Source organism: Vidua macroura, chromosome 18 (genome assembly GCF_024509145.1).
Source record: "Vidua macroura isolate BioBank_ID:100142 chromosome 18, ASM2450914v1, whole genome shotgun sequence".
Lineage (NCBI taxonomy): Eukaryota > Metazoa > Chordata > Aves > Passeriformes > Viduidae > Vidua > Vidua macroura.
Window position 1 is genome coordinate 824,744 of NC_071588.1, and position 286,614 is coordinate 1,111,357.

General features: G+C 46.5%; 3 protein-coding genes across 5 annotated transcripts in view; 2 read left to right on the top strand and 1 right to left on the bottom strand.

Annotated features, from left to right (window-relative positions):
* The first annotated feature begins 16,638 nt into the window (after positions 1–16,638).
* Positions 16,639–217,620, top strand: LOC128816506 (transmembrane protein 132D-like). 2 transcript variants are annotated; one of them, XM_053994168.1, is made up of 9 exons: positions 16,639–16,857; positions 58,762–59,650; positions 88,929–89,072; positions 134,635–134,818; positions 179,035–179,178; positions 207,023–207,228; positions 209,020–209,293; positions 210,691–210,882; positions 214,588–217,620. In XM_053994168.1, the coding sequence occupies exons 1-9, from the start codon at positions 16,779–16,781 to the stop codon at positions 215,761–215,763; spliced, it is 3,288 nt and encodes a 1,095-aa protein (XP_053850143.1). In that variant the 5' UTR covers positions 16,639–16,778; the 3' UTR covers positions 215,764–217,620. The 2 variants fall into 2 exon arrangements, with proteins under 2 accessions (XP_053850143.1, XP_053850144.1); XM_053994169.1 differs by lacking the exons at positions 16,639–16,857; positions 58,762–59,650; positions 88,929–89,072; positions 134,635–134,818 and adding an exon at positions 170,825–170,865.
* A 16,236-nt stretch (positions 217,621–233,856) lies between these two features.
* Positions 233,857–280,088, bottom strand: GLT1D1 (glycosyltransferase 1 domain containing 1). Of its 2 annotated transcripts, XM_053994234.1 has the most exons (12): positions 279,895–280,088; positions 271,327–271,475; positions 269,281–269,386; positions 266,306–266,357; positions 263,068–263,104; positions 261,573–261,629; positions 252,350–252,445; positions 251,275–251,324; positions 245,520–245,563; positions 244,924–245,044; positions 241,816–241,914; positions 233,857–235,985 (listed from the first exon to the last, which is right to left on the bottom strand). In XM_053994234.1, the coding sequence occupies exons 1-12, from the start codon at positions 279,960–279,962 to the stop codon at positions 235,839–235,841; spliced, it is 1,026 nt and encodes a 341-aa protein (XP_053850209.1). In that variant the 5' UTR covers positions 279,963–280,088; the 3' UTR covers positions 233,857–235,838. The 2 variants fall into 2 exon arrangements, with proteins under 2 accessions (XP_053850209.1, XP_053850210.1); XM_053994235.1 differs by lacking the exons at positions 244,924–245,044; positions 245,520–245,563.
* Positions 280,089–284,374: 4,286 nt separating this feature from the next.
* Positions 284,375–286,614, top strand: part of SLC15A4 (solute carrier family 15 member 4) — a 23,075-nt gene continuing 20,835 nt past the window's right edge. The window contains exon 1 of the mRNA XM_053994154.1: positions 284,375–284,956. Within this exon, the coding sequence (XP_053850129.1) occupies positions 284,387–284,956 (570 nt within the window). The 5' untranslated portion in view covers positions 284,375–284,386. The remainder of the gene's footprint in view (positions 284,957–286,614) is intronic.

Consider the following 286,614-nt stretch of genomic DNA (forward strand, 5'->3'; position numbering starts at 1 on the left):
TACTATTCTTTCTTACATGTCTCTGTTTTTTCCTTCTAGCCCACAAGAGGTTTTTTGCATGTCTTAGCCTGAATGAATGTGCAGGTTCTTCAAGTGAAAAAAATATTGCATATTAGAGTATGCATATGGAGTAATAAAGGTATTTGTGGTGATGTTCATTGTCTGTATTAAAAAAAAAAAGAAAATAACATTAAAAGAGGGAAGGACTAATTGTTCATATACTGCTTACACAAATCCAGTCCTTCAGTTCACTTTTATAGCCACATGGAATTGCACTGAGATTGTTATTCTCAGCATCCATGCATAGATGTAGGTTTGAAAGTAATGCAGTTAGAGGCTGTGGAACACAAGCTTTTTTCTTTTTTTAAGTTCACATGATGGATGTAGATTATACTGAAATTTGTCCAGGAGGTACAGATGCAAACTATATGGAATTTATTAGCTGACAGTTAAATCAGCCCCAGCGTGCCCTTTTGCCTGGCAGCCCAGCCTCCTTCCCAGGCTTTTGTTACTTTGCCATCATGAAGGGGGAGTCATCTGCTTGCTGCAGCTTTTTGGTTGAAGTGATCTTTTCATGTTAAATCAAATGAAAAGTATTCAACACTTAACTGTTGCTGTTGTTTTGCAACCTGAAGCATTTACCTGACCAAAAAAAATCATCACTGCAATATGCCATAAGGCTTCCTCCATTATCAGATTGACAGCAGCATGCTGGTTTGATTTAGATTAGTGGCTCATGATGGCTGCTGTTAAAACTTTTGCTTTTCCTAAAAGCTCTATTTCAATTAATTTTTTTTGTGCGAAGGTGAAGGAGCTGCTCCTTCCCTAATAATTTTGCAGTGAAGAACTCCTGTGTTTCAAAGACAGAATAATTCAAGCGAGCTGAATAAACCTTGCAAAATTAGGACGTATTTATTGACCAAAGAGGTTTCCTTCACTTGGCAGGAATCAACACAAGTGCAAAACTGGTTTTGAGTCCCTCTGTCGTTCTGCTGGCTGCAGGGAGCTGCCCAAGGCCTGCAGCAGTGTCCCCCAGCACTCAGCACTGCTCCTGAATTAGCTGTGCTCTGTCTGAGCTCCCTTCAGCCTTCCCTGCACACATTCCACTGTGTGCTCCTCTTCTTCCACCACACCTTCCTGGGCTTCCACTGGGATGGAAGGAACAACAGGCCAAGAAACCAGGCAGGGCAGAGCTAGGCAGAAATGTGAATTATAATCTGCTTTTACAGTTGAATGGCACAGAAATATTCCTCATTTCTGCTGTACCAGCTGGAATTGTTTAATACAATTAATGAAGCTGTGCTGATTTACCAGTGTGATAGTCCTGCTCATAGTGGAGCTATAAACTCAGAGCTTGATTGATTTCTCCAAACATTAAAAAAACCAGAGGTGAAAACACTGCTTCATCTCTTACCTCAATTTATCATACTTCCAGCAAACGTCAATTAAAAAAAAAAAAATTACACAGCATGTACTGAAATCATTGGCAGAGAGAAAATGGAAGCAAACTGCTGCAAAGAACTTCAGTGTCTTTCTCTGGTGACCACCATGGCAGTAGGGATAATGCCCTGAAATTGCTGTCCTGGGAGGCCACATGGCACTCTCCAAAGGGTTTAGCACTACAGCACCACAAGAATTTCTGCCAGGAGTGACCTGTATGTCTTACCTTGGAGAGGGTAGATATATTAGCCAACTTCTTTATCTTTATAATTTTAATATACAGTAAGATCCTTTAGGTTAACTGATAACAGATGTCAAGATCCATGTGTTGAGTTAATTGGGAAAATAACAGGAGAATTTTTTTTTTTTATTTTATTCTTTATATCCTAACTAGCCATCATCTCCCCAGACTAACCTAGAACTTTTCAAAGCAAAGGCTTATCATATTACTTAAAAAAAAAAAAAAAAAAGAGTTTCCCTATCGGCTTTTTAAAAAATTCAGATCAGTCAAACTGCTGGAGCCTTCCCTTTATTTTGTGCAGTGTCTGAAGCCACGTGCTCTCAGTACCCCCAGGGCAATAACTGCAGCCAGGTGCATGCTCTAGCGCAGGGCTCGGTGTCAGCACAGGAGAGCAGGGCTGGCTGCTGGAGCTCAGCAGAAATTCGCTCTGTGTGCTGACATCTGCGCTGGATTTTTGGTAAATGAGTGCCAGTAGGGTGACTGACAGCAAAGGCAGCTGCTCTCTGAGTGCAGGAAATGCTTGGGAAAGGATGCTCAGGTATTTATTATGTGGCAGCAGGGGGACAAGTAATTCCATCCAGTTACCTTAACGGATCCTGGGATAACAGAACCTCAACCAGGCTCTAAAAATTACTTAATATGAATAAAATATTTATGTTTTCCTTGTATAATGGATGAGCGACCTTAAAATAGTGCCATGTGAATAAACCCCTCTAGCTCAACAGCAAAATGCTCAAGTTGTCATCACGTTTCTGCCTATGAGACATGACTGAATCAGTTCTGCTTAATTCAACCATAAAAACAAAGTCATGAGACCTGGGGATTTCAGTTACCCCCAGGAAGGGCACGCCAGCATGTGCAGAACTATTATCTGTGCAGGACACTGCAGATTAGGCCTGGATTATCACACAGCTGTGATTTGGGTGTTGCCCTCAAAGATGGTCCCGAAATACTTTTCTGCAGGATGTCTGCAGATGCATTGTGTGAATAAATGAAAGGGAATTGAGCTATATATTAGTACGTGGAACTGAGTAGCACCAAGTCTAGACCCTGTATTCATGCAAACAGTAATCAAAGACATGGCCTGAGCAATATTTCTAGTTACTCTTTCCAGTGAATATTTTGATACCAAGATTAGAGAGGAAATTACTTTTTTTTTTAACTGTTCAGCAAGCACAGACTGAGCAACTGAACAAAGAAGCAGTAAATTGTTATCAGCAACTTCAGCTTAAAAAGATTTGGGCCTGAGATCTGGTTTGCTAATTCTGAGGCTGAGGCCATCTCCTAATGTTTTTTCCAATAAGCATTTCTAGTCAGGTTTTAGTCATCAAGAACTCACTTCAGTTTAAGTTTATACCTGTCTTGCTTCCACAGTTTCCTTGACTTCTACTCAACTTGTGGGAATTTTGATTTAGAGACCGGTTCAAGAACTAAATATCAACAGTTGATGAGAAAATGCTTCTCTGTGCACTGCATAAAGGCATCATAACTTACCTCCCCACATTCTTCATTAATATGCAGTTATACAATTTATATACCACTTTAGTCATTAGCATATAAATTGCCACCAATATACTGCATTCCCAGTGCAAAAATAAGCCAGTGTGAGGAAAGGAAAAGCTACCACAAAATGCCTGGTGTTTTTATATCTATAGCTGCTTCAGTGAATAATAACCCTAGAGAGTCAAGCTGATACACTCTGCTTCATTATGTAGAAATGTTGCTGTGATCACTTCCTCACCACTCTCAATTCCTTACCATTTGAAATATCAACATATTTTCCTGTTTGGAAAATAAGCAAGTACTTTTGTAGAATATTCAAAATAAAAATCTAAAATCACGTTGATATTGTTTTACAATGTCACTCAAGCTCCAGACAGAAAAGCATTTTCTTCCCCACTTAGAAGAATGGTAAATTTGTAATTGTCTTTATTAATGACCTGCTTGCTGGTCTTGATGACTTGGGTTAACACAAAAGTAGCTTTGAGGGCAGGAGCCCGAAGTTGTGGCAGCAGGAATGAAGTGAGAACCCTTTTGAGATGGTTTGCTGTAGAGACATCTATGTGTGCCAGGAAGACAGCCTCCATCAGGACATGCTGAAACACGTGGCAACTTTCCATTAACATTTTGGGGGTTTTAATCAGAGCTGGAGATGCTTCTGTTATGTAGTGGATTCACAGTGGAAGATGATAGTGGAAATCCATGAAGCTCAAATGGAGAAGAGCGAGCCATCACAAAAAGACCCAAAACAAACTGTAAAAAAATCCACTTAGTGAATTAGCCTAACTTTATAAAAGACACTTTATTTGAATTGCAATAAAAGCACCAGCTTGCATCCTTTTCTGGTTTCGAGATGCATTATTAGCTTCTCAAGATCACAGTTTCAGGTAGTTCAATTGTTCCTCAAGGAAACTCTTTGTTTTACAAGAACAGAGCTTTTTGACAGTCTTGTTCAAGACATAATTAGAACAATTAAGTCATTTTAGGTTAACTTCAGCAGCAAAGAATCCCATAGACTTTAATAGGAGGAGGACTGGTTTTGAACTAAGCTTAGGCATGATTTTTTCTTATGTCTTTGAAGACACAAACAAAATAATCTCTCTCACATGGCTGGATTTACTGGTTAATTATCCACAGCATCTGCAGCACAGAATCGAGTCTTGGGCTATTTCAGGTTTGGCAAGACAAATATATGGCTCTGCAGTCAGAAAACTGCATCCTTGCTAAAATCACTGACATCTGGAGTTACCAGGAGCCAGGAGCTGGCCGGAGTTGGAGGCTTTCCATAGGTAAAAATGTATTGCAAGGTGACTGCACAGTCATCACCATTCATGGCTGGGCTTCCCATTGCATTGTTTTCGAAAATATCAGAAGAGAAAATGTGGGAGTTTTCCTACAATAAAATAGCAAAAATTCTTGTGCTTTTTATGGAGTGTGAATGGCAAATTCTCATTTGGAACTGTAACTCACCACAGCTTTCAGAGTGCTCAGAAATAAAATCAGAGTCCTGTAATAGAGGCTGTCACAATATCTGTGTCAGATGAAGTACAAAATGTAGATGTTTGTAACTGTGGTGTTATTTCCCTCTCTATGGACAGATCTTTTTTCACAATTACCTATGAATATACATAGAAGTGACAGGAACTTCTCCCTTCTGGTCATCTCTGAGAGTTGGAAGGAACACTGAACATATGAAAAAACGTCCCAGCCATAGTTTCCTTACAAAATGGTTAAATTGAGCCATGCTTCTCTCTGATAAAATTTCTGTGTCATTTCTAGTATAAATATCGTCAACCATTATTTGCCAGTCTTTAAATACGCTGAGTATTTTTCCCCTGAAATTTGGCTTTATGATTCCTTGAGACCATTCCATATCGGTGCAGCGCTCGCGGTTCATTGCGGCTGCGGCTGGAATGCTGGCAGTGCAACAGGCCCCACTTCGTCTGTGTTATCTCTGCAGTCCTCTTATTGAGATGGAGGCTACTTGGAAAAGGAGGATATTTCTCACCATTTTGGGAAGTGTCACTGATCCCTGAGGAAATGTGAACATCCCACACTCAGTTACTTTATTCAAGTGTAATTTAAAACTGGCTCTCAAGCATAATGGGATGTTACAGCCAATATTTATTTTTCTTTCATTAGATAAATAGTATTAAATTGCAATCCTTGAGAAAATTGTACAGACTGTATCACATTTGAATGTGTTTGAGCTTGAGTCTCGCTCAGGCAAATTCTCATCGTATTCAAATAACCATCATTATGCAAATAAGAACATCCTCATTGCCAAGCAAGTTTAAAATGGATGGTTGTTTTTTATCATGATGGATTATCTTCCTCCTGGTAGCAGCTACATGCAGCTCAGAAGAGCTGTACAGGTCCTGGTTATTCTTCAGATTTCTTTTGCCAGTTGCAAGCTATGGGTTTTGCCAGCAAGGATGGACTTTGATTGTTCCTCTTCCAAAGGATGCTGCTTGAAAAACAGCACAACATGAACATTAACGTTGACATTAGAGAGAAATCTCTTTTCTTTTCCCTGAACAGACTTTTTGCAAAGTTTAGCTTAATCTAAATTACTCCATTGTGCTCTAAAATAGAATCCAGTGATGTTTCTCCCAGTCCTGGTCTCCCAGCTGTAATTTTGGCTGAGCACAGTGACTCTTCCTGTCCTGTGGCAGCAGACTTACGACAGCACCACAGCACATTCTTCAGTTCAAATGTTGTGCCAAGCTCACAGAGAGAGAACAACAAATAAATGAAAATGAAATCAGCTGCTCTTAAATAAAATAAGAATTACAGAAGGATGTAGCTTACCTTGTGAGCTCCATTTCATAATGACAGCTGGTTTATTACACCTTTTACAGACCATGTGTTTAATCAATATAAAACTCTAATAATGTAACAAGATCCCGCAATGTTTTCTGACAAGTACTTGTAAATTTTTCTGGAATACTTCTTGTTAAACAAAGATTAAATGTGGCTATTAAAAGCGGGCGATAATGTTCCAGGAAGAGAGCTTTATTTCTACACATGAAATGGGTACTAGGAAAGGATTGTTAGGCTTTGTAAACTTAAAAAAACGAGGTAGTGACAGAATAGCTATTACTTTGTATAAACAGTCAAATAAGCAAAGCTGCACTTGCCTTGGACTACATGACTGTGAGATTCTCAGCAGTAAAGAAAGCAAAAACAAATTGTGTTCATTCCTATATATGAGCACTTCAGGGAAAATAATCTGAATTGCATCAATTTCATGATATTAATTGATATTGTTTAATTAAATCACCCCAACATGATTGCTGAGGGCATTACTCACTCTGTAATGGTGTCACTAACTTGGCTATTGTCACTTCAATTTTCTGAGTAGAAAACAACTTGAAATGGTGCTGGAGGAAAAACCTGAAATGATGCTGAACATAACTGAGGATTTAATTTGCTGTCTGAATCATTAAGTGCCAGATCATGGACGTGCTCACTCCCACTGATGATCAGCTATGCATGGAAAGTCTTCCTGACCCGCTGTAACCAACTGTACGTGCTGATGTTCATCACAGAAGAGAGCTCCAGTTTTCGACCTTCCAGCCAGAGTTAGAAGGTTTCAGTGCTGCAGAACAATTCTACAATCCTTAAACAAATGCAAAAAGTGTGTCCAAAGCTTAGGGTTCTTTTAGGAAAGAAAGTGAAGCTGATTCCCATGAGCAAGAAGATCATCTGCATGACAGAAATTGAGCGTGTCAGCAATTTGCAGTCAGCTGTTAAACTTGTGGGTGAAACAGAATTCTGTGGGGCAGAAAAAGCATTTCCCAGGTTTTCCCAGACAGGTTTTGTGGCTCAGACCCCATAAAGAGCTTGATTTTGCTGAGCTGTGAGGAGTCTGACACCCACATCTGCTGCTTTTCCTCTTGAAGATGAGTCATAGCACAACAAAGAATGGAAAGCACTTGGGTCTGGAAGGAGACAAAATAGAGCTGAACTCTCCTGGAGTGTTTGGACAACCTGGCAATCCTGCTTGTCTAATTCTGGTGAGTGTTGAATATAAAATTGAACTGGGAAAATCATGCCCTGTTCCCTCTCAGGTGAATGTCTTCACCACTAGGTTCAAATGTCACTACAGTGTCATACTCCTGACAGAGACCCCTGACAGAAAAATGTGATTTTGCATTGCCATTGAAGATCATTCCAGACCTGCTCAGGTGAGATCTCAATGTTTACTGCACATGGCCAATTATGTAATTCAGTGTTAAATCTAGATTTATGTGATTTTGAGATAAAGATTGCATTTGCTCTAATCCTGGGATAATCCTTGCTTATTTTTGGAGATCCTTGAAAACAAACTCTGTGACAAGATCTACCCATAGGTATTCTTAAAAACTTAAGATGATAAATTAACAGCAACTCCCTTTTTTGGCAATTCTCCTGGCCAAATAAAGTCTTTTGATGCTCATCCAAAGATGTAGGATGCATTTTTCTCCTTGTGGAAATCACAAGCCAGACTTTTGAAGTTAATCGCAGCTTAATGATATGTACCAATATGAGTTAGATGAGAATCAGGTGAAGTGCTTAAAACCAAGTAATGAAAGAATTCCCTCATAAAAACCCACCAACTAACTTTGTTCCCTGTTCTCCCTGTGCATTCTGTCTAATGTGCTGCAGCTGAATGGCTGCTGTGGGAAGGCCTCTCCTAACAAACAACAAACTGCTTCCAATAAGATACCCATGGATTGATGTTTAATTGAGTATTTGGAGACTTTGTGCTTATATAGGAAAAAGTGTCACTGGGAAAGACCTTCATCCTGTGTGATTTTTTAATGCTGGGGAATGATGCAACCAGACTGTTTCGGAGGACAGAGGTCAAGCTCCTTCCCCCATGTGGTGGTGTGGCACGAGCGTGTGTTCTGGTGGCTGCACAAGTGTGAGCTGTGACTCCTCTGCTCCCGGCAGCCCCCGTGCAGGACTCGCTCCTGTGTCTCACTGGGTGCACCCTGAGCTCTGTGCTGTGCATTTAAACATCTACATTCCGTTTTCCCGGAAAGAGAAATCCAAACTTTCATTTCCTCCCCGTGGCTGTCAGTGGGCTCTTGGGTTTGCTGGGTAGCTTTTATTCACAAAACAAATGTAACAGCCAACAAACTTGTGCCTCTTCTGTGGCTTGGGAACAGATAATTACAACAGCAGTGCTGTGGGACCAAATGCCAGCAGCTCCCTTTAGTGGAATGTTAAGCAACATAGGTAGGTCCTGGTAAACCTGGTTTAAAATTAATCCATAAAAAGAAAAAAAAAAATCAATTTTCTTCTTACATTCCCAAACCATCTTATTCTCTCGATTTATTTTTTCTTCCAGCTTTGCTACTGTACATTCATTGCTGGTTCTAATCCCTCAGCTTCCCAATTTTGCATGCAAATTTGTTTCTTTTGCACAGGATCTTGTTTTCAGAGTTGTTGGTTTGGGGGTTTTTTTGTCACACATTCACAGAGCTAGTGTAATTTTCCCCTCCCCAATTTCTTCTCCAGCAGCTCCAACTGCAAGGACAGCCAATGTTTATAGTGAGAAGGTTAAAATATTCTGGATATCTTCCGTTGCTTCCTCCCGTTTACTGACGCTGCAGTTTCAATATGAAATCTACTATAGTGTGGAAGCTGTTTGCAATATAGTGTAAGGGCTTCCTACCATATGCTCTCCCATCTGTGAGAAGAATGAGGGCTTTGGAAAAAAAGGCAAAAATTTCAGTGTGACTGGAGTTGAACTGCATGCAATTTCTGCCTGCTTTGAGGAAATCTTGAAAAGTAAATATGTTCATTATATATGTCATGAATTCTTCTGCCTCCTGTTTATTCCCCATTGCTGATCAAGCATTTTCTGTGTAAAAAACAGTGGCTAAGATTCCTGGACAATGAGTGGAAGTGAATATACCTCAGGAGCTCAGTTCAGTAATCAGTCTGCAGACACTTTAATTGCTTTGAGTGACTTTTAGCCCTTCAGTGCTTTGGACAGGGCAGGTATAGCCTTGCTGTACAGATGTTAAACTTACACACAAGTGTCCCTGTGACTCCTTTAAGACTTTTGTGGAACCTGGTTACCTCTGGTATTTCCAATGTAAGCGAGGCCAGACAGGAAGAGGTCTGTGGGCTATACCAGACAGCTTAAACACCCCCCAAAACACCAAAAAAACCTACAGAAGAAGGCAAAAAGAGGAACTGTTTAATTTAAAATGTCTTGATGGAAATTGCTTTTAAATCTTACATGTTTCTGTACTGCAAATCTTTCCTCTTGACGTGCCTGATGTTCCTGTCTCTTATCACTCTGAAATGGAGTTAGCAAATCTGGATTTGCAGGTAAAAGGTTCATTGTCTTCTATAGTAGGTTTGAATTTGGCTCTATGTAACTACTGTGTAATATTGGCTCTATGTAACTCCTCATTTTGCTACACTGGATAATCCATTCATAAATATTTTATAAAGAGCCAATAAATTATTAACCTCTAATAGCATTACAACATGGATATAATAGTAAAAAATGTAATAATCACGTTACTGTTGGGTATTACCTATAAGCAAATAACAGACTTAATTAGACATTACAAACATTTATCTTCCATTAAAAATCGATTAGACTTACACTTTATAGACCAACCCTAAATATACAGTGTGGTCTAAACCACACAGAATTTGGTATGCAGACAAAATATTGCAGAAAAACACCAAAAATTTTGGGCAACAACAATTCTTCAGTAGCCAACAGAGATCCAAGAAAGGAACTAGACAAATATTTTCTGTATGATTCAGTAATTTAAGTAATCCCATTCTTTCTGAAACCATATTAAGCACGACAATCAGTCAGTGTGTTTTAAGGGACTCAGCTAACTGTTCGATACCTAGAAATGGAAAAGTTTAAAAACTAGAAGTTTTGCTTTTTCCTCTAATACCCTTGGTTTACTGTTTCCTCATGCCATTTGTTTCACTATAATTTATGCATTTATGATACATTTTTAGTTCAGTTGCCAATTCTTGTCTTGTTTTGAGGAGAAAATATGTTGTGCTTTGGCGTCAGGATGATGTCTGGAGCCTCGGTGAGTTACTGCAGCACTAGGGGTCACTGGCACTCCATCAGTAGCCGGCGCCTGGGACAAACAAGGTTGCGTTTTGTCGCAGCAACGAGCCCATTTTCCTGCGAATTTCAGGAATATTGGTGCTGCCAAGCAGGCGACTCTTTAAGGTCTAACGTGTGCACACGAGTTGGCGCCATATGTGTTTATTCCCTGGGTTTTTTTGGGTTTCTCGTTCCTCCCAAATTCTTGGGCTGTGCCGTTTCTTTACGTATTTCAGCCTAACCTCCAGTCAGCTGTAAACTCGTGTTCCATGGGGCTGGGAAACTCCAGACCTTTGGATCCAGGTCACAGTAATCAGCCTGGGGCACTAAAATGCTCTCCCTGCGAGGTTTTTGCAGCACTGGTTTCCTTATTTCCAAGAGATGTTGAGCACAGAACATCAACTGGTTCTCAGAAAAAAAAAATTCTAATCACTGAAGATTGGACCTCTACTCACAATATTGTGATACAGATTATAATTAGTGTATTTAATAACCCTTCTAGTAAAAAAGGTCAGTTGATTGGGCATAAAAGTTGCTTTTTTAAATCCTGTTAATAGAATTTCTGTATTTTCAGTATTTTTTTCATATTGAAAATGAAGGTCTAAATGATGAATTAAGGAATCTCTGTCTTGGTTTTCCAGAAAAGGAAGCTGGCAAGTACCTGCAGAGTAATTTTAAAGGGGCTTTGCCTTCCTTGATTGCATCACATCAACTTGTCTTTAGTTACATCTCAGGTCAGGCAGGATAACATCTGTTCTTCGGTTTCATGTTATCTGCTCCTACAAACCAGTGAATTTCCAGCTGCTCCCCTGGGAATGTTATCAGATTTCCAACTGGACGTGCTGCTTGTGAGCACTGACATTCCAGCCACATGGATTGCTCTGCCTGTGGTAACTTGGCAGGTATTGCTGTTCATTTTCTCACAATATAGAGATATTCCTTCTCATGCTGACTTTTCCCTGAGGTGCACACATATTGGCTTGTTTATTTATTGAATTTGCTCTGAGCTGGCCTCTGCAACTTCTGTGATTTGGTCCTTATAAATCATTGTGCTTTATTGTGATATGAGTATAGTAACTTGCAGCCACAGCAGCTTTTAAAATCCTCCTGTCAGATGAAGCAGGTTAATATATTAGTTCATTAATTCAAACCAAAAAGCCCTCTTAGATACACCTTTGCCTATTAGAGTGCTGTTGATTTGGCTGATAAGAGCCTAGCTGTGTTGTGATAAGGTCCTTTGTCACTTTTAGAATGACAAAGGAAATCATTTGGAACTGAGATATTTCTGAGTTTTCATTGGAAACAAGTAAAGGAGAGTGGAAATTCTGACATCATCTCCTTTTCCAGTGGTTGTGAACTGACAGCAAGGCCAGCACCACAGAGCAGAGCTGTAGGAATGCTGTTCCCCACTGAGGCTGGTGTTTGATCATTAAGGAGATGGCACTCAAGGGGCACTGCCACAGCCAGCAGAAACACAAGCTGTCAAACAGATCTTGCTTTCAGCCTGGCCAAGATTTTTCAGTGACTCTGCTTTTCTCATAAAACAGAAGCATTATAAGGAAATCAAGTGATTTCATTTTTTATTTCCCTATGTGGTTTGACTGAACAGATGAGAATTAGTTTTAGTCAAATTAACAAAGATTTAATGTTTCATCCTGCTGTCACTGAAACAAAAATCTAAGTGCTGGTTAATGTCAGAAAAGCGTAAGATGCAGAAATTAAGAGGCAACTGAAGCGTGTGGCTCAGTGTGGTCTTTGTGGCATCTCCCATTAAGCTGTTCTGATTTTCAGAGCATTTCTGTGGGAGCATCACAAGGAAACTCAGCTGTGGCTGTGGCACAGCTGGCCAAGGTGTGGGGTATACAAGCACCCGAAGGAAGTCCCTTCCCCAAAACCTCTGCATTACACAAACAGAGACCACAGATAGCTGTGGTGAGGAAATAAGAGATAGAAACATGGAATAGTGATGGAAGAACTTATGCTGTGCATTCTAACTGGCAGTCACAGTACACCTGCTGCCTCATCGCTGCTCAGTGTTTTGGAGACAACACATGAAATTGTATAAATTTACTAGGAGGTCAAGCTGATCATGCTGATGCCTTTTCATCTTCTGAATCTCTGACTCTAATTGCTCCTCTCTTTGAATGTTGTGCAGTTGCAAACCCAGATAATCCATTTCAATGCCCTTTGTGCAGTCCCAAGCAAAGGAAAAAAAAATAGGAGTAAAAATCTGTCTCTGTAAAAATCAATGGCAAGGCATGCACTGACTCCAGCAGCACCAGGATTTTTCCCTCAGAGTTTAATTGAAAGTGAAAAATATTTTTGGAGAAAAATGTGTGACTGCTCAGGTTAAAAGACTCAATAACATGCCCAGTTCTTCCAGGTCTGTGGGCACTGAGACAATTTTTAAATGCAACTGGCTTTTGGAATTAATTGTTTGCTTTCAGATCACTAGGCATATTCTGTATTTCCATGTCTTTTTATCTATCTCTATAGATTTATTTATTGAGATATCTGTATCTATATCTATCTGTCTGTCTAGATGTGAAATACTGGGCAGAGGAACCTTTTTGCTCATGTACTTGGCTCCACTTTTCCCTTGTGCAGCTCTTTGTCTTATCAGTGGGGCTTCCCCCAGACCTGTGCTTTTAGCCTGTCAAAGAGGGGACATTGCTGCTTTTAAAAACCCAACCTCAAACAAAAATGGGAATTGATAAACTGATCAGAACAATTAGCAATTTTAATGACATGATGTCTCACACCGCAGATGAAACAAGAAGTGTCGGGATGAGGATGGATCTTTTCATTACCTTGGTGGGTGTGGATTAATCAGTTTTCTACCTTTTCTATTAGGTTATGGGTTTTCAGGTCTCCCCACTCTCTCATGTTTTCCTAATGCCAGTTCTTCCTTCATAATTAGTTGTGTTAATCACCCAGAAAAGATGAGGCATTCTTGCCAAAATAACATATTGCTAATGAAACAGGAAGATGTTTTCTCATTATGAGTTGTATAAATTGCTGTGATTTCCATGAGCAATGCACAGGAAGGGTTTTCATCCCAGAAGCATTGGCCAGGACAGAGTTTGCACAGCTGATGTGCTGCCACCTGCGCTCGTGGGCACAAACTGGAGCTGGGACTCCCACTCTGCAGGGGGAAATTTGAGTGGCCTGACCTTCAGCTGGTACTTCAGTAAAATGCCCACTAAACCAAAGTGAGATTATTCCTGGGCAGGGCAAGAAATGTCTGAAGGGACTGAAGACAACTTCTTCATGTCTGAAGGGACTGAAAACAACAGTTCATTCAAAAGTCACTTGGCTTTGAGAGAGACTCGACACCCAAATCTGGTTTGTGGGGATAACATGATAGTGGAAGATGAGGAGGAGGATGTTGATGAGATATTAAGTGTCCATTACTACCTACTAAAAGTAAAAGGTCTGCGGAGTGCTCTGGAGGGGAAGAGTATTGATGCATAAAATTTAATAATTAGTTAGTGACCTTTCAGAATTACTTTAAAAAACCTTAAGGAAAAAGTAATAGCTTAGATTAATTTTTTTTCCTTCTCACAAGACCAAATTAAAATATTAATCCGTTCAGTGAGTAGCAGCATCCCAGATGAAGGATCCTAGGTTCCATAGTTTCCATATTTGGGCTGAAAAATGAAGTAAGTGCTTCCAAGTCTATTGTGTCAACAACGATGTTGCAAAATATGAAGAGAAGGGAAAGGAGCTAATTTTGCAAACATAATATGGCTGGCATTAAAACTCTCTCACTCTGCATTTCTGTAACAACTCCTGCCCTTCTTTCATTCTAGTTACCCTGAATGACTGCAAGGCCTTGAAAGCCTATGCACAAAACATCTCCAAATGGTGCACAAAGTAACTGAATGTAAAAGCAAAGGCAGAAACTGTAGAAGTAAAAGAAGAGAATCTTGGATTGGCTTTCTTATTATTCCAATATCTTTTTTCTTAAATTACTTTGGTGACTAAGGTGCCCACACATGTATCTGGAGAGGAAACTCTTCCTTTGCACTTTTCATACTTTTCAGAGATTTCTTTTTGAAGCTTCCTCACCAGAACACAGATTAACTGGAATGTTATCCTGGCACATTCCACCCTGCCACTGAATGAAGCTGGACACTGACTTCCTCCTCCAGAGCATGACTGCTGTATCTGAGAGAGAGTGTTGTTTACTAATAATTCTCCTATGTTGTACAACACTGCAAGGTTTGGCCACAACACGTGTCAATAACAGTTATTTCTCCTCTGTCAGGTAGGGATATTCTGAGCTCGTACATTTTTGTTTGCAGTGCAATGCCAGTTCTAGACATGTGCTTCATTTCAGCTCTGGGGAGCCTCTCAGGAGCTGGGAATCCTTCCAAAGCTGACATGAACCTCTAAAATGAATTCATACCACCACACAAAATGCAGCCTTTTCTCACCGCATGGGTAATCATGTACTTCTCAGTGTTGGCAAACAGAAAGTGTGCAAAGTTTATTTTGATAGACTATTTACAGCTTCAGTGTTGTGGATGTTGATATACAGACAAATGTTTTTATTGCTCCCAAACATGTACTCCACCAAGGAAGAAAATGACTATAAATTCTTGTTGCTACTTCTTGTTTTGTTTTGTTTTGCTTTGTTTTGTTTTGGCTTTGGTAATTGCAGTTTGCTGCAATTCTATCTGCCAAGGATAATATAAATCTCATTATTAAATTTGACCAAATGTTTGTGTTAGTATTGATACCTTCTGTAATGGAAAACCTGAGGTCAGTTATTTTCCCCCAGTGCTTTTGGAGACTATTTTAGACCAAATGTCGGTATTTTTGCTGCTGTTTTTGCAACATGTACGAAGTATTCCATCACATTATTTCCCTATTCTGCCTGCACCGCGCTTGATTTGGCTCACGACTGTTGCAGTGGCTTGGGGAGAGCTGAAAACACGACAAACTGGGACGAGGGAAGGAGCCAAAGCCTCGCCACGTGCAGCAGCACGCTCATGCCAGCGCGTCCCTCCCGGCAGCCGCAGGGATGCGGTCTTTGGGTGCGTGTCCGTCCCTGCGGGCGGCTCGGGGATGCTGCCGGAGCGGCTCGGGGTGCTCTGCCTGCCCGTGCTCCCGGAGCCGCCTGTGCCCTGCCCTGTGCCCTGTGCCCTGTGCCCTGCCCGCCGAGGATGAGCCGGGTTCCAGCCCGGGGATGGGCGCCGCTCCCGCCGCGCCCTGGGGAGCGGGCAGGAGCTGGGCAGCGGGGCCGGGCAGGGGCCGGGCAGGAGCTGGGCAGCGGGGCCGGGCGGGAGGTGGGCAGGGGCCGGGCAGGAGCTGGGCAGGGGCTGGGCAGGGGCTGGGCAGGAGCTGGGCAGGAGCTGGGCAGGGGCTGGGCAGGGGCTGGGCAGGGGCTGGGCAGGAGCTGGGCAGCGGGGCCGGGCAGGGGCCGGGCAGGGGCCGGCAGCGGGGCCGGGCAGGGGCCGGGCGGGAGGTGGGCAGGAGCTGGGCAGCGGGGGCCGGGCAGGGGCCGGGCAGCGGGGCCGGGCAGGGGCCGGGCAGGGGCCGGGCAGGGGCTGGGCAGGGGCTGGGCAGGGGCTGGGCAGGGGCCGGGCAGGGGCCGGGCAGGAGCTGGGCAGCGGGGGCCGGGCAGGGGCCGGGCAGGGGCCGGCAGCGGGGCCGGTCCGCGCATCCCCGGCCCGCCCCGCTCCGCCCCGCTCCGCGCCCCGCTGCCCGGGGATTGGGGCTGCCGGGCCGCCGGGGGCGAGGCGGGGCTTGGGCCGGCGTTATTTATTTATTTGTTTGGCGGTGCCGCGTTGTTGTTCTCGGCGGCGGCGGCTCAGCCCGGTACCCCGAGCAGCCCGCGGGATGCGGCGGGGCCGGCGCGGGGGCGGGAGGTGCGCGCCGGCCGCCGCCGCCGGCCCCGGCAGCGCTCAGCGCCTCGCCGGCCGTCACCTTCTGCCTGTGATCTCCCTCTCGTGCACAAAGTCAGACAGGTCAATGAGGAAACTGAGAACTTGAACGAAAGAAAGAAAGAGCGCGCAACGCCAAGCCCTGCGCGTGCGGATGGTTTCAGGGCTGATCAACATCGCCTAAAGGAAAACTTTGGTGCCGCCGGCCGCTCCCCGCGATGCGGGCGCTGGCCGTGTGAAGCGCATCCCGCGGCGGGCGGCAGGGCAGCGCTGCCCCGAGCCCGGCCCTGGCCAGCGCCCGGCACGGACGCGGGGCTGCCGGGCACGGCGCTGCTCGCCCGCCTCGGGCAGCTGCGGCTCCGCGCCGGCGTCTGAATCCAAACTGACTCCTTTGTATTTATTGCGAGGAGAGGGGTGTTTTCTCACAGCATCATCTGTTTTGAAGAAAGGAGGGAGGAAGGGGGAGGGTTAACGCTAAAGAAGTAAGTCTTCTCTGCGAAGGAAATGCCTCTTGCGCTTTCCAGATGACCTTTTCTGAAAATGTAGCCTCTCCAGCTGACCGGTTTTGATTTTGACTACCAAGTGTGTGAAACTGATCCCTAAGTGCTCCACAAACCGTAGGATGTGTGCTTCCGGGATTAGCAATATGGGGCATCTGTTGTCGCCTCTCCTCTTGAGCCTGGCAGCAGTTTTTTCCAAAGGTAAGCCTTAATCTCTTCTGTTTCACTGCATCTTGTTTCTTGTTTTGCACAGCCAGCCTGTCTTCCCTCTCTCTGTAGTGCCTTGAGTACCGATACTATTCAAGACAGACTTGGGGGAAGCCATGTGCTAGTCAAAAACACAGAGGATGTGATGGGAAAGCCTGAGTGGAAGGATCTTTTCTTGGTTGACCACGACAAACAGTCTGGCAGTTTCCTGAGACATCTGTTATCTCCTTACTGTACTTTTGGTGGGGTAGAAGATGCTGCTGCTGAGCTTAGCTGGTTGCTCTGCTTTGGATTACGAAGGGTTTGTGTTATGGAAATCTGAAATCCCCAGAGGTACAAGCTGTTGGACTTGGCTGCCCCACCATTATCTTCTGTGCCGGTTTTCACATTAAAAATCCTGTATCTCAGACTGACTGGCAGTGTTCTACTGGACCAAAGAAACAGGGACTTAGTGAAACAGTTAAAAGCTTTGATGAGATGCTGTAGCAGGTGTCTGATATCCTGCATGCTGAATAGAGCTGGAGTGTCCTGATGGCATGACTTCACACAACTCAGTGATTCCTTCTTGGAGCCCTCGAGCTTGTTTACAGTTGGAATCAGAAAACCAGCACACAGGCAGTGCACATATTTTTGTGTGCATTTAAAGCTTCCTCGGAACTCAAACATTTCCATCGATGGCCTCAGCCAAAAGGTGAATGTGCTTTTGCAATACTTAATTTAGATGATTTTGAGCATTCCTGTGAAATATAAATTAGGAGAAGTATACATTTCTACCGAGCAGATACTGTGCATCAGCAGTTACATTTTGGCAGGAAAACAAAGTTTTCATGTGGTTTAGTCTTCAGAGGGGAATCAGAGCATATGCATTTAATCTGTGATTCTGCAATCATACTGGTAAAGAGTCCTGCTTATAAATATCCCTATTGAAAAATACATTAGTTATTCTTAATACCCTTTTACACTTCCAGAGATCAGCACTTTTCATTAAGTGAGTTACTTTTACTAATTAGTTTGTATCCACAACTGAACTTATTGACAGATGAGAGAATACACAGCTGTGTATTTCTGTGGTGCTTCCCTGTATCAAATTCCATTCTCCTCCTTTTTTCCTTAGAACAGGTAAAGAAAGAAAGGAACAAAATGATAACTCTTCCGAAATGTTCCCTAAATGCGGTGCCTACATAAGTCCTATTCCAAAGCTGCAATTGGAAATGCATTAGCAGCAGGGATTAGAATTCAGAGTCTTTTCAAGAGATTACTTCATTCACATTGCACACCAGTAGCTTGTGATTGCCCAGCTAGGTTGTAAATGATGTATTTTATTATAAGCAATATCATCAGTACCTTGGATAGGCTCACAGTGCAGTTAGAGTATGAACTTCTTCATTCCCTGGCTTTTGCTGTGTTTGAGTTTGCTGCCCTAACACTGCATTAACATAGTGTTGGACTGAGATTGCAGTTTATTCCAGTACTGGAATAAATGGCATTTCAGTTATACAAAATACAGCATTTCTTTTACTGCCAACTCAGCAATTATAGCATTCATATGTGATTTCATTCTGAAATGTTACTTACATCTCTTTTGGAAGATGTATTAGGGAAAAATTGCTTCACCACAGGGGTTGTCAAGCCCTGGCACAGCTTCCTAGGGAAGGTGGAGTCCCCATCCCTGGAGGGATTTAAGAGGCTGTAGATGTGGTGCCTGGGGACGTGGTCAGGGGTGAATGGAGCAGTGCTGGCTTAGCAGTGGCATTCGATGGTCTCGGGTCTTTCCAGCCTGAAGAATTCTGTGATTCCATGCAAGCTGAGAGACGAGGTCCCACAGAATCCCTGGTGTTAGCTGTGCTGCTGGTCGTGCACGGTGGTATCCAAGACACCGCTGCTGTGTGAGTGCCAGGACTCTGCTGTTTAGTGATACAGATATCTGTCTGCAGTGCATTTGTTTATTTTTTCTTTGCTGACAGACTCCATCTGCACTGCTATGCCTTAATACACTGGAAAGACCCGAGTGTTCCAGAGATTTATAGTATGAACTTCACAGTGTAAAGGGTTGATTCCCACCTCCCTCCACGCAGCAAAATGAACAGACAAAAAATACATCAGGCATGATTACTACTACAGGGCATGTTTCTTTGATGCTTTTCTGTTGCTAATAGAAAAACTCTCTCATTTATGACACGATGACAAAGTTTTCCTAAAGAGATACAAAAGCTTTTAACATGCAACAGCAATCAGCTCTCTATTGTGTATAGGGCTGCTGCTTATTACTCAGAACCATGGCAACACACCTTGTACTGCACAGTTTCCAAATCTTTCAGGTAATAATGTTGAAGGCTTGAGAATACTATTGTGATTTTGCTTTGCTTTTATCTTGTAAAATGCAGAGCTCCAGCCTGAGAAATGAAATGTTGTTTTCAATAATGAGCTAAAGATGCTACCAGGCCAATTTGTCAGTGATGCTATAATCCACGTGTGTTAATGCACTGTCAGGCTGACAGGATATGGGTGTGTAAGGGCAGAGGTGACTGTGCTCTGTGACTGTACTTCTGGGCACTGCCATTTCACAGCTTTGTCTTCAGCAGACTTTTCCTGAGTCAGTCCTCGGAGGCCAATGCTGGCCCTCAGTCTGTTCAGTGTTTTGCTGTTTGTTGTCAAAGGCGGGAAGAAGTTCTTGGGAAATCTTCAGTCAAAAAATAACCAGGTCCAGCTGATGCTAATGAAAACAGACTATATACAACAGGCACGATAATGTCACTGTTTTGTTCTCTTGTTTAAATGGAAAGTCATCAGCTCCACTGGAGTACAATAAAAACTTCAATATTTTATTTGAGCTCCAGGTTCCATGCCTGCCTTAAGTCTAGAATAAAAACAGCATCTCCCATAAGATGCCAAACACTTTTGGGATGTATATTGTGAGACTAAAGATTGAGGAGCCTTTTTCATTATGAATGTCTCCATATAAAACTGGATGTCATTGATTTCAAATTTCAAGTTTAAGCTGACAATAAAAACCAAGTGAATATTTTAGTGGCTTGTTCTGCTTGTCTTCTGCTGAGCATTTTGTGTTCTTCTGTGTCATCCTGGGCAGAAATCTTCCTGCAAGTTGCTCTCTAATGATATCTCAGGCCATAGAGCTGCTGGTTTGATTTTCTTTTTCTCTCAATTTTATTGAAATGGAGGCTTGGCAAGTGTATTAGGCAGGATTTCCTTGTATCCCCTCAGGGTGTTCCCCATAGCTAGAGATGTGCAGAGCTCATGTTCAGTGATGCAAATCTCCTGTTACAGCAAAGTGAGTGTGGGGAAACAAGGAAACCAAACCCCCAGATGTCTACTTCTGGTTCGTTCCTCTAGAAAAGTGGTAGTATATTAGTAATGGGATATAATTCTGTATATGGGATTAAAATCAAAGATTGTTTAATTTATGAGATGTATTTTTTTTCCACTCCTTGGCGGTGGCTAGACAAGAGTTCAGGGTTGAATTACAGTTCACATTGACTGATTGTGATATGAGGGGCACATTCTTCTTCTCCCAGTAACAGTGCTGGTGTTTCCTGGGGACAGACCCATTCCTGGCATCTGTTGCTCCAGCTGTGCAGGTGGTCTGGATGGAAAATGTGGTGCTTGCTGCTTTCATGTGAGCATAACATACACGTGTGGTCAGTAGGAGCTTTTCCTGTGAGCTCTGCCTATGGGCAAAAACCCCAAAATTGTTCTATAAAACCCCCAAAATAAATTAAATCTTTCCAGCTTCAAGCTCAAGCAGTTTCCTTAAACCCAAAGTTTTTGTGCTTTGTCCCAGCTGCATTGAACTTGAAGTTGTTTGAGACACTATAAAAGGGAAGGGGAACACAACTTCCAATTTTTCACTCTTGCTGTGTTTTTTGCCGCAGAGTATTTGTGGGAAAAGCCCCATTCTGATTCCTTTTCTTTCAGTAAAAAATAATAAATTCAGACTAAACAAAAAAATTCCACAGCTAGACCCGTGTTTTATTTGTCAGCTGTAATACTGGCTTAATGTGATTTGGTTTCTAATATTTTCCTGTAATGTTCTCATTTTTTACTTCTGTCTTTTCTTTTATTAGTTCCTTAGGACTGGCAGGCTCTGTGACACCAACCAATGTTTTAGATATTAATAAAAGCAGCTTTATTCAATAAAGATCAGTTTTATTTAATAAAGGAGAGAATCAAAAGATAATCTGATTCTTCATGCTGCATTCACATTAAATCAAGCTCCTGAGGTGGTTGTGGATGCCAAGTCTAGTGACAGTCTATCACAGGTCCTAGGATACATAAACATGACTGCAGACAGATTGATTGCAGGGAAGCTGAAGAGGCAGCTGAGATTCATCACAAGTTTGGTTTATAAAGTGGTACATTAAATTACTTGATTTTCACCAGCCTTTGTAGTATTGCCTGCTGCATTATTAATGGCAGCTCCAAATGAAGTGGATTTTAAGTAGTTCCAAGACATGTAGATAACACTAATTATCATGAGCAGTTTAAAGTACATATTTGAGGATGGTAGGCTACTTTGCCCTGGGGTTGAAATGTGGGCACAGTTAACTGTAGAATGAGGATTGGCCTCTTCACGTCCCTGATTTCTTCTTTTATTGAATAGACTTAATTCCAGTGTAAGGTGTTGGTCTGATGGCCCCACAGAGCCAAGGGATTAAACTCTTCATCTTCCAAAGCACGGCCTGTGTGCTATCAATGCAAACTTCCATCCCCTGCTTTAGTCCTGTGCCTTAGACTGGACCAGAGGAGGGTGCAAGTCACAGCTCTGCGACAGAAGGGGTTACACCCTGCTGCTGAGCCCACTGCAGTCAGGAGAGGGATTTCAGTGCCTTCAGCAGCCTTCCATTCAGAGTAGACAGTTCTCTGGAGTGGTGTTTTTCAGCCTGTAGCCCACACACCAGTGGTGATTCACAGAACATCTGAGCAGCCTTGTGAAACCAGTGCCAGAAACCTTCTGCGTGCAAGGGAGAAAAAACCGAGCGGAGGAAATGGAAGTAACAAGGCTGCTTTCAGACTGCGTCCCAGTTTGTGTCTGGTTGTAAACAAAGACCTTTGTGACAATACCAAAACCAGGGCACTGTGTAAGATGCTCTGGATTTCTTTTGGAAGGTTGGATGGCTTTTTTCCTTGAAAGAGAAAACGCAGCGTAGTGAGACTAACTGTGGTAGTTGGAAGTGTTGCTGTGAGCTGTTTGGTGTTGCCTCTGTGCTCCAGGCAGAGGCACTGCTGGTGTGAGTGTTGTGACCCAGTGCAGCAGAGGTTGGTTTAAATCAGCACTGAGCAGTGGCTCGGTGGGCAGAGCAGGAGAGCCCTGCCAGTCACCCATGGCATCTGCACGCCGGGGTCAGTCACTGCCTCAGAGCTTCCTCTGCACGCAGAGGATGCTTGTTTGTTCTCACACCCTCACTGCTGGGCTTTTTTAACCAAGGTTTCCAGAAAGGTTCCTTGAGGGAGGTTTCTGTGCTGCAGACAACTGTGTCCCTGGAAGTGGCTCAGCAAAAAGCACTTTGGTTTCTTGTACAAGCAGTGTATAAAAGGTTGGTAGTGGACTCATCAGTGTTGCCACATTTTCCCAGATTTACAAAACAGAAGGTTTCTTTCCTCCTCCTGTAATCACTTCACCTCCTCTCAGGCCCATCTGGCTCTGTTTTTAAAGTTACTTTGAATTGGTTTGGTTTGTTTAGTTATTTGGGGTTTTATTTGCAAATAAAGACTTTGCTGCAAGGATGTTTTGGCTGAAGTGTTTCAGAAATTTGCCATGGTAATGGTTTGTAAGCAAAACAGACCCACATCTAAAAATGACCATGTAGATTCTAAACTAAAGGGGAAGGATATTGAATAATGTAGCTCTTACAAAAACAACAAAAGAAATCAGTTAGCTAGGTATGTATAAAAAAGCAGCAGGGGTAATAATAACAAGTGCCACAAGCAGAGGGGTGGGAAGGTGTCAGCACACTCTTTACCCTTGGGGGACACAGCTTTGAGATGGACTAAGGAGCAACAGGAGCTCCTCTCCAGCTGAACCAGGATGCTCCACATCTTGTCCTTTGATGTGTTTGCTTTCAAGAGAGGCAGACTGTTGAGCAGACAGTCTGCAGATCTCTTGCTGAGGAGTAAGGCAGATGTCCAGATAATCACACAGATGAGTCTGCATGTCCTGCATGCTAAAAAAATCCTCCAAGTCACAGAGTGTAGCCTCATTTAATGCTGAATGGTCTCAAAACCTTGAATTTTGTGGGCCCTCAACATCACTTGATTTTTATTTATATTTTTAAAAGTCTAGTTTTATGTCTTCAGTATACATTATGTAAATTCATTGTGCAAGAGGAGGAACCCAAAGCTGGCAGAGGTAACTAGTCACTGGTGTCTCTGAATATTGATCTAATCCACAATATTGAGAAGGAAATAATCCCACTTAGTCTTCAATCCACTCACGTACCAAAGATTCTGGATTAGCACATAATTGTAGTCTCCATTTTCTGCTGAGCCATGGTGACTCATTCTACTTGTCTTCATGAAAATAATGGTGATTTGCATCTGCTTATATTTGAAATATCTGTATTTATCCTTTAGCGTTGCATCTCTGCCCTAATGTAATCAGCCTTGCTTGGTTAATTTTGATTTGCTGGTACACATGGGGTAGTTATCTTTCTTGTCTGTGTGTGTTAGAGTCCTACATTTAACTTCCTACTTTGCTGCTAGCAGTGGGGATATTGTCAGGTTTTCCTGCTTGATGTTGTTTCTGTAGATTGTGTTTTGAGCTACTGTTGAAAGAACTGTTCAGCTCTGCAAAACTTTGCAGTGTGATAAATCTGTAAATGCACCATGTACCTGCAGTTACGCTCCTGTCATCCTTACCTTGTTCTCAGAAATAAAAATAGGATCTAGTTTGCTCAGGGTCACAAGTCTGTGGCTCTGAAGATGAAGAAGGATCTCTTTATGTGGTTCACAATACAGGACTTGGGGCAGAGCCGAGCAGCTGATTGTGCCCAGCAGAGGAAAGAGGTGCACACACACTGGAAGCTATTGCCACTCGTGGTGCAGAGTACAGGGAATTTTTGTACACTCATTTTCCCCGTGTTTGTTCTGTTTAGGACCTGTTTAACCCAGAGTTAGAGGCTTTGTTAGGTGCTGTGCTCACCTACAGAATTAGCCACTCATCTGAAAACACAGAACACACTTGTGCTTCCTTCTCTGGAAGGAAGGTGTGCAAAAGGAGCCTTGCAATGCACTGCTGTGTTAGTGCCTGTCTGATACGTGACGTACCGAGTTTTGTCACGTTCTCAGGCTGCCACGGCAAGGCCATTCCCAGATGTCACTGCTGAGTTTCTTTGTACCAGAACTCCACTGAAATGCCAACTGCCCAGCAAGCCTGCGAATCAGGGTGTGAAAGATGGGGGTTGGAAATGCAGTGGACACTTTCCAGAATCTCATTTGAGTTGTGCTATCCCTCGCAATGACAAGGCGTGCTTACCCCTTCAGAGAACAAAAGCAGTGTGCTGTTTCTGGAGCTCAGACTGGTGCTCTGTGTAGATCTGCCCTTGCTCACGTGGGGTTGTGCAGTTCATGCCCCCTTGTTCCATATCCTTTTCCATATTTCTGGCTTGTGAGCCTCCCCTGACTTTGCTGTGCTCTGCTCTCTCCTCTGTGGCTGCCTGTGTCCCCTGCAGCACTGTCTGATAGGAGATGATTTCTTGCATACTGAACACTTGTGCACAGTGGGATTCTGTTCTGTGCTCCTGACTCTCTGACACCATCTGCCCAGCAAAGTGGTTTTAATGGGTTTCCACTGAGCCAGGCTGTACTACAGCCCTGGCAGCATGCTCGGTGTTTTTAAAAATAAACAAAATCTCTTCTGACAAGCCACACACGAACACTGGCATCTCCAGCAAAATTGAGGATTTCATACTGTTTGATATTTTGTGGAGCAGAAATATCTCTGTTTGATAGGCTCTAAAGTGGGAAAATAACAGATAGCTTGGAGTGGCCTTCTAATAGTACTGGTTTATTATTGGAAACGACCTTATAAAGCATTATTTTCCATCCCATTTTTAAGTCAGGCATTATTATCCTTTTACAAAAATGCAATCATTTTACCTTGTTAGAGTTCTCTTCTTTATGAGAGCAGGGGAATGTAGTGGTTCATGATGGTGATTTAGGAGTGAGGGTATCCATTGGCTTTCTGTAACCTTTGAAAAATCACTCCAGTTCCCTGCTTTCCCTTTTTTTAAACTGTCTTGTCTGCTCAGAATACAAGGCGTTCAGAGCAGAATCTGCTTTACTTGCAGCTATACAGCATCTGCTGTACATTTTAACACATGAAAATAATTAATTTCTAGCATCTGTGTTAAAAATTGGAATGTGACATTCTGATTGCTGGACAACATGGGACTGCTCAGAGGCCTGTAAGAATAGACAAGAAGAGTGGGGTAGGGAAAAAAATGAAGATACCTTGAAAGCATGTGTGTGATTAAAATATTCTACGGGATTGAGTAGATGCCATCCCCTGATGTTACAATGAATGTGCTGCCTAAGGCTTTTCAAGCAGCAGCATGATATAAACTTATAAAAAGTTTTTTATAAGAGGATGTCATAAAAATGGTTTTTATTTATTTCTGTTGTAATCCATGTTAATAAACATTAAGAAAATATTTTCAATGTCTGTATTAACAATGCCACAAACCACCTATGAAAAAATAGTTTTTTTGGCAGATGGTACAGATCTTAGAAATATTTTTTTCCTTCTTTGCCCCTTCAAGTCTTTGGGGTTTATTTTAGGCTCCTTCAGTTTGGTAAGTTGTGAACAGAGTGGGCAGTGGTGGTAGTGAGACGGTGAAAGAAACTGTTGGCTGGTCCCTGTGTTACTGATGGGACAAGGAAGTTGAAAAGGTCAAAAGAAATGGGTTCTTCTGACCTTCTGAGCTAGCTTGTAGGAACACACAGAGAATCAGACAATCCTGTTCATTAGCCTTTAGGTTCTTTTGTTCTAAATTGGGTGGAGACTGACCTGGAACCAATTTCATGTTATAAAAAATACAAAGAAAATATCACTGTGAATTCCCTTGACAAAGAAGGTGGCATTTCCCAAATGCTGTCCACCAGGCTGATGTTTTGAGTGGGATCAGTGCTCCATTATTGTTCTTAATTATTCATTTGTGTAAAGCTAACTAAGGTAAATACTTAAGATCTGTGATCTTCTGCAGGTGTTTGCTGCTGCTGTTACCTTTTTCCCCCATTTGTCCTGTCATAACTTTGCTGAAGATGTTCCCTGCTGTTTCACCTTTACAATACAAGTATCAGCATCAACTGGGTCTTTGCTTGCCTTTTTATTAAGCCTTTTTATCTGAGCAGCAGCACATCAGAGTAATGGTACAATAATCACTGGTGAAGCATGTATTTGTTTGTTTTTGTTCTATTTCTATGCAGTCATGTGCTCGTTTCATCCTTTCATCTATTCCTGTCAGAATTATGAGTTTGGTTTGGATCAGACCCTGAAGAAAGAGAAATGCTTGTAAGTGGAGAATACTAAATATAGCAGACCTTTGTTCCTGTATTTATAGACTGGTGCTTAAAATGTCTGCGTGTGCATTATAGGTTCTCATCAGATAATCAAACTGCATCAATAATAACAAAATGATGGTTCATGAAGAGATTCTCTTCAACTGTTCTCCTTTCAGCAGCTCCAGAAGAGAAGGATGACTTTGGCAGCACATCTGCAGTGCTGCCAGCCCTGGGCTTTGGCAGCCCAAGTGAGGAGCAGTGAATTCAGATTTAGGTGCAGAGGGGAGCATTCCCAGACCTTGTAGGATTTCAACTGTTGCAGTAGGTCAGATGATAATTTCTCAGGTAGTTAACTCTCCCAACCCTTAGGTTCTTATGGCCTACAACCTCTCTGGAATGTTGCTGGGAGACAGTGAAGATCAAGAGATGAAGAAAAGTCCCCCCCAAATGCTAAAAGAGTCCTGCAGGACGTTATTTGCTGTAAGAGGGCTTTTCCAGTGTCTCAGTTCATCCTGTGAAGTGCTAAAGCCATCCTTTTTTTCATAACAAGTACATTCTCATTTGTTTTCTGCCTGAGAGGAGCAGCCCTCTAATCCTCACATCTGTGCTGCCTCTGCAGCGTTCCCTTTTGGGCCTCTCTTTGACTTGTTGCAGATGTTTGCTGCCACTTTGATCAATTTGTCACAAGAACTACATTGTTCTATCTTCTTCCTACAAACAGGCACTATCAGAATCTCCTCTGTGGAATTGTTGTGGCAGTCTCAGTTATCCTTTGTCCTCCTTTGACATCTGTCTTAGGAAGAGATCATTGTATTCCTTCCAGTCTAAATCTGACCAGGCCTTAGCAAATGTTACTCCCAGTACCTCGTCGTTTTCTTCTCCAATTTCTGAATAAATGTTTTTCTCAGACACTCAGCAAGTGAATCCCTCCATAATTCCTGCACTTTCTCTTGCCCCCTTATTTATAGGTCATTGCTGCCACTGTTCTCCTTCCAATACCAAGTCTTGTTTTCAGCAATGGGATGAACAGAAGGAATCACGGAGGAAAACAGACCATATATAATCTTAGATTTAGAGATGACATTGAACTTTAGTACTGACCTATACGACTTATCACAAAATAATTGAAACTCTAGGCTGGGAGCCCAGAAAATTAAGATTGAGGGCAAGCAAGAAGAAATTTATGGAAGTTGGAAGAGAAGAAGAAATAAAGATTGAATTCTGTTGTGGTGCTACTCTGCAGAGTAAGGACTGCTAGTGAAGATGGGATTGTGAAAGTTGCATGATAAGAAGATCAGAATAGCTGTGCTCTGTGGGCTGCTCCAGGCACAGGGTGTGCACAGCCCCTCACCAGAGCCATCCCAGGAGCTCTGATGGGTTCAGTTACACAAGTACTTGATCTTACCCAATGAAACTTGTATTCTGCCAAACTGCAGAGCTGCCCTCACGTTCATTAATTTAAATTAAGAAGACACAACCCCTTCTTTACAATTCCGTTTCAGACAAATATTAAACTTTAAATTAAAAATTCCATGAATTTTCATGGAATAAATAAATCTTAATTTTGCTTATGCTGAATGCAAGTTGCAGCAGCCAAGATAGTTTTGCTTATTTATTGTGAAATGGTTTGTACTTTATTTCACCCCCCAGAAAGGAAAACCAGAACAACTGATGCTCAGTTACTCCTTTGCATTCAGTGGTTGAAAATAACTCCTTTTGTTTTTGCAGTAAAATATTGTCACATACATGCAAGCTTCATCATTCTCACCTCATTTTTCCAATAGTACAAAATCTCTCTGCACAAACTGGCCTTTGCATAATGGAAGCTCTGACACTTCCCAAATCCTCTCAGTGTCTTCCCTTGACCTGCTGGCCGAGGATGATACCACGAAGGTTTTTGTTTTGTTCTCAGCTCTCACAGCAGAACTTGCCTTCTGCCCTGCACGAGTAGGCATCAGCTGGGCCAGAGAAATGCTGCTTTGTGTGCTCCTGGAGATGCCACGCAGCTCCAGAGGAGGAAATAATGAAACCACATAGCATAGCTGGGAAAACTGTGCTGAGTGCTGTGAAAACACAGCTGGGAACAATAAGCCTTCAGGAGTCAAGGTCTAACTTCACAGAAACAATGTTCAGAATTTTTGTAATTTGGCTGTAGAAAATGGTTTGACAGACTTTTCCTGGAAATGAAAAAAACCCACTCTACAGGGATAGTGCAGGTGCAGTAGTTGGCCAGTGGTGCTTTCCTGTATTTTCTGTGTTGGATTTTGTTCACTTAAATCTAGACTGTAAGCTGTAAACAGAAAAAAAAAAAAAAAAAAAAATTCTTTACTAGGCTGAATCTGATCTGAAAAGGAGCATGGATGGTAGAGCTGCTCAGTAGCAGAGTCAGCCTCAGCTGGGGCTGCTGCAATCTCTTTCCTGTGTAGCAGTGGCAATTCTGCATTTGAGTAATGAGCCATGCAGAGAGCTCGCAGAAAGAGCTGAAAACTAATATTTTCTCCTCATTTATAGAGGTTGGGGCTTTTCTTTGCAGGCACCGGCTCCAGTAGTGCTGCAGTTGCTGACTGAGGTGGTTGAGCTCCTTGATCTGATGGAAAACTAACGGACCAAAAAGAAAAGCTTTCCAACAGAGATGGGACTGTGAATAATCTCACCCCGAGGCCACACGCTCACCAGATCTCAGATGAAAAAGGGCTGAGTGCCTTCACAGGCTGCAATTAATGCTTTCTGTTTGTAGCATCAAACTCTACATGCAGTGATCTGTTCCCAGGCCTTCTCATTCTCATTCCCTTGCAGAAAGCATCATGATCATAGAACCTGGTGATGTTCAACCTTAGCTGTTGTTCAAGCATTGTGATGGGTGAGTTGAAAGATTTTGGAAATTATCTTTGTATTCTTAATCCAGCCAAACTAATTCTGAGGAGCTGAATTCGGTAGAGTGATGACAGAGGCTGCAGGATGGCAATGAAGATGGGAGACACAGGAGTTCCTTCAGGTTTTGTGTCCTTGCCCAGCCACAGAGCTGTGGTCACTTTCTGCCACCACCCGTGGCTGGTGTTGCAACCATTTCCAAAAAGCTGAGCATCCCTCTTTCATGGGATTTATGATTCCATAATCAAGGCTTCCATCCCAGCCCTCTGCAAGATTCCATGATCATGGGTCTGGGCCAGAGGGGTTTTCTCCTTGGCTCCCAGGGCTGTGTTCAGCATTACAGACTGCTGTTGGATGGGACCTCTCACACCTGCCTGTCACCCAGACACTTCCCAGTTCTTCATCACTTGGTTGTTTCCTTCCTCCTGAGCTGAAGTGGCTAAGTCCTAACGCTCATCAGGTCTCGTGTGGCTTCCTGCCTCTCTCCCACCACCAGCACCAGTCCCGAGCAGACACGTTCCATGTGGGAGCTGTAGCTCTGTCACAGGTAGCACTGCTGTCCAGGGGGTGTGTAACAAGGTGCAAGGACTCCTACCAATGCCCCCTGATCTGCATCACAGTTACCTCTTTTGTCCGTCTGGATTCTTCAGGCATTCAGCCTTTGGGTCAAACTGCAAGCTCACAGGAGGGCTTTATTCCATTACAGTGGAATGGTGAGACCAGCATGAGGGCAAGTGGCTGTTTGAGTCATGGCCCAACTCCTAATTACACCTGTGTGCTTCCTTAATGGAATTCAAAGAAATGATGATGTTGTGTGAAAGCACTGATATTGTATTTATTTCTAAATCCATTCGAAGATGTCAGCATGTAGCCCTGAGGATGTGAAAGAAAGGCAGAGCTTGTCAGCCTCCCTGGCTGCTCTGAATTACCCCGAACCTATTGGAAATGAAAGGTTCAGAGAGCACTGATGGAATAGATTGAAGCTTTGAGTGAATTGAAAGGGCAAGTTTGCTGGCTAATCATGATCTCTGTGGAGAGAGGGGTAGCTAATAGATTGGAATTGTCAGACATTGTGAAGTCCTCCAAAGAACTGCTTAAGGCATTTCACTTTCCAGTTCTAGCTTGTGTAGCTGCCTTCTCTTTAATTAAAATAGCTTTTGTTTTATTAAAATAAAGCATTCACTAATACTTAGTGAATGTGTGATGTAGAAATGCCCTTATCTTGGTCGATTATTTTCCTGCTTTTAAGATAACATTGCATTAATACATCTGTTTAGCAACACATCTCTTTCCCCCTAGATGGAGGCTAGATTTTTAGAAGCATCTGGTTTTAAATTTAAGAACCAAAATGCTCCCAGCTCAGGGGATAGAATCTTGTCTGGAGTTCAGGGATGGTGATGTTACTATTTCAACAAAAATGGATGAAATTGATGAATTCAGAATTTCTGTTCTTGTATATATTCAATTTCTCTGTGTTATCTTCTGATGGCAGAACTTCTTTGTCTTGAAATTCAAAGTCACTTTCAGATCAGTTGTGAATATCTGAAAGTTCATCATTCACTCCAAACCCATGTCCACGATGCAGAACTTAAGACTGCTTTAAAACTATCTTGAAACAGTTTTACAAATACCAGGTTCTTTCACATTTTTGTATGTTAGAGGCCAGCCTGAATTTTGTTGAAAGAGCAAAGAAACCCCATAAAATCCTTGGAAATAGGGTGGCAGTCCTGTGTGCCACAGGAGTTTCTGTCAGAAGGCTAAAATTGGATTAGGGCGTCAGGGGTTTGTGGAGAAGCAGCCAAACCAGCCCAGCCTTTCCGAGGCAAAGGAACATCAGCATGTCCTGATGTCCTTTCCAAAGAGATTCACATTGATTGGATTGTTGTTAAGATTTTCATTGATCACAGCATTGAGCTGCATTCTCCCTTCCCCAGGACTGCACAAAGGAGTGCTGTCTTGAAAGACAGTTTTTTATCATTCCCAAATAATGCTTTTGTGCTTCCTGTATACACAGAACAGTCCATATCTGCCTTCTGAAATTAAATTCCTCTTACACTCTTTCAGAGCTGGATAATATCACAGTATTCACTCTCCACAGCTGGTGGTCCCAGAAGATGGTATGCAGGGCATTCTGTTAAATCAGACATATTCCAAGCAGACCCAACTTCATTTTTTAGAAAACAATCCCTCTTCACGTATTAAGAAGTTTACATGCAGCTGTTTTTTTCATGCGCTCTTAGAAGCTTCGGGCAGGTGAGCTGATTGTGTATAATTTCAGACACGTTGGCTACTGAGACTGGAGTTAAAGCATCCGAGTAATTCAATATTTATTTCCCTTGAGACCTTCCTTGGAGTGTCTGGTGGGCATCTTGTTCAGAGGCAGCTCTCCTTGGGAGGCTGCCTGTCTGAGGAGCTCCACGGTTACCATGACAAAGACCTCTTTTATTTATTTCTCTGGGAGGGGAAGGCAGGAGCAGCAAAAGAGTGGGAGAAGAAAGCAATCCCGAGAGAGGTGAACGTGGCCGTTGCTTCTGGAATCCAGCAGGACGCCCTGGCAGGGCGTGCACGGGGCTGGGTGTGGCTTGGCTGGTTCCTGCCTTTGTTTCCCTGCCCTGGACACGCACAGAGGTGACACTGTTGTCCAGAGTTCAGGTCGTAAAGCCACTAACCAAATTTACTGTTTTTACAGCCTGTAGTGGCCTCTGGTCTCTCCATTTATAACATCAAACGTGCAATTAGACCTTTATCCATCGTTTCACCTTTGCACTGAGTCCAGTATTGCACGTTCTCCTTCTTTTGACCACCTTGGAAAGGGCAAAGCTTGTGTTTGTTGACTGTCACCTTGGTAATTAAAGGCTGCTGCTTTCCAGTTTGAATTTTCTGGTTTTCTGTTAAGCAGGTCCTGTTTTACCTTGATAAGGGTTCCTCTCTGTTTAGGTTAAGGTCATCTTTAGTGCCCAGTATTGGAGCCTTTTTATTGCACCAAAATCAGCTCCTGTCTGAGCCCTTCTGTGACTCTGAAAAATGACTTTATACAGCCCAGTGCCTCTTCTGGCCAGGGGCAGCTCTGATGGGAACAGCAGTTTATCAAACATATCTTATGTTTATCAAATATAAGAAGTCAGATTTCAACCCCTGTCTTTGGGCTTATGCAGCCACAATCCAAGTGGTAACTCAGTGTGAGGGAAGAGCGAGTGTCAGCTTCTGCATTGTTCCTGGGGTCCTTTGGAATGGTGTCACAGAACCTCAGCATCCTCCTGGTGCTCATCTGCTCTAAAAGTCTGTCAGTAACAAATGACAGAGGCCTTGGCATTTAGGATTATTTAAAGGATCAGAAATTAAGTGCTTTAATAAAGCGTAGGTGAGACACTGGGATACTGTTTGATTTTTGTTGTTATTATTAATTCAAGGGGGGAAAAATACTGTAAAATGAACACAGCCTCAGCTGAAGTTCACAGCTTTGAAGAAAATGGTGCCTCAGAGGAGTAGCAGGACTCAGGCTTGATTAAACTGGGATTTCAGAAATTCTCTGCACTGAACAAAATAAAAAGGCATTCAATCTAATTAGATAGAATTGTGGAGGGACAGGAGGAAGAGAGGTATTTCTGACTTGTTGGCTTTTTATGTAACCTTTAATCCACGGGATGTGTTTGCAGCTATTTTGGTAGATTTATTTTTCTTCTTGAGGGAATTTGGCCTCAAATTGTAACCTTTTGATAACTTTGCTTAGGAGAATCTGAGGAGAAAACCTTCTCGTGGTCCTGTTAATTTATACAGACTTTCAGGAGGCCTGTTCTGTATTTTTTTCCTGATGAAGGTTCATATTTTGGCCAGATCCTTTGCCTCTGTTCTGTTTCTGTTGGGTTAAATGGCTTTCCTGCAGTTTTGATTTCTGGAATATGCATCTAGTTTAAGGACTGGTAATCCTTATATACTTTTGAGGAGCTAATTGGTACTCACTTGGCAGTTGTCTATTAAGGCATGAGTATAAAAAGATGTAGAGATAACATAATGCTTTTTAAAATACATTATAGGCACAGTTTTAGAAATGCCAGATGATATTTTTGGAAAATCTCTGCTACATTGTGAATGTCCTCAAGAAACAGAAGAGTTTGCAATTATGTGCTTTGAAATGGAATTAATCCTTGACCCTTTGGAGAAGCAAAATGCTATTTGTGCTTAGAGACTGACACTGATTAATTTTGATCATTTACCAGTAATTCCAGTCTTTCCATCTTCTCATTTACTTCAAGTTTTCTGGCTTCAAAATTCCCCCTGAGCTCTGTGATAAACAGACCCAGGCCAGGGCAATGCTGTTCCCAGGGGGAGGTTTTGGAGTGACCCAGTGACGTTGCAGAACAGTTTCCAGTGCTGGTGTTCTTTGCCCTTTAGGTGTAAATCTATGTTCATGGAATCCCTGAAAGGCTGAGAAGCCAAAGATGGGCTTTTACTAGGAAATTTCAGTTTGCATGGACAGCTTGGCAGTCAGTGAAAACAGCAGCTGAGGAGCTGTGCACATTTCAGGTAAAGCCCACAGGGAAAGCATTGCTTAGGCAAGGAATTCCTGCTGCCCTGCTGTGTCACAAGGTTAAACAAGTGTGAGTTATGTCTCCTTTCACAGCATTTTATTTCTAATATTCTTAAGTGATGACCATTTCAGATCTGCAGCCTATGACAAAGGTTCAAACCAGAGTTTGATTTATGATGGTTGCAGCTTGTGTTAAAGCTCATTTGCTGGTCTCACGTTTGCTGTTGTTCCATTAATGCTCCCTTTGCTTGCTCTCATGCTGAGCTGAGTTGTTGGAGAGCACATCACACTCTTTGTACTTCATTACTTTGGTGTCTGGGAGAATTTGGAAGGAGGAGAAGCCAGTGCTGAGCTCATGCAGAGTGACTCGTGCTCCAGATGATGTGCAATCACTTTGGATTTACATCGCAGCACTGGGGGCAGAATTTGCCTCTCTCTGAGCAATTTCACCGTTCCTTTTGCTCCTGACTAAACCTCATTCAGTATGGATTGTTTTATTTCCAAAATTGTGAAGGTTTCCTTGAAAACAAAAAGTTGTGGTTGGGACTGCTTCCTATTTTATTTGTGATTGCTCTGTATGTACTAAGGATGGATAACAATTAAAACAATGAAATAATTGTTATACTGTTCAAAAGTTTGTGATTAATATGGAAACATGATTTGATGTTTCCCAGTATGTAAAGCTGCCAGTTGTGTTTGTTTCTTTTACAATACTTGATTCTGTTATGTCTGAATATTTAGTTACATCTATGTAACCATGACAGAAACCACAGCAGGACATTTTAAAATAAATATATTGTATTAGTAAAAGAAGCATCTGTATTCCTGCATTAATAACAGCCCACGTAGTACCTTCCAAATTAAATCACTGCAGTGGCTTAAGTTGAGGATTTGGCTGTAGCAATTTGTGTAATGGAGAAAACACCTGTTACTGAGCAGTGGTGAATGACTGGATTTTATTGGTTCATAACAAAACTCAGAGGTTAATATCTTTGTTTTGTGGAACAGATGTTTAATTCTGAGCCTGGGCAATTGGCTCTTTTCTGTCTGAAGAGGGAAAAGCAATGGATGTGTTGGATTACTGCAGACTGTAATTGAGTGTGACAGATGTAATAAATTAGCCTTTCCCAAAGCTTTTGGTGTTTGCCTCTCTGAACTGTGAATTTTCCTTGACTTTCTCCCTGCAGGTGGCATGGGAACATTCGGTGCATGTTTCATGTTTCTCTGATGGGACAAAATATCCCAGTTTGCTGTAAAGTCACAGCCCCTTCCATGTGGGTAAAAGACAAATTCTCTGGATTTATGCCTCAGACTGTAACGTGAGAGGAAGACAGGGAAGAAATTTAAAAAGGATTTCATTTCAAAAAGAAATCCTGCATATGCTTTTGATTTTCCCCAATGCAGAAACACAGCACTGTCCAGTTGAATGTCCCAGAGTGTGCCACAGCCCCCAGGAGCACCAGGGCACCCTGGGGGTGTTTAATGAACCAGACACGGGTAAAGGTTCATTAACAGTGCCCAGCCTTCCTCTCAGCCCCTCATTGTCCTTGCTGGTTAAAGCAGGATGAACCTGTCACACAGATGGGATGCTCTCCCAGTGCAGGTAGCACTTGCAGGGCTTAATTTTAATCTGATTTTCAAGAGCCCTGACTAAATTCAGCTACTTGTTACCTTGATGTAACGGTGGAGCAGTTTCTGGGGGATTACTCTGGATTTACTTTGCTTTAACAGAAAACAGACTCTATCTCCTTAGATTTCAGCAGAAATGCACATGAAACTTCAGTGGCATTTTGCAGCCTGTTTTCCCTCGTCCTTCCTGGAGGCCATTCCTTGGCTTTCCAGAATTTTTTCATTCAGTTTATTACTAACCCAGTTGCAACTTCAGCTCCTTAAGTACTATAAATAAATGCAAAAATATCACCCCTTCTGGAGGGGGAGAACAAAAGGTTCTTTTCATTTACATGCTTGTTTTTCGTTAATTTTTTGATAAGTCTCCGTTCTCGGGGTTTCTGGAGCACAGTGATTACGTACATGTCTGTACTGAGGCTGAAATTACTGATTTCTTTTACAGCTTCTCGCCAGTAGGTCCTGCAGACAGCTGAAGCTAATTGGATTGTGTCTTGCTGAGAACTCTCCCCAATGGCAGACTGAAACGTAAAAGACACGAATGTCATCTGTATTAGGGGTGTAAAACATCCAGCTGTGCATGGGGAATGGCAAGGCTGTTACGAAACAGACACATGAAAGATTTTTAAACTGTAATCTATGGCCAGGAAGTGACAGCTAACACAGAATCACTCCTCCATGGAAAACTTCTCCGTGGGCTGGCCTTGCCTCCAGCGCAGGTGGATTGATGGGCACAGAAAACTCTCCTTGGAAACAGCCTCAGGTCATGAAAGTCAAGTAAGACCTGACCCTTGCATTAGACAGAGCTCTGCTCTAAGCCCCAGGAATTACCACACTCTCTACCTGGTTTATAACACAGGTGCCTGCTTTGCCTCCTGGCCTTAGAACTGGATTTAAAACCTGGTGGCTTCAGAGGAAGCTGCTCCTGCCACAGCTTTTCAAAGGCTTGATGTTAAGTGTTGTAATTCTGCAGAGTAACACCGTTGTTCCTGATCATTTCTATGTTCTTTACTCCATTTGCTTCCTTAAAGCATTGAGTTTTCTTGTTAATAATCCTGGTCAGGTGAAATATGGAAGAAATGCTGGATGTGACCCTTAATATTCAGTTCTTCAGTGTTTTTATTGCCAAACTGAATTTCTAAAGGCTTGGAGCTACAATATTTTCTATACTTGAAGCAGCAATTTCCCTTCTACTATATATTAACAGCCACATAGTAACATTTTTATTCTGTGCTAGGGGATAAAATGACTTGGACATTTTAATAACATCTGGCAAATCATTTTCATTTTCCCTCTTATATGATTAATAATGGTCTAGATAGATATGTAGATATACTCTTTACTTACTATGTGGGTTCATGCATATATAATTTAATATGGAGATGGGATGGATGTAGAAAATAAGCAACAGTATAATGGGTTATAGTCAAAAACTCTGATCTGGGCAGTGAAAAAACATTGATTGAAATATTCTGGGATTGGAATGGGGGATCAGTTCTGAGTGTTACAGTTTCAGTTAATCACACCAGCACATCAGCTAAAGCACAGCTCCCAGTGCCATGTCCAGGGCTTTCCTGAGCTCCCCAGGGATGGGGACTCCACTCCAGTCCTTGACAGCCCTCTCACTGAAGAAATTCCTCCTGATGTCCACCCTGAAGGAGTGTGAGTGTTTTGAGACACTGGGCTGGGGCTCGGAATACTCCCTTGGCCAAGGGGAGCTGGAGTTTGTGCTCAGTCAGGCGTCTTGTGGAAATTTATATCCATCATATGAACACCCATGGGCAGAGCTGTAAAGCTGTGGTTATTCAAGTCTGTGTAGTACTCAATACTTCTGTACAGAATGCAGCCTGTTTTATGATGGTGCTGATTTGTCTTGAAAATCTCCTTCAATAGATTTGCCTTACAGCCATGTTTCAGCGTGGAGTGATTTTCAGTGGTAATAACGGAATTATTACAGATTTGTACGTCTGGATTTGGACCTTTTGATTCATTCCTGCTCCCACCTTTGCTCCTGTTTTTCCTAATGGAAACAGAACCTGTTTCACTTAATAGGATTTTTCTTAGTGCATGATTGCATGACTTGAACCTGCCTGTGTAGTAGTTGCTGATGGTTTGTCCCCAGACTGGAGCAGGTCAGTAACGAGCTTTCAGATGCTCTCTCTCCCACTGTCCTCTGATGTTTGCATCTCATTTTGCTCTCTTTCTTCATGGTAGCTTTTTTCATACTTCTTTGTCAAACTGCACCCTTGTGATAAAATGGGGATCTTTGCTTCCGTGTGGGCAACAAGAACAGCTCACAAAATGCTCCCCCCTCCCCTGTGAAGGATTGTTTTCCAGTGCCAGTCTGCAAGCACGGCATCACAAATGTACCCTGAGTCTCTGTTCATCACAGGTCTGCCAAATCCAAGATTTGAAATCAACTTGGTAAATACCAGTGCTTTGTTTTTGCTCCTGACTGTGTTCCAAAGGCCAGCTGAGGAGTTCAAACTGCCTGCCTTCACAGCCAGCCCTTCTCCAGTATTTATTTAGTGAAAGCTGCAGCCTGTACAGAGTAATCCCAGTGCAATATCAACTCGCAAACAATTTTCTAAAGCATCTTTAATGTACAGTGTTACTGTACCCAGAGGTGCAGGGGAGCAGTATTAATGCAGGCACAATAGTTCTGAGTGTTCATACGAGTCCTCCAGGAATAATAAACAGCTTGAAATAACAACCAACAAATTCTCCAGATGCTTTTTATCCATGTGTTGGCAACTGTGTTGATTCCAGATCAATGCAGGGTATTAAGACATTTATATGATTGAGCTAAAAAGCTGCCAGGTTGTACAAGCATTGGGCTCATAAAAAATAGGAGAGCTGAGTAAAGGCAGTGGTGTTCTATTCATAAACTGCAGGAATGGAACCTCCTGATAACAGAACAGACAGTGGCACTGGGAGGACGTGGGGTTTCATTTAGCAGGTGTGCTGGGAAACTCGGGGTGTGTGTGAGTCACTTGAGTGCCTGATCCCAGTCCTGGAATATTCCACTTTTATAAAATGAGGCTCCTGGTAGTAAGGCCCGAGTCATTCCTCAGACAAAGCCACAAAAAGCCTTTATTTCAGATGGAATCCCAGCAGAGCTCAGAGCTGGGGTTGCCTCTCTGGTTCCTGGACCAGCAGAGCTTTGGGATTCTGATGGATGCCACAGCTGGGCACCATGGAACGCCTCTGGAAAGCAGAGAACATCCAGAGTACTCCTGTGGCAGTCAGGTGGTGCCTGGGCTGGAGTCATGGCCCAAAATCTGGACAAAGAAGCTGATCTGAAGATGATGAAGGCCTTTGGAGCCCTGTGTAATTGGCTGGGGATTTGGATCAGACTGTATTTTTTTGATTGCATGTGTCAAAACCACATATGGTTGCATAAAAGGAAGTTACACCCAGTTTTTCTTTGAAATCATTTGATAATATGAAATTCCCATGGCAGTGTGAACCCAGATAAGATATGGATGCAAATGCCTGTGAAGTGAAATGGGTTCTGTTCAGGTCTTGTCCCAGCCTTTTAATGCAGGAAACATTACACAGAAAGCTCAAAGCTTTCAAAGGGTTTTGAAACGTTTCAGACACAACCTGTTTGCCTGCAGATGTGTCTGTAGCTATGGGGGTTTAGAAGCTGAAAATCTTGGCTTCAGACCATTTGTTTTGGAAAATGGCTTTATGTACTTCTTGGGCAAAACATCAGGAAAAACAGGAGGGTTTTTGTGTCTTTGTATTTAATCTTGCTGGTATTTCAGAATATTCTGGAAACTCACACAACTGCTGTCAGGTGTTTGAATTTCCTGTGTTTTGCTTCAAGGACCGTTTTGTGTGAAAGCATGTTATTTGTTAGTTGTCATCTATTCCACTTTTTAAGAAGTTTGTCAGCAAGTTAGGAGATCTGAAAGTATTTCTTTGATTTTATTGACCTAATTTCATTTTTAATTGCTTTTTCAGTTGACATCCAAATGAGGTAATATTCATCAAATAGAGAGACAAAACAAGCAAAAGAATAGAGACTTTACTTTTTGGCTTTTATGCTCGAATGGTGATCAGTATGAAATATTTTTAAAAGTGGATATTAACGTCTTCAGAACTCCCAGGCTTTCATGTCATGTCAAGCCATCTCTTCACAGGAATGCATTGCACAGTTTCAGCTGGATACTGCACAAAGAAAAGCTTTCTAACCATCACCACCTGTACCAATGTCCTGGGGTGACTTTATGATGCTTGTATGCTCTGAGCCTCTCTGCTTGTGATGCTGTGTGATGCTGGGACAGCGTCCCAGGGTTTATTTCTGCAGCCTTACTCCTGTGACAGATTTACTCACATGAGTAACCTCACGGGCTTAAATTGAATCCTGGCAGGAGTAACAACTGTGTGAGTAACCTAGTGATTATTTGTATCCCTTCTTTTGAAAGCTGTATTAGAATTCTTCCCTCTTAAATATCTTCCCAGTGTCTCTTGCATCATTCAAGCACTAGATAAAATTCATTACAACTCAATTATGAGGCTCATTAGGTAGGTAGTGGCATTTTGGCTATCTTACCAAGTTGTGAAACATGTTCATTTATTATCCATGGTATTGTTAGAATCAGAATGGAACAGTGAAACCAAACATAACATAGAAGATGGTTCAGAGCATAAAACCGTGGATCTTTGCCAAGAAAGGTTTTATGTAACCTGCTTTGAAATCTCCCTGTGCTACGTTCATGGCTGGAGCACCAGGGAGAACTGTCCTTTGGAGGTGATAATGAACTCAGAGCACCTTTGACAGAGTGCCACTGCATGCTGGCTTGTGCTGGGTTTTATCCTTTTCATCTCCAGAATCTATCCAGCAGGTAGAAAGTATATTTATCTATCTGTACATCTTTAAATATGATCCAGCTCTTGCTTTCTGTGTTAATTAGCCCCGGTTTCCTCGGCAGAGTGCTAGCAACAGCAGAATCCGTGACAGAGACTCAAACTTCCTAAGCACTGCACAGAGCCAGCAGAGTAATTTGTCCTGTTTCAAGCAGCCAGGGACAGTGTCCCCAGCCAGGCTGGCATTTACCAGCAGCCAGGAGCTTCTTTACTTAGTGGCTCGTTAGCGCCAGTGCCTGCTGATCGTTCTCAGCACCGGCTCCACTGCTGCAAGGATGCTTCCAAGTGTGAGCTCTAACAGCCGGGTTAGCTTCTGGATTGAAGTGTTCTGTCCAGAGCTGGGTATTTCTCTCGGGTCTGTGGCTCCATGTGCCTGCAAATGTTCTGTGTGGTACCCCTGGGTGCAGATCTGTGCAGCTGACACGGACCATGGCTTACCCTGAGGTGTCCATTTCATGGTGGTGTCACAGAATTGTGGAATTCTTTGGGTTGGAAAGGAACTTAAAGATCATCCAGTTCCAAGCCCCCTCCCATGGGCAGGGAGCCTTCCACTACCCCAGCTTTCTCAGAGCCCCATCCAACCTGGCCTTGGTATCCCTTTGTTAACAGAAGAAACCTCAGATAAAGCTTTTTCCTTATCCTGTTGTTCTTGAGTCAGTTTGTCCTGAATCCCACCTTTGAATCCAATGAAATTCAGCAATCTCATACCTTGCTGTTATTTACTGAGTCTCAACATCATGAAGTTGGAACTCCTTTAGGCTGTACCTCCTTTACACTGAGACTGTGTCTCAGTTTGTATTGTTTGTATTTGGATGAGTTGTCCTATCATAAAACTACAGATGGGAAGTGACAGCTTTGAAGTGCTGAGGAACAGGCACATCCCCAGTGATGATGGAAGGCCTCCTGAGAGATGTATCACAGGGAGCCCTGACTCATGCTCCTGTTCCAAAGGTGAAATCCCTGTCATGGAGGATTGTGTGCTGATTGCCTGTGACATGTGTGCTCCTGGGATTAAGCAAGGGCTTGTGTCAGCCTGGCACACTTCACCTCCACGCTCAGAGTGGAAAGGTTCCCAGTGCCCAAAGGAGAGAAAAATGCCACTGAACTGTGAAGAAATCAGAAGAGACTGGTCCCTTCCTTATCCAGCAGCATCTCCTGCCAGAGCAGGGGCTCTGGGAGTTCCCCCTCCCAGTGCAGGGGTCACAGTCTGATTCCAGTTCGAGCCTGCCCTTCCAGCCTCAGGGAAATGTGTGCCCACCTCCCAGCTCAGCACAGCTGGGCGTTCCCAGGGTTTGCTCACTCCCCTGCCACGCTGCCAGCCCCAGATGAGAATGAGAAGTGTGGTGTTTGTTCTCTCCTTCTCCTCAGGCCCAGCCATGCATCTCCGTGGTCTGGCAGTGTCTGTGGCTCTCCATCACTCAGAGACACTGAGCAAGATAAATGGAGCTGTGCAATGAGTGTGCAGGGATTCCACTCAGGGTTTGTCCAAGTGGGCAGGGCAGCCCCTGGAGTTACACACCATCCTCTGCAGGTCCTCCTGCAGCAGGAGTTCAAACTCAGCTTTTGATCTTTAAACTGGAGCTCTAGTCCCACAAATCTCAGATTAAGTGAGGTCTTTTATAACATCTTTTCTTGCATGATCACTTCTTGTGCTTCCTATTTGAGAAGATAATGGACTCTGTAAATTCTGCTATAAGAGCAGTTGTGTCAGTGAGAAACCATGCCCCAGAAAATGAAATTCTTCTGCTGTATTAAGTGCTTGGATTCCAAACTAAAGAAACCTTCTGAGTAAAAGCTACTCAGTGCACAGTTTCTCTATTAGCAAAGTGCTGTATACACTAAATTATATTGTGTGGCTGCCTCCAGTTTAGATAAGCACATAAATGAGATGTGCTGAATCTACTCTTTTCACAGGCAGCAGTTCAAACTGGGTGTTGCACTGCAGCTGAAAACGTAAAATGGACATTATTCATACGAATGGGAGTAGTTACCAGTTAATGCCCACACCTTGATCAGGAAAGGAGCTCTGTGAGAAAAGTCAAAATTCCAGCAGCCTCCTGAAATTTCTGGCTGAACTGAGTGACGCAAAGTTTTGAGAAAAGTATTGAAATAATATAAGGAGGACATTTATTATTCTTTTGCCAAATTGTAATACATTTACCCCCTTTAGCTCTTCTCGTGTCAGTGTTACTGGTGGACAGAAGGGTGTGCTCTGCATCAGCCAGTGCTGCTCTGCCTCTGACAGGATCATTTGCACACCTGTGTCCAGTAAGCACTACGGTGTTTGTGTGACCTCTGGACTGGCTTAGCCCTCACACAGGCTGGTGAACACAGGATGAGAGCTTTACTTAAACCTGACCTCAGCCTGGCACCGTGATGAGCTACTTGAGCTGCACTATACAGACTGGAAATCTTTGGTACTTGAGGCAGTGATGTGAACTGAGCCGTGTTTTTGTCAACAGACACCATCCATGAGACAAGTCCTTATGGTTTGTAGTTTGATTTGGTTCTTGGTCTTCAGACATTGTTTTCTTTTAGTTCACTGCCTTCATATGAATGCAAAATACTAATGCCAAGAGACCATCCTAGTTACGGCTGAAACAGAGAGGGGGGTTGTTTGTTTCTGGGTCTTGACTGTGCTTGCCCATAGTTCAAGGTCTGAGGTTAAGAAAAAAGCAGATTTGGTTTGAGATTAAATTTCTTACATTCCCTTGAGATGCTAAAATCAAACACGGGCAATCCTAGAAGAATTCTTTTGTTTGGAGCTGCACTTAAATCAGAACAAATGAAAAAGTAGTTTAAGATGCAGAGAAATGGACTCTGACTACGACCATGGAGCCCTGTCAGCTCTAAGGTTCTGCTTGTCTGATTCTGAGCTTCCCTTATGCCAACTAAGCCTAGTTTAGTGGATTAACTCTTGGCTTTCTTGGAATAATTTAACCACAGCCAAGCTTCATGGCACTGAAATCTCTTGTTACTGAAGTCCCAGGCAGGACATGGAGCCTCAAAAGCTGCATAATTAAAGGAATTGTGCTTTGCTTCACTTTCAACGCTATTCTAACAAAAAGCAGATTTGCTGTTCATGTAGGTAAGACAATTACGGCCACAGGCTTGCATTTCTTTCTCTGTGCAGAGTTCAGGGGTGGGGTGGGTAGTGATTGAGTTCTGTGGGTGAGCAGGGGTGGGACAGGAGTGTCTGTGTGGGTTTGTGTCTGTGCACAGCCCAGGAACAGGCGCTCAGCACATCCACACTGCTCACTGCACACACGAACGCTCTGTGTTTGCCTTGTTGGTGATCCTATGGAATTGGTTTTAAAGGCAACATGAATGCTTCTGCACTGCCTCACCAGAGCCTTTTAATTGCCTGTCACTGCAGCATTAACAGGCCTGGGGCAGAATTAGAACTCCTGTGCTCCAGTACCTGGGGCCTGCACTGCTGGTACTGAAGGCAAACACTGCCTGGTGTTGCAGCTCCTGCATCTGGCCTGGTGGAGCTGAACACCTTTGCAGTTCATAGCAGAGCTTCAGCTAACACAAATGGACCACGTTCTATTGTCAGACTGATCTCATGCAATCATAGAGACAGCCAAAAATCGTAATTAGTCTAGCACTTAGTCTGGGATTCAGCCAGCTACAGCTGAAACCAATCCTCAAAGAGTTTATTCTTTTCAGATACTTGGAGAGTTGTTACTTCATCGTGAGCCACTGCTCATGAAGTCGAATACTTCTGGTCCTCTTAGCAAGTTTATGAGAATTTTTGGTCTTTGCTTCTTTCTTTCCTCCCCTTAAGTAATAAGGAACCTTTCCTGCTCAGGTCTCAATCAGCCTGCACACCAATTAAGCTAATTGGCAACACATTTGAAACACTCCCTAATTACAGCTGCAGAAATTTTCAGAGAACAACCTTTCTGCAATTTTTCCTTCAATCAAAATATAAAAAGCAATAAACCCCTTGCAACGCTTAACTCTTCCCTGATGAGACTCTTAAAATACTTCCAGAAGAACTTGGTCAAGTGACTCCTGGGCTTTGTGGCTCTGCTGGAGACAGCTGGTGCCATTCTGAGTACTGGAGAACATCAAAGCTCTAGAAGGCTCTCACAAACGAGCAGCTGTGGGGTTTTGCTAAGTCATGCAACAGCCAAACCATCCCTAGGTGTGCCTTCTAATGAAACAAAGAGTTCCTCCCTCAGTCCACTTCATTTAAAGAGCAGCTTCTGCTCCCCTCCCTGTGCTGCTACAGCTTTGAAAGGACAGTGTTACACAAAACCTGCAGGTCCTGGTTTCAAACAAGATTAGTGGTTTGAGGATCTTTGGATGGTCTTTTTCCTTTGTTTGTGTTTTAGTGCAGGAGAATTCTATCTATCCAAATGGAGATGTTGTTAATAACTGATGAAATCTTACTTGCCATTATAAATAAAGGCTGAGCTACTTTGGTTTCTAAATGAGGCTGATGTCATCTCTTGATTTTTTGACCCAAGTGGGGGGAAAAAGGCACGTTTCTCTTTTCCTTTCGTGTTTCCTGTGGGTCGCTGCTTTTATGCATCACCCCTTTCTATCCCGCATTATTTCTGCTGAGCTGCCTTGCCTTGTTTTGTCTCGGGAGCAGTTCCCAGACCCAGTCTGCTCCTGAAGGAGTAATTCGTTGCCTTGAGCCTGGTGTCTGAAGGGAGCGCCGCCCGTGCAGGGATGGCACACAGAGGGGACGACACGGACTGGCAACGCTCTCGAAATGTCAGCTGTGACCCTCGGCCAGGCTGGCAGGAGTTCTGCCCGAAGGAGCGGCGTTGGCTGGGCTGGGCTGGGCTCTGAGCGCCGCTCCGCCGCCTCGGGGCTCAGCTGCGGGGTCCCCAGCGCTAAGCACAGACCCCATCGTGCTGCACGAGCATTCCGCCCCCGCTGCAGAGCCGTGCGAAAAGCGGCTCGGAGCTGCTCCCTTCCCCGGGCCACAGGGGCTTGGTCCGGCCGGGCTGGAAGGCGGCAGTGCTGGTGGGCACCGGGCTCCTGGCACAGGGCGGCTCCGCTCCAGGTGCCAGCAGGTCTTCAGGTGGCTCAGGGGAGCAGCAGGCAAGAAAAGGCTGCTAAAAGCACAGCGGTAGTGCGGGGGTTAACCGGAGACTCCGGCCGGCACCGCAGGAGCGAGGGGACAGCGGCGAGGGTGTCCCGCACACAGCACAGCACAGCACAGCACAGCACAGCACTGAGTGTGTCCTGGGGAAGGGACAGAGTCCTGCACACAGCACTGAGTGTGCCTGGGGAAGGGACAGGGTCCTGCACACAGCACTGAGTGTGTCCTGGGGAAGGGACAGAGTCCTGCACGCAGCACTGAGTGTGCCTGGGGAAGGGACAGAGTCCTGCACACAGCACTGAGTGTGTCCTGGGGCAGGGACAGAGTCCTGCACACAGCACTGAGTGTGTCCTGGGGAAGGGACAGAGTCCTGCACACAGCACTGTGTGTGCCCTGCACACAGCACTGAGTGTGTCCTGCACACAGCACTGAGTGTGTCCTGGGGAAGGGACAGGGTCCTGCACACAGCAGTGAGTGTGTGCTGCACACAGGAGTGAGTGTGCCCTGCACACAGCACTGAGTGTGTCCTGGGGAAGGGACAGGGTCCTGCACACAGGAGTGAGTGTGTGCTGCACACAGGAGTGAGTGTGTCCTGGGGAAGGGGCAGGGTCCTGCACACAGGAGTGAGTGTGTCCTGGGGAAGGGACAGGGTCCTGCACACAGCACTGAGTGTGTCCTGGGGAAGGGACAGGGTCCTGCACACAGGAGTGAGTGTGTGCTGCACACAGGAGTGAGTGTGTCCTGGGGAAGGGGCAGGGTCCTGCACACAGGAGTGAGTGTGTCCTGGGGAAGGGACAGGGTCCTGCACACAGCACTGAGTGTGTCCTGGGGAAGGGACAGGGTCCTGCACACAGCACTGAGTGTGTCCTGGGGAAGGGACAGGGTCCTGCACACAGCAGTGAGTGTGCCCTGCTGGGGAAGGGGCAGGGTCCTGCACACAGCAGTGAGTGTGTCCTGGGGAAGGGACAGGGTCCTGCACACAGCAGTGAGTGTGCCCTGCACACAGCACTGAGTGTGCCCTGCACACAGCACTGAGTGTGTCCTGCACACAGCCTGGGGAAGGGACAGGGTCCTGCACACAGCACTGAGTGTGTCCTGGGGAAGGGACAGGGTCCTGCACACAGCAGTGAGTGTGTCCTGCACACAGCACTGAGTGTGTCCTGCACACAGCACTGAGTGTGTCCTGCACACAGCAGTGAGTGTGTGCTGCACACAGCAGTGAGTGTGTCCTGCACACAGCAGTGAGTGTGTCCTGCACACAGCAGTGAGTGTGTCCTGCACACTCACTGCGTGTGCCTGGGGAAGGGGCAGAGTCCTGCAGTGCAGAGCCCTCCCGGAGCACCCCTGTAACTCAGCAGCTCACGCTGTCAGTGCTCTCGTGTGCCCTGCAGCTGCTGGACCTCCTCACCGGGCAGCTCCTCCGATTTCTGTCTGTAATGATGAGACCCTTCACCTGTTACGAGTGTTTCCTCCCAAGGTATTGCCCGTGAATGTGCTCTGTCTTCCTTCTTCAGGTGGAGTAGTCAGGTACCAAAATGAAATTCCTTCCCATGTGTGGAGTTCCTCACTTTCAGTGACTGTGGGATCACTAATGCTCCTTGCTATTTGTACAATTTAAAGCGCTCAAGTCTTAAATTTTATATGTGGCACCTCTGTGAACCATATGTAATTTGGCAGAACACTTTTAATATGTCATTTTAATGCTTTTGCTTTCCTTCACTTTCAGTGGTTTGTCTTGGTTGATTTATTCCTGGATATTTCCTAAAGTGCCAGGCTGTAAATGTCTGTACATTCTGTGATTTGTTCCATCAAGTCAAACCATTTTTCAGGGACTGGGAAAGGGGTCTGAAGTACTCACAGACTGCATGCATGGATATGTAAAGGAGCTTATCTTAATTTGTAAAACAAGAGATAGTAATGTAAATTAGATTAAGTAATCAGTACTTTTCTGTTTGGTCTTAATTATATATTTGTTGTCTTCCAAATACAGGTTTAATCCTTCTTTTTGTTATGTAATAAAACAACAGTTGGTAGTGATTTGTGGATTATGATAACTAGGCATGGAAATATTTGCTCAACTGTTTATTCCATTTATCTGGTGATTTGATTTTATCCAGCTAGGAGGATGAGAGGTAGCTGGTATGTTCAGGAACAGCCATGCACAGGAAACAATGCCAAGCTTTAAAGGAACTGCCTCTATTATGAATGTACTAAATTAAAAAACTAAACAAATTCCAGTAGCTCTTGCACATGCCAGTGTAGTAGAAAGGCTGTGGATTAAAATGGAGATGCAGAATAGTTTTCCTGAGAAAGGAATATTCAAAAAGATGAAACTTGAGAAGACAGGTTGGAGGCTTTACATTTTTTCTTTTCAATTTTTAAAGGGTAACATTATCCTTTCCTATAGTTTTAGTAGGTGTTTTCCTTCCCTTTTGTAGTGCTGGGGTGCTGAAGTGTATTTCACTTTGGATTGACCTGAGAGAATTGTTTTTAGGTTTTGATTAGTTTAGCTTGGCAGCTGAAAAATCAGTTATTCACACAGACTTAGAGTAGCATATATGAAAGTGCAGCAGCAGTTCTGTAAATTAACCCTGCTGAACAGAATGCAGTGGCCAGCGCGGGTTCCAAGTGGAACTGAAATGGGGTAATGCCTTTAAGCTGGGCTGCTCTTGCACACAAATCCCACCATCTGCTTTGCTCCACCTGGCAGACACTGCTCTTTATTCTGGAGATGTTCAATTAGAGAACTTCAGCTTTTCATCTGTTATTTACAAGCAGTGATGTGAAGCACCAGTCAGTTACACAATTATAGAATCAATTTGGTGCAGACTTGATATATCAACTTAATATGCTTGCTTGCAGCAGGGTTTGCACTCAACTACACACAAGCAGCAACAAGAGATCCAAATGGAGCTGTTTCAGAGGTGCACGTGGGTGCACACATGCAAATACTCCGAGACATTGGTGAGGATAATTGGCTGGAATGTGTGGAGAACCTGCCTTTAAGAGCTGGCTGTGACAGGGACTTCTGTGAGTGTGAGGACCTGCTTGGCAGAAAGTGCATCTGTAATTTGTTTTAAATGTACCCTAATTGTTTCGGAGCTTTCCACTGTGTGTTTTCCACCACTGCTTCTGAAATCTCCTGTTGAAAGCTGCTCAGTGGGACTAGAATGCAAAACTATTCATGTCCGAGGTGCAGGGATTTTAGGTATCCAAGCTAATTGCAGGGTAAGGGAAAATAACCTGAGCTCCCAGTGGTTCTTGTGCAGCTCCCCTGCAGTCCCTATTGCTGCTGAATATCAAACATCCTCCACGCTCTCCAGGAGGAGCTGTCCTGCAATTAAATCACCAGCTCCATGCAATGGCATCCTCCTGGGGGGATTCTGACTGTGGCACCCAGCTAAACATTCCAGTTGCTGGTCACCCTTCAAGAAAACAAGGTATTTAGCTGAGGGTTTTCACGTGACCTTTAGGATCTGTGAGGAGATGTGAAAGTGGCTCAAAACTGACAGAACAAACTCACAGAGAAGTGTGAGGAAAATATTGGAGCCTTCTTCAGGCAGAATCTCTTTTTTTGGTGTTTATGGAGTGTTGAACACTGCAGCAAATGTGTCAGTGCCAGCTCATCTAGAGAGCACTTTGAAATAGCTCTGAGAGGATGAAAGTGGTTTGAAAAGGTGCAGTAATTCTTGGAATGAGATTTTGCAGATTTGCATGAGCAAAGAACTTTCCCTGGATTGAGTTAAGTTTGGGGGTTCATGCCCTTTGGAGTGTGCTGGGATAGTGAAACAAAACATTATGGGACTGTAAAATGATAATTCAATCCTCTTGACTTCCCTCTCTGTTACACTTTTGAGACGGTTGAGAGGAGCACACTGGTTTATTTCCAGAGCAAGAAGAGAGATTTTAAAGATAGAGGAACATGCCAGAATAAAACTGGAAAACTGCCTGATTAATTATTCTGGTGTTTGGGTGCCCTTTTTTTTTCTGGCAAATTCCATTTCTGAGAGACCTCAGCTTCCCCCTTAGTTGACAAGAAGATGAGAAGGCTGGGGAATGTGTCAGGCTACCTTGCAGCAAAGGAGAACTTCTGGGAAGGATGGAGAGGCAGTGATTCAGGGGCTGTGAGAACACGTCAGGAAGGCTCTTGCTCCTCTCCATTAATGAGTGCAGCCCTTGTGTCTGGGGAGGTGCTGAGGTCCCTCAGTGGCTGCTGACAGACTTGGAACTGCACGTGTTGGTTCAGGGCAGGAATTTGTTTCCTGACTCCTCTGAGCAGGAGGAGCCTGCATCCCCAGGTGTGTGGGGTGTCCCAGAGATCACACAAATAGCCAGGTGTCAGTGAGCTCTGCCTGTGTCCCCTGCTGCCAAAATCAGATTTGCCTTGCACCTGTTTGGATGTGGGTATGTATCTTCTCTGGTGCCCTCCAATTTCCAGGCTCTTCAGGTGCCCATTTCTATCTTCAGTTCTTTCTGAGAGCACACTCAAGTATTTTTAAGCTGCCCTTTCTTTACTGAATGTAAAATTTGTGATAATAATGTATTTAATAAAATATTGCTGGGTTTATTGCAATTCCTGGAAATTTACTGCATATACCAGCACTATGGTGTTATTTAAATAAGGCTTTAAAAGATTTTCTTAATTTTTTTTTTGTCTTGTTAGTGAATGTAGCCATTAAAGATCAATATTGTAATTGTTGGTTGTACAAATTCAGTATTAGGCACAGAGCCTGCAGCAAGATGTGGAGTCATGATATGGATTAATAAAATCAAAATGAATTTTAAAACCCCCCATACTCTGAAGAGGAAGAAGGCTCAGCCAGCAGCCACAAACACTCTGTGCTGCAGTTCCCAGAGCTGTGGGGTCGGGTTAGGGTGCACAGACATGGCTGTTTTAGGAAAGGTCAGCTCAGGACCTGCTCTGTTCCTTCTGCTGACTCAGGTCTGCATGGAATGCTTAGAATTCTTTTTTCCTCCCATCAATAATGGCCTGGTAGCAGAACTGCAGCCTCTGCACAGCCCTGGGATCCCTGCAGAAAATGAAGAGGGGATTTTGCAGACACAGGAGGCAGAATCTGATCAGCTTCTGATTGTCTGATGAACAGTGTCAGGCTGTTCTGCCAGTCCTGTGTTTCTGTCTCTGCCACGAGGAATTGGACAGCTGATGCTGGATCCCTGGCACCCTGCACTCCCTGTTACCCAGCCTTACTTTTTTTCTGTTGGTTCCCAAACATAACCACGTTAAGAAACTGTGTTTGAGTCAAGATATTCTTGGCAAGTATTTCAGCTTTCTAATTTTGCGGGGTTTTTTTTGCTTGTGTGTTTGACTGTGTTTTGATATTCACATCTTTGAGATCTTCATTGATTGCTCTGGAAGCAGAGCCTGAGTGAGGAGGGGGCAGGGCAGAGGTGGAGGCACACAGAGTGTTGCTGTTGAAAGGCTCAGACATTTCAGTCTGTTGGACAGTCTGGGGGTGAGCTTGTTGGGACCCAGAGTGTGTAAAAGTCCTCATTTCCCAGCCCTGCAGCCACAGGAGGAGTCTGAATGTGCAGGGTCGGCTTCTCAAGGCTGTTTATTTTCCCTGATCTAGAACATTCTCTCTCTGCCCTGCTGAGCTCTGTCCAGCAGCTCGGCCATGGCATTCTGTCTGCCCTCAGGGCAGTGTTCACATTTTATACCCAAAACTCCGTGTGCTGTGTTTGCAATAACGTGCCAATGTCTGTCCTTGATGTTGGGCAGTGTGTCTGTGCCTGAAACCAACAGAAAAGTGTCACCAGCACAGCAAGACATGGAGGGCAAGGAGAAGGAGAAGAAGGTCAGGACATCCCAAATCCCTCCATCTTGTACCCTTGAACCCCATTCTAAAAACCCCAAAATTCCACTTTTCCACCCTGTGTTAATTCAACCACCACACCACTCAAACCCTTGTGGTTTATAATTCCTCACACAGAGTTGGCAGCTTTTCCCACAGGCTAAAATGGAAGCCACAGGTGTTTTTGACTTTGTGCCAAGGTCTCTGAGCCCCCTGCCAGGGTCTGGAGCCAGCCAGGGCAGCCAGAGGGATGTGCTGGGCTCTGACAGGACACCACAGCTCTCGTCTCTCAGTCCTTTTGCTGTTGGAGTTCCTGAGCTTGGAGTGGCTCTCTCCTCTGCTGGCACTTCTCCCATTGCATTCTCCTGTCGTGGTCATTAAAGAAGTGCCCAGGAGTGCAGGAGCAGAGGCTGGTGTGTGTCAGGAGGGTGAGCAGGGCTCTGTGCTTGCTGGAGCAGTGACACACGCAGCGATGGTGGCTCTCACCTGGCTGGTACCTTCCCCCCAAATCACCTGCTGCTGATGCATCTTCCTCTGCCACTCTTTCCCTATCCCCCAGTGGTTAGTGTGCCTGTCACTTTGGTTTATTTGTTGTTTGCTCTTTTTTTTTTTTTCCCCCTGATTTTTCTCACTGTAATCTTTGTGGTGCCCATCACTGCTTTGCCCTTTCATGTTCAGGCTGACATGATTTTGTGAAACAGTGTCATATCCTTTTATCTAAATACTTTTCTCTGTAATTATTACTTTGCTGCCTTTTCAGGTGGGAGCTTGCCTTTGTTATATGATCTTTCTCTGATCATTTTTGTATCACTTGGTAATATAAAGGTATATGTGTTCCTCCGAGGCCCTTTTATTTAAATTATTTCTTTATCTCTCTGTCAATGTGAATAATAAAACACCTTCAAGATTGCTCATCTCTCTCCTAATGAATGATCAGGTGTCATCTGTTCTAATATCAATGATTAATTTACAAAAATTTCTTCAAACTTTAGTAAAACGTGATATACAAAGAAAATACTGCATCATCAGAGCTCAGTGCTGTCAGAAAGGCTTGCTGTGCCTGTTGATCAGGCCATGGAGGCAGCTGGAGTTGCTGGGTTGCAGTCTGTGTCCCTGCAGAGCCCTGAGCTGGGCAGGAGGAGTGAGAGCCCCCCCTGCTCCTGGGGGCTGTGCCCAGCAGCTTCTGCCCCTGGGGTCACTGCCTGCTCTCGCTGCACACGTGCACTGGGAAATCCTTTGGTGCTGGGATTAAACTTCAGAACTGTCCTTTAGGGCAGCCCACAAGGAGTTCCTGATGGCCAGGCTTGTGGAAGTGATCCATTCCTGCTGTCATGCTTTGGAAGCATCAGAGAATGGCTCGTGCTAGGATTTAGGATTGTTTCTGTGGTGCTGGCTCTTCTCTGGTGGAGCAAGAGCTCCTCTGCAGAAAACCTTCTGGATGTCTGTAACAGTGGCTCAGATGTGCTTTGCTGGGCAGGCTGGGGTGTTTCCCCTTGCAAAGGCCTGTTTAAACACATCAATAACTGACTTGTCTTTCTGATCAGGCAGATCCTCGTGGAGTTTAAGCATCTGGCTCAGAGTACTTCCTTCTTTGCCTGACTCAACAATGACAAATTCTTGATTTCTCACTGCAGTCGTGATGCTTGATAGCTTTCAGAATAAGAATGGTTTGAAAATGTGCAGTCCTTTTAGAAGTGATGGTGCAGGTGATTTTCTGCATCTTTGTGAAGTTCACTTTGCTTTATTCAGCATCTGCTGTTAAGTATATGTTTCACTCTTTAAAACACTCCGACTTGCTTAAAGTTCTTACAGGAAATGAGGAGTCACCTTTTCACCAAGAAGCTTTCCAGTGTGGCCTGCAGCCTTGGTGTCCAAATCATCTTTCCCTGACTTTGTGATAAGGTCTGCAGAGAGATACAGAACTGGAATGAGAGTTGGAGTAACGGGGGGAAGAGGGAGAAGTTGGCAGGCTGGGAACAGCAGTGCTCTTAGAGAAGAATGATAACTTCCCAAGGATGAAACAGTCACAGGGAATGTTATAAAGTGAAGCAGGCAGAGCAGTCTGAAATGCTAATAAGGAGAGGACTTAAAAAGAAATTGGCGATTTTGGGCCTCGAAGCCATTTTTCTTTTTAATTTGTTACAGATAAATGCATGACTCTTGGGTTGCAGGGTTCTATTTTTGCTTCCCTCTTTGTGACACATCGATTTGGCCTTATCACTGCTCTCTGGGTGCTTGCCCTTTAGAATGCTGCTGGGTACCAAAAGCAGGAGGCTTTTTTGGGAACTGTTCTTTAATGGTGCCACAGCACAGGGAGGAAAGATTAGGGTTCTTGCTGCACATAGGCTGGATCCTTTGATTTCTGATCATGCTGATTTTCCTCTTCCAAGCAAGTAGGTGAAGAACAGTGGGAAATCAGTGCTCCAGTGGGAATAGTGGCAGTTACCTGATAGTGATCAATTGCTGTTTCAGCCTGGTGTTGCACAGCTGTGTAGGGAATAATGGGGTCGCTGGAGACTTTTAAATACAATGATGCATTCATAAGGAAAGGCTCCTTTGGAAGAACAAGTTCACCTGCAGGGTAGAAACACCCTTGGGCAGGGGCTCACCCTCTCCCTGTGACTGTGCTGGGGGTGGGATGGCTCAGCTTCCTCTCACCTGCCTGTGACAGGAGTTCAACACGAGGGTCTGCTGGTTTGGGGTAGGTTGGTTTTTGTTCATTTATTGTGGGTTTGGGGTTTTTTTAATTCTATATGGCAGAGTAGTGGAAGTCTACAGGAAAATCAGACTGGTTTAGTCCTCAGCCTCCCCTTACATCTTGCCACTGTGTCATAAAGCTGCTGGAAATAAAGCAAAGCCAGCCTTAATCCAAAATTGAAAAGTGCAGTGCTGAGGAAGCTGAAGCTGCTACTAGGCTGGCAAAAGAAGGAAGATGGGGAATCATCCTTGGGAAGCTCCAGTTTGGTTTATTCATGTTTAAGGGCTGTGGAGGATGCTGGAACCTGAGGAAGGAACAGGACAAGCAGCCTACAAACCCTTCAGGATGGAAATGATCCTACTCAGATGTTCACGTAGCACAGTCTGAGTCCTCTGTCTGCTGTAAGTGACTCAAAGGGGCAGAGCAGATCATCCCCCTGGTGAAAACTGGCTGAGCTACACCTGGGGAAGGGACTCCCTCTGTTTATAGCTTGGCTTTAAAATGCCTCCCTTTGGAGCATTAGCAGATTCAGCCACTTAACTAGGTTAAAGCTGAAAGATCTTAATTTTTCAGAAGTGAGCATGAAGTTTCATTGGAACAGACATCTCCCACGACATTACTTTCCAGAGCTGAAAATGTATCACACTAGCAGGTTTTTTTTTTTCTAGATACTTTTGCTGAAATGATTTCAATTCATAGCAAACCTAGAAGAGCAGAAGTGTTCAGAAGATTCAAGGAGAGCAGCTGAAATGAACCAAAAAGAATTTCTGGCCTTACTGAAAAGAACCACGTATCTCAATCCCCAAGATACAGCAACAAATTCCCTCTTTTGCATCACCAGCCGGAGCCTGCAGCTGGGAAGGCAATTTCCCTAAGAAGTTGCTCCCTTCAATCTACAAGAAAAAGACAATTTACTTTTTTTTTTTTTTAATAGTAGCATTATATAATTGATTGGAAGAGTTTTATATCTCATGAATGCTGGATGATTGTGGATTGAACAGTTTTAAAAATGAAGTAACTGTGAGGGCTGAAATCCCAAGGATCTGGCAATACAGAATGGAGTTAGTGGTCTGGCAGATTCCTTCAATGTTCTGAAGCCATGGTCAGTAACTGCAGCAAAGCTGAGCTGTGAGTGGTTTTGTCACTGACTGAAAGCTGCTGTTCCATGGCACTGGAGAAATAAAGATGGGAGGTTTCCAGCCAGGGTACAGAGTCCCTTCATGGGGGAGGCAGTACCACTGGAAGGTGACTGCAGCAGGTGCACACAGGTGGTGCTGAGGGATTTGTGCACCAGCTTTGGCTGTGCAGGGGCAAACTGAACGTGCTGCCTTTGCCCCAGGTGCTTTCAGACTCACTGACTACAAATCGTTCGCTTCTTCCACCGATGGCGAGTGGTTTTTACACTGCATCAGCCAGGGGAAGGTTTTACTAAGGAGAGAGGGAAGAAATCCATCCTATGGTAACGTCTCAGGTGGCCACGGACTGAAATCCTCAGCAGCCTCCACGGCAGGAGGGGTCAGCCAGTCACTGTGGCAAGGATTGAGGAGTGATGCTCCTGGCACGAGCGGGGCATCAGCAGAGGTTTGGTTGTTTCCTTCACGCTGCTGGGCACCATCTCCTGAGAGCAGAGTGCTGCTGCTTCTGCCAAGGCCTCCGTGCAGAGACCTTTCCAGACACAGTGGTGCAGCAAGGGTAAACTGCAGCTCTGGAATTTGTTTATTTTTTGTCCTGGTGCTGTTTCCTTAAGAGCACTTTAGGTCCCCACCACTGTTCTGTTTGACATAAAGTGAGAGTGTCACTGTGTCACTCTTGTCTTAACTGTTCAGGTGGGTTATTCCAGTGGAACTTCGATTATGATGGTATAGATGGAATGTAATATTTAGGATAGATGATATAATGTAAATCTTTAAAGCACCGCTTTTCTGGTGATTCTTACTCAATAACAAATAAAATGGTGATCTTCTGCAATTCTGCCTTTGTAAAAACATGCATAATTTTTACAAAAATAGGCATTGTTGTAATTAAGGATGCTGATAGTTGTTTTTGTTTTTAATTTCCTACCCTTCCGAATCCTTAATAAACTTTCACGGTCGAAATCCAGATGGTACAGCAGAGCTCCGTGTTGTTTTTGAGATTTTTTCTTTTTTTTGTTTATGCTGATTATAACTCTCCCCAGATGAAAGTTTAAAATTGTTTGGATTTTTGGCCTTTGGCTGTTTGGAAAGCTGCTGTCAGCTTCCAGCACAAACCAGTTCAAATTCAGTGCACGTTCACAGCTGGTGCTGGGGGAAGGGCACTTTGAGGGGACCCCTTTGCCACTGCCCAGAAATGTAAAGCCACTGCACTTTATTCCAGCTGTGAGGTTGGTTCCTGTTCTCACAGGCAGTTCACCTCCTCTTCTTTTATTTTTCCCTATTTGTGTTGCTCTTGTGTTCTGAAGCGTCACTGATTTACAAAATCTGAGGAACATTTTCCTGTGGGGATGGGGAATGCAGAGGAAAGATTTTTAATCCCTCAGATAATTAAGCACTAAAATAAATGATTAATAAATTATGAGGCGAAACACTCTGTTAATTTTAATACAAAAATAATGTACTTTTCCCTGTGGAATGCAAGGGAGGGAGCTGCAATCAAAATAAGGGGAATAAAAAAAATTGAATGCTCAGAGTTTTTTCCTCTCCAAGTTGCTTCTTTGATGCCTTGCTGCGCTTTGCCAAGATGTTGGGAGGAGAATGAAATGAGTGTGGAATTTATAAATGGGGCGTTAGGTGGGGAAGGATGCTGTGGGCTGGCTGAGCTGAGGAGTAAAACAGAGCAGAGCTCCAGCCCTGCAGCTCACTACCAGCAAATCCCTGGGGCTGGCAGAAATCTTTGCTGGAGGATTGTCCAGAAAAAGGTCTTGAGAAACTCCCCTTGCTCTCAGTCAGTATCTAGAGAAAGAGTGGGAGCTGAGTGCTCAAAAGACTAAGGCTAAAATGAAGGGTGCTTTTGTGTGTAAGGAAGCTCTGCAGTTTGCTCTTTATTAAAAATGGTTTTTATACCAGATCCCAGATGAACTTGCCACCTCTGGGGGATGGCAGGATTTCAGGTTTCTCTGCTCTTGCAGTTTGTAGTCTCAGCTGTTGCTGTGTGCTGGGGCCACGTTTCTGGACCTTCAGATAGGCTTTATTTCCAGTTCTTTGGGGTTTGAGTGGACGTTAATTAAACTGTGTCATGTAAGGTTTTATTGCAGTTCTTTGTTGGAAAACAAATTCCTCATTTTCAAGAGGTAGAGAAGGATTTTGTGAAGCTCTGAAACTCTTGTGTGATCCTTTCTTCCTGGCCTCTTCCATTCTGAGATTGGCTCCTTCTGAGTGATGCCCACCTTTATTTAGGGTTAGTTTGTTTTGGTTTGTTGCTCGTTTTTAGGTGATTTTATGGATTATCTTATTTTAAGAAGCCAGATAGTCTTGCTTTTGCATCTAGAAAGTATTTTGCTCTTATTTTAAAGTTCAATTTGTTTTGCATTGTGTTAGGGCCTGGAGACCCTAACCAAAATCACAGCTTTGGCATTTTAGGTGCTGCTCCTGTATAAACAGTAAGATAAGTTGTATGTTTGTGGTCTACAGACAAAGGGTAAGGGGAAAGAAACGGTAATACCCTTTATTTTCTGGACATAGAAGAGCAGCAGAGGAAAAGTGGCTTGTCTGAAGTTGGACAGAGTGGGCTGCAGCACCTAAATGGCAGATTCATGGTTAGGAGTAACAGTTTGGGCCACCACAGTATTCCTGAGCTAATAAATATGTAGGTCAGATGATGAAGAAAAAAGTAAAGACTACTGAAGCATTTTGTGATTTAGAGCTTGAGAAACTGGGTTGTCTTTGGATGCTGTCTGTGGTAAGCCTCTGTCCCCTTTCTGAATAAGGGTAAGGATTTGAATTTGCTGTGGGGGGAAAAAAGGCAATTTATTTCATAATTGGGGTAGAAGATGTGAGCACAAAGGTCAGCTGTTCAAACAGGAAAGGTGACACTGTATTTAGATCTGTATTTTTAAAGTTTCTGTATTTGTTCTTTGGGACTGCCAGTTCCTAGAAAGGATGCAGAGCTTGCCTGCCTCAGGTAATTGCTGGCTGGCAGAGTTAAAATAGGTGCCCTGCAGTGGGAGAGGCTCAGAGCCATTGGAAATGTTCTTTGTGTGCAGTGATGTACAGCCTCCAGATAATGCAGCTGGATGAGGGGACAGTGGAGGGCTAGGCAACAACGAATCCTGATGGTGATTTACAGAAAAAACCCATTCTTCATGGATAAAGTGAAATAGAAGGGACTGCAAATTGGATGCAAACACAACTCCTTTTGAAATCCTCACGGAGTGATGTAAAGGAGCTGTTGTGTAAATGGCTATTGTGCTAAATATTTTTAAAGTGAAATTCAGCCTTGTGCAGGAAACCATTTAGAGTCCACGTATTGCTTGAGAGTGCTGAGAAGGTTGAAGTGAACTCTGGGCAGTCCATTTGCAGCATCTGATGTAAAACCATTGCCTTGGATTCCTGCACAGGTGGAGCTTGCTGTAATGATCAGATTTTTCAGATGTGCCTGTGCAGTGATCTGGGGTTGCAGGTGCTGACTGGGTCATTTTGTCTCTGATAATAAATGTTCATTGCAGTGGAGATGTGACCTTTGGCATGTGTAAACCTCCACAAGCTACTTCTTTTGATCTGGCTGTCATGCAGAATGTATCATAAAGCATTGTTTTCCAAGCTGATGAGATAAATCATTGCCTGCCTAGGCCACCTCTGCATGGACTGATGAGGTTTATTGCCACTAATCCCAGCTGCAGCACTGTCCAGCCCCTCAGTAAAGCCAGCGAGGTTCTATCACAGCCTGACTTGAAGATCTGATCTTTTAAACTCTCCTTTCCTTCCAACAGTGACTGAGAGTCGTGGGATCCTGGAGAGTATACAGAGGTTTTCCTTGCTGCCCACTTACTTGCCGGTGACCTACCGTATCCACAATGCGGATGTTTCCTTCTTTCTTAAGGAAGCCAACCAGGATATTATGAGGAACTCCAGCTTGCAGTCCCGCGTGGAATCCTTTCTGATCTACAAATCCAAGAGTCCACCCGTGTTAAACGCCAGCTATGGGCCTTTTTCCATTGAACAAGCAGTGCCCCAGGACTTAATGCTGTCCTCGGATCCCTTTGGATCCGCCGACAAGTTCACTTACAACTGGAAGCTTCAGGCCTACATCATGAGCACCAAGATCTACCTGAGCAAGCCCAGGGTGCAGGTGCTGTTCTACATCGTGGGCAGGGACTGGGACGAGTACAGCCCCGCGGAGCGGCTGCCCTGCCTGCGCGTGTTCGCCTTCCGCGAGACGCGCGAGGTGCGCGGCAGCTGCCGCCTCGGCGGCGACCTGGGGCTCTGCGTGGCGCAGCTGGAGCTGCTGCCCAGCTGGTTCAACCCGCCCACCGTGGTGGCTGGCCGGAAGAAACAGATGGAGAGGTCTGAAGGGAGCCCCGTGGAGCTTTACTACTCCATCCAAGCAGGAGATGAGAGAGGGGAGTGCGCCAAGGAGGATGTCAGGAAAAGCAACGGGATCCGCTCAGGGCGCAATGACATCGATGAGTCGGGACCTCCCCTGCAGAGGATCGGAAGTGTTTTCCTTTACCAGACACACGCTGCCCCTTCTTTAACTGAAATGAGATTGGATAATAATATTGTCATCCAGTATGCACCAAAGACCGTCAAGCAAGGAGACATTCTGACTTTCCTTGTATCTGTTGCTAAAAACTCGACAGAAGATCAGTTCACGCTGAGGTAAGGCTGATTTCTGTTTCTTTGGTACCTTACTTTTTGTTTTTCTGCTCCTGGAAGTCACTTTCTGTGTGTAAATGGCCTAACAGTCCAGCAATTGCTGCTCTCCATTTCTCATGTTGTTCAGTCTGATGTTGTATGAATTGTCTGAGATGAGATCTCATGGAGTGAGAGAGGCCTTTTCCTGAAGTTGTCCTTTGAGGAATGCTTGCAAAAATTGAAATGGTAGAGCTGGGACATATCTATGTACTAAGACGAGATAATATCTAAATTCTTGCGAGCTGGAGTTTGCAGTTCTCCTAATCTCTCACTGGACTCATGTTGAGATTAACGAAGCTTAAATCCACAGAGTTATTTACAGGAAATGGGCAAGAATTGGGCATTTAAGTAGGATTCACGTTTCAGCGTCTCTCCCCAGCTTGTCGTGAGTCCAGTTCTGTATGGCAGGATCTTTGAGGTTCCTAAGCATTATTGATCTACTGAAACAATTTCTGAAAGTGAGAAACTGCCCGAGGGGGTGGTGGCTGCTGTTGGGATGTGACATCACGTGCCTCATTGGTTCACCTCGTTGTGTCCAAGCACTGAGCTGTTCCAGGGGCAGCTCCCTGTAACCACCAGGATAAGCCAAGCCAGGCCAGCCAGGACTGGGCTGGGGCACGGAGCAGGGACTGTCCAGCTGTCTTTTCTTTCCAAGCTTGCCCCTGTGCTCAGCACTGTAAGCGAGGGTTGTGGGGCTGATGCGTGGGAAGTCCATGTCTGCAGAGGTTATTCCATGTTTTATCCCTTACCAATGGCTCGTGCCACCTCTTCCTGAGCTGAAGGTAAATGTCACGCTCTGGCTTCTGGGGGTGACACTGATTTGTCTCAGGTTGTTGTCCTAGAAATGGTGGGTGTTGCCAAAGCTCCCAGAACGTTCCTCTGAACCAGCAGGTGCGTCACAGGAGGGAGCAGTGAACTCCCCACTTGTACAATTGCCACAGACTGGGAGCTGCATTCAGAAACAGCTGTGCTGAGCCCCAGAGATGCTTTGGAGCTGCCACCTAAGAAATCACAGCCTGGAGTGGTTTGAGACAAAGCTCCTGTCTCTGGTGGTTGCACATCTCCCATTCCAGAGCTGAAAATGGGGCCAGGTTGCGAATGGAACATTCATGAACTCGCATGTCTGCCTTGGCCTGGAGCAAGGAGCAGCTCAGACTTGCCACCACTGGCCTCAGCAGCCAGAGCTCAACCCAGCAATGCTTTTTCCCCCTCCCTTCCCCCCAGGGACATTTGTGGGGGATTTCTGGGGAAAATGGTTTTCCCTAAAGTTGGGACATTTTCCCTTTGCCCGGTGTGTGATGTATAAACTGAATAACCAGAGCACTTGGTTGCTGACTCAAGGGCAATTATTTCTTTTTCATCTGGTGGAGGACAAACACCTCTCCTCACCATATCAGTTTCTCATCTTCTGAGTCGATCTAAGATTTGTTTCCTGAGTACTGATTTCAAGCCAGACAGTCCAAGTTCCTCACAGCAAGTGTTCAGGGATGTCTTTGTCTTTATTCTCTGTACTGAAGACTTAAAAGGGAAATCCTTAGTCTTCAGCAGACATGGAAACTTCTGCTACATTGCAAAATAGGTTTAAATATAAACATTAAAAACAATTAATTAAAGTAAAAAATGTTTATTGTTTTTACTCTGTAGATGTAGAGTCTTAAGAGATCTCACTTCAAAGCATCTCTATTTCCATGAGCTGTAATGCATTAAAAGTGGAGCTGGTTACAACCATGATAATTGTTACATACAGGTTTATAAAATTTTCAAAAACCTTGCTTTGTTTAAATTAGGATGGAAATGCAGCACATGAACTTTTAAAGGAATGCTTCTAAAATGAATTTTCTGGAACAAAAAGGAAAAGATGTGTTTGAATTGTAGCTTTTTATTTGGAGATCTAAGGTAGCATAAAACAAAAAATAACCTAAAAATAGGGAGTGACTATCAGTTCAAAATGAAAAGTGTGGCATTCTTGTCTTAAAAACAGCACTTTGGTGTTCTCTCCTAAAAACAAACTTTTGTAACAACTTGCTTTCTTGAGTTTTGATTTCTCTTGACCTGCTTTTCTGTGAGTACCTGGCTCTCAGTCTGTACCCTGCTGCAGAGTCAGGGAAGGTATAATATTGTTTAATTGGGCTTCTGGGGAGCCTTTCCAAACTTGGACCTGGTTACAGCATCTCTGTGGGGTTTTTGGTTGGGTTTTTTTTGGTCAGAATTGTGATTTCTGTGTTCATCCCTCCATGGCATGTTCTCCATCTGTCTGGTCTCTTCTCGTTCTGATCTTCTCCCTGTTAGAGGAAAAGGTTTCTTTCCCCCCTCCCTCAGTGTAACTCTTTTATGAGAAAAATTAATTTTTATTTTGAACCAGTCTGTTATTTTTCCAAGTTCTGCCTTGAGTGGCAGCAAGATTTAGAACTATATTCATGAAGTGAGGCCAAGGGCTGCTGGCAAAATGCTTTTACCATTGCTTTTGCTCCAGTGGACTGGAAAGTATGGCTTGAACAGATGGAAAATATAGGATAGACAGGTCAAAAATGTAGAAACAGACATGCAAAACAGCCAAAAGTAAAAAATTACTCATCACTACTGAGTATCTTCTGTTTTAGAACTACTGTGCCTAGAGTAAAACCTATCCCCTTTCTAATAGGAAATTGTCTTCAAGGGGAGCCTTCTAGAAACTTCTGAATACTAAAAGATTTGGGGAAAGGTACCCTTGGTTTTTATCTTGTGCTGTTCTGCACAAGGGAAGATTTAGAGGCGTGAATGTGGAACTGATGGACTGTTTTTAATTTTGGGAAAGAGTTGGACCATAAGAGCCAAGGCCTAGGTTTTGTTTTTTAATGAGCTAGGGAAATTAAAAATATTTGTCTTGACTCTGTATGAGTGTGAGAGATAGAGGAAAGGAAGGAGATAAAATATAGATGATGGGTAAATATGGAATATTGCTGTAGCTTGAAAGCTTCAACTGGGCCTTAGGAAACTGAGGGATTTCTCAGCTTCATTCAACACTTGCTTCCCCTTTTTCACCTTCCTTTCCCGTGCTGCTGGCCAGGGAAAGCTGAAGGCTCTTCTTCCTTCCCACCATGGGTGCTGAAAGTTTCCTGATGTTCACAGAAAATGTTCCAGTCTGTCTTGTTCTGCTGCTTTTCTGCAGTTTCACGGTGCAAGTATCGGAAACTGAAGTGAGAGCTTTATTTAAAATGTTTTTGCTGAGAAAGGAAAACATGAAGAATAATTCCATGTCAGTCCTTCCAAATGCTTTCAGCAATTAAAGCCTCAAAGCTCTGGTGTTACACAATTCCAATTTGTGTTTGCAGCAAGCCCCAGCTCCTGCTGGAATGAACTCCGTGCTGTTACAGACATGGCAATCAACGTGTGCAGGGATGCCAGAGTTTCCCCAAGTTAGGAACAGGACTTTGAATCCACACTGTAAATACAGTTCTTTGTTTATTAGCTTTTTTGTTTTGCTGGACCTAATAAACATAACCTTCTGTTTTGTTTTAAAGTCAACAGGATTGATACTTTCTGCTTGCAGCCTTTTAAATTTGTTTTCCTATTTCTGGAGATGAATCAGCAAAGAAATTAGAGAGCTAGAATTGCCTTAAGCTACTGTGTGTTAGGCCTGGAAACATTCACGAGTGGAAAAAAACAGCAGCTTTTTTTCTTTTTACAGTTATTCAATTTCTAATTATACTTCATGAATCCTGTGTGAGGGAACAATTGAAGGTTGAAATAGAAACTTGTAAACCTCCAATACTGGAGAAAAGTAAGGTTTTTTTAATAAACTATCAAAGCTTTTTCTGCATTTGTAAACCCAAACTGGGGGTTGGACATCTGTGGGTACCAGTTTTATAAACTATTGGGAAGCTTTGTGGCTTCCCTCTGGTATTTTTAATGATGATAATTGTGGGAATAGAAGGACTGGTGTGAATTTGTGGGGGTGAATAAGCAGTGCTTATTGATAATTGGGAAGACTTTCCCCAAAAGGCCCAAAGAGTTTAGGTTACATGAGCTCCTTATTCTCTGTTTTATCTAACAATCAATCAACAATAATCCTGCAAACGTGAAAAGGGCTGCATAAATACATGAGGGGAGCAGAGTCCAGATCATTAGCACTCAATTTATACAGCAAGAAAACTTGAACAAGGCTGGCATTTTATAAACTGCTTGTGTGTTCTTCTAGTGCTGGGCTAAACCAAATCTTATTCTTGGTGCTGAGCTGAATCACATTTAAATAGCAGAAACAAGCGGTGATCAGGAAGGTTACCAGCCACATAAACCTCTGATAAGATGGGCTTTTCTCTAGGCCTCAGATTATGTGGCTATTTCATGGAACCCCAGCCCTGAACTTGTACCTCCTCTGCCAGATTGAAAAGAATCCTATTGAACATTTTTTACTCCTCCTTCCGTAGCTCTGGTTCTGTCAGTTAAAACATCCTCTTCCACATTCTGGTTCAAAGAGCTTCTAAAGTCTTCTCATAACTGAATTTTCCCCCTCTCTTCTAACTATGAGAGAAAAGGAATTAAAAAAAAAAACAACAAAACCTAAATTATTTCTTGTTTTGAAATACAACCCCTGCATTTCAGCTTTTTCACTGCTCAGTCCTGATGTAAAAATAAGATTGAGGTAGGCAGGAGTTAGACACTCTAACCTAAGAAGATGAGAGTCCTGTGTCTTTATTGTTTTGTGGTAATAGCTGGTAATTTCTTCATTGTTTTGTGGGAAAAACTGTTCTTCCCCATCATGAGCTGGTCCAGAGGTGTTTCTGCAGCAGGGCTGGGTGGAATCACCCCTCTGCTGCTGCCTGGGGAGAGGCTTCTCCAGCAGGCTCTGGGGTCTTCTGCTGTGTTCAGCACACTGTGCAAGTAGGAATTAACTTTCACAGCCTGCTTATGAGCTAGTCGAGCAAATATAATTTTTTCCATCTCCTGGATGGCAGAATAGCTTTCCTGCACTGCTAAATGACTTGCTAATGGCCCAAAATTGTCACTGGCACTGTGAGACAAGTGCTTAAGAACTATTGACTTCTAGGGCACTCTATTACCTCCTGTTGGACTTGCAGATTATATTAAGAAGAAAATAGTTCCTTCTGTTAAAATTATTCCAGTTAACACCCTCTGCCTTGAGACTCAATTCACATTGCCTGAGCAGGTGTCAGACAACTGAGAGACAGATCCAGCAAGGCACTGCCCACATGAGTGGCCTTTGCAGCTGTCTGTTATTTCAGCTTTGCTGCACTCAAGGCCGGTTTTCCTCCTCTCAAACCCCTGCCAGAGCCTGAGCCCAGGCTGGCTGGAGCAGCAGTGCCTTAGAGCTGTGTGAGCAGTGCTGGTGCTCTGCTGGCAAGCCCTGGGTAGCTGGGATCACTGCCTGCCCCCCTGGGCTGCAGGGCCACTGTCCCAGGCACACCAGACAGGTTTATTTTGTCCTGCTGAAAGGACTCTGCCTGCTCTCCTGATCCACCTGGAGACTACAAACATCCCTGAAGCTGCACTGTTTGGGGTTGCACTGCTGCCTTGCTGATCCAGCACTTCAGAATGACTGTTCTGCTGCACTCTGCAGACACTGTGAGACTGGGCTAGGGAAAACCAGTTTTCCAATATAGCTCATTCATTTAGGGGGCTGAAGAACATTAGCAGAAACCAACTTGACATGGTTATAGCCGGGAAATACAGGTTTGGGTTGTTTTGTTGGTGGTTTGTTTAGAAAGGGGGAGGTTTGGGGTACTACAAATCCCCCAATTTATGGAATAGATGTCAGAAGTGTTGTCTTCTCCCCCCAGAACTGCTCAATTCTCGGTGAAGAACACATCAGCAGCTCCTTTGTATCAGAAATGAACCAGTGTGAAAGGTGCTGTCAGGGCCGTGCTGGTAAAGGCCAGACATGGAGAGGGGGGTTGGCAGTGGCAGGGTGTGAGCTGCCTGCTGTGCAGGTGCTGCTCCTGCCATCCATCACACTCTGGAGATTCACACCTGGGGATGTGAATCCTGCTGCTCAAGGGCAGGGGCTGCAGGGCTGTGAGCACCGAGGGCTGGGCTGGGCACACGCTCTGCCACCCGTGCAGGGATTTCTCATGGTTTATCAGCATTACACACCCAGGATGTGATGAACATCTCCATTCCAGCTCCTTGCACTTCCCTAGTTACTGCTGACAAGTTTAGGAGCTCTTTTTTTAGGCTGTGTTTTGGTGCCTGAATATGTAAAACTTTGGGTTGAAGAACTCTTCCTCTAATATTGTAGTAAAACATGAAATTTCATCCAGGTAAGGATTTTTCCTATTTCCAAAGTACTTCTAAAAATAAAGGCTAAGTTCATTGAGGAATAAGACGTTTCATGAGAGGGAAAGTAATCTTTGATTTGAAATTATTGGAGTAGTTTGACTTTTCAAGTGTGGCTTTCACATTTTTTAGGGGTAACATTTATCCAGGATGAGCACACTCATATGAGATGCACCAGGCAATCTCAAAGTGCATTTTTGATCACAAAAATTGGAACATTAGTTTCCTACTTCTAATGGCAAATCTGGAACATTAGTTTCCTACTTCTAATGGCAAATCTGAGCCCTTTCAGATTTTAAGGTTATTACTTAAACAGGTCTGACAGATCCTCGTAACATCTGTGGGAAGCTGTAGTAATGAATTGTCTTGTCACTTTATCAGATGTCAGGCTGCACAGCATCAGTCACTTTCCAGCAGGTTCCTCTCCCCTGCTGGTCCCTCCTGGAGCCCTGAGCAGGGTTTCACACCCAGCACAGTGTCCCAGGCCTGCTGTGAGCCCTGGCTCCTGATCAGCTCTGTCTGTCCCCTGGCTCTGCACCCCTCTGTGCTGCTGGTGTTGCACTGGCATTCCCCACTGCTCTGCAGAGTGTTTGCTGCATCTCTTTTTTCAGGCTGCTGCAGCCGTGCCCCTTTCCCATGGTGTGGAATTCCAGGGGGAATGGAGTGAAGGGAGCTGCTGTTACAGGATCAATGTTTGTGCTGGTTGATCTCTTCAAGCCCGTCACAAAGAACACCAATAGTAATAGCCCGGGGTGGATAGTTCATTGCACAAAATAATTGATGTGTATTATAGTAGATGGAATCTGATCTAAATCCATAACAACTTTAAATGGTGAAGCCAAGCCCTGGCTGTCAGTGCAGGAGTTTTGCCTTTGGGACATTAGAAGTGCACAGCCCGAGATGCTGGGCATCACTGGCCAAACTGATGGAGCCCTTGGACACCCTGTGCAGAGTGGGGATGGCTTGGGGAGCTCCATCTCAGCAGCACAGGATTAGTGCAGGATCTGTGTGTGTTGTATTCAATGCACTGGGTGCAGGGTAGAGCTTTGTTAGGGTTTGGTAGAAGGTGGCACATTTGGAGCCCCTGTCCAAGCCTGAGTACTGTTGTGTCTGAGTGTCTTTGAGTAAAGATGTTTGCATTCTCCTGTTCCCCAGGGAGAAAAGGGCAATTCTGCCAGGCTCTAGGGAGGCCAGCACCGTGCCTTTGGTGCCATGCAGGCTGTGCTGGGCAGGAACCTCAGCCTGTGCAGCAGCCGTGGTTGGCCGTGCTGAAATCAGAGAATCGAGCCCACAGAATCTGCTGTGGCCACTTCAGTGGCTCCCTGACCTCTCTAGCATTTGGCTGAAGGAAGCAGGACAGACATCTGCTCTGAAGTGATGCAGGGACCCTTCATTTTCCTACTTATTTTTAATTGTGGTCTACCCGTTCCTTCCTCAGCTGTGCCTGCTGAACGCCAGAGCTCTGTGCTTTGTAAAGGCTTATCAACAAAAAGATATCTCTTCATAAATCGTGAGATCTAATGCCTAAAAGCTCTGAAGGGTTTGGGTTTAAGGATTGTCATCTTTTTGAGGAATTGCCTATTGCAAGTATCCATTAGTCAAGCTAACAGATCCTGAAAATGGCTTTAAATCACCTGCTGGGTTTTCCTTGCTTGTTTGCTTTGTGTATTATTTTATTTCAGGGACAGGATTTCCTGCATCTAGGTCCTGAACTTTTAGAGTTAATCAATGAAGGCTTTTTTAACTCTGCAGCTAGAAATGCTAATTGACTTTGATTTCTCAAATAAAAATAAATTAATTCTGTGTTGAGAGACCCTTTCTGAACCATGCCTGTGCCCCAGATTTAGCAGAGACAGTAATTGCTTTGCCAATCTGTCGATTGGAGCAATCTGTAAACAGTGAAAGAAAATGTCAGTCATCACCAGCTGAAGCCATTGTTTATGGACAAGTTTGAACCCAAAATTGAACCCAGGAGGGGAAAGGCAATTTTGGGTGTTCCCACTGTTGTTCAGAGAGGTGTTCAAATAAACAGGGAGGGCCTGAAGGGGCTGGGCTGCGGCACCAGTGCGAGTTCTGGCAAGATTTTTCATTAATTTTCAAATTGTTCAAAAAGTTTTCAAAAAACAACTTCTTTGTGACCATACAGATGTTCAACCCTCATGAAACCTGATAAAGAAACCCAGCTGTATGGCTTGACATCTCTGCAGTCACTGGGCCTTACTCTGGGACCTGCAGGGTCCTGTCCAGGTTGGCAAGTTCCAGGAATTAATGCAAGTTTCCCAATATCTCTGAATAATGAAGGAATGGTGGGAATTTCCTTTATTGTATTACCCTAGCTTCTTGACCCTTTTCTTTGAGGGAATATATTGTCTAAAACTTCCCCAAGTGAGATACCTGCAGAGAAAAGCTCTATGCGTGGCTTTGAGATCGTGTAATAATTAGGTGGATAAAACAATTTGGAATGCCTGAAAAATGTCATTATTTAGCTGGAGATGTTTAGGCTTTCTTAACCACCCAGAGTTGGTGATACTTTTCTTCTGTGAGGGAAGACAGTGCACGTGCTTGGCTGTGCACTTTTTGGAAAATCGACTTCAAATCTCAGTTTGAGAAGGTTTTAAAATAGTAAGCTGCTCACCATGGGCTTGCAAATGGCTGAACTCTAGGACCTAACTGAATAAATAAGGTGGCTGCAGGGAAAGAACTGAAAGAGGAGAAGGAGGAGGGAAGAAAGAAGGGCATTCCCCCAGATAAATTAACATCTGTGAAATAAGACACTTCTAAATGTATGCTAATGGCCTAAATGTTTCCATATTCAATTAAGTAATAAGTCCCGAGTTGGCAATATCCTCCCAAAACATTCATTTACCAAGAGAAGGCTCCTCTGGGACAGCAGAGGCACCGTAATGAACTGATGTGGGCAGTAAGACATGATAATGCCTACTTCAGAGGGAATTACTGCTGTCATAATGCAATTTACAACAAGAATTTACTTGTTAGAAGAGTTTTTTCTCTCTTCATTATGACAGTGTAATTATGACTCCAGTGGCTCAGAATAATTTTGAGAGTTACCAAAGCTTTTGTACTGAGTGTTCTCAGGCACTTTGAGCACAGGACCAGGGCAGCTCTCTGTAAATAACCATCACGTGGAAGTGCACACAGGACAGCAGCCTACGTGCAGCTGATCTCATCCTCCTTCACTGTGCCCCACCTACAGTGGACTCAGCGTGGCTTGCTTTCTTGCTGTGTGTTTATTTATCAGTTGGATTTTAAGATATCAGCCCCCTTCAACACTAACAGGCTCTGACACAGTACCTGCAGATGTTGGTTTGCAGATGTTGGTGCAGCTGTAGGGGACAGCCAGTGTCACCTGCAAAGCTGGCCCGAGTGTGCAGTGCTGCCTGTGGCTGGAGGCTGCTTGTCACCGAGTGCCACTGGCCACTGTGAGCAGCCCGAGACTCCCAGCGCCACTTCTTCAGAACAGGTGGCTCAATCCCTCTGGAATTCCTTTCAGAACTGCATGTAGATGTAGTGCAGGATGCTTCCAGAGCCTGCTCAGAGCCACAAGCAATTTATTAAGTTATTGTCCAGCTGACAGTCTTTCACTTCAGCCTCTGAACTTGGACGAGTGCATTTGAGCATGGAGATAATCCTTGATGTTCTGTGCCCCCTCTGGTTGTGTTCAGGTTTCTGTCTGTGTTTTCAGATCAGCCAGGCACTATTGGGATAACTGCTCTGAACAGACTCAATGTTTGTTTGCTTTTCTTCCTCCATTGTCTTAGGGAAAGCTTGTAAGGATGGCACTTGGCAGAGGTTGCTCTGGCCTTGTCAGACAGAAACTGACTGGCTGTAATGTGCTTTTTTCATTTCTCTGAGAGGCACCCAGAGATTGACTGCACGTTTGTTACTTAAGACAGTGTTGGCAAAATCTTTTTCAATGATGGCAGACTTCTCATCTTCACAATGTGGCAGATGTGGCTTTTTCTAGAAGCTGAGCTGGCTGTGCTGGAGCCTGGAAAGATGGCTCAGCTGAAACCACGCTCTCTGCTCTGGTGAGCCATTCAGTTCAGCCTGAAATGAACATCTCCAGTGGAATGGGAGTCCTTCGTGCACCACTGGCCCTGTCTCAGTCTGGGGGTGACTGACATCTCCCTGAACAGGGGCTGGGTTCAGGAAACCATTGAGATCACAGCTTGTCACTGATGGGAGTTTGTTTCCATGGCTGGCTGCAGCACCACACCGAAGTCAGGGACCAGTAACTCTGAAACCCTGCCAGGGACATCTCCTGATGGCTCTGGGGGCCGCTTGGACATAAAAACCCAAGCCAAACTGCATGTATGAGGTGTAGAATTCATTCATAGAGGTGCTGACAAGAAATCTCAGTAGTCAGAGGTGTTCTTTGCAGGACTCTATGAACATGCTGCTGAATGTGCCAGGAAGCTTTGGAAAAACTAGAAATTGTTAGTGTGTGGTTATCTGATGATTTGTGTTCCTTAAAACCGAGTAAATGCTAAGGCAGGAAACACAGATAAAAACAGACTTTTGCACTTAGAAGATTGATTTTTATCTTTAGGTTTCGTGGTGTAACCTGGCTGCATTTTGCAGTCAAGTGAGCTGAAGCAAGAGGTGAGGCTGAATTGCCCTGTGTCCAGGAGAGTTGATCATTTCCCTTCAGTGCTGCCAGGATGCCTCACAGCCTCGTTTGCTGTATCAAACACACTGCCAGGCTGTGGGGCTAGGTCAGGCAATACAAGGGAACAGCAAGGAATTTTTTCTCCTTTTGTGATTTAATAGACTCTTCTGCTCTGTTTGCCCTCTGAGGGAGCCAATAGATTTAATACCCAATTTCTCTCATCTGCTATCAGAATGCAAATGTGATGGCAGATGAATATACTTTCAAGAATACTTAACCTAATGGGCATGTAAAGCCTGGTAATTACCAGTGTTTGTCTCCTCGTGTGTAATGGTTTCAGTAATAGGCAGTACCACACACTGAGCTCTTGGTGTGGGCCAGATTCCAGTGCAGCATCTCCTGCTCTTCCAGTGGAAACAAACAAAAAATGCAATGTCCTCCTTGCATTTGTTCCCTTTTCAGTACCCTGTGAGTACCAATTGGAATGCCAGGTAAATAATCCAAATTTAGCATTTAATCCACCTTTGATCCAACACATGTAGCAACAGTGATGGACTTTTTGTAGTGTATGTGCTGCACAGGCAGGAACGGTGACAGAGCAGACAGGCTTTGTGGCTGATAGAGAAGAAAGGATTCAGCCTGCAGTTCCTGACCCTCCCAAGCCCCTCTTGTATGGAAAAGAAGCAAACAAGAAACACAGCTCAAGGTTCATTACTCTCAAATTTGACAGCGACGATAGAAGATAAGAAATGATATTGGAAACACAACAAAGTAGAAGCTGAGCCATATTGTTCCCTAACTGCAGCGTGTTAAAGCCACTGGGAACAATAAACCATAGTGGCCTGGGCTGGGAATAAACCCAGCACTTTGTGTTGTATTTCATAATACATGTTGGCATTGAGTGCCACTCTCGTGCCAACACACTCTGAGATTTTGTTTCTCTTCTGTGGGCTGAAATATTTCAGCAGAGCTGAGCTGTGGACTGCTAAGCTGCTGTTCCCAATGGTATGTGCTCTTCCCAAGCGGGTGTGAATAGCAATGAGCAGCTTTCTCCTGGGCTGGGGTCCCGAGAGCCAGGCAGAGGGGCTCACAGAGGCTGTGCCATGCCAGCTCCTCCCCGGGGCTGCAGGGCAGCTGTGGGGCTCAGCCCGGGCACAGCTGGCTCCCGGGCAGGGTCTCAGCTGTCACCAGCTCCTGCTCGGGCGCCTTCCTGTGGTGTTGCCCTGACTTTTAAAAGTGTTAAGTTTTCTTTTAGAGTTCTTTTGAAAGTGTTAAAGTTCTCATAAAACTTCTTCAGCCTTCTGATCTGTTTACCTGTTTCTACTGGAGTTCTCACGCGCTGTTCATGTAAATAATGATTGTTTTGCATTCTTCTTTGTGGGAGGAGAGAACTGATGGGCTGTTGGTTTGACCAGTGTGGTTGGAGAGGTGATAATTCCATCCTCCAATCCACGGTCACCTCTGGAATTCTATAAATACCAGATGCACAAATAAAATTTTCTCTTTTTTCTCTTTTGAACTTACCAAGCGTCTGTGTCCTCGCTTTGTGTCCAATAGCGACACTGGAGCACACACTGAGTCCCACCTGTGTGGGCAGCTCAGGGACAGCTCAGGCACCAAAGCTGAGGCTTCCAGTCAAGCTTCATGAAAAGACAGGCTGCATTTTGGTTTTCTAGACGTTTCTGGGGACTGCAGCCTTCTACCTGGGGCTGAGTGACAGTCTAAGAGGTGCGAGTTCCTCCCTGGCTTTGGAAACAGGAAAGCAAAGCCAGAGCCATGGAGGGCTCTCCTGGCCATGGAGGGCTGTTCTGCAGAGGGGCAGGAGAGAAAATGAGGGGTTTTCCTGCAGGGGGGGCTGCCAGCTGCCTGCAGCTTCTCTGCAATGCAAGAGGGACTCGTTCTGTCTAAAAGGAGCTGCAGAGTCTAATTGAGCCCGTAAATGTAACTCCCCCATCACTCTTAAAAGTTAGGTGCAGTAATCATAGATTTTTCAACTGAGCAATGTAAAGTTGAAAATGAGCTGCAAAATGTGTTTAAAAAGCTCTATTTTCTAAGTGATTAGCTCTCACTAAATCTGTGTGGCAGCATGTGATCAGTAACAAGCCCAGCTCTATTAGAATACTCTTATTTATGGCTGACCAATGTAGACTCAGCTGTCATCACTTCACTCTTACAATCTGTTTTCTAAATAAAATCACAACTTAACCATATGCTTGACAGAATTATGTAGCAGCTTTAGTGTGTTTATTTTTCACTCTGCTGTGTACATCAGTCCTCACTCGGTTTGAAAGTCTGTTCTTTATTGCTGTTGTAAACTCAGCTGGGCCATTCATGCCCCGTGGGCATTCAGAGAACAGCCATTCACTCAGATTTGTCCAGTGATGCTGCAGAGGAGGCAGCATTCAAAATCCCTGAGAGGTGCATTGCCCTTCCTTCACAACAATAATTGTTTAAAGGGTTGAGATGTAGAGAAAATTGTTTGATGTACCCGTCTCTTTTTCCCCCTCTTACTGGCAATCAATATTTCTTACAGGATGAATCAGGAGCAAGTTGTTCAGATCTTGGGCTTCTCTTTGGTTTGGCCAGCGTAAAAACAGGCTGGGTCCCTGTGCCACAATCATTTAATCTGTGGAGAATGTTATCAGCTGATTGGGGGAATTAAAACCTGGCCAGCTGCCCTACAGAGCTCAGCAAGCCACCAGTAAATCTTTGTGGTTCCTAGGGAAAGGTGGGCTTGAAGTAAAAAACCAGACATAAACAGCGAGAGAAGACACGTGTATATATTTCAATCCCAATAAATTGGACTTTGTACGTGTCAGAATTGCTCTGTATTCCTTTGGAGCTGAAAACTGCAGCTATTAAGCCAAGAGAAGCGATTGCCTGAAATCCTAATATAGGCTCGGGGAGAGGGAATGGTGCAGCAGCCAGGTAGAAAATGACACCTCGCTGTGTGCCAGTCACCCACGCACGCCTTGCAAATGGAGCCATCAGGGGAGAGCAGCTGAAGCCCGCCTTGGCTGATGGGGCTGGCCTCTGAGTGCATTCTGTTTGCACTGGGGCTTGGGGTTTTTCATTTTTTCTTTCTAATTCCTGGCCGATGCTTTCCGAGCGTTTCCCAGCACCTCCTGACTCTGCAGCCAGACCCAGCTGATTATGGTGCTGCGCTCTCTGGGTGTCGGGGAGCTCCTGGAACTGGGCTGTGGAGAAGGTGGATCTCGGGTGGAGGCTGCAGAGCTGGGATGGGATTCACCGGGGGCCTCTGTGGTGTTGGATGTTTTCAGTGGAAGGGCAGGAGCTGATTGCTCTCTTGGCAGAGCCAGCGTTTGTCGGAAGTGAGGAGCTGCACACACAGGCTTTTCTTCTCAGTGTGTCAATACGTCTTTTCAAAATGAGAAATATTTTCAAATATTTCAAAATCATTTAGAAAAATGTATGAATGTGTACCCTGCTGTTTGACAGAGACAGCTTGGAAAATGTTATCGACAACAGCACTCTCTGTCAGCATTACAGTCTGCAGTATGAACCTCAACAGCAAATCAGGCTAAGTGGAGCCTGAGTTCATCAAATACGTTACAGCAGCACAAATAAATACCATAGCAGAAATCCTTGGAATCCCAAAACCTTCTATTCATGTGTCAGAATTAAGTTAGTCACGTAGCTGTTGTTTGTGTTCTGATATTAATACATGGTGGCTTTGAAGCACGACTCAAGTCTAGAGTTCTTCTACTTAGTGATAGGGAATTTAAAAATAGGTTTGTAAAGGGAAAGATTAATTTGGTGGAGTGACAATAATTTCAGGATAACAAAATGCTTATCCATAATAGATAGTGTCATCTCCTCTCTGTTCCTTTGTGTACACTGAGTACACCCTGCTTTTTATCTTATGTAAATTATGAACCACCTTGCACTGTCAGAAGTTGTACTTATCTTTACTAAGCACTAATTAGTAACTACATGGCAAAGTCCTGTTTTTAATGATCTGGTAACAATGCAGGAGGGCTTGGACAATAGTGTTAGAACAGGTCCTTTTCTCTGCTGTGCCAACTGCAGCCAGCCCAGGGCATCCTTCAGTGAATGCAGGGCCCCCAGGAGCTCCTGGGGCTCGGGAGAGAGGGAGCTGCAGCAGGGACAGGGAGAGAGCCGAGTGTGGCAGGTGAGCTCAGGTAAAGCAAATCACAGCACACAGCTTTTGTTCTGGTGAGAGGATTTGGGGGAGCCGTGGTCCCGTAAGAAAGCTAACCCTGGTGCCTCTCAGGGCTTAAAAATACGGGGTGCCTCCTGTTTCCGTGGGAAATTTATAGGATCAATTACAAACCTTTGGTTTTGAGAAGATTTATTAAATTGTTCAGACGTTTAATGAAAACAGAGTACGTTCTGGAAGTGATATAGCTTATTTTGAGATCTATTATGGATGCTGAAAGTGTTCCCAACCTTGAATAAATCATACCACATATTTTTAACTACCTGTCTAGGAATCCTGAACTGAGAAATAGACATAATAAATAATTTATTGTGCAGACCAGGAGCAAATATGTATATTACACCCTTTGATTTCCAAACACATCTTGCTGAGCAGAGCCACATGGTTTAAAACAGCTTTGCAGTATTCCCCAGTGTCTCAAAATCAACTTTTGTGCAATGAACCTGAGCCCTCCTGAGTGGAACCCAGGGGCAGTTCCCAGCAAGAGCAGTGGCAGCTTTGCAGTCCAGTGCTCTCCAGTTCTGTTCTGCCAGTCCTGGAGCTGATTTTGGGAGGTGCTGCTCTCACATCAGCTCACAGGTGTTTGAAGAAGCTCCCATTTGTGTCAGTGGCAACAGCCAAAATTCCTGATAGGAATTCTAAGTAAGCCAGAAAGAAATTAATGGACTGAGAAGTTCCTACATTATAAATAAATTGTCTTTATTGGGTGAATGCTGAGGGGAAGAGACCAGGAAGGAGACAAATGATGATCAAGGACTGGAGATAGAATGGGGAGCTCTTCAGGGACAGAAACGAGAATGAGGCTTGCAAATTTCTGGGCAGGGAAGAACATGCAAAAGTGGGAGTTTTCTATGTTTAGGGAAATGGGATTTGGATAGCCCCTGAAAAACTACGAAGGAATGCATTACAGAACTTGAGGATTGGTATAAAACTGAAAAAAACCTCTTGGGAGCAGGGCTTCCATCTAACCCACGTGTGCCAGGACAAGAGCTGTGGGTGGCCAGTCTCAGTTTCTGGGCACGGCCTCAGCCAGACCTTTTTGGCACTGCTTTTCCAGCATGGTACAGATCATTTCTCCTTTCTGTGAATATTTCTTTTCGAGAAGCAGCACAGAAGTGCCTTTTCCTCAGAGCCTTGCTGGCACCCTGCTTTACACCCCTGTCACTTGCTTGCCGTGGCATGGGGTGTGATCCCAGTTCCTCTCTTTCCCTCCCAAAAGTGGGGGATGGTGTTGTCACAGGAACGTGGCGTGTTGAGGGTAGCAGAGCTCGTTTTCTCTGCTCCTTCTGTCCCAGCTGAGGGGGAGCTCTCTGCTCGGATGCCATCAAGAAGCCCAGCAGTGGCAGGAGAGCAGGGTGTGAGTGCAGGAATGCCAGCAGCTCTCAAATACCCTCCCCAGGCTGATGAGCTCTCCCTGTAAGTGCTGGCTTGGTGGAAGCTCATCTGTGACCTCTGGGAGTGCTGAGCCTGATGGGACTTGCAGCGTCTTTGCTTTCAAAGTGACTTCCCAGAACATGAAACCTGTAAGAAGAACATTTAAAGTCTCTGGCTGGAATTAATTCTGATCTGACTTATACCCAATTTCATTCAAATCAGACAGTGCAGATGAGAGCTGGCAATTTGCATAGACACAGTAATTTGGAGAGGGCGTGCAGAAGAGCTTTTTAAAATCCACATGGAGTTCGTGTCCTCAGTCTCTGAGCATGGGTAAAATCTAGGAAATTCTGAATTCTAAGTCCTTTTTTTTTCCCCTCTGACTCTCTTGTTTGCTCAAGTCCAATTATTCAGAACCAAAATACCCTATTATATCATGGGCTAAACAGGCACACTTTGCAGCTGTGTTGGGAAATGAATGAACATTTGAAATTGTGACTCTCTCATATTGCTGCATTATCATTAGTTTGAGTATGTGCTGCAAATAACATTTTGGAGACCAGGTTTCCTTTTGACTTTGAAAGAGACATATGAATTATTGAAATAATGAGCCAAGGTCTCATTTTAAATTGCATTCTGTTACTTTAAATGATATTTTGCTATAAATTTCATTTTTGTCTAATATTGCATTTAGCCATCTTTGGTTCTCAGCAGGTAACAGTCTTTTCCTGCATCACCACTATCAGCAGCAGCTTCAGTTTTAATTAATTCCCTGTTCCAAGCACATCCCAAGGCAGTGCCATGGCACTGATCAGTCAGTGCATAACCAAATATGATAATGCCTCTGATAAGGCGCAGCACACCCCGTGACCCACTTTCCTTCCACGTGCCAGTCCAACTTTGCTTCAAGGACAAACCTAGTGAACATTTGACATCAGGTAATTCACTGAGGTGCACCCAGCAGAGCTGCTGCCCAGCTGCTGCTCCAGGCAGGGTTTCCCAGCAGCCCTGCCTGCTGTTGGATTCTCCAGGGCTTCTCCTCCCTTCAGAGCGGAGTTCCAGGCAGGTGGAATGAGAGGGGACGAGTGCAGCCCCTGTGCTGCTGCAGAACACACACGAGCAGTGATGGCTCTGTCAGAAACTCAGCTTCCTAGAGGGAAGGTCTTCAAATTAGCCTTCAGGGAGGCCTGTCAGATTTATTTTTTTTCTACTTTTCTTTTTCAGTGCGGATCATTTTAGTAAATCTCCTCTGGCAGTCACTCCCGACTACCAGGCGGGTATTTTTGGAAGAGGAAAAATTTCTTTATTTAGCAGAAAACCTGGGGGCTGATTGACTGCCCTTTGTACCTCCAGCCCTGCTGCTGTTGCAGATCACCCTTGGTGGTGCAGGGGATGGTGCTGGTGTGGCACAGCTGTGCCCGTGGCAGCACCCACCTCTGCTCCCAAAGCACAGAGGGTGGGTGGCAGGAAAAGCCTCTCCAAAGGAAGCTGCTCCACACTCCCCATCCCCATGGACTGAACAGAGTAGGATGAGGCTTCAGTGAGTGCTGGATTTAAGCTGGGTTTCCCCAAATTAGCCCTGTTAGAACAAGTAGCTCTCAAAGATGTTTTCAATATGAGCAAATAGGGATTCCTAGAACACATTAGGAGTTTTTTGTCACTGAGATAGGGCTGAATTACAGGCTTTGCTATGGATTTTATACAATCCTAATGGACTGTAATCCTTGTAATACGACAGGTTTGTGATGGAGATTCCTAAAATATTTATCCCTGGCATCTTTCCTTTTTAATACATTTGTTTTCTCTCTCTTAAGTGAAAGCAATACGTTGAGAGCAAACTAGAGGTATTTCATCAATCTCTTATCAGCAGCCAGCACTAAAACCAACAAGAAAGGCTGGGGGTTTTGAACAGCATTTATTACACTGAGTTTTCTGTATTTCCTGAGAAAGTTCCAGGAGAACCTTTGTAGCCACACAGAGGAGACTGACGCTTGCATTTTCCAACTTAGAGCAGCCTGTGCTTAAAGATCTTTGTTCCCCCAGCCCCACACCGACCTCCTGCAGCTCTGCATTGTCACCTGGGGGTCCCCAGGCTCGGGGGTCTTTCTCCCCAGCCCAGCACGCTGATGAAGAATGGATTTAAATCTAGATTTAAACTCTCCACTGGGTTGTCCGTCCCTCCCCCAGCCCCTGCCCGTTGATTTTGTGGCTGGTTTTGCTCTCTGCTGGGAGCAGGTGTGCCGTGTCAGCAGCAGTTTGCTGGCAGTGGGGCTGTGGTGGCAGGGGCTGTGGTTTAATTAGTGTCTCTCTGAAGTGCCTCGAGCTGGGACTGCTCTTGTTCAAAGGCCTCAGAGCCACCTTTGCTGTGGGCTTGCAAGGGGCTTCAAAGGGAGCTCCCTGCAAAGAGTCAGCGTGCAAAGCACTCCAAAGTGCTCATTTCACTGTAAGCTGTGGGCTGAACCCTTCCTTGCCCTGTTTGCTGGTTGATCCTTTGCCCCTCTGCAGTCTGGGAATAAACCAGTGATTTCCAGAGCGATAGCACTGTGTGCACCTTTAGTGCAGGAGGAGTTCCAGCCACAGCTGGGAGAATGTTCTCTGTGAAGCAGAGGTCTGCCTTTCCCCTGTCTGAGACTCGTTAAAAGCCCCAGACCCACTCTAGCAGTCTGGAGGTGGGAGTGCTGCTGGCAGCACGGTGTTAGCTTCTGTCTGCCGTGTTAGAGAGCTCCGCTCCTTCTGGAGGCGCTTCAATATCTTGGGTTTTAACCCAGATATCCAAACAGCAGGCTTGCTTCTGCCAGCCTGAGCAGCTGTGGCGTGGCACTGGGTCACAGAGGTGGCTGATGAGAGCAGAGCAGACTGGATGGCCCAGAGCTGGGGCTCTGAAGACAAATCTTCAGCCAGACTGGCTCAGAAGGGAGGATGCAGGTGTCAGAGGCCTCTGCTGCTGCTGGCACCTTGTTTGGGAAAGTGGGGGTTTAATGGGTGATACCTGAAACTGGCTCACGTTCCTTGGAGTTTAAAGCAACGAGGGGAGAGTCAGTGTTTGATAAATTTACTATTTAAGTTACTTTCCTGGGCTCTTTTTCTGCATTTTTTTCTCTCTCTGTTGTGGTTTCTTCAGCCTCATCAGTTCATCAACCAGCCACTGTGGTGATGTTTCAGTTGCCTGCTAAAAGAGCTTTTATTCTCTAGTGGTTTTTGTCCTACGAGCTGGCAGCCAGGGATGCAACCTTTTTCCTTTCAAGAGCAGCTGTCTAGTGGTCACTTCTTCCTGGAGAATTTTAAAAAGTAGCAAATTAAATTAGGAGTGCTGATGTTTTTGGCTACTGGGCTTTAGCTGCAGGGGTAAAAAATGTCAGTCCTTGCCACAGGTAATGTGCCTGCATGTCTGCTCATTAAAACTTTTAAAACCCTCTATTTTCAATAGAGCAAATTGGTGCCTAAAAATTTGATGCACTAAACCTGGTGTCCAAGGCTACAAGGTTTTAATACAAAAGAGCAGAAAAATTCATGTGCACTTGAATTCTTGCTCAGTCCCATGTTTTAAGTTCCCATATTCTGTTTCATGGTGTTTAACTTTGAGCACTGGTGAAGGACAGTGAATTTGAATCCACAGAGGGTCCTTAGAGCAACTGTGTGCTGGGACAAGAGGCCTCTCACTCCTTCTCATCTTTGTTACACTGAGATGCACAAACAGAATAAAGCAGTCCAAGGCTATGCATGAAGTTTGAGGCTGAGAGATGTAGTTGTTATTTTTCAGGATTTATATGTGGAGAGGATTACCTCTGCTCCTGCACAGTAGCTCTGTCTTGGAGAGCAATCAACAGGGGGGTTTTTGTGTTACTCCAAGGATCTCTTCTGCTCGTTTGGATCAGCCAAGCCTTTTCCAAGATGGCTCTTCCAAGATGAAAATCACAACCATAACTCTGGTTATGCACTGGAGTTGATGCTGCAGCTGGGTACTGACAGCACTGCGTGTACCCTCCATTAAGGGCACAGGATAATTCTGAGCAGTGTCATTTTTGTATTAATTGAACTCCCTTCTGCATCAGTGGCTCTGTTGGGCTGGTAGGCTTTGCCTGCAGCAGAGCTCCTTGCTGCTATTTAGCAAATGTTGCTTTGGTGGCCACTCGTGCAGATGACAGAAAGGTGGTTAAATGTGGCACTATAAGAGCTGTAGTGTTCAGCCTGGATTTTATGTATATAACAAAAATTCCCATTTGAATTACTCAGTGAATATCTATTTTATGCCAACAGCAACTCTTTGGAGCAATGCAGGCTTTTTTCCTCCATTGAAGAATCTGCACCCTTTATTTATACACTCCCTTTCCTTTCTCTTTGCTGTAGCCCTGGTGCTGTAAACCTTAAATAATGTCATCAGGAATCAGTGGAGCTGCTCCCAGGAGGGAGGAAAGGTCTTTGCAGAAGAGGCTTTTCAGGCTCAGGATTTTTGCAGCAAAGACTGTTCCATGGATTTCTGTCCCTCAGCTGCTGTCCTTTGAACATCTGACACGCATGGCATTGAGTGGAGGACGGGCACAGCACACAAGGATCCGCGGGGTTTTCGTTTTGGCCAAGCTGATGTAACGGTCCCACTGCTGTCAGTGGCTCCTGTGTCCCCTCCTGCAGGGAGCTGCACTCAGCAGTGGATGAGAGAATTCCTGTGAAGGAGAACTAAGCATTCACAATTTCTGTGATGTCCAGAAGATGGTTTTATCTGCAGCTGTGAGAAGTTGCTAGGGAACAGAGCTAACTCATTTTTGCTGATGGCTCTTCGTTAGTGCTGCGGAGCAATGTTCCTTCCGCTCTCAGCGCTGCTGCCGCCTCATTCTGCATGAGGATGTGACTTGGAAACACCTCAGAACTGTCCTGCTGCTGGAGTCTGAAAGGAACTTTTCAGTAAAGAACATTTTCCAGGCCACTTCCAGCAGCAGCCCATTGAGCAGGAGTGCTGGGAGTTCCCAGGTGTCACCGTGAAGGTCTGGAAGGGCAGGGTCAGTGTGGGGCCCTGGGAGGAGCACTGGGCTCACAGAGCCTTTGCTGGGTTCAGTCCCTCCAGAAGAGGACAGGAACAGTTTTGGGGGTTCTTGATGTTACCTGTGGTTGCTGACACATTTTAGGCTCAGCTGGAAGCACTTGCTGTACGATGCACGCTCCTTGTCACTGAGCATCAGGCAGCTGGGGGAGATGGGGTGGTGGCTGCTTGAGCAGTCAAAATTCCTGTAGTTGTGATTGCTAGCAGCATCCCTCCATTCAGGTCTAGTGAAAAGGCCATTGGCCAGGCCATGGCTCTGAAGGAGTATCTGCATGCCTCCAAAAATTGCCTCATTGTGTGACCTCCAAACAAGAGGCCCTGTACCAGGCACCGCTTTTCAGATGAAACCAAAGAACTGGTTTGACAACCCCACTGCTTCTTGGTCTGTATAGAGAATCTAAAGGTCTGTTCCTGTTTCTGCAACTTTTTGGAAGACTCGTGGTGCACAATTCACCAGCTTTTTCTTCCCTTTTCTATGCTCAATGTTTCAGCCAATTCAAGTGAATCATAAGAACTCCTCCACTTGTTGCTTTCCCACTCAGCAGAAATGCATAGATGTGCACATAAACACAGAGAGAAGGGTCCTACAGCTCTTTGGAAGTGTTTTGTTATTCTGTTCTCTTTCCTGCTCCATCTGGGCTACCCCATCAGGGCACTCATCTCGTGGCCTGCAGGGTTCTCTGGGGCTGTCCACCACCAGCCTCGCTCCCATGCTGCTTCTGCTGTGGTGGCTGTTCCACAATGTTTTTCACCTGAGAATTGGGGCAGATGGCACTTTGTTTTCACTGCACAGAGTGCCCAGTACTTTGGGCTTTGTTTTTCCCGTCTTTCCTTAAATCTAAGTCTAATTTTAAAAAATTGCTGGTTGCACAAGCTGTGCTGTTAGCAGCTTTGCTGCTGTTTGGCCAGGAATAAAAGGGATGTGCTGCATTGTTTGCTTTCTTACAAGCAATTTAGAAAGATTTCACACCCTACACATTATTTTTTGCATTTATTTTGGAAACAGTACTTTGAAGCAGTCCACGGGGCTCCCAACCACTTTAAATCAGCAGGCAGCACTATTTATCTTTGCCTTTCATTTTTGTAAGCAAACACTTTTGTAAGCACAGCCTTGAATGCAGAAATGGTTTGCTGGGCTCTGGCTGCTCGTTGGTGCCCAGAGCTCTGTCCTGCAGGGGAAGGTGCTGGGGAGGGGGTCTCCTCCTCCTCTTCCTCCTCCTCCTGCCTCCAGTGTCCTGAACAGCCCAGAGATGCAGGAGGGGGCACCAGCCAGGCTGTGGGCACGGGGCAGCCACGGGGGTTGTGAAAAACCTGTTCCTGACCTTTCTGTCACGTTGGGAGTCCCAGATGACTCCTGCTGGGGCACAGAGTGCTGTTCTTAGCTTGAATGTCTCTGGAGGTCTGCTTCCTGAGCTTCAGCTAACTCAGGGCCTTTCTGAAAAGAGATCTAATTCTGCTTCCCTCTGAGGATGTGGCCCTCTGATGCCTTGTTTGGTGAGTAAATAGAGGTCAGAGCTGCAGACTGTATTTGTTTCTGCTTTAAATCAATTTGTATGCATCCTTTCCTTTTGGCTCTCCAGAGATGCGTGTGTTTTACATCTTGCAAAACATGTTTTTAACAAGGACTTTGTTTGAAAGGCACAGGAATAAAATGCGAATGTGTGTCGTGTGTGCATGTATGCAGATATCTGCACCTGTGTGCATGCACACAAACTTCAACCACAGCAGGCAATTTTTGGCAGCCCATGAGATACACATTACAGACAAATCTATTTTATTTAACTCCTGGTATGCACAATTCAGCTTCTGAAGCCTAAATAGGTCTTGTGCCCTTTCACTAATTAAATTTCATTATAAATCCACCTGGGCTATGTTTTTGCAATATCTCCATTTGAATGGTGCTGGCTTGGTGTCTGTGTGGAATGGGTTTTCCTCCTGAAATGTTAATTAGGTGGAGAATGTGTTATGCTTTGGAAAAGCTGCATTGCAAACCCATAGATAAACAGATTGATTTAATTTTAATCTGCTTTCATGGTGATGCATAATGATAACTGGTTTCTGTCTCACAGGGCTGAAAACCACAGACCTTAATAAGAGTTTGTGGGTATATCATAGAGCTTTAAATGGCTTCTGTTGTGCTAGACCGCTCTCCATAAATTATTCCAACTCCATCAGCATCTCAGGGACTCCCCATTCTCTTCTGCTGTGGATTTTCAATCAGTGCAACTATTAGTGTAACTGAAGAAACTTGGAGGTATCTGCTCTGCAAACAACTGCCAACACTGGTTTGTACATCAAGTATTCAACGGGGAGAGCAGAACCAAAAAAAGCCTTTCAGAAGCCAGCTCTGCAGCTCAAATCACGGCATCCAAATCCTGCCTTTTATAAGCCATGCCAAAATTAATTATGGCATTAAAGCCAGCTTTCAGATGGTTGGTATGGAGTGTCTCACTGCATGACCTGTGTTTTGTGATCTGCCCTCCCTGCTGAACTGAGAAAGGTGCAATTCATTCAGCCACTTCTAGAACAGTTGGTTTAAACGGGCCCTTCTCAAATACAATTTCTTCCATTGAAAGAGTTTCAGCTTTAAAGCTTTGTTCCTGATGGGGAAATAATTTCTGGGTTTAATGGTCTGAATTTCTTCAGGGGTTCGTGGTAGATACAGATCCAGAAAGCCTTTGTACGCTTGGTTTTCATGTGCTCACAGCAAATATGCCTTAAGTCTGACAAGGATGGGCTGAGTTGTGCCTGTTTTCTCAATGACAGACACATTTTATTTTTGACTGATGTTCAAAGAGCCTCTTTCAGGCTCAAATTCTGTCCTATATTAGCTTCAGCCATAAAAAGCAATGAAACTGCAGAGGGAGGCAAAAGAAGAGTATGACCTCAAGGTGTATAAATTTAGCATCACCCCAATGCTGTACATAAAACTGGAAATGGAAATGCTGGGAACACAAATTCCAGCCAGCCCTCCTTGTGCTGTGGAATGGTTAATTTGGTTAATTACTGAGGCCTTCTCAAATGGGAATAGATTTTGGCCCAAGGATGGTTTTTCAGGGAGACTGGAAAGACGAAGGGCTGGCTGTGCACTGGATTACATCTGGGTTTTGTTTGCACCGTGAATCTTGGCCTCATGCTTCGCCCTCTCACTGTTGTTAAGTCTGGTGAGGTCTCTGACATTCCTCATTCCCATTCCAGTGCTGTTTGTGAGTTTACCAGCTTCCCTGCATTCACAAACCTGCTATCCCATATTGCCTTCAATTCTGGTACTCCAGAATTCAAAAGAAATTCTGTCCTGAAGTAAAGCCAGAACGTTTGTTGCTGTTTTCCATTGTTTTGTGGTATTTTTGTGCATTTGAATGTGATTCTTTGAGCACAGAGGCCTCAGGGAGGGGTGGAGGTTGTGTGCAGGCGGTGAAACATCAGGATGTAAATGTCAGACCGAAGTTCTCTGGTATCAAAACAGCCTCGTTTAAGCAACATTCAGCTCCAGCCTGACCTCAGATCCTGCAGAGATGTCTGCATTTAATGTACCACGGTGTTAACAGGAGCACTGTGCACTTACTTGCCAGCAAGAGACAGCTCCCAGGGAACTCTGTGAGTGCATCTGCAGCTCAGCCATGCCACACTCTGTCTCGATTTTAGATCCCATGGTAGCACCTGGCCTCACACTGCCTGATTTCAACATGACATTTAATTCTGGTCTTCAGGAAGACCCTGAGGAGGTCCTGCTTGGTGTCTGGAGGGTGGCTGGGTTTGTCCTTCAGCCCCTTGCAGGCTTGGGGAGTACAGACAAGAGAAGATGTTTCCAGCTCCAGGAGCAGCAATTTGTTCTTGGATCTAGAGGGGATGTCACTGGAAGGAGCCTGTGTGAGGAGCAACCCATGGCATTGTCCTCAGCAAAAATGGGCTCTGGGCAATGAGAGATGTAGGGCTGGGAATACCTGCAGGGTTTTGTGCAGGGAGTATTCTGCTGCTGACTTACATCAGTGCGTTTGACTCTCCAGTGGGTAAAAATCGACCTGATTCCTTTGTTTCATGCCATGAGAAGCTGTGGTCGGGTCCATTTCTGCTCACACTGTGCTTGTCTTTGGTTTGAAATGGGTGGTGGGGGAAAGCCTCTGCCCACCCCTCCTGCTCCCAGCCCTGCTGCCCGAAGGAGGTGGATATTGGCAGAGGGAAGGCTGCCATCCTGCACTGCTCTGCTCTCTCTGCATTGCTGGGTTAAGGTCAGGCTCTGGGCAGGAAGAAACACTGAAGATAAACAGAAATAGAAGCCCCTTCTAGTTATTTCTGAAATGCTTCGGGGAGATGCAGTGACAAGGCAATCTCAGAGGCCACTGTGATGTCTGGTAGGTGCCTAGGAGCTCTCAAAAATGCCCCCTCTGCACACAATTTATGTGCCACCTTCTCAGCGCCACTGGTGACAAGATGACAACCAGCAGTAGCAGGGTGTTAACAGGCTCCCTTTTCTTTTTCTCCTTTGATGTCTAAAGTAGCTCTCCTTCTCAGAAGGACCATGAAAGGTTCCCACAGATCTTTGCCCCGAGCACTTACAGTAATGAAAAGCTAACTTCAATGTCACGGGTCTGAAGCATCTTTATTTAGAGCTGTTTAGGGCTCGGATTGCCTGTTTATTTGTGCTCTGTTGGAAAGGGGGGTGATGCTTGTGTGCTGCATGCAGGGCACGGTCACAGTGAGATGGGGAGGGGAGCCCAGCCTGGGCAGGGTGTTCCTGCCTGTCCTGGGCAGAGTGTCTGTGCCCAGCCTGGCCTGGGCAGAGTGTCTGTGCCCATCCTGGGCAGGGTGCTCCTGCCCGTCCTGGGCAGGGTGTCTGTGCCCATCCTGTGCAGGGTGTCTGTGCCCATCCCCTCCTGGGCAGGGTGTCCATGCCCATCCCATCCTGGGCAGGGTGTCTGTGCCCATTCCATCCTGGGCAGGGTGTCTGTGCCCATCCTGTGCAGGGTGTCTGTGCCCATCCCCTCCTGGGCAGGGTGTCCATGCCCATCCCATCCTGGGCAGGGTGTCTGTGCCCATTCCATCCTGTGCAGGGTGTCTGTGCCCATCCTGGGCAGGATGTCTGTGCCCATCCTGGGCAGGGTGTCCCTGCCCATCCCGGCCTGGGCAGGGTGTCTGTGCCCATCCTGGGCAGGGTGTCCATGCCCATCCCATCCTGGGCAGAGTGTCTGTGCCCATCCCAGCCTGGGCAGGGTGTCCATGCCCATCCCATCCTGTGCAGGGTGTCTGTGCCCATCCTGGGCAGGGTGTCTGTGCCCATCCTGGACAGAGTGTCTGTGCCCATCCTGGGCAGGGTGTCCCTGCCCATCCCGGCCTGGGCAGGGTGTCTGTGCCCATCCCATCCTGAGCAGGGTGTCTGTGCCCATCCTGGGCAGGGTGTCTGTGCCCATCCCATCCTGAGCAGGGTGTCTGTGCCCATCCTGGGCAGGGTGTCTGTGCCCATCCCATCCTGGGCAGGGTGTCTGTGCCCATCCTGGGCAGGGTGTCCACGCTCAGGAATGGCACGGGCTGAAAGCTGAGCACTAACTGTTGTAAACTGCAAGGACTGGAGATGCGAAACAGACCCTGTGATAAATGAGACAGGATGCTGCCTGCATTTTAATTCCTGCATTTTAATTGGAGTTGCAGCCTCCTCCATCACTAGAGTAAACACAGTGTTTAGTGGGTCATGGGATAGAATTGGGAATCGCTATCCTTATGCACTTAGGTAATGCATTTCCTTGATTTCAGTTGTGATGCATTGATTCTGGGAGTTCCCTCTGTGGTTTTTCTTTGCTTCTCCCTTCCCTTGATTTGTCCCCTGCCAGCATTGACGAGTTTTCAGGGATGTGGACTCCCAAGGGCTTTGTTTGCCGTGATTGATTTGGTGTGAGGGGCGAGCTGCTCGGGAGCCTGGGTAACTGATGTGAGCAGTGATCCAGAGGTAAATAACAGCCAGGAAGGTGGTTAGCTGGATGTTTGAAAAGAAACAGCAACTCCAAACCAGCCACGATTCACATGTTTCTGGCCTTCCTTTCCTCCTCTCCACCAAGCAGCCTCTGCCCGAAGTGAAGGGATGGGAGGAGTCCTGCAGGAAGATGCCAGTCCCTAGGAACAGCTGAAGACACGTGCTGAGAAATGTTTCACCCAGATTCTGCGGCCTCTTCCTACCTCCCTCTCTGAGACATCCGGAGTGGAGTTTAATTTCCACTCTCCTCTGACCACTGGTCTCTTGTCCTGAGGGATGTCTGCTCTACAGCAGTGACTGCACCTGCTTAAAATTCATTTTGTCAAATTAGCATAGGGGAAATTGCACAAAAATTGGCAGCCTCCATGTATTTATTCTTCCAGGTGTGCTAAGGAAATTGCAGCCACTGCTATTGAGTTAGTGCTGGAAGAAAGGAGATTTAATCCTTTTTGTTTGAAATAGTTAAAGGAATCCTTTGGCTTTTTATTCTGAAAACATCTGTGTGGATCTTGTCCTTCAAAGATTTCCTGAGCAATTTCATGCGGGGGCAGAGCTGACAGTGCTGTTCTGCTGCTGTTTGCTTCTCTGCGTGGCAGCAGCTGCTCAGACAAAAACCTCACATACCTTTTGGGGTTTCTGCCCAGAACTGAGAACTTGCCATGGCACTGAATGCATTTCGTGTATGAGATTTTAAGCAGATATAATTAAACTGTCATTTCCTGACACCTCACAGATGAGGCTTGACCACGATGGACTCCTTGTAAACACATTCAGGAGCCAGAAGTTAACAGCACCCGGGACTCCTAGCTCAGTAATTTGGCCAACATTGTGTTTATACCTGTGGAGTAATTCAGCAGTGCCCTGAGGTACAAATTTCAGAAAAAAGAGAGACAGAATTAAAGAATGCCACACCTGATGAGAGGAATTGAAACAGATATTTGAAAGTGCATCTCTCTCCATATAAAGTCCCTCTTCTCCACTTGTGGTTAATAACTTCTAGTTTTTATTCTAGTTGTTCTTTTAGCATGCAACCCCAAAAGTATTATGCTAGCACGTGAGAACTAGAAAGTACCTCTCAATAGGAGCCAGTCCAGTTTGCCATAGGGCTTTTCCTATTGTTTAACCTCTCACACATGGAAACAGAGCTCCAGAGAAATCAGTTGCTTTAGGAAAAATAAGAATTTCTAAAAATAAGTGGTTTTGAGTTCAGAGCTGACAGGACAATTAAACCCCAACAGTATTAAAATGTTGTGGACTCGAGGATGAAAATAAGAGCAAAGATAAGGATTGTCATCTTAGAGTAATCCAGAGAGGGAGGAGAGAAAGGGTAGGTTTTGTTTGTAATGAGGCCTGGCAATGGCCCCTCACTCCAGCACCCAGCTCCCTTCTTTCCACACCAAAAATGGTACTTTCTGCTCCAAGAACTTGCAGCCAGGAGAGAGCCTTAGCATGCCCAGTGGTGCCCAGAGTGGGTAAGGGAAGAGCAGGATGAGCAGCCTGCTCAGAGCACACCTACCCTTCAATCTAGCTAGGACTAAAGCTGTAATTACCCTTAGTTCAATCAGATTTCTGTCTTGATAGAATTCCTTCAAAACATGAAAGTCTTAATTGATTCTCTCATCTCCTTTCCTTGTCCTGCTGTTGAACTCTTAATGAGTGGTGGCATTTTCTGTGGGGCAATAATGAGTGCATGATGATGAAATGAGGAATAGATTGAGCTGATATTTCCTCCCTGATTGGTGAAATATCTTCTTGTTTTCCTAGGGCCAAGGTGAAGAGAGGAGTGAACGTTTTCAGCGTGAGAGCCAGCAGCCCAGACCTGTGGGACATCAGGGAGAGTGTGGATCACGCTGGGAAATATGCACCTGCTGTCATTGTTTGCCAGAGGAAATCTGCTCCTGACAACAGGTAGGTCATGTCCAGCAGCCTTGCTTTCCATAACTCATGGCTGTTTTCAAAACATTGTAATGATTTTAATACATCTTCCTATGGTGCCTGAGGAATTGCTTTTGGAAAAGCTGTGGCTTTGTTCTGTACTCATTGCTCAATCCAGCATACAAATGTTACTGCTCAAAGGAAGGGAAAACTAACAGGAAATACTGTTGGCAGAAATTATTTAGAAGAACTTATTTCATATCTTCGAGTTTGATTGTAGGTAGTTTAATTGTTTTCAAATTAATTCTCTTCATATGGCTGTTTGTGGTGGATTTTTTTTTTTTGGTGTGTGTGTGATTCACATGTGAAATGTTACAAAATCTAATAGGGTTTGGGGATTTACTGTGTGGTTTATGATATTTAAGTAAATACCTTCTGAACCTAATAATTGGAAAGTTTCATCTCCTTGCAATCTGCATGTATGAAAAAAAGAGGAAGGGAAGAACTTCCCTTTGTAATCACTTTATAATAACTCAGATTCTACACAGTTCCTTTGCTATAGTATGCTGAATTTTCCTCATCTAAAGCATATATTGTCATATATCTGACTGAATGGCATCGGGCAAAGCACAAATGTGTGTGTGTGCCAAGGTGGGAGCACAGTCTGTCAGATTCCTTAAAATTCCCCTTCAAAGCTACTGGGAGAAAGGATGAATATTTTCATTGACTGAAATGGGCACTGGATCAAAATCAGAGATTATTTCAGCAATGAGTTTTCCACCACACTTTATCTTGTTGGGCCCACAGAGTGCATTTGCCTGATTTCTCTTCCTCAGCAGGAAAATGTAAAGCAGCCTCATGGGGAAATTGAATCTTGGCAACTTAACTTCCCTTCACTATTCATCGTCCAGTGGCAATCCTTTAAAATGACCCCTGGTACACAAAAAATAAATTACTATGTCATCTTTCATGCAGTGGTTGTGGATTCTATGTGCTTGCACATGTTGAGCATAAACACTGCTGGACGTTTATTAAAAGAAATCTGAGGTTGTGCACAGATTTTACTGGAAAGAAAACCCAGGGAGGAGAAGGTGTACGTGTACCTCTCCTGTAACTCCTGCTTTGATTTGCTCCGTCGAGTTCCCAGCTGAGATTTTCTGCTTTTCTCACTTTTGAGAACTTCTTCCTCCCTCTTTGTAAACGAGTGCAAAATATTTGCAGTGCATTACCCAGTGTATTATTTTCCTCATTAAATTTAGTTGGATCTGTTTAGCTCTGCATTTTAAGAAGCAAGCATTACATGGGGAAAGGGAGTGGAGTGTGCTCTACAGTTTTTGGGAAATAATTTTATCCTTATCTAGAAATGTTTGATGTCACCAAATAGGCCCACTGGGTTGCAGTTAAATATTGATGTCCCTTACCAAATTTTTGGCCTCCACAGTTCATTTAGAAATTTCAGAAACTCTGTTTGCATAGTCTTTAATTTCCCCTAAAAAGCAGAGGTCTATCACATGGATGCAAAGGTGGCAATGTTAATTAACTGCAGATTCAGTACCTTTGTGCTCCTGATAGTTTTACATGGATCAGAAAATAGTGTTAATAAAGCTAACTCAGTGTGACAAGTGTAATTTCACGGCTTAAGGAGGCACTTGTGCAAGTGACAAACCAGGGCAGAATGCCAGAGCGTTCCCTGCTCGGGGTTTGAAATATATCCGTCATTTTGTTTGGAGAGGTTCTGGCACCAGCAGCTTATCGTAACAGGATTAACATATAAATATTATCACAGCCAGCAGGGTGTTTTCAGATGAATATTAACAGCAAATATTATGATTCTGTCTGGGAATAACTAATTAAGCCCATCTGTCAAATATGATTTGAAGTTCTTGTGCCTTGCTTATTGCGGGCTTGCGACAGTGTTCCAGATTAATGGTGAAGCAATTAGAAAGTTCTCCCCAATTCTTCTGATTTCATTCTCAGGCAGTAATAATTTCGTAACACTCTAAATCCTGAGCCAGGAGATTATTAGATGGGTTTACTGCTTGTGGCATCTGCACAGCACTGCTGTTGTTCCCCGTGAAGCATCGATCTCCCGCCCCTCTCCTGTCAAGCAGGTGACCAAACAAGCAAAGAGAAAATGGTGTGGGAATTAAACAGAGATCAGAAATGGGGCTGGGGAAACCCTTCAAACACTGCCTGAGTCTGGGAGATGCATCCTAATCTGTGCCATCCTTTACTTCTGTCCCGGGAGTTGGCTGGTTTTATTTTTGTGGGTTCCTGGTGGAATGAGGTGAATGGAGCAGGAGGGTGAGGTTAAGGAGTCCTGCATTTCCTGAGTATCTCCTTGGCTTAGTGCTGTTTCTCACTGCCCCCAAAATGGGGCATCTCTGCTGTGCCCACTGAGAAGGGAACAGGCAGAAGTTAAAGGTCTGGATTCCTGCCTGTCCTTCCCCTGTGATTGCTGCTGGACTGGCAGTGTGCCGGGTGGGATGGGCCTGGAAAATCCTTGGGGTGGCTGAAGATGAAGATTTATTGGGTTTTCCTCATCTGCAGAACACAACTGACAGCACTTCCCTCTATCCACAGCTGCTGTGGAGACATTAGGCAAGATGCTGTGATGTGATAGTAATGGGTGTCATGATCCTCTTACAATATTCTATTCATGTTTATATTTTTGGGTAGAAATGTTTGTTATTCCCATTCCATTGCTGTTCTCTGTGCCTGTGGCAGGAATGAAGCCACTGATTCAGTCGAATACTGAACAATTACAGACAAACTTGGCCATCTCTGAGTAGAACCTTAATGACCATTTCCTGCCTTATCACCAGAAGTATTTCAGTTATATAATAATGAATCATTTGCTCAGCAATTTCCTTTCCCTTCTTCTGGAACTGTATCAAGGACAAGCATTTGTTTTGATACTTTTCCTCCTCTGTTCTCTAGCACTGAAGGAGTTGCTGGTTTGTGCTGCCTGAAACCAGACGCTGCTGTCAGAGAAACTGATTTTCAGTTTGAGCTACAAGTGACTAAATCAGTTTGTGAGAAAGTGAACACAGTGAGAGACAGTAACAGGATTTTCTAGGCTATATCCTTCATTTATTTCTGCAGGTCTCATTTCTTCATGGCACTGTATTTCAGTGCCTAATTTTCTTAACACTTTTATAACTGAAGAAATTAACTTGATATTAAATAACAACAGGGGACAGGAAAATGCCAACATTGCCTTTGATTTTCTACACAATATTTTCTTTCTATTGCATTTATGCCATTGTCCTTAGTGCCCTGCTTCTCTCTTTTTCACAAGCAGATATTAAACATTTTCATGTTGTAAATGCAGTGAGCTATTGCCTCACTCTCTTGTTGCACATGCCAGTACATTTGATGGACTCCCAAGAGTGCTGTAGTCCTAAAACACTTCTGAAGCCAACAAGAGCAACAAATTTAACATAAATAGCAGCCTAATGGCCACAATAATTACACTCTGTCTCTTGCTGGTGTTCATCAAAATGCTTCATAAAAGTAGTTTAATGTTTTAGATCACCATTAATTTTTTCCCTTGCTCCCATGTGCTCACATGGCTTTGTCACCTAGAAATGCATTATTGCTTGGAAAGAGAAATTTCTGCTCTAAAATGAGAGAAAAGGACGTGTGATGTAGTGAAAAAAATCCCTTTGTATTTTGTCACATCACATCCTGTGGGAATCACGTGAACTTCACTTTGTCACAGTGACATAAAAGCAAGAAAGAGACTGCAGAAATCAGACTTTCAGAATGGAATATACTCAAGAGTGATGTTTGCAGAGCTGGACAGACCCGGTGGGTGAAGGGCTGGGCTGGGCTGGATGTTTGGGGATTTTAGTGGCAACCTGATGCATTATTTGTTTATGTGAATTCTAAGCAAGAAAAGATTTCTCCTATTCATTTTATAATCCTGGTTTTATTATTGAGGGAAACAGGAGGGAAGGGAGAAAGGTGACGCTTTTATGTGGTTCCAAAATTGCTTTCTGAGAATAATTATTCAGCCCTAAAAACTGTCTGCTCACTCAGCATTGTTGGTGCTGATGTAGTACACTAGGCTATCTGTTGCTGGGCAGATAGAATATGTTCATTTAATTCTCAAACAGCAGAGTTGAGCTCCATGCCTACTTCTGAGCCATGTGGGTAATGATCAGCTGTAATCATATTTACCCTGGGTACTTCTAGAGTTCCATGCTGTGTACACTTTGGGTTTTTCTGTTTCCTTCCTGTGTTATTAGAAACCTCCAGGCTTCCAGGAGTTTGTCTGTTGTGATCATGTGCAAGTGCTGAACGTCTCAGAAGTCATGTTTACATTTCTCTCTTTGAAGGCAATTAGTCACAAACCTCTATTTCTCATTTGAAAGCTTAAATGTGCCCTCAGAGAGAGAACCCCTTGAGATGTTGAGGCAAAATAAATTTGTCTGAACCAAGCCTCAGTGCATTATTATTTTACACGCTGACCTACTTTTTCCATTTTTTTTTTTTAAGAAAACTGTTTTATTTATCAAGAAATGCAGATTCTTTCTTGAAATCATTCCACTCAATGTTAATACATTAGAAAAAATATTTATGGTTATCATCTGGGATCAAATCAAAAGGAAAGAGATGAAATAATTCGATAAAGGCCTTTTTGGCCAACTTTTTCACCTGTTGGTTTGAGACTGGTTCATTAAAGAAAGCACTTCAAAGGCATGGGGCTGGCCTTTGGCATCTTAGAGGGGGACTGCTGTCTCTGACGTTCCCATGGAGCAGGGAATTGCAGCTCAAGGTGCAAAGATGGTTCCCTTTAAGCTCAGCTGAATCTTGGGTTCTCCTTGGAGAGCAGAGCTATTCCTGTTCCGCTGGTTTTGAGCCAGGTGCTGCTGCAAGTGGGAAAGGTGGGAAACCCTGAATTCCCTCAGGCAGGGGTTATCCTTTTGAAATACCAGCATATCACTTCCGTGGTGCCCCAGATCTGCAGATTTCCTAGGACTGGAGTCCTGGGAGCAGCGTTGGGATCACTGTGGAGCTGTGCTGGCTCCCCACACACCCCGGGAGAGCTGGAGCTCCCTCTGCACGTGTGGGAATAATGATATCATGCACGAGTAAATACAAGAGACTGATCAAGATGTCCTGCTCCTTTCAGAGGGGTTTGCAGTAGGCCTCATTTATCTTGGCCATTCTTATCTTTGGCTCTGCTTTTGTGACAGCGTGTTCCAGGTGGGAAGTGAGTCCAGGGAATAATGACAGACAGTGGGGACTGCAGCCTGGTGTCCTCAGGGCCAGTGGCCATTCCCTGCCTGTCCACAGCCTCCAGTACTGCAACTGCAGGTCAGCCTGGTGGGCAGAAATGCTGATGTGGGACTCCAGCTCAGAAGGCTGAATGATTTCTTTATTATAACTATGCTATAATACATTCATATACTATTTAAAGGAGATACTAACACTACAAACCTACTTTTCTAACTCCCAAATCTAACTCACAACTCGTGCCCCTCTCTGAGAGCCCAGCCACAGGTGGGTTGGATTGGATTGGATTGGGTTGGATTGGATTGGATTGGATTGGGTTGGGTTGGGTTGGATTGGATTGGGTTGGATTGGATTGGATTGGATTGGGTTGGGTTGGGTTGGATTGGATTGGGTTGGATTGCCCACCAGGCTCAAACAATCCTCACCAGAATCCAACCAAGCAATGACCCCTGGTAGACAATTCTCCAAACACATTCCACATGGGAAAAACAAGGAGCAGAAATAGAAATTGTTTTCTCTTTTTCTCTCTGTGCTCCTCTATGAAAAATCCTGAGAAAGAGAAGAATGTGTCTGCCACACTCCAGCACAGCTCTGGAGTCCTCCTCTGGAGATCCAGGAACCCTGGCAGGAAATTCTGTATTCTCTGCACTGTCACAGCTGAAGACAACCTGGAAAAGTGTTCCTTAATTTGAGTTGGAGCAGTTCCATGTTCCCATATGGCAGCATCAGGGTAAGCTACCCCAGCTCAGCCAGCTGTGGCCTCAGGGCACAGCTTGGAACAGAAGGGAATTCTGGCTGCTTGTGAGGAGGATGGATTTCATTTCCTGGCCTAGTTCATCTGAAAGCATGTCATCCCCTTTGTATTTTTGGATGAAATCTTACTGGGTTTTACTTCACATATAAAAATAGTCCTGGGAGGCAGGGATCCATAGGTATTTAATGTATGGGGTTCCCAAATGGTACAAAAATGGAACACAGAGCAGGTACTCAACATTCCCTTGTTCATGAACTCAGCTAGGAGTGCAAGAAAAGAAAGAAACTGCTGGCTTCAGCAGCACTTACTGTGATGGCTCTGAGGTGGGGCTGTGGATGAACCTGAGGAGTCCTGGGAGGAGTTCTGATGGTTCCTGTGCTCACATAACGAGAGACCCTTTCCTAATGCTCTCATGGGAGTAGTCAGAGTTTAATTTTTGGCATTTCAAGAGGTTCTCGAGACACAAAGCTGTGTGTGATGTGCTGGTAAATCAGGCTTGTTGTCTCTGAGCTACCCATGCAGTAGTGTGCATAAAATGAGGTTTTGCAGCACAGTGCTCAGCATGAGCAGCTGAAAGGAGCTCTCAGGAACCCTTCTGCAGGTACTGCAGCTCTGCAAGTAACTCATCTGCAAACAATAAATAATGCTAGTGGCTTCATCCCCCTTCATTGAGACTTCTTGGCACAAAGAACTGGGAATCAGATAATTGGAGGGAAACAGTCTAAGGTGAAGTAGTTTGCTGTCAGAGGTCAGTTACAGAAAAGGCAGCTAATTCATGGAATTACCATGCTGGGAATTTTGTCCTCTCTGTGATGTGCTGGTGTTCAGGGGGTGTTGCTGTCACCTCCCTTGCAGAGCACAGGCCTTTCTTTCTGTCTGGTGTTGAAGCAGCTAAAGGATATTTCCAATACTCTGGATAACCTCATTCATATTTAGTGTCTGTATTTTTACCCTGGTATTACCCAGTGTAATACATATAATTTTAAACTTGAGAAAGAATAATTTCCCTTAAGAACCTTCAGGATTTATCATTGTTATGCTTGCTGTGTGTTTGTGGTACTTAGCACTGTAGTTCTTAAACCTTTGGTAGCCCAGAGGCTCAAAATAACAATTCCAGTGGGACAAAACCAGTTTGCTTTCTATTACAAAAGAGACAGCAAATGAGTAATCTCCTGTCTATTAAAAATCTAATATTAAATGCAAAAGTGTGTCTTGTGAAAATATCTCTTAATGCTGCTGTTGATTTTTTTTTTCCCCCTTGGAGGAAATCTTGTAAGAAGTAATACTAATTACTGAGAGAGTTGGAAAGTTGAGTGGATGACTTAAAATATGAGCTGAGGCTAAAAATACGCCTGTTGCTCTTGAGACATGGGAATTCCCATGTTTTGGATGAAAAAAATCAGTCTGTCACATCTAAATCAACACACAACAAAGTGTGGGCCAGAAGGTGAAGGGAATTATGTAACACAGCCTGGCATCCTTCTGAATCACAAAACCAATCCTAAATAAATTCCAACTGCTAGTACAAGGCTGAGTTCACTGGGCATTTGCGTTGTTTTATGGCTTCAGCTCTTACTGTGCAGATAATCAATGGCACAGCTCTCTGGAATTGCTGGTTTTGAAGTTTCTGTTGGCTTCTGTGCCAGTAAAAGAATTTGGGTTTTGAGGGTGCCTTGTCTTCGTGGGTGTCACTGAGTCTGACAGAGACTCTGTGGGTAAAAACTGGGCACAGGAAGGAGTCTGAGCTGTGGGATTCCACGCAGAGCTGTGTGTGTTCCCTGGATTTCCTGGCTTCCACGCCAGGAGTGTGTAATGTGACATTCCTCCCCCGCGGGAGCACACTCCAGCTCAGCTGGTGTTCTCCAGCCCAAGGCTTGGTCTGGAGTTTAATTCTGTGCTGCTCTCTGGAGCTGGTGCAATGTGCAGTGCACTGCATCTCTGTCAGAGATGTCAGACCTCAGCTTGAAATCCATGCTCCTTGTGTGAATGATGAATTGTGTTCTGTGTGCAACAGTTTGACCCCGAATGTGAGTGGGGGAATGCACAGAGAAAACGTTGCATAAGAAGTTAGAAGTATTTTAGAGCGTGTAGGAGTGGGGATTCAGGCTGTGCCATCTATGGCAGTAAGTGAGCTGGGAAGGGACGAGTGGCTTGTTGCATGATTCTTTGGAAAAGCACAGGAGTTATTGCAGCGTGTGTTCCCTTTGGTGCCCAGGAGCCCTCAGAGTTCTTCGTGTCAGAAGTATAAATACGGGTTTGGATTAGGTACACTTGGAAATGGGAGTATTTGCTAGCTCTGCTGCTCTGCCCTGCGATGTGAGAGTGGCCCAGGCTGGCCGTTAGGATAGACATGAGGAAAAAACTCTTCCCTGAAAGAGTGATTGGGCACTGGAATCACCTGCCCAGGGAGGCGGGGGAGTCACCGTCCCTGGACGTGGCACTCAGTGCCTGGTTTGGCTGATGAGGTGGTGTTAGGTCATGGCTTGGGCCTGATGATCTCAAAGGTTCTGCCATTCTCCTGTTCAGTGGTGTGAAGTCCCAGCCCAGGGGGATGTGGCCCCTGGCACGGGTGCATCCGCTGCCGTCTCCGTTTCCAGGAGGAGCCAGAGCAGATCCCGGGGCTGGGATGAGGCTGTGCCTGGGGCTCTCTGTCACCGTGCCAGTGAGGGATGGCCTGCACTTATGCAAATGTGCTCGTGTTATTCCTAGTTCCAGGGGTTACCTGAAGCTAATATTCAAATGTGCAATTAGCTGAATGCATGGCTACTCTCTCCAGTGATTCTTGAGATAAATTTTCCCTGGCATGTTGCGGGAATGCCTGCCTGCCTTTTTCTCAGCTTCAGCTGAAATACTTGAAAATCCCCGCAGTGTTGACAAGATATTATCTTTTCTAGAAGTCTTACTGGTGACCCAGAGCAACACGCTCCTTCAGCAAGCCCTTGGTCACAGGAAGAGCAGAATCCTTGAAATCAGGACTGGAACAGGGCCTGTCACTGTGAGCTCATGAAGTGCTGAGTGGAACTTCTTCATTTTCAGTTTATTATTAGACTCTTCCGTTTAATCTCATACTAGAGAGAAAATAATTAGCTTGAATAATTTTCAATCCAATTAATCTATTCCTGAGTGGCAAATATTGTACCTGGAAACAGATCGATTATGAAGTGTTTCCTCTGAGATGCATTTTCCTGTTAATTGTTGAAGCAATTAATTTTCTTACAGATACTTGCAGGTCTTTGTGTGAAGTAGTGGAGGCAAGGAAAACAAGAGGCCTGGAAGAGAACAAAAGATGACTATAAAAAATGAGCACGGAATGAATGAATAGAGTTTATGTAGAGTACATGATCTGTGCTGTCCATACATTGTGCACTTGCCAGCATCCACAGCAGAGGAGCTCTCAGAAGCTGCAGGAATCAGGAGATGCTGGAGTGAATCTTTGGTGCATATTCATGAGGAACAGTCTCACATGAACACATGGGACTTGTTCCACAGGACCATGGGCACAGAGGAGTCTGGCAGACAGGCTCTGACAAGTCTGGGTACGACACGTGTTCCAAAATAACGTCTCTCTCCTGTCCTGAGATCCACACTTTGGAAAAAAATTGGGTAGATTTTCATGGGGAAAACAAAGTTCTGTTCTGCATTTTGGATGCCAACCCCAAAATTTATCCAAACTGTGTTCCTTTTCAGTCTTTGAGTCTGTGCTTGGAAGCATAAGAAACTTCTTAACGTTCTTCTATTTTTGAATGTTGATTTCCAATTCTAAATGTCTTTTAATATAAACAGACAAGGCTGTTCTCCTAAATTCTACTGCACATGGCAAAATGGCTACAATTTAACTTGGTTTTCCCAAAAGCTAGATACACCTCTGACATGGAAATTTCTATCTTCATTTTATAGCTTTTTTTTTTGCCAAGTTGTCAACTACTGAACGGAGGATGGTGCAACAAATAATTTTGAATTGTCTTAATTATTTTTGTAGCTCTCAAATCCACATGCTATATTCCCATGATCTCACCAGTATCTGTTCCATGTTAGGGATGCACTTACACGTTCAGTGCAGACCTATTGTCTATATTGCAATTCTTTTTAGGTTCTGACAGACTGAATCAGGTTTGATTTTATGCACATTCAATCTCAAGAACGCTGAGGAAGAGAGGGGGGTTGTGGGTTTATTCTGCATTTGTTTTCTATATTTGAGTAAGATAAACCTCTGACTTAGTCCTTAAGAGTCTCAAAGAGAATTACAATGTCTTGATGAAAAATTATTATTTGTTCAAAAATCAAGACTTTGTTCTCATAAAGGACATGAAAATAAATCTTGTTTGCAGTGGCTCTCAGCAGCAAAGGATCAAGAATTTAGCTGTCTCCAGAGCTTTGGGATAAATGACAGTTTTAGAAATGCTGCCTTGTGATCACATCTCTGAGATGCTGGGAATCAGCAGTTGTTTTGTAAAAGCTGTATTTTTGCTCTTTACTTCAGGTTTGTGGTTTTGGCACTCTCATCATTCTTATGTAATTCTCTAGGAAAATATCTCTTGTTCAGTGGTTTAAGGGATTAATCTTGTTTATGAAAAGAGATGCTTCTTCTGCTTCTCGGATAAACCACAAAGAAAGATTTTACTCTTCAGTTATAATCAGGACTTGTAAACACACCCAGAAGTCCTAATGAACTGCTAATGATCATTGAGGTGCTTCCATCAGAAGCCCAGAAACGGCAGAGTTTAATTGTATGGAAATGCACCACTACCAGGCAGGTGAAAAGCAGAATTGCTGTCAGGAACAGCCCTGTGACCGTAGACCTGCTGGCCAGCTGGGTGAAGATGATGCTCTCATCCCCCTTTCACTTCAGAGACCGAATATTTAATTTTCCATTATGAAAAAAAGATGCAGTAAATGGAACTTTTTAACTTTTAGTGGAAAAGGAAGAGTTGTGCCAGGGGCAGAGCAGAGAAAGCAAATATTTAGATGTAGTCTAGAAGGGAAAGCAGGGTGTATATTTATGGAGATGCAATGCAAACACAGGAAGGGGTAAATGACAGCACTTCATCTGTACCCCCAGCCTTGTTTCAGTGTTGTAATGTAGGGTAACCAGGGCTGCTTTAAACTGGCACATCCCCAGGAACAAGCAATATCAGCACTGTTGTTTACACATCTGGCTGTGGGGCAGCGTTCCTAAATACCATTTTTCCTGGCAAGCTTGCAGTCCCTCAGGTGCTGTGGCTTTTCAGAGCATAAATCTGTATTTAGATCCATCAGAAAAGGAGCATTTTTGGTCTGTGCCTGTGCAGAAGTCTCCGGTTCTAAAATTAGAAAGTCAATTTGTCTGTTAAGCCAGGGGAAGAAGCAGCTCTACATGCCCTCTGAAATTAGCAATGGAACAAGCTGTATTGAGCTCATCTGTAGCTTTACACTCCAGGGCAGTGGCTGCAGCCAAGACAGACAGTATTTCTCCAGGCTGTCACAGCTATTTGACAAGGAAAGGAGGAGGGGGAGCAGGGAGTTGCTTTAGTCTGATCTCTAAGTGAAATAACCAGCTGAACTTTTAAAATCATCCAGAAGATTAAAGGACACTTCAAACAGTCTGGTGTGTCAATTTATTCTGCTGAATATCTCTCCCTTAATTGTCACAAAACGAAGACATTAAAGTTAACAGAGTCAGGTGCTCTGTTAAATGGTGCTGTTGCTTTAGAGAAAGGAGTTACTGGAGAAGAGAAATGCAGAGGGAGGTCTTTCATGTAGTACAGACCTAGGAGAAAAAAGGAAATAAGGGAACAATTTGAATGCATTTGATTTTCTACAGGTAGCACTTGGAAAGGATTTAACGTCGTTGTAGGTATGCAAGGATCTGTGTCTTCTGCTGCAGTGGAGTGAGTATCATTGCAAAGGCTGCTCTGCCAGCTGTTGAGCAGATGAGAAGGGACTGACCATAAACAGCTTCAGTCCCCACAGTCTTCTACAAAACTTGAGCCTGGAGAGGCTCAAGGATTTGGAAAACTCCAGAAGCTTTCAAGGAAAAAATGTGATTGTTGCAAAGAAGTGCACACAGCTTTTACTGCTTCCCCCCCAAAGGCCTGGGTAGAAATATGAAAGAAATTTGTGCAGCAGCATATCAGGCCTTAAGAATGATTTCCATGACTAATAATTCAAATTAAGTTACATACATGTATGTGATATTAGGCGATTGCAATTTCAATATATTGTAGATTAAATTCACCTAATATTTGTGCTGTGCAAGCCACATCTCAGAGAATGTGCATAAAGATGTCAAGTCAATTTCTCAAGCTTTTTTCTCCTACAATATGAGATTTTTTTTTCTGTTAGCTCTTAATTTACATATTGTTTCTGCACTCTGTGGATATTGCTTTCTTTTTTGTTTATACGTCAACAATATTCATGCTTTCTATTTTTAACATCATAATATTCCTCCTATTTCAGAGAGGTGTCAAGAGGCAGTGGATATATTCAAGTGCCGTGGTGTGTTGTGCAGATCTCTGGCTAATAATAGGTGTAGGATGTTTTATTTCAAAGGAGAGAACTTATGCTTATTCCTGTCATAAATACAGCCAGCAGTACTACTCATGTGCTAACTCCAGAATACATTTGTCATTTTTAATGAAGGAAATAAAGCACGGAACTACAGCTAGGTCCGTTTTTCATTAATTTCATTGGGTTTTTTCCTTTGGAGAATAAAGGGGATTTTAGCCAGGTTTTGTGAGCAGGTGAGTCTCATGCTGCCTGTGCATGTGTGCCTTAGATTTGACAGCAGCCAAGCTGACTCAGAGATGGGTATTTCTTATCTGTGTCATGAAAATACACAGAGTAGAGGAAAAACATAATAGAGAGTCTCCAGGCAGCTGAATTCTTATCAGTAGGCAATTATGGAAAAATCTTAAATAAGAGCTTGTAGTTTCTTGGACACAAGAGCCAATCAAGCTTAAGACAGAGTTCTGTAGGAAAGTGGCATTTTCCTGCTCCAGCCTCATGGAGCCCCTTCTTTTCCACGCTTAAGTAACTGCAGAAAATCTTGGCTCTGTAGTGCAGACCTGGCTTTGGGGCTTCATTACCAACATGTGGAGCTGGGGCAAAGCTGAAAGGTGTGCTCTGGAGGGCAGGTGTGTGAGTTCCCTTCCCCTGGCACGGGTGCTCCTGTCAGTGCCAGTGCAGGCGTGTTTGCAGGGCTGGGTCCCCTGCAGGAGAGCCCCAGGGCTGTGCTGAACAGTGCCAAGGGCTCGACCTACCTGAGCTGAGCCAGGAGCTGCAGCTGCATCTGCTCCTGTGGAAAACTGCCCTGTGCAGCTGCCCTTTGTGCCCCCTCCCCTCGTTCCCATGAGCTGATTGATCAGAGGATGGCTCCGTGTGCCACCCCCAGCACTGGAGCTGGCAGAACTCGCTCCAGTTCAGCCGTGCTGGGACGTGCCGTGGCCCAGCTCCTCTGCAGAGAGCCCTGCATGCAGAGCTTCAGGCTGAGGAGCTGGGCAGGGTTAGGACCAGCAGAGGTAATTCCAGCCTCTCTCTGGGGGTGAGGACCATCCTTGCTTGCCCCTCCATCAGGGAATCCCTGCCCTTCCATCCGTTCCCCCGCGGGATGGACGCTGCAGCTGGCTCGGGCCAGGGCTGGTTAAACCCTGCTTGGGTCTGACAGCTGGGCTGGGTTCTGCCTCACAGCAGCAGAAGGGACTTGGTGGGGCAGCAGGAGCCCCCAGAGGTGAATTCTGTGTGAGCCCTGCAGCTCCAGTGAGTGGGGGGGAACGGAGCAGCACAGACACCAGGCGAGCAGGGAGGCACGCCTTGCACCTCTGCTGGACTCCCAAATCTGAAATACAAGCTCTCTCAAGAGGGAAGTGTCTTAGCAGGGAAAATGGAAGTCAGATTCTTCAAGGTTAAAAAGTTCTGTCTAACCTTTCATATTATTGCTCAGAAGAATTATTTTTTTGAAGTTAATAAACCACGTGCATTCACCTCATACGGCTATTTCCCTCCCCAAACAAATTGCTTTTATTGTCAAAACTACAAATTTGGGCATTGTGATCGATGCCATCGTTTTATGAGCTGTCAGGAAAGGGACTTGAAGATGCAGCTTTGCTTGATTGTGTAGGAATAAAGATTGATCAGCCCTGTTGCTGCTGCTGTATAGATCCTGGGCTGATTCACATCCAGTGTACAAAGCACAGCACCATCCCCTCATCCCTCTTCAAAATCACATAGTCAATAGCTTTCCCTCTCTGCTCCCCTGCAAGCTCTTCAAGGTACAACCCCAATTAATATCTTCAGCAGGGCACAGAGGAGGAACACATTTTAGTGTTGAGGGGTCTCTCCCTCATAGGAAAATGTGACTTTAATTCCAAAATTTTCTTGGTTCATTTCGCAGAAGGTACCGAGCCAAGACTGTTTGCTTGCACTCTTCCATGTTTTCTGTGCTTGTTTTTTGAATGGAGGGAAGAGTGCAAGATGAGAGCAGTGGGCTGCTGGCCTCAGCAGCTGCTGGGGCTGGAGGGGCACTGAGGCACTGCAGTGTCACACTCTGCTCCAAAGGGAAATGCAGTCTTCTGCTGGCAGTTTGCTGAATATCATTATTTCCAGTGGAAAAAAAAAGGGGTATTGGCTGAGGTATTTCATTGTCTGTATTCATTTATCATAAGAAGTGTTGCTGTATTTATAGCACAGGTGACTTAACAGATTTGTGCATGGTGCAGGTTGGGCAGTGCCCACAAGCTGGACCTTTGTTAGACCCCGGGTAAGTCAGGAATTGCATCCCCAGCTGCAGGTTTGCTCAGGATTCACGTTCCCAGCTGCAGGTTTGTTCAGGAATTGCATCCCCAGCTGCAGGTTTGTTCAGGATTCACGTCCCCAGCTGCAGGTTTGTTCAGGAATTGCATCCCCAGCTGCAGGTTTGTTCAGGATTCACATCCCCAGCTGCAGGTTTGTTCAGGAATTGCATCCCCAGCTGCAGGTTTGTTCAGGATTCACGTCCCCAGCTGCAGGTTTGTTCAGGATTCACATCCCCAGCTGCAGGTTTGTTCAGGGATTGCATCCCCAGCTGCAGGTTTGTTCAGGATTCACATCCCCAGCTGCAGGTTTGTTCAGGATTCACATTCCCAGCTGCAGGTTTGTTCAGGAATTGCATCCCCAGCTGCAGGTTTGTTCAGGATTCACGTCCCCAGCTGCAGGTTTGTTCAGGAATTGCATCCCCAGCTGCAGGTTTGTTCAGGATTCACGTCCCCAGCTGCAGGTTTGTTCAGGATTCACGTCCCCAGCTGCAGGTTTGTTCAGGAATTGCATCCCCAGCTGCAGGTTTGTTCAGGAATTGCATCCCCAGCTGCAGGTTTGTTCAGGATTCACGTCCCCAGCTGCAGGTTTGTTCAGGATTCACATCCCCAGCTGCAGGTTTGAAGCAGCTGTGAGGCTTTTCCTGTTCCATGCGTGCCCTCAGTGGGTGAAGGGCTGTGCCTGCTGAGGGGGGAGCACCTTCCTTCCCTTCCTGCCTCTGCTTTGTCTGGCAGGGAGCTGCTTTGGGCATGGAAGTGCCAGAAAACAGCACTGCCAGGTGTTGTGCTGGGTCCCCAGCACGGCTCAGTGCCCGTCCCAGGTGGTGCCAGGGCAGGGGCAGCTGCAGGAGGAGCAGAGGGCACAGCACCTGTGAATCCACAGCCCCAGCAGCAGCAGCAGCACCTTTGGTGTGCCTCCCACGGGGGATGATCCATCCGTGGTTTGGGATGTCACATGAAGAGTGGGGACATCATAATGTCATAATCCCTGACGCTGAGGGATGATATTAAACATTGCATGCTTAGTGTCTGGAAAAGCTTTTGAGAATTTTGGATAGGAAGCTCATAAAAACAAATCTAGAGACAGGGTGGACATCATTCTGTGGCAAGTCTGTACTTCCTTAAGTGCTGGGCTCCACTGGATCCTCTCTTGAGGTGTGTACCTTTGCTTTTATAATCTTATCAGGAGGCCCTCTATGGACCTCTCCCTATTCAAGGTTCACTGCCCTATAATCCCACTGAAATGGAGTGGAAAGCCCATGAAAATTTCACTGCATTTGCACTCAAGTGACATATGGCCATGGTGTTAATTTACAAAAAAAAAAAAAAAAAGTCATGGTCCTGTAGTCTCCATGGAGACTGAGCATGCTGGAAGAGGTGGGAGTATAAAATATTTTCAATTTTAGGTTGAAAGGCAGAGATCAAAAGTTGTTCTGGTTAAAATGCTGGTGGGTGTCAACATGCCCAGTTGAATGATAAGGAATTTTGCACAAATGCCTTGCAAAATGTTTTGAAAATGAGATTTTAAAAGCAGGTTTCCTGTAGTATTTTTAGTGGGTTTCTGGAATAGATCTGGATGTGTACTGTCTGTGCCTTTGTCAAATTCCTACCAGAGTGCATGAGCCAGGAAGTGAAACACCCATCCTGGCAACAAGGAATCCTTGTTTTACAAGTTAGCATTCAAATTCTTTTAGAGGCTCATAAAAAGTAAATCAAAGAAGACCCATGAGAAATGGAGACATTCCATGTGATTAAGATGTCTGGCTGTCAGAGAAGCAAAAAAAAAAAAAAAAAAAAAAAAAAAGCTTTCCCAAGCTTGCTTTGGAGAGGAAAGAGCAAGAAAAAAGAAAACCACATGAGAAGTACTCAGCAAGAGGAAGCAATAATCCTGTGTTTGTTGGTAAATTTGGTTCAGTGCTGTTCCTCAGGCACTTGGAGAGCAGGAGAGCATTGCTGGGAAAGTGTTACTGGGGGAAATCACCTTACTGGTCAAATGCAGAGTGGCCAGCAGGAAAGGATGCATTTTGCAAGCTTTTGTTCCCAGGTGGCCATAGAAATAGCATTGCTGACATCCAAAAGCCAGGGTTTGTGAGCTGTGATTGAAAAATCACTAATTTGATGGTTTGCATCTTAAATAACCGTGTTGAGGGTGGCACTGACAGGTGAAGGGACAGACAATTTGCCTCTGTAGGATGATTTCCATGGGGAAGACAGTTAAAAAAAGCAGAACTGGCAGCTCTGGCTATTTGCACAGAGTGCAAATCTGGCTGTTCTTGGTGCTTTAGCTGAGGAAAGTTTCTTGATTCCTCTGTGGCTGATAGTGGATGATACTTGCTTATTTAAATTTTTTATATGTATGGGTCTGTTGCTAAAAGCCAAGGATGTCTATGGACTGAGCAGCCTAAGGGGGGAAAGAGGAGCAGAACTGGGAGGGGAAGGTGGATGAGGGTTTGTGCAGCCCATTCCTCCTGGAGTTGGTGCCCCTTGCTGCCTTTGGAGCCCTCATTTACTGAACTAACACTAAATTACTGAATTAACACAGGGCAGTTGGAAATTACTGAATTAACACAGGGCAGTTGGAAATTACTGATTTAACACGGGGCAGTTGGAAATTACTGAATTAACACAGGGCAGTTGGAAATTACTGAATTAACACAGGGCAGTTGGAAATTACTGAACTAACACAGGGCAGTTGGAAATTACTGAACTAACACGGGGCAGTTGGAAATTACTGAACTAACATGGGGCAGTTGGAAATTGCTGAACTAACACAGGGCAGTTGGAAATTACTGAATTAACACAGGGCATTTGGAAATTACTGAATCAACACAGGGCAGTTGGAAATTACTGAATTAACACAGGGCAGTTGGAAATTACTGAATTAACATGGGGCAGTTGGAAATTACTGAATTAACACAGGGCAGTTGGAAATTACTGAATTAACACAGGGCATTTGGAAATTACTGAATCAACACAGGGCAGTTGGAGATGAAGGCTGGAGCTTCTCTTGGCTGCTGCTTTTGGGGGCTGAATGTAAACTGCTTGAACAAGGATTATGAGCTCGAATCTTATTATTTTGGGATGGAGTTTTGCCAATGATATAACCACAAGAAGATTTCTTTATTAAAATACTTATTGAGCATTATTAAAAGAAAAGTTAAAAGGCCTTGCCCTCTTTCTCCCTTTAGATCAGAGCTGAACAAATACATAATTTGGGGAAGACACAAAGGAAAAAGCCACACATGAAATGCAAAAATATATTCAGTTCTGTACCACTGTCTGCCTTGGAATTGGCTTCCTCTGTCAGTAAACAACTGAACAGATGGAAAAGGCCTGAAACAAAGGGAAAACATTACCTAACAAAAATGCTTGGTGCTTGTTACCCAGGGAGAGTGCTTGAGTGAAGGCAAACAGATGAGAGCTTGGCTGGCAACGTAAGGAAACAGGAGTTTTTACAAATCATGGCTGCTGAGTTTTGTTTTAGGAAATGTGGTAATCTTGAAAGGAAGGTCACTTCATGCTATATACCAAAAATACAAATGGTTTTGGTAGCTGTGAACTTCTCAGCAGTCAGGGCAGCGTTTTTCTCGTGGTGTTCTGTGTGGGAAACTCAATCTGTCCCTGCTTTGCCCTGCCTGGTTCTTCTGTTCCCTGGAGTCAAACCAGCAAGTGATTCCCTGAGTTTCTCCATTTGCAGGAATAATTCAGTAACAAGAATTTTTGTCTGTCATGGACTCTGTATTTTTTTTGACCCTGTAATAGACTGACATCAAATTATGGCTTAAATTTAGGCACCAGGTTTTGCAAGCAGCACGTTGGACAGTAATTCTTTATTTCTCAGAGGCTGGAAAATTACACCTATTTTTTAATAGCTTTGATTTGTTAGTACAGTTATATTGAATCTGTTTATTCTTCCATAACTCCCTCTAATAGAAATTAGGTGTGTAATTAATTTAATAATAGCACCTGGGTCAAAGGAATTATTTCATGCCACCTCTCAGTTAATAGGAATGAAGATATGTTATTCTGAAGACTATTATGGATGCAGAAATTTTCCATTTCAACAAGAATAATTAGCAGCATTGTTAAGTGAACTGGGTTTATCTTTAGTCAGCTTTACACTCCAGAATGACTGAAGAAACAGAACAGTTTAAATGTTTTCTCTGCTGTTCAGTTCTGGCATGGCACATGTGATGTCCTTGGATCAGTGCTAGTGCAGTCACTTTGATTTTTGTGCTCAGCCCAACTTGGAAATGGAAACTGCTTCTGGCGTGCACCTGGAAAAATGTGTGAGCCCAGCTCCTGGGGTGGCTTTCACCACACAGCCAATTTTTACTGACTCAATTTAAATGTTAAGTGTTGGCGCATGTGGGGCAGATTCAAATGTACTCCTACAGCTGAAAATCTCTGCTAGTTCAGTTCTTTTTTTAAAATTCTGATTTCAGAAGAGGAAGATGTTGTCCCTCTCCCCCAAAATCCAACTAAACCCCTTTTGTCTGTGTAGTTCAGACACAAAGCTGTTAAAAAATACTTCATTCTGTTCACTTGTAACATTTATTCGTCTGCCAAGGCTCTGAGTGGGTGTTTAATTTTATTTAAAGGACAGTGTGAATAGCCTCTGGGGCCTAATTTAGAATTTATACAATTTCCCACTTCCCTTAGATAAATCCTAGTGAAGGAAACATCTTTCATATGTAAAGAAAGTTGTGATTTCCACCTCATTTAAAGTCATGTTTTATTTAGACCATTCTATTTCCTCTTCTCTTGGGGCAGTATCTGAATTCCTTGTCAGGTTATTAACTATATTAGATGAATTAGATGAAAACATTTGAACATTTTTCGGTCAGAGAAACAACATTTAATGAATTAATGCTGTGTATATTCTCGGTGGGAGCTTTGTGCTCTTTTCCTGCCTGCCCAAAATTGCAGAGCTTTTTGTCTAATGGATCTGTGCTGCTGAAGTGGGCACTTGAGTGGGCACGTCCCTCTGTGTGCTGAAGCTCTTCAGGGGTTCTGATGGGAAATTCTTCACATTTTCCTGCTCGTGGTCTGGGCTGGAGAGCTCAGCACCGAGTGAGCCGCAGTAAAATGTCATTTTGGGAGAGGAGGTGGAAGCACGTTGTGCTGGGGGTGATCTCCCATGCCCTGGGCACTGGGCTCCCTCCCAGCCCAGCCCTCTCCTGCAGGCCCCCAGCAGCAGCTCCTTGCCCAGGGCTGGCAGGGCTCCACGGGGGGAGCCAGGGCTGCATGAATGTCACCTGCTGGAGAAGGGCCACAGCCATGTCAGCAGCACAGCAGGCACAGCTCCTCACCTGGACCATGGGAACACGTCCATGCAGCTGCACTGGGGTCTGGGGCTCTGTGGGGACAGAGGGAAAGGGGAGGAGTGTTGCCCTGATTGTTAAAAGTGTTTTCTTTTATAGTTCTTTTGAAAGTGTTAAAGTTCTCATAAAACTTCTTCAGCCTTCTGATAATGTTCACATATTTGAGAGTCAGAGTTCCCACACAGTTTCATGTAGAAATAGAATAGTTTACATCTTTCCCTGGGGGTGGAGAGAAATGATGGATTGATCTTTGGACCAGTGTGGTTGGAGAGGTGGTAATTCCATCCTCCAACCCACGGGCACCTTTGGAATTCTAGAAACACCAGATGTTTGAATAAAACTGGCTTTTTTCTCCTTTGAACTTCCCAAGCTGCTGTGCACTCATTTTGTGTCCCACAGCGACAGAGGAGCAGTGGAGCTGTCACTGCCCTGGCTGCTTGGAGCAAAGAGGAAGATTTCATAGGAGTTGAGACTCTGCTCTTTTATTCCTTGCCCCCTCACTGTGCCCTGCACCTTGCCTGGAGCCAGGAGTGGCTCTGTGTGAAAGCTGAGCACAAACACCCCCCGTGCCCTGGCTGGGCGTGCAGGAATCCACAGCTGGGGCTGTGAGATGCTCTGGTGACAGCAGGGAGAAGCTGTCATCACACAAATGAAGCAGCCACGATGGAAATGTGGGAGAGGAGCAAGCAGCAGTGCACTGGCCACCTGCTAGATGACAGCAGTGACCTCTTTCTTGGAAATGGGCACTCGTTCCTTGCTCACACCTGAAGGGAATTTGAAACTTGCTCTGTCTGGTTTCTTATATTCCTATTGATTTTACAGTTTTCTTTACAATTAACAGATAAGGTGCTTTTCTCCCTCCACTCAGCATGTTATTTATCCTTCCTAGACAAGGGATATTACATGCTGTCTCTTTTTCAGGCAAAATCCAATAAATTTTCTGATCTCTGCTGTAAAACTGGGGTAAACGGATAGTGCAGAGGAGTCATCTGTCATGATTCCTCCTTAGTGTCTTGCAGGAAATGAGCAGCCAGGAAGAATCTACCAAGGCTGAAAGATGGCATTTCCTTATTTTAGCTCAACCTCGAGGAACCCAGCCTCAAACAATGGAGTTTATATGAAATTCCCAACTTATTTCTCTCTGCCTCTGTTGTTTTGTTTTGAAGAAACTGAAAGCCTCACAAGCTCTTGACGTTTCTGTTCTTTTTTTTTTTAAATGCTTGTTGGATCTTTGGCTGGAAAAACATATCCCTTCAGTGAGCCCTGGCACCATTTGTTCAGCACTTCATTAATATGCACATACTTAGTCTGCTCTTGATTGCTCTTGCTGCCACACCAGAGGTGGGGGATCAGCCAGTGGAACCAATATCCAGCTTTTGGCAATAGATAAAACTATGGGAAAGCTAAAAAAAAGGAGTGATTGCTCTTCCCAACCATCCCAGACTGGGGTGGTTAGCCAAGGAGAGAGACCATTATGGGAACTTCACAGCTGAGTTTTAGAAGTGTGGCTTTTGCATAATGACTGTCCTGCCCCTGTAAGGCTGCCCTGGAGCACAAGTTCTACCCCTTCCCTTGCACCTGAGTCCCTGAATAATTTCAGTTTAACCTGAAATCTTGCTGGCATCAGTAGGATTTGGACACTTGCTTGAATTTCAGCAATTATATTTTCTTGAACCATTTATTGGAAATGAATTCATTGGATGGGCAGCCTTGGAGCACGGGAATAATGTGGGCTCTTACAGTAAACATGAGAAAGATATTCTAGGGTGAGCAGAGGATTTTGGATGCATCAAATTTGAATTTTTCAAATTAAAAACTGAACTGAGATCTGATTTTCAAAGATGCTGGAGTGCTGTGGGGGTGGTGGTGAGGGGAGGAGTGGAAGGCTCAGTCCCGTGTCCCCAGTCAGGCAGGCACATCATTGGTTTCATTAACAATCCTGACCAAGTGGAATTGAAATCTTTCTCCTTTTATCTGTGGTGCTTCAGTTCCTTCTTTCCCTACTGCTCATCAGTGGTGGCACAGAACAAAGAGAAGAAAGTTCTCACTGTTCCTTATCTGGTTCCATGGTGACCAACAGGAGATAAACCTGTCAAGTCTCAGGCCAGACTATTGTGGCAGACTTTCCCTCTGAGGAATTAATACCTCTGGGATCAGAGTAGGAAAGAGGATCAGTCAGCTTCGGAGTTGTGAAGCGCCAGTCCCTCAGCTGTGCTCAGAGGTGGCAGCTTGGCAGCTCACCCACAGCTGGACACGGGGGCAGAGAAACCCTGCCACAATCCTTAAACCACGACAAAAAGAGACTTGGAGTGGGGAAGGCCAGCAGCCCTGGCTGGAGGCTTTGGCAGCAGTGGTTCCCCATCCCTGGGGATTAACATATTTTACATTCACACTGATAGCTAGATAATGCTGTATTCAACGTTTTGGAGGCATTTGCAGTATTTTAATAGTAAGCTCAATAGAGTAGGCATTTATTTCATAAAGAAAGTTTATGCCAGTCTGGTCTAACAGCACAGTGAGCTGATTAAAGTTTGGCAGACCCTATTGACATTTCTAATAAAGAAATCACTACCACAGCATTTTTCTCCACTTAAAGCAACAAGAGCAAGAATGGTGAAGAAATAAAACCTTTTGAGAGAAAGACACTGTTGACAGCACCTTTTAACTGCCTCCATTTAATCACAAGTGCTCAGCTTTTGCCACCCCTGGGACACATAAAACAGTAATCCTGCGATGTATTCTTTGCTCATCTGCTCTGGAGTGCCTGGGGATTAGGGGTGTGCAGGGGCTGATCACATGGGGAAAGAAGAGCACGGAGAGCCTGTGGAGGGGCCGTGCCACAGTCACAACAAAATAATGCTGCGGCACGTTTGTTCTAGAGCTGCCAACGAGCTCCTTGACTCGGATGTGCCTCTTTTATTCGCACTGCACATTTCCCAGGGAGAGCTTCAGCATTTGGGTCCCTGGTGTGTTCCCCCCTCTATGAGCCCTCCTCAGTGTGACTGAGCACAGCCTAACCCAGGCTGGCTCCCAAAATCTGTCCCTGCCTCGCAGCTGGAGCTGGGAGCAGCCAGAGTCCATCACGGGGAAATGGAGAGGCAGGGTGTGAGCCCTGGAGCTGATTCTCACAGCCCACCAACCAAAGGATGCTTCATGTCCATACCTTCAGGCAAATTAGACACTGGGGATCGTTTACTTAATCCTTGTCATATTACAATGCAAACTAGATTATTAATTACACCACAGTAGTAATGGGGTAATAATGGTAAGAGCTCAATGAGAGTTTAAAATATATTCCCACACCCCTTGTACGTGGGGTGACCATTGCTGTGTTTGTTTGGCTAATGAGGCCATCTCAGTGGGACCACTTTACATACTGAGGAGCTGCTCATTTTGGTTTTCTCTTAGGTTATTCCTCAGATTTTAACCAGATTCCAGGCAATATCACAAAGTCGTGCTTAGAGCCCGGTTTTACACTCCCCAGGAGCGATGTACCTGGTGGGTGTGTCCAGAGCTGTGTCCCCCTGCCCTGTGCTGCCCGGGGCACCTGTGTGAAGTGCTGGGGGGCTTTGTGACCACGCTGCCAGCCCCGGGGCCAGGAGCCGTCTGTCGGCCGTGTCTGCCCCCAGACCTGCCGCCCTGGGCTGCTGAATCGCGTTCTGCACGGCGCTGCTGAGAGCAGGAACATGAGAGATGAGTGTGCAGCAGGGCAGAGCTGAGTTACCTCTGTCACTCGGGCGTTCTCCTGGGAGCGTGTGCTGATGAGAAAAGAGCCATGAGCAGTGTTCAGCAGATGCTTTGCACTGCTTCCCATCTCTCTGCAGCGAGTGACAGTGTTTGCTGGTAAATTTAGCTTCGGTTTTATCGTCTGTTTCTCTCACTTCATCGTATTTATCCACCACTTGCCAGGCCATTACTCACCTTAAAATAAGTACCAGGGGAAAAAGGGTGAAGGAGGGTTGTAAAGGACAGCAGTGCTTTCCATCCCATGTGTCCACCTTCCCTTTCCTCTGAAGGAGCCAAGGAAATGTGGAAAATAGCTATGAATTCTCCAAAAGTCTGCCTCCCACATGATACTTGCTACTTTCCAGGCAAGCCCTTGGCTGCCACTGCTGCTGTATATTTATGATCAAAGAGTACTTCAATCATTTCTGGATAACTCCATAATACACTTGCATTGTCCAAATACTCTGTCCTGCACAAAGATTTATCTGCCTCACAAGTGTGCAGCAGACAGACAGCAGGAACCTTGTAAATCTCACCATTCAAATATTAATTTTGGGGCAAGTGCCTGTATCAGTAAACCTCAAAGAACTGGCAGATCTTTTATTTAAATTATCTCTGCACCCCCGAGGAGATGTTTTCTGTGCTAATGTCATCTTCCTTCACAGGAACTTGTGCACACGTGCTGTGACAGTTTACATGGAAAAGGCATTTTTAATGTGCAGTTTAGCACCCTCCAACACGTTCCTAGCCTGGAAATTGAGTGTGTACAGAAGATGCAAAAATCAAATCTAAAAATATATCCAAGTGTCAGACTAAATTAAAATTCATGCTTCATTAAGTGGGTACAGTACAACTTAAAGAAGTCTTGGGAGAAGCACAACTGCTTCTTCTGTTTGGCTTTTTAGCCAGCTGGGGCTAAATCTCTTAGAAGTGCCCATGGCATTGAGTTAATGGTGTTCAGCAGTTGTTCAATCCTGGTTTGCCAGAATACCTAATTCTGCTTTTCCAGCAGTTGTTATGGCACATCTTCAAGCTGATTTTAGGCTTTATGTTTTGCCTTTATGTTTGATCAACCATCTTCTTGCTGTGAGTTAGAATACACAGCAGATGCTGCAGCACACCTGTGATTTACAAACTGTTACTGGTGTGTGAAATATAAAATACCCCTTTGGTCACCCAGTGGGTGCTGTGTGAGCAAACACAGCCTGTGGAGCTGCTGTGGCTGCAAGGATTCTGTGGAAATACAGAGCCTTGAAAAAAAGAAAATAAATATATATATGTGTGTGTGTGTGTGTATGTCTGGGCTGATTTTTTCCTACTCTTTCATGTTCAGCACTTGGCCTTGCTTTAAAGAGGGATTTCAGAGAAACAGCTTTTCTGTATCTAGGGCTGAGAGCTCTGCAGGCTGGGGCTCTCTGTGGTCCCAACAGGTTCCTGAGCCCCGGAGCAGGAGTGCTGCAGCTGGATGTTCCACGCTGTCGATTTTGTGCTGTTTCAGCACTGGAGATATCAGGAGATCTGAGTACATATCTGAGCAAGAGCCATGGCTTCTTTCAAAGTCTAAAATCCAGCAGAGTGCTTTCTGAAATAGGCAAGTTGACTTTTGACACAGAGGCATCGATTTCCTCCCTCTCCTTTGAGTTCACGTTTTTACATTTCTTTGACTTCTGACATCTTGCAGATTTTTGCAAATGAATGTGGTGATAGACAGGAATAAGCCTAATTGTGAGAGTCAAAGATGAACCAGAGGAATGCAAAGTAGGTCAGGAAAGGAAAAGGTGATGGGAGCATTCTGGCAGTGACATCAGGGACGTAACCCGGGGAGAGATTTCAGTCCTCCAAAGCAATCACGAGGCATTTCCATCCCTTTCCCTATTGCTCATTAACCTTCACAGTGTCGTCCCTTAAAGCCAGGGGTTTGGCTCAAACCTGGAATATGCTCCACTGGAAAAGAGCTCCCAGCCCAGCAGGACCAGGGGAAGAGACCTTGCCCTGGGGACTTGGTGTGCTGGCTCACAGGGCATCACACTGTGATGCTCCACGGGAATTGACTGCAAGACGTGGGAAAGCTCTGGCACAGCCTCTTCTGTGGTGAAAGCAAATTTTACCCCAGTGCACTGGAGTTCCCTGGTGAGGACAGTGCTGAGGGCTGCAGAGCCTTCCTGTTCAAGAACAGCTCTAACTCCCTGTTTTACTGCCTTAATTCCAATATGCATTGCCACTGTGTTCTCTGAAATATTGCAGCTCTCCGAGGCCAGGGCGAGTTTTCCACAGAAAATGATAATGTTCTCCTTCCTTTATTTTAATTAGTATTTCAGTGGAAGTGAGGAATTTGCTGATTTATGTAATTCTTTAAAAGAGGGCAGGGCAGCAAACTTCAGAGTAATTTATTTTTTGACATACATATTGCAGTGGTTTCAAAGGCTTTTTGCAGCAGTTTGCAATCCTTTTCTGCAGAGCAAAATATTCACCTCAGACAGTGGAATTTCATGAAGTCATCACTGATTCATGCATTTCATGGTTATTTGCTATTTTTGCAGCCTCATTGTGTATTTTTACTCCGTGGCATCCTGCAGGCATGTTCATTTCTATCTGCTGTGCTGAAGTATTTATGCAGATTTAAGAATATGTTTTCAGGAAAAACAAACTCTTTCTTTTAAATAATTGTAGTTATCAATGAATCTTTTTTTCTGTATGTGCAAATACTTAATGAACAAAAAAAGATACAACTTGGCTTTTAGCAACCAAATATGAATCTCATTTAGTCGATGAGATAACCACTTCTAGAAGTTATCAGTGTTCTCCCTCTCTCCAGTGTTTATTCCCAGGCTGCAGTTGTGGTGCTCTCAGTATGGCTGGCCCAACTCTGAAGAATCACAGGAACTCTCAGGAAAAGGGGTGTTGATGGGGATCATTTCAGTGATCTGAGCTGGAATAATTTCAGTGATCATTTCAGTGATCTGAGCTGGAATAATGCCATGGTTTCCCAGTGCTCTGCAGTGCCCACTGCCACGTTTGCTTCCGCCTGCGTGAGGACAAATCCTGTCCAAGCAGAGTCAGCAGAGTCAGCTCCAGGCCCTGCCGTGGCCCTCCTGTGCCTCCTCCAACACATCCCCGGTGCCAAATTCCCTCCACGTGCTGCACAGAAAAGGCCAAGGCAGAGAAGATTTCAAGCAAGCAATTAAGCCATGTAAATAGTTTCAAATGAAGATGGTGTTAATGTCCAAAGCAGTTTAAAATCAGGTGCTCAGACCTCTCTCCAGCTGGGAGAACACAGGCCTCTGGTTAAGCACGTTGGCTTAGAGCTGGGTGTAAGCAGCTCAGAAGGAGATTAAGAAACCTCCAAGAATTTTGCAGTAGCTCTTGAGAGGCTGAGAGCACACAAAACTCAACCGAAACAAAATAGCATTTCTTATACCTGAATGGGTTTAGAATTGGTGTCATTTACAAGAGAAAAATAGAAAAGTGAAGGCAAGAATGGCAATAAATTCCACAGTACTCCTTAGCATTGAATTATATCAAAAAGTGAAGTCAAGGATGTGTGTGTGTTCATATGTGAAAGCCATAATTTATTCAAACTTCACTGTGCCACTGGTGCTTTCAGGGGCTGGATAATGAGATGATGACATTTCGCCTTAATATCATAATTTACAATAAATTCCAGGTATTATTATTTACTTCTTGAGGTACCTGTAATAGGTGACTTAAAAATATTGCATAAGAATGTCATAGATGGAAATTTAAACAGACACCTGAGCAGTGGGAAAGGACAGGATAGGTACAGAGTTTATTTATGCAAGAGTATAAATAAGAGAGTTTATTCATAATGTTTCACCTGGGAGAAGGTCTCTGAGGAAGGTTTTGCTGAAGCCAGGGAAGGGCAGCACAGATCCAAGCTCTGGCATGAGCTTGCTTTGTGGTTTAGCTCCACCAGGCCCTGCAGCAGAAAAGACTTGGAGATGGTTTTTGTTTTGTCAAGATAAATATTCGAGGTGGGCAGGGGACAAGGAGATTTAATAAAGCTGCATCCCTTGGTCTCAGTGCCACTGGAAATGTGCTGTCCCTGAGCAGCTTTCCATCGTGAGCACAGTGAGCTGCTGCACTCAGTGCCAGGGAAGCACCTGAGTGCTCTCCTGGCTGCTGCTGCAGCACCTCTGACCCCCTGGAGCAAGGAGGAACCTGCCTGCCCACCAGGCAGGATTGCTGGGGTCAGCTCCACTCCTCGGACACGAGAGCTGTCACAGTTCTGATGCACCACTTAGCCTTCTCTTTAGATCCATTTCTTTTTCATCTGCACCTCTGAATGTGTTGTTTCTTTTCACGTCTCAGGCTAGGGCTGACCTTTTACCATGCCAGAAGAATCCAGGGGATTTTTAGGCTTTTCAGCAATGGTTTGCTGCTTTATGTAAAACGAACAAAGAACAGAAAACTCAGCAATCCTGCTCTAGATTAGCTCTGAGGAAGGGCCAGCAGCTGGAGGGCTTGGGGCAGGAGCTGTCCCTGGTGAACAGGCTGAAAACGTGGCCAGGGCTCATGGTCAAAATCAAAAAGACACAGATGCAAACTGAAAATGCTGTCAGAATAATGCTGACCCTTGCAATATTTCACCCAAACATTTAAAAACAGTATCTTGTTCTGAATGTTTGGCTCCCTTATGCTGTTTTATTTCCTTTTTCCCCTACAGAAAAGCGATAGCTGCCTGACACTTGTTTAACAGCTTCATCTCTCACTGTACTGGACTCAAATTGAAGCAAGTTGCTCTTTAAAATTGGAAGTGTGAAAGGTTGCAGAATTGCCCTCTGGAGGTCAGGCAGGCACTCAGCTCAGGTTGTGTACCTTAACCTCCTTTTTCTGTGCTCCTTTTTCTGTGCTCCTGCTGCTGAACACAGCGGCAGGTGAGCCCTGCTGGAGCTGGTGTCATCTTTGTCTAAAATCTGTGCCCAAATACCAACACTTCCTGCTGCATTATGGGCTTTTCATCATCCCCATGTTTCTTTTTCCTTCTCTTAATAATCCACTTTGTCAACATATCAAAGCAATGTTTATTTACCTAGTAATTTATTTATGTTCCTTTAAAATCAAGATTATCCAGTGCTGACTGGATTTACCAGAGGTTGGGGGCACCACAGAGGTTTCTGATTCTCCTCTTGGAGAAAAACTTGCTGCATAATCTTAGAAATCTTTGTGATAGAAAGGACATCTGGAAAGGAGGGAAGAGTTAGTGGCAGGGGAAAGGATGATGTTAGGTCTAAGTCACCCCAGTTTTATTCAGCCTTCTGCCAGAATATCTCTGCTCATCTCCATGGGTCCCTCCTGGCTTCAGGCAGACAGGCAAGCTGCAGGAATGTGTTTGCCTGTTTGAAGTGCTGCGTGCTTTTTGCAAATCCACGGTGAATTGCCACTGGAGGATGAGGAGAGAGGAGGTAACTGAAGTTGTGATGCTGTGTTCTGTGTCTGGACATAACCCAGGGATCTCAGCTCAGCTGCAGTCCCAGGGCAGGAGCAGCACCGTGCTCTGCTGCAGGGCTCTGCAATCACCCTGCTCCAGCCCCTGCACTCGTGTGCTTCCCAGCTTTTAGTGGGACCTGCATCTCCAGGAAGGGCTGAGCACCTCTGCAGGAGGGAGACCAGAGACACCCCAGTGTTAGGGTTATTATTACAACTACCAAAACTCAAGTGAATATTCAATAAGTATTCTCAAACAAGTAATTGTGCCTCCTATGCCAAGGTCTCCAGACATGTGGGTAGAATCTCTGCTTTATGGCTAGCTCAGAGTTCCCCCTCTTTCTCTGTCCCCCTTTTAATGTTTGAAAGCAGAATTGCCTCTGCAGCAGTGAGGGATGAGGCTGGTATGAAGATCTCCTCTGCTGCCACAGTGGGGTGGATAATTGACAGTAATGGCTGTAAAATCCACAGCTCAGGGGCTGGTTTGTTGGTTTGTTTTTTTTTTTTCCTCCCAAGCCATCCCTCTGGAAAAGAGTTTGATCAATGGCTGAGCATTTCACACTGGTATTAATAAATGCAGAATGTTAAAGAGCCACTTTAGGAATAAATAATCTAATTCAGTTCATAATCCTAACTGTTGTTTAAAAAGAAATAAAATTAATAACAAAAACAAATTACCCTTTATTTAAATATTAATCTTTTATGGTAATTGTGCCTGAATAAATATTTCAGTTGAAAAGAATGGGTTGCATTGTCAGACCCTGAAAGCTGTGCTGTGACTGAATGCAGTGCCCTGTGCTGCTGCTCTGAGAGCTTTCTGCTGCTCTGTGGCTGTCACTGTGCATTAGCAGCAGCCTCCCTGAGTGATGGAGGCTTGCTGAACGGGGCAAGGACATCCACCTGGCACTGACTCCTCGCTGGGGTGGCTCCAGTCACATCAAAATGATAGATAGATAGAGAGAGAGAGAGAGAGAGAGAGAGATAGATAGATAGATAGATAGATAGATAGATAGATAGATAGATAGAGAGATAGATTAGATAGATAGATAGATAGAGAGATAGATAGATAGATAGATAGATAGATAGAGAGATAGATAGATAGATAGATAGAGAGATAGATAGATAGATAGATAGAGAGATAGAGAGATAGATAGATAGAGAGATAGATAGAGAGATAGATAGATAGATAGATAGAGAGAGATAGATAGAGAGATAGATAGATAGAGAGAGAGATAGATAGATAGATAGAGAGAGATAGATAGAGAGATAGATAGATAGAGAGAGAGATAGATAGATAGATAGATAGAGAGATAGATAGATAGAGAGAGAGATGATAGATAGATAGAGAGAGAGATGATAGATAGATAGATAGATAGATAGATAGATAGATAGATAGATAGATATTCATAAAACCCAGCAGCATTCACAGCTCTGGGGCTTTGTGTTGTCCAGGAGTGCAAGGCACAGCTAAAAGTTCACTCTGGTGTAGTTTTAGGGGGAGTGGTGTGGCTGGTGCTCTCAGTTCCTGCTTCTCACCCAATCCAGTTGTAACACTGAGCTTTTTCTTACTTAACCAGGACTTGGATCTCTGCTCATATAAAAAAACCTGCATTATCAGCTACTGCTTTTATTTTTCTTCATTTCTCTTTCCCTCTGGACCTTGTGGAATGCCAGTGCCCTGGTGCAGACCAGAATTACCACCCAAAGAGTCCCCAGAGTTGAAGGGCTTCAAAACAAACTAATGGAGGGCTTCATATCTGTAATTTAAAGACTGTCAAGAAGGCAGATGTTGCAGTGGCCTAGTACAGATTTAAATGCAGTGCAGTGATCTCTCTAGAAAAGAGCCCAGCCTCTGGGATCTGACCCTTTGATTCAGGACTGCTGTGGGCTGTGCAGCTCATGGAGATCAGGAAGGTGTGACACAGACACCTGACCATTCTTCAGGGCATTCCCCTGCTGGGTGTGCTGCAGACCAGGCTCATCCTTCCTCGTGAAAGGAGGGGGTTCTGCTCTTGTAGGATCTCAGTGGTCTGGATTTGCTCCTTTGAAAATCTGAATTTAGCCCTGAACTCTTCCTCTTGGCCTTCACTGACAAATGTGGGAGCCCTGAGTCATGCTGAGGATGTCAGAGATGTGCAGTGATGAGTGGGGCTGGCACGGGGTCACTCAGCAGAGCAGTGGCAGAGCCAGACGTCTCCTGTGCTCCCAGCCCAGTGTTTCATGTCAACAGCAATTTTTCATGGCTCTGTGGCTGCTCCTGTTGTATTCCTGCTTGAAAATGGACCCAGTGCCACCGTATCCCTGAATTCAGTCCAGTCCTGACCCTGGATTTCACCTGGAACTCCAGCAGTGGTGCAGGATCAGTGGAAGTTTCTCTTTCTGCCACCTGTGATTGCATTTTATGAGATAGATGGGAAGAGCAAAGCATCATCATGTTTGCAACTTGGGACCTTCTGGAAGTAGGAGCACAGTTTAATTTATGATTTACACTCCTCAGTACTGATGGAGATGTCACTTTTTTTGTACCTATGGGAGAAATGTCTGCTCTGGAGCCACTCCCTGCTGCAATGCTCTTCATTTCTCTTACGTACACAAATAGCTTGCAAGTTGTTTCCCCTTCATCTTTTCTCCACACAATTCTTCTGCCCACTTCTCACATTCATGTAAAAACTTTGGCACCAATCCTTGGCTGTTTCATGTTTTAGATTATTTTGCTCCTAAGCACTGGAAGAGTCTGCACCAGTAATTCAGATAATTTTGTTGCTTCTTGTTTTACATCTCCTCAAATTCTGCAGAACACAATGTTTCTTTTATGAACAAAGAGTAAGAGTTCTAAATTATTAAACACAGAAATAAGAGATAGAGACATATTTTGTAGCACTTTTCTTTTGGAATTGTCAAAGAGAAGTTTGATTCATTCATGTTATTGCATGTTTTTACCATGAAAATAGAGTTATTCCTCTACCTCCCTTCAGTTTTGGCGTTAGTGCTGTTCACTCTGTGTCCTAGGGATGCTCTGATACAGAAAAGAACCACATTGCATTTGAAATTTCCATCTCTGCATCCCTTCTCACACAGGCATCACTCCTTCCCTCCTGCTTCCAAAATGTAATAATTCTTCACCTCTGCTCTGCTCTCTAATTTCGTTGAAATTGGTCTAATATACTGGAGGGAATGACAGAGACTCAGATGGACTGATTGCATAATCCTCTCTTTATTAAGGAGCTTGGAGAAAGAAAAACAACTCCCAAACCAGCTTGTTACAGCCATCTATGCCACTGCAGAAATGATTTCTTTCTAAGCATTTTATCCTATCTGCTTTTAAACCTTCCCTGATACTGTGTTTTCCATTTCTTTTTGAGACTCTTCCACTGTGCTTTTGCTTTGAATTTGCTCCATGTTTCCTGTTGTTTCTAATTATACTCTCCTGCCTACCTGCTCTAGCAATTTTCTCTCCTTGACGGATAAATCCTTGAAATATTTGTGGAAAGTTAGCACTTTCTGGTTCTTCTGCCTTTTAAGCCTCACCTACTGATTTTTTTTTTAAAAATCACCAACCTACCTTCTGCTCTACTCGATGTTCCTTTAAGTACTGCTCGTTCAGGCCCTCTGGAAATCTGGCACATTATTTCTTCTACCGTTTTTCTAAAAAGCCCTGCCCATTTCCTGCAGTCCTTGTGGCTCCTGTTTGTACCTTATCCTGCTGTGCAATGACAGCAGAACTAAAGTCAAGCAGCTTGAGCAAAGCAAATGGAAAACCATGCCTAAAACCCCGTTTATATTCACAGACTGTAGTCATAATTCTGGCAGTGCTATGTTCTAATTCTTCACATGGTTTGGTTGCTTTTAATACCCATGACAGCTGTCTGTTGGACTTCTCCACACTAATTCCAAGAACTGTGGTAGTTGGGAGGCTTGGAGTAAGTTCCCCATCCAAATTTTCCATTTTGCTTGCTTTAAGCAGATATTCTAAGCCCACATTTTTGGTGATTTTGTGTCCCAGCTCGAACCCCCTCGAGGATTTTCATTGCAGGGAAAGAAGAGCAGTGTCTATATTTGCAAAGGTTCCATGTTAGCCTTGCAAAGAAAAAGAGTTTACATTCAATTAAGTCATCAAATACTCATAATTGGACTAAGAAACTCTGGGGCAGTAGCAGTGAGAGTAAAAACTAAATAAGAGTGAGTAGTTCAGGCAGTCCAATGTTCAGGTGTGTGCTATGAAATGTTACTGGAGCAGAAATTGATCTTCACTTACTGCTTCTCCCCTTACATGAATGATTTATGAACCTGTTGAAGCTGTTAATGATTACTAACATTGCTGAATTCATAATTATAACAATTAGGGTGTCTCTTCCCCTGCCTCCAGCTCAATAAAATCGATATGTCTTGTTCAAGGGCTGGATGTGCATCTTCCCACTGTCATTTGCAAAGATTTCCGAGTTCAGTCTGAGGTTGCCCCAGGTAGGAGCAAAGCTCTGCTGAAGCTCAGAAGTGAATCTGCTGTTGAGGTCCAAGGTCAGTACCTGCAGACTGAGCTCTGACAGTGGCTGCAAAGCCCAGGTTCCACCAGCTGGAGGTCGGCACACAAGGAAGGCTGAGTGATGTGTTCTGGCCTCCCCCAGCTGGGAGCACGGGCTCCTCACTCGGGGTAGGTGATGTTTCCCAGTCACAGGGGCGCACTTCCTGAGGATTTCATGGAGCATTTCATGCCGTGCCTGTTTTCCTGTCTCCTCCACTTTTCTAGTTATTAGTCTGATCATGTTATTATTTTTACTGAAAGAGTAATTTCCTTTTGGAAATGACAAACAACTACAGCCACGTTCTGCCAGAGTGTATTGAGATAAGGAGGTGAGAGCCCACCATTTCTCATCTGCCTCCTTGGATCAGTGAATATTTAAAGTCCATTTAAGTTTATCTGCAGTAATGGTTTTGTTTACAGCCATTCTGGGGTAGGGAAGAAGCTGTTTGGCTGGAGGTGATTTGAGGACACAGAAACTTGGAAGGAATAATTCTGGATGGGGGAGCTGTTACCAGCCATTCCATGTTCCAGGAGCTCAGTGTTTTACTGAGAGCACTTGCAGGAGGAGGAGCTGCCTTGGACATTATCCCTTGCATGTCTGGGGTGGGGTGGGCTCTTAGAGCTCTGACTTCAGCTCCAGCCAGGGTGGCTCCTCTGGCTGCTTCAGCCATTAGAATAATCAGCTTCTGCAGAAGTCTTTCAGGGAATAGGCACTGAAATTCCCGAAGTGCTTTTAAGAGTGGAGCGTGGTAGGTTTATGCAGAGATGATGTGGTGTGGTGGCTGCCCTGGCGGGGAGCAGCCCAGCTCAGGGTGCAGCTCTGCTTTCTGCTGCCTCGGATTTCCCTCTGCAGGAGGGGCTGGCTGCCACGGGGGTCTCTGCCCTTGCTGTTTGCTGCAGCAGCTCCTGCACCGCTGGCAGCAGCTCCTGCACCGCTGGCAGCGGCAGCACCAGGCTGCTGCTGCTGCTGCTGCTGCTTCTGGGGGACACAGAGGCACCCAGGGGTGGGACTGGGAGCACCCAGGGGCACAGATCCCAGCAGGGACACCCAGGGACACAAATCAGTGCTGCAGGGCACCAGGGGCACAAATTCGAGCACTGCTGCCGAGTCCTGCACTGATTCCTGCGCTGCTCCCTGCCCTGGGGGGCTTTGCTGTCTCTGGGCACCTCCCACGGGGGGATTCCCTGCAGCATAACTACAGTCATAACCTGCCACTACTATTATTATTATTATTATTACTTTATATTTTTAGTGTTTTTATTATTTCCATCACTCCTGAGACTGCCAGACTCATGTGTCCCCTTGCACCTGACCAGCCCTGAGCTCAGGTGCTGCACAGCCTCGGGCTCCAAGGGGGAGCATCAGGTGCACCAGCAGTGGGTGCAGCAAGACCCAGAGGGATTGGCTCCAACAGCTCATGCTGATGAGAACATTGTGGATATTCTCAGGTCAGTCAGAGAGAAAAGGAGAAAGATTTCTGCCAGGCTAAGCCTGGGGAAAAGCCCAGGAGGAATGTAAACAATCCATTCTCTTGCATTCTGTTCATATTGTTTATAGATCTGTTCTACCACACTGACCTGAGCCCAGTGTGCCAATCAGGTGGAATGGTTTTACTTTAGGACCAATGGAATGAATGTTCACGATGTTCTCTATAAAACAGAGAAGTGCTTTTGAATAAAGGCTCATTTTTGCCCTCTGAAATCGTGCGAGTCATTTCGCCCGTCCCTGGCTCAGCAGCATCAAACATGACCCGTGAGAGCTTTTGAGCTCTCACAGTTGTTAATGCCACAAGCACACCAAGAGCTGAGATTGGATTTGACAGGACCTAGGACTCGGCTGCAGACCTGCCCCATCATCCTGTCCCTGGGGTTTCTCACGGCTCTCAGGTCATCCCAAGGTGTGTGGAGGGGAAACATCTGCTCCAATAAAAATGTGCCACAGCTGGGGCAGGGACAGGATCTTATCCTGATCGGGGCAGACAGAATAATCTACTGAGAAATAATCTACCTTGAGAAAGGTGCTAGACCAGATGGCTTTCAAAGGTCTCTCCTAGCCAAGATTGCCCTGTAATTCTGTGATTTGAAATATATTTCAGCCTAAAGCTCTTTCAAAAAGCTGGGTTTGGAGGGAGGCAAGGTGTATCTTCCCTCTTCAGTTTATTTTTCATATTATTGCTTAAAAATTAGAAACAAACGGGATTCTGGAAGCTTCTGTTTTAAAATTAAGAAAGCTGGAAAGTATTTCCTTTTTTTAATTCTAGACTTGGCAGACACTGAACAATTGTATAAAGAAAACTCTTTTTAAAAGTTTTATTTTAATTGAAAAGAACTTTGCAGTTTTGGAAGGTGTATGAGTTCAGCAGAAATACTTGCTGAATAGTTCACAGCAGAGGAAATTCCTGTAGCTGAGGGTACTAATCTCCTGTATTGGATGTGCCTTGGCAGGTATCTCCAAATAAGTCACTAATTTTGAAATGCACTGAGAGCTTGAGTCTTGTGGAATGTGATGCTGCTTTTGTATATAATTGCATTTGTGGTACCGGTGTGGACACGAATTAGCAAGGCATAAAACAACGTGTTCCAGATCTCCCTGTGGAGACGTGGGGGGAGCTAAGTGCTGAGATACCAGATCTTCCACTCTGGATTTGATGCCACAATTACATTTTTTCAAAATTAACAGGGAGCATAATTCCAAAACCATTCTGAATTCCAAAGTCTAACCCCACATACATTGATGCACAAGTGTAAATTTGCTGGTCATGTACAAGAGGGGTTTTAGGTGGATAAATATTTGTAGGCTGAGGAGTGAATTGTGCTGCAGGGTTGTGTGCTGAGCACGGTGCTTGATCTCATGATTTGGTGTGCTGGGATTACTCAGCAGTAAATATTTGCAGTGCTGGCTCTGGAGCTTTTTAGCATGAAGATCCAGAAACCAGTGCGAGGTTTGTGCAACTCCTGCCGTTCAGAAAGAGGTTTCTTTCGTTTGCAGGAGGCTGTGATGGTGGTGCCAGGCTGCCGAATCGTGGATGAAACATCTGACGCTTTTTTAGCACCGCTCGGGAGTGTTTGTGATGCAAAGGCTCAGCTCTGGGGGTTGTGGTAAATCCCCACAGCACTGCCAGAGCTGGGCACACACCTCCCTGCCTGAGTGCTGAGCTGCTCCTCACTGAAGCCTTTCCTCCTGGTTTGTCTGCCCATGAAATGGCAGCTGTGCTGCATTCTTCCAATTGTTCCCCCTTGTGAGCACAACCATCACCACATTCCCTGGTGTCTTGTACAGTGTGGTCTGAGCCTTGGCTGGATCCTGCAGAAACTAATTCATTAATTCATTAATTGTGAGCCCTTGTGGCTCTGGGCCTGCTTTCCTCTCCCGCAGTTTTACCACACTTACAAGTGAGTTTTCCTGCATTTATGGTTATTTTTGTGACGAGGACAATAAAACAGCAGGTGGAGAAAGCTGGATTGCAGGGTTTTATTAGATTTTGCATTGTCAATAAAAGCATTTTTGTAGCCTTCAGCTCTGCCTCCTGCACAGGAACGGGGGCTGTGCTGCCCGTGCCTCGTGGTGGGGCTGCTGCAGAAATCCCTGATGTCCCTGACTGCTGGGGGATCCTTTTCTGAGTGATTGTCAGACGGGATGGAGCAAAGTCAGCCTTGGTGCACCCTTCCCTTGGCATGGTGTGGGAAATGATCCCATGCCAGGAGATGCTCAGAACCCTGGTTCTGAACTGAACTGCTGACTCGGGGGGTAATTGTGTTTTAAATTGATATTATATTAAGAGGTTTGCTAATTTTTGCTCACTTTTGAATTGAGTTATTTGGGAAAAGTGCTATCAACAGCTGGAAAATCATATAGTGAATAATTTATTTGACAATAGCAAAAAAAAAATAAAAGTCAAATAAATAATTCAGCAAATATTTCTCAACCAACACTACTGATGTCAAGCTCCAGAGAGATGGATCAATTTTTAAAAATAACTCTATTACATGTTTAGCAGACTCATTTCTTGGTGATTTTTCTTGCCGGTTGGTTCACTTCATGTGGTGATTCCGACAGAAAAATGACTTTTCAGTCTACCTATCCTGAATTTTTAATAGTAAGTTGACACTGAATAAAATTAAATTTTCATGTAGTGCTGTATGTATCACCCTCTCTTGACACATCAATGGTGAGTAATGACCTTTGCTGTAGCACAGTGCTCCAGGTTCTACAGATATTGGGGTTTAGGATGCGCTCTCTGACCCTGGCATGGGCTGAGCCCCAAGTCTCACCTCCTTGTCTAAAATATTTTTGTTTTTATTATTTGTGTGATGTGTTTTGTGATGAGCTGTCATTGTGCTGACAGCATGTGGGGCAGGCATTGCACCCTGCTGTTGGCTTTGGGTTCACAAAATTCCAGCCTTTTGGGTAAACTCTGACATGTTCTCCTGGAGTGCCAGGGAGGGCTGGAATCCTCTGGCCTTGCCAGGCAGATCCCAGCAGATGGATGTGGCAGATCAGAGCTGCCCGTGGTGAGCTCCCATTCTGGGCTGAGCTGCTGCCAGGCACTACCATGCTTGCTTAAACTCCTCTTTCATGGCACTTCTTGCAGTATTTGATTTTTTTACCTTAAGCACCAGTTGTAGGAACAAAATAGTCCACGGAAAATCTGCAGTCGTTATCCAGTATGAAAGCTTTCTTCAAAAACAAGCTGAAAAATATTCATGGATTGCACTCTAGCCTGGAAACCAGAGGGAAAAGTCAATTGGATTGGATTCATTGCAATAAGAAATGTCTCTGCCTGTAAGAGTACTGTGAGGGTTTAGCCTGTGGTACGTGGGAGGGGTGGGAACGTGGCCCAGAGGGGCTCCCAGAGCCTGGCCAGCCACAGAGGGGCTGTGTCCAGTGGCCCAGCCCTCCCCAGGCAGCAGAGCAGTTGGTGCTGTGCCTCAGAGCTCAGGAGAGCCAGGGCAGCGAGTCTGGCTGCAGCTACAGAGCACACACAAGGAAACGCTGGAAAGGAGCTGAAACGTGCTCGTGCCCTTTGCACCATCTCACCTGGCCCAGGGGGTGTTTACATCCCTGCTGCCTGAGCTGGGGCAGGTCCCAGCAGAGCCCTGGCCCCGTGGGACCTGAGTGTCACTATTGGACATGAAATGAGTGCACAGAGCTTGGGAAGTTCAAAGGAGAAAAACACCCAGTTTTATTCAAACATCTGGTGTTTCTACAATTCCAGAGGTGCCGTGGGTTGGAGGATGGAATTACCACCTCTCCAACCATGCTGGTCCAAAGATCAATCCATCATTTCTCTCCACCCACAGGGAAATATGTGAACTATTCTATTTATACATGAAACTGTGTGGCAACTCTGACTCTCAAACATGTGAACATTATCAGAAAGCTAAAGAAGTTTTATCAGAACTTTAAAACTTTCAAAAGAACTGTAAAAGAAAACTTAACACTTTTAAAAATCAGGGCAACAGAGGAGCACCAAGGAGAGCCCACCTGGACCAGCCCTGGACACACACAGGGCTCCTCCTGGAGGAACCAGGGATTGGAACGAGATTACAAACAAATCTGGGCCTGCTGGTGGATAAAACTGCACTGAGAGATACAAGAAACAGTGGGAAGGATTCCACTGATGGATGAATGCAATGAGAGGGGTTTGTCTTTACAAACCAACTGTGGCTCTGCTGATTGGTGAAGTTAGATACAGAGAGATGAAAAGCAATGGGGAGAACCACAGATTCCATAAGGAATTCCAATGATTGACACAAGGAGAAGAAAAGGTGGGGTTATACATTAGAAAGGGTCTTAGGTATTAGGGGTTTTGGGAAGTCTGTACCTCTCAAGTGCCTCAGCAAGTGGACAAAGAGAGAGGGAAATGTGGCCAGGATAAAACTGGGATAAAAAGGAGGCTGTGTCCTCCAAAATTTTGAGAGACCCATGGGAAACACCCCATGGCTCTCGGGCTCTGGGTGTGAGGTGACCCCAGAGTGTAAAAGTCCTTGTTCTCCCAGCCCTGCAGCCACAGGAGGAGTCTGAATGCACAGGGTCGGCTTCTCAAGGCTGTTTATTTTCCCTGATCTAGAACATTCTCTCTCTGCCCTGCTGAGCTCTGTCCAGCAGCTCGGCCATGGCATTCTGTCTGCCCTCAGGGCAGTGTTCACATTTTATACCCAAAACTCCGTGTGCTGTGTTTGCAATAACGTGCCAATGTCTGTCATTGATGTTGGGCAGTGTGTCTGTGCCTGAAACCAACAGAAAAGTGTCACCAGCACAGCGAGACATGGAGGGCAAGGAGAAGGAGAAGAAGGCCAGGACACGCCCAAACCCCTCCATCTTGTACCCTTGAACCCCATCCTAAAAACCCCAAAATTCCACTTTTCCACCCTGTGTTAATTCAACTACCACACTACTCAAACCCTTGTGGCTGTAATTCCTCACACAGAGTTGGCAGCTTTTCCCACAGGCTAAAATGGAAGCCACAGGTGTTTTTGACTTTGTGCCAAGGTCTCTGAGCCCCCTGCCAGGGTCTGGAGCCAGCCAGGGCAGCCAGAGGGATGTGCTGGGCTCTGACACATGGCCTCTCCCTTTACTCAAATAAGTTCCAGACTCCTCTGACCCCTTTTTGGACACGAGCCCCCCGTGCTGGTGGGTTTGTGCTCCTGGCACTGCCTCGCTGGTGCCCTGCAGGACCCCACATCCCCCCTTGCTCATCCCATGCACGTCACCACGAGGTGCTGTCAGACATGCCAGCAGGAGGAGTTTATTGCATTACAAGTAGCTGTTTATTCAGCAGAGATGTGATCTCTGTCTCCCCAGCAAATGTGGAGAGGAATGCAAATGTCCCTCCTGCCACAAGAGTTTGACTCAGATATAGAGGCTTCTTAAAACAAACAAAAAACCCTCACAAATAAAAGGATTCTCTCTCCTGAGACCAGAGTTGTGGATATTTTTTAAGAATTCAGCAAAGACTAGACAGACAATCTTGTCTTGGTGAAAGTAAACTAAAATATTATCAGGATTCTCTCCTGGCTACTTTAAATATAGATGCATATATATATATATATATATAAGTATATTCCTTCTGGTACAGGAGATTTTTCACTCAGTGGTTTCTTTTCTCTTAATATCTTCTAGTTTCCTCCTCCTTTTTTTCCCCACCCAAAATCTGTTTAGGTGTGAAGACAGTTTGTTACTGGGCTGCATGTTCCCAGGAGCACTGCAAAAATATGGCTAAAACCCACTTTATTTAAAGACTTTGGCACTGTTGGGGATCTGCTGCTCTAGGGGAGTGTAAATGCAATGCTCATGTGCTCTAGGGGAGCTCTGGGGCTGGGGAGAGAAGGGAAGGAGGAACCAAAAAGCAAATATTCTGAAGGAAGGGCTGATTCTCCAGTGATCCTTTGATTTCCTTTCCACCTCCTCATTCCTGCTTAGGAAACAAGAATGATATCAGGAGTAATGGCTTAAAACTCCAGAAGAGAGGAGCAGAGAAGGTTTGTAAAATCCTTTTCGTGAAATTGTTCACATTCTGGGGAAAATACCACAGGAAAAGGTTTCTTTTTTTTCATTTTAAACAGAATCTGTATCAGAAATGAAATGTTTTTTTAAAAATATGGAGCTTTGTTACAACGTGGCGAGGCTTTGGCTTTTTAGGCATTTATCCTACATCTGCCAGGGGTTGATGTTGTTTCCTCCCACACAGGGAAGGAAACTTGGTGGTTTAGTCTGAATGACAGCATAGCACGTGACCTTACTTTTACCCAAAAAATTACCTTCTGTCTGAAATGTCACCTCTTTTCCACTTTGTGGCGCATAAATCATCTCATCCCCTCTTTTTATGGGAAAGTAATTTTCAGTTTAATTTTCTCTCCTGTGAAACGGGAGTAATGGTTTTCACAAACCCCTTCAGGCCTCCTGGGGTCAGCTGTGCTGCTGCCACCTTTCTCTGTGCTGGAAAGTTTTCCCAGTTATCCCTGGAGACATTTCTTCCTTTCCTGAGCTCTGCTGTTGCTGCCCTGGCCCGTGCAGCGTTTCAGGCACAGACTCTGGTGGTGCCCTGCAGGAGATGTGCCGGGCACCTTTGTGGGGTGCAGGAGAATAAAACAAATTTCCTTTCCTCTCCTCTCCCGTGGGCTCTTTCCTCCCCTTTCCTGCAGCACATCCTGCTTTGCATATTCATGGCTTTGGGCTGCTCCTGTCCATTCCAGCCTGCCGGAGCCAGGGGTGACACCTGGAACATTTCATGGTGAGGGCATTGCAGGGCTGCTCTGGGAGGTGCAGGAGGAGGCTGGTGTTGGGAGCAGGGCACAGAGAGCACAGCTGGCAGCACAGCTGGTGAGGGCAGCACGGGATCCTGGATCTGGGAGCACTGCCCACGTCCAGGAGCTGCTCCCCTTCAAATCAGGGTGTGACATCCCTCGAGGATGGTTCTGTCTCTGGAGAAGTGTGGTGTCACAGCAGAGGTGCCAGCACTGGCCAAGGGCCTCGGGCACAGCCCCTCTCAGAGCCAGAGTCAGCAGAAGAGATTTCTTTTGTACAATATTTATCCATCAGGGACGGGTCAGAAGCAGCAGGTGCAGGATGGCCCTGTGGAGGTAGGAAATACTCCCCTAGAGACAGGACAAACTTCCCCATGGCTCTTAATTTGTAAGAACTGCTTGATCTCTTGCTAGGGAATAGAAGGCAGATGAAAAAAACACAGAAGAAACCTGTCTGTGCCATCCTGGCTGCAGAAGGAAGGACCTGACTACTCCATTCCAGTGAATTTTGGGGTCTTCAGTGTGGGCTGAGGTGCTGTCAAGGTGTGTCTGCATGGCACGGAGCTCAGCAGGGCCCTGCTCACGAGGAGCCCATGGGCAGCACAGTGAGCTCCACTGCAGCTTAACTCTCAACATAACCAGCAACACCCAGGTGAGGGATTTGGCTTCAGATCAGCACCAAGAACCGTTTTACTTCGACCATGCTTCAGCTCAGCCTGAACTGCTGCTGTGAGCCTTTGGGGGTGCCCATCCTACACTTTCCAAGCGTGTCACCTCCCACCCTGCACCCAGCAGTGCTGCTGCACCCTGGGCAGCAGTGGTGGCTTTGCTGTCAGCAGAGACAAGCTGCAACAGCTGCTGCTTTGTGCTGACCAAAAAGTGGACGTGCCCCTTGAGGAGGACTGGGCACTGCATCGTTTCAAGGAGCAGGGTAGAAATATCCTCCTTGTAACAAGCAGCTCTGACTTGAGCAGAAAAGCCACACCTATTTTCATGGGTCTGACCTCCACAAGTGAATATCACTTGTGCAAATTTCTCCATTTATGATTTTTAGCTGTACTTTCTGATAGGTAGCTTTTTGCCTTATTTCTCTTCTGCAAAACCTCAGTTGCTGAATTCAGCTGAGGAAGAGTGCAGACTGGGAAACAGATCCATGGGACTTGCACGTGGGAGGACTGACACAGTTAGTGATGAGTAAAGCAATTGAACAGGGTTCCTGACCTGGTGCTGACAGCCCGAGTCTGATCATAGGTCATGCAATACTTTCACATTTTAAAATACATCTTTAGTAGCAGTGATGAGATTCTTGCTGATTTTTGTGCTGCATTGTTATCTTCTCTCTTGGAGGTGTTTAGCACTTTTAAGGGGAGCCAGTTCAAATAATTTCTATCCAAATCACATTTGGTAGCTGTAGCAAGGTGTGGGATTTTGCTACAAGAAATGCTTCATTCAAATACCTGCTTTGAAGGAGAGCCTAAAAGAAATATTTCTGTGCCTCTGGGGTTCCTGTGGCTGTGCCAGTGGGAGCTGTAGTTCATCAGTGTGCTCCACTTCTCTCTCTCCCCATCTCTGCCACTGCCTTTCACTCCCTCCTTTGTTTTACTCTCTCCTAATCACTTCTCCTCTCCTAGTCTCCAGCATACCTGGAAAAGATTTAGGGGTTTGCCTTTTTTTGAGCGTGTTTTGGTGCTCCCAGGGTCTGGCACTGTGCCCTCAGTGCCCCCAGGGTCTGTGACAGCACCAGTCCTGCAGAGCCAGCACAGGGAGCATCAGGCACGGGGCAGTGCTGCAGAGAGGCGCCCTGAGCAGAGCCCAGCCCCAGGGCTCATTGCCTGAAGAGTCCATGAGCCCTTCAAACACAGCAGCTGGGGTAGAGCTGTTCAAACCAGGCTCTCTGCCAGGGCTTTATGGGCAATGCCCTGCCCGTTCCTGCTCACACAATCAAGGGAACTGAGATTCAATAGTCACGGCTGCATAAAGCAGCTTCTGATCCCACCTAGGTCAGCATGAAATGAGACTGCATTCAGTGCTAGTTTAGAAATCGTGCTCTTTTTTTCATGACATGAAGAAATGAGAAATTGAACAAAATGTGTTCCATTTTGGCTCGCTTTAAATTCCATCCAGGAGAGAAAGAACACAGTGCATCCACTGAAATACAAACCTTGAAGATGATCAGATCACCCTCTCCAGGAAGCAGCACTGGGTAAAGCTCTGAATTTAGTCAGCACAGTGGAAATCTCTGAGGACCTTGGGAAGAGTCCCAGTCTGGGGCTGTTGTCATAACTGATCTTCATAAAAGTGTATCTTTAGTTTTAGGTCTTTTCCCACATCAGCTGGGAAGCCTGCTGGGGTTTGGGTGCATTTTGGGGTTCTCTAATCAGTTGCTGAAATGTTCCCTTTTTTTCTGGTTGCCCTCTCCAGCAGAAATGGCTTGTGACCCCTTTAGTGCTGTGCCAGTCTTCCTCTCCTTGAGCACTGTCCCAGAGAAAGAAATTCTGCTCTTTCCTTTCCCCTCCACACAAACACTGAAGCTGGTTCAGCATTCAGTGCTTCAGGAGTAAAAGCACTCTCAGCGTCCCCTGGATTTGTGCACTGCTGAGAAAGTCCACATTGCTCTGCAGCTTTACAGGAAATTGAGTATTTTCTTGTCTCTTGATGCCACTGGCCTAAGGAGCTCACCTTAACAATGCAATCTCCACTGCCTTTCCATGCAGTAGCTGGTTCTGCAACAAACCTTACAGGAATTGCATCAATTCCCTTTCCAGTCTTCCGTCGTTGCGTTTCTGCTGTATGGAATTCTCGGACACAATCATGGAACCCAAGGAAGGACAGCTCACCAAGCCCCCAGTGCCCCCACAATGTCACAGCCAGCGAGGCTTTGCTCTCCTCTGGGGGTTTTCACTCAAGGATCCTGGCAGGACTGGCTGGTATGAAACAGCCCAGTTTTGTAACTCTCTCACAACAAGCTCGATTATCTGTAATTCCTGGTTTAGCAAAGGACAAAAGGAGCTTCCCACTGACACTCACAGCAAGGTAGCAGTATAGCCAAAAATTAATTCCGACTTTTGCAGTCCTCTGCTCCCTGCTGCCCTTGTTCATGGACCCCTTCCCGAGCTTTGACCTTTCTTCCATGCCTGTCTTTTTAATAAACAGAAAATACTTTTGGTGCCGTGGTTTCCCCTGTCAAGGAGTGATTCCCCTTAGGTTTGCTCACGTGCTGCTTTGCCCTGGAGGAAATGCAGTGTGCTCGTTGAAGGGAGGGCTGGGGGTCAGGTTAGGCTGTACTTCCAGCCTCTGTTTTGCCTTTGATCTGGTTGTGTTTCTCCCCCTGTGAAATGGAGCAGTGCACGGTGATCCATGTCACAAAGTGTTGCTGAGCCACTTGAATTGGTGGGAAAGAACCTGAAATCTTAAGTCAAGTGCCAATGATTAATGCATTATTAAATCCATCATCCCACCCAATCCTCTCTTTGAAGGAGCCTTAATCCAAGGTTTTATTAATATAGAAGCAATTATATTCCTGGCTTATCAGTCATGTGAATGAACATTTCTGTTCCTTTCTTTGCTGCAGTGCGGAGGGACCTTCCTCTGAAATCATGCAGATTGATTTTGAAATTGAAGAGCTGGCTGACCTCCCCGAGACCCAGCTCATCACCTGGCAGGTGGAGTATCCTGGAGACACCACGTCCGATCTGGGAATCTCCAAGATCTACGTAAGCCAGAAGGAGCTGGTAGGAGTTCTCCCCTTGGCTATGGTAAGGAGCTGTTTGGCATTCTGCAGGCCTTCAGCGCTGCTTTGCACTCCAGGGTCTGCCAGGTGCACAGGGGCAGCTGAGAGGGGAGGGAGGGACACAGGGAAACGCCTGGAGAGTCACATCCTGCCTTGTGGGGCGAGAGCACAGCTTCCCTTGGGAGGCCAGCTCCTGCTCTTTGGCTGGTGCTCTGATTTTTTGGGGCAGAAGCTGGGTTGGTGGCATTTCCCCTGCTCAGAGCTCCTGTGGGTGCACTCCATCGTGGTACATCTCTGACCTGAATCAGGAGTGCTCTCCCCTTGGCCTGGGCTTCCTGAGTGACAGGTTTTCCAGATTCTGGATTCTGACTCCGTGTCCATTTGAGAGTGAGAAAAGGAATAAAAGGAATGGCATGAGCTCTGATTGATTTGAATTAGCTGGGGAGCACAAAATGCAGGACGTAGCCAGCTGCCTGTTCTACAGAAATGCATTCCAACAGGTCACCCCATGGTCACAGTGAAAACTGCAGGACTTGAAAATTGCCTGATCCTTTAGCCTTGTTTTTACCTAAAAAATGCCTGTTAGATACCCAAATTTCAAGTACAGTCAGAAATTCGTGCATTTTCCTTTTCTCTCCCTTTCCCATTTCTTTCTTGTTAGGGCTGAAGCACACTTGTGTGAGGTCTGGCTGTGCCTCATTTCTGTTCTTGGGCAATCTGTTAGAAAATATTGACACATTGTTATTTAGTGCTGAAAGAAAAACAAAAATCAATCTCAGAGCATTTAAAAAAATGTAACCTGGATGCTTGCCTGGTGATAGCAAGTTAATTATGCCATTACTGAAGACTGAAGGTGTTCTCTGCACTTCCAGACTCCCAGAACTGGCTGCTCTTGTTATTTGTATTTACCAACTTCCGAACTACTCAGATGCTGTGATTATTTTACCAAACCCACCTTTTCCCTCTGGTGGCTCGTGCCTTCATTGCCAGGGTGTGTCTCACAGCTGAAACTGGGGCTGGCTCACAAATGGGAGCTGTGTAACCCCTTTGCACGGCTGCTTCCTCCTGCCGAGCCCTGGGAGCTCTCTGCTGGTGCTCACAGAATATTCTGGGTTAGGGCATCAAGTCCAGCTCTGCTGTCAGCTGGGCCCTGGAGTGCAGCCACACGAGCTCTGGTTGAGGGTTAAGGCTGTAGAGCAATCAGATTCACGTAGTGTGAGCTGTTGGGGTTTCTGTTCTCTCCATACGTAATTGAAAAGATAAAAGGTTTCCTCCCCAGTGGTTCCAGTGGTGGCAGGAAACCACAGTTCTCCTCACGTGTGCCCACGAGCCATGATTGCTTTATTATCAAGTGATATAGTGGCAAAATATAGCTCCTGAGAGCAAAAATAGATTCTGCTGGCAGCTGCTACAAATCAGCTCACTCTCTTAATTTCCATTAAAGATGAAGAAAGGCCCATTTTGCAGCAGCTCAGAACGCTGTGCTCAGAGGCCACGTGCAGCCTAGAGCATTATCAGGAGATGGCATTTGCAAGGCAACAGGTGTGGGGATAATGGGGGAGGGAGAAGGCACAGACAAATGGCAGCAGTCCCTGGGTCCCTGGCAGGCTGGGAATAGTGTAACCTTCTCTGCATGAGGAGGCAGCTCCAGGGCATTAGGAACCTGCAGATCTTTGTCACACTTCACTTTGTGCTCAGGCTGTGATGATTCAGGTGCAGCCCTTTTGAGGCGTCCAACTTTGATTAGTTTGACACTTCAGTTTTCCCTGTGGTCCTTGCAAGGCCGGCTTGTAATTTGCAAATTAAAATAAAAATTTAAAAAAAAAAAATTCTCCTCTTCCATTTAGAAAGAAGCACAATGAAAAGAATGTGTTATGTTATTTCTCTGGAATGACAAGGAGTTATTTTGTAATCTGCTGGTGAAGGGGGTTGAACAACCTTGGCTGAGCTGTTAGGAAGAAGGATCCCCCTACCCTGCATCTCCTGGAGGTCAGCAGCCTCCAGGGAAGGGTGGTGGTGGAGCAGAAGAACCTTTTCCACCAGTGTAAGCATCTCTGCAATGCCACGCCAGCTGGGACTGTGTGAAACACGGGGGGAGCATTTGTTCTGTGAGGTCAGGTTCATCAGCTGGCTGTAAAGAGTAAAGGTCTGTATTTGTTGAACAGAAATCTGTTACAATGCACAGCGTGTAAACATGAAATACCATGTTTAAAATGATATTTGGTTAAAAGCTCTGTTTTGGTATGTCCTAGCATTGTCAAAGCAAGGCTGACCCTGAGCCCCTTCTCCTCTTGCCAAGGAACATGCTCTTGTCCTCAGACCCATTTAGACACATTTTGGCTTCTGAGAAGTCCTGTTTCTGGCAGTCCTATTAAATAAATTGTATCCAAAACCTCAACACCAATTTAACATTATTCCTTCTAGATAATTCATTGTTTCAACCTGCTCCTGATGTTCTTTTTAAAACTTTAATGAATATGTTGTCAGGAAGTAAACTGTTCTACTTACCATCAGCATGAGAGGCTGTATAAACAGACCAGGTAAAAAATAAAATCAGTTGTGGCAGTAAAGAGGCTATTTATTGTAAAGGAAACTTTATTTGTACTACAATTATTTCTAATAATTACAGGGATCAGCTGTCACGGCAGTGGCTGGCACTGATGGATTTTATAAATACCCAGGGTATTTGTGCCCTCATAAATGCATGTACCTGACACATTTCACTGTCAAACAGTGCTGTGCATGTGCTGGTAGGGACTGGCTGTGCAGCTCAGGCTTAGCTACCAGAATTGCCAGTGGGCTGCTGCAGTGGGATTCTGGGGGCTGCTGCAGCCTCCTCTCCCCACCCACCCTCTGAGCTGACCATCAGGCTGCTCTTGGGTGAAATCTGAGCTTTTCTGGAAGGTGAGTCTCTCCCCTTGGGAGGGATGTAGAGGAACAGATTGGTTTTGGGGGGGATCTGCTTTTGGCTGGGAGCAGCCTGAGTTCTGCCTGGCAGCAGAGCAGTGCAGGATCACATCAGCCAAACCCTCTGTCCTACTCAAATCCAATCAGGGAATATTCCTAAAGACTTCCACTGACAGCTTTATGAAAAAGAAAGAGACGTCTAGAGAGTAGATAAAAGCTTTTACCTTCCTAATTCATAGCTTTTAAATTGCAATTACAGTATTCGGCAAGTTTTCAAATATTTAATTAAAATGTTACCCAGTGCTGAAAAGGAGCCTTTTTAAATCAAAATGATTAGTGAATCACAGATGAAATCTACTCCTAAGAAAGGGAGAAACCGTTGGATCATTGTGATGTTGCCAGCAACCATTTTCTTTTCAGAAATACATCCTATTGCTTCCTGAAATTAGACACATCAAGACTTCAAATTTCACTCCATGAAACAGACATGCCATTCTCCCAGTAGTGTCTCAGCACCCACCAGTTCTGATTTTGAGTCACCTTTCTTGGAAGTAGACATCCCAGATGATGTCAGAATGCCAGATAATGTCTCTTGCCAGTGTTGTCCGAGTGTTTATGTCCTGGAAATGTTTTGTTCTGTCTCAGAAGATGCATGCCAGGGTTTGGTTCTGTTTCCTGGGGTTTTTGTACACTTGGTCAGGGCTTGTTCTCTACAATGGCACATGCTGGTCCTGTGACTCAGTGTTACATCCAGATCTTTCTGCTGCTCTGTTGTTTCAGACTGGAGACCTCTTCCCTGGTGGCTGAAATTCTGACTGTCAGTCCCCGTGATGAAACTCCTCACTGTGACAGCATTTCACTCCATTTCTTTTTTCTGAATCCTTGGGTTTATCTGTTGCTTCTATTTAATAGTTCAAACTTCTGTACTGGTGATGCCTTCCCAGCTGATATTGTCAGCAGATTTGATTGGTATTTGTTCCAGGGTCATTCCTGACAGCACTGCAAACACAGCTTTTCCCTGGGTTATTTCTGGGATATTGGAGCAGTCTGATGCTGATTCTGGAATGTTGCTGTGGCAGTCCAGAGGAACAGATTGTCTCACTGGCTCTGGCTCTCCCAGCTTTGTCTGGATCCAGAAACCTCCCTTATGGATTGGTTCTCGTGCTCAGGCAACTTCCACTGCAAGGACTTTGTACTGCAGAGCCTGTTAATCAATCTCTGCAGTGTGGGAGTCAGATCAGATTCTGTTTCACATCCTGGTAACTGCAGTCAGCCCGTTCAGCTGAAGGGAGAAAGTGTTTCATTAACGTGCAAGAATCTGAGGTGCTTCAGGAATTAATTGAATCACAGGGATCTGAAGCTGCAAGACATTTTTCCTGTATGTAGATGTTAATTATTCAGGCTTTTTCAGAGCCTGTGGCAAATGATGGACCAGGCACCTGGTGTGGCAGCTCTGCTGTCCCCACGAGTCTGTGTTCAAGAGGTGAACATCCTTGCAACAGGGCTGATTTCAGGGCCCATTCCCAGGTGGAGCTGTCTGGAACTGTGGCTGGGTTTGGGATTCAGCTCCCTGCTCTTGCTGCTGTTCACCAGGCTCTGGCCTTGCTGTGGCAGGACAGCTGTGTGCCCACCAGCCTGGCTTTGGGTTTGTGCAGAGAATGGAATGAGAGCAGTGCAGGGCCACGGAGCACGCCCCATCTCCAGTCCAACAGGTGCCACGTTCTTTGGGTTTCTCTGTGCAGAACTGAGGAGGACTGGGCTCCTTACCACAGGTGCCACGTTCTTTGGGTTTCTCCGTGCAGAATTGAGGAGGACTGGGCTCCTTACCACGGGTGCCACGTTCTTTGGGTTTCTGTGCAGAACTGAGGAGGACCCTGGGCTCCTTACCACAGGTGCCACGTTCTTTGGGTTTCTCTGTGCAGAACTGAGGAGGACCCTGGGCTCCTTACCACAGGTGCCACGTTCTTTGGGTTTCTGTGCAGAACTGAGGAGGACCCTGGGCTCCTTACCATTTGGAATAGCAGGCAGTAGCTCTGTCCCTGCACAGACTCTGTGCTGACGTGTGGAGCACGCAGGGGAAGGGTGGCTGTGGTCATGGCAGCATCACACACACCTGTGGCTCCTCACGCTGCCGAGCAGTGAAGAGCATCGGGCAGACCTTGTTTAACCCGGTCCTTGTTCTGCCTGCATCACCACAGGCTGATGGAAAGGGATCTTGATGGAGTTGCTGCTGCAGACAGGAGGTTGGAAATGTCGGGTTTGTCCCTGAGCTGCAGTGGGGCTGAGGACTGCTGTGATCGCCTGGAGCAGCGGCGGGCAGCCAGCCTGGCTCTGCCAGGGGGGCAGTGAGTGCTGAGGGCTGGGGCTGCCTGCTGGCACAGCTGCTGGCAGCCACAGTTTGATGTGGGACGTGGAAAATGGGGCTCCCCAGAGAAGCAGGAACAAGCACAAGGGTATTTTCCTTACGACTTAAAGCCTAAGAAAAATGGCTTTGCATAAGAGCCGTTCTTTCCGAAGTGTGAGTTACATGTGTTTTTTTGATTAGACTGAACTGGGTTTGAGACAAGCCCAATCCTTCACCCTGACAACCTTGGTATTGCTCTGGAGCTGTGAAATGTAGAAGGACCAGGAAAACACAGCAGATCTGAATTTAGAGCAGGTTTCACCAGAACTTCTCCCTCCTTTATGACAATAGACACAAGACTTAGAAGTCCTGGCCTGTTTTCACACTGCTGTAAAACCACGGTTATTACAAATGTTCTGAGTTTTAAACGGAAATAATTTGGTGGTGAACTGAGTTCTTAGAATTATGATCTTGTAATTATTTTTATAATTTGATAATTTTTGTGGAGCCAATTTAAGCCAGCTGAAAGGGACCTCATTTTTAGTAGAAAAGTGCTCCAGCTGTCCAGTGCCCTGCCCAGAGAGACTTTGGGTCTGTGCTCTGGGGCTTGGACACCCCAGAGAAGGGGACCCACATCGCTCTGGGGAGCTCTGCTTTTCCCTGTGTGTCCAAATGGAATTTCCCATGTTCTCACCTGTGCCAGACGAGCCTGGACTGATGCCCTGGGGTGGCTCCCCAGAACAGAGACTGGACAAGGTTAGGAGAATAAATCAGGTATTTATTGAAGGCCTTCAATAGGCACACCTTGGGCAGCCAGAGCCTCTGAGGGGCTACGCCCAATATGGACAATGGTAATGAGTTTTTCACACTTTTGTAAGTTTGGTCCATTTACATATCAGGGGTTAATCCTGCAGTTACAGCTTCAGGTAATGAAGTCATTTACTCCAAGTTTGCTCCCACCACAGTTTGCTGTTGTTTCCATCTGTAGGGCCCTGAGCCAGTGAGGTGTCCTTGATTCCCAGGCCTGGAGAGGAATTGTTGTGTCTGAATAAAACAGGAGAACAGCAGCTGACAGGCTGTGGAGTTTTAGAGTTATGCACCAAAGCAGTGCAGGATCTGGAAAATGTAAAAAAAAACCTAAAAGCTAAATGCTAAGGCATGGGGGACAGTGTGGCTCCTCTCTGGTGTGCCCTGTGGGGAGCAGCAGGGCTCCAGATGTGGGGAGCAGCTGTGGGGAGCAGCAGGGCTCCAGATGTGGGGACCAGCTGTGGGGAGCAGCAGGGCTGCAGATGTGAAGAGCAGCAGGGTTCCAGATGTGGGGAGCAGCTGTGGGGAGCAGCCTGGGGAGCAGCAGGGCTCCAGCTGTGGGGAGCAGCCTGGGGAGCAGCAGGGCTCCAGATGTGGGGAGCAGCCTGGGGAGCAGCAGGGCTCCAGATGTGGGGAGCAGCCTGGGGAGCAGCCTGGGGAGCAGCAGGGCTCCAGATGTGGGGAGCAGCTGTGAAGAGCAGCAGGGCTCCAGATGTGGGGAGCAGCCTGGGGAGCAGCAGGGCTCCAGCTCAGCCCTCGTGGGGCTGGGCAGCCCCAGCTCCTGTGGCTCTCGGGGCACCTCCTGGGCCAGCCCAGCTTGGTGGCCCTGGCCTGGCTCCAGAGCAGCGTTATCCCTGGCTGGGGCTCTGCTCTCCCGTGGCTTCCCACCTCTCCGCTGGTGTGCTTGTGGAAACATTTTTCCCTTTGGCATAACAAAGGGGGTGCTGCCTTAATTGGCTCCCTTCAGATGAGTGATTGGAACGAAGCATTGCTGAAGGAGGAGCAGAGCATTTCTCCCTGCTGAAACAGATCATCACCACTGTGGTGCTGCTGGGGCAGGCCAGGCTGGGACCTCTCTGTGCAGCTTCTTGATATTATTTTTAGATGTTCTTCCTAATTCTGAGGTACTGTTTGGGGGCTGGGGACTTCCTTTTTTTTTTTTTTTTTTTTCCTCCTGGGGATTTAAGCTTTAGAAATTATTTATTTACGAGCCATGAAAATCCCCCCAAAATGGATTTTAACAAGTGTGTAATTGGATAATTTGACAACTGGTAAGCTGAAGCCCCAGAGATCAGGAATTACACTTCACCACAGAATAGTGGTTCTTCATGTAGAATTAATTAGATTTCCTCTAGATTACAAGTAGTAAGAAGAGTAGTCAATTAAGAGAATTATTCCCTGACTTTTCCATCCTTCTCCCAGCCAGTGGTTTTAAGAATTCCTTTTCCTATGTGAGATGTCCTCAGAGGCAGGACGCCAGCCAGAGGGTGAGGGCTGAGGAGTGAGGTGACTCAGAAGCGATGGCAGCTGTGGTGTGTCACCTTCCGAGGGGCCGATGATCCGGAGCTGTGGAGCTGCTGGCTCCCCGAGGGCGAGCAGCCGAACGGGGCCAGCTCCTTTATCAGCAGCATCGCTGAGTCAGGCACGCTTGCTCCTCCCCAGCTGGCTTGGTACAAACGCCTGGGCTGAAAACAGCAATAATAATTCCTTTTTGGTTGGGCCATTCTGAACCCAACTCGCTTCCCTGGCTCCCTTCATCACCTGCCCGTGCAAAAGGAGCAGTGGCACGGTCACTGAAGGGTTAAAAAGGTGGGGGCAGAAGCCACTTGAGGCAGAGTGGCTGTGGCAGGGACAGCTTTGGGGGCAGACACTGGCAGTAGGCTGAAAGATCCGTGGGACAGGGCAGGGAGAGCGTGGAAGGAGGGTGGCAATGTGGGCAGCCCCACGCGGGGCAGGCAGGGCAGGGATGGCAGGGAAGGGATGGCAGGGATGGCAGGGCAGGGATGGCAGGGCAGGGATGGCAGGGCAGGGATGGCAGGGATGGCAGGGCAGGGCAGGGCAGGGATGGCAGGGCAGGGATGGCAGGGATGGCAGGGCAGGGCAGGGCAGGGCAGGGATGGCAGGGCAGGGATGGCAGGGCAGGGATGGCAGGGATGGCAGGGATGGCAGGGCAGGGATGGCAGGGATGGCAGGGCAGGGATGGCAGGGATGGCAGGGCAGGGATGGCAGGGATGGCAGGGAAGGGAAGGGCAGGGAGGGCAGGGAGGGCAGGGCAGGGATGGCAGGGAAGGCAGGGCAGGGATGGCAGGGCAGGGATGGCAGGGCAGGGATGGCAGGGATGGCAGGGATGGCAGGGCAGGGGAGGGCAGGGCAGGGATGGCAAGGCAGGCAGGGATGGCAGGGAGGGCAGGGAGGGCAGGGCAGGCAGGGATGGCAGGGCAGGGCAGGGATGGCAGGGATGGCAGGGCAGGGGAGGGCAGGGCAGGGATGGCAAGGCAGGCAGGGATGGCAGGGAGGGCAGGGAGGGCAGGGCAGGCAGGGATGGCAGGGATGGCAGGACAGGCAGGGATGGCAGGGCAGGGCAGGGATGGCAGGGATGGCAGGACAGGCAGGGATGGCAGGGATGGCAGGGATGGCAGGGCAGGGCAGGGATGGCAGGGATGGCAGGGATGGCAGGACAGGCAGGGATGGCAGGGCAGGGATGGCAGGGATGGCAGGGCAGGGCAGGGATGGCAGGCAGGGCTCGGCTCTCCTCGGCGGGTCCGGGCTGCCTGGGGATGTGCTGGGTGAGCTGGGTTTGTGTGCAGGATGTGCCTGACAGCACGTGGGCACGGAGGGCTTTGAGCTTGTGCCTCCTCTTTTCCCTTTCCCTCAGCCTGGATTTGTGTGGGGCAGCAGAGAGCACGGGAGGGATTGGAGGGGGTGAAGGAGCTTGGGCAGGAGGGGTGATGAAGGAGCTTGGGCAGGCAAGGATGATGATGGTGCTTGTTTGGACAGGCAGGGATGATGATGGTTCTTGGGCAGGCAGGGATGAAGGTGCTTGTTTGGGCAGACAGGGATTATGATGGTGCTTGGGCAGGAGAGATGAAGATGCCTGGGCAGGCAGGGATGATGAAGGTGCTTGCACAGACAGGGATGAAGATGGTGTTTGGACAGGAGGGATGAAGATGCCTGGGCAGGCAGGGATGATGAAGGTGCTTGCACAGGCAGGGATGATGAAGGTGCTTGCACAGGAGGGATGAAGATGCCTGGGCAGGCAGGGATGATGAAGGTGCTTGGGCAGGCAGGGATGAAGCAGAGCAGCCAGCTGGGATGGATTCCTGTGGATGTTTGAGTCACAGCTGGGGTTCCCAAGGCTCCCTGTGTTTCAGGCACCTGCCCCCGTGCCCGGGGAAGTTCAGGCTGGGCCCTGAGCACTGGGGTGTTTGGAGGGGCTCCCAGGTGCTGCCAGGAGCAGCAGCACAGGCACAGAGCCCCCAGAGCTGGTCCTGCTCCCCCTGGAGAAGGGGCAGGAGAGATGTGCCCCAGGGGAGAGGACATGGACCCACATCGCCCAGAGGGAAGGGCTCAGAATTTAATGTTCCCTGAATGCAGAGAAGATAGATTTTATAACAGCACATCTGTTTCACTTCTATTGTGACCTTCAGAGAAGGGATGAGGAAAAAGTGAAACAGGAAATCTGTACAGCTGAGATTTTGGAATACCTAATGCTGTTTTATAATCACTGATGTCATTTCTAATTGTGCGGAGAATACAAAAAAACCCAACAACATCAAAATGTGCAAAGTGCTCATTTAAAAAAGCTTGACATTTAAAGAGACTAAATTATAGGCATATAAGAAATGTAAATGTTAAATAAAAAAAAGTCTGGTTCTTTTTCATACCACTTACTAGTAGTTCTATCATAAAATAACAGAATCTCTACCCTGGAGTAGGATTCTGCAAAATTACTCCCCTGGAGACACAGTAGTTACTGTTCAAAGTGACTTTTTCCTGCAATGCTAAACTTCCTACACCCATCAGCTCCAAACAGAGGGAACATCAATATTGAAACCACTCTAAACCTGGCCTGAAAATCAGACAATTTGGAAATAACTTGTTGGACATTCAAATGTTCCAGCTGGCTGTAAAACCCAGTAATTGTTATGTTACATAGAAATATGAAACTTACATAGTTTGATAAAGAAAGACAACACACTGTAGTGATGAGACTTTCCATTGTAATTCAGGGTAAAAATTCCAAATTCTGGTTGTAATATTTGTGAGGCAAACCAGCTTTGAATTTAAAAATAATTCTCCCTGTTTCAGTGAAATGAAGGTGCGTTGTTTTCACATGTGTATTTTCTCTTTGATCTTAAAAAGATGTCAGAAAATGGAGTTAAGTTTCCTTGTCAGAGCTGGGTACAATCTAATATATGTATATAGCTCTTTGCTGGTAAAGTGATAACAGGAACCACTAAAAAAAGTGAAAAGCTTAGACATGAGGGGGAAAACAAAGCATTTCAACATTTAAAACAGAGAGGAAAAAAGCTGAACATATGTAAAAATATGTAAAATATACATCTAATTTTGTCCTAAACAGGAGCAGAAAAGAAGAGATCTGTGCTGCAGCTGGCATCCAAGAAACCACAGCTCTCCTTCTTTGGGGACTTGGCTGGGCAGATGCAGTAAAAGCCAGTTCAAATTTCATAGGTTTTATAAGTGTTTTCTGTTCTGTGGTCTGTCAGATGAGTTATGAATTTCTTATTGTAAAAAAACCTAAATGTTTTAGGCTTGGCTTTCTGAAGCAATTCTGAGCTTTGTCTGTGTCCCTCAGCTTCTATGGCATGAGTGGGAAGTCTTCAGGAGGAGGCAGAAGTCCAGTTTGAGTTATCTTCATTTCTAATTTCCCTTTTTCCATATTAAAGTGGGAAGAATATAAAGAATGAGAAGGTGCAGTGATGGTGTTTAGGCAGAGCAGGAATGGACTGTCAGCCCCAGGTGACCCCCAAAGCCACGGGAGGGGTTAGAGCAGCAGCTTTGGTTTGGGCTGCAGTTCGATGTTTCACTGCAGCCACTTGACAAATAACTCCAAATGCCAACCTATGAAAAAACCCTGTGGAAAACAAGTGTTGGTCCAGCTGCACCTAAAGGGAGCGTTTTACCTGTCACTGTGCCCATGAGGGCAGTGAGAGAAAACTGTTAATGGGCTCTGACTGGTTTTATCTCAAGAAAGACTGATCTATCTGTGGCCAAAGAGCGGGTTTTGTTTTGTTGTTTCCTTTCATGTCTGTCTGATTCTCTTTCCACATCCATGCTCTGCCTTTTGGCTGGAACTCGGGAGGGAAAGGCAAAGTGAACCTTTCCCACCTTGCTTGCATAAATGGTTCATGTTTGCTGGAGAAGTCCTCAGCACTGAGCAAATGGAATTATTTATGGCAGAAGAGGAGTGCAGGAATATGTGACTACACTTCTTCATGACTGCAGAAATTACTTGCAGCTGCCCTCGTGTATGCTGTTCACAAGGCAGTTTACAAAAGGATTGATTTTCAGAATTCACTGGAAAGAAATGAAAATAAGCTCATTAATAAAGGTATCAGCAGAAGAGCTGTGAGGCACAGCCCTGTTGACTTGTTCTTCCTGACCAGACTCCAGCACATCATCAGCTCGCTTTTGGAAGCACTCGAGACAGAATCATCCCCGTTCAGAAGAGTTCACGTGAAGAGATTGATGCCCTACTTCTGCCCTGGGTATCAGTGTGGAAGTGTATGAAAAGATCATCAGGTGATCTTCAAAATGATTTTAAAGGATTGAAGTTGGTTATTTTTCTTCATGTGGGAGTGTCATTTATATTGCTTCTTGCTAGAGGCCTTCCATAGGAAAACATGAGCTGAGCTTCAAAGGTGTCTGTATATTTGCTGCTTTATTTATTATTTCTAGGACTAAACCAGTAGGATTTAATATTTTCCTGGATGTCTGCAAAGCACAAAACCTTTAATACAGCCTTAGCTTGTGAAAGATTTCCTTCTGAGTCACATCTAAAGGGGAAAGGGAGCGTGAGGAGGGGAAAGGGAGGGCCAGGGAAAGAAAAGCATTTGTCAGCTATTAGTTTAATCCAGGTTTATGTAGAGAAAAGGGAATAAAAAGAAACTCATCCATCTGTACATGTGAGTTCTGTCTTGGTAGCTCTGTGTGTGATTGCTCAGCAGAGGCAGGGCTGGTGTGTTGTTGTTGTTAAATGCAGATATTCTGATCACCAGCGCAGGGTTTGACACACCCACGGGACACTGAGTTTCACTGCTCTTGCCTCAGCTAAGAGGCAAGCTAAATATCTCAGCTTGAGGATATTACTATTGATTTGTAGACTATTTCTTCTCATTTTCTTAAAAATGTGGGTTGCCAGGTGCATTTTCAGTTACCAGGCAGATCCTGGTGCATCGGTAATTCCTGTGATCACAGTGATGCTGTCAGGTGCTCCCAGTCAGCCCTGCCAATGGATTATCTGGGATCAGCCTTTTGGGGATGGGGCTCCTCCAGGAACACTTGTGGGGTGTCATTAGAGGTTTCATCCAGCTGCCAAGGGTTTGAGGGCAGCCAGGGCTGCTTGGCACACACAGGAGTGAGTGCTCACGCTGCAGGCTCCAGAGGGCACGAACTGTGACCTGAAAACACCCTGGCTGTTCATACAGACCTCTCTGCATCTTTATTTCATAAAGCAGAGATGAACGTGGGCAAAGCTTCTCTTGAGCATCGCTGGAGCAGAGATGGGAGCAGTCAGAGCATGAGAAATCCATTTCCAGAGGGTGGCAGTACCCAGCCTGCTCTGTCTGGTGCACCTCGGTGAGAGATGCACCCCCAAAGCCCCATTTCTGCAGGCACAACAGGGAATGACCCTCTGCAGTGCCAGGCTGAGGGCACAGCTGCCCCCTCCCAAACACTAATGAGCCTGTGCAAATGCTGCAAGGGAAAAAGCAGCATCCTTTGAAAATGGATCCCTTTGGACCAAATCCTGTCCTTGAACATGCACGCTGAATTTCCATTGTCCAGGCTGTGCATGAATGCATTGCCTATGAGAAATTCATCCTTACATTTTCCTTTCTTTTCTGCAGCTTCCTGCAGGTTTTTGTTTTCCCTTGGTTTAACTAATCAAAGCATTCCTGCGTTGCTGCATTAGAAGGAGTTTTCTTGAGACCATTTACTGCTTAGTTTAAACTTATTATTCTTGAAAATGAATTAAATGAGGTGTCTAGTAAAATAAAAATTTGTGCTTTATTCACCATGTGTTTGGCAGGTGGCTGATACAATAGCTTTAGAAACTGTGCCATGTGTAGTTACAAGTGAGTGGAACTTGCACAGAGCACAGACACGGAGCACAGATCATCAGCCTGAAATCTTTGACAGTGGAGGAGCTCCATATGTTAACCTGAGCATGACCTTTTATCTTCGTTGAGCAGAGGATCTGCAAATTAAATACCAGTCAGTAATGAGAAATAGCCTGGTGTTTGAGCAAAACCAATCAGCTGGAGCCTGGGCAGACTAAAAGAGATAGAATTTTTACTTGTTCAAAGCCACTGACTCCCACTGTATGAGCAGAGGCCTTGCCCAGGACAGACTGGGCTGAGAAGGAGGTGCTTTGTGTTCATGTTGGTCTTCTGGGTGTGACAAACCACCCTCACTTGGCAAAGATGAGCATTTCCAATCACCAGTCTCTAAGGTGCAGCATTTAGAATTAGGACCTTCAATAGAAGGAACATTTTGTAATCAGTCCTGGCTCTCACTTTAGTGTGAGCAGAGGAAGAAAGGAGATATTTCCCATGCTGGTTTTGGATAATACTTTAACACTGCTCTTGAACTTCTACCTTTGCCCATCCAGGCTGACTCACAAAAACAGCCTTGGCTTTGCTTTCTTCTTTGCTGCCTATGGAGAGCTTCTCTTCTGACCTCAGCCTGTGCTGCTCTCTCCGTGCCTGATCTTGCCACGAGTGCCCTCTGCTCCCAGCTTGGGCAGTGCTGGAAATTCAGGTGGCATTGCCAAGGCCCTGCCTTTTCAGTACCTGCCAGTGGGTGCACAGCCTGTGCCTGGCAGATCTGGGCTCTGCTTCTCCCCACATCTGAAGCCAGCTTGGAATCCCAATGTCCCTTGGTGTGGGATTTAATGCAGGAGGGAAGTCCCAGTCCCTGGAATCCTCTTTCCCATTCAGGAAAACAGAATTTCCTACAGGTGTCAGTGGTGCAGTGTGGGGTGTTCTGCCTGCTTGCCTTTACAACACCCTTAGCATGGGATGAGGATTGGGATGAGCCCAGCTGCTTTTCAGAGTGTTCATGCTGGAATGGGATGGGGATTCCTGTGTCCTTAGCATGGGATGAGGATTTCTGTGCCCAGCTGCTTTTCAGAGTGTTCATGCTGGAATGGCTGGTAAGCTAAATCCCACTGATACAAGCCTGTTCCTATCAGAGCATTAAGAAAGAAGATTGTTTAAGTGTGCCAATGATGATAAGTCAATTAAAAAAAAATCCATGCTGTACAGCAAGCATGGAAACACCTCATTTGTTTGCTGAAGTCAGGTGTTCAGGGGATACCAACACTGCATTGTTGCCATCATTACAAAGCCTCTGCTGGGAATAATCAGAGTACCTCACTCTCCATGACAGCTTTTTGGAAAGCAGCTTGTGACAGACTATTTAATGAAGCAGAAAGTGGAGTTGGGTTTGCATTATAGAATACTGACATGAAATCCCATTCTAAAAGAAAAAAAAAAAACCACCTAACTTTCTAGCTCCTCTTCTTCAGATGTCTTCATTTAAATGCAAATAGCAACTTCATTCACAATGAAATAAAAAAAGCCTCTTTTTTCCCTGGGAAACAATAATGAGGGTAAATTTAAGTAATTTCATTTTTGTAATAAGATAATCCTTTTCAATGCTCATGGTAATATTATGATAAAGGTTGATTTTAAAATTATTATTTTTGAGTAAGGGAATGTATTTTTGGCTTTTGTAGAAGCAGGAATTCTGAATTCATTGTAACTCTGCCCAGATGCTGCTCCTGGGGTCAGAAAGTTCAAGGGTCTGATCTGGATTCCACTGAGCCCAGTGGGCAGATAATCCATCATATTATCTGCAGCTAAGTCTTGTTCCACCTACACTTTATTTGCTGATGGAAACGATGGTTTGGTTCTGGTGGGATTTCCTCGGCTGTTTGTGCACAAGCAGCTTTCAGCAGCCCAGGTCTGGCTGCACTTCCCCGATTTAGGGACAGGACAGGGAGGGGACAAGCTGATTATGGGCTCCTTGAACAACTGGTTTATCACTTATTGTCCCTGAGCAGCTCACAGGTGCCAGCCCAGACTGTGCCAAGGATGTCCAGTCGCTGCTGGTGTGGATCAGAGAGTATTGTGGTGTGCAGTTTTGCCTGGCAGTAAAAGCCTGTGTCTGGTGTGCTCTCTGGTGCCCTGAGGCAGTGATTCCAGCCTGATGAGCTGCACTGCCTCCAGTATCACCAGCTTGTGGTAACTTTACCTGCAGCTCCCCTCCACACAGTTACTCCAATCTTCTGCATCTTGCCAAGCTCTCAGCAGCTCCAAAGCTCTTCTCTTAGAAAATCCCAGGCAGGAATGGTTCATCTCAATGGAGTGAGGTCCAGGGTAGATAACATGCATGCAGAAAAGGAGTTTGAGCCTGTAGGTAAGAGGAGTAAGATTTTCTATGGCAGTTTAATATCCAGAACTGAAAATCTTGCTATGTAGCCGTGGAAGATCCAAAGGCAATAGGATATCATGGAATACAGATAAACAGCAAGGTGTTCCCAGCAGTCCAGAGAGCAAAAGATACTTTTATGAATGTATCCTGGGTTTCTCAAAACTCACATTATGAATGCAACTGCTAACAGATGTCAGAACACGTGTTGATACAGGTCCTGGAAAAGAATGTGCTCCTGCCTTCCAGGGGTTGCTCAGATCTACCCAGATGCCTCCAGCTGTCCGGGGGGATTTTCTGTCTGAGAATAACCCAATGTCATTTTTTCAGCCACGTACAGATCTAATAGAAGTGAGTGGGAAGACTTTAAAATCAGCAAGGACCATTTTCTGCAGCTGTTATTTATGAGCAGTATTAGTTCTGATAGCACTGTCAGCAACATGTATAGTGTTTTCTTGGTTCAATCAAGTCTTTCAGGATATTTCATGTTCATGTCAGTAATTCCTGGCTGTTTCTTCAGATTCAGGGTTCTGTCATGCATTTTGAAGTCTCCCTCACCTCAGCAAGAGGGCAGTAACACGGATTATGTCCAAGATGGCCATTGCAATATAATATAGATATACATCACCTGCATTTTGGTTTTCTTTCTATTGCAAATTTTTCCATTGTTAGACTTTAATTTGCACGTTAAACACATAGTTTCCCTTTATGAAGCCAGAAGGGTTTTCTTTGCAGTGCAAATGAGTGGCTCAATTACCCTCCTACTAATGGATAAAATGTAATTAACATTGTCTTGAGGCTAATTTTCATTTATGCTGCCATTCTGCGTAAGCTGAACATCATTCTCTGGAAAAAGTCAATGTGTCACTTTTATTAGCCCAGTTTGCACTTTAACACCAAGAAAATTAATTCAAGATACATTAACATACTTAACTTGAAATCCAGGGAAAGCATCTGAGGACAGAAGATAAGTCTGACGTGTCCTTTATGAAGTCCTGCAGTTTGGGGGTGCCTGATAAATGGGGAAGAAGGGCAGAGTGCACAAGGCAGCTCCCAGCCAGCTCTGAGCCCACTGAGCTTTGCATCCTTTCACACGTGAACAGCCAGAAAACCATTTCTGGGTGGACTTCCTTCCCATCAGCTTGTCTTCAAGGGCTAAAGCTGTGCTGTTGTGGTTAAGTTTTCAGGCCTGAGAAATACTGGCAGCACGTGTTGCATCCCTGTAGCACAGTGCACAATGTTTAGCAGTACATTTTGGGGCATATTTTTGTGTCTTAGAAGCCTGTAAGGAAAACCACTCCAGAAATACAGGCACTGGGTCAGTGCCTTCAGTGATCTTTTTCTCTTCTGTATGTTTTGAAATATCTGCTCCATGCTGCTTGGGTGGGACCACGGGGAGGTTTGTGCTCTCCTGGGATTTTACAGTCAGGTGCTTGTTAGGAAACATTTCTCCACGTTTAGTTTGTATTTTCCTTTGCCCACTTTCATCCTAAAGTTCCTGCTTGTAAGTCCTCTCTGGGCCCCTGCACACCACCCCTTTTCCTGCTTCTGTTGGGATGAGCCTCATTCCCTGCTCTGGGAAATGCTGTGCTGTCAGTCCAGAGCTCAGCTCTCCTGGATCTCTGCCACAGACTCTTCTAGCAATGACTCTGCTGCTGCTGCAGGGCTGCAGCTCCCCCGGGCCAGCTGCTGCACCTGGTCCCCATCAGTGCTGCCACACGGAGATCATGAACCTCTTGCACCCACCCCAAGAGCCCTCTCCCCAGCCAGAGTGGCCCAGCAGACCTCTGAAATCTCCCTCTTTTCCAGAGTGGCTCCTTGATGCCTGACTTTTCGTTCTGGTTGCAAAAACAGCAACCTGACTCTTAAATGTGTGTGGAAGTCAAGTGTTCTGCTCTTGTTTTTCAGTGCTTATGCATCCCCCACGGACAGGCGTTCAGCACCTGCAAAATTGAAACAATAATAACCCCAGTGATGAAGAGAGGCTGTGCTGTGATTATAGTTTTGCTTTGCTCTCCACTGGGAGCACCTTTTTACAGCAGCAACCTCTGTGTGGACACTGCAAAAAGAAGTGGGATGTGGTGAAGGCGTGCCAGGTGTGCAGAGGGAGATAAACTCACGTGGTTGTGTCACGACAGCAGGACAGACTGCTGTGGCAGAACATGCCTTTAAAAGAGGCTGGACATTTCCCCAGTGAAAAGCTCAGCACTTTTACCTGAGGAGTGCAGGGCAGTGTCCTGAGAGCTCACCTTCCCCAGAGCTGGCTCTGCACAGAGCACCCCCACCAAAGGAGTGACTCTTGCCCCTGGAGAAAAGGCAGCTTGGGGCTTTGCCATTTTTTAGGTACCCAGGAGCAGAGTTTGCATCAGATTCTGCAGGGTATGGACAGTAGCAGTGAACACAATTCAGAGTGAACTTCCAACATGTCTTTGAATTCAGGAGTTCTCCATCCATCACCTGCCTCTAGGGTGAGAAAACCAGTAACCATTACTGTTGTTATTGGACACAAAATGAGTGCACAGAAGCTTGGTAAGCTCAAAAGAGAGAAAGACCCAGTTTTATTCAAACATCTGGTGTTTCTAGAATTCCAGAGGTGACCGTGGGTTGGAGGATGGAATTACCACCTCTCCAACCACACTGGTCCAAAGATCAATCCATCATTTCTCTCCACCCCCAGGGAAATATGTAAACTATTCTATTTCTACATGAAATTATGTGGGAACTCTGATAATGTGAACTTTATCAGAAAGCTAAAGAAGTTTTATGAGAACTTTAAAACTTTTCAAAGTAACTATAAAAGAAAACTTAACACTTTTAAAAATCAGGGCAACAAATCACAAATGTATCCTGAATGCAAAAAGCAGCTATTATTGATGAACTTTTCCTTCTCTGCCTATTTTGAAGTCTGCTCCCAGGTGCAGACAGGGACCCAGCCCTGTGCTCTGCAAGAACAGTGCAGTGGAGGAGGTGAAATCTCCCTGGCTGCTCTCACTGCGTGGAAGGAAAACTTCCTGTAGGTTCAGGAGCAGGGAAACTTCCCAGGCACTGCTGTGCCTCCATCTGCTGCCCACTGCAGCCTGTCCAAGTGGCACCTGCACGTCGTGGTGGCTCTCTGGGAGCTTGGGGAGGAACCCAGAGCCTTGCTGCCATCCCAGCCAGTGAGCCAGGAAGTGTAACTCCTTAATTGCATTTTGGCAAAAGGCACGGTGGCCACTAGGTACGTGGCACAGAATGAAGCTTTAGCCCAGCTGCCTAATTTCAGCACATTTTCAGTGTTTCCAGCTCTCCAGGCTGAGCATGTGTTTTAATGGTTTAGGTCCAAGTGCATCAAATATAGGAAGAAAAGGAGCATGAGCACTAAATCCAGAGATAAGGCATGGTTTGCACCAAAGCAACAGCTTTCTTCCTCTGTTCTGGATTTGAATGTAGTTAGAAAAAGAAATATGTTCCAGAAGAAATCCAATTGCTGTGGCATTAAATATAAATATATGTGTGTGTGTGTTAGTGACAAGGCTGTAAAAGGCCTGGCTGACAAAGGGAACATGAAAAGACACAAAAGACAATTTTTGTGTGTAATTCCCAGCCTGGTCCTGTGTACAGATTATTGAGAAGCAGCTTCAAAGGGCACGTTTCCTGCCAGGGAGTGATCCTGGCAGGAGCTCTCAGCCCACCTGCCCCTTATTGTGCTCATTAAATGAGCCCTGAGCCCAGCCTCAGCTCATTTCAGTCTGTCAGCATTTCCATTCCATACCCATCTCCTGTGATGCCCTGGCCCCTTCCTTTGTGCTGCACGGAGGTTATCAGTATGCTCTGGACACTAATGTATTTTACAATATATTTAAGAAGCAACAGGATTTAAAATTTGCTGGAACAGTTTTGTCTGAGGTGGTGCATTAGCATTTCAAGTACTTCTTTTGTGCTAACCTCTTGGGTAAACCTTAATTATTTAAAAGTAAAAAGCTTTCAGAAATAGATGACGTTGCTAATTGAAACCGTCACAAATGAAAAACGAATGTAAATGCTTTAAGTTAACCCAAACAATTTGTCTGCCTATAGGGAGCATTACAGCAATCAGAGGTAGATTAACTATGGGGAGGAGCAGAGGGAAACAGGGAGTCTGTAGCAACACTTACTAACTGGGAGCCAAAACTCATTTGTTACAAAAGCTGTGTAGCCTCAGTCTTTGTGTTATCTGATGGTGTGCATTATTAGTGTACATTATGGGTATCTTGCATAATTTCAGAATAGTATTCCTAGAAATTTGCATTTTATTTTCCTAGTAGGAAAAAAACCCCACAAAACAAAAACCAGGAGACAATAAGAATCAAAAGAAATGTATTACCTTTGGACACCAAAATTCTGCCTAGTACTTTCCAGAAGATTAATTATTTTGAAGCAGTCCTTCAAGCTGAAGTTTTAAGGTTTTTTTTTTTCCAGTAAACATGCAGGGTCACAGTGGTTTTAGACAGCTCATTTAATCTGCAGCTTGAATACAAAGCACAATTCCTGCATTACCTGAGGGTAGTGCCAGGAGGGAATCCATCTCAGCACTGTTTGTGCTGCCACGGGAGCTGGGAGGTTTGTGCCTCCAGCAGCCTCTCCCTGCACCCCTGGGGTGCTCTGGGAAGGGCAGTTCATCCCTGAGCATCTCCCTGCACCCCTGGGATGCTCTGGGAAGGGCAGTTCATCCCTGAGCATCTCCCTGCACCCCTGGGATGCTCTGGGAAGGGCAGTTCATCCCTGAGCAGCCTCTCCCTGCACCCCTGGGGTGCTCTGGGAAGGGCAGTTCATCCCTCAGCATCTCCCTGCATCCCTGGGATGCTCTGGGAAGGGCAGTTCATCCCTGAGCATCTCCCTGCACCCCTGGGATGCTCTGGGAAGGGCAGTTCATCCCTGAGCATCTCCCTGCACCCCTGGGATGCTCTGGGAAGGGCAGTTCATCCCTGAGCATCTCCCTGCACCTCTGGGATGGCCCAGGAGGGGCCATTCCCTCCCTCAGGAGGGAATTCAGCCACCCCAGCTCCTGCTGCTCTCAGTGCACAAAGCAGAGGGGTGGTGAACTCTTGTATCCAAAGGCCAGGCTCCAATTTATTCATTTCTTTCCCACTGTAAGGAAACCTCCTTCTGTTCAGAACCTCTCTAGCCGCTTGCTGACCCTTGTTCTGCCCTGGCTCTGTGGCTGCACTGTTCCAAGCACGAGCCAAAGGCCACAGGAATGGAAGCAGGGCCAATCTTTCTTTATTCCCAGATTCCCTGGAATTCCAAACCCCTTCCTTGCAGAGCAGCCAGCACTGACACCTCTGTATCTGAAAACTGAGAGTGTATTCTTCACAGGGCTGGGGATAATTAAGAATTGTTCAGAGATAAGAGGAAAAAATGTTCTGGGCTGTGCTATTGAGTTCTGTCCATCCATCCTAATACAGTTTCAGAGCAAATCCCTCCATGCCATGTAAGCAGAGCATTAAAGGAAGCAGCACTCAGGATGATGCTGTAAAATGTGCTTTAATACCACAATCATTTATTATGCTCATGTTGTATCTTTCATAATAATAATAAATCTGAAAGCAAGTGTTTATGCAACATAAACCTAGCTTAAGGCAGACTGCAGAGTTTAGAAAGCTCCAAAGGCTGTTCAAAATCTCTTGCAGGCTCTTAAAAAACTTAAATTCTCAGGGTAGGATTTTTTCAGTGGAAGCTCTTCCTTTCCCTCCTGAGGACAGTCTTTCCCTCAGGTGGATGAGAGGGATATTTTTGTGTCCTGGAGCTTTGCTCTTGGATCTGTCTGAAAGCCTTAGGTTCCACCCAAAACTCCCCGAGCACCCGCAGCATTCAGTGCCCATCTCAGACCCTCTGGTGGAGTTTGGCTGGCTTGGCTCTCTCAGGCTGTGTCTGCTGAAGGCTTTAATTGTGCTCTGCGTGCCCAGCAGTGCCTGCAATGCCACCAGATGGACATTCCCAGGGCCTCAGGTGGTGGGAGCCTCTTTTAATCCAGATTGCATTTGGCCAGAAGCACAGAAACACACCAGGAGCCTCTTGCTGTCCCTGTAGGGACGTGTCTTCTCATTTTGGTTTCTCCTTCTTCGTGGAGCTGTTTCTGTGCCTCTATAGCTCCCAGCAGTGCCTTGCTCTGTGCCAGGCCATCCCCTGGCACCCAGGTGGCTCTGCTGGTCGATCCCGAGGGCAGCTGGGGGTGCAGGAGGGAAGCTGGGCTGCTGCCGTGGCTGGGACTGTGTGGGGTGGCATTCAGGCTCCCCCCTGCAGGCCTGGCTGTCCCTTGCCATCCCTGCCAGGTCCCCAGGGGCTGTGCAGTGTCCTGGGTGGGCAGGGGGTGTCCCCTGGCTGGGGTGTGTCTGTGCCTGCTGGTACAGGACATGGACGTGGGTTTTGGTGGAGCACACTCCGTAGGGGTGGCAGCAGCTCTTTGTCACTGCAGTGACCCTGCACGTGTTCCTCTGCCAGTGGAGGAAATAGCTGAAAGCAAAGTTTCTCCCAGGGTACATCCCAGCTGGAGAGTGTGGAGAATTCTCTGTCCAGCCAGCCATTTGTAGTATTTATACCACTCTGGTCCTTATTCTGGCAAGGCAGCGTGGCCAGGAGCACCTGGCTGGTGGAACCTCCCCTGGAAATGCCCTCTGAGATCAGCACTGCAATCTGTGGAACACTTGGGGTTCAGAAGGAGCTGTGCACATTTCCAAATTCGTGTGCTGCTTCCAACCCCCTCTTGCCTTGCTGCTGCTTCAGCAAGGTTGCCCTGATGCTGGAGGGCAGGGAAATGTCCCGTGTCACATCCTGGCTGCAGCTCCGTCACCACAAAGCTGTACTGGCACTCAGCAAAGCCCCTGCCTCTCCCAGATCAGGTCCTGTTCAGCTGACTGGCAATGGATTATATTTTGTATAATGAGGCATGATCTAGCCCAAGTATTTAGCATAATGGAAGAACAATAAATCATTCTGGAGCTGTCAGCATAAGATTTGGATGCTTTACATTAGGTAAATAAACAGTGCCTCATTACAGCAGGAGTTTGTGTGAAATCAGGAGGCAGGAATTGCATTACTTTGTTTCAATGGGTGATAATTATTTTAAACCATTGGAGTGAATAGGCTGTAATTCATTTGTACCTCCCTTTTGTCTGCTGCTGAAGAAGACTTGAGAAATTGCCGTGCTTGTAAGCAGTGCTGTGTGTCTGGCACTGATAAATGTATCAAACTCCAGCATGACTTTATCTGGGGAACAGATTTTGATAGCTTGCTAGGATTTAGGTCATTGGATAATTCAGTGCAAACTGCAAATCTTAATGCTATTGACAGAAGACAGAGCACAAATAGGCTGCACTTTCTATAAATCCCAGGCCTGTAAGTAGCTCTCCTTTCACAGATTTATGGTAAATGTCCTTGAAAGCTGTTCAGGAAAATGAGCACGCTGGCTCTGGATTGACAGGTTGGCTTTTCAGATTCATGGCACCCACGCTTGCCCCACAAGGTGTGTTGTAAAAGATCTGCTTTGTCAGGGAACGTGGATCTGTGCAGAGTACAAACTTTGTAGGATTTACAAACTTCCTGGGGTGCAGATCTGACATCTCCAGTGCACGGGGAGAGCTCCTCTGAAGTCACTTGGGGCCACGTGGCTGCCAGCCTGATTTATCTGGGGCTGGAGAAAGTTCCTCCTGCTCAGCTTTTTGAATGTTGAAATTCTAAACCGAGAGGCTGGGATGCACTCAGACACCCAGGAGCGTGGTTTGCGTGGAGGAAAGAAGTCAAAGCAATTTTGAACATCAAAAGGAAGGGTGACATTAGGTGAAAAGATTCATGATTTTCTAGTACATTATTTGGTTTTATTTAGCTTTAATTAAAACAAACCCCCAAAACAACAACAAGCTCTCCTTCAAGCACAGAATAAGCCAGGAGTGTGCATCTTGTGCACAATGACTTTTTGAGTCGTTCTTTCAGAGCCTGGTCATCTCCTCCGTGCTGGGAAGAAATCTGAATTGATGTGTATGATTACAAAGTTTTTGTTGTTTTTGTTTTGTTTTTTTTTTTCCCAAAAATTCACGTCTAGCCTAGCATGAACCACTGTGTGACAACAGTGAAGTGACATATGTCACACCTCAAGGAGAGCAGAGACTGCGTGGCACACTCTGCCTGGGCTGCTCTAAATCCTGGCCTCTGAGGGCTGCAGCTGACACTCCTTTAATTCAGCTGTGGAGCACAGGGGGCAAAAAAGCCTTTGCCAACCTCAGCACCTTCTCCAGCAGCTGTAAGAATTCCGAACTTTTGTGTTCTGTCACTAAAGCACATCCCTGGGGCTTTAGTGTCATTTCAGCGAAGATCAAGGAAATGAATGCCATTGTTTGTTTTCTTTAAGACCCGTGGGTTGGCAAAGCAAGCCCTGCTCATCGGTCCCTTAGCTCACAGAGGAGGGCGTTTGGACACGTGAATTAAAGCACCCCTGGTGTGCATTAGCACAGCACTGCTCTCTGAAGTGCTCCTGGAACTTTTAGCAGGAATTTTGTGTTCAGGCCCAGCAGTTACACATCTGAACTGCTGGAATTGCTGTAATATTTTGACAGATGGAGAAATCTGGGGGTGAAAGTAACGGTATTAATCATTTTGTCAGATTTAAAATCAATTAATGCCTGTTTTCTGCTTGTTCTCTGATCATGGAAGTTTCCTGATTTGAGATGCATGTTTCAGAACTGCTCATTTCCCAGGAAAAATCAGAATAAGATTAGTAGGCGTGCAGTGTGTACATTATCTGTAATAGCTGTGCTCCCTGTGATCAAAGGCAGAGCTTTTCAATATGCAGTTGCACAGTATCATGATCAAGAGCTGGCAAGAATAATCTCATCAGATCCATGTAGGCAGGGTGATAACAAGTTGTTTATAGAAATTAATAGTGTGAGCTTAAATTTTTGAGATCTTCCCATGAGTGTGCTTGACCTTTTCTTCTTCAAACACTGTCAGTTCATTTTCTGAGATTCCTTGGTTCTTCATCACTTACTTAGAGCCTGAAGCCAGAGTTCAGGTGTCACCTCTTGGTCAGGTGTAACTATGGTAACAAGGCAAGAATCAAGGTTTGTGGTCTTCCAGTGCATATTTTGCCTGGGGTTAATAATGACCCCAATATTGGCAGCATTTAAAATCCCCAAGCAATTACAGAAGGAATTGAAAGAAAATGAATGAGGATATTGCTGCTGATAATTCTGGACATCAGAGACCAGCTAGGAGGGAAATGAAGTCCTGTGCTAGATGGGGAAAGCAGAAGTTGAGGTTCCACTCTCAGCTTTTCTGAAGATCAGAGATGGGCAGGACGTGGCCTGGCCCCTTTTCCCTGCAGGGGTCCTGCCCAGCCCCCGGGAGCCTTCAGCTGGAGCCTGCTGTGGATTTGGAAAATGAACGTTTCTTTTTAGTTGAACCGAGAGAGGGAATTGTGGGAATCCTTAAAATCAGGGTTCTGGGAAAGCTGCAAAAGGCAGGCCTCAGAGACAGCAGAACTGTGATCAGAGCTGAGCAGTAGCCGTGAGATTTGTCAGCAGAAAAGTTATACAAGAAATAGAAAATAAGGACAAATAGAACAATGGTCAGTGTATTAATGCTTGGCTAGAATAACTCCCTAAGCTACAGAAAAGTATGTCTAACGAGATATTAGGAAGTTCTAAGCTTAAGAAAGGAGCTCTGTGCCTTGTGTTTTAAGGCTGACAAGCAGCATTGCATTGGAAATAAGCGAGCATTGTTTTAAGCAAAGGTATGTGTGCTTAGAATGTGGATAGAACGGGTGTCAACATGCTTTTGCTTCGTGGGATTGGTCAAAGAGCTTTTAAAGTGAGTTGTACCATTAAGTTCTTTGTCTGCTGCCGGGGCTGTGAGCTGCTGGCATCCTCCCATTGCCATAAGCGTGGAATGAGGCTGGTGCTGGAGAATGAACAGCTGGGGCCGCGTTCCTCAGCAGCCCCGTCCCGCTGGGGATTTGTGCACAGTCCCCTGGCTGGCAGCAGTGCTCTTCACTCCCTGGGGCTCAGCAGGACCCAGGGCTGCCAGGGCTGTGGCAGAAGCTCTGCTCTCTTCCTCTTCCACAGCTCCATCAGTTCAGTCCCTCTTCCATCAGTTCCTCTTCCACAGCCCTGCCACGGAGCTCTGATGCTGCTGCAGCTCCTGCAGGACAAAGGGCTCCCCTCCAGCCCTCCTGGGCTCTCACTTCTCCTCTTCCCAGCAGGGATATCAGTCACACCTTCCTGTCCGAGCCACAGCCGTGAGGGTTTAAACCCCCTGGTCCTCTGGGCTGCTTTGGGCAGCTCTGCCTGAGAGGATCTCAAACGAGCTGCCCCTCGGGCTGCCAGGGGTCTGGCAGGATCCCGCCAGCGTTAGGAGACTCCAAGTGGTTTTCCCCGTTATTTAATTAGAGCTGGCTGGTATCAGCTCGTTGCAGATGAGCTCCTGACACCGCTCTCTGCACGGGTGGCCCGGGTGGGTGCTGAGCACACCTTGGGCTGGAGCTGTGCTGTGTCCTCCTGCAGCCTCCAGCAGTCAGAAATGCCTGGTCCTGCTCCTCCACCCACGTGCGGCCCGCTGATGAATATGGATTAAATTGTGTTCTAAGTATTGCTTCTCTGATTGCAATTTCTGGTCCTCCTCGTGAAATGGTTCGTCTGTTTTGTTTGTGTTATCAATGGGAATGCTTTGAAAATTGCTTTGGTGCTAAGGAGAGCAGGAGGAAAACATTGCTTCACGGTGAGCATTTTGAAAGAGTGTTTATACCCAGAGCATCAAATTAATTTCCCCAAAGAACAGGTTGAGCTGATCAAAACCAAAAATGATCATTGGTTTTGCACATATTTGAATACAAATAATTTAATTTCAAGAAGTCGGTTAAATGCAGCAGCTCATGGTCATTTCCATATTTCCCCAAGCACAACATAATTATTTTCTTAGACTCCATTTTCTTGGTTTTAACCATGGAATAAGCTGTAGCATCCTTTTCTCTGGCATGCAGGCAGGTGTAACTCAGTGGCTGGGCAGAGCCAGGGCACAGCCTGAGCCCTGATGTTCCTGATCTCAGTTCCTTGGGGTGCCAGCCAGGGGAAGGGGAGCAGCAGCACATCATTCCTGTGTTTGCATTTTTCATGTTTCTCTGCAAAGCTTTTGATCCTCAGTTGAACTCCTCTGAGAATCCTAATAGAAAATAGTTAAAAGCTCTAAAATATCAAAAAATTTTGCCAGATCTTTGTAGGTTCTCAGAAATCCTTTAGCATTTGTGACAATTGACAATCTGCAGCAGTCACATACTTAGTTTTTAATACATTATATATACATTTATGTATTTTTTTTATATGTGCCTCATCACTGTAGTGAGTGAATCGCATTGCAGTTGCCCAGTACACTGCAGGCTGGAGGATTATGATCTTTTGCTAAGCACAGAGAAGCTTAGTCAGAGGTCAGAAGTGTTCTCCAGCCCTTTCAGGGTGTTTGTGGCTGGAGCAGGAGTCAGTGTCGAGGTCAGCTCTCCTTCCTCTCTGAGTCCTTTGGTTCCACACCTGGTAATTGCTGCCCGATTCCTTAAACTTGTTCTGAACCTCATCTCTACGAGGGCAAGGGTCATAAACAGCAAAATAGACTGAAAAATGCCAGGACGTGACTTGGATGACAAAAGTCTGAATTTGTCATCCCTAAAAGCAAAGTTATTTAACATAAGAAGGGCAAAAAGCCCTTCAGGGTAAGGCTGCTCCTCTGAAGGGCTTAACAATTAGGATGGAAAAGCTCCCGAATGAAGGAGAGCTGATCCAACAAACACAAGAGATGAGGTTGCAGTTGGGTGATTTGCTCTGCACAGTTGCAATTAGCTAACAGGTCAAACAGGAGAATGCCCAATATTCTGAGAATAACCTGTGTAAAAATGGTAGCTAGTGAGAAAGCAAACCATTTAATTTGATCACAGGGAGCTTTACCAGTCATTTCCATTAAGCCATACACTCCCAGAGGCTGTGGTTTTTTTTGAGTCCAAGCAGGTGTGTGGACCTGCCAAAAGCTTTGAGAGACTGACACAAACCTCCCTCTGTGGGTAAATGTGAGTCTAATTACAAGGAGTTAAAGTAGAAACCCTGACATTTTCAAAGCAAGGTCCAGATTCTGATGTGAATGGTTCAAGTGTGACACCCAGACTCATATCCAGACTCGGAATTTCAAGGAGCCTGATCACTGAAGTTGCTCAGCAGGCAGATCCCAGGCAGCTCACTTTGATTGAATTTTAATGGAGTAAATTCACTTAACTACATCTGTAAGGAAGAATTTAGGTGAGCAACAGCACACAAGTTTGAAAATGTTGTGCTTTGGCTTTCTGTGCAGCCTGGGACAGTGGAAGGTGTCAGGGGTGGATCTGAGGTCCCTTCCAGCCCTTCCAGTCTGGGATTCTGTGTGAGCTGGGCTGAGGGGAGCACAGGGCAGTGCTGTCCAGAGGAAGGGGTCACTTGGCAGACAGCAGTGCTCAGGATACCAGAAACAATATTTTCCTGGGTAATTATGTAGAATAAATAAGCCTGGTACAGAATCTGTTCACACAGTTGAGGAAAAGCAGATTTTAATTTCTCAGCATACAGTTTAATGTGAGCAGAATCTCTAAACAGAGAGTTGACATTGTTAGCAAAGGTAATATTAGATTTGAATGAGAAACTTTGTATGGTTAATTAAAAATCAAAGGCACAGTTATAACAGAAGTAATTATCCAGGAGTATTAAATCAGTTGCAAGTCCAAGCCCATAAAAGAATTAATCAGGAATAATTTAATATTTGATATTGAGGGCTTATATTTTCCACTAATGCCAAAATCCATTCCATTAACCAGTACAATTCTTCAAGTCTATCTGCAAACAGGGTCCCTAAAGCAGGACAGTAGGGGAACAATCCAATGGGAAGAAGCTTTAATTCTTCTTTCACAGCGCAGTTCCAGTAAACAGAGGGGTGTTCCTGTTGAGAGAATCCCTCTGGCTGAGGCCAGGGACTGTTCTGATCCATTTCTCCAGCAGTGGCTGAGAGCAGGTGCCAGAGGAATGGTGTGAGAGCAAAGGAAGCTGTGTTCCAGCTGTGCAGCTCAGCATGCTTGTGATCTAGGGGTGTGATCCAGTTTTCTTCCATTAAGTAGTTTGATTTCCCTCTAAACTGCAGTGGAGGTCAATCCATATAAACGTTCCTGTTTTCTGTAGCCATGGATTTCCTGATGCAGCTACATTATTTGGAAAGACACAGTCTTTGTTTTGAGCCCAGCCAGCTGATTATTTTCCCTTTTCACTTGTGATGGAAGACCATGAATGTCTGCTCTTGGTTCTGTTTCACCTTACCACTGATCCTCTTGTGAATTCCTGTTGCAGCCTCTCTCACTCATCTTTTTTTTTCCTTGCCTCACCTCTTTGGCCCCTGTGGGGCCCTCCTCAGTGGTCCTGGACATGCACAGGAAATAAAAATAACTCAAGCAGGTAAGGGAAGGAAATCAGAAGGGATGATTTCCTTTTTGTGACGTGGGAGTTGAAATGCTGGGGGCATGGGGGAAAATCCTGAAGCAGAAAGCAGAAAGACATGAAAGCAGCACTGAAAGATGGGGAGAGTGGGATCACCCTCTAACTCCTCCTGAGTTAGCAGCCTCGCTGAACTCAGAGCAAGCCACCACAGCTTCTGTGTAACTGATTTTGGAAAGAGGCTTTTGTTCAGCCAAGCTGTCCTTCGACAAGGTGGGTCAGGAACTTTGTACAGATTTTGGCTGCAGGGCCTTGAGCTTGCAGTAAATTTTGAACTAACAGGAAAACCTGACCAAATAAAAGCAAAAGTCAGATTGTGTTGGTCCGATGCGTCTGGCAGTGTCTCGGGGAAGAAGCAGCATTTGTTATTGTCATCTAAAGACTCTTGTCTTCTGTGCAACCCAATGAACAAGCTTGTCACACAGCAGTCCCGAGCCCCTGCAGCCATTTATCAGCTGGGCAGGCTGGGAGCAGGGAGATAAACGTGGGCACACCAGGCCCCGTGTCTGAGGCAGGTATTGATCACATCGGGAGCTTTATCAACTCTCAGCAAAAGGCTCCTCACCTTCCCCTTCCTTCCTAACTGTGAACTTAACCCTGCATGACTTACCTGGAAAAAACCCATTCCTCAAGCAGGGATTTCTTACCTTTCAGAATTTTCAAAAGAAACCCCAAAAGACCTTGGGGTACTCCCAGTGGGTTTGTTTCAGCTTGTGCCCTCTCACAGGGCAGGCGAGCTGTTGCCCGCCAGGTTTGCAGGGAGAAGTTTGCAGCTGGAGTCAGCAGAGGCAGGATGAGTTCTGGTACACCCAGGTCTGACCTGGAGCAGCCTGCCCTGCACCTCCAGCAGCACCAGTTCCTGCCTCTGCAGGGTGGCTGGGGCAGCCTGGAGCTGTTCTGGTCACAGCTTCAGAACCATTCCAGAGTGAGCAGCTCTGAGCACAGGGCTTTATTCACAGGGGGCTTCTCCTCATGTTTCAAATGAGAAGAAGCTGGAGGAAGAAAATGAAACTCTTACTCCTGCACCGACTTCAGAAGAATTGCTGGGTGCAGATCTCTGTGTACACCAGATTAGGAAAGTACTTTAAATGTCCTGGGTACAAAATATGTAATTTGATGTCAAGTCCAGATTTATTTCCTTGAGGACATCGGACTGATACCAACACAAGTTCTCTCCCAATCCTTCTGGAAGGATTAGGCATTAAACAAGAGTCACAGGACACACAATATGGTCTTAAAGGCATTGAATCTGAAGCAAGCATGTTCCCCAGGATATTATTACAAGATTCTTCATGTCTTTTTTCTAATGGCTTTTTGGATTCCCTGCTTTCAGCCTGCCACAACCAGCTTTACAAGTGTCCGACCTCTCTTTTTCTCTGTTATTAATTTTTTTTCCTATTGTAAAGCATTCTTCTGTCTGTCTAACTGCTTCTTAAGTTTATTGCTTTTTTGTGGTGCTGTTAGGGATTTTATTTCCCAATTGGTATTACTTTTTAACCACTCATGTAAATCTGTATCAGTTCAGATTCAAGCAGAAAAAACAATTTGTCACAAATCTGTAAAGGCTAAATGATCAAAGCAGAGCTTGCAGGCTCACTGCTTTCTTTCTCAGCTTAATTCTAGACCTAAAAATGTTTTATCTTCATTCAGAGTCTGATACTGCCCTTTACCATAGCCTTTATGTGTGGCAGGGAGTCAAGTGTACGGGTCACTTCCTTGGCATATCTGCGAAATCAGCAAAGTTGCACCCATTTATATCCTGGCAGTTGCTGCCACTGGCTAATCACAGAGAAAAAGTTCTAAGTGAGTAGTGCCACTGAAGTCCAGGCACAAAAACACCACTGTGGGCACGGAATTTGTAACTAGGGAGATTGTTAGAAATAAAACTTTGGTTTCTGTGTTCTATTAAAAAAACCCCATCATTTTCTTCCCGAGACCAAATGCAAAAAGCTGAAGATTTGGCTCCTCAGCTGGAGGGATGGCAGTGTTAGAACCAAAATGCACGGGGATAAATGGGTTTTGTGCTTAGAAACAGGGTGTGAGTGCCCCTCTCAGCACGAGGGTGGCTGAGGTTAGCCACAGTGGCAGGAGGGTGCAGCCTCTGCAGGCAGGACCAGCCTCCTTGTCCCGTCACTGCCATGGATTTCACAGGACCCAAATTGCTGTGCTGTGACCCAAATTCTGTCCTGGCCACCATGGTGTCCTCAAGAAGGTCATGGTCACATGTCTCAGAGCAGACTTTGGCCCCATTTGCCATATGGGAGCTGGAACATCATCGTTTTTCTGAATGTCCCCGTTGTTTATTTTTGTGTTTCTGTTTAAAGCTCAGCTGAGGAGCTAATTACGAAGCCAGCAGAGCCCGCTGGCTGCAGGCTGCCCCCTGCTCTGCCCTGAGTCTGCTCATGAATGAATTGTTGGGTTGCAGGCGGCTTTCCAAGGCCCTGTGATGGTCCCAATTTAGCTCAGGCTGCTTCTTGCCTGACATTCCTAAATATGAATGTGCCACACAAACTGCCAGGCCGGTCTGGAAGGGAATTTTGGAACAGGCAGTTTAGTCACTTCTCTGCAGAACACGAGTTCTCTTTTCCTTAAAACCCTTTTTCTTCTCTTTAGAAAAGTGAAAAACTGGTTTGGTCCTTGCTCTGTGGCTCTGCCAAGGGAGTTTACAGTAATTGCTACATTTGGGCAGATTTCATCCCTGCAAATCTGCTGTTTTCTCATGGTCACTGCATCATTTTCTCCTTGTCCTGCCACCCCATTTGGTCCGTGGTCGCTGTTGCTGTCGGGATTTTCCCTGTGCAGCAGGGCAGTGGGATGGCAGAGCTCCAGGGATTGCTGATGGCTTTGCCCCTGGAGGCTTGGGCAGCTCATAACCTCACTGCTTCTCAGCTTCCCCTCTGGAACGCTGCACGAGCAACAGCAGAACTTCCAGAATGATGGGGAAATCAACCCAGAGTCGATTAATGTGTTGATAAATCGATTTCTTGCTCTTAGAGGTCTCTTTCACCTCTGTGGTTCTGTGTGCTCCTTGATTTGCCTGCTTTACTAAGGAGTCTTGCTTAACCCCACGGAGTTAAAGCAAAGCTGTGGGAGATGGCAGGAGAGAAGAATCGAGCCTGCTGGAGATTTGCAGCATCCTGTAATCACTGTGGCAGAGCTGAATTTTAAGGAGGGCTGTAAAGTACCCAGCTCTGCAGGTGTCAGGGGAAGAGCAAGGAAGAGGTGCTGTTAGACATCACAAGCTGGGAAAATTGTAGGAGATAATGGAGCAGCCTGGGAGGAGGGAGCAGAGCGAGGTGGCAGGGAGGCAGTGGCACTGTGTGCCCGGCTGGGGACAGCTCCCAGGGCACAGCTGTGTGAGGGGGAATGCTCACAGGGAATGCTGCCCTGCCCTGCCCTGGGCACGGGGCTCCCAGGGTCACTGCGGGATGTGGCGGTGAGCACCAAGGCTCGCTGTGCTGACCTGGCATGGAGGGGAATGGAGTGTTGCACAGCAGGGCTCCCAGGCACAAACACAGCCCTGGAAAGCCCTGGCAGGCAGAGCTCAGCAGATGTGTGCTCACATCTTAGGGATCACACCCAAGTTGTTCTCAGGTGACAACGTGTCTGTTGGTAAAACAACAGGAAAAGCTAAACTTACTCAGAAAATGAATCTCCTTTTGTTCCAGCTCTTCTGCATTTCTCAGAGGGCTCTGATGGGGCCTGATTCCCACAGGCCAAGCCTGGGGCAGCCTTTTAGGGGAAGCCTGTTCCCCAATAACACCAACACCCATCACTTACACCTCTGTGGTGCTGTGATGTGCAGAATGCAGCAACAGTTCTGCAAGGAGCCTCCTGCAGCTCCATGATCGCTGGCTCCTTCATGTGATCATGTTTATCATTCCTGATCTGCAGCACCCATAGCCCTGGTCTGTGCATAGCCCTGGTCTGTGCACAGGCTCCATCCCACACGTGGTTCCGTGGGAGCTGAGGATGGATAACGGGGGGACAATGGAGCGTGGGAGCAGAGAGGGCTCTGCTGCAAGAGCAGCCTCCGTTCCCAGCACTCAGAGCAGCATTTGCTGCATGTCCTGCATTGCACAGACATCCCCCAGCCCTGCCTCCTGCAGCACAGGGCCTGTGGAGCCTCTGTCAGCAGTTAACCTTCCCTGTTCCCTCCCTGTTCTGTGCCTCTGAGTCCTTCCTGCCCCCCTCTCCCATCCTTGGCACCCTCAGCTCTCCCCCAGCTTGTCCCTTGCTGGCTGTGACAGGGCAGAAATCCGTGGTGGCCAGAGCAGGGCAGGCAGGGCTGCCTGGTGGAGCCCTGTGTGCAGCCAGGGAATTCTGCACATCTCGGGGCTCCCTGGCTCTGGAAAGCAGAGAATGACAAAACAAAACCTGCCAAATTCCTCTGCTGGCTATTTCCGCGTCCCAAGGGCTGCTCTGAGGTGCTCCTTGTTGGCCAGGCCCCAAGGAGCCGGATGGCAGATGGGGAAGGGTCCCCAGCTGTGTCTGTAGAGTTCCCTTTGGACCATGGAGCAGAGGGGCCAGCACAGGGTGGGAGATGGGGAAGGGTCCCCAGCTGTGTCTGTAGAGTTCCCTTTGGACCACGGAGCAGAGGGGCCAGCACAGAGTGGGAGATGGGGAAGGATTCGTGTGCAGCTCAGGATACAGCCTGGGAATGGCAGCACAGCAAGCTGTGAAAGAAACACAATTGTAAAAAACCACATTAAGCAAGGCTAGTGATTTGTTTAGGGATGTTTAATGCTTCCCTCTGTGAAAGCAGAGCTGTTTCAGTCAGTTTGACCCCCATCATGCTGGCTCTGCTACACATCCCACCAAACATTTACTCTGCTGCACTGCATTGCCAGAGTCTCGTTGGCATCTTTGCTTTGAAGTGGTATCCCAGAGCTTTCATTTTGTCAGTGGAAATCCCAACATCATATCCCACAGCCCACCCCTCGCAGAGCTCCAACTCCTGCAGCACCAAGCCTCTGCCTTTGGCTTCCCAGCTGAGAAGCCAAGAGCCTTTCTGCTGGCCCACGGAGACCCGGGCCCCGTGTGTGAAATCCTGACTGGCTGTGGCTAATTTGGCACAGCGTGGCCCTGTGTGTGAAATCCTGACTGGCTGTGGCTAATGTGGCCCTGGCCCTGTGTGTGAAATCCTGACTGGCTGTGGCTAATTTGGCACAGCGTGGCCCTGTGTGTGAAATCCTGACTGGCTGTGGCTAATTTGGCACAGCGTGGCCCTGTGTGTGAAATCCTGACTGGCTGTGGCTAATTTGGCACAGTGTGGCCCTGTGTGTGAAATCCTGACTGGCTGTGGCTAATTTGGCCCTGGCCCTGGCCCTGTGTGTGAAATCCTGACTGGCTGTGGCTAATTTGGCATGGTGTGGCCCTGTGTGTGAAATCCTGACTGGCTGTGGCTAATGTGGCACGGTGTGGCCCAGTGAGTGAAATCCTGACTGGCTGTGGCTAATCTGGCCCTGGCCCTGTGTGTGAAATCCTGACTGGCTGTGGCTAATTTGGCACAGTGTGGCCCTGGCCCCGTGTGTGAAATCCTGACTGGCTGTGGCTAATGTGGCACGGCATGGCCCTGTGTGTGAAATCCTGACTGGCTGTGGCTAATGTGGCCCTGGCCCTGGCCCTGTGTGTGAAATCCTGACTGGCTGTGGCTAATCTGGCACAGTGTGGCCCTGTGTGTGAAATCCTGACTGGCTGTGGCTAATTTGGCATGGTGTGGCCCTGTGTGTGAAATCCTGACTGGCTGTGGCTAATTTGGCATGGTGTGGCCCTGTGTGTGAAATCCTGACTGGCTGTGGCTAATGTGGCACGGTGTGGCCCTGTGTGTGAAATCCTGACTGGCTGTGGCTAATTTGGCCCTGGCCCTGGCCCTGTGTGTGAAATCCTGACTGGCTGTGGCTAATGTGGCACAGCATGGCCCTGTGTGTGAAATCCTGACTGGCTGTGGCTAATCTGGCACAGCATGGCCCTGTGTGTGAAATCCTGACTGGCTGTGGCTAATTTGGCATGGTGTGGCTCCGTGTGTGAAATCCTGACTGGCTGTGGCTAATTTGGCTCTGGCCCTGGCCCTGTGTGTGAAATCCTGACTGGCTGTGGCTAATGTGGCACGGTGTGGCCCAGTGAGTGAAATCCTGACTGGCTGTGGCTAATGTGGCACAGCATGGCCCTGTGTGTGAAATCCTGACTGGCTGTGGCTAATCTGGCACAGCGTGGCCCTGTGTGTGAAATCCTGACTGGCTGTGGCTAATGTGGCACAGCATGGCCCTGTGTGTGAAATCCTGACTGGCTGTGGCTAATTTGGCATGGTGTGGCCCCGTGTGTGAAATCCTGACTGGCTGTGGCTAATTTGGCACGGCATGGCCCCGTGTGTGAAATCCTGACTGGCTGTGGCTAATTTGGCACAGCATGGCCCCGTGTGTGAAATCCTGACTGGCTGTGGCTAATTTGGCACGGCATGGCCCCGTGTGTGAAATCCTGACTGGCTGTGGCTAATGTGGCCCTGGCCCTGGCCCTGTGTGTGAAATCCTGACTGGCTGTGGCTAATTTGGCACAGCATGGCCCTGTGTGTGAAATCCTGACTGGCTGTGGCTAATTTGGCACAGCATGGCCCTGTGTGTGAAATCCTGACTGGCTGTGGCTAATGTGGCCCTGGCCCTGGCCCTGCCAGCCTCCCCAGCCCCAGCACTGTGTGGCAGCAGGGACCTGCTGCACCTTCGGGCAGGCTCCCAGCCCCGCTCCTCTGCAAGGTCTCCTGTGAGGGGCACCCAGCCTGTCCCTCCTGTCATGGTGTCTGGCAGCCTGCTGGGGGAAAGCCAAGAAGAAATCCTCCCCAAAGAGGTTTGTTTGTTTCCTTTTAAGAGCAAGCTGTGTTGATGATCAGCTAAAGCAGCCTATCTAGGGACCGAAATCAAGTATGCACACACGGCTTCGTGGAGTTACAGTTTGGGGCCTGTGAATTAATTAGCATTTCCTCTGAAGAACCACAGCCTGACAACTCTGAGGCTTCCTGGGCCTGACTCTGATAAGCAGGGAAGGTGCATGACAGCTCCCTGGCATGGTGGCAGCCTACTTAGCACTGCAAACCACCCAAACACCAAAGGAGGGCTCCCCAGAAGGATGCTAACACAATTCCTAAATGCTGCACATCAAAGGGACTTTGTCATCTTAAACCTGAGACAAATTAAGTTTACATTGCCTCCCATGGGAGGGTTTGCCTCCCCAGCTGTCGGGTGTGAAGGAGACCCAGTGCAGCCTGGTGGCTTTGCTGGTGCTGTCACAGCCTGTCCCAGTGCTGAGCAGCTCATTGCCCTCTCCAGCTTGCTCCCAGAAGCACAGGTTTAAAATTCACTTCTGCTCAGGGAAGCCAGTGTTGGACACCTGAAACCCCTGGGTGCCTTTCTGCCAGCAGCAGAGCTGGCAGGAGCAGTGAGCCCCAGGAAGGAGGCAGCAGCCCTCCCCAGCACTCTGCTCTTGCATTTGTTGTGTTTGCACGTTGTACCTGCAAGGGAGCTGCTCCCTGCTGTTGGCTGCTCCAGCAGCCTGAGCTCAGCTCTGAGCAGGGCTGGACACTGCACAAACACAAAACAAATCCAGACCCCTGCTTTGAGCCACTCCAGCTGAGCCACGTGAGGGACAGAGGTGAGGAGAAGGGACACAACAGGCAAATGTGCTTTTCTCCCCCTGGGAGCCAGATGATTTATTTCCTGGCTTTTTTTCATCACTCAGAGATGTGGAATAGCATCCTGCAATCACAGGCAGTGCCCACAGCTGGGATTGCCTGTCTCTGCTACACACCCTGTGAAACAAGGGAATTACCAGCCTGGCTCCACGGGCAGCCACAGCAGCACCTGCATTTGCCTGCTGAGATGCATTTCTGTCCTTCTCGAGCTTTTTACTGAGCATTACACTCAGGCTGTGTAAGGAGAAACCTCCCACTGCTGGTCATCTTCTAAGGATCCCCTGTTCCTTTGTGCCTAACCCTAACTGAACCCTGCCTCTCCTTTTGCTCCTTGTCCCCTATTTACTACTCAGCACTGCATTGCATCTTCAGCTTTTTTTCCCCACCCCTCTTTAGCCTTCGTGATCGATTCTGTCTACACCGAGATGAAAGTTGGTTAATAAGAATATAAAATAGCTGAAAGGCTTTGCAAAAGCTGAGTCTGAGATTAAATAGAAGCAGGTGTTTTTCCTGGATGCCTTGTGTGTGACAGTAGGAGGGGCAGACAGTTTCTCTGATTATCCCGTGTTGTTTTTTCCCTACAGCACAATGCAGCCATTGGCTGGTCTCTGGTTTTTAACTGGAAAATTGTGCTTGCTGGGCTTTGTGTGTATTTGGGGTTTTGTTTCACTGCTCGTCCTTGCCACATCTGCTCCCTCCATCGATTCTGCCCCAGTGAGGAGGAGTGAGGGTGTGGCTGGAGGTGTCACCCCCATCACATGGAGTCAAAATTATCCCAGGAATCACAGGCTGAGGAAGAAAGGGTGAAAAATATATCCTAGTATTGATTCTGCCACCCACTCCTTTCTAAACAATGGTTTGCAGTCACATTTTACCATTCCAAAAATCCATTTTCCCCTCTCCAGCAGCTGTGTGGAGGAGTGGGAGTCAGCAGGTAGATCTGTCCAGAGAAATGTGCATTTGGGTTTCTGGGGTGATCCTTTTGACCCCTGTGCCAGCACATCTGCCCATGGAGCTCTCCTGCCTGCACCGAGGGAAAAGGGAAACTGATTAAGTAGCAAGTGCTTGAATGAAATGGGATTCATTTGCTTATATCCCCCTCCTCTCTGCCATTCCCAGAGACTTCAGACTCCATTCTGCACGATGAAACGTGCCCACATTAATCCAAACATTTAACCTTAGAGTTCATGTCAGTCTTTTCACATTTTCTCCTTCAGGTTTCACCATGATTTCTCGTATTTGCAGTATTTCAACTTGTACTTTCAACTCTTCTGTTTATATTAAAGGTCTCACAAATTAATTTGGGTTATTTCTGGCCACTGCTCCTTCGTTCCTTTGGACACAGAAGAATTGCAGCTGATTTTTCAATAATTTTTCCAGCGCATCCTAAAGAACCTGGAAACAACAGGGGAAATAAGGAAATCAGGACTATATTTTATATATTTCAAGCTGTTTGCAAGCTCAGAGCTGATAATAATGTACTGCAGGCGAGGAAATCTGCTTTGGAGCAATTTTGGTTTCTCTGCACCACCTTGTATCTAGCCCCACCAGCTGCTTCTAAAACTTGTACTTCAGCTGCCATAATCTTATCATTAAAGGTGGATTTAGGGTTTAAGAGCCGATGAACAAACCCTTTTTCCTTGCAGCCAGGGGCTGGGAGATGACTCTGCACTTCAGGTGCAAGCTCAGCTTTACTCCAGCTCAGAGCTAATCCCAGTAGAGGAGGGCTGGTGCCACGACCCGCAGCAGCTCCTGTGGGGAATGCAGCTCTTGCCTTTTCTCTTCAGCTGCTGCTTCCTGACTTCTCAAATCCCTTCCCTGTCGCTGGTTTTGTTCCCTACCCTTGCAGTGGTTAACAGGAGGAAAAAAACTGAGTTTGACCACATCCATGAGAATGTCAAGCATTTAGACTTTATTGGTTTAGAAGCTTACTAAATTTAAACAGAAGCATTAACATGGCCTTAGGCTCTCTTGACAGTTATAAACTCTTCCTTGGGGGGATTTCTGTAATGCTTTCTAATCAGCTTAAGGAGTTAATTAAACAGCTGTCACTTAGCTGCTTAATTCTGAGACTTGATGCTAAATAAGATTTGAAATTAGTTATGCATGACTGAAGCATGGATCCTCTGATATGAGCAAGATGGCTGCTAGTTGAACAGGAGGCAAATCTCGGTCTTTTTTAGCTAAATAGTGAAAAGATTCAAGGTGGGACCTTGGATTAATGCTCTACATGCTGATTAATAGAAAACACATGAAAAAGAAGAAAATAGAGAAGGTTAAGGAATGTGGAATGGGAGGGGTTTTCAGGCAGCTGTTCAGTCTCCTTTGTGCATGCTCTGGACATCAGGAGATTTCAGGGGTCACTTTATTCTCTTCCTGATTGCACTCTGTACATAACCCAGAAGCCAAAATACCTATTGGAACCCGAGAGGAACATTCCTGATTTTTGAAATTCGACTTTTAGCCTGCAAAGATATATTCCACTGCTGTAATGAAGAATGTCTCTGGAGATCTGCTGTGCTTCTAGAACGTGAGTTACAGTGTCATGGGCAGCTTTTAATCTTCTTTTCCCTGTGGACTGTAGTAGGACAAGCACTTCTCCTCCTGCAGGGTGTGGTGGGTGGGAGGATGCACTTCGCTGCAAGAGGAAAGCAACAGTAGATTTAATTGGTGATGAAGGCAGAGAGTTCAATGCAGTGGTAAATGTGGTTTGACAGGATGCAGTGCAAGGGGCTGATGAGCATTTCCAGCCAGGCTCAGACCAAACTGCCATGGAGTTCTGAGGGTCAGCAGGGACCCCCTTGTGTCCCCGGTTGTGAGGGGAGCTCAGCAGCTGGATCAGAGCTAGGCATGAGTTAGTGATGCATTGGCTTCTTTCAGAAGTTAGATATATACATATGCACACACAAACATTAGGAAATGCTATCTGTGTATACACAGACAACAGAAACAGAAATTTGGAAAGATTTATAAAGATATTGTAAAATCCTTTTTTTCACCCTAGGAAAGATAAGGCAAAAGATGTCTGAAGGGAAATTAAATTTCAGGGAAGCTACCTATTAAAATTGAAAAAACCTAATAGGTATTCACTTCTGCATTTCAACTTAAATTGATGCTTACTGTGTACATCTTCTGAATATGTTTCTGCTGCAGGGCTTAATATGCTCAGTTATTTAATATGAATCTCTTCAGTAAGCAAAGAACACTCGCTCTAGCATCTTCTTTAAGGTATTACTATTTATTTACCGTGGTAGCGATTTCAGAATAAAGATTACCCGGTCTTCCATTTCTATTACATGCAGAGACATGTTTTTCTCTGATTATTTCATTTTATTGTTGGAGGGGCTCAGTGTAAGTGAATTATAGAGATATGCTGTGTTAATAGTTAGAGAAAGTTCAGCACCTTTTTAATAGCTGCTGAGGAAATCAACTTTTACCAATGAGACTGTTCGGCTGTAGCTTTGCAAAAGCATAACTATTCCCATCCCGAGGAGCCCTGAAATATTATCTCCTGTAATCTATGTTAGTTATAGATAAAGAACATAATGTTTCTTCAGGAGATTCCTTTTTCACTCAAGCAGCAAAAAGCAACAGTTATAAATTAGTAACTCTTTAGATTTATGGCTTTTACATGCCGAGGCTCTGCACTCTAAATCTCAGCGTGGCTACATAACTATCATGTTTGTTCCCTCAGAATGAAGTCATTTCCACACGGGGGGTGTTCAGCCCTTGCTGGCTGTTGCACAGGTGCTGCAGGAGCGTTTCTCCGTGCCCTGCAGCGTGAGCTGCTCCAGGTGCTGTTCCTCTGTGCTCAGGGTGGGGTGCAGAGCAGAGCCTGCAGGAGCATCCTCTTGTGCAGGAACAGAAGCTTCTGCAGGCAGAGCACCCGGCCCAGGGCTGCCAGGGCAGGACAGCCCAGGGCCACCCGGTGCCACCCAGTGCCACCCAGTGCCAGCCCAGTGCCACCCAGTGCCACCCAGTGCCACCCAGTGCCACCCAGTGCCAGCCCAGTGCCACCCAGTGCCACCCAGTGCCACCCAGGGCCTCCCAGTGCCTCCCCAGGGCCAGCCCAGTGCCACCCAGGGCCTCCCAGTGCCACCCAGTGCCACCCAGTGTCGGCCCAGGGCCTCCCGGTGCCACCCAGTGCCACCCAGTGCCACCCAGTGCCACCCAGTGCCACCCAGGGACAGCCCAGGGCCACCCAGTGCCAGCCCAGTGCCACCCAGTGCCACCCAGGGCCTCCCAGTGCTTGCCCAGTGCCAGCCCAGGGCCACCCAGTGCCAGCCCAGTGTCACCCCAGTGCCAGCCCAGTGCCTCCTAGTTCCAGCCCAGTGCCGCCCAATGGCAGCCCAGTGTCACCCCAGTGTCACCCCATTTTCAGCCCATTTTCAGCCCAGTGCCAGCGCAGTGCCAGCCCTGTGCCAGCTGGGCTGAGCACAGCGCTGCTGGCTGCAGCCTCCTGCGGGGCAGGGCAGGGAAGGGCAGGGCAGGGCAGGGAAGGGCAGGGCAGGGAAGGGCAGGGAAGGGCAGGGAAGGGCAGGGCAGGGCAGGGCAGGGCAGGGCAGGGAAGGGCAGGGCAGGGCAGGGCAGGGCAGGGCAGGGCAGGGCAGGGAAGGGCAGGGCAGGGCAGGGCAGGGCAGGGCAGGGCAGGGCAGGGAAGGGCAGGGCAGGGCAGGGAGGGCAGGGCAGGGAAGGGAAGGGCAGGGCAGGGCAGGGAAGGGCAGGGAAGGGCAGGGAAGGGCAGGGGAGGGCAGGGCAGGGCAGGGAAGGGCAGGGCAGCATCCCCAGCCAGGGCAGGAAGGGCTGCTCTGGGAGGCACTCCGTGTTCAGAGTATCCAAAGCCAGCCCTGCAAAACTCGGAGCCTCAGAAGGAATTCATGGAGCTTCTGAGAATCACTCGCAGTTACCGGCTCTTACCAGGGGAAATTCCATTTGCCTTTGGAAAGCAGAGCTCATTAATCAAAGGCTGGCTTATTAAAGTTCCCTTTGCTTTATAAAATCATTGCGAGGGTCACACTAATGGATCCAGGGGAGGGAGGGAGCTGTGGCTGCCTGGGGGAGCAGCTCTTTGCAGCTCAGTACGAGGTGTGAGCAGCTTGGTAGGTGCTGTGGCCTCCAGCAGTCCCAGAGAAATGAGATTCGTGCCCAAGTGCTCGCAGAACGCTGCCAGCAGGGCCTGACACCAGCTCTGTGATTGCAGCGGGTGCTAACAGCGCTGCGCTGTCAGCTGGCCCCCTCTGCAGCTCTGCAGAGCCTACAGGGAGCAGCGAAAGCTTCTGAGGAACCTGGCTGCAGAGCCCAGATGTGGGAAAACCACAGAACCTGGAAACTTCATTGCAAACCTGAGAGCTCCTTGCCTGAGCTGTTCTGCACTGAGAACAAACTCAGTGTGCTCAAGACAGACCTGACTGTATGGGCAGATACTCTCACCCTTGGATGAATTGTCATTTTAAAATATCTCAAGGGCTTTTGCGCTGAAGGAGGGAGAGGATTTTCTTCTCAAGTTCTCTTTTTGTGAAATCCTCTTTCTCCCTTCCCTAAAGATCACGGTGAGGATGGGGCAACCTTAGCAAAGCAGATATCAAGTGACCAGGAGGGGTTTTTTTCTTTCTTTAAGTATTGCTTTGGGTCTGAATAAAGTGTGTCTGTTTCTTTAAATAAGATGAAAAGGTTTTTTTGATGTTAATACTTTAGAGGAGAAAAATCTCAGCTTCTCCCCTTTAGCCCAAGAGGCAGTAGGAGCAGCCATCATCTTCTAGTAACTGGGTTCCAATCCCCACTCTCTTGTCTTGCAGGAGTAAAATCAGGTCAGTCTCAGAGCTCATAGTGGGAGCTATTTAGATAATGAGAATTTAGCACTTGGGGGGCTTTGGGAGCCTTTGTTACACAAGAGGCAGCTGAAATCAAGAGCCTCTTGTTCTACAGGATGGTCCCAGCTTCACAGGCACAGCTCTGAAAGGCTCAGAGACCTTTCCAGAAATGAGCAGGATCTTGCACTTCGGGCTGGGAGGACTGGGGCAGCAATTTGTGCTCAGAGTGTCGTGGCAGAGATCAGGCAGTCTGTGGTGCCAGACAGAGGTGACACCCAGGTGACAAAGCACTGCTTAGTCTGATGCTCTTCAGGTAATCAGAACTCAGCACTTGTAGAGAAGAACTGGTGAATCAAACGGGAGGAACGTGTTTTGCAACAGGCACTGGTCACCACAGAGCTCGTTTTGTTTGCTGAGCCCAGGCCCTCCCAGCATCCCTCCTCTGTCTGAGAGAGGCTGGGTTTGCACAAACCTCTTCAGAAGGTAAAGAAAGAGGTGTGGGGAGGTGCTTGCCTACCAAGAGCCTGGATAAATCCTAGAAAACGGGAGAGGCTCTGATCCCACTGAGTCCTGTGGTGCAGTCATTTGCCCAGGACCCAAAGCTGACTCTGATTCCCCTGGAGGCAGAGCAAGGGAAGCCACGGTGCCTGTCAGGAGAGGCAGTGCCACTGCTCCACAGCCTCTGGGCCCTGAGCTTGCCCAGTCTGCATCCCCAAGGGCAGCTCAAACGCTGGCCCTGAGCTGTGCCTGGCCAGCCTGGTGTGCAGGCAGAGGGGCACTCGTGGCACAGAACGTCCTACAGTGTTGGTAGGAAACCTTTCAGAAAAGGGGCCAAGCAGCAAGACTTGAGAGGTGAAAATCCAGATGAGCATGTGTTGCTATTGGACATGAAATGAGTGCACAGAGCTTGGGAAGTTCAAAAGAGAAAAAGACCCAGTTTTATTCAAACATCTGGTATTTGTAGAATTCCAAAGGTGACCGTGGGTTGGAGGATGGAATTACCACCTCTCCAACCACACTGGTCCAAAGATCAATCAATTATTTCTCTCTTCCTACAGAGAAATATGGAAACTATTCTATTTCTACATGAAACTGTATGGGAACTCTGACTCTCAAACATGTAAACATTATCAGAAGGCTAAAGAAGTTTTATGAGAACTTTAAAACTTTTCAAAATAACTATAAAAGAAAACTTAACACTTTTAAAAATGCTGCTCAGGCTGGAGGTGTCACTGCTGCCACGTCCAGCTGTCTGTCCCTGAGCTGCAGGGTCACTCTGGGTGGCTGCTCTGTTCCTCAGGGAGCCCCAGCAGTTAGGGCAGGACAGATGCCTCCACAGCCCTGAATCCCAGCTGGGAGCTGGGCCAGGGCTGCAGGGAGGAAACCTGCCCGTGCTGCCTGCTGCACTTGGAACAGCTCCTGGCACAGCCATGAGGAGTTGCAGCTGAGTCTGGGCGTACCAATGCATTAATTGCAGAATATGTACACTAAGTGGCCTCTTGCTTTCTTTTCTCTTAGGAAGCAGAGATCCTGAACACAGCTATCCTCACTGGGAAGACAGTGGCTGTCCCTGTCAAGGTGGTTTCTGTGGAAGATGATGGGACTGTGACAGATCTTGTGGACTCTGTGGAATGCAGATCATCAGATGAAGACGTCATTAAGGTAGGATCAGGCTGCTCCTTGCACAGAGCCCTGCAGAGCAGTGCTGTTCTCTAATGGAACAAGTTCTTTCATTTTCTGACTGCTCTCCTGCTGGAACACCAAGATTTATTATTGCTGTTATTGCTGCATAGCTCGCTCCAGTGAAGCAACAAACCAAACACAAAATCACAATTTTCCCTCCTGCTCGTCGAACACGTGGGACTGTCTGACACTTCCTCTTTGGAAGCGTTTCCAGGGCTGTCTCTCCCTGTGCCTCTCCAGTTCCACGGGCTGTGTGGCTGCAGCAGAGTGCTGCTGCTCTCTGGTGTGGCTCAGGGTGTGCCAGTGCCAGGGCAGAGCTCACAGGAGTGCCTGCAAGTTCCTTTTTGGCCCTGCAATGGGAGGGTCACACTGGAGCCTCAGGGTAATCCGTGCTGCTTGGAGGCTTTCAGCAAGTACCAGTGTTACCACTAAAATCGTGTAAGGAATCAGTCCTGCAGATTTCTATCTGCTTATGAATGGTGAAGAGGAAGGAGCTGCTCAGCAGTGGTGATGGTGGCAGATGAGGCACAGAGGATTCCAGCATGGTGACACAAAAGTTGCCTTGTCTGCAGCAGCTTTTATCTTTCCACAAACTCCTCTGTGGCTGCCACTCGAGAAGAGGAAACAAGAGATGCAGCTACAAATGAAAGTTAAAATTGATTTTTTTATTGTTTTTTTTTTTATAACCAGCACGTCCCAGAACGGTTACAAACCCTCCAGGCCACGCTCCCAGGAGTGAATGGGAAATGGGATAACAGCCATTCCCAGCAGCTGGGAGCGTGGCCTGGAGGGTTTGTAACCGTTCTGGGACGTGCTGGTTATAAAAAAAAAAAAACAATAAAAAATTCAATTTCAACTTCCTGGGGCCCTGGCCCTGCCCAGAGCTGCCTGGAGCTCGCTGAGGGTTCTGCTCTGCCCTGGCTCCTCTGGCTTTGGGCTCCAGCAGCTCAGGCTTGTGTGCAGCTCCAAAGCCTCCCGAGCACCAGCAGCTAAAAACACCCCTGCTGGTGGGCATGTTCTGCCTCTGTGGGCACAGACGGGTACTTACTGCCATCTGGGAGGTTGGAGACATACCCACACGTCTGGTGGCTGCCTGTCACAGAGCCACTGACAGCTCGGGCAGAATGGGTGAAGAATAGAGCTGGGCAGAGGTGGAAATGGTTTCTCCTGAGCTATCTGTTCTGACAGAAAAGGAAATAATTGCAATTTCTATGCTCATTGGACTTGTTTTAAATAATTCCTTCATGGTAATTTCTTATGCATGAGATGAACCCCAGCAATTTCAAAGTTTAGTATTTTTAATGCTTCCCTGTTAGAATCTTCTCAGTGTTCCTACTTAGCTGATTAGCCCTGTGTTGGTATTTTCTGATTAAACATGTCTTTCTGGCTGTATTATTAGGAACCTTTGGGGTTTGGGGGTTTTTCTGTTCTGTGAAGCCCTTTTGGATCTGGTAAATCTGCCAAATATAGCAAACTGTTGGACTTCATGTAGTTTAAAAACAGAAGGAAATTATTTGTCCTTATGTTGTAGGAATTAATGAACTAAGTCCTTGCTAGCTCACTCATCTTCTATTTATTTTTTTTTTTTGGTGAATTGGAAAAAAAAAAAGATTTTGAAAGGAAATACATCATTTGGAAGGGATGTAAAAAAGCAGTTGTGCTTTCAGATGTTTTGGTGGTTGCCTGTAAGGACATGAACAAGCAGTCAGTGCTGTGTGTGGTGTATTCACACAGCCACACCACTAACAGTGGTGTCACTGACAGCCCGTGCCACAGCAGGCTGCCAGCAGCAGCAGTGATCAGGACATCCTGCAGCAGCAGAGAGGTCTCTGCACAGCCAAAATGAGTTGCCATTTTGAAGTGAGCTCTTAATTGAAAATGTGTCTCGAGTTGCCAGTTTACCTGCTCTGGTTCAGAGCAAGCCTTGTTCACAGGCATCTAATGAAGATAAAAATATATAATTACTGGCCAGCCTTCAGCATGCAGCTGTAATTAGAGTTTCTGTTCTCTGGGCATTAGAGTGGGGAATAGAAAATGGAAGAAAAACCTGCTTAAGATGCCCACTGAAATAGAAAGATTAAGATTACCTTTCTTTGGGTCTTTACTGTTGCTGTTTCTCAGCACATCTGTCAAGTAGCATCTCACAGATTGATTATGTCTTCGTGGCTTAGCTTTTATTCCTGGTTTTTTGGTGTTGACTAATGATGAGGTTAAGCTCATTTTCCTTGCAGAATGAGGGTACCTCATTCTTCTTTTCATTTCAAGGTCCACATTTATTACTCACTTCTTTCATCTGAGACTTCAAAGAACTTTAAAGAGCTGGTCCAAACTTTGCACTGACTCTTTTTGTGCCAAATTGCACCTACCTGAACGTGGTTGAATATGTCAGAGCAGAATTTAGTCCATTGAAACAATATTTTTTTGGACAAATGATTATCAGAAATGATTTGGTCCAGCATGAGAGAATAACCACACCAGAAAATGGAGGTGTGTTACAGACTCTGTTTCACTAATGAGGACTGTGAGACACAGAAAAGTTAAGGTGTAAATTTCAAAGTGCTGTCAAGTGTTGACCATTTGTAGAGTAAAACTCCTACTGAACTCATGGGAAAAAAGAGAGATTTTTGAGCAGACTTTATTTTTGCTGAATTATTAGTAAGGAGTAAACTCTCAAGATTATTTTAATCAGGAATAAGGAGAGAAGAAAAATCAGCTTCTTTTAATCTTTCATTTTGAAAAGACATTTCTGTTTCCAAATGGCCATTTTTTTCAAGGCTCAACAAAGCCTGGAAGTTTCCAAAGCAACACTTTCCAGTGCTCTGGGTTTTCAGTTTGACGAGTTAATTGAAAATCTGCATTTCACTTACCCTGAAACGAATACTCCTTTTTGTTCATTTTGTTTGATCAGACACCTGAAAGTTGCCAGAAGTCACACGGTGCTGGAGCCAGCACTGGGAGCAGGATTCAGCTCCTCTGCCCCTTTTCTGTGCTGTACTGTGCATTTCCTAGAGGACTGCATTTGAAATCTGTGTGTTAGCCAAACCTGTGTGCTTTTCCACCAGAACCCCTGCAGCTGATTTCTCCTGAGCCCCTGGGGCTGTGCCAGGGCTGCCAGGGAGCCTGGGGGGCTTGCCTGGATGGATGACAAGAAGCTGCCGGGCTCGGGGACTGGAAGGGGGTTGTGGTTGCTGCTGGCATCCCTGGCACAGCCTGGGCACTGCCCCAGAGCCCTGCAGGGTGTCCAGCGTGGCCTTCTCTGGGAATTCCCATTCACAGAGTCCCAGAATTCCAGAATCACACAATCCCAAAATCCCAGAATCACACAATCCCAGAATCCCAGAATCCCAGAATTCCAGAATCCCAGAATCACACAATCCCAGAATCCCAGAATCCCAGAATCCCAGAATCACACAGAATCCCAGAATCGCAGAATCCCAGAATCCCAGAATTCCAGAATCCTAGAATCACACAATCCCAGAATCCCACAGAATCACACAATCCCAGAATTCAAGAATCCTAGAGTCACAGAATCCCAGAATTCCAGAATCACACAATCCCAGAATCCCAGAATCCCACAGGATCCCAGAATTCCAGAATCCCAGAATCCCAGAATTCCAGAATCCTAGAGTCACACAATCCCAGAATTCCAGAATCACACAATCCCAGAATCACACAGAATCCCAGAATTCCAGAATCACAGAATCACAGTATGCCAGAATCACAGAACTCACAGAATCACTGGGTTGGAAGAGACCTTCAAGATCGAGTCCAGCCCAGCCCCAGCACCTCAGCTGAACCCTGGCACCCAGTGCCACACCCAGGCTTTGTTAAACACACCCAGGGATGGTGACTGCACCACCTCCCCGGGCAGAACATTCCAGAACTTTATCACCTTTCTGTAAAAACCGTTTTGCTATACCCGAGCTGTATTTCCTTCCCTTGGTGCAGCTCTCCCAGAGCTGTCCAGCCCGCCGTGGCTGTGGGGGCTGGCCTGGCACTTGTCCTCTGCAGGGTCTGGTGGCCCTGGCTGTGCTGGGCAGGGCTGCTGACCCCCCTGCTCCCCACAGCTCCACATGGGCACTCACTCCTGGTCCAGGGAAGGGCTGGCAGCTGCTCTGCTCTGACACTTCGGAGTGGATTGGATGGGAGAGCATCACACTTGGCAATTTGTAAAATATTACTGCAGGCTAATAAATCTTTCACTAACACTTAGTGTGGTTTTATCAGTGGTAAAATAACATCTTTTTAATCATGTGACAGACTTAGGGAAGCTGAAGTGTCAGAGCACTTAAAGTAGCCTGAAGCAGACAGTGTTTTAAAGCATGAAACTTTTAACAGCTGTTCCTTTTCTTCCTTACACTGGTGCACTTCGGGGAGAAGTTGAATTCTTCTAAAGTCGCTGGAGTGACAGAGTGAGAAATCAAAGGGAGAAGAGAATGGAGTCAGGATGTTGTCTGCTCCTCGTCCAGCACTGGCAGCTGCAGTGCTGTGGATCTCAGGGCTGTGCTCCAGGGCAGCCCTGGACATTCCTCTTGCAGCACATTCCTGGGTCCCTGTGTGATCTTGTTGAGCCAGGGACAGGCAAAATGACTCGTATGGTTTTAGAAAGTAAAATGAGCATTTATTCAAAAGCACTTCTCTCTTTTATAGAGAACATTGTGAACATTCATTCCATTGGTCCTAAAGTAAAACCATTTCACCTGATTGGCACACTGGGCTCAGGTCAGTGTGGTAGAACAGATCTATAAACAATATGAACAGAATGCAAGAGAATGGATTATTTACATTCCTCCCGGGCTTTTCCCCAGGCTTAGCCTGGCAGAAATCTTTCTCCTTTTCTCTCTGGCTGAACTGAGAATATCCACACCTGTGGTCACACAGGTGTTCAGCTGGAAGGGCAGAGGTGTGAGCTCCCCGTGGGGGCACTGCAAAGGTGCACAGAGCCCTCAGAGCAGGGCTGGGAGGAGAGATCCCGGTGCTCCATCAGCTCTGAGCAGGCTGGCAGTGAGATCAGTGCTCACCCCGGGCTTGCTGCAGGGAGAAGGACAGCAGAGAGGGATCATCCTGCCCGGGGCCAGGGCAGAGTGGGAAGGGCCAGGAGCAGCAAGCCCTTGTTTGAGGAGCAGTGATCTGTCAAACTGGCTAACCAGGATGTGCAATATTTTATATACATAATACAGAACATAACTGATGAATCTGTGCCTTGAGAGATCTCCAGTGGAGATCAAGTTTGTGCCGTGATTTTACATTATATAAAGGGATTTCTCCCCCCAGCTGAGCAGCCTTATTCCATCCCCAAAAATTTTTGATCCATCTTGGAGACAACCTTGATTTAAGTCAGCAAATGTATGTTTTTATTTTCTGCAATGTCTAAACATTTCATTTTGATAGAAAATGATGAAATCATGTCTTGTCATTTCAACCCCATTTCAGTATTCCTGACATGGGAATCCATCTGACCTTTTCACCTTAGGATGGAGCAACTTTAAAAATGAAAATGCTTTTTCTGCTCTGCTCTAGGAACACAAGACAAACTCAGAAAAATGCACTGTCAAAGCTAAGAGTTGTAATAATAACTGTAGAGTTCAGCTCATGTGCTGCTGGTGTTGCTTATAAAGGCAGAAGGCACAATTTTAATCTCTCTCTGGTATGAAAAACAGACATGGCAAAGATGAATTCTGAATGTGGAACCAATACAACAGACTTGCACCTCCCAGGAATTGTCTGGAACTCACCTAAAGCTGTTGAAGTTACTGGATTTGTCTCTTTCATATTCTGCCAATTCATCATTCTGATGTGAATCTTGGGAAGTACCGAGGTTTCTGTGGTGTTATTTGCCTTTTTGTAATCATCCATACTGAAAACCCCAGTGGGACTGCCACAGTCGCTGTTGCCTGTTCCTTTATATTTTTGAAAGGCTGTAAGCTTATAAGGTAAAAAACTTCTCTGTAATGGAAAAAAAAAAATCCAAATAATTTCTGAATTGAGGCTTCTTCAGAATTCTGCAGAAGATACCCAGGAATCTGGGGTTTTTGTGCTTCATGGGAAAAAATACGTGTTCTTGTAGAGCCAGGATGATAACCTCTTTCTGTGGGTATTTCTCTTCCTTTATAGGGAGCCATATGCCTATATCCATAAAAAGGAAGGGAATATCTAAAGGAGATCCAAACAGTAGTGCCAAGGGGCTCCCAGTGAGCAAATGTAACCATTAGCTGCCCCAGCAGGGGCTGATGAACGTCCCCAGTGTGCTGAGCCACGCCTGGGGTGCAGTTCTGAGGCTGCTTAAAGCTCACACGGAGCTGCCATCCCTGGCTCTGCTGCCCAGCAGTGCAGCTGAGTGAAAATTAATCCTTTTTTGGTTTTTTTGGAATGAGCTGTCTGCCTGCTCAGCTCCCTGCTCCCTGGCTGAGCTCGTCTGGGATGCTCGCAGTGCCAGCACTGGGGAAGGAGTGACTCTGGAGCAGGAGCCAGCAGCAGGAACAGCAGGAATCACTCCTGGGAGGTGCCAGGAGTGCCTCTTTCTGCTCTGTGTTTTATCTGCATGCCACCCAGGCTTTGCACGGGCATTCCCTTGTGTGCCATCCTTATCCTGACCACATTCCCTCCCTGGAAGGCGGATCCCATCCCTGTGCATCCCCTCAGGGAGTGCTCAGGAAGGAGGGTGAGGCTGTTCCAGGTGCCTCAGCTGTTTGTGAGTGTCAGGTGTGCAGTGGGAGACGCCCCTGTGGCAGTGTCCAAACCCCTGTGTTGTTATTGGACATGAAATGAGTGCACAGACCTTGGGAAGTTCAAAGGAGAGAAAGACCCAGTTTTATTCAAACATCTGGTGTTTATACAATTCCAAAGGTGACCGTGGGTTGGAGGATGGAATTACCACCTCTCCAACCACACTGGTCCAAAGATCAATCAGTCATTTCTCTCCACCCCCAGGGAAATATGTAAACTATTCTATTTCTACATGAAATTGTGTGGGAACTCTGACTCTCAAATATGTGAACATTATCAGAAGGCTGAAGAAGTTTTATGAGAACTTTAACACTTTTCAAAAGAACTATAAAAGAAAACTTAACACTTTCAAAAATCAGGACAACACCCCTGGACTTGCAAAGGCCACGCAGGGGTTTTCAGCTGCTTCCCAGCCCCACCTCATGGCACACTGAACCTAGCTGTGGGCAATGCTCCATCATCTCCAAGAGAAGAGATTTGTGGTGTATCTCTAGAGCAAACGTGCTGGGGGAGGAAGGAGCAGACAGGGAGTGCCCTGCTCCCTTCCCTGGGCCGGGGCTGCAGAGCAGCATGTGATGTCACCCTGAGAGGAACGAGGGCTAACCTGGGCTCAGACCATCCCCTAACACCTGTCCCCAAAACAGGAGCTTGTGTGAGTGACTATAAACCACCATTCTTCCTCCTGAGAAGTTCCCAGTGTGTTCAGCAGCTCCAGTGCCCGTCTGCCTCTCTCTCTGAGGAGGTGAGGCATTTATTTATAGCTGCTGGTGCCAGCTCTGAGCCACCCTCCAGGTGCTGGCACAAAGCTCTGTGCTGCTTTGCCACCCCACAGTTAGAACACGGTGCCATGTAAATGACTGGCTGCTCGGCTCACTTTGGGGTTTTCACAGCCACGGAATGACTTTGCATTGCCTGCCATGCACAGGACTGGCCACACGTTGTGTTAGGTGTGCTGAAATAAAAACACACGTGACGAGATCTTTTCAGCTGATTTAAACCTGCTCAGATCCACGGACTGTGTCAGTGTTTGCTGAGGGTGAGGCTCGTGTCCTGGAGTATAGAGAAACAGAGAAATTTCTAATAGTAGAAAGTATAGTGCTGGTCAGAGCTGAGGTGTCCTGAACATCAGCTGTGGAATACTTGCAGGGTTCCCAGAGCTCTCAGAGGCAGTTGGGGGAGCCAGGGGTGATCCTGGCCATGCATCCGTGCAGGAAAAGGGGAGGCTGCGTGAGTTAGGGAGGCTGGGGTCGAAAGGCCACAATAAACCTGATTTTTAATGCTGCCCATGTTCTAATGAAGGAAGGACTCATGGTTAATGGCTAAACCTGGGATGGGATTTTAGGCGTTGCAGATTCTAGTCAGGGCTCAGCCTGCACACAGCGGGTGACACTGGATTTTCATTTCTCCCTTAACGAGAGTGGGTAACAACTGGATATCCCTGGGATGCTTTCAGAGGTGCTGCACTGACCTGTGCTGCTGTGGGCCCTGGCACGTCGCTGATCTGCTCTGTCTCAGCAGAGGCACACAGAAGGTGTGTCACGTGCTGAATTACCTCGACACACAAACAGCATTAATGCCAAATCCCCAAAGAATGCCTTGAGATGTAAAATGTAATGTAGAAGCATCGTCATTAGGGTTGTTAATAACATCCATAACCCTAACTAGGGCAGAGCACAGGCTCTCCAGAAATCACTCCTGTTAAATTAATCACAGCCCATACAAATTTCTGTCATGATAAAACATCGGTGGCTGAGTAAGGAAGGATTTAGAAATATTTTCAGATTTCTTATATAACAGAGTCCGTGCAGGTCAATTGACTGAAGATCTCTTCTCTTTTATTCGCTGTCTGGACCATTTTGCATTTCTTTTAGGATGGTGACTTTTGGCTACCCGTGTACTTCTTTTTGCAGTTATATAAAAAAAAATATGCAGTACTTACGGATTTCAAGAGAAAAGAAGGTAAAGCAGTCAAACACACCTGAAAAGTGCTCGAGATGCCAGAATGGCAGGAGTTACGTGGGGGCAGTTTATTAGCAGAAATGATTACCTGTAGCAGTTCTCGTGCTTTACACGTGGGACAGGCTCTGCTCTCCTGCCTTTCTGACACTGCCCTGGCTGCTGTATTTCTTTGTAGGACACACCAGTGCCGTTGGTTTCCCCCATCAGCTGCCCACAGAAATGCTGAACAACTCTCCTGTTTCAGCCTTGGTTTGCAGCATCGTCCTGTTGAACTGGTTATTGGATGATAAGCCTGATTTCTGAATCAATTTAGGCATTCAAATCCAATTAATTTAATTGCAAATTAGAAACCTAAGCACCTACAAAAAGTGGCTTTAATGGCTCTTCAATTTTAACTAAAAGTGTAACTGTGTATATAGAGCAGGTGGGTATTATACAAAGCTGATATTTTCTCCCAACTTAAATAATCTGTTCCTTATAATAACTATTAAAATAATGTGATTATTTGCAAGCAGGTAATTATTTTGCAGCTGTAAAGGGGTTTTGTTGGAGTAAATTTAGGGCATCTTCTTTAGACTTGGGGATTTGAGTGCTCTCAGCAATTTCTTTGAGCATTTGTGAGCATGTGAAAAGCTGCTGTAGTGTTTGAGCCTTTGTGCAGAGCTGGAGCTGATTCCAGAACGGAATCTATGAATATGACGTTCCATTACATGCTCCATTTCATTGCACTGAAAGGCAGAGAGGGAGAAGTGAAACTTCAGTAATGAAGGGAAGTATCATTTGCCCTGGTGAGGAGGCTTCTAAAGGCACAGTGGATGGGACTAAAGTACATTTTATGCGTTGTCTGTGAGCATTACATTAATTGCACTTGGCTGTCAGTAAAAGTCGGTCTCACACGCACCCACACATACATTAATGTCTGTTAATGATTGCATCTCATTGCTGCCACTGAAAAGGCAGATGTAGCTGGTGTGGTGAATGGGATTGCTGTGCACTTCACGGGATGAGGAGAAGAGGAGGTGCTCCTCGCTGGGAAGCTGTTTGTGTCTGAGCAGGGCTCTGGCTGTTTGTGTCTGAGCAGGGCTGGCTCCGTCTGGCACCGCCTCGCGCTGGCAGCAAACATCAGCCAGAGCCCATTGCACTTGTTCCAGTGCCACAGCCATAAGTCTGCCCGCGTTTCCTTGAAAGTTCTTCACACTTCTGGATGATGCTGAGCTGAGCTTCAAGCTTGTAACAAATCTTGAAAGCCAGTGTTTCCCTAGGGCTCCGAATCCCATCGCCAGGATTTCACGGGCGCCTGCAGACGGAGGAGCAGCAGCCCCTGTGGCAGTGCAGTGTCTGTACTCTGCTAATTTTTGAAGACACCTTGACACGTAGTTTTCCAAATTGTGCCCTTTGTTCCCAGGTTAAACAGTGTGTGTGTCTAATCTCATCTGGAGCTCTCTGTTCCCTGAGCAGCCTCGGCTGGGCAGTGTGTGTTGACAGTCCTTTCTCTGCAGCTGTGTGGAGGTGTGATGAACCTCATCCTGGGCTCTGCAGTGCCTGAGCTGACAGCTATCAGCTGATCTCCAGCCAGGCTAATTACTGACAAGATTTCCTTCGCAGCCTGGTTGGTTGTTTTGCTGTTGAGTGGACCAAACCGAGTGGGTAAAATGAGACACTGAACATCATAAGGTGTGCTCAGCACAGGAAAACTGCAGAAAAGAAATTTCTGGGGAAGAAGAATCGCATTATCTGAGGGAGGACTTCTTCCCTGAGCAGCAGAGGCAGCAGTGAGGAAGAACCTGGTCCAGTGCTGGTGGAGGCTGTGTGTTCTGGAGCCAGTCCCAGGCTGGCCAGTGTGTGCTGGCAGATCCCATGGGCACTGCAGGCTGCCCTGAGTTCTGATTTAAATCACAGCCCCATAATGAGACCACCACTCAGCCAGGCTTTTCTGTGTTCCTGAGCCCAGCCTGGCCCTCCCTTCAGTCAGGAGCTGCCCCTGCAGTGGCCAGTGCCACTGGAACAGCCTCCTGGGGTCCCTTTGCCCTTCACAGCAGGACAGGAGTGGGCCAGAGCAGGGACAAGACTGACCAGAGTGTCTGTGAGATGGAACTCCGACATCTTCCATGTATTCCATGCTCCCTGAAGAAAGAAAGCAAGGGAAAACCTTGCTGAAAACAACCTGACTGTGTCTGCATGGGTGTCATGCAAAGCAGAGCAAACTGCTGAGGGTGATTTTCTTGCACAGATACAAAATGAACGCCAGCCTCCCGTGGAACAGACCCAGCACCAGGATCTCCCACTTAGTAATTCTCTGCTCCACTAAAACTCACCTAGCCTGGGGCTCCCGGGGGCTTTCATCAAGCCTTTCATTTGTTAGAGGTATATTTTACCCTTTCACGTGAAATGTAGCCTGAAATACAGAAGAGAGCAGTTCCTAATTAAACTCCTGCCTAAATCCATTATAGCTTCTGAAGCCACTGAGATGGGGAGATGAAAAGAACTGTAATGATCCCAATATGTAAATAGAGATGTAAAAGTTTGTTTGGAGGAATGAAGGTTAGAGGCCAGGTAGGAAACCAAACATAAAGCCTCTTGGTAGAAATTGAATCACCGCGTTAGTTATCATGGATTTTCATAGAAATAAAGTAATACTGCACATTCAAGTTTCAGTTCGTAAATACGAAGTGACAGCCTCTGAGTGAGCCACTGAAATTATATTATAGACCTAAAAAAGAATAATAGAGGAAATTGAGAAAGCATAAGAGAGGGTTGTAATAGAATTGGGCATTGGTATAAATACAAATCATGAAAGGGAGATTGATTTAGTGAATGATACGAAACTCAGGAACTTGAGGTGTTAAAAAGATCATCTGCTCATGTGATAAAGAATGCCTAAGGCTGCACAGCTTTTAGCTGAAACAGCCAGATTTGCTTAAGGTAGGTGAACTTTAAAATTGGGTGAGGAGTAGTGTATTGCCAGGGAGCTTGCTTCTGCAGGACACTGTTGCTGAATTAAGAAAATTGCCTTTTCCCATAAATTCAGTCAGAAGTTTTACAAGGAGCTCTGGGAATAGGAATTGCTGTAATCCAGGGAGCCCCTGCAGTGACGTTCCATGGCAGCCAGCAGTGGGGATCTGGAGGAAAGCCCTCCTGGAGAAATGGATGCACAGGGCACTGTCTGGGCAGTTTTGTGTCCCTGGCAGGAGGCAGGACAGCCTCAGGTTCCGTGGGAGTGGAGCCTCCTCTGAGTGTCTGCTCATGGTCAGAGATGTGCTCAGCTTGTGAAAGCCCTGCAGGCTCCAGCCCACCCACCCTGAGTGCAGAGGAATGGAAATGCTCTGTCTGCACGTGTCTGAGGGAAGAAGGCTCAAAGATCCAGATGACATTGTGCTGAAACCTCCTCTCAATATCTGAGGGTGATAGAACAACTCTTTTTGAGTTTGGAAACCAACAAATTGGAATTGCAGCTTCGTTCCCAGCAGTCCTGAAGGTATGAATAACTCCACTCTGAGATTTGCAGCAGTCATGGCTCTCTTGCAAATATCACATCTTCATTTCCTTCTCCCTCCTTTGTATGGAATCCTGCTTTCCAAACAAATGGCAAGAAAAGGATCAAGGACCCTGTTCTTGCCTGCTGTACCTCATTCCACTGGATTGTGCACATCCATACACAGAGGTTGGAGAGTCCAGGGAGGAACTCTGCACGCCCTGTAATCAGCTTCTCTCTTCTTTCCATGGTGGGGATCACCTCTGCTTCTGAAAAAAAAAAAAAAAATCTTAATAATCTTAGCGAGTCCAGAGCATCTTCCTGAGGCAGCCAGCCTCCTTCCCCGTGGGGACTGAGCAGCCATGAGACTTTGTTGTGAACATCACCAGTTCCTGAACACAGAACGTGCAGGATGTGTCCGTACCACAGGCTGCTCTGTGTTCAGATGGAGCCTCTTTTATAGTCTGCCTATTCTTTCCTCTTGGTTGTTTGAAGATAGTTCAGATATCAAGCTTCAGGACTCACCTCAATTTCCCAGTAAATAGCTCCGTGGTATGAGTGCTTGTCAGGATGGAAGGAGTGTGAAAGCATTTGAAAGATCAAAGCAGCACGACTCCCATCAGAGTCAATGGGAACAAGCAGCTAAAATCTTACAAAATGCTTTCAAATTATCCTCCACCTTCGATTCCCGATCCTCGCTGAAACCAGCTCCTGAAACATTTTATTGAATGTGTTCTCTTGTCATTTCTCTGAAAGCAAAAGGAGGCTCGGGGGAGCTGTGGGCTCAGGCTGGCAGCAAGATCCTCTGCTCCCCCTGGCTGCTCTGGGAGCTGGGGCACAGCTGGGCTGGGTTACTTGGTGATGGGGAGAAAAGCTGATGTTCTTCTCCTCTGCAGAGACCCTGGGCACGTTCTGAGACCTCTCTCTGCCCTGGGGCTGTCAGAGGCAAGCCCTGAGCCCCAGTGCTGTGTCTGGCTGTTCTGCACGGGCAGGGCTTTGCCCTGGCCAGGCCTGGCACTGCCTCTTTGAGCACATCTTTATTGGGAAAGCTCCTGCAGCATCTCCCAGCAGCGCTGAGCCTCAGTGCCAGGAGCTGCAGCGCCCGTCAGAGCCCACCTGTGACGTGAGCAGCCATGAATAAAACATTAATGAACAAACAGAGCACAAAAAACACCTTTTATGAGGTCAGATGGCAGAGATGAAATAGAAACTGCATCTCTTCAGTCCTCACCTGGACTTCTACCCATTCCACAAGTGTGGGCTTGTTTAATAAGTTTTTCTGGACAATGTGAGAGGAAATGTTTCTGGCCTGGCTTTCCTATTTATGCTAAATGTAGCTATTTTCATTGTTTGGTTGATTATTCTCCAGCGTCACAGCAATGAGCCTTCATTTCTCATCCCAGACAGGACTTGCAGATAACATTCCCCAGCACTTTGTGGCCACAGGAAAGCTTTGTAAACACTGAATTCCTTCATTCCCACCACGAGGATAATGCTATCTGTACTAGATAAATGGGTGTTCCTATGAAAAAAGGCTCACAGAGACACACATTTGTGTCATGAGCACTGAGCCCTCACTTTGAGGTGCTTTACAAAGTGTTGTCAGGAGGTTTTTTTGCAAAATGCTGAAATGCTGTTGGATAATGGGGGTAGTTCAAACATAAATGTTCATCAGCAGCACCACTGTTGTTATTATTGTGCTTGACTGTGAAATGAAAGAGTATTGATCCACAGTGATTTCACTGTCCTAAACCAGGCTTTTGTTTAGCTGTCTGAGGAAACAGGATGCCTTTTCTTCCATCTTTTTAATACCTTTATTTCCTTGAATCTTCTTGATTTAATGCAGTGTGATCAATTTTCAGGCAGTGGTTTTGTCTTGCACATCAGAATGCTTCACAACTAATGCTATAAATACAGGTGGGAATAGTATCTTTAGCATTTTCTCACATCTGAGAAGGGAAGAAGGGAGTTTGAAGTAATATTTACTCTGTGCACTGCAAACTTACTTAACTGCATACCAGCAACATAAATTGGGAAACTTCAGTGCACTGCTGTGATGAGGAAGGGTGCTGAGCACAGCCTGCTCTGTCCCCCTGGAGGCTCAGGGAGCTGTGAGGGGAGGATGACCCAGGGCTGGCTTCTTCTGCCTCTGGTGCTGTGCAAAACACATTTCCCAGTACAACAGGGCCTGCTTTTGCTTTTGTGATCAATATTGAATCTGAGGAGCAAAGATGAAATACTTGTGTCCTTTTTTACCCAGAAAACCTGCATTTCTTGTAGATGGCATGCCTGGACTACAGACAGGAAAAGCTGTGCATCCCTTATCTCACTATAAGGTGTAAAAATCACTGGAATTTTCCAGCTGAGGTGAAAGGAGCAGCACTTCCAGCAATGGGAAACATTCTTGAAAGTCATTTGTCTGAGCAGATCTGAAATGTTACTGCAGTGGTTAATTATCATCTCCAGTCCTCAGTGGTCCCCAGAGCTGGAGAGTTTTGAGTCAGATCCTGTCTAGTTCAAATCCTTTTCTGCACTGATGTCACCAGGCCAATCTTCCCCATGCTGCACTTAATTGTTTCTACCCAGCTTTGTACTTTGCCCTTACCTTTCTTCAATCTCATCTATTTATTTCAGATAGTTTTCAACACTATGAAGATCATTTTGAATTCTAAGCTTGTTCTCCAGAGAACTTCTAACCCCTCCCAGCTTGGCATCATCTGCAAATTTAATGAAATTAATTAAATGAAAATTAAATGAAAGGCTCGCATTGACTTCAAGGGGCATTGGAGTGAACCCAAACTGTCTTACATCTTTCACAAGTGGTTCAAGTGAAATACACTTATTGCTTCACAGGCCACTTTTGTGAGGGAAAAAGACGGATGCATGTTGAATAATTCAGGGTCCTCGTTGCTGACTGAGAGAGATTTAACTAATTTGTCAAAATAATGACCCCTGTTCACAGCGGGGAGCAAGTGGGTTTGGATGATTTCTGTCCCCAGGGAGAGGCTGGAGCAGCCTGGGCTCAGCTCAGCCCCTCACGAGGGGCTTGCTCAGGGTTGTAGAGTGAAGGGCGAGCAGAGGGCTCTGCAGAGGGTGGGAGGTGTGTGGAATGAGGACGGGAGCTCCCTTCCAGCCTGCTGGGAGCAGAGCTGCTGCCCAGGCTGCAGTCGGGTGCCACTGTGGCACACTCAGTGCCCAGAGCCGTCCCTGCTCTCATGGAACCCCACAGACGGGCACCTGGGGGAGGAGAGGTGTGTTGGTGGTCAGGAGAGGACAGGAATCCCCTCCCTGCTGCTGTCCCCACCCTCTGCTCCGGTGGGGAAGGGTTCTCTGTCCCACTGCAGGGCAAACTCTGGCGTCACTGTCACAGCCAGGGAGGGTTGGGGAACATTCTCTGGCTCTCCAGCCTGTCCGTGTTGGCTGGTGGCAGCTTTCATCTGGCACTTGTGTGCTGTGGCTGCTCTTGGAGCACAGCCCTGCTTATTTATGCTTCTCTGCAAGTGATTCTTGGCTTAAAAAGGCGTAGGACTCTTTCAGAAATTTTTCATACTTTGCTGTTGCATTATTTTTCCCCCGTCACTTCAAAGTGTTGGCCAACTTTCCAGAGCCCGCGTGTATGCATGAGTATATGTATATTGCAACAGATTTTTCCTTTTTTTTCCTAAGTTGTGATGTTGGGTATCTGAACACTTGCCAGAGGAGCAGAATTAGACTTTTCCTGAGCAAACTCTGTGGCAGAAAGAGGACTGGATCCTTAAAACTCTTTGAAGTGCTCCTGTTACCAAGATGGAAATCTCTTTGTCCTTGTAGCTCCAAAGCCTGCCATTGCTAAGCGTATTTATTTCATCTCCTCTTGGCTGTGCTGCAGTGGCTGAAAGGCAGTGCCCTTGCTGGGGTGGTGTCTGAGTTACACAAGTGATTTCAGCAGCGTTTGGGCATTGTTCTGTTCCGTGCCAGCTGAGAATGGCTCAGCTCAGGTTGGTGCCTGCAGATCTGGGCTTGTGGGACACTGAAGTCTGAGTGCACTGAGGAGTTCAAACTCCTCCTCTCCTTTCATCCTGGCATTCTCTTCTCCCTGCAGGGGCTTTTCAGTCACTTCTGTGCAGCTCTCATCTCCTTTAAGTCTGTGGAGGTCTGGTCTCGTGCTTGGCTTGGGCCACATCATTAAATCTGATGTGTGACCCATCTCTGTTTGGACAGAGGTTAAAATCCCAGGACTGTTCCTGTTTGAGGGAAGACGTGTGGCTCTTTGGGGTAGCCCCAAAGCTTTCCAGAGCCAAAGGGACGTCACCCCTGATGGGTGGAACTTGGCTCTCCTAAAGACTGCATCCTTGAGCATCCAGAGCAGTCTGCTGCTGCAGGGCTGGGGCCGTGCCCTGCCCCTGGCGTGTGCCCTGCCGTGGCCTGTGGCACAGAGATGCCCAGGCTGGTGAATCTGCCCAGTGGTGCCTGGAGGGAGATGTGGAGCTGTGCCTGCACAATTCAGCTCCACATCTCCCAGCTCCGAGCTTGCAGTGCTCAGCTGGCTCTGTAAACCTCCACAGATCCCTCAGCCCCAGCATCCCTGTGCCCACAGCCAGCCCAGGTGCCCTTGCAGGTGTGTTGGGAGGGCTTGGCAAAGGGCCACCAGCACCAGCTCCTCCCGTGCCATGTGCCTGCCCTGGTGTGCCAGGCTCTGCCATCCCTTTGCAAAAGGTGAAATGTTCTTCCTGGGCCCTTGGTAACCACCTGTTGCTGAAGCACGAGCTGCATAATTGGAACTGACAATCCCTGTCTAGAGATTTCTTGGAAGCTGGAAAAACGAGAATGTTGTCAAAAAAAGAGCGACGCTTCTAGTCTGCAATGCAGTGATGGAGATGAAAGATGAGTGAATCCGAGGAGGCAGAGAATATATCAGCCCAGTGCTTTTTTCTAACTAATTTAGAAGTCCAGAACGGTCTGGAAGAATTTACACTTCTCTTACAGCCTTAAAGAAAGAGCATTTTAAGCCAGCTTCTCTGTTTCTTTTTCTTTACAAAGAAAACCAACAGCTGTTGGTTTGTTGGACCAAAGTTTAATAGCAGTCATGCATAAAACTACAACAAGGGTGGTAATTTCTTTTTTCATCAGTTGATGCAAAAGAGTTTTTATATTTTATTTGGTTTGAAGCAATTTTCCATAAAGTTATGAAAACCCTTTAAAGGAGGATGTTCTTTTTGTCTAACAGAGAGAAAATGAATGTCACTGGGAATGAACACAGGGCGTGTGGAGGAGCTGCAGTCCATGGATGTGCAGAGGAGCCTCAGTGCACCCTGCTCAGCACAGGGTGGTGGCCTCGCTGTCCCAGCCAGCCCCGGGAAAGCAGCGCCTGTGTCAGAGGCAGCTGAGCTCCGTGGTGAGGCAGAGCTGCCCCGCACAGTCTGACAGAGTCTGACAGAGGGGACACTGAGGAACGGCTCGGGGAGGCTCAGGGCAAGGAGGAGGACAAGAGGAGTTCTTTACAAAGAGAGGCTCCCTGTAAAGTTAACACGGCTGTGTTGTGCGTGGTGGCAGTGCCAGCAGAGCCAGGGGAACGGGGGCTGTGCAAGTGTGGCACACACGCAGACAGCCCCACTCACGCCTGCCCTGGGCAGACAAAAAGAGAAAAGGTCCCACTCTGCTGGAGCCATGGCAGTGGCAGAAGTGTGGGGATCCCACAGGAGAGCTCTTCTCTGGGATTCCTGGGGCTGTCCTGTGCAGGGCCAGGAGCTGTGCTGATCCCTGTGGGTGCCTTGCAGTTCAGGAGATTCTGGGGTTCTGTTACAGCAGGGTCTGCTCTGGTTTGAGCAATGGGGCCCTGCTGGGAGGAGAGCCCTGGGATCTGGGGTTTCATTTCTTGGCTGGGTCACAAATGCCCTGTGAAGCCTCAGGTGTGGGGTTTGGCCAGTCTGGGTGTGAGCTCCCCGTGCCCGTGGGCTGTGGGAGCGCTCCAGCCCCAACCTGCTGGGACAGCCAGGCAGAGCTGGGACTGCTCTGCTTCTGGGGAGAAGCAGCAGTTCCTGAGGTCCTTCAGCTGCCCTGGGAGAGCACAGGGATTACAGGAAACACCTGGCTTTGCTCAGACTGGTCCTGCAGGCGTTCTGCTCCCAGCTGCTCCCATGGGCAGGGGTCTCACACACAGCCCCTAGAGCTGGCTGTTCCAGGCTGTGTGGATTAATTACCTTCCTGTCCTCCCTGCTGCTTCACTGACCAATCTGAGGCTCTGACTGTCCCCTTTGCAGCCTGGTTTGTGTTCAGTCCATTGGATCTGTCACACTGTTCATCAGCTCTGCTTCCCTTGGACATCAGCTATTTATTGCCCAGAGACAGGTGAGCAGCCTCCCTTTCACGAGCGTGAAGCAAAGTTGTCCTGTTGTCATTACTGCTCTTTAAGCTTTCCTGCTGGGGGCAGAAATGCCATTCTCAGTTCAGTGGTGAGAAGCTTGGGGGGCTGGCTGTGTTCCTCATCCCCCTGCTTTGCTGGTGTGGCTGCAGTGGGTGATGCACAGCTCTCGTGGCCTCCAGATCCACAAAGAGGAAGATGGAACTTCATTGACAGGAGCAAGAAAGTGTTGTCACGTTGATTACAAACAATTGTGGCTCCTAAAATCTAAAGCACGAGGCAGGCTGAGTCCACTGGCAGCTCCTCAGGCAGTGCCAGCCTGGCTCAGGCTCTGCTGCCATCCCTGTCCCTGATTCCCAGGAGCAGACACGGAGCTGGCTGGGTCCTGTGCTCCCTGAGCATCCCGAGCTGCAGGTGGGCAGGGAGCCTCCTTGTCCAGCTGGAAAGCAGGAACTGCAGCCCAGCCCACAGCAAATGAGAGGGGGGTGGCTGTGGCAGCAAGAGTGGGGAACAGCAGGAGGGAAGGAGGCCCTTTGGATTCTCTGGGTGTGCCCTGGACAGAGCTGCACCCCCAGAGCTGCCCCTGCCCCCAGCAGCAGCTGCTGCAGGTGGGGAGGTCTTTTTTGGCTGGCCCAAAAAAACTGCACAGAGATTTTATCAACAGAAAGATGCAGCTGTGTAAGTCCAGCACCTGAGCTCTTCCTTGTTTCTTACACATCAGGCTCTGCAGAATTCCTGTGAAACAAGGGATGGGATTCTTATTTTACAGGTACATCAAAGGGAGGTTAAAGGCCAGATTCTTAGAGAGGTTTAACCACCAAACTCCCCTGGAGTTCAGTGGGAGTTTAACACTTCAGTATCCTTCAGAGGATTGATCTCAATAAATTACACCCAGCCAGCTAGTAAGTGTGTGAGGGAGCTGGGAATCAATGCCAGGCTTGTGCAAAGTGGTTCTGTGCCTCTCTGTCCCTTCCTGCACGTGGGAATAGCACATTCACTGTGCCAAAGGTACCACGGCTTCCAGGAGACTGGATCTCAACTGAGCAGAGTTTCATCGTGATGATTTTGTTTTGATTTGTGGCCCCAGTTGATTAAGGCTTATTGGGGAAAGTTTGGCATGGTTTATTCAGTCAGAATTTGTAGTCCTGTAAAGCAGCTTCGTGAAATGATGCTAATTTCCTTGGAGTTCCATCTCTGACAGAAGAAAAAAAAGAAGAAAAGGATGCTACCAGGTTCTTGTTGTGTCAAGGAAACAACTTGTTTTGACATTTCCAAAATGAAATGTTTTGATTTTTTTCATTTTAAAATAACTTTTTCCTTGATGTTGTGGTATTTTTACATAATTTTAATCATTTGAAATTGAAATGAAACTGAATTTCGTGACCCAAAAATGAAAGCAAATGTAGGTGTCTTGCAAGCCCTGCTGAGATGCAGCATTCATCCTCCAGGCAGCTCGACTGCCAGTGCCACGGCAGAGTGAGGGGACACTCAGCACCAGGGACACATCAGGTGGCCCTGGCTGGTCTCAGCTCGGTGATCAGAGGGGAAAAGCTCTTAAAAGGCAGCCCATGGACAGAAATAAATCACAGGGCAGGACAGAGTGTACAGAGACTTAAAGATGTGCTCACAAAGGGCTGGGCAGAAGCTGCTCTTCTCTCACTACAGCCCCAGAAAATGTGTAAAATCTGTGCAAATCCACTGCACGGGGAGAAACTGACTGCTCTTAGTAGTGGAAATGGGCAAGAGAAACATGGAAAGGAAAAACCCACTGAAGTTTTATCTGCCAAATCTTGATTTAAAAAAGCAAAAGGTGATTCCTGAGGAGAGGCTGTTAATGAGGGGATTTTTCAGTCGGTAACACCAACACACAGGGAGTTGTGTCAGACCACAAAGGAACTATTACACTTGCAGCTCCAATTGGATGTTTGCCCAGAATTGTAAGTCCTTTTAAAATGTCCCATTGCGTGTTTCACTCGAGTATATTCGGCTGAGGATAATATATTGATGTTTGCCACAAAGCTGCAGAGAAAACCAAAATATTTCTCAGAAATTAATTGGTATCGGAGTTCTCTTAATCAATATGCTCTACGAGATGCTTCAGGTGGATTAGTGCAGTAAAAACCATTTTTCATGTGCACAGGTCTCTGCTAATATCTATTTATAGCAGTGCTAGGTGGGCTTGCCTCATGCCACTGTTAAAGCCTGGCAGCAAACAAGACCCTTGGAAGCTACGGGAGGTGTTTGTGTCTGGCAGAAAAGGCAGCTGCAGTGGGTGCAGGGTGTTTTGGTGCCCTGCTGCAATAGGAAAACCTCCGCAGAACCGTGTTGAGGTCTGAAGGTGTGGACTTCCCAAATCCAGAGCACCCTCTGGTTTTTCCCAGTCTGCAGAGCTGGGGTGGGTCACTTGACACCTCCTCTAAGACAGACGAGGTCACAGAGCCAGCTGGGACGGCCGAGGAGCTGTGGGGTCTTGGGGGCGCAGCTCTGGTTTCATAGGACATGGGATGGTTTGGGCTGGGAGGGACATCACCAGTGTGCCACCCCTGCCCTGGCAGGGACACTGCCACTGTCCCAGCTGCTCCCAGCCCTGGCCAGCCTGGCCTGGGGCACTGCCAGGGATCCAGGGGCAGCCACAGCTGCTCTGGGCACCTGTGCCAGGCCTGCCCACCCTCCCAGGGAGGAATTTCTTCCTAATATCTAATATCATGCCCTCTTTCAGTTTAAAACCATTCCCCCTTGTTCTATCATCTATCACCTTTGAAAGGGTATTTTCAGATTTTGGCAGACACTTCAAGCCTGACAGTTAAAATTCAAAATATTTAAAATTAAGACCTTATTCAGTGTAAATCCCACGCAATGGGGAAAGCTTTGGTGCTAGGCTCAGGCCAGGCCAGCCCTGCTCCAGCAGCTCGGGGCGTTTGCCCTGCTGGCCCTGCGGTCACCGGGAGCAGCAGGAGCATCCCGCCCCTCGCTGGCTGCCCGTTCGCATCCACTGTTTCTTCCCGGGGCTCAGGAGAAGAATCCTCGCAGGGTCCTCGCTCTGCAGCCCCGGAGGTGCAGCAATTGTCCTGCGAGCAGCTGTGCAGGGCTCCTCCCTCCTTCCAGCAGCCTCAGGGTGGTTTTGCACCGCTCCAGCGCCGCCAGCCTTTGGGGACGGAGATCCCTTCCCGTGCCCCGGGAAGGCCGGCGGGGACGGGTCCTGTCAGGGGAGTGCGGGGCTCGGGGCTGAGCCTGCAGCCCCAGCGGAGAGTGACCCCAGAACGGAGAGAGTGACCCTAGAACGGAGAGAGTGACCCCAGAATGGAGAGAGTGACCCTAGAACGGAGAGAGTGACCCCAGAACGGAGAGAGTGACCCCAGACTGGAGTGAGTGACCCCAGAACGGAGAGAGTGACCCCAGACTGGAGAGAGTGACCCCAGACTGGAGTGAGTGACCCCAGAATGGAGAGAGTGACCCCAGACTGGAGAGAGTGACCCCAGCCCGGAGAGAGTGACCCCAGACTGGAGAGAGTGACCCCAGAACGGAGAGAGTGACCCCAGAATGGAGAGAGTGACCCCACAACGGAGTGAGTGACCCCAGAACGGAGAGAGTGACCCCAGAACGGAGAGAGTGACCCCAGAATGGAGAGAGTGACCCTAGAACGGAGAGAGTGACCCCAGAACGGAGAGAGTGACCCCACACCGGAGTGAGTGACCCCAGACTGGAGTGAGTGACCCCAGCCCGGAGAGAGTGACCCCAGACTGGAGAGAGTGACCCCAGAACGGAGAGAGTGACCCCAGAACGGAGAGAGTGACCCTAGAACGGAGAGAGTGACCCCAGAACGGAGAGAGTGACCCCAGAATGGAGAGAGTGACCCCACACCGGAGAGAGTGACCCCACACCGGAGAGAGTGACCCCAGAACGGAGAGAGTGACCCTAGAACGGAGAGAGTGACCCCACACCGGAGTGAGTGACCCCAGACTGGAGTGAGTGACCCCAGCCCGGAGTGAGTGACCCCACACCGGAGTGAGTGACCCCAGAATGGAGAGAGTGACCCCACACCGGAGAGAGTGACCCCACACCGGAGAGAGTGACACCAGACTGGAGAGAGTGACCCTAGAACGGAGAGAGTGACCCCAGAACGGAGAGAGTGACCCCACACCGGAGAGAGTGACCCCAGAACGGAGAGAGTGACCCTAGAACGGAGAGAGTGACCCCACAACGGAGAGAGTGACCCCACACCGGAGAGAGTGACCCCAGAATGGAGAGAGTGACCCCAGAACGGAGAGAGTGACCCCACACCGGAGAGAGTGACACCAGACTGGAGAGAGTGACCCTAGAACGGAGAGAGTGACCCTAGAACGGAGACAGTGACCCTAGAACGGAGAGAGTGACCCCAGACTGGAGAGAGTGACCCCAGACTGGAGTGAGTGACCCCAGAACGGAGAGAGTGACCCCAGAACAGAGTGAGTGACCCTAGAACAGAGTGAGTGACCCCAGCCCGGAGTGAGTGACCCCACAACGGAGTGAGTGACCCCCAGTCCGCAGTGACTGATCCCAGTCCGGAGTTACTGACTGATCCCAGCCCTGAGCCCCACCGGAGTTACTGACTGATCCCAGCTTTAGGCCGGGCTCAGCAGCCCCGGGCGGTCCCGCTGACCCGGGTTAAGCACGGCTGATTAAAGGTGATTCTGCCTCCCCCGAGTCATTTATAAGTGACTTATAGGGCTAATAATGGCCTCATCCTTTTGTACCTTGGTACACAGCTTGTGTTCTGAAGTCTTTTATAGCTCAAATGAGCTGCTTTTGCTTATTTATTTCCCTCCTCATTCATTTTTAATGGTTAGCAGAGACTCCCCCATTCTTCTTCTGACAGCAGTGATTTAGGCAGGGCTCATTATCATAACTTACGTTACTGAATATCCCCATTTATGCTGGTAGACCAAGGAAAATGTGTGCAGTGCTAAATCAGAGGAGATCCCATGAGCTTGCCACGGTGGCAGGGCTGTGTTTGAAGTGTGCATTATATACAGAGAGCACTCTGTATATAGGGGGAAGGATCGTTTACAGGACATGGATGGGGACAGAGTCACAGAGTGATTCCAAAATACCGATTTTTATGGGGAAATACCAGAGGCTTACCTTCCCAACTGGCCACCCTTGAGATGCACAGACATCACAGCCCAAGATACATTTTATTTTCAAAGACTTATTAGCTGTGACTTCGTAAGAGTTCCAACATAATTACTGTAGCAGGAAGGCAGTTTCCTGTGAGGGCTTTGCTGTTATCCCATGGGAATTTACCAATGCTAATGAGGTGGGGAAAGACTGTTCAGGTATTTCTGAGAGCTAACAGCAAGGTTCTGGGTACCTCTTCTGGGAGCTAGGATGTACATTTCCCCTTTCCCTGCCTCCCACTGGGGCTTTGGATTCTGTTCAGCCAAAAGCTGACACAAGTTTTATGGGACCAGAGGAATGTCAGCCACAAATTCAGATCTCCCACAGACAGCCTGCGCACAAAGGGAGTGGGAAAAGCAGTGAAATCCTTTTAGGAAAGGGATGGGAACAATGTTCACTGGAGAGCTGGGTGCAGGAGGTCGGTGTGGCAGGGACCGTGTGGGATTTGTCAGGGGCCTTTTTGCTGCTTCCCACGTTCTCCCCTGTGGATATTCTCAGCTCAGTCAGAGAGAAAGAGAAAGGTTTTCTAACCAGGCAAGACCCTGGGAAACAGTTGGGAAAGAATGTAAATAATTCTCTAATCTACCTTGTTATTCACATTGTTTATAGATATGCTCTGCCACTGTGCATCATTCACTGCCCACCAATGGTGTGGGATGTTTTCACTCTAAGACCAATGAAATTAGTCTGCACGATGTTCTCTGTATCTAGAGCGGTGCATTTGAAATAAATCAGAGCTCATTTTCTTTGCCTTCTGATCTGGAGTTCCCTGTTCCCGTCCTGCTCGACAGCGACACTCCCCAGGCTGGTGCAAGAGTTTAGTGTTTTATTCCACAGATGATGTGAACTAGAAGAGGAGAGAGAGGTTAATAAAAAGTGATTTCTCTGGTGTGTGATCACACCCCAAGAGCGCACAGAAGCTGGGGAGTTTCAGAGGGCTTGCATCCAGTGCCCTCTGCTCGTTCTGTAGCAGTGACTGAGCTGCACCAGCGTGCCAGCAGCGTGTGTTTGCTCTGACACGGAGCACGTGGAGATGGCATTGCTGCCTCTGGCTGTGCTGGCAGTGTGCGCCAGACCTCTGCCCCCAGGGAGTGTCACTCGGTGTCACACACACGTGTGTGTGTGTGTGTGTGAGACTCAGAGGAAGCTGCCTGAGCGCTTCACTGGTGGAAGAAAAAGAGAGGCACCTGCAGGAGCCAAAAGAAGCCCAAAGCACTTTTATAACCCACCAAGTTCATGCCCAAAAAAAGCCATTCAAAGCTCAGTCCCTCAAGAGATGAAAGCCCCCTGCACTGAGAGAATTTCTGGAGCATCTTGTGAACGCTAAGTACAGTCTCCCTTAATTAATGGAAGTCAGCTCGGTGCAGGTGTGTGAAAAGCTCCAGTGACACAAAGCCTAGAAAAGCTTCAGCAAGGGAGCACTGCACCAGAAGGGTTTAATGGCATTATAATGTCCTTGAATTACAGTGGCCACAACACAGAGATGTATTCCAGCAGTCCATTAGCAGGAAAAGAAAATCTGCTTTTTCTCTCTTGAGCCCTTGTCGCCTTTCCTGAAAGCTGGAGTTGGCATCCCTGAGATATCAGAGCTCAAAGGCAGGAGGAGGGGGAAATGAGAGATGAAGATGAGAGTGGTCCCTGGATTTTGGGAAGAAAACAGATTGGTTTTCCCCACGAATCACCCACCTTCCCCCGGTCCCTTTGCAGCTCCTGCTGCATTTTCCAAAGTGTTCAGTGGCTTTCTGGAACGGCTGTGTGTGCCCAGGCTGCTGCAGCCCTGCAGGCCATCACTGCTGAGCTCCCGGGAGCTGTGCTGGGCCAGGGCAGAGCTCCCGGAGCACTCCTGGCACCAGGGCACCTGCAGGGCTGCCCTGGTGTGTTTTGTCCTGGTTTGGTGCTCAGCCCTGCGCTGAGGCCAGCGGGCAGGGCAGGGCTGGGGGCACCCCACACCCCCTCGGGGGAGTTTATGGGAAAGGAAAGGGGCTGGGATCCGTGCCAGGCTGAGGGGCTGAGCTGGGCTGGGCAGGGCTGGGCTGGGCTGAGCTGAGCTGAGCTGGGCTGTGCTGAGCTGGGCTGGGCTGAGCTGGGATGGGCTGGGCTGAGCTGGGCTGGGCTGGGCTGAGCTGAGCTGGGCTGGGCTGAGCTGGGATGGGCTGGGCTGGGCTGAGCTGGGCTGGGCTGAGCTGGGCTGTCTGGGCTGGGCTGAGCTGGGCTGGGCTGGGCTGAGCTGGGATGGGCTGGGCTGGGCTGTGCTATCTGGGCTGGGATGGGCTGGGCTGAGCTGGGCTGGGCTGTGCTGAGCTGGGCTGGGCTGGGCTGGGCTGAGCTGAGCTGGGCTGAGCTGAGCTGGGCTGGGCTGAGCTGGGATGGGCTGGGCTGGGCTGAGCTGGGCTGGGCTGAGCTGGGCTGTCTGGGCTGGGCTGAGCTGGGCTGGGCTGGGCTGAGCTGGGATGGGCTGGGCTGGGCTGTGCTATCTGGGCTGGGATGGGCTGGGCTGAGCTGGGCTGTGCTGAGCTGGGCTGGGCTGGGCTGGGCTGTGCTGGGCTGTGCTGAGCTGGGCTGGGCTGGGCTGGGCTGGGCTGGGCTGGGCTATCTGGGCTGGGCTGTGCTGTGCTGCAGCTTCCCCTGCAGCCTCCCCTGCAGCTCACACCGAGCTGCTCCCAGGCCCTTGGCAGGGCTCCTCTCCCTCAGCTCAGGCCAGCTGGGCTCAGCACTGGGAGGGAGCGGGTGTAACACCAGTGCCCTGGGACCTGTCTGTGCCCGGCTGCCTGCTCTGAGCTCCTCCCCTCGTGTTTCAGGGGTTTTCTCACAGCAGCTGCATTTCCTTGCTGTGCAGCACACTGAGACTGGATCCTGACGGGAGCTGTTAGGAGCTGGTGTAAAACAGGCTTGCATGAGACACAAAAACCATAAATGTGCCTGTAGACAAACTCCTTAGCTTCCAGCTGAAACCAACAGCAACTCAAGAGTTTGACCTTAAAACAGGCAGGGCTTGGAAGGGAGACATTGAAGAGCCATGATAACCTTTTTTTGGTGTGTCACCTAGGCTCAGACAAGCCAGGATGGAAATGCATTTGCCATGGATCTGTCTGTGAGGGGCTTGTTGTTATTTAAAGATAATAATATTAGGAATGCCAGTTATCCTGCAAAAGCTGGTGATTTAAATTCATTCAGCATTTAAACAGAAAAGTAGAAAATGACATTAAATTCAGACAAGGACGAGACTATACATTCCAGAGTGAGAAATATTAAATACATTGATGGAATGGAGTAGAAGGTCTGGCTGGTAATGGATTGTGAAAAGAGTTCAGGGTTCTAATAGATCATTCCTTCAGATCATCAGCACGGTAAAGTGGTAGTTAATAAATTATTTGACGTGTACATTTACTCATATATTTTAACTAACTGTAATGAACAGGTCCTGTCAGCTCACCTAGATCCTTGCAGTAGCTGCTAAATTGCTTGAGTGAGATTTAGTAACTCTCTGCAATATTGATGTCCAGAGCTGCAGGTGATAAATGAAGGGACATGGGGGCTGGCTGCTGCTCCAGGGCTCTGTAAGGCCTCTGCCAGGCTGGCAGCAGGGCTGAAGCTGTGCCAGGGACAGCCCTGAGCTCTTCCCTGGCAGGAGGTTTGGTTGTGAGCGCCCCATTCACTCCTGGTACCTGTGACAGGACTCTTGAAGAGCTCTGTCCCGTTCTGGGGTTGACTAGAGAGATCTGGGACTCTCAGTTCTGTCTGCAGGCACTCACCTGCTCCTCCCAGGTGAGGGGGGTCTGTGGGCTGCACCCAGGGCAGAGCAGGAGGATGGGGAGTCTGAGCTCTGGGGAGAGGAGAGGAACCTTCTCTCCCTGCCATGATCCGAGGTCTATGCTACTGCTGGAGTGGGAATTAAGGACCAAAAAAAAAAAGCTGTTCCCTTATCTTAGATTATACTAGAGCTGTTTATAGCAGGAAAAGCCAGCCTCTGGAAATGGTGCTGAATTACACAGGCTATTAAGGGCACACCAGGCACCTTTCTTGTTACTCCTAGTTGTCCTCTGAACCTGGAGCTAGTTCAAACCTAGATCCTTTCTCTCCCTCCCACTCACTTACCCAGCATGTGGTGAACTTTATAATTAGTGCAGAGACTCATTAATTTTTTTTTTCCTTCTCCTTTTTATTTTCAGGTTTCTGACAGATGTGACTATGTCTTTGTCAACGGGAAGGAAATGAAAGGCAAAGTGAATGTCGTAGTTAATTTTACTTACCAGCATCTGAGTGCCCCTTTAGAAATGACAGTCTGGATTCCTCGTCTCCCGCTGCAGATAGAGGTCTCTGACACAGAACTAAATCAGATCAAGGGCTGGAGAGTCCCCATCATCTCTAATAAGAGGTAGGTTTCATTAGAGGATGTTCATTCTGGGCTGTGCACTTGCCAGGGACCTGTCAGGGCCAGTGGATCTGAACATGCTCATTTGGCCTTAATGCAATTCTGCTGTAAATTTGAAGGTCACCAGACATTTATTCAATAGGCTCCTGCACTGGACTTCTAAGGGAAATGGAAGCTGCAGGTTGCATGAACCTAGATTGGAAATCAATTTCCTTTTGTAGCACTAATGACTGAGATGGGAAGAGCCAGTTGGTCAAGGTAGGCAGGATCAGGCATGAGGCAGCAAGGAGACATCAGCAAGAGGCAGCTCTGGCAGGGCTGCTCGGTCTCCAGCCTGCTCACAGGTCCTGGCAGCTCCTGGACCCATTGCCAGTGGTCACCATTAGCACACGGCTGTGTCACAGCCCTGGGGCTGCAGTGGCACTGATCTGTGCCCCAGTAAGAGCTTTCAGACACTGTCAGTGCCCGCAGGACAGAGGATGGATGAAGCAGGTCGGAACTGCCTGCATCTGTTGTCAGTGTTATTAAGAACAAGAGGAGCAGGTTGATAAAGTAGGTACTTGGTATTGCCACCTGCAAATGAAGACATTTATTACAGGTTTCTGTTAGCATCAGAGAAAAGACATTTTGGTGGAGATGCGATTTCAAATTGTACTGTACAGAGAGGGATGTGTGTGTAGGTGCAGAGGAGATTTCCATGGCAACACAAAGATGTTTATGGGAAGATCCAGAAAGAAAAGAAGTGTGAAGGTCCCGAAAGCAAGGACTTGACATGGAAAACAATGGAAGATGCTTGGGGAGGACAGTGTGGTGGCAAAGCTGGGAGGCCAGCTGATGGTCTCAAGTGCTGGTTTTGAGTTGCGAACACGGGAAACAGGATAAAAGAGGGAGAACCTGAAGGAAGCAGCTGGTCCCGCCAGCAGGCTGCAGAGTGAGGTCAGCAGCAGCTCTCTGTAGCAGCTCTCTGCTGCAGCTGGAATTGCAGCTCTCTGTTGCAGCTCTGTAGCAGCTCTCTGCTGCAGCTGGAGTTGCAGCTCTCTGTAGCAGCTCTCTGTTGCAGCTGGAATTGCAGCTCTCTGCTGCAGCTCTGTAGCAGCTCTGTAGCAGCTCTCTGCTGCAGCTCTCTGCTGCAGCTCTCTGCTGCAGCTCTCTGTTGCAGCTCTGTAGCAGCTCTCTGTTGCAGCTGGAGTTGCAGCTCTCAGTAGCAGCTCTCTGCTGCAGCTCTGTAGCAGCTCTCTGCTGCAGCTGGAATTGCAGCTCTCTGTTGCAGCTCTGTAGCAGCTCTGTAGCAGCTCTCTGCTGCAGCTCTGTAGCAGCTCTGTAGCAGCTCTCTGTAGCAGCTCTCTGTAGCAGCTCTCTGTTGCAGCTCTGTAGCAGCTCTCTGCTGCAGCTCTGTAGCAGCTCTGTAGCAGCTCTCTGTAGCAGCTCTGTTGCAGCTGGAGTTGCAGCTCTCAGTAGCAGCTCTCTGCTGCAGCTCTGTAGCAGCTCTGTAGCAGCTCTCTGTAGCAGCTCTGTTGCAGCTGGAGTTGCAGCTCTCAGTAGCAGCTCTCTGTTACAGCTCTGTAGCAGCTCTCTGTTGCAGCTCTCCGTTGCAGCTCTGTAGCAGCTCTGTAGCAGCTCTCTGCTGCAGCTGGAATTGCAGCTCTCTGCTGCAGCTCTGTAGCAGCTCTGTAGCAGCTCTCTGCTGCAGCTCTCTGCTGCAGCTCTCCGTTGCAGCTCTGTAGCAGCTCTCTGCTGCAGCTCTCCGTTGCAGCTCTCCAGCACAGCTGAACTCGTCGCTGTTGTTGTCGGCAGGCCGGCCAGGGACAGCGATGACGAGGACGAGGAGGAGCGCAGGGGCAGGGGCTGCACCCTGCAGTACCAGCACGCCATGGTCAGGGTGCTGACGCAGTTCGTGGCTGAGCCCCCGCAGCCCGGGGCCCAGCTCAGCTACCTGCTGGGCTCGGACTGGCAGCTGGACATCACCCACCTGGTCAGGGACTTCATGCAGGTGGAGGAGCCCAGGATCGCCCGGCTGCAGGATGGGCAGGTGCTGGTTGGGCTGGAGCTGGGGATGACCACGATTCAGGTAGGGAGATCACTGGTGTGCTCTGTTCCTCCCTCTTCTCCCCTCCCTGGCAATGGGTGATCCAGCGTTAAGGACAAACCTGCAGCCATCAGCTCCTGGACGGGGCAGAATGGAAGCAGGAACTAGACATGGCAGAGGTGGTTTTCTCTCCTTATCTGGTGCCCCAAAGTGTAGTAGATCGCAGCTTCATTTAACTTAATCCAACCTGCATATTGGGAGGCTTTTTTCTGATTATTTTTGTCTAAGGCTACTTTTGAACCTGGAGCCAGGATTTGGGTTATCACAAGGCATGCAGCTGCTGGAGCAGCTCAGCCTTCTCCCAGCCTGCACTGACAGAGCAAAGGGTAAAGTGAAAATTAACCAGTGCTGGTTAAGGAAGTGAGACTGGAATATTAATCTAAATATTAATTAAAAGAAAAGGAAAAGGAGATGGGGAGAGAGATTATTTCAGTGATATTGAAATAGAATATGTGTTAACAAACACTAGAACAGGGAAAAAATCTCTCTCCAAACATGCTTATTATCCCAAACTGTCAAAGCAGAAAACAACCAGCACACCTGTCAATAACAAAGTTGTCAAGGCTGGAGAAACAAGATTAGAGATTTTTGATTTTCTGCAAAATCTGCAGAGATTTTCTCAATGCCTTTCTAAAGCTCTGGAATTTACAGTGCTCCAACCAATGCACATAAAACTGTGGAAAGAAAAATCCAAGGGTAAAAAGCTGAGAGCAAGTTATATTTAAAGAATACCTCTTATAAAGCTGCTTCAAAACTGCTCTGTACCCTGTATGGATCATTAAATTCAACTGGCTTGCTAATGAGCATCGTGGATGTCATGTATCACTGCACTGACCTCTGTGTGTATTTTCTTAACCAAAACAAATTCTCTCTGTCAATTCTGCATTCAGTACCATGAGAGGTTATTGTAGCAATACATTACCCTTCCTTTCCACGGGATAGAAATAAATACCATTTATTCAGTGGATTTTATATAAATCTGCAGACCACATTATGTTTATGCTACCTCAAAACAGGAGGATTAATCAAATACTTAAATTTCACACGAAGATTACATTTACAAGTAGTTACTACGTGTGAGGCAGATGTGGTTGTGACATTCACAGACAGTTTCCACATCTGAAGCAGATGTTGGCACCTTGCAGAGGGGAGTGGCACAGCTGATTACAGTGGCACAGGTAGAAGGTGTTATAAGGCCCCTGTTATTGCAGAAGAGTTACAAAATGTGAGTAGCTCTTTTTAATCATATTTTAATAGTGTCTTCTGTGAGCAATCCCATTTCCATAAACATCCCTTACCTGGGTTACGTTAGTTCTGTGCAGTTATTTTACGTGCTGCTCTACAAAATGGTTGTTGGTAACTTCAGTTTTTCTTTCCAGATCCTGTCCCCCCTTTCAGATGCCATCTTGGCTGAGAAGACAGTGACAGTCCTGGACGAGAAGGTGACAATAACTGACCTGGGAGTGCAGCTGGTGACAGGACTGTCCCTCTCTCTGCAGCTCAGCCCGGGGAGCAACAGGGCCATCTTTGCAACTGCAGTGGCACAGGAGCTGCTCCAGTCCCCAAAGCAGGTATGCTGCCCAGCTGGGCTCTGTGGAAGGAGCTGCTCTGAGGCACTGCCTCTGACATTTCCAGCTGCTGGAATTGAGCAGATTTTTACTAACAGTGTGCTAATGAAACATTCTGTTTGTGGGACTTTCCTGAAGGCCATCAAGGGTCCTAAACAAAAAAAAAAACAAAGTTCTCACAAAAATGGCACTGTGTTTTAACAGCCCCTGGCACCAAGCACCCCTCCTGTCATGGCTGATCCCATAAAAAACGGGCAGTGATGTGTCAGAATTGAGCACCAGCAGTGCCCCTACACACATACACACACACACACACACACACACACACACACACACACACGTGCCTTTTCTGTCCCATCCAGCACCCACCAGATGCCAGGATATCCTGTCACGTTCAATTTCCCACCACAGGTATCCAAATCATCCCCTTAATTCCAGCTCTGCATGAGAAAGTGCCTCGTGTTGTGCCAAACTCTTCTTCCTTTAGTCACTTCCTGTGAGCACTTTAAGAAGTCAGGGAGCATCCCTTTCGTTCTGATTCATTACTAGAATATGAATCAGCAGCACTGACTCATTTCCTGATTCATGATTTCATAAACCATTTTTTTCCCTTATTACTCTTAGTTCCTTTATTAGGGAACCAAGAGTTACCAAGGGCTTTTGGACTTTGCCATGTCCTCATCAGTCCCTGCTTGGTATTTGTCCTTGTGCTTCTGTACACATTTGAAATTTAAACTTTTTTTCCAAATCAAATCCATCAGTCTGGGACTTTTCATCAAGGATACACTGGGCTCTTAACACTTCAGCATGTTTTGAGCTTTAAAGGTAAATGGCATGCACATTTGAAGTTTGGCCAGCTGCTGAGGTGCTTTAATTCATCATGGGTTTTATCCTTGGAATGCAGGATGAGAAATAAAGCAGAGCTGCTGTCTTTATAGGGTGATAAAAATCAGGCTCTCGTGTAGTGTTCCAAGGAATGGATGCCAGGCAGGTGGAGGGAAGGCCAGTGAGCTCATCCATGGCACGGGGGGTTGAACACAGTGCCCTGAGACCAGCCCAGGAGCAGGGCTTGGTGCCACTCAGCCCCACTGTGTGCCCAGCTCGGGCATTTCAGTCCCCAGAAAGGGAGCCTGGACACTGTGGTAGGTACATTCTTTTCTCTTTCAAGATGTTTTATAAAGGAGCACAGAGAGAAGAAAGAGAAAACAATTTCTATTTCTGCTCCTTGTTTTTCCCATGTGGAATGTGTTTGGAGAATTGTTTCCCTGGGGTCATTGCTTGGTTGGATTCTGGTGAGGATTGTTTGAGCCTGGTGGCCAATCCAATCCAATCCAACCCAACCCAACCCAACCCAATCCAACCCAACCCAACCCAATCCAATCCAACCCAACCCAACCCAATCCAACCCAATCCAATCCAACCCAATCCAACCCAATCCAATCCAATCCAACCCAATCCAATCCAACCCAATCCAACCCAATCCAATCCAACCCAATCCAATCCAACCCAACCCAACCCAATCTCAACCCAATCCAACCCAACCCAATCCAATCCAACCCAACCCAATCCAATCCCATCCAATCCAATCCAATCCAACCCAATCCAATCCAACCCAATCCAATCCAATTCAATCCAATCCAACCCAATCCAATCCAATCCAATCCAATCCAACCCAACCCAATCCAACCCAACCCAACCCAATCCAATCCAATCCAACCCAACCCAATCCAATCCAATCCAACCCAATCCAATCCAATCCAACCCAACCCAATCCAATCCAATCCAACCCAATCCAATCAATCCAACCCACCTGTGGCTGGGCTCTCAGAGAGGGTCACCAGTTGTGAGTTAGAGATGGGAGTTAGAAAAGCAGGTTTGTAGTTTCAGTATCTCCTGTAAATAGTATATGAATGTGTTATAGCATAGTTCTAATAAAGAAATCATTCAGCTTCTGAGCTGGAGTCCCACATCAGCATTTCTTCCCCCCGGGTTCCCCTGCAGTTACAATAGGCCAGGTCCTTCTCTGCATGCAGGGCTGCAGTCAGGGATGCACACTAAAGCAGAGAGGAAATCGTGTTCCCCCCAGTGTGGCAGGGCTGACTCTGCTTTGACAGGCAGCTGAGTCCCTCCATTGCTCAGGACACGATTTCCAGAGCACAGTCCCTATAAGCAAGGCAATGCAAAATTATTAAATGATTATGCAGGTTTAAGCAGCACAGTGGGAGGATGAGAGTTGATGACATAAATTCTATGCAGCCTTCAAGAAACAGCCAAAGATTAATAAACACAAAGCTGGGATTTATGACAGTGTCAGCAAAGTCTTAGGGCTCTGGCCTGAAATACAGACAGAAGCAAATCTCCCATTGAAGCAGGGGGAGCTTTGTGGCTCTGAGGATTTTGGAATCAGGCCAGTAGATAATGCACCATACAGTCCCAAAAGACTGGAAGCTTATTCTCCATGCTCTGAACAGGTGGGTGCCTTAGTAGTATGAGCAATTTAAAGGATAATCATGTGTGTTTATTCTCTGTACACACATGGAGTTAGAATGTAAATACTGTCTGCATGAAAAGCTGCTTATTTAAAGAAACAGGACTTTTATATTCGTGGTTTTCAGAAGTTAATTTGTTGGTTGGATGTCTGTCTGTCTGGCAACTCTCACAGCAAGGTGATCCCAACTCTGACCATAGAAAAGCTCATTTCAGACAGTGGAGAATCCACTGATGGAGCCAGGTCTGTCTGGGGGGGATTCTCCAGTGCAAATATCCCAACCTGGGCAACTCAGACCATCAGAAGCAGGAATGAGATTCCAGGAGAGCAACCTGAGTTTTATCTGTAAATGATCAATGTATGAATACAAAGATTTTTTTCAGGTGGCACAACAATTTTCAATAGCCATTTGAGAGTCCTTAGAGGACCTGGTTTTCAGAAATGGGTGGGCACATGTTTTCTGAAATTTAAAAATACTTGAAAATGTTTCAAGTTAGAAGCCAAAAGTCAAGGATCCCAGGAGAGCTGCAGCATTAGGCATGTTCTTAGTACCCAGGTGGGATTCATTTGCATTCAGTGAAAGCCTCCATGCACACTGGAGTACACAATCTGCATTGCTGTGACACAAGATTAAACTTTATTATTGTCTTGCTTTTAATTGCTAACAAGCGTAAAAATTGCCCTGGCCGTTTTCTAAAGAAGCAACTGATTGGTTTCCTCTGCTCATGCAATCTGCTAATTTAATTTGAGGGACAGAAATGAAGGAGTGAAGGTGTGGAGTCCTGTGTGGACCCGTTTGCTGTGTTAGCTATCTTTTAACATGTGCTGTGTGTAATAAGAGGAGACTTTGTATTTTAAGCAGTTTAGAAATAACGTTGGGGTTTTTTAATGTAAATATACAACAGTAAATGATCTCAGTCACTGGTAATGCTTCCTGACATGCAATTTATTATGGTGCTGAAGGAGATTCTGCAGAGCCCAGGGGACACGGCTCCTCTAAGCACCTTTGTGGAAACCAATCTTATTATCAACGAGTGTTTTACACTGGTATTTCTCTTCACGTCTTGGCAAGATATTAATTCCACTGCTCTCCCTGTTTATTTCTTTTCTGATCACTGGTGGTGTATGGATCTCGTGAGGAGGAGGGAACAGACCAGAACAGAACACATTTCCCTCGACGATCGCTCTGAGTGGGTCTGTATTTGTTTTCTGTATTACAGGAAGCAGCCATCAGCTGCTGGATCCAGTTCAGTGATGGATCTGTCATGCCCCTGGATATTTATGACTCCAAAGACTTCTCCTTGTCAGCCACCTCTCTGGATGAGAAGGTGGTCTCCATCCACCATGACCCCAGATTCAAGTGGCCTGTGATTGCTGCCGAGACCGAGGGCCAGGGCACCCTGGTGAAGGTAGAGATGGTGATCAGTGAATCGTGCCAGAAATCCAAAAGGAAGAGCATCCTGGCTGTCGGGAGCGGCAGCATTAAAGTCAAGTTTGGGCAGAGCGATGCCAACCCCAACGTCAGTGACAGCAAGCACAGGGGTGCTGGCGTCCACCTGGAGAACCACGCCGGCGACCGGCGCCACAAAGGCACCTGGCAGGAGAGAGGGGAAGGGGATGGGCACTACTACAGCTCCTCCATGGGCCACGAGCAGGGCAGGGGCACCACCACCCACAGGTCTGTTCTGAGCAGGAAGGAGGACAGAGAGAGCCTCCTGGACGATGCCAGCCAGAACCTGCCCGTGGACTTCACGAGCTTCCCCGCGCAGGTGGACGTGCCCAGGGACGGCGGGGACGCGGAGGACAACGAGCTGGTGCAGACACCCCGGGGCCTCAGCGACCTGGAGATCGGCATGTACGCCCTGCTGGGCGTCTTCTGCCTGGCCATCCTGGTGTTCCTCATCAACTGCGTCACTTTTGCTTTGAAGTACAGAAACAAACAAGTTCCCTTTGAGGAGCAGGAGGGCATGAGCCACTCTCATGACTGGGTTGGGCTGAGCAACAGGACAGAGCTGCTGGAGAATCACATCAACTTCTCGTCCCAGCAAGATGAGCGGATCACAGCCATTGACAGAGGAGTGGACTACGAGGAGAGCAAATACCTCCTCAGCACAACTGCCACCAAAAATATCAACGGACAGTCTTTCAGGTCTCCCGAGTCCACATTCAGTGAAGGGAAAGAACAGAAAAGTGAACCAACCACTTCTCCTACCTCTAAGAGGAAACGGGTTAAATTCACCACCTTCACCACCATCGCCTCCGATGATGGGTGTCCAGCTGTCAACTCAATCTTGATGAGTAATGAGGATGACATTAAATGGGTCTGCCAGGATATGGACCTGGGCGAGTGCAAAGAACTTAAAAACTACATGGAGAGGTTACACGAAAATGCGTAGTGAGACACAAAAGACTTTTTTGGTTTGGTTTGTTCGTTTGTTTGTTTTTCACTCACCTTCTGCCTTTAATTTTGGGTAGTGGGGCAACATGTATTCTAGCAAGAATCAGCTGGTGGATAATAACTCAATGGAGCCCCAAGAAGCCACCCAAAAGCAGCTGGGAGAGCAGAGATCCTGGACAGCTCTTAAAATTCAAGTCTTCTCTGTGCTCAGAGATGGAAGTGAGAGATGTGTGTGGTTTTTTGATACACGATAACATGAAAAAAAAAAAACCTTAGAAAAATAATACGGTCTCATTCTCTTGTGCTTTCCCAGGAAATCAATAAATATAACAAACTCCGGTGCAGTTTGGATATTACAAAGCTCACACAGCTCTACTGTTCAATATTGCAAGCTTTGGTTAAAAGCAAAAGATTGGTCTCAGAATAAATAGATCCATGAGAAGAGCGTGTCGTTCAGGCCACGTGCAGAGAATATCCATCCAGGAACATTAATTTAAAGCTGACAAAAACCAACAGTGTGAACGAAGCAGCTCCCAGAGCTGAGGAGTCATGAGTTTCCAAAGAGTCTGGAGGGGATAAAGTTGTAACTGGGCTGTTTACAAACCAGCATGTTTGCCTCCCAAGCACTGACAATGGATACACAGATACAGTGCAAACTGAAACTCTCTTTTTAAGTAGATGCCAAGGTAATTAACTTTGCCAGCCAATTTTCGGTATTTCTTAATTTGTAAAATAGGAGAAGATATGATCTATACTCAGACTATCACTCATACTAAGGAAGGTCTTTTGGAAAGTTTGAGAGAATGAGCTATTTTTAAAAGCCCGCTTTGTTCGATTGTCCTGTTTTGGATTTGTATTCCCAGCCCTTTCCCTGGACTCCCCATTTGGTATCCTGAGGGCACTTCCCAGATCAGTCAGCCTTGGAAGCTGTGGTCCTTTCCCATTTCCTTTTCCCTTTTACCTCTTCCTCTTCCCCTTCCCTTTCCCCTTTTCCCCTTCCCCTTTCCCCTTCCCCTTTCCCCTTTCCCTTTTCCCTTTTCCCTTTTCCATTTCCCCTTTCCCCTTTTCCCCTTCCCTTTCCCCTCTCCCTTTTCCCTTTCCTTTTCCCTTTTCCCTTTCCCCTCCCCTCTCACTCCTCCAGGGCTGCTCTGCTGAGCACAGCCCTGCTGGTACCACTCTGTCCTGCCCTTCCATGCTGCCCCTTCCCAAAGCTGGCCACTGTCCCTGGGCTCAGTGCCACGTGCTGAACTGGCCACCACCAGCAGCTGCCTCTTGCTCCATCCCCTCCCCAGGGGGAGGTGGGGGTGCCCAGTTCCTTGTGCCCCCCTCCTTAGCCCAGAATTTAGAGGGCACTGGGAGGTCACAGGGGAGAGCTGCACGCTCAACACTGAACCCTGCACAGCTAAACTCAGCAGATAACATTTGTTTCTCCCAGGGGTGATGATTATCTTCTGTTTTCTTCTGATAAGGATGTACATACAGTAGGATTTCAGTGATTACCCTTCCGACCCGACGTGCCCTCCAGCCTCAAACCAGGACATGTCTTGTGAGGTCCAACAGCAGCCTCCAAAGGCCAGTGGCAAAGTGCCAAAGCACTAACTAAAATCCAGGTAATGGATTTGATATATAAAAATATTTCAAGTTCCCCTTTATTTTCTGGAGTAAGTCCTTGCCCCCTTTTTGTTAAGTCTTCCATCATTGAATCTAGGTTGCTCAGTTTAATACACACCCGCCCTCCCACAAACACTTAGATTGAATCCCTCTATATTTAGAATGTACTGTAGATTGTAAGAATGTAATATATATATTTATAAACATGCCAACTGTGAATAAAATTTGCATTTTAGTGGCTTCATCTTTTTTTCCTGCTCCGAACGCCTCTCTCCTTTGGCTGTCAGAACGTTTACCCTGAGAGAGCCTGGCAGCAGTACAGGCATGAGTCCTTTGCTGGATGCAGGAGGCACAGTCTACTCACAGAACTGAACACTGTGCAGCACCAACAACGTGTTATGCTACAAATGTACGTGCACCAAGCCACCCTTCCAAGATTTGAAACTATTTGCAAATAAATCCACATGCTTTTTTTTTCTAGCCTGAAAGCCCCATACGTGAGTTTCTGGGTTGGGCTTCTGGTTTTCTCCTCTGGGAGGATCCACGTTTGGCCATGCACATTTAAGGCAATTTGAAGAGAGTAGGTGAGCAAACAGAGCAAATGTGCCCAGTACTTTGGAGATCAGATGGTCTTTGCTTTCTTCCAGCATCTCTGCTCAAGGCTTGGGTGACCCAGTGCAGGACGGGGTGCAGCAGTGACAGCACGGTGCAGGAGCAGCTGCAGCAGTGACAGCACGGTGCAGGAGCAGCTGCAGCTGAGGACAGGACAGTGCAGGGTCCAGACAAGCTCTGGCTGAGCTCTCAGGTGAGGGAAGCAGCCTCGGTGCTGCAGCAAAGCCTGGCAGCCTCCCCGCAGGTCCAGCCCAGCCTCGCCTCCAGCTCTGGGGCTGTTCTGGGCGCTTTTTGCACACCAGGACGTGGTGTCTGCAGCGGGGCAGGCAGGGTGAGAGTGCCCAGGTGTGTCTGGAGCCCAGCAGAGCAGAGGAGGGAGTTTGCCTTCCCAGTGTGGCAGCTCGTGGCCAGTCCCCCTCCCTGGGAGGAGCAGGTACAAGCTGGGAGCAGCCTGGCACAGCTGCTCTGCCCAGAGCTGCCCTGCTAAACCACATTCCTGCATCAGCGGCCTCTGGGGAACAGGAGCAAACAACAGCAAGTTCCTCTGGTAGCACAAAGCACAGAAATGTTCTCTGAGGACAAACAGCCTGCAGCTGCAGCCCTGGGCATCCTGACATGCAGATCTGTGCCCGTGTGCTTGCTCAGAGCTGCTGGTGAATGCAGCAGCTGGAACTGGCCATCATCCATGGGGCAGTGCTATAAATAATGCAGTGTTCAGAGTGCTCTCTTCCAGGGGCCTCACAGTGCTCTGAGCAAGGTGTGCTCCTTACTGACCTGGGGAACCCAGGGTGAGGTGATGTGCCCAGAGTCACTGCAAATCTGTGGCAAAACCCCACTGTGCAGGATCCTGAGAGTGACCTGTGGCCACCTGTATGCAAGCAAACACTCTAATTAATCTGCTGACAGCAGAATAATCAACTCCCTGTAGGGATTTCTGCACGTGTGTATCTTTGGGAGGGGGTGTTGTGTACATTCCCTTTTGGCCCTGCACAGGGCCCACTCTGCTGAGCAAAGCCCTCGGCACCCTGGAGCATCCCAGGGAGGAATTTCGTGTTTCAGGCAATCAGCTGAGATCCCAGCTGGCAAACGTGGGGCCTAAATCCTCCTCCTCAGCATCATCATCATTAAAGCAGTGCTGGTGTTTATGTGAGCACACACACAATGTTTTGCAGGCTCCCACTTGCAATCTCTTGAACCTGATAAAGAGCCCTGCTGACAGCAAGCGCTCTCCTGTGAGAGTTATTAATTGCCTTATTGTTTTCTTCTTTGCAGTTGCCTCTTATTTTCATGTTTGAGTCTCTCTTCCTGTGAGTAGACTGATTGAGGCATGTTTAAAAAAAAAAAAGAAAATTTATCTGATACAGTTTGGTTCTTTTTAGAGACTTTATGCATGAATACAATCAGGAGTAGAAACTCGATGGTCCTATAAATCAGGTAAGCTGGTTCTTTACCCTCTTCTTTTAAAATAAAAGCTTCCCCTTCAGCAGTCCTAAATATATGGTTTAGACCCGGCTGCATTAACACCAGTGAATTCAAAGTCTGAGCAATGCAGCTAAATAATTGGTTTGAAACAAGACTTCTCTGGAGTTGACTTTAAAAACCAGAAGAGGAATTAAATCTATGTGCAGCCTGCACCGAGTAGCTCTAGAAACTACTTTCACACCTCGTTTCTGTAATGAATGGGATGTAAATGAAATGAGCACCCCGGAGACACTTCAGCTCTGTCTGCTCAGTTTCTCCAAGACTGCCAGCTCTCGGTCTCCTGTGGCCCCAGGGGCTGTTCTGCTGTGGAAGCTCCTTAGTGAGAGCTAAAGGACTCGTGTAGTACAGCCTGGAAGAGCCTTTCACATGTGTCACTGAGGAGAGAGAGCTGGCTGGACTCACGTTGGTATTGATCAAAGTCCAGCAGGCATCACTGAGGAATTAGCTCGGGGAAGGAGCTATCACTGCCAAATGGTGCGTTTAGAAAATGCCTCGAGCATTTAAAAAAAACTCCCAGAGATGAATTTATTTAGTCCTGAAAGCCCGGGAACTCTGTCACATATTTCTACATGTTCATTGTGGTGCCAGAGCCCATCCCTGCACAGCCCTGGAGCGCTGCAGCCACACATCTTCTGCCAGTGCCACCAAAAATCAGAGCTGTGCTGCTGGCAGCCCTCCCCAGCAGAGATGCTCGGGCTGGGGGAGCTGTCAGGGCGGGCCAGGTGTGTCCTGCAGGGCAGGTGCAAGGTGCCAGCCCAAGCTCCCTCTCAGCACCAGCCATCCCTCAGTGCCCTGTCTGGCTGCAGCTTGAGCTGTCCCCGAGGACAGGAGAGCTCTAAAGCAAGGTAGGGTAGTGCTGCAAAGTGCTGAGGAGACAGGATTTGCGTTCTGCTTCCAGTTCATTTCTGTTTGAAAGCTCCCAGGTGGGCCCTGCCTATGCCCTTACCCAGCCATCTGCTTAAGCACCTTTCTGAACGGAGCTTGGCTGCCAACACCCATCACCTTCCTCATGCAGAAATAATGCTCCTTCCAGTGAAATCAGTGATGTGCTGTTCGGAAGCTTAAACGGGTGAAGTTCCAAACTGGCAGCACTAATGGCCTGAGAAGAGCAGAGCACCTGGGCCCTGCTCATCCCCAGGAGCATCAGAAGGGCCAAGGTTACTGGAGTCAAGCAAGTGTGCCTGAAACAGGATCCTTTTCTTCCTTCTTGCTGATGTGATATGAAGACCTCTGTCAACAAATCCTTCATTATGCAGGCTCCCTGCTCCAGCCCCGTGAGGAACAGCAAATGAAGCAGCCCACAAATGCAATATTAATGGCTGGAGAAGCAGCAGTGCTCCTGTGCTTGTGTGTACTGCCAGTGCTCATTAGGAAATCCCCACCACACGGCGAAGGTGGCTGCTGGATTGCACACGACAGGTTCTGCCACATCTGCCCCCAGCAGCCCGGGGAGCCTGCAGGGACACTGCAGGGACACTGCAGGGACACTGCAGGGACACCAGTGCCCCGAGCCACGCTGGCTTGCACAGCCCTGAGCTCGTGGCTCCCTGCTGGACTGCTCTGGGGGCACATGAGGGCTCCTGCTCCCTTCTGCAGCCACAGACCCTGCTGCAGCTCTGCCTGGTGCCAGCTCTCTGTGCCTGAATTCCCCCAGCCCTGTCCATGCTGCCTGGTGCCAGCTCTCTGGTTGGGTCTTTACCTTGCTTGTAAACACCCCGTGTGCCTCTGCTCTAATTCTGCCTAATTCTCTGTTCCCCACGTCTGGCAGGGAGAAAACAAATGCTTGGCACTCACCCAGCCCCAGCTCCAAGGCATCCTCCCCTCCTTGGAGACACGTCCTGCACCCATCCTGCTCTCCATCCAGCCTCTCCCAGCCCAGCTGCAATTCCCTGACAGCTTGACTGGCAAATTCCCTCTCTGCCCAGCTCTCGTGCTAAGAACCTTAATATTCCTGCAGATTCAGAAAGGGGATTTCCAGCCTGGCTGGGTCCAGAGCTGGTACCAGCTCTCTCTGTGCCTGAATTCCCCCCCAGCTCTGCCCATGCTCCCTGGTACCAGCTCTCTGTCTGAATTCCCCCAGCCCTGCCCATGCTCCCTGGTACCAGCTCTCTGAATTCCCCCAGCCCTGTCCGTGCTGGCTGCCCTGCCTGGGTGCCACCAGCTCTCTGTGGCACCTGGCAGAGCCCAGATCAGTGTTCCCAGCAGCAGAAGGCTGCAGCTCTGAAGTGTAACAGGACTATGCTTATTCATGTTCAGGCCTGTGTTCCTAGTAATTAAATTAGAGCTTCCTACAGTCAGTTAATGCACTAATGACAGAAAAAGCAATCCAAGGAGCTTCACCACTCAGCCCTGATAATACGAGACTGCAGAGATGGCCGAGTCCCATTTGCAGCGTTTTCCTGGGCTCAGTAAGTGCAGATGGGCAGAGTGGAGCAGAAACAAGGACAGGAGGAAGGGGGCTGTCCTTGCACTCTCCCTGAGCACTGCCTGGGTCAGCACACTCTGGCTGGGTCCAGCCCAGCATCATCTGTATCCACGAAGAGCTCACCCAGCTGTACAGTTGTATCTCACGCCTCCCTATTTCTTCAGCAAATCCTTTGTCTGATGGCTGTGGACACACATTTTCCATCCTGATACCATCAAGCCAAACCCCTAAATCACTGTGCTCCTCTTGGCCATGAATAACTTCTTACAGCTTGCTTGCATCAGTCCCCTCTCTCCGGCCTAATCAATAGCTTTGCTCTTAGCATTTGGCATTCCCTCCTGCGCTGCCCGTCAGGACACCAAGGTCAAATCAGTCCCTCTTGTGTTCCTCCCTTAAATAAGTGCTATCAGCCTGCAAAGCATTCTGCAACAGTGGAAAATCCTGTGTATTGATCAGGTCTTGCTCTGTACCAAGCTCTCCACAGCCTTGACTTTAATACAGCACTCAGTAATTGTCTTTTGCAAGACCAATTCATGCAGCTGGAGAGGCATTTTTGGCAGGCTGCGAGTGCAAGCTCAGAAGGATTCTTTTTCATTGCACTGCACAGTCCTTGCACAGTCACCCCAGCCCCTGAAGAACCATAGGATTTTAATCATCTCTTCTAATTGTTTTGTCCCCTCATCTTCTGCAGAGCTGGTGTGCCCCACTCCTATTGCACCCGTGAGGAGGGGCTCTAATTGCAGGGGGTGCTCTTTAACCCAAGTGTGATATGATTTGTGAGGCTGCTGGGGAAGATTGCTGCAAAAAAGAGGGAGAGACAGACAGACAGACAAGCTGAGCATCATCACTCAAATCAGGCCTCAAACCAGGGGAAATTTCCAGGTTTTAGAGCAAGAGTCAGGCCACACTACTGAGAAATTTGCAAACAGCTAAATTTTGCCACTCTGGTGCTCCTAAAGAAAATAACATCATCTCCTCCTTCGGAGTCACACCCTTCCATCTTGAAAGCCTGGTTCAGCTTGTCACCCTCCCCTGCACTGACCTGGGCTATAAACAGCCTCTCCTCCCCTCGGGCTGTGGGCTCGGCAGCTCTGAAGGGGATGCACAAAGGGAAAGCAGCAGAGAGGGGGAGAAAGGAGCAAAAGGGGACAGGGGTGGCATTTTGTAGCCTGCCCTGTTGGGAAGGGAGCAGCGGGACACGCACACACCCCTGGGATTTGGGAGGTGCACCCAGCCCAGCCCTGGGAGCAGCCCGAGCTGGGGGCACCAGTGCCACCTCCAGCAGGAGTTCTGGTGAGCCCAGTGTCCCCAGCCCAGCCTGGGCAGGGCCTGGACTGTGCCCTCCCTGTCTCCCATCCCCAGAGATGCTGGATTAACCAGGAGCTCCCAGCCTGCTGCCCAAGGGGGCTCTGGGTGGGATGTAAAGCCCAAATCCCCAAGGGAGCTGCCTCTCACACTCATTAGTGTTATCTAAAGCTGCTGTGGCTTTGGGTGGAGGCACGGGGTGGGAGATGGTGATTTTCTATTCCAGGGCAGCAGGAGGCCCTGAACAAGTCATACTCGTGTATTTCTGTGGTTGTAAATACATATACAGGTGCCTTGGGTATAGCCAGCATCGCCTGGCCTCGTTTCTGGCTCCAATTCATCCTTTGCTTACTACACCCCCCATTTTAATATTTTCACTTACTGTACTTTAAAGAGCCAGAGATAGCTTGTCAGATTGAGACAGCTCTTGAGAAGTTTAATTTTCCTAATGCTTGTTGGAAATCCCCTTTCTGAATCTGCAGGAATATTAAGGTTCTTAGCACGAGAGCTGGGCAGAGAGGGAATTTGCCAGTCAAGCTGTCAGGGAATTGCAGTTGGGCTGGGAGAGGCTGGATGGAGAGCAGGATGGGTGCAGGACGTGTCTCCAAGGAGGGGAGGATGCCTTGGAGCTGGGGCTGGGTGAGTGCCAAGCATTTGTTTTCTCCCTGCCAGGCGTGGGGAGCAGAGAATTGGGCAGAATTAGAGCAGAGGCACACGGGGTGTTCACAAGCAAGGTAAGAGCTCGAAAGGTTTTGGTGCTGGTTCCCCACCTGGATTTGTGTTGTCACTGTGCCTGGCTGGCACAGGAGCAGCCTGCTGTGCCCTGGCTCCTGTTCTCACAGCCAGGGCTCCTGGGACAGTGGCCTCTGCAGAAGGTGTGAGTAACCCTGTCCCTGCACCCACACAAGGCAGCTGGGAGCCCTGCCACATCTTGGGGTGCAGGGACAGGGCCAAAGGAGGCCTGAACGGGAGCTGGGGCAGCAGTGTGCCTGAGCTGAGTGTTCAGGGCTGTCCCCAAAGGCAGTGCCACGCCTGGCGTGAGTGTTCTCCATGCACAGAGAGGAGCACAGAGGGGTTTTACACCTCTCTGAGTGTTCTCCATGCACAGAGAGGAGCACAGAGGTGTAAAACACCTCTATGAGTGTTCTCCATGCACAGACAGGTGTACATAGGGGTTTTACACCTTTGTGAATGTTCTCCATGCACAGAGGGGTTTTACACCTTTGTGAATGTTCTCCATGCACAGAGGGGTTTTACACCTCTGTGAGTGTTCTCCATGCACAGATAGGTGTACAGAGGTGTTTTACACCTCTGTGAGTGTTCTCCATGCACAGACAGGAAATGCAAGGCTGTTTTACACCTCTGTGAGTGTTCTCCGTGCACAGACAGGCGCACAGAGGGGTTTTACAGAGAGCCAGGAACAGGGAGTGTGTCCCCAGCTGCTGGCAGGGCCAGGAGGCACAGCCACGTGAGGTCCCTGTGCCCTGCTCGGTGTCCCTGTGTCACAGGGATCCTTCTGAGGGGACATTTCTCAGGACAGGCAGGTGAGTGGCAGTGCCAGCCCCGTGTCCCTGCCCTGGGCAGCCCCAGGATCCCAGCAGGGCTCTGAGATGCAGGGCTGTGATCAGCCCCTTTTCCTCTGCAGAAGCAAAGGGTTAAGTGAGGTCAGAAAGGCTGATCATTCTCCCCCTCCCTTGGACCACCTGCTCTTTTCTTGCAGAGTGTCTGGCCTCAGCAGTCGCTGAGATGAAATAGAGCAATTGAGGTGCCCATTGTCCCTGCTGCCGTGTGCCAGAGTGGCACCTTTGTGTTCCCCCAGCCATCCCATCTCCTCGGATGTGCTGCTCACACAATGGTTGCTGTCGTGGAAGGGACCTGGAATGAGCTCCTGCATTATTCACTTCATTTATTTTGATACAATATTTGGAGCCACTTCATTAAATTCTCTTGCAATGTCCTGTCATTTTTCCCCTGTCGCCTTGCCAGTGCCTGCCTCATACAGATAATGCAGCAGCAACAATGTGGGGTGTGGGGAGGTGGGGAATGGATTTGTTTTCTATAAAAGGGGATAGCTGTGAATTATTTCACTTCACTTACTGATCTGAGGATTCTCTCTCTCTTCCCCTTCCCCCCCCCTAAAAAAAAAAAAAAAAAAAGAAAGAAGAAAAAGAATGAGCTTGAAACACATCATTTTTTGGTAATAGATACAGGCAGTAAATACTCAGGGCAATTAAGTCTTGAGCAAAGAGAAAAGCCTCCAGCTTTGCAGCCAGGGTGGGGTGTGCAGAAGACAGGATACATAAACACTTATTTCCTACACTGAGAAATGAGCCTGCCCCCCTCACCCAGCAGTGTTTTCATAATGCAGCAGATCAGCCTCGTGAGTTGGTTTTTATTCTTTTCAACGTTCCAAACACTGTGCTCTGAGGAGGGACTGAGGGAACTCTCCAGTGGCTCAGGGGCTGCTGTTTGCCTGGCATTGCAGACCGTGTCAGAGCTGCCAGGGATGTCAGGAGCTTTCCTCCAGGTGTGGCTTGCAAATTGCTGGAAGGGGAGACTTTGGCTCAGCAGTCCAGACTCCCCAGTGAGCAGGAGGGATGCTGAAGAATAAATAGAGTTTCATGCAGTGCAGTTCAGAAAAATCAACACACTGCAATTCCTCCCAGGTTAGATGGGGTTTTTTGGGACTGCTGTCCTCCCTCCTCACAGCAGTGCACACAGTGTTTAGGGTGACAGGGCTGCATTTGGAGCAGCCTCACAAGCTCTCCTCTCCTGCAGGCCCTCCCTGTGCCTTCAGGGCTGTGCTGTGCCCGCAGCGTTCCTGTGCCTGGCACAGCCAGGAGGGGTTTGTGTCTCCAGGTGAGGCTCCTGCTCTGCAGCCACACCTGCTGTGCACGAACACGTAATTACTGTCACTGCAGCGACAGGGGCAGCCCTCGGCAGCTGTGTGCAAACCAGCTCTCACCTGCTTGCTGCACCTTTGTGTCTCCCTTCATCATCCAAACCTGAGGAGAGGTCAGTGCTGGCTTGGCGTGGGGAGCAGCCAGTGAGCTGGAGGTGGCTCCAGGCCCCACAGCCCAGGCACATCCAGCTGTGATTGCACTGCTCCGTGGGGAACGTGCTGCTGGGACCAGCCCTGCCTGCAGCCCTGCTCTGGAGGAGCCAGGCTCTGCTCTCTTCCAGCACATGAGCCAGGGCATCTCGAGCAGGAGCCACGGAGTGGGGAAACCTTGGCCCAGAGCAAAGGGAGCTGCTCTATGCAGCACACTGCCAGACTTCTGGGACAGCCACTGCGAGTGTGAGGCAGAAAGAGCTAATTGTGGCCGTGGGAATAGTAAATACTTGATTATTTATTGTCTTCTGTGGTAGCAGCATTAGCAAAAGCTTGCCATTGCCACGTGTATGTTTCTGGGACTGCAGAGAACTCCTGGCCACTGCAGCACCCACAAGCTGGGGGTGCAGGGACTGCTGCAGCCTTTAGTGCAGCATCCATCTCCTCCTGGGCCACGCAGGAGCTGCTGAGCCAAAGCAGCCAAACTCTTCTTTATCCTCACTGCTCCGTGGCCTGTTCCTCCTTCAGCACGTGCCTCTGCTGAGATGTGGCAGCCACCAGCACTCTCGTGGTACTGGGGGTGCTGTGACTCTGTCCTGGCTGTGTTTGTCCCCCAGGGCATCTCGGGCTCTGGGTGTGATGTGACCCCAGAGTGTAAAAGTCCTTGTTCTCCCAGCCCTGCAGCCACAGGAGGAGTCTGAATGTGCAGGGTCGGCTTCTCAAGGTTGTTTATTTTCCCTGATCTAGAACATTCTCTCTCTGCCCTGCTGAGCTCTGTCCAGCAGCTCGGCCATGGCATTCTGTCTGCCCTCAGGGCAGTGTTCACATTTTATACCCAAAACTCCGTGTGCTGTGTTTGCAATAACGTGCCAATGTCTGCCATTGATGTTGGGCAGTGTGTCTGTGCCTGAAACCAACAGAAAAGTGTCACCAGCACAGCGAGACATGGAGGGCAAGGAGAAGGAGAAGAAGGTCAGGACACACCCAAATCCCTCCATCTTGTACCCTTGAACCCCATTCTAAAAAACCCCAAAATTCTACTTTTCCACCCTGTGTTAACTCAACTACCACACTACTCAAACCCTTGTGGTTTGTAATTCCTCACACAGAGTTGGCAGCTTTTCCCACGGGCTAAAATGGAAGCCACAGGTGTTTTTGACTTTGTGCCAAGGTCTCTGAGCCCCCTGCCAGGGTCTGGAGCCAGCCAGGGCAGCCAGAGGGATGTGCTGGGCTCCCACAAGTGCAGAGCAGGGTTCATCCCAATCCCCGAGCCTCCTGTGAGGATTCAGTGGCTGCAGGTATTCGGGACAGCTCCAGCAGCTTCCTTGGAAAGGTTCCTGGGAATGATTTATTTCTCCGTGGTGCTGGGTGGGCACTCCCTAGCAGGGAGGGCTTGGGGCTGCCTTTTGGCACCCCCTAAGGCCTTGATTTGCTATGTGCTTGGTTTTTCCCAAGCTTTTCTTTACAGAAATGAATACTCAAAATAGATGAAAATGCTTTGTTATGTGGAATGTATTGCGATAAATATTCTGTTTAAACTCATTTGGGAGGTTTTTGATTTTCTTCCCTTTAAATAGCTTTAAGTAAAGCTGGACTCAAAAGGCTTCATTTGCAGCTGTTCAAATTAACTTTTTATGGTGGAAATAATAGAGGTGGACAGTTAAAACTAATATTTTATGGATTTTTTTGTAAGGGAATTTATAACCCACATGTTAGTTGACTGCAATTTAGATTACTTAGGAAAGGGCTAATAAGGGACACAGCCTGTGCTCCCAGCCTCCAAAGGCAGTTTGCTATGTTAAGAGATTGACATTTAAATATTTGGTGTGGAAGAAGAAAAAAAGAACATTTCACTGGCTGCAGCACAAACTGGGTTTGGAGTCATTCGTGGTCTTTATGTAGAAGTCAATGAAACATTTACTGAAAAGCAGAGGTTTGTGTGACAAAATCTGCTCCTGTTGAAATACAGCTTCCCCTCAATGTCAACACAGAGTAATATTCCACAGAGCTTTTCCCTGTGTGACAGTTATTTTAATTGTTCAAGTGGCAGATGAACTGCTGTCACGTTTTCAGCACGAGCACTGTTACTCCACAGCAGGTACCTGGGTTTTCTAAAGCCCCGTGAGTCGTGGTGGCACCACAGGTGAGCAACACCTGCAGAGCCTTCCTGGGCCTCAGAGCAGGGACGGGGGCAGAGGGATGGGCAGGAGCCTGGGGACACTGAGGGGACACAGCCAGACCCTGCCCAGGCAGGGCCCGGGGCTGCCTCAGCTCGTGCTGCTGATTTCTCTCTTAATTGCATCTCCTCTTTCCATCTCAGGCCAGTTGGATTTGGGGAATGTTCTGTTTCACTTATTACCCAAGAGGGCAACACGTTGCACTGGACTCCTGCCCAGCAAACACTAGTTAATTATTAAGGCTTTTTCTCTAATTACTTCTAATTAATTCTTTTAATGACCGCCACAATGCCTGCTTGTTTAGTCCTTTTGTCCCTTTTGAAGCCATAGCTCTCCTCACTGTAATTAGTACTCTCCAGCTCCAGGCTGACATCCACGACAAAATTCAGCTTTTCTTATCGTATCTTTCTGCTAAGTTTGGGTTTAGCCTGGTTGGCAGCAGAGTTCAGGTTGCTGGACAGACTGAGAGGGGCTCTGCTGCAGAGCCACAGGGGCAGGGCTGGGCTCGGGGTGTCTCGGAGAGCTCACAGCTCCTCTCCTGCTCTCAGCTGGGCTGCCCAGGCCGTGCTCTGCTGAGCCAGGGGGGAGCTCGGAGCCAAGGGGTGGCAGTGGGAGCTGGGGAGCAATCCTGGGGTGGGGAGGGGCTGAGAGGTGCAGCTGGTGCTGCTGGGGGAACCTGACCTGGGCTGGGGGGACCTGACCCGGGATTGGGGAGGGAACCTGAGCCAGGATGGGGATGGAACCCTGACCCGGGATGGGGGAACCTGAGCTGAGATGGGGCTGGAACCCTGACCCAGGATAGGGGATGGAACCCTGACCCAGGATAGGGGAACCTGAGCCAGGATGGGGAAGGAACCCTGACCCAGGATAGGGGATGGAACCCTGACCCAGGATGGGGGAGCCCTGACCCGGGGTGGGGATGGAACCCTGATCCAGGATAGGGGAGGGAAACCTGACCTGGGATGGGGGAACCCTGACCCAGGATTGGGGCTGGAACCCTGACCCGGGATAGGGGAACCTGAGCCAGGATGGGGAAGGAACCCTGACCCAGGATAGGGGAACCTGACCCGGGATGGGGATGGGAACCTGACCCAGAATAGGGGAACCTGACCCGGGATGGGGATGGAACCCTGATCCAGGATGGGGCTGGGGGAACCCTGACCCAGGATGGGGGAGCCCTGACCCGGGGTGGGTGCTAAAATATTATTTTTTACCAGCTCCTTGAAAGTGCTGCAGCAATCTGATTTATCCTCATTGTCAGTGTGTGTTTGTTTAGGCTCTCAGACAAAATGAACTCGCCATTCATTTGGCACTAATGCCAAGGGAACTATTGTATTCCAAAATAATGGAGCATGATATGCAGCAAAACACTCTGCTCTGCAGTTGCATCTAGTACACAATGGGAATTATTTGGTTAATCTGCTTCCTCTGGCAATGGGATTGCAGGTTCTGTTCAGCCCACAGGCATGCCCAGTCCCTGGAGGAGGTCAGGGTGCACTGCTATTAAGGGGCTCTCTGTTTTCCTCCCTCCCAATGGATGAAGCAGCAAGGTTTTATTTCAAATAAGTTTCTTTTGCTCAGTCCTTAATGGCTCAAAGTGGTTTTTTTTTAATTATTTTATAATATTTATATATGTATATATATATAATTAAAAAAAAAATTAAAATTATTTTATTCCTTGAGGAATAATCTGCCTTGCTTTCTCTAATTTTCTAAAGCAGAGGTGCTGCACAAATCCTTCCCACTAGTACAGCCAGATTCCCCAGGCTCCCCCTGAAAATCGTGTGCTACAATTTGCTTTCAAAGCCTCCCCAACACACACAGGGTGCACCTGGTCCCCCTGTGGGGGCAGGCACCCACCTCAGCTGGGAGCTCTGCCCTTTCTTACAGAGGTAGCTGCAGTGCTCTGGGGCACCTTTGGCCTCACCACAAGAGCTGGGAGGAGGCAGAGTGCATTTCCAGGCACCCCGAGGACGGGGAGAGCAGCATCTGTGATCTGTGTTACGTGTCAGTTCTGAAAGAGCAGCACACAAGTGCCAGCTTCATCTCCAGCCTTTCATAATTTTTTTTTTTTTGCTGCCCATGATTAAATTTCAGTCTTCCAGCACGAGGACACAGAAATGGGGTGTGCAAGCACGTTGTTTGTTCGTGTGGCAGTGGGGCAGGGATTGTTCCACATCGGAACAGTGAGCCTGTCCTGGCTCCCAGCCCTGCAGAGCCAGGCTGCTCCTGGGCTCAGTTTTATTTCTGGGTGCCCGCAAAGGCAGCCCAGGGCTGAGCTGGGGCTGTGGAGCTGCCCCTGGCACAGCCCCAGCCTGGGCAGGAGGGTTCCAGGGTGGGACAGTGTCCCTGGGCACTGCCTGGAGCCTTCCCCTGGAGCCTGAGCTCGCCCTGCTGCTCTCTCCACTCGGATGCTGTGCAGGAACAAATGTCTGATGTGTGGGAGGGACAGAGGATTCTCTCGTGTAGCTGCAGCACAGCGACCAAACAGGGACTGGGGATGCAGCAGGCAACAGACAATGCTCCAGGGCCTCCTGGGAGCAGCTCCCAAGGCTGTGTGATGAGAGGTGTAACGAGGAGGAGACTGAACACAAACCAGCCTGAGCCACGGGCTGCGAGGAACCTTCAGAGCAGAGTCACCACGCTGAGGTGGGCAAGGGAGAGAAGTGGTGTTAAAAGGGGATGACTATTCAGAAATGGAACACTGGTGTTCTCCTGTGCCAGAAAATGGTTATTGAATTTCTCCACTGCCCCTTGCCTTGCTGTCATACAGAGCAAGATGCAGCTTTTGTGCCTGCCTCGAGGTGCAGCCTGTGGAACAACCCAGCCCAGGCAGCCTTGGCTCAAAGCCAGTCCCACAGGGTGAGGCAGCCTTGGAGCACTGGGAGCTGGGCACTGCAAGGTGTCAGCAGGATTGATGGAATTTTTAAAGTGATTTCAGGTGAATTCGGACTTACCTAAACCTATTAAAAAAAACAAAACAAACAAACAAACAAGCAAAAAACACACACACAAAAAAACCCCCAAAACTAAACTCGGAAGAAGCTGGGAGCTGTTAGGGATGGCAAAGGCCACACTCAGGGCTATGAGCTTTTGTTATATTGCTCAGGTTAAATTACAGCTTTGGTAACTCAGTTCACTTTGTTAAAGCCACTAAAATAACAGCGGGACTTTTCAGTGGCAGGGAGTAATTTTTGAAGCAGTTCAAAAATTCATTCATTTAGTTTCAATGAATGATGAAACTTGACTGGATCAGACAAATGAAATGAGTGACCTCTATCTGGCAAGGTTATACTTGTGGCTGGACTTTTTTCTTAAGCAGATCTGAAGTGCACAAAAATAGGACTTGCATGTAAGAAGCACATTAAAATCTCATAAACGGGGTGCCAGCCCTTGCTCTGGAGCAGGAAGGGTTAAAGGCTGCCCAGGGGGGTGAATGCTCTTTCAGGTCAGGTGCCCACAACTCTGGTTCCTCAGTGCCCAGATGTCCTCTGCTGGCCTGATTAAAATGCATTGTTTCATTTCAAACACGTGTTTTAAATTAGCTGAATGGCGCTGCTCTAGGGGAAATGAATTTCTGGAGTCATTCTTTCAGGCACTGGACAAAACAAATGCTGGCCTGCGTTTTTTGGAAAGGATGTGAGATTTCAAGTGCCCTCAATATTTGATACCTAAAAGAGATGTCCTAGGAATGACATGGAATAATTACTTGATGAAAATATGCTTCATTTAGGGAGAATTACATTGCAGATGATTATCCACCCCTTTTGAAAATGTAAACTGTTTCTTCAAAAACGAGGAGTCCTGGTTTTTACTACAGTGTGCTCTCGTACTGGTGACTGTGAGACTTTTCATTTTAATCAGTAGCTCCTTTCCTTAAAATTCTCAGTGCAATGAAGGCCCTGCAAGATGAGGGTTTTGCTTTGCCTGTGCCAGGAGGAATTGAAGGCACTGAGGAACAGTGGGACAGGGCTGCAGGGACCTGCTCTTACACGAGGTTTAAGTTGCAAACATTAAAGGAACTGGGCTGGCACCAGCCAGGCAGAGGAGGGTGGAAGTGAAATAAATTCTGGAGTGATGAAATTACTTTGGACATCTTAATGAAAAAAAAAGCTCAGATCCCAGTGAGCCATTAAATGACTGAATTCCACATGGAAGCACCCATCTCCTCTGACAAGCCTTTGACAAAACTGTTCCTTTATTTTCATGGGGAATGATTCCTGACCTAAAGATTAAAAAGACTGAGGGGAAAAAGGGGCAGAATGAGTTATGAGCCCAAGAGACAGGAGAAAATGCATTGAAAATGAACAGTGAAGTGCTTGTGCATTTATTAAACCGAAAGGCAGCACTTGCAGGTGTTTGGGTTGGTTAACACTGGGGCTAAATTGGTGGTAAATGATTTGCAGAGGAGGCACAAATACGTGTAAGTCTTCCAGTACACATTTTAACGTTTTTCTTTCACAATTAAGTCCTGATGTGGTTATAGCAAACCTTCAAAGCAACTGTCTGTGGCCAGGCTGGAGCTCTGGGGTTCTGGAAGTGGAAACCTCAGTGGTCAGCACCCCAAAAAACGGGAAAACTTAGCCCAGCATGAGTGTTCTTAGGGCAGACTGGTTAGGAAAGCATAGAAGCTAGCTCTGAAAACTGGGATGTGTATGCTTTAGGGCTAATTAAAAATGAAATCCTGGTTCACATGGCTGGGCTTTGTCACATGCCACCAAGTTGTCCCCAGATCTGGGGGATTGTGCCAAGGAGGGGAACAGCATCGTGGTACCCTGCATTGAGCAGGTCCACTTCCCATGGATTCAGTGGCAGAGCTAATTGCAAAATAAAATGCACGTAATTAGATTAATTAAGAGTACATTTCAAGGTCCTGAAATACAGAAGTAGCCGTGGGGTAGATGCACAATGGAGGTTTTTTTTCCTGCAAACAGAACAAGTGCTATTTTTGGAGCTGTAGCTGCAGCTCATCGAGGTGTGCTTTGCTTAAAAAGCTGCTTGGGTAGGAGTGGGGCTTTGAAGGGGAAGATAAATACTGTAATTAGGCTGCAGGACAACAAAAGGATTATTCTTACCTATAAAATCATTTGAGTGAAGTTGCTGCAAAGATAATTACACCCAAAACTGCCTGCATGGGTCTCATATTTTCCTTACAAGGACTCTCAAGGCTCATTGAGTATTTATAGGCCTGGGCCGTCAGAGCTGGGTGAGATGTGAAACGTCAACCCAGTCGCAGCTGCTGACCATGAAATCCCCTGCAGTGCTGGCCCAGGCTGAGCCCTCAGAGGCTGGTGGGTGTCCCAGAGCCCCCTCAGCTCACGGCACCTTGGGCTGGTTCCCTTCTCCTCCCTCGTGCATCCCTTGCACATGAGCTGTTTGTGCTTCTGCCGTGCTTAGCACATGCAAATGAGCATGCTGCTTCCCAGATGCAGATTTCATATTTATAGATTAAATACAGCCTGAAAAATCATATGTTAATTACATTCCGAGGGCGTAGCGCAGTTTCTCACTTGAACATATTTTGTTTTGCGGGGAATAGCACAAATTCCAGATCAATGTATTTATAGTTGAAGCTCAGTAATAAATGTATCAGGCTGCAGAAAAAGCTTTCTAATCATTACTCTTACTAATCACTTACCATCAGCTCAGTGCTTAGGCTTCTACCCCACACTGTGGATTTGTTTATTTGCTTTTAAAAACCTGCTTTTCTCAGAAGACAACCAATACTACTGGAAGGGCAGGGGGATGGCTGAGGATCAAAGCCAATCAAGCAGGGCATCAGAAGTGAGCTGGCAGAGATCTCAGAGAGGTTTTGAGGAACAGGGCGCCCTGAAGTTGGCTCAGTTAGCTGGAAAAGTCCTTTTTTTATTCCCTATGAAGGTCCCCTGCAGTATGTGATGCTGAAAATCCAGTGGCCAAAAGGGAGCCAGCAGGGCCCTGGAGGTCCCCTGCTCTCCTGGGACAGCAGCAGCAGCCAGCTGGAGCATTCAGCTGCACCCCTCCAGCCTGCTCAGGGCTGGCTGCTGGCTTTTAAACTCAGGGGGAGCACAGCTGCACCTCCATCCCGTGGCACAGGACACTCCAGGAGTGTTTAGGAAAATCGTGCTCAGAAGGGAGTGCAGCAGTGCTGGGGTTTTAAATCCCTTGGGGATTGTTACTGAAGGCAGTGCTGAGCAGCCCCAGCACAAAACAAGGAGGGAAATCCGGGAGAAATCAATGTACAACATTCAAACTGCTTTCTTGTTTACTGTACCAGAACCTTGCAACACATCAAAAATAGAGAGCAAAGCTTAAAATGCACAGTGAACTTCATTGTGACAAAGAAAGTCTGACACAACAGCCACTGAAGTCAACAGAAAACATTTCACAGCCTCTCCCTGGGGCAGGCTCCAGACCTTACAGAGCAAACAGGCTCCTAAGAACAAGTAATTACAAAAATGCCCCTCATTCCTTTTTCTCTAGATGCAAGTCCTTGGATGACCAATTACAGACTCAAAGATATGTCCATAATCCCTGGGCTGACAGGGATGATTGGTGTGGACTTTGAGCAGAGATCAGTCTCACTTTCAGACTAAGCCTGCTGCATTGTATTGAAATGCAGCCTGAGAAGCCACAAATAAGAACAAACAGCAGCAAAACACACGGTAAATTGAAAATACCTCCACCCCCCCCATCCCTTTTCATAGGTCTCATAAATATTTTAACAAATAAGTAAATCACAGAGGGACCAAAGGAACTGGCAAACCAAGAGGTAGTTTATGTAACAGAGCATCTCTGGCACAGCTCTGGCACCTGGGCCAGGCCTGGGCCAACCTCCTGCCCTGGCCCCAGGGGCAGAAATGCAGGCTCAGGAGAGCTGGGCCATGCTCTGGAGGGGCTGCAGGGCTCAGGGGCAGCACAGAACACCCTGTGCTCCTCCTCTGCCCAGCATCAGCACTGCCTGTGCTGTTTGTGATGCTCCTGCTGCCTCGGTGGAGGCTGAAGGAAGCTCTGCTGTCAATAATTGATCCCTGTGGTTGTGCAGCCTGGGCTTTAGGCCAGGTGTGTGCTGTGCACCTGGATGTGTTCGGAGGGGTGGCAGTGGGAAGGAAGCTGCTGCTGCTGCAGGGGGGTGGGATGCAGCAGGGGCAGAAGGTTTCCTGAGAGCTCTGTGTGCCAGGAATGCCCTGCCCTGGGGGCATCACAGCAGCAAACAGCTGGCACCTGCCCCAGGGGTGCTGACCCCACACTCAGCCTGCTCTGGGCTCAGCTGGACACCTGGCAGGGTCTGCAGCAGCTGGGGCCGTGGTTTGTTCAACTGCAATGACAATGTCTGACTATTTTCCTAGCAAGAACCCGAGAGAAACCCAAAGCTAATCACATTTCCATCATTAAAGTGCTCTGCTGGCTCTCAGCTGCAGCCTGCCAAGTCACTGGAGCCTCTGCACAAGATTCTGGTAGGTTTTCCTTTCAGCTTCCCAGGAATGATGCTTCTTCACGTAGTCTTTGGCCCTTCTTATAATTTCCTTTTCCGTAATGGGGTCATTCATTAAACTCTTGGACAGCGCAACGAACTCCTAAAAAAGATGGAGAAAAGAATCAGTTGAAATGTCTTTGTAAAAGTCCTAATGATACTGGAATAGCTGGTACCAACTGTGAGCCAAGAGATGAGGCTGTCCTAAGTCATTTTTTCAAGGTCAAGTACCATACTTTATTTATAAACAATGATTTATAAATAATAATTTTCTTTTTTTACATAGCCCACCAACTAAGACATTAAAAATCAGACAATTCACATTTAATGACACAAAAAATTGTCTGCCTACCCAATGGTTGGAAACCCAGGTTATAAATGAATTGCCTGTTCTGCGTGGAGGACAACTGGCATCAGATGTTTGATCTCAGCTCAGCCAAACTTTTACCTCATTGCTACTGCAACACCTTCAGTGAATTTCAAGGTAAGGCTAAGAAAGTCCCAACACAAGCACAGTGTAAAGATAGGAGCAGGCATGCAGCACCTGGGCACATACAGACACAGCAGGGTTAGCTCAACAAACACACAAAAAAAAGCCATATATTCCCTTTAACTTCACTGGGCAAAATACCAGAGCCCAAAGATCACAACTGTCCTCTGCCTGCTCCTCTGCCTCTCTCATTTACTTCAAGGCAAGAGAAAACTCTGAACTTCAAACCTGTGAAGGGAGATCTGATGTCTGAACTAATCTGTTCTGAGCAGCTGGTCTCATTTCCCATCAAGAGACAACTTCCAATGCTTCAGCTTGATTACAAAGGTGCTCAGATCTGTGCAGAGCAGTGCTGTGGTTCAGCTCAGAAAGGCAGACAGCTCTGGTGGCAGTGGGAAATTAATGTATTACACAACTGGTAGTGAAGATCAGCACACAGGGACAGGGGACAGAGAGGATGGGAGGAGGAGATCCATTATTTACACAGGCTGTAGCTGTGGAGGGAGACACCCCAGCTAAGACCAGAGTTCATTTCAACATTAGGTTAAGGAGACAACCATCCTCGAAAATCTGAGTACACAGAGTGTCTCAGAACCTCCACAGCTATAAGATCTTTGGGTTGAACTTTGGATTTTTTTGGATGAACTTTGCAATTGCAGTGCACAATGCACAGTGAAAAGTGACCCCTGGGCCACGCTGATGGGGAAATCACTGAACAGAAATCATCCAATTGCCTTGAAAATCACAGTCATAAATACTGTTCACACTGAACCACATCCCCCAACTTTAATTTTATGCTCCTGTGGAGGATTTTATTTAAAGTAATGTTTAAAAGTAATTTATGTAAATTACCTAAGAGCAGAAGCAGCAATGTAACATTTCTTGACAGGTAGTCCTATTAGCATTCTTTTAAATTGTGGATATGGAGGACAAAAACTTGGAAACATGTAAATGATAGAAGAAATGAGATCCTTATTCACAGTTACAATACTTAGGGCTGAGGATAATCTCAGGAAAAAATGCCAAACTGAGTCCAAAGCATAAAATTTGAGAAAATGCAGGAGAGAGAAAAAGCAAATGGAAAAATACCAGGAGGTGGCGAGTAAGGACTTCTCAGCTTTGCCCTCCTTCTCCTCCTCATGCAGTGTGACCACCCACGAGTCACTTGCAATCCCACTGGAAGCCAATGGGAAGATTCACTGTGACTTATCTGGGTTTTGCCTCGTACCCTCGGAGCAGCTGGCCTAGCTTGTCTGCAGGTTGGGATGCTCAGCTTCAGCTGGCAATAACTTCATTTTCCAGGTGTCTCCCCTAACTACAAGTGACTCGCATTTCAGTGGTGGTTTTGTGCTAGGTCTGGACTTGCAGCATGCAGACATCCAGAACTCTGAGCTCGTCCAGGAAATGCAGCAAAATTCCATTTTGCTTTTCCAGAAGCCCGTGATACATGAAGTAATTACAGGGAGGCAACACGTCTCCAGCAGCTGTTCTGCTGTGTTTGTGCAAGTGATGTTTGCACAAATATTTATGCACTCCCATATTTCCTTGTAGCTTCAGTATTGGTGAAAGAGGGGTCAAATTCACAAATTGCCTTTCAGTTTTAAAACCTAAGGGCATGGCTTTCAGCAGCCCAAGTGAAGGAGGTGATCTCTATGCTACCTTACTACGTGGGGCCATCCATACTTCTACCAAACCTGCATTCCCTCACAAGAGTGGGTATAATTAATTTACAGGTGGCAGCAGAGCACAGTGTAAAAGCTGAGGCTCAGAAGTAAGTCACAACCCAGAAAAACAGGAGCAAATCATCTCCTGTGTGTCCAGAAGCATTCTCACATCTGCCCTTTTCGTGGGAAGTGCTCCACCACAAACAGGCATTTTTCAACAGCAACATCCATAATACAGTTTTCTCCTGGTAAATTGACCAATCATCCCTGAAGAAAATGTCAACTCCTCTGTGTAGTACCTAAAATAAATCCTGTCCAATATTTTGCAGAGACACAGAAGCACAGGTATCCAGGAGATAAAGCTGGAAAATGAGTGCACTGAGTAAAAAAGGATGAATAATTCCTCAATTACCACGAGAGCTGCACTGGTGCCGCAGCTCACACATAATGAAAATAAGATGCATGGTTAATATATTATTTATATAATGAAAGTAAGGCTGCAATTAAGCCAGTTCAGAGCAGCTTCAGCAGACAGAAAAACGTGCTTCTTAAACAACAGCACTGACCCCAGCGGGGCAGAGGAGAGGCCAGGTGTGCAGGCAGTGCCAGAGGTACCTGAGGGCAGGTGGAGCCCAGCTGTGCTCCCCCAGTGCTGCTGGCTGTGAGCTGGAGTGCTGGCACTGCCACAAACTCAGAAGTGTTTGCTCTGGGGGAAGGGGCAGAGCTCTGAAGCCCTGGGCTGTTTCCTGCCCCTGGCTGGCAGAGGAAAGCTCTGGGTGTCACAGCAGAGCTGCTGCTCCCCGCGGGGCTGGGCATCCCTCCCACCCCTCCAAACCCTCACAGGGGCTGCCCAGGTCAGCTCCATCCACCTCTGTCCCTTCTTACTGCCTTGGAAGTTTATTTGCCTCCTTCTCTTCATTTAGGCCCTTCTGTGAGCTTTTACAGACATGGAAGATAAAATTTTGAAACCCAGCCTGCTGAGTAACTTTTTGTGTCTTCCCCTTTAGCACAGTTTTGCATTATTTATTGCCCCGTTCTAATCTCTTACTTTTTTTTTACTTCAGGTCCCATTAACTCAGTGTCAAATATTCCATAAACTTGCAAATTCAAGCAGCAGCAGGATCAACCCATGATTTAAAAGTGATGTGCACAGTAATGTGCACAAAGGATGGAGTGTGAGGAACAAAACGTTCCAGGGCTTTCCCTTCCAGGTTAACTATCTCCAGCTGAGTGCTGGCTCCAGTGACTGGCAAGGCTTTTGCTACTTCCAGCCAAATGCAAATGGTTAAGGATGGCTGCAACAAGACACAACATTTCCTACTTTCCTGGAAGCCACAAAAGCTCACTTCCAGCAAGAGGAAAGCCAGCAGCACTCAGCATTTAAAACCATTCTCATTGCATAATGGTCAATGAATACCCCTCTACTTTGGCTTTCAAAAGACAGCAGGCACAACTGCTCCTATCCAAGGTGCTGCAAAGCTTTCCCCCCCTCAGATCAGAAACAACTGAAAATAAGCAATGCTTTCTGCTCCTGAGCTGTGGTCCAGCCTGCATCCTCACAACCAGACAGGATCCACAAACTCAGCAAGGAAAATTCCTTTTCTAATCCACCAAACTTTTCTCATCTTTGGTGGTCCAGATTCTGCCAGCCAGAGACAGGCTCTCCCAAGCACCTAGACACAGGTCTAGTCTTTTTGTAGATTAAAGGCATTTCCTCACTAACTTGATGCATCTGAGGGCACAGCAGAAAAGATACTTAAGATGTCAAAGTAATCAAAGTAAAAAAACCCAAAAAGTTTCCTACCAGAACATGTTTTCCAGTCCCAACTCACTCAGACCAATCTTCTGAGGTCGCATTCTAAGTGCCATGGGCAGTGTCCCTTGTCCCAGCAATTAAAATGTCTTCGAACTTAATTGCATTTCTTTGATCTAATGTGACTCTCAACCTCTGGCAGACTGTGTGCAGTGGCTTAAAAACTGTTTTTGATATGGTTTGGGGAGATAAGGAACAGGAGTAAGTGGTTACTTTATCTCCAAACCCCTGAGTGCTGAGGTTTGGCATTCTGAGCTCCTCTGCATGAACAAAGTTCTCCTACAGCTCTGCAGTGGGACGAGGACATGCCCTGGAAAGAAGGGTTTTCCTGACCCATGTGCAGCCTCTGGGAGTTCATGCATCAAGTGACAGCAATAAAGTTCCACAGGGCTTTCATTAACAGAGCTCCAGCTGCTGTTTTGCAGAGGAAGGGGGATGTCACCTTCCCTTCTCAGGGTGCTGCCCAAACTTTGCTGATTCCAGTACAAACATTTCCTGCAAGCTCACGTGGTAATGCAAGTCCTCACCTCAAAGGGATTCTGAGACAGAAGAACAGCAAAAAGAGGCAGCAGCAGCAGTGGGATGGAGGGTTCTGCTCTCTGGCATAGCAGAGGAGGGAGCTCAGGCAAAAAGGGGTTCATAGAAATTAAAATTACAGTGGTCTAGGCATACTGACAGCCTGTGACTCCTGCTCTGCTGCAAGGAGAGTCCTTCAGTCCTCAGCCCTTTGCCCAGAGTCCCTGATGGCACTGGGAGCACTTCTGTGCTTCGAGCTGCACTCTGCCCAGGCTGAAAGCCACAGCAGAGTTTTAATGGATCTCAAATCCCAAATAAACCCCTGGAATGTGGGATGCTTGGAGACCACAGAAGAGGCTCCTTACAGGGATGTCTGATGGTAATTGGGTCTGGTTTTAATAATGTATTTGAATTCCAAGCCAAATGCAGGCAGGCTGTTGAGGGAAACAACAGAGTGTGGCAGCATTAACAGCAGGAGAGCTCCCAGGCCCTTGTTCAATAGGGTTCTGTGTCCTGGGGGTTTTGGAGGAGCTGGAAGCCAATGAGGTTTTTTCAGGGAATACATGTACACAAGCTATCAAAGAAATATTTTGGGTTTTTTAGAAATCACTGGAAAAACGGAATAGTCCAGAAGCAAACAAACAGAACCATACTTGAATTGGAAGAGTTTTTCTATTAAAAACTCCTTCAAAACCAACCAAAAGGATTCACCTTCCAGAAACACAACTTAATAGGATGCATTAATCACACAGTCCATAATGTAAATAAATATGTTCTCTACTTTGTAAAATTATCAAATGGTGTATTCTAGTATGTTTTTTAAATATTGAGTTGGATAAAACTCTGAGGGAATCTTTTTCTGAGAATCATTTTCCATGGCATACATGAATATGCAACAGCAAAGCCCTAATGCAGGAAAATATGCTGAAATGAAACTTTCCAGTATTGAAATATGGGTAGTGTTCCCTCTCTTCCCACTCTTATTTAACTTCCCTGAGACTTCATCCTAACACTTCGCTTAATTTTATCATTAATTTCTCTGACTGAGCAACATCTTGCATCTAAAAATACTTTACATTAACACTGACTGCTAGAAATTACAGAAAATGTGTCATCTGAAACTCGAGGCTCATTCTCTTGCCGAGCTCCAGCTTGTCTAACACAAGTTCCTGTTGCAGTTATTACTGAAGGGAAATCTGACACATCCAGAGCATCTCCTGCAGGGTTTGCTTCTGGAACCTTCAAGCCCCAGTGCAACAAGTGGCTGTGAGCAGCTCACACAAACCTTCAGCAAGGCTGACACCTAGTACGAGCTGCCTGAACTGCAAATGCAGGGCAGGCAGCTCCAGGAAGGAGAATCTGAGCAAAACTGCTGGGAGGAAACACCAAGTGTCCAGCCAGACACAGGCCTGGGACAGACAATGAACCCAAAGCTCTGTGGTTTGCTTACCTGGGGAGTTGAAAACAGCAGTCCTGTTTCCTTGTGTTTTATTATTGCTGCATTCCCAGGAATGTTCCTTGCCAGCACTGGGATTTCTAAATCCATTGCCTAGAGGAATATAAAAAAAGGAAACAACAGTTTATAAGGATTCATGGATTTCGAGGTGCTAACGATGACAATTTTAATAAGAAAAGCAGGAACAACAACCCAAACTCCCTTCCCACCTCTCCAGATTTTTAATTGAAAAATACCATTCCCCAGAGAGCACTGCCAAGCCACTTCACAGAACACAGCTGCAGCTCTGAGCTGTGCAAACCCTGGGCCCTCAGCCCTGCTGCTCACACGTGTCCTGATCTGAGGCTTGAATCACTACTGATGAACTGAGGGGTCTGGAGATGCACTGACTGTACAACCAGCAATACTCATATTGTGCAATTGTCACAGTGTCAAATGAGAAACAAACTCCAAATCTTCAGTGTGTTTCATCCTGACTCCCTGTCACTCCAGGGAGTGCACGAGGGCACTCCAGAGTCAATGCATTTTTAATTGCTGGCATTACAGTCCTGCATGAGGGGCAATTCTGCTTCAGTCCACACAGCAAGGAAACAAAACTCCAAGGAGAAAACCATGATCTTTTATACTTTGGACAAAACTGAAGAGACAAATACCCAGGCTGATAAGGTACAGGGAGGGACCGCTGGGACTTAACAACATATTTTAATAATTTAAAATACCCAAGAAAAGCACTGCTTAAATCACCACTGCAGGTGTATTAGTCTGAGCATAGCATTTCCATAGCCCTGGCACAAACATCTGCTTTGCAGCAGTTAGTGCTAAAAATAACAGCCCTTAATGACAAAACCTGTTCTGCACTTTGTATCAGAAAGGAGCAGATGATCTGGGGTCATTCAGACACATTAATGAAGCTACAGAGCTGATGACTGATTGAAGCTGAGCACCGAGCTTATATTTAATTCTCTGTCATTTCCAGACTCTAAAGGGAAAGACATTTGCTCTGTCTCAGACTTGGAGGGCAGGAACTGCTACACAAGAAAATCTTCGGGTCCCCAAATGCACAGGTACCAATGAATTATAGCTGCTGAAAGACAGAACAGATGGCCAAATACTTCAGATGCAGGGCTGCCTTTATGCCACTGGCCTTAACCAAATGGATTGGGCTGTAAATAATTACTGCAAGAAGCAGCTTCAAATTTAATTTAGATACTTAGACTACTTTCAAGCAGTAAAAAGAATCATTTGCATTGTTGAAAATATGTATAATTTACTGACCTAGGTTCCAGGAATAATAGCACAAAACTACATTTTAGTCCACTGGCCATCTGTTTTGTTACATTATTTTGACTGCAAATGAGTTTTGCTGCTCTTGCAGGAGGATGCAGGGTGTAAATTGAAGCTGTGGGAGCGTTACCCACTAAGCATCTCCACCCAGCACTAGAGGGCTGATAGAGCAAAGGCAGGCTTTATTTAGCACTCTGTCTTCTGCATTGCCCCTCATTTTCTTCCTTCTAGCCTATGCATCTTCTTGTTGGCTCTTCAGTTTTACTGCTTTAACACATCCCTTCATCTCTAGCTTTTTGGGTTTTTTTATTTTATTTTTATAATTTGCTCTGGCTTTTATTCCAGACTGCTAGTGCTGCACATGTTGGCCAAGATTGGATTGTGCCTCACGGCACAGTAGAGTCTCTCCAACTTCCTTTTCTACACTTTTTTGTAAAATGGCTTCTCTTTGGTAAAAGCATAAGAATGTAATGATTTTTTCAACAGCTGGAATATTCCTGAGAGCACAGAAAAGGGCTCCAATGGAATAGTGCTGGAGCCCAAACCTTGTTGTTAGCAGGAACAGAGGGAACACAGAAACCTTTCAGCAGTGGTGCCTTTTCCACCAGGAACGTGCACAGCTCCTGAGCTCTCAGAGGAAGAGATGCATTTTTAATGTCTGCTCTAATGCTTTGTTTTCTCTTCAAATGCCAAACACAAACAGATCAGTTACAGTCAAATCTCAGAGATCTCAGAACCGGCTGACAGAGTAATTAGTGATGGCTCCTGGCTCTTCCATACCTCGAGGCAGGCTGAACTAGATGGGATTATATATTTATCTCATTTATCTATTATATATTTATCTCACTCAGAAATGCTGTTTACAGATTCACGACCTTGTTAAATTTTGAACTTTGAGGACAATGAGAGTTGCATTTCCAAACTCAAGCCTGTTTTCTCCAGCCTAGGACCAGAAGATTTTTATGCAGAGTTTTCAGCCTTATTATTTAACAAGATCTCAGCAGATGGCCCTTCCTGCTGCTGGCCATCCCAGGAAAGAACTCCACGGAAAGAACTTCACCTCTCACAGGTGACAGAGAGGTGTTTACTCTGAGGACTCTCAGATGAGTGGAAATGCTGGAAATGCAACTCATTAGAAACAGAAATGGAGGCTCATTAACACAAATGGTGTAATAATTTCTGTGATCTTCTGAGATCCTGATGAACCAACATTCAGCACCCACCAAAACAAATGGAATAATGAAAGGCATTTGCCCAAAGAACTTCCACTTCAAGTACACTTATTTTTTTCTGAGAAAGCACTTGATACTAAGCAGTGCCCTACTTTGACAGGTATAAAATAAAACTGGTTATTAATTTTCAATACTGATGGCAAAAGGATTAACTCAGCGTGCCATTCATTCATTAATCATTTCAGAATTAAATAACCAAATACAGCTCTTAGATTGCTTTTTGAAAGGATGTAAAAATAAATGAAAGTTCATTCTAGCAACATTATAAGGAAGTGGGTGTTGAATCAAGCCTAGTGACAACCTCAGTAAATCAGAATGATTTCTACATCTCAGATCTGTATTGTTAATTTGGCAGGATTGATAAAATTACCTTCTAGCCTTTAAAAATAAATAGAGAAAGCATAACAAACTGTCAGTTCAAGGGAAGAAAACCTTAATTGCTAACACTCGAAAAAAGAAATATTTTAGTTTTGTCTTCACTAGCTTTGAAACACGGACATCAAAGGTTGACAGGCATTTCCAGTGACAGAAGGTGAGTGCAGATGGAGGGTGGCCTGTCTGAGTGACCCCAGGAAGGTGGTGTTACCTCCAGGATGGCAGCAGACATGCCCTCGGAGATGGAGCTGTTCACCACGGCCAGGCTCCTCCTGAGAGCAGCGTGCAGCTCCTGCTGGGGCAGCTCCTGCAGCACGTGCACCCCGGGGGCCCTGCAGCCAAACGACACCCAGAGGAGACCTCCTGAGGCAAAGGAACCCTGGAAAGGCTCCCAGGAGCTCTGGAACCCCTCCCTGTGAGGGGCAGGCTCTGGAAGGGGCTGCCAGAGCCATTTGGGATGTTCATCCCTGGCTGTGGTCAAGCCTGGACGGGGCTCGGGGCTGTCCCTGCCCATGGCTGGGAGGGTGGAACTGGGTGATCCTTCAGCCCTGCCATGGTTCTGTGAATAATAAATCTAAATCAGAGTCAGTCAGGTGGGATTTAACACAAAACATCAACACACTGGTTATTCTGGAACGTTCAGTGTTTGGGATACCTGGCCTGAGAGTGTTCCATGCCAGGTGATCCTAACAGAGCTGTCAGCCACACAGAGCTGTGCATGGACACTCATTTGCACACACTTCATTTAAAAAGGGGCAGCCAAGTGCCTTCATTCAGCAGATAGCAGCTTTAACATGCACTTCTTACCTTTTGACTCTCTCCTTAACTTCACTGGTAAAAAGTGGATCAACCTAGAGAGGAGCACACACAGAGGTCAGTGCCACTGACCACTGCAGCTCATGTTTGACATACCCAGAGAAAAAAAACAACGTTTAGGACATGTTTAATCGAAAATATTTTAAATGCTGAGCTTTAAAATCATGCCACAGGTCTGTTACTCAGTTGTGTCAAAGGCCTGGTTGAGAACTCCTGTGTGAGCGAGGGGCAGGGCACTGATGTGCCCAGGGACTGTCCCTGTGCTCTCTGAGTAAAAATGGGCCTCAGGAGCTCAGGAAGCAGCCTGCATGTAAACTGAGACACCCACATAAATGCTATGCTCTGGCAGAAAGAATTGTTGGAAATCTAATAAACACAAAATTCTAACCCCCAGTAAATAACAAACACAAAATTCCCAGCCCCAGTAAATAACAAACACAAAATTCCCAGCCCCAGTAAATAACAAACACAAAATTCTAACCCTCAGAGAATAACAAACACAGAATTCCCAACCCCAGTAAATAAAAAACACAAAATTCCCAGCCTCAGTAAATAATAAACACAAAATTCTAACCCTCAGAGAATAACAAACACAAAATTCCCAGCCCCAGTAAAAAAACAAACACAAAATTCCCAGCCCCAGTAAAACATGGAGGCATGCTGCAGTTGTTGAAGTCTTGTCTAAGCTGGGTTTATTTACAAAGCTTTGCTCTGTCTGCTGCTTTCAATTAGCACAATTAAAAGAAATAAACAGAACTTGAAAATCCTTAGCTAGACACAAAGAACAGAACTCAGCTTTTTTATTAAGGCTGACTGACTATATTAGATTGATACATGATAGCTTGCAGGGAATAACATGACTTTTTAATGTATATTAATATTTTGGGTTTGGTTGCTGCTTTTTGTTTCAGATTATGAGACAGAGAACACTCACAAAGTGTTTTAGAAAACACTTCTGGTAAAAAGTCAGGATTTATTTTGTAACTATGGCTGCATGCTTTGAACACAAAATTGATTATTTTATGAAAACTGGGCTTCAGAAATGAAAAAATTAAAGTGAATCACTCCTGCACTAAGGAATCAATTCCTACTGAATACAAACTAAAACCCTTGCTTAACTGCTTAAAAAAGTATTTTTGCTATTTCAAAGTGAATTTCCCAATTGCTATTTCTGTCTAAATACATTTTCAGCTGTTCCCCCAAAGTTCTATTCTGATGCTGAGTTCCTCTCATGAGGAGCTACCCTCTGCTTCCATTAAAACCCCTGGAGTTCTTGCAATTGATTTAATGAGCAGGGGGATAAGGTCTTGTGTTCTTGTCCCTTTAGAAGGATCAGAAAAACTACAGCCTGTGACTCATAAAATTAGTGAGATGTTAATTCCTGTCCCCTCGACTTCAGTGGAAGCCAGGCAGTCTCCAGCTGCCTACAGGCAGAACAAGCTTGGAGCTGGACCCTGCCGGTGAAAATGCCAGGAATCCTGGGCTGAAAGTGAGAATTGAGGTCAGATACTGCTCAGGGTGGGCACAGCAGTGCCTTGCATGCAGGAGCTGCCTCAGCCCACGCCCAATCCTACAGGAACTGGGCCCAGCAGGAGCTGCTCACCGAGCTGGGAGTGCACTGGGGCCATGGGAGAGCTTCCAAAGCCACTGACTGTGCCTGAGGGACTGAGCACAGGCACCCTAAAACGTCCTGAGAACAGCATTCTGCACCCAGGCACCCAAAAATGTCCTGAGAACAGCATCCTGCACCCAGGCACCCAAAAAAAAACATCCTGAGAACAGCATCCTGCACCCAGGCACCCAAAAATGTCCTGAGAACAGCATCCTGCACCCAGGCACCCAAAAATGTCCTGAGAACAGCATTCTGCACCCAGGCACCCTAAAACATCCTGAGAACAGCATTCTGCACCCAGACACCCTAAAACATCCTGAGAACAGCATTCTGCACCCAGGCACCCAAAAACATCCTGAGAACAGCATTCTGCACCCAGACACCCTAAAACATCCTGAGAACAGCATTCTGCACCCAGACACCCAAAAATGTCCTGAGAACAGCATTCTGCACCCAGGCACCCTAAAACATCCTGAGAACAGCATTCTGCACCCAGACACCCTAAAACATCCTGAGAACAGCATCCTGCACCCAGACACCCTAAAACATCCTGAGAACAGCATTCTGCACCCAGACACCCAAAAATGTCCTGAGAACAGCATTCCTTCACTCAGGCACCCTAAAACGTCCTGAGAACAGCATCCTGCACCCAGGCACCCAAAAATGTCCTGAGAACAGCATCCTGCACCCAGACACCCTAAAACATCCTGAGAACAGCATTCTGCACCCAGACACCCTAAAACATCCTGAGAACAGCATTCTGCACCCAGACACCCTAAAACATCCTGAGAACAGCATTCTGCACCCAGACACCCAAAAATGTCCTGAGAACAGCATTCTGCACCCAGGCACCCTAAAACATCCTGAGAACAGCATCCTGCACCCAGACACCCTAAAACATCCTGAGAACAGCATTCTGCACCCAGGCACCCAAAAAAAAATCCTGAGAACAGCATTTTGCACTCAGGCACCCAAAACCATCCTTTAAAAGTATGTTCTTCCATCCAGGCACCCAAAACCATCCTGAGAACAGCATTTTGCACCCAGGCACCCAAAAACAGCCTGAGAACAGCATTCTGCACCCAGGTACCCAAAAACATCCTTTAAAAGTATGTTCTTCCATCCAGGCACCCAAAACCACCCTGAGAACAGCATTCTGCCACTCAGGCACCCAAAAACGTCCTGAGAGCAGCATCCTGCACCCAAAACTTCTCCAGCATCCATCTTCCACAGGCAGCATTTGTGGCCACAATAAATGTTGTTACTGCTCAGCACAGAGGGCAAATGCACTCACCAGTTCCCCATCATTTGTTAAAGCATCTCAGCTCCCTATAATTCATTTGTTAAAGCATCTCAGCTCCCTATAATTCATTTGTTAAAGCATCTCAGCTCCCTGTAACTCACTTGTTAAAGCCCAGCCCTCCCAGTCTAGCAGAGCTCAGAGCACAGCAGCTCGAGCTGTGGGACAGTTCCTGTCACAGGAGAAGGGGTGACACGAGGAAAGGGGGGTGGGCACCCCCAACCAGGTCCAGATGTGCCACTCAGGGAGTCTCTGCTGACAGGAAAAGGAACATCCCAGATGTGCCTGACAGTGCAGGAAGTCACAGATCAAATGCTGCACGAAGATGAAGGGGCCTGCTGAGCACAGAGCCCGCCGTGATCAAAAGCCAGCAAATCTTCTGGAAACACACAGTATTAAAATGCTGCCATATATAAATATTAACTCAGCCTGAAAGAATGGTCCAGGAACATTTTATAGTGCTGAGACTCCAGACTTTGTAGGGGAAAACAGGTCTCAGTACATTTAGGATTCTGTCAGAGTATCACTGCAAGTGAAAGGCTTGAGGAATCTGCAGAGATACTCAAAGTGGAGAGGGAGAACTTCCTCAGTTTCCCAGGTGTCTGAGGTTTTGGCAGCACCACTGGGAAAGGAATTCCCTTCACTCCCAGCAGCAGGTGCCCCCACGTTCCAGGTGTTATCTGATGGAGCAATGTTCTGTACTGCCTAAAAAAACCCAAAAAGAGCCCTGAGAGGTTACCCAGAAGCTGAATGCTTTAAACAAAACTTTAAAGTTTTGTGGCCTTAACTTTTTTTTAAGTTGCATAAGCTCCTATTCTTGGAATATGGAGCTGCTGAAAATGAGCTGCTGTTCCAAATTTCATTATAGAAATGAACAAAAGGAAAACTGGAAGTGGAGACAAATGGTGAAAATTTTACATAACACAGGCCTCAATCCTGCAACATTACCTCGATTGCACCATTTGGGACAATCGTGCATAGAAAATACAGGGAATAGTATCTAATCTTCTGGCAGCAAATATATCATCTCATGGAAGTAAAGCAGAAAATAGAGTGTGGGCCTTTGTTCTTTCTCTTCCTAATTAATATAATCCTACTGTATGAGTTTTTAATATTCACAATAAAAATTACATGCTTCATAGATGGTGGCACTGATTTTTTTAAGATTTTTGTGGTTTGAGAAGCAACATGAATAAGAAGAGTACAGCTAAATACCAACAGAGCTGAGATGTATTTTTTTTTTTTCCTTTAGCAATATTTTAGTCCCATGAAGAAATATGCTCTAAAATGTTTTAAGGAGAATCAGCCCTTGATCCAGCCTATGCACTGCCACTGGGTTATTTCTGGTCTGTAAAGACATTAGCTTATGAGAAAGTGAAGCAAATTTAAAAAGACAACTAAAATGTTTATAAAATCCTCACTGGAGGCAGCAAGTGCATCTTTTGATTCTAAAGCACAGCTTCATTACACCTGCTCTAGATTTGCCTTCCACACCAGTTCACTTCCAAATCATTTTGTGTATTAGCGTGGAAAAAGCCCAGATAAAATAAAAACATAAAAACAGCTTTTAACAATAAAATCCTATGCCCCCAAATTTGCAAAGAATAAAACTGAATGAAAAAATAGAGAAACTGTTCTTATTTGCCTATTGAGAGCGTATTTGTTTTTTTATAAAGCAAATTGCCTGCAAGTTTTCAGGCTCATGTGGAGATGAATCAGAGATGAGACTGATGCAGAGGGAACACATCAGCCAGATGAAGCAGGGAAGCTTTCAGTCCCCTTCAAGCACCAGGGAGAGCTTGTTTCCCATGACACAGCTGCCTCCTCAGACCTCTTCCTGCTTGAACCACGGCTTCAGGCTGCCTTTCCAAGCCCTGTGCTGCAGGATCTGCGTGGAGAACACTGATTTCCTTCTCACAAGCCCTGCAATTAGTTCTGTAACTTTAGCATGAAGTTCCATAGGCAGCACACAGAAGGAGAAGAATCAGGACAGAGGTACCAACTTTAGGATTATTCTGAGATGGGGATGTAGTAAAAAACCTCAGTTTCTCCCAGGCTTTAGTGCTCTGAGATTTTAATGGAAAAGGAGCTGGGTTTGTGAGCTCCAGCTCTGTCCTTGCTGCTGGTGTCAGACAGAACCTGAACCTCATTTTGCACCTGCTGGCAGCTGTTGATTGTGCATGAACCCAGCAATGGCATCAAGCCCAGATGGAAAGGAACCAGCACCCAGCTCCACGTGAACAAAACAAGTGAGAACAGGGATAACGAGCACCTGAAGCACCTTCACAGCACTGAAATCCTCATTAGCAATGCCTGTGGAAAAAAAAATTCTCCCAGATGGCAACTGCTGCCTCTCAAGACATGTGATTGGCTCATTTCTAAGTTACTCCTATTGAAATGGGCATTGCTAATGTTTTGTTTGCCAAAGTACACATTTTAGCAGTTTGAGAGTGTCTAAAACCCCCCAGGTGTAACAACAGTAGCCAAGAGTCAAATCCAAGTATTTTGATGGTTTTTCTGTTCAGAACTCCTTCCTGTGATGGGGTGAAGCAGTGAGGAACAGAGCTGGGCTGCCTCAGTGTCTCCTCCTGGAACAGCCTGGGAGCTGCTCCCTCTGCACTGCAGGAGCCCCTTTATTGACAGTTCTGAACTCTGGCCACTGGAACCACTTCCACAGCTCAGAGCTGTTGGGAACAGCCTCACAAGGTCTGGCTTTGGAGCTTCTTATCTCTGACAGAAATCCTCTGACCTACGTTCAGTTTGGAAGAGAGCTGAGGTATCTCAGACGAGGTAAATGGAAATATTTAGAAATAAACATTACAGCAGCAACTTACTGCAGGTCCAATAATGCCCAGATGGACACTGGGATCCTTTCTGTGCCAGTCTGAAACAGAAGAGGAACAACTGTTTTATTAATAAAAATCATTAGTTTTTAAATCAGTATAAATAGCTCCATGATTAAAGAAGAATTAGACAAATATTGTATTGCTACTTTAAAGACTGAATGTGCACCAGATTCCATGCTCAGCCCTCACATTACTCCTCAGAATTCAAATATTAGCATATCTGAAAGTCAGTATTTAGCCTTTCTGCTTCATGCAATCTCTTCTGACTCAAGGGTTATTTAACTAAGCTCAGATATTAATTTTGAATCACTCAAGAGAACAATGCTCTGTATAATGCAGTGATCATGGCCACTAAGCCAAAATGACTCGAATATTTTCCTGTGTAAAGGAACATGTGGAAGCAACTGCAACCATTACACCCATTACTCAGTAACATGCACAAGAGACATCTGCTGCTCTTTGAACCCCAGAACAAACCAGTGCAGCTCACTACAAACTGCATTTGTTACTCAGCACCACAAGGCTTCAAGGGTTATAAAAGTCACGGAGTAGTGCAGGCTAAATTTCCAGCTCAGAATGCTTGAGCCTCTTACAGACACAAACAGAGCCTGGCAAAAAATTCCCTTTTGTGCTACAAGGAAACTTCAGCCCAGTCTGAGCACTGAGCCAGAACAATGGGTGGGAAAATTTGTCTGCAGCTTCAATGGCATTAATTAGCACACATGCAAATCAATGTAACAGCCACGGGACAGCAAGAGAAAAAAGTTATTTTGAAGTAGATGATCTTTTCTTTTGTCTTCCATCAATACTGCATGTAACAGCAAAACAGTTTTCTCAGCAAGCAAAAGCATCAAATCTTGCTTTGATTTGAATGCTCTGTTATTCCCAGCAGGATGGAAAAGACATGGCACAGAAATAATGTGTTGAACAGATCAATGGTTACACAAGAATTTCTGTTTTCAAATGGAAATATATGATGATGTTTCCTGCCATAAATAAAACCTCAAACATTAAAAGAATGCACTGAGTGACAAACAAGAATATTCAAACAGCCAGTACTCACCTGAGAAAGCTTCTACTAAATACAGAGGGTCTTTGACTCTCCGGAGCCCACACACCAAAAGAAACAGGTGCACACTGTCTGTGTCTGCAGGAATGCCTGGAACAAATGATTGTGAAAATCAGTCAGTGAAGCAGGCCAAAAAGCTGAGCACTCCCAATTGTTCCATGAGCACATACAATGGTAAGAGCAGTAAAGAGTGGATTATGGAAAATTATCATTATTCCCCCTGTTTCCTGCTCTTGCATCAATCCTAGATCGAGGATTTACATCATTCTAGAGGGCACAGGGGTTTATTTCCAGAGGCAGTCAATGTGCAGGATTTGGAGGAAGCTCTGGTGGTGTTCTTGGACCCCAGAACCAGCTTTGGGCCCTGGCAGCTGAACAGCTCCAGGTGGTTCTCAGTGCTTTTATCCTAAAATGAGTAACTTTGCATCCACCTAATAACTCACCACCCATTTCCAAATGTGAGATTTGGTTAATCAGTGTAGGTCTCAGAGCTCCTGATCTGACATTTTTGTAGCTGAAGATCAGGAAATGCCCCATCGTTCTCAATCCCTGTATGGCAGCACTGCTACAGAACAGTTAACTAGAAATTGAATTATTGCAAAGCATTCATTTTACACTTATTGCTAAAGCACAGGTGAAAAATAACTTGGGGGAAGAAACCTCAACATGGGAGCTTTTACCATGGAAAATCCCTTAGCTATACACAGCAACAACTCAGAACTGTGTGGGCTTTATTAGGAAGAGAAGGTGAGCTGTAGGATATTGCACTTTCTGTGGCAGGACCATTAATCCAGGACATTCTGGACAAGGCTCACCGTGGGATGAGCTTTGCTAAAATGTGTTTTGATAAAACAACACAAGTCAAAACCTGCTGACTGAACACAAACAACCACCTGAACTCACAAACACCAGAGGCTTCGCATTCGATTTGCTGCACTGAACACATCAGTTTGGTGTCCTGCAGCTCAGCCCCTTCTGGAGCTCGTGGGTGACAGGGATTACCAAGCCCAGGCAGCTCTGCAAGGCCCTTTGGGGAAACCAGGGACACCACAGCAAGGCTCTGTTTGCATGGTCACAAATGTGCTTTTGAAATTTAAATCCAGTTCAGAATTCTCCCCGTCACGGGGTTCACCACTGAATCTGTTTCATTCCACTTAAAACAACCCTGAGGTCAGAAGTGGCTGCAGCAGACATGGGAAATAACATTTTACTGGTTATTGGGACAGGAAATAACTTGTAGTTTATAACACACAAACATTTGGGCTGGAAAAGCCATTCCTCTGCTGCACTGGGCCATTGATACTCTGTGGTCACAGACCTGCAGCAGTGCTTGCAGTTTATGGCAAACTCACACCAAGCAAACTACCAAAAAGTGTTACCAAAACTCAGACTGCACTGCAGCAATCCCACAAGGCACAAATGCCCATTTTAAATTATGGACTCCCACTTGTTGATGCTGAGCTCTGGCTGTTTAGAAACAAAACTTGGAGTTAGTGCTGAAAGCTCAGTCACAGGAGGAGGAGACCAGGTTTTTCTGCTCTATAGAATTACTGCACTTTTGAAGTAACTGCTCTTTTTTATGTCTATGGCTTTTTGTTTCTATCTTACGGCTTTCAGCCTTTTCATTTCATTAGATAAGGGTTTAAAGCCCTAGTAGAGCAGTTCTGTGCAGCCCTGACTGCCATTCTGCTCCCTGGGTGAACACCTGAACCCAAGAGAAGGAGGGAGCTGGTCCCACAGGCATTCACACTCAGTTCCTGTGCCATTCAAAGGTGCTTGTCCCAAGAATCTCAATTACAGCCCAACTGTTTCACCAGTGAAATGACCTAAAATAATATTTATTAATGAAACTAGCCCACCCAGCTGACCTCTCTCATTTTGAAAAGACATTCACATTTCTCGAAGCAGACTCTCCCCCTCATGCCAATAGCCTCAGCTGCCTAGCAGGATGTTTTCTGCACCTCCCTCTGGAACAGCAGCTGTGGGGACACTGGGCTGCAGACTGGATCCTGCTGGATCCCCCGTGGCCTTTCTCAGACCTGCCATAAAGGGCCAGTCCAGCAGGCTTTGCCTCTCCAGCAGTGGAAGGGGTGAGAATCTGCTCTAGGCTTGTTCCCCTGTCTGCTGCAGCTCTCAGCACCAGCTGGCTCATTCTGACAGGCATTCTTTGCCCCCTCAGTGCACTCACACAAACCATCCCTGTAACCCTGCCCTGCCACGGGAGCTTGCTCCTTCCCTGCCCACTCGAGACCCAGCTCCAGCAGCCCCCGTGTCACTGCTCACTTGCTGCCCATGCCTGGAATGGGAAATTCCCCGTGGAGCTGCCTGCAGCACTGACTTCCCACCTGGTGCCTCCTGCAGCCCTGCTGGGGAAAACCCACCCACCAAAAGCCATTTGTCCCTGAAAGCAACAATTCCAGCACAACGTCCTCTCAGGACACTGAGCTATCTGAGGTGCAAAGGCTGCCCTGCCACCACAGCCACAGCTGCCTGAAAACTGCCCTTTGGAAAAGGCCTTCCTTCTTTTTCCTTTGGCTTGAGCAAGACTTCAGTGTGTGGATTTTTGCTGTCATTCTGCCTTTTGCAGAGGCAATAAGATACTGCCACCTCGTGTGATTGTGAAATGGAAACACGTCGGTGTGGCACAATCAAGTGATTTTCTCTTTTAGTACATTCCCTGTGCCACTGCCCTGTTTGACTGACAGGCAAACGCCCAAATAACAAAAAAATGCTTCAATCTTTTTCTCCCCATTTCTGTTGGTGATCCAAAAGCAAAGATTTCCAACAGCACACTGTGCTTCATTATCTCTTCCCTCATGTATCTTCCTGTTAGCTTGACAAAGAAACACAACATGGAAAGATTTGTACATAAACCCAGCAATTAAAAAATAAAATTTAAAAACAACTGCATGCTATGTTTTCCAGCCATCCTTGAAGATTCACTCTGCACTAAATGCAAGTACAGCCCTGGCACTGTAATTAGCATCTCTTTCAGTGTCATAAGGAATTGTTTTGAGTCAGTCAGAGATGCTGCTGCAAACAAACGTTGTCAGGGTTTGTCTGTGCTGTGCTCTGGTGGCTTTACCTTTGCAAACAGCTGCACTCTGCTCACAGCAGGTCTGCAGCAAGATGGGGAGGTCAAGGCAAGGCAGGGATGGAGAGGAGAGTGAAACATCACTCCTGTCCTCTCCAGGTGTCCCCAGGAGCAGGGCATGGTGACAAACGAGCTGCAGGGAGCCAGGGCTGGCGTGGAGCTCCCAGAGTCCTGCCCGTGGAGGAGCAGAGCTGGTGTTATGCTGCTCAGACTTTGACATTTCAGGGTGGAATTGCACGGCCAGAAGGGCACCCAGCTGCTGTGCCAGAGGGTTTGCTGTGGCACTGAAACCTGGCACCAAATCTGCTGGCTAGGGGATGAAATGGGCTCAATCCTCAGGATTCCTTCCTGCTGACTGACTCTGAGTCAGGGCATGGCCTAGAGAAGGTTCTCAGACCTTGGCTCGTCCATCCAGACTTCCCCAGTCACCTGCAGGGGGGCTGACATGAATGGCCCTGGGTTTAACTTCTGCTCCCCTGCTCTGAGGCCTTCAGGTGCAAGGCAGGGGAGAGAATGGAGACCATTAAAGATTATAAACCTTCAGGTGCAAGGCAGGGGAGAGAATGGAGACCATTAAAGATTATAAACCTTCAGGTGCAAGGCAGGGGAGAGAATGGAGACCATTCAAGGTGGAAAACCTTCAGGTGCAAGGCAGGGGAGAGAATGGAGACCATTCAAGGTGATAAAACAGGAGGGCATTTTCACAGTGCAGCTGCTCTTCACAGCAACTGTTCCACAGTGGCCACAGAAGCACAGAACCAGGGAATCATTTAGGCAGGAAAAGCCCTCCACATTCACAATCCAACCACCAACCCAGCCAAGGCCAGCACTCACCCACACATCCTCTAAACCCCTCCAGGCAGTCCAAACCACCCCTGCCCTGGGCAGCTGTGCCACTCTTGACACCCCCTAGGGTGAAGAAGTTTTTCCTGCTCTCCAATCTAATCCTCCCCTGGCACAACCTGAGGCCATCTCCTCCTGATGCCATCTCCTCCTGCCCTGCTGTTGTTACTGGGGAGAACAGGATTCTGACACAGTGACACCTCACTCTTGGGCCATTACAAAAACCTGCACAGCACAACACGAGCACGGGCAGCAAACACAAAAGCCTGAATAATTTCTGAAGCTTCAGCAGGGACATCGTTTTTCTAAGAAAGGCAGGAATAAGTACAAGTGTTATCTAAAGAGATCTGGAAAGTGTAGATTCATTTAACTCCATCCCTCCAGGTACTATCAGGAAAAAAAAATGCAGCAGTCATAAGTGCACAATAAAAATAAATGTATTACTGCAAATCTTTAATCTTACTGAAAGCTGCAGGCCTGGAAGTGAATGAGTAATACTAAGCATTAGCTTGCTGAGAGGTAAAGAAGAAGATTTAAAAATTAATTTTCCAAGCCCTGATTTCAAGTTCACTGTTGTTTTCTACAGACCTTCAGAGAACAACACCAAGTCCACATTACTTAGGATTATTCATCCGTTTCTGGTTTTGTTCAGAAACAAAATCAGCTAACCATGATGAGATGGTGAGGGGAAATAACCTTATTTTCTTTCCTGGTCACTTTGAACCACAGCAGGTCTTTTACTCCTCTTGAAAATATTTCATTTATCCACCTCCTGAGCACCTGAAAGCATTGACTGCTGTCCTCAAAAAGGAAATCCACAGGTTTATGGCTGAGGTTTCAGTCTTTAAGGCAAGGATTTTATTTTCTTGAGCATGAAACAGATAAATTCATCAAACTGCAGCACGAATCTTTGATACTCTAAATCTTTCAGTTCATGGCTTCTCTTAAGTTCATCTCCCTGCACACTGAAGAAACACCTGCCATGGGCTCCTGCAGTCCCCTGGCTGCTGGGTTTGGGTGCCTCTCTCCTGCTCAGCTGCAGAGCCCAGCCATTCCCAGCCTGTCCAGTCCTGCCCCAGGCACTGCTGCCACAGAGGCTGCACCATCAGGAGCCCAGCTAGTCCTCATTTCAGTCACCTCAAACAGATTGCTCAGATCCCAGACATTTATCACTGTGCCGTGTCGCTTCACAAAGCAGCCTGCTCCCTACAACCTACAGAATCACAGAATAGTCACAGAATCACAGAATAGTCACAGAATCACAGAATAGTCACAGAATCACAGAATAGTCACAGAATCACAGAATAGTCACAGAATCACAGAATAACCACAGAATCACAGAATAACCACAGAATCACAGAATAGTCACAGAATCACAGAATAGTCACAGAATCACAGAATAGTCACAGAATCACAGAATAATCCCAGAATCACAGAGTAATCACAGAATCACAGAATAATCACAGAATCACAGAGTAATCACAGAATCACAGAATGATCACAGAATCACAGAATAGTCACAGAATCACAGAATAACCACAGAATCACAGAATAATCACAGAATCACAGAATAACCACAGAATCACAGAATAGTCACAGAATCACAGAATAGTCACAGAATCACAGAATAATGAGGTTGGAAGAGACCTCTAAGATCATCCAGTCCAACCCATGCCCCAACACCTCAACTAGACTGTAGCACCAAGTGCCACGTCCAGTCTTTTTTTAAACACACCCAGAGATGGTGACTCCACCACCTCCCTGGGAAGACAATTCCAGTGCTTTATTATTCTTTCAGTGGAATTTTTTTTCCTGATATCCAACCTGTGCCTCCCCTGACGTAGCTTGAGGCTGTGTCCCCTTGTTCTGTCAGTGCTGCCCGGTGGAAGAGAGCGACCCCAGCTGTCTGCACCTCCCTTCAGGGAGTTGTGGAGAGCAATGAGCTCACCTCTGATCCTCCCCTTCTCCAGGCTAAGGGGCAGTGCAATGACTTTACCCCAAGTGCTCCCTCTGCTCTCACACCCAGCAGTGAAGCGTTGCTGGGGCTGCTGATAGGTTGGTGAAGACAGAAATTAGATGAACCTGCAAACTTCCAGGGACAGGCTACTAATCCAGAAAAATGAGACTGCAAAATTCTCAATCAATTCTTCTCTCCCCTGTTTCTCATTATTTCTAACAGATCAGACAACAAAAAAGCTCTGCATTTTCAGATCAGTTTGGGAACTTGGTTTATTGCTGCTATCATATAGTTTTTACTACACTCAGCTGTATAAGTGCACAAACTTTTACTGTTCAGTTTTTCTTATGTGGGCCTCTCTTTCCAGCACAGCTTTAGGAAAATCTAATGCCTCTGTAAAACCCTGCCTGTGTCATGACAGGTTATGTAAACTTCTCCAGCTCAGAGAACAGCCGTGCCACGAAGCAGAAATTACAGGAGAGCTGAAAAATCAAACTACAGAAGCATACTGCATGTTTTATGTGCTGGTGCAATAAGCATGTGAGCCTATGGCTCCACAGCACCATGAGAGCAGCTTTAAGTCCTGGCTGTTGGCTAAACAAAGATTTCTCAGTCTTTTAGTGCAGGCTTTGTTAGTTATCTCCATCTTCTCATCACATGATGTTTATTGGGGTCTGTATCTCCAGCCCCATTCCCCTGAAATCAAAAGGAGCTTTTCATCCTGCAGAGATGACTTCAAGCCTGTCTGTGATCAGAAGCTGCTCTGCCCCAGCCTTGAGCTGTGTGAGAAGATCACTCTCAGGTTTCTCATTTACTTAAACTGTCTTGTCATCTTCTGTCAGTCAGCTTCCAGCACAAGGCTGAACTTCCCCTGCCTCTCTCAAGTCTATAGATAGGGCTTCTAAAATTGCTACAGCCAAATGGATTGTGCTGTATATAGATCCCTGCAATGTAAGGCCAGAGAAAAACAGTCTGATCATCTGGTCTGATCTCCAGGCTGACACAGGCAGCAAAACTTCCTTAAATAGGCTGAGTTACCAAACAGGCTGGAGGTGCTGTGCTCCTGAAGGCTCTGCTGAAATCTGCACTTGCCTCAGCTCTGTGGTTTGGCTACTGCTGCTCACAGTCTCTCATCCACAGAAGACAAACTGTGAAGCTGACTGTTAACCACAATGCAAATTAGCTCTAATTTGGTGTTTTTATTCTGTAGATTTAGCCAGTGAGTGCTGACTAGCCAGCCCCTGGAGATGCTGCAGCTAGGATTCAGCAGTAACCCCACACCACCACCTCTGAACTCTCAAGTCTGAGACTAGGAAAAAATACTAATTCCATGATTTTTGTACTGAGATTGTACTGCACCCACAATAATAATAACAACAGAAACCCTTCACAGCACTGCTCCCATTTGTGCCAGGCAATTGCTATTTACATTAGCACCCAAACTATTAATGGAGTGCACAGAGAGCTGGGACTCCTTAGACTTTGGTTTAGTACCATTCAAATTTGGGGGCTGGAAGTCTCCACCATAAAATGCATTTGGTGCATTCTGCCACTCACTCAAAGCTACCATTAAATTCTTTTTGAAGCCATTACATTGATTTAAAGAGGCTGTTTATGTATTGGTATCATATTTAAAGTGAGCAAATGTTTCCTCTGTCTGAAAAAAAACATCACTACAAAGAATATTCATAAGAAGTCTGTTCTGTGGAGAAAATCTGGAAGCATTCATTAGAGAGAATAACTTGGCACCCTGAACACCAAGGGTGTTTAACAGTGCTGCCTCAGATGAATTAAAAGCAGTGTGCTGTTCCTTTGCATTCTGTCCTGGGAATCCTGAATTTGACAAATGCTCAGGGGTTCTGCTGAAGATACAGGCAAGGCTTACCTGGAGAAATATTTCTCCCCAAAACACCATCAAGTGCCTTCAGACATGGAACAGAACTTCATGAAAAAAGTCTTTAAAAAGAAAAGATCACAAATGCCATGAGCTGAAGGAGACTGGACAGCTTCATCTGCATTAAAGCTCGGGGTCTTTTCAAGGGCACATTGTGCAAGCCCACACTGCCAAAATCACATCCTTGTGAGCAAAACTGCCTCCTGGTGTTGAGTTTTCTTCTGATTGCTCCAAGTTTAGTAGAATTTTAAACACACTGGAACTGCAAATGCCCAGAAAAAAAGCAATTCGCTGAGAACTCCTAATTAGTCCCTGGAAAGCACCAAGGTACAGCCAAAAAGCCTGACTCCATGTGCAGTATTAAAAGAAGTGGAAATTGTAGGCTGCCACCAGGGATGGACATAGGCACCAGGCAGGGAAGATAAATGAGATGAAACAGTCATAAAAACAATACTGAATAATCTGATGCCAGTTTTCAAGTTATTATTTAATAAGGCACAGATGTTAGAGTCACATTTTAGCTTGCTTTTCATGCACATTATGAATTATTTTGCACTTTTGCATTAGTACACATTAGGCAAAAAACAGTGTCTAATATATTAGAAATTCACTTTAGGGGGAGCTTCCCCCTCCTCAATCTGTTGATTGCTCATTTAATCACAAAATGGTTGGACAAGAGATCAAATCAACACTAAGGCTGTGCTAGCAAGTGACAAATCATTTCACTTCAGAAAATTATTAATCTTAGTGGCACTGTGCTCGTGGGCTGTGATTTACTGAGAACAAAATAACCTCACAATGCTCAGTTTAAAGTTGACACTGGCTTTGACTAATGGCACACACTTCCTGATGTGATAATGCCACTGACTGGTGAGGATTCATTTGCAGCAGAGGCAGCAGCTGTACTACCAGAGATCAGGCTGATGAATGTAAAATTGAAACGCTTTTACCAGGGTAAAATGCCTATAAATCACTCTTTTGGGGAAAGATGAAGTGATTAAAGCATTGCCAGGATCAGGTGACTCGGAATTAGGTCACCTGCCTTCCCTGCCCCTGCTCTGGGGGGGCAGAGACAGCTCCAGACCAAATAATCCAACACCAGCACTTGCTTCTCCTCTGCACTGCTGCAGGCAGCCCAGCTGTGACTCAGGAAAGCTCAGGAAGGGGTGCTGTGCTCCAAATGAGCCCTTGGGGACACTCCCCACAGGCTGGGAGCACTTCTGGTGCAGCTCAGCCCCGGCCAGACCAGAAACTCAGAGGCACTCTGGGTTCTGGGTGACCCAGACTCATCTGACTGATGTTCTGCCATTTCCCATATCATTAAGGCACTTTATTACATAATCAGTTAAACTCTGATTCTAAGTTTCTTTCATCCTTGACACCCATTAGGAACAAACACACTAAATAAAGGGAAAAAAATGAGTTTTACCTGCATTTTGTAGAAATCTGTACCAGTCAAAGGTTTCACTGGGTGTAGTCTTAATTCCTGTGGGGAAAAAAAAAGAGACTCCCAGGTTAAATGTGCCCTGGATGGCTGAGCTGTGGCTCCTGGAGGCTTTTTGAAGTGCAAAATAGCAACATTTCTGCCAAGCCTGAACTGCCCTCTGCAGCTCTCTCAGCCCAGCAGTGCAGGCTGCCTGTGCAACCCTTCCACGACAGCAGGCTGAAATCCACTGGGGAGTCCTGTACAGTCACCCAGGGCCTGAACTTCCTCAGCAACACAGCCCTGCTAAACGTGGCCTCCTAAAACTACACAGGGGATAGCATCACCTGAGGGAGCACCTTATTCCAAAAGAGGTCCAGGGCAGCCTGGACCCAGAGCCCTCAACAGAAAAGGAAGCAAATTAAATTTATACACAAATTAAATATTAATCTGTCCTGAATATTAATGTATTTGGTTTTCCTTATGTTAAAGATTAATTATTTTAATGAAGAAGCCATTTTATTAATTTATTTAATCACTTATTTAACTGTTACCTCTCAAGAGACTTAAATATAAACTAAACATGGGCTAAACAGATTTCACAATGAGTTATTTCAACAGCACAGTCTGGAAAAGAATGTTACTTTCTTTGAAAGTGAAATACACAAAGTGGAATGAGTTTTGGAATTCACAGAGAGTTCTTTATAAATAAATAAATTAGGAAACAAAGTCATCACACCTAAAATACTGACCTGTGCTCCCTGGACTACTCACCAAGTGAGGCACGTGGCTCTCACTGGGTTGGGAACTCAGCTTGGAGCATTTAAAGGAATTTGGGGCTCCAGGAAATAAATATTCACCCTGAAAATTTCTGCAGCCATGGGAGAAATCTCGGTGCTGCCTTCAGTGCTGACCTGACCTTTCAGATTCCTGCTGGAAGGCAGCTGGGAAAACCTCTTTAGAAGCAGGCAGTGAGTGGAGAATCGTGGCTGAGGGGCTGGGCCTGTGCCTCAGTTAATGCCCGTGGCACTGTGAGTAGCCAGTACTCAGGTAGTACTAACTAAGGAAAGGCCAGCTGTCACCAGAGGACACAAGGAAAAACGACTCACCACAGCCTTGGTCATGATGAAGAGACTAATTTATTTTCTCTGACTCCAATCTTTTATAGTTCTCAAAAGGTGCCAGTGGATTGGAGGGTGAACGTGCCACCTCTCCAAGGACACTGGACAAACTACCTGTGCATCAAATTTCTCCTCCTCTGTGAAAGAATGCAAAACAACAGGTTGTTTACAGAAAGTCGTGTGGGGAAGTTCTCTACCAGAATGTGAGCTCAGAAGGCTTTAGAAAACTCCTGATAACCAGGGCCACAGCCAGCTCCACTGCACGCCCCAGCCCGCGCAGCAGCAGGGGCTGGGCAGGGAAGGCAGTGCACACACCAGCAGGCACCAAGCACAGCAATCACAGAAATGCAAGCTCCCAGCCAGCATCCCAAAGCTCTCACCTTGACTTTGCACGTAGATTTTCTTCCTAGCATCTGGCTTTAAAGAGAAGGAGGAGAAAAATAACTTTCAGAGTTCGACATAAAAGTATCTGTTCAATCTTAAAAAAAGCCCCACAATAAAGAGTAACAAAACACAAGCCAGTGTCATTTTCTTCTGACTACTAAAAACCAAAACTTACTACTAGATACAGTAAGTAATACAACTACTAGATACAGTAAGTAAGTCAACAATGTAATTTATATTTACTATGTCCATTTATGGTATCAATGAATCAATTTTGCAATAAACACAATTACCAAGGTAGTACAAATATATATTTTTAGTCTGTTTCTGTATCCTTTCTTACAATCATTATCCTGTTTTTCTGGAATAAAACAAATTTCAACTATCTAGCTGAAAATCAGCTCTAGTTCCCAAAAAGTTCTTGGTCTTGGAAGACTGGTTTTGAAAATCCAGTTTATATTTATCCATAACAAAATTTATAAACATATCAGTTTCAGAAACTGCTTTCAAATATATAGACTTTCCTAGACTGGAAAACTAGTGCCTGGTAGCTATTGCAGAACATTCACAAATAAAAATTGTAAAATAAATTACCTTAAAATAGCTGTAGTAAAAGAGGTAATTACTACACTTCCAAAATCACTCCTGAAGTGCTGTTATTTAATTTCAGTGATTAAAGAAGCAATTTCCTATTTCAATATCTTTCTATAACTCCAACTGTGGATTTGTGGAATTTTTTTTTTTTAATGAAAAGAAAAACAGTTCAGAAACAAACTTTTAGGCAACCAATTCTTGAACCAGTCAGCTCAGAAAACAGGAAGCCACAGAAGTGATTTTTTTTTTTTTAATTGCAGAGATTTTGGTTTTCCTTGCTGTTCCTTCGTGGCTGCCCCTCAATCCCCTGCCCAGGCACTGCAGATACTAAAAATGAACTGGGAAAAAAAACTGAAAGAAAAGAGGTCACTTAAAAAGGCATCTCCAAGCAGCTCACAGATGGGAAGGAGGTGGTTTCTGAGAATCAGAGTGAACAATATCACCAAAATTACACAAAAAAGCAGCAAATCCACATGGGAACGAAGTGGGGGAGAAAGAAACAACTCTGTGCTACAGTGGAAGCCTGAGGATATTCCATGGACTTCAACTTTCTTGAACTTTTGTGTTCAAAGGATTTAAAAATAATAAAAATAGTTTAATGCTTCATTATTTTATTACTTAACGCTGGACCTTCTCTGACTAACATTTTGAATTACACAGCATGATAAAAAAGATTAAAAAGATGAAATGATAAAAACCCCCTGCAAGCAACGGGACAGCACTGTGAGCTGGAAGCCAACTTCAGAATTTCACTCTGCAGAAAAATGGGACTGAGCAAAACACAGGAACGGGAAAAGAGGAGTGGGAAAAGCAGGGGGGCAGCAGCCCCAGCCCTGCCTCCCTCTGCTGGGTCAGGCACCCTCAGCCCCCTGGAAACACCGAGTTCCAAAAAAAAACTTCCAAGTTGAGCATCTTCGTCCGGGGCTCAGGGGAGTGAAAACAATCCTGGCAGGGCTCAGCCGTCAGCAGGAAAACAGCAGGGCACGTGGGGCACAGGGATGTGCTCCCACTTCACACAGCAACCTCCTCCTACGTCCTTTCTTTTAAATGGGCCTGAGGAGAATGGGAAATGAAACTGAATGCTAATAAAATGGGCTTAGGCAATTCCTCTGCAGTGGTTTTGTGCTACTGAAATAAAACGCTGACCACGAGCGCGAGATCTGTTACAGTATTTCAATCTCACTTGGAATACAGATTATTACAAGGGCTGGACTGCATGCTTCATAATTAAGGGTAATTTATCCAATGAAATAGAAAAGAATTTGTTGGAAGAGACAGCCTTTGAGTACAGTGCCATTGCTTGCATGTTTGTAATTTAAATTCTTAAGTGACTACCTCAAGGAACGAAGCCCACATTAGGGGAATAAGGCAGCTCACAGCAGTGTGAGTTAATACGTAAAAATCATGAATATCCCACTGTGAGCTGTGGATGGAAGGATGTGCTCTGCTCTTCACTGCCTGGAAGCAAACCTGTGGCATTTGCTCTCAGCCTTCACACAAGGAGCAGGAGCAGGAGCTGCAGCCCGCAGCACTGGGGGCACAGGTCAGCAGCTGGGACAGATCTGCCCCCAATCCCCTGCCTGCCACAGACCCCACACACTGCATTACTCTCACAGGCCACGAGTACAAAAGTGTTTAGGTAAAATCAAAGCCTGGTACCTAAAAGCATTTGAGGTGCTGATTTTCAAACTATTTCAAAGCTCAATTTTATTTCTTCTCCTTACACACTGTTACTTTTGTCCTTTTCTTGCTTAATATCTCTGACAGAAGCTGTGCCCTTTCCCATTTACCCATCATGAAGTTCATTGTAGTAACTATTAAAACCAAATTACATTTGTAAAATAAAATACCAAATGCCATGTCTGCTCATGTGTCCTTTTAATGCAAATAGACTTTAAAAATCAATTAATGCTTCAATAAGGTATTGTATATCCTCCTGCTGTGTTGTGCCAGCTCCACTCTCAGTGATTATTTTTTAGGCAAGAGTGCATTAATGGTTACACTAAGATGCAAATTAGAACTGAAGAGGTACCAAGCACTTTGTTTCAACTCCTTGCATTAATTGTTCAGCTTCAGCTGGTGTTCCCCAAGGTGAGCAGAGAGGAGCCAGCACCTCACTGCAGGAGGGAGGTCCTGCCTTGCTGCTTTCATCCCAAGTGGTTCCTGCTCACCCCTCGCTGGATCTGCTGCTCAGCACAACAAATCTCATTTACCTCTGCAGTTCACCTTAAGAAGTTCATTCTGTTTCCAGAGTTGACAAAACAGGTATTTTTAAATTATACTTCCAAATTCTTTATTGTAACTAATGCTGTCTGGAGGGATTTTGTCAACATAAAAGTTTAGCAAATGATGCCAAAAGAAACAATTTGGCATCAGGAGAGACTCGGTAACAACAAATGATTTAAGTGTTGTAGAGAAACACTTCCTAAACTGTTCTACACTCTCTTCTAATACTAAACAGCTTTTAATGCCAGATCTCTCTGACCTGTTGAAGTACATCAACATGAAATGCTTTCTTGGAAAGGACAAGCAGGGCTGGCAACAGTGCAGATTATTGCAATTCTCTAGCACTATTTAGGGCACATTTCAGCAGGATGCATAGCTGCTAATACTGCAAGCATTACCATCACACAGACATACCCACTCTGCTGCTGCCAGCTCCTTCATTTCCACTGTGAAAGCCACTGCAAACCTGGTTAAACGGACAAAAATAGTTGGGATCATCTGCTTAAAGTGTTTAAACATAAAAAAAAAAAAAAAAGTGCTTCAGAAAAAACCTTGATAAGAACTAAGATCAGAGGCTTATAAAGCTGATCCCAGCTGAAGGACAGAAAACAGCAGAAAACCGTGGGTCAGCCAGCACAGCTCCTCAGGCTCTCCACCCCAGAGCTCTTGGGAAGGTGAATGAGGATTTCTCAAAGAGAAGCCCCACATAACGGGGACAGCTGCCAGTTTACCCAAATTAATGCACACAGCTGCAGCAGGAACCTCACTGCAGGCTGCAGGAGCCCTTGTCACAGCCAGAACAGAGGCGAGCAGGGACAGAACTGCCCCTCCTTGTGCTCTGACAGCAGCCAGTGCCACTGTGAGTGCCATTCAGATGAAGATTTCAGACTTTCCCCAGTGCTCTCACCTTGCTCCAGCCTTTGAGGGACGTGTGCTGGGCTGTCCCTGTGCACAACACAGCAGTGACAGCAACAGTCTCCTTTCCTGGGTGTCCCATCACAGCCAACAAAAGGCTCATTTCTAAACATGCCTGATAACCAAGTTATCCTAACTGGACCTTGCTGTAGCACCCAGAAGCTGTAGGAGATGTTTTTACACAGATTCAGTGAAGACCCCCCTGTTCAGGGAGACCTCAAGAACATGCTGGGTTTCAATGTAGCTTGCAAGCTGTACTGGAGCACAAACACATCTTTGGATGCTCTTAAATGGAACTTCAGTGTCAACTGGACCCACAAGTGGGGCCATCTCAGTCCTGTGGAAAACAATGTTTGAATGGCTCCTTCACACGAGACACTTCTGCTTGGCAAAACACCTTCTTTAATTCCTTGCAGAGATATTGAATATAAAAGAGAGGTCATCACACATTGCACTGATGGTTCAGTGCTTCTTTATCATGTGATTTCCTAAATGTTTCTGTCCTGGGCCAAGCCTCTGACACCTTAAAGGTTGGAGATAAAGCACAACAGCCACAACCAGGACAGAGCTTCTCCACTGCAGATGTTATGTCATCATTTGAGGGCATGAAATCACAACCATTCATTAGAATTCCCATAAATGCTGAATTATAACTCCTACTTTGTTTGTTGAAACAAACCTTATTCCCCTACATTTGTTCTGTAGGATCTGCTTTATGGCCCTCCAATGAATTTCACACACACAACTTGACAGCTTTAAGGTTATTAAAGCCCCTGCAAATGCTCGTTTTGTCAAGTTGCACATGCTCCCTTCCCAGATTTTGCAATTATCCTTTCAATACATCACATTAACAAGCATAAAAAGATGTTGCTTCTAAGTCTACAAAATACTGTTCAATAGGAAAAAAAATACCCTAGAGGAGTACAAGCACCATTTAGAGGAATTTGATTAAAAATGAAACACTCATAAGGCTAGACAGTGTTCAATAGTTTGTTTTATGGAATGTGGTGGGATATTGCACTGGACAAGTAATCCACAATTCATGATGCTTTCTGCTTAGAACCCTGCAATCAATAAAGAAAAAAGAAATCAATGTTTCTTTTAATAACTATGCAATGAATAACACCAGTGATGCTACTGGACAAGAGGTACATTCACAAAAACTTCTAGAAAGCTGAGATGCTTTTCCTGTAGCAGAGAAAATATTGTAAACTGCATAAGGATGTCGTAATACATTTTGAAATATCATAGATAATTCAAGCTATTAAGGTGCACTTCAGGTTCCCAACTCAATAGCACTAAAAAGTTTCAGTAAAGCAGTTTTTGTATTAGCTGTATTTGTGACAGACGATATTTTAAACAGAGATGGATCAAATGGACACACTGAGAGATGGGTTTTATGTATTTCTCATTTTGCACAGTGCTGAAATTTATCTGATACATTCAGTATCTATTTTCTTTTCCTTCAGACCTGTTGAAAGAATAACTTCTGATTATCTGATAACAAAAGTAAACAAGTACATAAATTTTCTCCTGAGTGGAACCTTCAGTTGCTTTCAGCTCCAAGCCACACTGAGACACAAGAACATGCCCTAATGATTTTTCAATGAGTGTGATTAAGTGCTATCTTTAAAACCTGTTTACTTACCACATTTTACAGGGGATTACAGACAGAGCAGCACATCGCTGCCAGTGTTAAGTGAGCCAATAATAGCTGGGAAATAGAGTGGCATCAGCAGGGATAAAGCAGGAGAGAGAAGCCTGGTGCAGATCCTGCCTGGCCCAAAATCCATCCTGCTCTGGGTTTGCAACAACAAAAAGGTTTCCACCCCCACCATGGCCATGAGCAAACACTGCTGAAGTCAACAAACCTTTGGATCAGTCAGGAGAAAACTTCTTTTCTGGGGATGTTGAAACTATGAAAAATGCTCAGAAAAATGTGTGTGTGAAATTTTTTTAGTTTTTAGTAATCTCCTCTGGTTTATGATCATTCTGGATCTACATTTGATGACTGCACTGGCATGTCACTAGAACTTTCCAGACTTTAAAACACCATGCCATTTCACCTAAAATCCAAGAGAATTTGCTTAAAGACTTTTTTCAGTCTCTGCTTCTTTGCTCATGAAGCCAGAGAAAGGATCACATTAGCAGGAGAAAAAAAAATAAAAGAAAAAAAATCTGCTTGTACTTGAGGGATCCACTTTCCAACCAGGCATTCTGTCAACAAGCTGTGTGTGAGGAACAGGGAAACACAAAACAAATAGACTGCACACAGGCTGCATTTCCTGATCAAACTGTTCCAGGAAATAATATCAAGAAATAATAGGTAAAGATCACCAGGATTTCAAGAAGTCCAGCCTTTGTCTCCTGGCCTACACATCTTCCAGTGATTCCAAGTGTATGGAAAACTTCCTAGAAGATCTGCCATACAAAAATGCAATTTCCTGTCTGAAATCTTTCAGCCCTGCTCTTACCTGGCTTTCTCCAGCACTGCTCCCATTACCTGGCGTTTCTCTTTGCATTTGATATCTTCATTTACATCTGTCCCACCAAAGATGATTCCAAAAGGAATTCTGCTCCCTGCAAAGCAATGAGAAGTTGGCCAATACGCCCATGTAATGACCAGGAGTGAAAAAGTACATTGATAATACTGAATCACCTATCTGAGCAGAAATCTTTGAAAAGGAAACTTGAATTTTCATTTTTTTAGCACTGTAACCCCACACAGAATAACTGCACTTTCACAGGACAACAAACCAAATGGGAAAAAAAGTTTGTTGATAAAAACAGGAAATGTACCATAGATTTCACATTTGTATTTGAAAGTTATGTGAGCTGTGAGATCAGGATTTATTAGCATTGCTAATTTCCTCATTACTAAATGAGAGAGCAAGCAAAAAGAATGAAGACTAATTACCAATCTGGCTACTTGGAGAATTTCCTTGGCGTTTGTTGATATTATATTCTAATGTTTGCAGGTGGAGGGAATTAATGTGCACTATCAAAGCACCACTGCCTCTCATCTTCAAGAGACAGACTGTCTGCAACACCATATAAAATATGCATTGCCTCTTTAATAAATGTAAAAAGTGAATAATTATTATGTCATCTAGTACCTGTGTTGATCCTGTAAACAGAATTTCCAGGATGAGGCCAAACAGATCAATAGTACGGCAGCAATGGTGGTATGAGTGCAAGCACTAAATTTCTAAATGTTCCAGGAGCCAGGAACATTCTCTTTTTTCCTCCCAGAAGTCTGCAATAACCTTTACACTTTGACTATGATCATCTCAGCAATCTTACTGTTACTGTCCTGCCTTTCAGAGATTTTTGGGTTATTTTTCTTTCAGTTACTGCAGGTACTTTTTAGAACAGTGTTATTGATTTATTTAAATTCCTGAGTTTTTGTAACGTATCAGGATTTTCAGGTCACTTGGCATTTTGGAAACCTAACAGCAACAGCATTTGGGCATTGCCATGCAAGTTAAAAGCCAGTAAAATTTTAGTCCAATAAACAGTTAAAATTCAACTTTATCTTTTTTCCCTCTGCAAAAATCCCCCCCAAAAAAACCCAAAAATATGGTGCTCAGACTTTCCATACACCTCTTCCAAAACAATTCAAAGTCTTGTCAAAAAACCAATCATTTCCATGTTCCAAGGAGCCTTAACTCATACGTTAGCACAGCTCATTTTACAGACTTATTTTGTATTTGGATTTCTGCTGAAATCAGAGCCCCTCTGGAACAAAAGAAACCCAGGCAGAGCAGACACGGTAATTCAGGCTGTCTGCAACCCCCCAGGGCAAGCTGGGGGGCACTGCTGAAGTCTCCAAAGCAACACAGCAGAAGTGGCCCTGAGCTCAATGGAAGCGTGCAATTATGTGCCTTTGTTGCAGGGAACAGGTTTCTGTAATACAAGGTGGTCTCAGCAAAGGATGCACACTTGCAATTTCAGTCGGTGACTGTCTGTAATTTTCAGAGCCAGTGCTTCTAGTGTATCATTAGTGGCAGGCTAAAATTTTGTTCTACGTGGCTAGAGAGGATAGAAAATTTTATTATTTGTCTGATAACATCCTGTCTCCTACAGTTTAGCTGACAGGAATGTTGTTTTACATTGAAAAACCCTGACTCATTTTTGAGCAGAAAAATCAAATTAGCCTTCCTGCCTTCTTCCATTTGAGCCCAGCTCTACTTATCCAAGGCATTGTCCTCTGAAAGAACACATTTGCTGAAAGGATCCTAATGTTAATGTAATGCTCTTATCCTGATGTAGTTAAAGTACTTAATTATCAAAAGCACTATGTGGTTTAAAAGTACATTTATTTCCTTCTCTCTGTATCAGATCTCCCATTGAGAGGGATTTTTAGCATTTCTGAACGTTTGCTGAAGTGGATAAACAGAGGAAGGATATTCTGTGTGGGTTTATACATTTATAGCCATTTATAGCAGTTAGGAGTCATTCTCTTCCCTTGCAGGACTGTTTTAGGAGGTATTTTTATTGCAAAGCAGAAAGAGGATTACCTTGCAGCAGTCTGCCTCCTTTATAGAGGTGAATGGCCAGGGCTGCATCAAACTTGTCTGTGGAGGTCAGGTTTGCTATTTCAGTTGGACTTTCATACATGAAAGCATCTTTAAGAACACAGATATGGCCTGCAGCATGCAGATGATTCCTTCATTATTGGAACAAATAAAAAAAAAAGAACAAAGAAGTCACTATTAATGTTATAGGCACACCAGTATGTGAAGCAAACTTAATCAAAACGTTTTTCCTTAAACATTGCTCTGGCTTTCAACTTTATGCCATTTTTGTTCAAGCAACCAGGAGCTGTTCACAAGGCTGTTTTTTTTTTTTTTTTCCGGAAGATATTTGTTATCTTCACCACTGTGAAGCCACAGGCACGCTTCCAATCAATGTAACACTGCACAGCCCAAGCCTGATCAACATAACTCAAAAATCAGAAAAAATGAAGCATGCCCAGGACCCTTCCTGGCTCGAGTTATTATTCTGAAACCCTCCTTTTGAAGGGAGGTGCCAGACCTTGCTCTTAGAGATTCTCAGACCCTTGTTCTGGAGAAAGGACACCAAGTGAAGAAAGCACAGACATGTCCAGCTAGTCAATGCTACTAAAAGTACAGAACATCAAAAATGAACGCATCAAGAAAGCCAGGGAGGTGAATTGTGTCCCCCTTCTGCTTGATGGTTTAATTGCTTCTTGTCTTAGCTCACCATTTATAAACCAGGCAAGGGATAACTGAAGTATGAGCAAAAAACTACACAAAAGTAATTACACAAAGGTAATTACACAAATAACTTCATAACCTGCTTTAAAAAGTCTCAGTTCCAAACAGAAAAAACAAGAAAGCCCTGACAGCCAGCCTACCCATCCACCTTTAGATACAGTGGTTCTCATATTAAAACACTGGTGCAAAGGCTGCCAGGGTCAAGGAACTGATTGATTACACACAGCTTTACTCCTCCCCCTGAAAGCAGAATCAGATGTCAATGTTCCCAAGAACATCAGCCAAAAAACACAGAGGAGAAAATCTGTGTCTGCTGCCACGGAGTGTGTGCATTGTCAGGATCACAAGAACACCACCAGAACGTTCTGTGCTTATTCCCTATTGTGGCAGTAGAATGATTTCTCATTGTGCATTAATTGCTCTGGCATTAAAATCCTGCTAACTCATTGCCTTCCAGGATAATGTCAGCTTTCATTTCCTGATCATCACGTAGCCGCCCAAGAAATGGGATCTTCTGTCCTGCAGAAATTGGTGCTAAAAGTGCTGCAAAATGTCTGGAGGCCTTGCAAGGAATGGATTAGCACTGTATCAGACAGCTCCACTGGCACAACATATGCTGCTGCATTTCTTCCTTATCCTAAAAAGAAACTCCTTTTAATTCCACTGTTTGAAACGAGACCAATAAATTATGATAAATGCTAATAAATAATAAAACACAGCCACATTTCAAGTGCCTTATTTACACTGCTGAGCAATTATTAACACCAGTTGCCCCATGAACTGGTTCCAAGTACCTGCCTTGCTCTTGAAAGAGCTTCTCAATTTATATCACAATAATGATGCCCAAATCTCCCAGCTGTGGAGAGAAAATCTCTCGGGCAAATACTTGGGATGCTCGTGCATGCATTCCATAATTTCACAGGTGCTCATTAAATGGTCTAAAAGGATTTTTTCCCATCAGTATTCCAATTACCATAAATCACTATCATGTTCAAGCAATATGTTTGCATATGTCAATTAATTTGAAAATAACTCTCTCAGGACATCAGGAATCAAGAAACTCAGCCAGGAATTCCAATCGAAAGTAGTTTTTTTTAAAAATATACTAGGGATGACTACTTCTCCTCCACACTTTCCACAGCTCCACATCTCCCTGGGGAATGACAGCTGTTCCTGCAGTAAATAGAGAGGGACTCCCTCAAGTGTTCCAAGGCTCAGAAATTGTGCATTACCTCTACAACTTCAATTTTTTTTCTTTTTTAACAGATTTTTATTCTACTCAGGAGCACGTAAAAAAAATTTGCATACATCTTTAGAAGGAAAAATAAGCAAATGTTCCCAGAATAATTCAAATTCCCAGATTTAAAGAGGCCTTGATCCCCTAAACATTCCATTGAGTTTGATATCATTAATCACAAGCTTCAAATTATGCATATATGGAAATGCATGTGTGTAGAAGCTGAGTTATTGGGTAGTATTTAAGTACTGAAATTTACAGCGTTATTTTCATATTTTCTATTTCATCTTCATAACCAAAACCAGCAGACTGATTTTCACACATATGCTGTTACCAAGGAGCACGATTAGGGAGTGCTCCAGAGTTATTGCAGGGGATTTTTTTGGAAGACTGATCTGTCTGTGAAGTCACAGATGTCCCTGCATGAAGCCAAGGCAGAGGAGACACATTATCCATATCTCTTCTCCTCCTGGCAAATGTCTATTCACATTATTTTGCCATTTCATAAATACCTTGTGAATGAGAAATAAAAATTAACCCAGCTCCTGCTGTCTGGGAATCAAAGAGAACACTGGAAATGCTGAATCTCAAGGCTACATTTTCTCTCTATCACAGTTCTTAATACAGGAGATAAATTCCCAAGTGTCTTAACAAACCCTGAATGTTGCTCGGATCTAGAATTTGCCTTGCCATGTTCTTCCCTTCTGCTGAAACTCTCAGGGAAGCCAATGCCATGACCTGGGGAAGTAGTATTTCTGAAGTGGAGGTGAGCTGTCAGATCCCAGATTTGGGGTGTTTTTCTAGGCAGAAAGCATCAGGGAGAACTTCAGCCATTCAGTAAATGTGAAAGAGCATTTTTAGAAGCACATTATACTGGCCACTGCTTTACTCTGTGCTATTTGTACACACCTGAGTATTGGACAAAGTATGTCCCAGTCCCCCTCATTTTAGCATTCAGGAAATTAATTTCTCTTTTGTTTGGTACATTTTTGATATTCTTTGGAAATCACAAAGCGTATAAGTGAAACTTTTAAGTGTGTCCTCTGGATCTATGCTGTGTGCAGAGATGCTGCTAAGAGGTACAGCCCTTTTCTGACACATTTTCACTTTGAGATTGCTACACAAAAAACATTTTTCTCCAACACATCTATGAAATACCAAGTGATGTTTTACAATGTTTAATTTTTTATTCCCTACATAATTGATCACTACTTCTCACATTTCCTGGCTAGCAGTCTCCCCTCCTTCAGCGTGAATCTGCAGTTCACAGGTTTTCATATAAGGAAACACTTTTAGAGTTCCAAACACAGCCTGGCTGATGAGAAGGCAAAGGAGTTGAAAGTGTGCTTATTTCTAAGGTATTATGGTTGTGAAACTTGCTCTATTTTCTGTGATGTCTTCCTTTCAGAAACATTTACTCTCTAAATTTCAACTGATACTGATTTAATGGAATTACTTGCAGACAAAGAATGTTTGATTTCCAAAAACTTCCTGGTAGGTGGATACACTGACACTTCTTGAATGGCACAAAATAGGCTTCATCCAAAAATATTAATTATCTCTTTCCCTCAGCTGTCTGTTCTGCACAGCAGCTGTGCACCAACTATTGTTAAATGTATATGGCACAATTCAGAGCTTGTTAAGGGAGCAGAGTCATTCCACTGCCTCTTAGAAACTTGGCCAGACCTGAATACTCACAATTCCCACTGAAGCTCATCAAATTACAAGAGCTGAAACCCTGCCTGGTCTCCTGTTTTCTTTGTAAATGATCTTATTTTTTCAGAATTGTTAAACCAACATGTCCTTCACTTCATTTCCCTCTCAAACTTCTCCTTGATGCAACATAGACAAATTGCACTGGCATGAGTGAACTACAAACAAAGTTCACTGCGAATCACAGGAATTAAAAATGTGAGTGAGGCTGGGGACCAGCTCCTGCTGTCCCTGTGTTCTGAAATCAGTAACTGAGCTTTGGAAGGACCAAAGAACTCTGCAAAGCTTAAACCTGTGCTACAAACAGTTCCTGCAGCGCAAACCATGGTGGGGAGCAGCAGCACTGAGGGCAGCCCCTGTAAATGATGGATCTCATGCCAAGGTGCAGATGAACACCTGTCCTGCAGGTTCCTGCTCTGGGCATGGCTGTGCAGAGCCAGGGATGTCCCAGCCTGGGCAGGAATGTCCCAGCAGGGATGTCCCAGCCTGAGCAGGGATGTCCCAACCTGAGCAGGAATGTCCCAGCAGGGATGTCCCAGCCTGGGCAGGAATGTCCCAGCCTGGGCAGGAATGTCCCAGCAGGGATATCCCAGCCTGAGCAGAAATGTCCCAGCAGGAATGTCCCAGCCTGAGCAGAAATGTCCCAGCAGGAATGTCCCAGCCTGAGCAGGAATGTCCCAGCAGGGATATCCCAGCCTGAGCAGGAATGTCCCAGCAGGGATGTCCCAGCAGGGATGTCCCAGCAGGGATGTCACAGCAGGGATGTCACAGCAGGGATGTCCCAGCCTGGGCAGGAATGTCCCAACCTGAGCAGGGATGTCCCAGCAGGAATGTCCCAGCCTGGGCAGGGATGTCCCAGCAGGAATGTCCCAGCCTGGGCAGGGATGTCCCAGCAGGAATGTCCCAGCCTGGGCAGGGATGTCCCAGCAGGGATGTCCCAACCTGAGCAGGGATGTCCCAGCCTGGGCAGGAATGTCCCAGCCTGAGCAGGGATGTCCCAGCAGGGATGTCCCAGCAGGAATGTCCCAGCCTGAGCAGGGATATCCCAGCCTGAGCAGGAATGTCCCAGCAGGGATATCCCAGCCTGGGCAGGAATGTCCCAGCAGGGATGTCCCAGCCCCTGGACAGAGCCAGCTGGGAGGTGCAGGAGCTCCCACACCTGCCATGAGGATCCCCTGCCCTGGGAGTGTTCTCCTGTGGGATTCCAACACTAGCACACAGGGTAAAACGAAACAGTAGAAGTGTTTGGATTACTGAATTACTCCAATAAATGTCTAAGCTCAACCCCAATTGTCAAGAGGAATGTTGACAACGTTGGATTTGTGGTTTTAATTCTCTTGCAGTTGATTACCTGGAGATTTACAGAATGGCTGTCTCAACTGGCCAGTTAATGAGAGCCAAAACAATTTCTCCCTCTCCAGAAAACATTTACATATTGGCAAAACAGTTAATCTAAATCTTTCTAATTAACCGATTAATTCCAGATTTCTATTCCTCCTTACTACCAAGTAATAAAAGATGAACAAAACATTTCAAGGGGCAGGGAAGAATAATTTCTTTTCTTCCTTGACAACTTCTTTGATCTCATTTCGAAGGCTGAACAATGGCAGCCTAAGTAAAGACTTTTGCTTAGTGCTGTATTCTTTATTCATTGCTCATATTTTTTAAGGCGATTAAAGATTATGCACACCAATAGGAATAAAGCCCACAGCACATTCATTATACCACTTGTTTTAGCAAGTTGATTTTTAGCCAAATTAGATTCTGGTACCTTTGTCACCACTTACTTTAAAGTCAGGAAATGAGTATCTTATTTATGAAAAGATGAAGCAGTTATTAGAAGAGCTGTAATATCATAAACAGAATATACACTGTGATATTAAGCCATAAAATTAATCTATGCTGGCAAGTGTTCAACCCGGAGACAACGCCATTGTTTCATTTATATTTAACCAAAAGTTCCAAATTAAAAAAATGGAACAAATAACTTCCTAAGCACACACGCAGACAACCGAGGCCAAATATTAATTGGAATATGTATTTTATGTATATTAACATACATGATACAAAGTTTACCACGTGCACATAACCTCAGGTCTGGCAGATAAGTGCTACAAGTGACACAGCCAAGCCTTTGGCCATACATCGAGGTTTTGTGGGTTTTTTGAATGACGTAAAGTCTTAAGAAAACCAGTATTTGATAGAAATATCTGCACAGGATGGTTTCAGTGATGACCTGACTAGCCTTTTAATCAGAAAGATGGACTTAATTGCTAGCTTATACTCTTTACTTTTTCCCTGACCAGAATTTTCTTTCCCTGAAGGCTCATTTATATTATTTCAATAAATAACATTTACAGCAGGTGACAAGACAGGAACTGAACATGACACAAGTTCCTCTCAAACACTCTTTCCGCTGGAATCCTTTACCCAGCTTTACTGTGAGCACCAACTAAGTTTACTTGTCATTATTTTCTTTCTGTTTGAAGGTCTGTGTGCATGAGAAAGCAGCGTCCACTTCGTGCGAGGAACTCCCACACTTTGTGCGAGGAATTCCCACACTTTGTGCGAGGAATTCCCACACTTTGTGCGAGGAATTCCCACACTTTGTGCGAGGAGCTCCCGCACTCTGTGAGAGGAACTCCCACTTTTTGTGCGAGAAATTCACGCACTCTGTGAGAAGAATTCCCACATTTTGTGCGAGGAACTCCCGCACTCTGTGAGAATTCCCACACTCTTGTGAGAGGAATTCCCACACTTTGTGCAAGAAACTCCCACACTCTGTGCAAGGAACTCCCACACTCTGTGAGAAGAATTCCCTCACTCTTGTGAGAGGAATTCCCACACTTTGTGCAAGGAATTCCCACACTTTGTGCGAGGAGCTCCCACATTTTCTGTGAGGAATTCCTGCACTCTGTGCAAGGAATTCCCGCACTCTGTGAGAGGAGCTCCCGCACTCTGTGAGAAGAATTCCCACACTTTGTACAAGGAATTCCCACACTTTGTGCAAGGAATTCCCGCACTTTGTGCGAGGAGCTCCCGCACTTTGTGAGAAGAATTCCTGCACTCTGTGAGAAGAATTCCCGCACTCTGTGAGAAGAATCCCCGCACTCTGTGAGAGGAGCTCCTGCACTTTGTGAGAAGAATTCCCACACTTTGTACGAGGAATTCCCGCACTCTATGAGAAGAATCCCCGCACTCTGTGAGAAGAATTCCCGCACTCTGTACGAGGAATTCCCACACTCTGTGAGAAGAATTCCCGGAGGAATTCCCACACTCTGTGAGAAGAATTCCCGCACTCTGCGCCAGGAGCTCCCGGGAAGCACCAGCAGGCTGCAGCGGGTGGCTGTGCCGTGCACAGGTCACTGGAGATGTGCTCAGCCAGCTGCAGCTGGCTGCACGGACGTGGCTGTATGTTAAACCATCTGCCAGCTGAGCTGCCGTGCCTCACCAAGTCCGTGCCCCTTCATCCTACAACTCATTCTTTTAGGCCACCATCACATGTCACAGCTGCAGCCACCCCAATTGCTGCTTGCCACGATTCAGGTGAAGGCACCTTGCTAAGCCACTGTACCTCGGGACAGCGCGCTCACATATTCACTGTCAATATCAGTGTAATTAAAAGGTTTGATATCATATGTCAGCGTTCGTTTTTCTGGCTTATTCAGACTTATTTTAACTAGAAACGTGCAAAACCTGCTTTCCACCAGATTAGCTCTGAACAGCTCCAGTCTAAATGTATGTCTGACTTCCCTCAATGTGGAAGAAGGAGGTAAGTAAATATTTAATTTGTAAAGGTAGAGTAAATAACCTTATAGAGGAAAAATGAGCAGTGCCCAACAATAACTAGTCTTGTATTATCCAGTGAGAGCAAAGGGTAAAATACGAAAGGAAATGCAGAATGCCACAGAAACTCTGCTGGAATGTACAGGCATAAAAACAAGTATATATATATATATATATATACACATAAAGAATTTACTTGTTTTGTCTCAAAATTTTAGTAACAATTATTGTTTTAAAATAGCAAAACCTTCAGCTTTCTCTGGACATTTTATCTTCAGTGCCTGGGCGACGGAAGGAGCAGCAGATATGCCCTACCAGTACCTTATGCAACAGAGTAGCCCTGCAGAAGTCTAAGGCTGGACTTGGTATGACACAAGCAGCGTGAAAACTTAATGTCTGAGGATGTTTCTATGCATAACATCACATGTGAAATAATGCACAGATCAAGGTCAGGGAAAACTTGTAAAAGCAGAAGATCCCAAGAGATTCATCCAAAGATAAACAATTAACTGTGGACGATTTTTAGATAAGATGAAACCAAATCGTTATTTCGGGCCTCAAGAGGACAAAACCATTGAGAAATTGTTTTATTTTTATAGTGACTTATATTTTTTTTATAGCTGATATGCACAGTGAAGCCCCAGCAGCAATGCTCCCAGCCACGTCCCCTTTCGACGTCACAGAAAAAGCTAAACGAGGACATTAGGAATAATCCTGCGGTTCTGTTCGCCCGCGCGGTTTCCCAGCACTGCAGCCCCGTGTCCATCATGCCCACGGGAGCCGCATGTCGAACCCCGCAGCAAGGGCAGCCAGCGGAGCGGCTCTCGCACAGCTGCTGCCGGGGCCGGCTCCGGCACCGCCGTGCCGCCCTTCACCCCGTCCGTGCCACCCCCGCAGCCTCGGGCAGCCGGGGCTGCGCGGGGACGCTGCGGGGCGAGCGCAGCCCGGCCTCGCCGTGCCGGCCGCGGTGCCGGGCGGAGCGCTCCGCGGTGCCCCGGGCTCGGCCGCCGCTCCCCGCGCAGCCCGGCCGGCGGAGCCGCCGCCGTGCGCCGGCGCGGGCCGCGCATGGCGGGCTCGGCAGCGCAGCGCATCCTTCCCACCGCGGCACTTACTGGATCCTGGCGGCCGTGGTGGCGTTGCCGGTCTGTGCCCGCAGGCACGCCAGCAGCAGCAGCCTCATAGCGGCCGCTCCGCCGCGCTCCGCCCGCCGCCGCCGCCTCACCTGCCCGCGGCTCCCGGAAACGGCGCTGCGGAGCGGGGCCGGAGCGGCCGCGGCCCCCGGCCCTGCGGGGTGGGCCAGCCTTGCCAGGTGCTCCTGGGCAGAGGGCACTTGGCTACCGAGCCAGAAGGTTTGGGTGCCTTCCCCCAGCTCTGGACAGCGCGGTGTCCTCGTTAGTCAGGCACAGAGATGACATGCTCAGATCGTGGCCGGAGAATGTCAATTCAAAAGCCCCCTGAGAAGAGCATCACAGCCTCTGCCTCCTGATGCCAGCCGGGAGGTGCCTCATGCTCGGTGCGGGAATACCGTTAGGAAAAAGCCTAAATGCGGGTAAGATGCCAACCACCAGAGGAATGTGACAGTCCGAAGATCAAGGCAATGGGACGGTCAAAGACCACTCCCAGCATCAGGAAAGCCGCATAACGTAAACAGAACCAAAGGTATGTGAGACCAGGGAAAAGGCAAGAAACCACAGCAACAGGCAGAACCCAAAGATACAACAAAACAGGGAAGAAAAAGGAACAAAGCTGAACTCCAGATGAAGAAAAGCATATCCCAAAGCTGCAAGCCAGTCTTCAGGATAAAAGGGTCCACCCCAACTACAGCCAGAAACACAGAACAGCTGAGTGGGGCAGCAGGCAGGAAGGCGAGAGGCCCGTTTAGGGCGTCCATTGGGAGATGAATAGGAAACAGGCGGCTGATGGTAGATACCTCATCTTGTTTCAGCATCTTGTAAAAAAGGGGGGCTGATTGGGCAGAAAATTCACTTTTCTGCTTATAACCTGGTTGCCTGATGTAATTCACCACAGGGTCACACAGATGCCAGCTTCCCCAAAGGCTGGAGAAGACAGGGAAAAGTGGGCTGCAAAAACTGCAGTGCCTCGTTATTGTGGCCTAAATTACTCTTCAAATTTCAGCATCAAATAGATAGAGAAAAACATGCCACATGCCAAGGAATATTGAATTTAACGATTTTTGAAACAGTACTTCTTCCAATTATTTGTGTGGATTTCTGAGGCTAACAGGTGTTCTGGAATTGAGGGTTTAGAAGTGATAAAAACACACACTGGACTGGGTTCTGGCAAACTGTAAACATTTTGGTAGGCAGGCTCATGTTTTGCTAATGAATCTTAATGCTGCAGAGCTGTGTTAACTGCATCTCACTGAGTTATCACTTAGATTTAGCACAACATTCTTTAGACCAAACTCCACTGGAACTAAAAATTTTGGCTGCGACCTAGAAGAGCAACAAACCCTGCAGAAATGCTAAAAACAGGGTAAATGCTAATCTAAGGGTAGGCAGAACCAAACCATTGGTTCTGGAATGGTTTTGTCACCATTCCAGAGAGTGTCACTGGCATGAAATCCCACTCCTGTTGAGATGTGGAGGGCTTTTGCCAGTCTGGCCAGGGTTCCAGCCTTGAAGTGGCCCACGTGAAGCACATTTGGGCTTCTCAGTTGTCACAGAGCTGAAGGTGTCACACAGGCTGTGTGAGGCTTGCACAGCTGCCCTCCAGCCCCTCGTGGCTCCATGATCTCCCCACACCCCAGCCAGGTGTGTCACACCAGGCAGCTCTGGCAGCGTGCAACCAAAAATGGAGATTCTCCAGGTGTACCCTGAAGCAGAAAGCCACGTTTTGGGTTAACAAAAGCTGTCCTACACCTTTAGTGTGCAACACAAAGAAGACAAAAACGCAAACATTAAAGTAAGACAAAGCCTGCTCCATGAGAAATGAGGGAACTCAACCAGTCACCTGAGAAATAAAGAGGAAATAAAGGAAACATTCAAAGAGATCTTAACATTTTATCACTATTTATGGTAAATCTGGCTTTATGCTATATAGGCCTTGCCTAAAAAAAAAAAATAATCTGGGAATGTGCAGCACTGTGAGTTGGAAACATGGACATGCATGAATGGGTTCCTGTATAGACACAGCTGCATTCACTGTGTTCACAGAAAGGGCCGTGGATGTATCAGAATGAACTTCTAAACACACTGTAGCTAAGGATTGCTTGGAGGGAAAGGAAAACCTCCTTCCCGAGCTGCTGTACTTCAGAGAGGATGCACGGGTTCTAACAGTGACTTGGGAATTTTAGTGAGAGTACCTGCATCTCTGTACCTGAAGAGTTAGCTAACACTTCAATGTACATTTCAACTACTGCTCAGCATTGTTAAGTGTTTGTACCAGTGGTGGGATAGGTCAGTGTAGAAATCTCACCTCACTCACCAAGGGAAATTATGAAGGGTCTAAAACATGAAAATAAGACACAATAATACAGAGTGTGCTTCATTACTTTGAGCCTCCAGAAAATACTACTAAGCTCCTCAGAAAGTGCAATCACAGCTAATATGACAATACTGTATCAAGTTAGGAAAAGATGAAATGTAATTTTGTTACAGAATCAGTCATGTTACAGTAGTTCACAAGGAAATGTCTGTACAGCTGGTTGCTTTTTCCTCATTGTCCTTTGTCATGAAATTTCTTAACTACTTGAGAAAGCAAATATATTTAATGAGTCATTTTTATGGCATATGTTATTTACAAAGGTCCATTATTGAATGAATATATTTACTTTTACAAGCATCACTTGCTCCCCTACCAACACTGCTCCAGAGTAAGTCATGCCTAAATGTTTGGTATGTAACTACATGATGTCAATAAATGTAACTTTTTCACTGAAAACACACAACCAGCAGTGTCTTACCCACTTTGTTCTGGCCAAAAAAAAAAAAGACTTTAAGATCTGGTGCTGAAGACAATTTCATACGTTCACAACCTTTACATGTGTAATTGTGGAACTGCAGCACATCTCAGGGTTGTAGTCTTGCAGCCGCTGATTTGTGTTTTCCCATTTTAACCACATGCTTTGTCCCACTGAAATCAGAGTGGTCATTCTCCATGTGCACCTGTATAATTCCTGCATGCCCTCACGCCCAGCTGCTGCTCCCAGCCCTGAGTCACCAGGCACATCCTGGGTGCTGAGCCAGGCCCAAACACACAAAAACACATATAAACCCAGCCTTTTACAGTGCACATTGATCACCTTTTCCTGCTGAAAGGCCTTGTTGTGAGACAACCTTAAACTACAGCATTAAATAACCCTAAAAACCCCAAAGATGATTTGGGGTCTGGAGCATCTCTTTTGAGAGAACACGGGAGCTGGGCCTGTTTAGTCTCAAGAAGGCTGAGAAGGGATCTCACAAACGCATATAAATATCTCAGACGCCAAGAAATTGGTGCCAGGCTTTTTTCAGTGGTGCCCAGCCACAGGATGAGGAGCGAGGCACATAAACGAGAGCCCAAGTTCCACCTCTCCACGAAGAACTTCTTTTCATTAAGGATGGCAGAGCACCGGAGCAGCTGCCCAGGGAGGCGGGGGATCCTGCCTGCCTGCAGGCATTCCAAACGCTGAGGATCCTGCCTGCCTGCAGGCATTCCAAACGCTGGGGATCCTGCCTGCAGGCATTCCAAACGCGGGGGATCCTGCCTGCAGGCATTCCAAACGCGGGGGATCCTGCCTGCAGGCATTCCAAACGCGGGGGATCCTGCCTGCAGGCATTCCAAACCCCCCTGGGCGCGTTCCTGCGCCACCTGCGCCAGGTGAGCCTGCCTGGGCAGGGGGGCTGGACTGGGCGGTCTCCAGAGCTCCCTTCCTGTGGGACCCAAGCGGTTCGGGGGTTCTGTGAGAGCCCATTTCACAGAATGCGGCAGCCCCCGGAACGGCAGCCGAGTCAAAGCGGGGACAGGCGCCGCACACCCCGGCGTGCCCAGCTCTGAGGGACACCGTGAGGGGCGGACGGGCCCGCCGCTCTGATGGACACCGTGAGGGACCTCCGGCCGCTCTGCCGGACACCGTGAGGGGCGGGCGGGCGGGCCGGCCACTCTGCCGGACACCGTGAGGGACGAGCGGGCGGGCCGGCCGCTCTGATGGACACCGTGAGGGGCGGGACGGACCTCCCCGCCCGCTCTGACGGACACCGTGAGGGGCGGGCGGGCCGGCCGCCCGCTCTGCCGGACCGTCCCGCCCGCTCTGACGGACACCGTGAGGGGCGGGCCGGACCTCCCCGCCCGCTCTGCCGGACACCGCGCCGGACTGTCTCGCCCGCTCTGACGGACACCGTGCCGACCCGTCCCGCCCGCCGGGGCTCCCTCACGGCCCGGCCACTTCCGCCCCGCCGCGCCCCACTCGGCCGCATGACGGCGCGACGGGCGGAGTGACAGCGCCCTCGGCCAATGGTGCCGCGCCGCTGCCGGAGGCGGGGCCGGGCGGCGGCGGAGTGACAGCGCCGTCGGCCAATAGCGCCGCGCCGCTGCGCGGGGGGCGGGCCCGGCGGCGGGCGCGGGTCCCTCCGGGCGGGCCGGGAGCGCGGCGGGGCCGCGGCCATGGACGAGGCCGAGCCGAGCGAGCGCAGCCCTTTGCTGAGCAGCGGCGAGCGCGGGCGGGCGGCGAGCAGCGCCTTCCAGGGCCGGCGGCTGGCCTGCGCCGCCGTGCTGCTGGCCGAGCTGCTGGAGCGAGTGGCCTTCTACGGCATCACCTCCAACCTGGTGCTGTTCCTCAACGGGCCGCCCTATGGCTGGGAGGGCGCGCAGGCCAGCCAGGCGCTGCTGCTCTTCATGGGCATCACCTACCTGGTGTCGCCGTTCGGCGGCTGGCTGGCTGACGCCCTGCTGGGCAAGTTCGGCACCATCCTGCTGAGCATGGCGCTGTACCTGCTGGGCATGCTGGCCTTCCCCGTCATCGCCGCGCCGCACACCCGCCAGGGCCTCTGCGGGGACGTCCCCCTGTTCCCCGTGGAGAACTGCTCCTCGCCGGCGGCCAACGCCACCCTGGCGCCCTGCTCCCAGGTGGGAGCCACCCGCTACTGCGCCACCGCCACCTTCGTGGGACTGGTCCTCGTCGGGCTGGGCGTCGGCTCGGTCAAGGCCAACATCACCCCGTTCGGGGCAGACCAGGTCGGGTATTGTGTGGCAGCTGCTGCAGCGCTCGGGGGAGCCCCGGGGTGGCAGAGGGGCTTGCCTTGGTGGGTGGGCAGTGCCCGACTGGCTGACCTCTGTGTCGGTGCTCAGCCTTGGAGGGAGTCGCATCATCCAGCTCTGTTCCCTGTGCGATGCACGTTGTTAAGTTGGGCCCTGTTGGGCATCGTTTTGGTGCCTGTGGGGTCTCAGATCCCTTATGACCCTTGCTTTCCTGGTTTCCCTGCCTTAGCTGTGGTATGGGAGTTGGCTAAGCCATCACTGTCTTGAGGACTTGGGTTGAATACTTAATGGCCATTAAGTGGACTGTTAATTGTCCTCGCTGGTGAGTTTGTACCCAGTTAATTCGACCTCAGAGCTCCTCAGATGAAGTACAAGGTGCACATTTTAGCTGTGACAAGGATGACGTGGGCCTCCTAAGGCAGTGTCAGAGGCCTTTTCCATCCTGTGATAAAGGAAGGCTGCGGACCCAACAGTTTTTGTGCTTTAGGTGTTTGTGCACTGCATTGCCCTTGAGTGGCATTTCTGTGCGGGCTCGTGCTGCATCACATGACGGGGGGAAGCTGCTCTGACCGGGGTAAACATCACCTGGGCTGCTCCAAAAGGACACATCCTGTCAAATGACCTTACGGGGGGCCCGCAGTGCTATTGGGTCATCACTGCAGAACCCAGTGGCTGCACAGAAAGCATTTGAGAGGCAGCTTGCAGCTCAGTAGCAACTGAGAGGCATTTGAGAGGCAGCTTGCAGCTCAGTAGCAACTGAGAGGCATTTGAGAGGCAGCTTGCAGCTCAGTAGCAACTGAGAGGCATTTGAGAGGCAGCTTGCAGCTCAGTAGCAACTGAGAGGCTCTGTTACATGTGCTTTTCTTGCAGTCCTGTGCTAAGGCGGTGTGCTGCCTGTGGATGTTGAAATGTAATTTCTGCTTTACAAACGGAGAATTTCAGTATGCTCAGGTACTGCTGAGCAGCTTTTCTAACTGAACTGAAAAGTCCAGTTGCGTGTGTGTCTGCCGGCTGAGTTCTGGTTAGAGCAGGTATCAGAAATGCCATGAATTCTTTGAAAGAGGGAGAATCCACAGAATCACTGCCAGACATACCTCTGTTCTCTGTTGTGCAGTTTGCATTTGTCATTCTTTGGCACTTCGTGTATTCTAAATTCCAGTGAAAGGCAGTCTATAAATGTAAAACATTATTATAGCCCAGGATTGTGTGTCCCCAGTGCATTAGCTCTGCTTAAGCCAGCCTGAGCCCATCAAGTGAAATAGCTTTAATATGGCTTTATCTTGTAAGGTGTTCTTCAAAACTGACTGCTTATCCCCAGAACGCTTTATGAAAGTTAAATATGGGAGATAAATAATGGCAGGAACAGAGCAAAAGAAGAGCCATTGCCAATGGAAGTGTAGCTCTTGTAGCTGGATTTTGTAAAGGCTTCTCCCCTAGGATTTCAAGGAAAGCAGGTTTTGGCTGGGTTTGCAGATAATTCACAGTGATTTATGTAGGGTGAAGCAAAAGAAATACTCCTTTCTGGGCCATAATAATCAGTGGAGCTCTGCCGAGGTCTGAATTTTTCCCCTTCTCTCCTTTTCTGGCTTATCTCTTGTTAAATATATTACAGCATGCCACTTACCTTGGAGTGC

Coding starts and splice junctions, on each gene's coding strand:
- LOC128816506 (XM_053994168.1), top strand. CDS start 16,779: ATGTGTGCTTCCGGGATTAGCAATATGGGGCATCTGTTGTCGCCTCTC. Junction 89,073..134,634: donor AAATCTGCTCCTGACAACAG/GTAGGTCATGTC, acceptor TCTTTGCTGCAG/TGCGGAGGGACCTTCCTCTG. Junction 207,229..209,019: donor CCCATCATCTCTAATAAGAG/GTAGGTTTCATT, acceptor TGTTGTCGGCAG/GCCGGCCAGGGACAGCGATG.
- GLT1D1 (XM_053994234.1), bottom strand. CDS start 279,962: ATGAGGCTGCTGCTGCTGGCGTGCCTGCGGGCACAGACCGGCAACGCC. Junction 251,325..252,349: donor TTTAGTAGAAGCTTTCTCAG/GTGAGTACTGGC, acceptor CTTCTGTTTCAG/ACTGGCACAGAAAGGATCCC. Junction 235,986..241,815: donor TGCTGTTTTCAACTCCCCAG/GTAAGCAAACCA, acceptor CATCTTTTTTAG/GAGTTCGTTGCGCTGTCCAA.